We start from the raw sequence: 281,117 nt of genomic DNA on the forward strand, positions 1-281,117 counted from the left end.
GAAACTTAACAGAAACCCATGGGGGAGGGGAAGGAAAAAAAAAAAAGGAGGTTAGAGTGGGAGAGAGCCAAAGCATAAGAGACTGTTAAAAACTGAGAACAAACTGAGGGTTGATGGGGGGTGGGAGGGAGGGGAGGGTGGGTGATGGGTATTGAGGAGGGCACCTGTTGGGATGAGCACTGGGTGTTGTATGGAAACCAATTCGACAATAAACTTCATATATTGAAAAAAAACAAAAAAACAAAAACAAAAAACAAAAAAAATACTTTGTTAAATATTTGATTATCATTATTTTTGACCTACAAATAAATCCTAAAAGCTTATTTGGAGGCTCTGGAAGGGGAGAATAATATTCTTATAATTCTTGGTCAAAAAACATTCCTTCTCCCCCCAAGAAGGCCATTCTCTCAGAATAGGGATGCATCTTGATGAGCAGCACCTCTTCGGTTCCTGGGACTCACCTTGCTGTCTCCTGTCTCTGGGCCTTTGCACTTGGCATCCCTTCCACTTTCGATGCTGCACTCTTTTCTCCTCCTGGCTCCTTCCCTTTTTTCTGGCTAAATTCAACTAATCCCTCAGATCTTAGATTCTGAAGTGTCACTTCTCCAGGAATACAGCAGTGAGAGGGCAAGGACACTCGCTGATCAACTGGAAAAAACCTTGATTGTTGTGTCAGACAAATTATCAGCATCTCCTTATTATTCCTTTTGTTGACTGGTATTCTCTTCAATACTCTCCTTAAGCCTATACCTTAAATACCTAAAATATGAAAAACACAATACTAAGTTAGAGAAGTAAAGTCTTTGCCTTCAAGTCTAGCAAAAGCAAGAAAGATACAAACAGCTAATGACGGCACAAAGTAGTAAAGCTATATAACCATTGTAATGTGCAAGGTGCTGCAGGAATACAGTATTTTTATAGGTGGAGCTGAGTGTGAAAGGGTGAATAGAATTTTAATCAGTGAGAGGGCAGGAAGGTGACTCTAAGCTGTAGAAACAGCATAACCAAAGGAACGACAAGATGGAACGACACCATGGGTTCAAATATCGGAAAGAAGTGTGTTAGGTACCTCATAGGAGGTGAGTGATGGTAGAGGGGGTGGGCAAAATTGGCTATATATTTTGTGGAGGCCAAAATATGAAACCATGTGTAATTTGTACTGCACAAAAATGAAACTGTAAGGCCCTTGGTTCAAAAAGCAGGGAGAAATTTGAAGTTAAAGGTATTAAAATACAAAGCTTTTTTGTTCAAAAAAGAAAGTAAAGGAGTAATAGTGATATATGACTAACACATACCTATAAATTACCAAAAAAAATTCTATTTTTGGTGTCATAATTTTATATGGTACATTGAATGATACTTCGTTAATGTGATGTCTTGGGTTCTGGCTCATTTGTATACAAATTCCTTTGCAAGGAAAAAAAGAATCTGTATTTTTAGGAACTTAATTTTTAAACTATATAATTAAAAGTAATTTCAGTCACTCCTAGCTAATGCAAGATCACAAGTAATTTTTGATAGTTTTTAATTTTCAGAATGATCTTTCTGCTGATGCAGATTTACTGGAATTGTTAAGGATATTTGGTAGGCTGTGACAACATTGGGATTTATTTCTGATCAATTATTACAAAATATAAATTTAGCACATCTAAAGCTGATGACTCTCACAGAACAATTTTTTTTAAGATCTAAGTTTTTATACAAATCAATTTCATTTAAATCTGAATTTAATTTTAAAAGTAAATTTATACAATGGCATTTTAATATTTCCTCTGACATTTCTGGAAAATTGTGTAGGTTGTATAGAAAAATAAAAATAATTTCATGATTTGCATATAATTTAAAATACCTATTTCTGTATTCCATCTCTGTATCTTTAATTACAAGGAAAAATTGATCTGGAAATTGTCTTCTTTTTAATGGTTCATGTGAAGTGTCATATGAAAATAGCATTTTTTCCTATCAAATGAGACATCTTTAAATCTAGTTTCTATTTGCTTTGCAATGTTGCAGCAGTTTTCAAAACCAGAAATTCAAAACTCTTTGAAGAATTCTAATAAATCCCTGATATGCTTTAAAGTAATATTTGTTTTGGCTTTATAATAATTTACTGGCAAAGTTTATTACCCCATCTCCAGAGTTCTTGACCCTGCACTCAGGCTGTAGAGTTCATATTTGTGCAGATGCACAGAGATGGGCCCCAGGGATGGACAAGAAGTCCCCCTCCCACTAAAATATAGGCATTGGTCCCATGCAAAGTCCTCCCTTTCTCCCAAGGCAACCATCGCTGCCACTGCTCTGCCTAGATGTCTACTGCCTCCCTTGCCACTGCAAATCTGGGTCCAGGTTCTAATCCTAGAAGCCCCCCTGGGGACTCAGGGCATCCAAGACTATCCCAGGTACACGCATGCCAGGAGGCCAAGCCAACTGCTTAGCCATTCACTGAGTGGATCTGAGCCCACACACATCCAAGCCGCAGCCTCACTGCTCATACCCTCACTCTATCATTACATGTGACCTCACTTACAAAACACAAGTTCAAAGATAAAATAATTAAGAATTTCAAGTCCAGGGGCGCCTGGGTGGCTCAGTCGGTTAAGCAGCCAACTTTGGTCATGGTCTCATGACCAGGTCATGATCTCACAGCTCAAAGGCTCGTGAGTTCGAGCCCCACATAGGGCTCTGTGCTGACAGCTCAGAGCCTGGAGGCTGCCTCCGATTCTGTGTCTCCCTCTCTGTCTGCCCCTCCCCTGCTCGTGTTCCGTCTCGCTCAAAAATAAATAAACATTAAAAAAAAAAAAGGTTTTTTTTTTAAAGAATTTCAAGTCCTTAACAGAGTATTAAACCGAGGGTGGGGTCCCTTTTGAGAGCAGGACCCTGGGTGACTGCATAGAAGCTGACTGCCTAGGAAACCTGCCTAGGGGATGAGTAATGCAAAGTAGAAAAGAAAGACTTTAAAAATAGTATGGGAGCACATTTTTAAAGCTCTTTGAATACCTTACAAAACAGCACTAAAGATTTAGGCACCAAAGATTTTGAAGTGGGAAAAGTACATTAAATTTGTATTTTAGAAAGATCACTCTGGCATCTAATCAGATAATAAGACCAGCAGATCAACTAAAAAATGTATAATCCAGGCAAACAATTTTGAAAGACTGGATTTAGGGCTAGTAACAGGTTTAAGGAAAAACCATACTGTTTTGACTACTAAATATGTGCTAGGCACTTTATAAACATTATTTCTAATCTTCTAACAACCTCTAAGGTGTATATTATGCTGATTTTGCACCTGAGGCAGCTGAAACCATTGGGGTCTAGTTACCTAAGGTCACACAGTAAGTAGAGCAAAGCCAGCATTAAGCCCTGAGCATACCCTCCCCGTACTGGGCAACATCTCCTCTGAGCTCAACGAGAATTCCCCAGAATGTGGTCACCGATCTATGCAAAGCCTCAGGGAGAGGAATTGGTCAAAGATTCTGTTAAAATTTTCCCCTCTCCATCTTACAGCCTGGAAAGTCCTCCCAGCTACCCATGTTTACTTTATGTGTATTTCAAAAGATCCTGTAAAATTAAGAAGACCAAGGTCTAAATGGTGAGACTTTGCTATAGATTCCTTCCAGGTCATGTGTGCATAGTGCCTAATACATAGCTCGAATTCTATAAATATTACTTTCCTTTTCTTACTACTTCTCCAGTAATGGTCCCACAGTGTTCAAGTTTGATTTGATTTGATCAGGTTTTTCCTTTTCTTTTCTTACCATGCTTGTACCCCACCTAACCCCATCAATCGGCAATGATTGTAAATTTGCCCAAAAGGCCATCAGAAATGTGTGAATTTTCCAAGCTTTGGAGACGTTACCTTCATTCAGTTCAGAAATAACACATGAGACAGGGTAGGGCATGGTTGGGAGAAATGAAAGAGATAAGGATGTAAATGAGTGAGGTGATTAGCACCCAGGCATCATCCAATAAATGTCAACAGCCCGTCAGTCACAAGAGAAGGATCTTTAAAGAGCTCTTCCATTATCTATTACAGAGCAGTTGAGAACTCTTGCGCAATGAACATCCTTAGGCAGCACACAGGGAAACAGAGTCACAGCCTTATTCTGAAAGTCACAATGCATTCATCAGTCAACAAAAATGTATTGAATGTCTACTATGACAAAGACGCCATGCTTGATATTTCCCATCCACTTAACCATTAAGGTCTTGGAAATTGGTTATGTTGGAAAATATTATATTTGGTCACATATGTAAAAACGAAGAGAATGAGAGCCATTGACTTATTTCATCAGGTCTTGGGCCAACTCTCCACAGCTCATGGCATTCAGTTACAATCAGTTTGAGCAAGTCAGAAATTATTTCAGGACAGAAATTATTTTAGATTATTCAAATAACATTCTTTTTTTTTTAATTTTTTAATGTTTATTCATGTTTGAGAGACAGAGAGAGACAGAGTATGAGCAGGTGAGGGGCAGAGAGAGAGGGAGACACAGAATCCGAAGCAGGCTCCAGGCTCCAAGCTGTCAGCACAGAGCCCGATGCAGGGCTCGAACTCACGAACTGCGAGACCATGACCTGAGCAAAGTCGGACGCTTAACCAACTGAGCCACCCAGGCTCCCCTCAAATGAGCATTCTATTTCCCATTGTACTATTCCTTGTGGTAGTATTCCTTAAGAAGGGAATATTGACCAGGTTATCCATTTCCCAAGATTAAAATAAAGTTCAGTGATACATTCAAGTCCATACAACAGATATTTATTGGCGGGGGAGGGACATCCACATTTGCTGAGCAATAATCTTGCAGCATACACTAAGTAGCCCCTGGTCACATGTCCTCCTTTAATTTCACAATGACTATTATTACCTCCATTTTACAGAAGAGGAAATTGAGACTCAGAGAAGTGAAGTAATTGACCACATATCACAGCACTAGTACAGAGCTGAGCCAAAATTTGATTTGTTCTATTTAATTTCAAGTGACTTCCATGTGTCAGAGTTCAGAACCTGTGCAGCTATACACAATTTACTCCAAGTCACTTGACTAGAACAAAAAGCTAGCACATAAGTGTAAATCTGTCCCAATCCAAATATGTGGTCTCATTATCTAAGTCAGGCTTACTGCAACCTATTCCTACTTTTTATAACAGCTTTATTGTGCCATAATTTATAAACTATACAACTTTCCAATTTAAACTGTATAGTTCAGTGGTTTTTAGTATATTCACTGTTATACACCCATCACCACAATCAGTTTTAGAACATTTTCATCACCCCAAAAGGAAACCCAGATAACCATTAGCAATCATTCCCCGTTTCTACACAAATCCCCCAAACCTAGCCATCTATTTCTTTAATGACTCTTACTCTCCTGCAGAGCTAGTCACTATGCTGCAAATAATATAAACCAAATAGTGTATGCTCCCTGGGGTTTAAGTAAAATGAAAGTCACAGAACTTAACTATCATTTTCATAACAGGTTCATCAAGGTACATCAGCTTTTGTAGTAAACTGGGAAATCATTGTTTCCGCCACTGATAATCCAGGCAAACTGAGAAATAGCGTGAATTAGCTTGAGTTAAACAGTTGGCTACAGTTGTGCCCTGTATACTCTGCTTAGCAACAACCGTCTGGTCTTCCAATGATGAAAGAGCCCTGGGAGCTGAGTACTGACTCGGTGGAATGTGTGGAGCGCTGGGTGTGCAGGGTGCTGGAAGGCAGGAGATTAAGGAGGGCTGGCAAGCGTGGGCTGGAAGGAGAGGACAGCACTGAAAGACATGTGTGTGTCCTGTGCAGGGAGGAGAGTGCATCGCACAGAAGGATCGGAAAGACCAAGTAGAGCCAAAGGACACCTGGTTGATCTTTCAAAAGGCGGACTGGGGTTGTGGGAAGTATCCAATCCCTAAGCCACACATCTGGGTACATGCCCTCTATTCACTACTCTGAACTCCTCATTTCTCACCAACCCTTATGGGAACGTCTCATCATTTTCATACATATTGGATCCCATGTCTCAATGTGGCATAACTACTCCTGCTGATCTGTTACAGCCCTGAAGAGCATCCCTCATCATCCTGCTCACTCTACCCATTTTCTCCTTCCTCTCCTCATCTCTCAGGTGCTTCCCTCAGTTACAGGGACATGGTTGCCACAGCAGGCCACTGGCCGAGTCTGACAGATGACCTGGGGCTTTGGTGCTTGAGCCCCCGCCCCCCCTGGTTAGGCAGGTACTCTCTTCAAATGAGAGCCTGCAAAAATGACCTCTTCACACTGAGATGGGAGCCCTGTGGAGATGGTAAACACTACCTGTAATCCTATCACCTAGAGACAACCACCCTTAACATCTTAGTGATTTTCTTCCAGGCATTTTATATATATACAAAATTTTATTTATATGTATATACATATATATATATAATTATATATATGTAAACATATATAGCACGTATAACATATATGTGGATTATATGCAGCTATAGCTGTATGTACATATCTATAGCTACAGATAGCTCTATGTCTTTTTTCATTTAAGATTATATAATCAACATTTTCTCAGGTCAATGAATATTCTTAGGAAACAAGGTTTTTTAAGTACCTGACTGACATTTCATCTCATAAATATAACTGTTCTAAACATTTTCCTGTGGCTAGACATTTGAGTTTTTCAGGTTTTTATCAAAGTAATACCATAATAAATATTTTGTACATAAATTTAGCTGTGCATTTATGTTTATTTTCTGAGCTAAATGCTTTATGTGTGTATTATCTCATTTAACCTTCACAAAAATCTCTGAGGTAGGTTCTATTATTATCTCCATTTTACAGATGATGGGTGTCATAGAGAAGTATACCACCCAAGCTCACAAAGGGAGAAGACAGAGGAGTCAGGGTTCAAATGCAAACAGCTGTACTCCAAAGTCTGCTGTAACTTCGAAGACAATGGAATTACATGGAATCAAAGACTATGGAGATTTTATTTGTGTGTTTTGCTGTATAAGAGCAATTCCTGGGGGTACCTGGGTGGCTCAGTCAGTTAAGTGTCTGACTTTGGTCATGATCTCTCGGTTGGTGAGTTCAAGCCCCATGTCAGGCTCTGTGCTGACAGCTCAGAGCCTGGAGCTGCTTCGGATTCTGTGTGTGCATGTCTCTCTCTCTGCCCCTCCCCTGCTCACACACTCTCTCTCTCTCTCTCTGTCTCTCTCAAAAATAAACATTAAAAAAATTAAAAGAAAACGAATCTATTTAAAGTGGGGGGGGGGGGAGTTAAAGAGATTGACAAAGCAACTATAAGCAGAATCATTGTAAACTTTCTCACTTTCTTCAAGTCTTTTAATATTGCCTTCCCACACCTAATTCAACACCAATATTTGTAGTGACTTGCCTTTCACAAAGCATTCAACAAAGCGTTTTCAAAATATTCAATTGACTTTTCAGATGAAAACACCTCTTATCTCGCACATATTTTATTAGTTTACTTAAAATTCAATTAAATGACATAATGACAGTATGCGCTTCATAATTTGTATTTCTATAATAGTTGTGTTAGTCTTCTAGGGCTGCCATAACCAAAACCACAAATGGGGTGGCTTAAACAACAGAAATTTCTCCCAGTTCTGGATGCTAGAAGCCCAAGATCAAAGAGCCATCATATTTGGCTTTTGGTGAGACTTCTCATCCTGGCTTGTAGACAGCTGCCTTCTGGCTGTGTCTTCATATGTCCTCTTTTCTGTAGATGTTCTGATGCCTCTTCCTCTTCCTATAAGGACATCAGTCCTCTTGGCTTAGGGCCCCACCCTTATGGACTCATTTAGCCTTAACTCCTTTCCTAAAAGCCTTATCTCCAAATACAGTCACACTGGGGGTTAGGGCCTCAACATATAAGTTTGGTGAGGGGGACATATTTCCATCTATAACAACAACATATGTATTTCACATGCAGATATGGGATTTTTCTCATCATGTTTGGTAATAAATAGATGTGGGGCAATGCAACGGACTCTCAGGTAAGTTTACAAATCAGTACATAAGCACTAAAGGGCAGAGATATCTAGAGAGTGGCCTACTCACCATCAGTCAGTCTGTTAGAAAGGAAATGGTGAGCATTGTTCAGCCACCCTAAATGAGGTCATTTACAGGAATATCTGCAGTATTATGCTTATATTTTTTTCGATGTGTCAACTTTTAAAAGTTCCTAGTGACTCCAATGAGCCCTACTCTACGTCTCGCTTCCCCCTCCTCCCTCCTTTTGCTACTAATATTATTTCAATTCTTCTATTATTTTCCTCTATAACTTAGTGCTTGAAATTCTATTTCTTGTTTCAGTAATTTTAGAGAGTGTATCTTGACACCATCATCTGCCAGATGAGCAAATTAGTACCCTCATAATTGCCTTCCATATTGCCCCCCATCTCCATGTCCCAACCTCTAAACACTATATTATTATTTTTGCAATGTCTGGGTTTCTAATATTTGTTTTCCAATCTGCAACTGTACTTAACTCATAAGTGTTTATACAATGATTCTAAAAATTGGGGGAGGGGAGATGGGAAATAAGCATTAAGAGTCTGTAAGCATTGGGGCGCCTGGGTGGCTCAGTCGGTTAAGCATCCGACTTCAGCTCAGGTCACGATCTCGCGGTCCGTGAGTTCGAGCCCCGCGTCGGGCTCTGGGCTGACGGCTCAGAGCCTGGAGCCAGTTTCCGATTCTGTGTCTCCCTCTCTCTCTGCCCCTCCCCTGTTCATGCTCTGTCTCTCTCTGTCTCAAAAATAAATAAACGTTAAAAAAAATTAAAAAAAAAAAAAGTCTGTAAGCATTAACAGCAAAAACAATAGTATGGTTGGGCCCATAAAGAAGGAAATGGCAATTCTATCTCCACAAATCTGGGTTGCTTAAGGAAGCATGATACAAGTATTACAGGCAAAGGGATCTTCATTTCTTATATCCATCCAGTGTGACAGAAAAACGTAACAGATGCTGATCTGATTCATATTCTGCTTTGATAACCTCTTTTCATTTTAAAGCTTCTATGATTGTCTTTTTATTTTCAATGTTCTAAAATTGAATGATGATGTGTCTAAAGGTGAATCTTTTGTTTCCATCCATCCAGTTGAGTATTCAGTGCCATGTAGTCACTCTAAAGATTGCATCCTTCAAGTCTGGGAATTTTTTTTTATTATTTATTACTTTCTCTCCTTTTTTCTCTCTTTTTTTCCACAGTGGTGGATAACATGGAGCTCAGGGCCATCTAATTGTGTGCCTTATTTCTGCCCTCTAGCCCTGCTCATACCTAAGCCAAGAGGTACCAGCTCCATTTTACAATGAATTCTGCTAGACATTCCTGACTCTATAATTTGGTGAATTTGACAAAACGCAGTTCATGATGTGCAGTTCTAGCCCAATGGTCATTTAATATCTCATGGACAGGTGGTACTCCATCTCTCCCAGGGCTCTGTATCACATCAGTGATTTTTGAAAGATTCCAGAATGTTATGTGTCTGCACTGTGATTTTTCTGTTGAGGTTGGCTGTAAACTGCACATGGTATCTTCTCTGACTACCGATACATCTAGTAGTCTGCCAAGTTGCATGGCCCAAGAAGCAGAGCTGCTGGCAATACAGTCTGGACCTGTTGAAAGCCTTTTTCTGTTCTGGGCCCCACTTGAATTTGGCAGCTTTTTCTCTTATCAACATATAGTTCAGAGCAGTATTAACAGTATGGGACTTGCTATCTCCATAGCCTAAAAGGAATTTAAGACATTGTCTTTCCTCCTTAGTGGGAGGAGATACAAAATCCAATATTTTTTTCTCTAACTTGGAGAGGTTGCTCCAGCAAGCCCCACATTGGACTTTTAAAAAGTTCAGTAATGTGGCATGCTCCTGCACCTTCATAGGGTTTATCACTGCTCACCTTCTGGAGCACAGTTGCACTTCCTGCTCCTTGCTCATCTGGTCTGATTAAACTGCTATTATCCATACAGTGAACCAGGTAATGTTCTATGGGGTTTCTAGATGGCTTGGATCCCTTCAGACTATATTATAATATAAAGCAGAGAATTAACATAGCCTGGGGCTGATACTAGCTTCAGGCTATGTTAATTCTCTGCTTTCTGTGTAATATGTATTATTCTAATCAAAATAAGTCAGAGAAAGACAAATATATAATTTCCCTCATTACATGAAATTTAGGAAACAAATGTTTATAGCAGTGTTATCAGCAATAGCCAAATTATGGAGAGACCAAATGTCCATTGGTTGATGAATGGATTAAAAATATGAGGTATATGTGTGTGTATATATATATATATACATACACACTCTCGGCATATTACTCCGCAATCAAAAAGAATGAAATCTTGCCATTAGCAACAACGTGGATGCAACTATGCTAATCAAATATGCTAATCAAAATAAGTCAGTCAGAGAAAGACAAATATATGGTTTCACTCACATGTGGAATTTAAGAAACAAAATAGATAAACATAGGGGAAGGGAAGGAAAAATAAGATAAAAACATAGAGGGAGGCAAACCATAAGAGACTCTTAAAGACAGAGAACAAACTGAGGGTTGCTGGAGGGGAGGTCAGTTGGGGGTCGGCTAAATGGGTGATGGACATTAGGAGGGCACTTGTTGGGATGAGCACTAGGTGTTCTAGGTAAGTGATGAATCATTGGGTTCTACTCCTGAAACCAATACTACACTGCATGTTAGCTAACTTGAATTTAAGTAAAGAAATTTTTTTAAAAAACATAGCCTGAGCCTAAACTATAAATGTATGCTACTGTCCTTCCTTATCCTTTCTGACAGGGATAGAAAGGATGGCACTCATCAGATAAGTAACCACATACCATGTACCTGAGGCTGTTATCTGCAGTGGCAAAGATATTACATCTGATATAGCTGCTGCAATCATGGCCATTAATTGGTGAAGTTCACTGTTATCTTCCAGAATCTACCTGAGTTGTGTAGAAACCAGACTGGTGAATTAAATGAAGATACGATGGGAGCCACTATCTTTTGATTCATCAGGTCTTTAAGGATGGCAGTAATCTCTGCCTTTCCCCCTGGACTCAATATTAGTTTTAATTTACTCACTTGACCTGAGTTTTCTTTTTTTCCTGTTTTACTACGATACTCTTATAGCACATGCCAAGGGAAAATGTCACAATTGTAAATACATTCCAGTTGTACATCATGGGATGGGGTTAATATCTGACCTCCACTCTAATAGAAGATTCAGGATGATGCTTCTGGTCCCCTGGTATCAATGCCACCTAGGAACCTCTGTCCAAGAATTGTTGGGAACTGAACATATTTCCCTTTCCCCATTGTCTGGTTACATGACTGAATAGCTAAGATTCCTTTGAAAAAGGGTTGAGGAACCATATGTTATAATGCTGCAGTCTTTCCTCCTGAAGACCTGACTATTGCTTTGCTCTAATGGATCCCAGGCCTGAAAACTAGCTCATGGCTAGAAATTGGGCAAAGGTTTGTGACTTTTTATTGTTCCAGTTTCCCTCTACTACCTGATCATCTATCCTTGATTTATTTTTGTTGTATAGATTGAGCAATACCCTTGGTGGCTGCCCAAATATCTTTCTCCTAGGAACACTGTGCTTTGTTAACCATCTGCATCATTCTCTATAGACCAGCCACCTTTGGCTCCCAGTTTGAACTTGGTGCTCATTACATTAATGGCATCCACCTCACTCTGATGGTTAAGTGCCACCACCTGACTTCTGTTATTTTGCTATTCTGGTATTTTGGTATCATGTCCATTGCCATCAGTGAGTAGAGTTCTGATATCACATCTTCCACCATTCATCTTGGGCTACAAAGGACAGCTGTAATTGGGCTTCTCTTTGATGCTGATGACCCTCTCACCCGTGCAGACCTTATAGCTTTGCTGGCAGCCTGTATCTAGATTGGTCAATAAAGGAGTGTACAAGACCCAGATTTCTCTCTCTTCAACAATTTCGAAGCGCCATCTTAGCTCCAGAGCTCCCTCTAGGATTCACTGGGGTCTTTGTTAACACCTTCATCACTCTACCTTTTCCCTCCATTCAATACCGCTTTCTTCACTCCCCAACAGGCACTGGCCCAAGGAGCACTCCCCAGTAATTCCCTGGATGGAGATCTTTTCCTCAAAATCTTCTTCCCAGCAACTGCGAAAGTGGACCCTAAAATGAGATTTTGGCACTGAACCAACAACTGATTACCTAGCAAAGATGACCCCATTGTGATCATGGGCCAACTGACTCCCTTCAGCTGAGGCAAGGATTAGAGGACTCATCTAAGAGCTACTGGACATCAATAATATCCTAGAAGCTTGGGGAATGAAAGTTTCAATTCTAGAAGAGGGAGCCTGGACAGTACACCAACAGCATCTACTACCTTTGTGTTCTCCAATCACTCCTTTTTCTTAGTAGACCACTCCTGTTTTATGTTGTAATATATTTTTTACTTCCTCATAAAATGCTAATTAAAAATTTTAAAAATACTCTTGCTGTTCCTTAAAGTAACTGCTTCCATTAAGGTCAGCAACCTTTATGGTCTATTTTGTTTTTGTCTTTCTTTCCGCACCCCCCCCCCCACTTTGGTATTTCTGGTTGTCCTCAAAATGTAGTGCTTCTTGGTTGTTTAAGAATGAAAGACCATGGAGGCCCCTGGCTGGATCAGTTGGTAGAGCTTGTGACTCTTGATCTCAGGGTTGTGACTTTCAGCCCCACGTTGGAGGTAGAGTTTACTTAAAAAAAAAAAAAAAAAGACTATGTTGATTTGCATGGGAGTCCACTGGTCTTTTATAAGTCTGTTTCCCCAGCATGCCTTTCTACTAATTGGGAGTGTTGACCACAAACCAGTGGTGATATTAACTGGCAGGTTTCTCTTTGGGTGCTCTGGAGGGGTCCACATAAGCAGTCTGGGGTGCCTTCATCCCAAATGTCCAAACAAGTGAGGATTTGTCCTGGAGCGCTAAATCCCGCTTAAAACCCTAAATTTTCCCATGTAGAGAGTTCAAATTCTTTAAAGAACAGTCTTTGGGTTTTATCTTGGGAGTAAATAATATTGCTACTAGTCACTATGCATGTGTAGGGAGTCCAGAATATTTTTACAGATTTTCATACTTAGTGTTAAACTGTCCTACATAAAAACTTGCCAATTTATTTGCCAACTTATTCTCACCATTTCACCACACTCTTGAAAGCACAAGCTATTACTGACTTGTAAATGTTTGCCAGTTTTATAAGTAAAATATTATATTATCATTTAATTTGCATCAAACTTTTTTTCGTATATTGATGAGCTCCTACAGGTGTTCAAACCTGTAGGAAGACTAGGACAGCGAGACAAGCTTCGACATTCATAACATTGTGTTTTTCTGTTCATTTTCATATTTCAGAGAGGTCACAGCTAGAAAAACATGTTTATCGCTATGCCATTTTTGAAAATATTCACCTCTTAGCATATTTATAGTCCGTTTGAAGGGTAAATGAATTCTGCACTGTTTTTACCAGCCAGGTATGATTTATAACAATTTATGCTTCCTGTCTCAAATCCTTAACATTAAGGATATATTTAGGCAGCTGTATGAGCTATGTCATTTTTCCCAAAATAACACACTGACCCTAAACCATGCAATCAGATAATAAGGAATTACTTTGCAATGAACACTGTAAACAGACAAAATATTTCTGAACGTGAGGAGGATTTGACCTGTCCAAGGAGCTCTGTCATATTCAGATGTTCCATCATGATATTTCTGGGTTTCTCTTGCAAGCTTCAGCTATGATTTCTTCATCTGTCAGTCAGGAGTCAGCCTATCCTGCCCACAGGCATGTCCTGCACTCTTCCCATTGGCCCAGGAGAGAGTGACAGATGGCAGCAGCTGTGGCCTCTGTCAGTCCCGGGCTCCACCTTCAGCCTACAGAGATCACTGATTGAAATGCATCAGAGACCACTCAGCTGTTCATTAAAGAGCCCACCTAGAGGGCCAGCATCTTGTGCACTTACACGTGAACTGAATCTAGAAGGTCTGGTTCAGAGAAAAACCAACATCCAGCCCTATCCCCTTTCCCCCCAACCTGGCAACGCAGAGCACAAACTAGGGCCTAGTGCCGCAGTCATGTCAGACATGTGTGTGCAAACTGGCAATCAGTAGATCAACCTTAGTTCCTGAGAGAAAAGTAGGCAAAATGGAAAGGGTCGGACCAAGCATTCTGGAGTTGGGTTGGCAAGAACCTGTGGATAGTGTTCCACAAACAGGTGTTTGCAACACTCGCCGGGTATGTCTCAGGAACTCCATAGTCACTAAATCTGGAACTAGAGTAAAGTGATGAGAAGGAAGTGGGATGAGAAACAGGCGACATCCCATAGTGCTAAGACCTCTCAGGGACCCTGGAATGAAGAGATCAGTGATTTTTATCCAGCTGCTTTTCTGAGCGTGCAGCTTTTGGGGTATATATTTAGCATTAGTTTTGAGGTGATGACTGGATACTAGCATTCTGTGCATAGGGCTGAGGGCCGACTGCCTTCTAAGAGCTCCAATATTCTGAATTTGGGACCCATATTGACCCCAGGGATCCTCTACTGCGCTAGAGTATCAATAATCTCTGCAGGCTGAGTGACAGGGCGAGGCTGACAGCAGCATCTGCTGCTCGTCCATCATCTCTTCTGGCCAATAGAAACAGGGCATGGTCCCTGTGGCCTGGGAAGGCCCTCATTCTCCCTCTCCAGTGGTCGTGCCAGATGAAGAAGTCATTACTACTCAGGGCTGGAAAAGAAACCAAGGATGCCTGGAGGGAATAAAAGAATGAGAGAACAGGATACAGTCAGCCAGTTGGTCACTGGGGCACATTACAGCCTTTGGGCACTCTTTCCAGATGCCTTGCATTTTTCAGTGTGCAGCCGCTTTCCCCATCCCTGCACTAGGGGAGTTCAAGGTTTCAACATCCTTGTACACTGTAGCAATTGGGAGAGTGATAGGGATGTCTTGAGAAAGAGAAAGCAATGTGGGAGCCCAAGAAGAGATTCAACATACGCTCATTGTTTTGAGATTAATTCAGGAAGCTCAGGAAGGAGCCATGGGTCAATGTGTGTCTTTTGTGGTTGCCTTTCATCACTATTTTCATGTGCTGTTTCTCAAAACCCTTATGGTTATTATCAGTGATGATAATACTAATAATACCTCCTTTCTGAACGATGCACAACATTGACAAAGATTCTTCATATTCATGACTTCACCTGAAGCCCTAGGAAATAAAGGAAGTGTGTGGTATCATGCCCATTTTAGAGATAAAAACTCAAAAGGTCAAAACAGGTGGCAGGAATCCCAGGTAACAGAACTGAGAAGAGGCCAAGATGGAACCCGACCTCAGATGTTATGCTTCCAAGTCCAGGGCTCTTTCCACACTCACGGCTCACATTACATCGGTCTTGTCTGCAACTCAAGTAACACCAGTCAGCTGTGATCCAGAAGCAGGGGCAAGGTGAAATACCCAGCACCTAGGAAGTTTGGGGGATGTTTTCATCATGATGTAATCTCCATGAAGGGAGCCACACCCATGCTGTTAGTGGGGGGTAGGGAGGGCGCTCACACAGGTCCACATAATACACTACAATGCTTCCACTCTCCAGATCAATGACTGCTAAACTGGAGTCACTGATAATCTCAGTCCCTTTATGAAGAACATCCCCTCTCATGTGAGATTCGACGTCATTTTCTCAAATCTTTACTAACTGAAAAAGGGACTCAGTAACAAACAAAATAAGTCAGTTGATTTATACTGAATGCTGAAAGGTAGAGTCCTACATGCTCATGTATGTGCATATGTGCTTTCAAAAGCAATATGATTCACTTCACTAGCCCACAGAAAACAATACTGAACATTTAAGAATAGAATTCATACAGAAAACATTTAGATACGGCAGAGCATACACAGAGCAGAAAGTTAGCTGTCCTCAAACCATTGTCAACTTCTAATAAATGATGTTTCAGTTTCCCCCCCTCAGCATTCATACTTTTAAATGTTCTTTTCTTTGTCTTTTTCCTCGCTTCATAAAAATGGAATATATGACAATAAAATCTTTTCCCCTAGACCTTCTAAAATATGTAAGAAAAGAATTCTGTTGCTAGCTTGAACTAAATAAAGTAAAACAGCATGACCAACCAGTGTCTCATTATTTTGAAGACGATCTTTTTGCTGTTTTGACTTTCCACACTAATTAAGAGATTTGGATTAGACCCTGGAGCTTGGACAGACTTTCACAAGCCCTCAGAGTAACTCTTAGCATACTTTGATTCATAAACCCTAGAGTGCATGACATTGCCTGAAAAAGATCCACAAAGTACATCAGTTAACCAAGAAGAATAACAATTCTTGATCTCTTTTAGATAGTTGTCAGAAGGATTAGGGATATGAGATGAGACCATTAAGAATGTATGAAAATGGAAATTCCACTAAGATCCAAATTATTCTCCGTACTAGAAAAGCAATGAAATCTTTGATCTTCCTCTAACTTGATCCCAGAGCAGACTTCTCCTACTCTTAAGTCCATTTTTCTCTCAAGTTGTAGGAGCTGAAACAAAGAAGAGGAAGGAATAGGAAAAAGTAAGGAAAAATTAAAAACCATACCCCTGAAGCATACCATCACCTCCTCTAAGCACAAATAAACTGTAGAATGTATTGAGCCAATTATATAATATACTCTCTTATTGAGGAACAGGCAAGAAGCTATAACTCTATTCTTTAAAGTATATCAAAGATTGTTTTTATGTTCGATTTTGGAATAAAATTAAGCAGCAGTTCTAGAGTAATGTATGATCAATATCATTCAAAATGCCCATACTAAAAAAGAAAAAGAAAAAGCATTCTAGCATTCAATGTGCCTTTACTACAAATCACAGTGGGACTGTAAAATTTAAAAAGTAACTCCCAATACCAGCTCCTATATTCCTTAGAACAGTGGTTCTCAAACTTTATCATGCATCTGAATCACTTAGAGGTCTTATGAAAACAGATCCCAGGTCCCACCCCCAGAGCATCTGATTCAATAGGCCTGAGAATTTGCATTTCCAATAAGTTACCAGATGCTGTTGATGCTTCTAGACTGGGGACCATAGAGTACCACTTCTATAGAGGAATTAAGAAAACAGGAAATAATAAAGGGAATTTCTTTGGCTTTGGGCCAAAGAAATTTATTGATTAAATAGAGGGAAAAGTTTCAGAATAGTCAATTCATTCAACAAATATTTAGGTTCCCACTAGAGGCCAGTAACTGTTCTAGATACTGGAGATACAGTGGTAAACAAAACTGGCAAGATCCCTGGAGTAGATGCATGATAAGTGGGTAGTCAAGAGTGGTGGTATAGGGGCACCTGGGTGGCTCAGTCCGTTGGGTATCCGACTTCGGCTCAGGTCATGATCTCACAGTTCATGGGTTCGAGCCCCATGTGGGGTTCTGTGGTGATGGCTCAGAGCCTGGAACCTGCTTCAGATTCTGTGTCTCCCTCTCTCTCTGCCCCTCCCCATGCTCTGTCTCTCTCTCTCTCTCTCTCTCTCTCTCTCTCTGTCTCAAATAAATAAAATAAAAATTAAAAGAAAAGGGTGATATAAAGAAAAATGAAGTAGAATAAGTGAGCGAAAATGATGGAGGTGGGGTACTATTAGACCTGGTGTTTAGAAAAAGCCTCTTTGTATAGGGGCTTGAATTAAGTGAAGAAGGAAGCCGTGGCAAGGAAGACTGCAGGAGCAGTCTAGGCAGAAGAATAGCAAAGTTCAAATACATGTTCTGCCATTGCCTCTACGTGTTTCATAACCAACCTTCATTCAACAAAGAAATTAAATGTCAATGTAGTATATTGATTTTTTATTAGAAGAAAAATGTCATGTGAACATCATTTAGCCAAATAATAGAGCTATCGGTATGATATATACAGAAAACAGTGAACATTTTCTAAATTGAATGGAAAGGATCTCAAAATTCGATGCTAGAATGGCTAAACATTTAAGATGGATGAAAATAATAAAGCAATGGATCACTGACTCATGTGAAGACTTCAATGTGGGATTAATTTAATGAGTAATAAAATGAAAAAAATATATACAGATAAAACTTGAAAAAGCAGGTGTTACTCCATTAAACTATACTGTACCAAAGATAAAGCCACATTTAAAAGTTACCATTGTTTTTATGTACTGTTGGACTCTTAGAGAAGAAAACAAGAATATCACAATGAATTCGTGTTTCCTTACACTAATGTAAACCTAATGTTTACACCTAATGTAAGCATTAAAGAGTTTTCTTTTTTTTGCAAAGGTGTTGACTGCATGAAGAATGAAACAATAACCTTAAATTGTAGATGTTAATTTTAAAATTTGGAGAGGGGAGGCCGAAGATAATGACACTAATGTTGGAGAAGAAAAAGGCATTCAAGTCACAATTTTAGCTGAAAACCGGAAAGGATTCTTTCTGCCAAGTACAATGCATACTTTGAATTTGTTACTAAGAGACATGGCCTCAACTGTGCAGCTAGTAATGGCTTTTGCGGAACAATTTAACAATTATAAACAACATATTCTGGATCCACTCAAAATAGAACATCTTGATGAAACATACCAAATGGGACTTTAAAACTACTCTTGGACACATGACAGGAATCCTGACTAAATGTTGTCAAAGCAATTAAATTTAATTTAGTCGAGATATGGGATGCAGACTGAGAGTTAAGCCAAACCACAGAAGATCCTCAAAGAGTGAATCATGGACATTGGCAGGAAATAAAATTAATTTTGAACTTGTAGTAGCCACAGTTATTGGTATGAACTGTTGCTTGCTGTTAATAATGTTAGCAAAATTTACAAAAAAAAAATAATTATCATAACTTTAGCAGTTTCACTTTGTAAAGGATTTTTTAACTTTTTTAAAATTTAAAGATAATTTAAATACATACATATAATATGCTACTACAAAAGTAACATTCCAATAAATTATAAGGAAATTAAAACATGAAGGAAAAGTTCACAGGACTATGAAGTTGATGATTCACATACAAATAATTCTGAAAAGAATTTCCATTCATACTATTTCCTGGCCATTGTCAATCCGGTTATAATTGATCAATATACTGCTTTTTTTTCCCCCTTGGAATAAAATGATGTTAAAATTTTTGAAAGAAAAGAACTTAAGAAATATTGTGTTTGATTGAGATACTGCTTTTAAAGTTGATGAACAATTGTGATATAAATGATAGCAATTTACATGAAATTAAAATATCTTTTAATATTTTCTATAATAACAATACTTTCTCACACGCTAAACCATAACAAAGTTTGAACCTGATTTATAAAATTCATGGTTTGGGGCACCTCGGTGGCTCAATCAGTTAAGTGTCCAACTCTTGGTTTTGGCCCAGGTCATGATCTCATGGTTTCGTGAGTTCGAGCCACATGTCAGGCTCCACAATAAAAAATAAAAATATATAAATAATAAAATAAAATAAAATTCATGGTTCATTTCAAATCTAATTATTCCTTTAAGAAACTTATTGACAGTTCCAATAAATACTGCCTTATTGACAATTCCAGTAAATACATATTGAGAGCCTACTATGGGCTCTGCACTGTGCTCAGTCCTGCGGTAAGAGTGTCCAGCAAAAGGAGACATGGTCCCCTCTCATGGAGCCTAAAAGCAAGTAGGAAGCATAGAAATTGATCAAATACTCACACCACTGAATATATTATTTCAAGTTGAGTTCTGAGATAAAGTCATGCTTCCATGAAAAGAGAATTAGTGAACTTGAGAACATATGGAAAGGTTTGAAAAGGTAGTCTCAAGTCAGCATAATATTCTTGAACTTAGTAGAGAAACCAAAGAAAAACACAGGAAAAGAGTAAGACTCAGCACCATATCTGAAGGCAGTTCATATCTCATCCCTAAGCCACACAAAGCCACACAAAGAAAGGTTACAAACTGCATGATTCCATTTCTATGATATTCTGGAACAACTCCAGCGACAGAAAAGATATCAGTGGTTGCCACAGTCTGGGGCTGGGAGGCATCAGGAGGTGACTACAAAGAAGTTTGAGAGGATTTTTTTTTTTAAGTGATAAAACTTTTATATTTTGATGTAGTGGGGGATATATTCTTATCATTCATCAAAACTCATATAACTATATACTGCAAAGGTAAACTTTTCTGATGCAAATTATACCTTAATTAAAATTTTTTTTTATTTATTTTAAAGTTTATTTACCTATTTTTGAGGGGGGGAAGAATGAGTGGGGGAAGGGCAGAGAGAGAGAGGGAGAGAGAGAATCTCAAGCATGAACTGTGAGATCATGACCTGAGCCAAAATCAAGAGTCGGATGCTTAACCAACTGAGCCACCCAGATGCCCCTAAAAATTTTGTTTTAATGTACCCAAAGAAAAACGAAAAGAACAAAAATATAAAGAAATCTTGCAGTGCTGCAGCTTGGTTGGTGATTTTTCCCCAATTTACTGCATCTTCCATTTTGGAGACACCACTCCCTGTCTGTGAAATCTAGTTAGATCCTAACTGCAAGTGGGAAGTCAAGAGTAAGTGTAAGTGGTTATCTTCAGACTCTGTTGACAAACTTCCGCAGGTAGAATGAAAATGCAAATTCAAGGTAGGTCACCTTTGTGTGGTTCGCTCATTTATTCCACTCTGTTTAGATTCTGAAGTGCACTTATGTGTCAGAGTTAACCCAGACTAGAAAGGCATCTCATTTGAAGGCTATCTTGTTGATGTAGAAATGGAATGTGCTCAGTAAAATGTTTTGAAAGTCTTTGTTATGAAACCGAAGAACATAAATGAGCAGTTACTACAAGCAGTAACCTAATCTTCTGGCAGTTGTAAAGGAGCTGAACTTTGACAATAAAGGTTTTATGGGAAATATGTCTGGAATTGGTTGCCATAATAATCCATTGGTAGAAATTGGTATGGTGACCCAATTTAACAACTGTGGGCTTCAACCATGCAATAGCTAAACAAAGAACACTTGTTCCTGAAGAAGATAATTATTCTCTGTGCGCCCTGACTTTCAGAGGAAAATGTATTTGATTACCTATGCTAAAGTATATTTCCTGCGTTTTCCAACAGCTGAGGATCATAAGAGTTGAGGTACAATTATTTCCCCAAGCCTGTTTCCCAAATAACTTGCAAGTCTACCCACACTTCTCAGCAAGGAATTCACTAAATTTTAACAAGCAGACTTTTTTTTTCCCCTCAAATTGCTGGATACTTTCCAAGACTACTGATCAGTTAAGAGATGGTGAATTAGTATCTCCCTTTTCCCTGTATCTAACTTTTATCAGACTCCATATACATTACTATTTTCCCTGTATCTGACTATTGTTTGACTCTTTATACAAATGTGAACTACCCTATAGCCCAGATGTGAATTGGTTCCATCATAAAGGACAATCCAGATTTAAAAAAAAAAAAAAGGATAAGCAATACTAGATCCAACCCATTGACTATAATTTCCTTGCTGCTATAATTGCCCAAAACTTGAATCTTTCAAAGATAAAAATTTTCAATTAATTGCCCAAAACTTGAATCTTTTAAAGATGAAAAATTTTCAATTTCCTTTCAATGCACACATGCAATGTCTTTCTAAATGACTCTAGGAATAGGTTTGGCTGCTTTGATATTGACATCTGGAAGTAATATTTGCTAGAATACAAAAGAAAGAACATCCTGATTTCTTTATATGAGGCTAGCATAGTCTTGGTAACAAAACCAGCTAAACATAATACAAGACAGGAAAACAGCAATATAAGTTTATTCTTGAACATAAATGAAAAATCCCAAACCAGATATTAGCAACCAAGTCCAAAGAAGTATGAGAAAGATGAGACATCACAACCTTTGTTGGTTAATACTAGGAAACCAATTAATGTAATTGATCACATTCACAGATTAAGGAGAAAATCTGTCTGGTCATCTTAATGACCTCAATGCGAGAAGAAAATTGGCATCATTTACCAATGATGTTATTGCTCATGTAAACTAGACAAAAAAAATCTATAAGCAACTTATTGGTATTGATAAGCAAATTTAGATATAAAAGCAACCAACATACAATTGTATCTCTCTTCACTAGCAGAAATAAATTAGAAAATGTAATTTAAGAAATACCATTAAGATAAAAAGGGGGAACATCTGGGTGGCTCAGTAGGTTGAGTGTCTGACTCTTGATTTCAGCTCAAGTTCTGATCTCAGAGTCATGGGATCATGTTCCACATGGGGCTCCTCACGGAGTGTGGAGTCTGCTTAAGATTCTCTCTCCTTCTCCCTCTACCCTACTCACTCTCTCTCAAAATAGATAAATACATAAATACATAAATAAAATTAAAAATAAAAAAAATACCATTAACAAGAGCAATAAGAAGTGTAAAGTGCCTAGAATACATCTTGAAAGACATTTTCAAAGATCTAAATGAATAGAGAACTATTTCATGTTCTTTTGCAGAAAGATCCAATAGGAAAAGGCTATTCCTAAATAGATCTAGAAGATTTTTCATGGAACTTAGCAAGCTAATTAAAAAACTTATATGGTAATTCAGGGGCGCCTGGGTGGCTCAGTCGTTAAGCGTCCGACTTCAGCTCAGGTCACGATCTCGCAGTCGGTGAGTTCGAGCCCCGTGTCAGGCTCTGGGCTGATGGCTCAGAGCCTGGAGCCTGCTTCTGATTCTGTGTCTCCCTCTCTCTCTGCCCCTCCCCAGTTCATGCTCTGTCTCTCTCTATCCCAAAAATAAATAAACGTTAAAAAAAAATTAAAAAAAAAAAAAAAACTTAATAGAATTGGTAATTCAAAAATCCAAAAATAGTCTGGCTACTCTAAAGATTAAAAAAAAAATCATGTAGGAACATGCCTTACTGTATATGAAGACTTATAAAGCATACTCATTAAGGCTCACTTAGAATAAGCATGCTCACATAAAATATATAATATATATAAAATTTGTACTTTGTATTGTAAAATGTGGTGTTTTCTGGGGTGCCTGGGTGGCTTAGTTGGTTGAACGTCTGACTCTTGATTTCAGCTCAGGTCATGATCTCACGGTTTGGAGCCTGCTTGGGATTATCTCTCTCCCTCTCTCTCTGCTCCTCCTCTGCTCACACGCTCATAAATAAATATAAATAAATTAATAAATAAATAAAATACTATAGTATTTTCAAGGGAAGAAACAACTTAACAGAAGAGAAATGCCAGAAATAAAATCATGCATATATAAAAACTTGATTCTTGTCAGATACCAGGTTGGTAAGGAAAGAGTAAACTATTCAATAAATATTGCTAGGACAATAGATTACCCATATGGAAAAAAATATTAATTAAAGTCCCAACCTCACACTCTACTAAAAACTACTAAAAATCAATTTCTGGTGAATTAGAGAATAAACGTGAAAAGAAAAATTCAAAATATTAGGAAGATAACATAGAACAATATTATGATCTCAGGGAAAAAAAGCATTTAGTAAGCAAAACATAACAAAACCATAAAGGAAAAAATGACCATTTTTCAACATTAACATTAAGAGCTTTTGTTCATCAAAAGAAACCATAAAGGAAGGAAAATATAAGTTACAAATGGGAGAAGATACTTACATTATCTATAACAAAGGGTTAGTATCCAATCTATATGTGAATGTACAAGAAGATAAGCAACCACATAGAAAACAATGTGAAAAATACATAACAGACTTTTCACAGAAGAGTAAACATTAATACCTCATTGTCAGAAGCAATCAGGAAAATGAAAATGAATATCAAACTCCAGCACGCACATAACATATTGGCCAATTTAAGAATCAGCAAGACCATGCACTGGCAAGAATGTGTAGAGGTAAGAACTTTCTCATTTCCTGTTAGTGGGAGTATAAATGATACAGTCATTTAGAAAAACGTTTTGGCACTCCTTGGTAAAGTTGAACATGCATAAACCACGTGACTAGTAATGTCATTCCCAAGTATATACTGCAGAGAAATTCTTTTTTTTGGGGGGGGGGGGGTGGGGGGTAGTGTAAGTGGGAGAGGAGCAGAGGCAGAGCGAGAGAGAGAATCTTAAGCAGGCTCCCTGACCAGGGCAGAGACTGCCATGGCTCAATCCCACCACTGTGAGATCAGGACTTGAGCCAAAACCAAGAGACGAATGCTTCTCCAACTGAGCCACCCAGGAGGCTCTGTAGAGAAATATTATTGTATAGCAATGTATACAGCATAAAATGAATGGACTTCGGCTTTATATATCAATATGGATGAGAGGCAAAATCATAAATTTGAGGAAAAGAAGCAGGTCACAGAAGAATACATGAAGTATGAATCAATTTACATGAAGTTCACAAATAGATGAAGCTAAATAGTGTGTATTGTTTAAAAAATACCTATCACAAATGGTAAAACAAAGGGAAATAGACAAAGAAATGCCTTATTTAGAAAATCGTAAACTTTCCTCACTCTGTTAAATCTCTATATTTTATAATCGGTTCTTCACCTCAGTGATCTCAGGACTTAGGTTAGGAATTGTGCCCTTATCCCATGGGACTCTGACCCACATTATTGTTTACAAAATGAAAGGATATCTGGTTCAAAATAAACCTAGGAAAAGTGGCCAGTAGCCTCCAACTTCATACAGTGGAAGTAATTTATAAATTTCCAGTTTCTTGTTGTCAGACTCTAATGAGGGTATACTTGTTACACATAAGAAAAATAGAAATACAGGGGCGGCTGGGTGGTTCAGTCGGTGAAGCGTCAACTTCGGCTCAGGTCATGATCTCATAGCTTGTGGGGTTGAGCCTCGCATCAGGTTCTGTCAGCACAGAGCCTGGGGCCTGCTTCGGATTCTGTGTCCCCCTCCCCTGCTTGTGCTCTGTGTGTCTCTCTTTCTCAAAAATAAATAAAACATTAAAAAAATTTTAAAAATAAATATATACAAAGAATGTGTCTGTGATAAACCTATTAAAATCTACTTAGTACTTTCAAGGTATTTGTACAAGCCCATGCTTATCAAGATACAAAATATTAGTAGATGTTTAAGCCCCAGGCCCTGCCAAGTAAATACTGGAACATTATACAACCAATAAGGTCTTTTACCTGAGCATTTATGTAGCAATTCCCTAGACAAAACCAATACCTACAGCAAATCCTTCTTGTGACTCAGAGTGAGAAACTGTGCTAACCCACTTCTAGAAAAGAGGTCATAGAACCAGTAACGTGCACGAGCACTGGCTCTCCATTTTTTTGGCTGATCTCAGGATTTTTTTCCGTGATCTCAGGATTACTGAACTTCTAAACATCAGCTCCCTAAACACATAAAATGAACATAATAACAGGGCGGTTAGAAAGATTGAGTAAAATATATGTGAAGTGCCAACTAAGTATTCAAAAATGTTATTATTAATGCAATTATTAAAATATTGTATCAGTAACATCTACATTTATCTGGATCCCTTACAATTGAGAATGCCCAAAAGACACTTTTTGCTGCTGTTTGAGTTTTTCTTACACGAGCTCACTGGCCTAAACATTTTTCTTACATGAGCTCACTGGCCTAAAAATTCTTTATGCAAAGAAATGGAGGTAGAAATTAATTTATTGATTAACTGGAAAATTCAATGATTCCTTTTGCGGTCTATACAGTTTGTATGTGCAGGTATAGCTTGAAGTGATAGAGTGTAAGTTTTCAGAAACCCCAAGGAACAGATACATTTGATCCATCTCTCATAAAAAGGCATTTCAAACTATAATCAATACTTAAGAGAAAAAAATTGCTTCATCTTAAGGAAACATCCAAAACTTGCCTTTAAAGATACATAATAATTTTTGCATACACTTCTTGTAACATATTTCAAAAGAAAGAGAAAGACACAACCATAATAAAACACTCTTGTACTCACTCCCCAGCCCTATCAAATTTTGCTAGGTTTGCCTCAGTCTCTTTTAAATCATAGAAATCCCCTGTGCACCTCTCCTTATTCCCATTTCCCTCCCTTCCCAGTAGTATCTTAATCCTATTTCTTTTGTGGTTTTCATGTTATTAGCGTCTATATATGTACCCATAAAAATATACAGCATTGTTTCACAGGTTTTCAACTTCTACAGAAACAGTATAATCCCATTTTGGCAACTATCTTTTATTTATTGGCAATGCTGTTAGATTTAACCATGTTGATACTTATAGTTCTATCTGCTGTAGAGTATCTCATTGTATTGATTAATGTATCACAATTGATTTATTCTTTTCACTTTTATAAGTTTGTTGGCTTTTTATTTTACCTTATTTTGTTTGAGGTGGGTTTTTTTTTTTTTTTTGGTTATGTTTTGTTTCGTTTTTGCTACTTCAAAATACAGACCTACCTCCTTTCATTGAACTTCACTCTATTGTGCTTCACAGATACTGCGTTTTTTTTTGGAAATTGAAGGTTTGTGGCATCCCTTACATCAAGCAAGTCTATCGGTGACATTTTCCTAGCAGCATTTGCCCACTTCATGTCTTGTGTCATATTTTGGTAATTCTCACAATATTTCAACGTTTTCATTATTATTAGATTTGTTATGGTGATCTGTGATCAGTGATCTCTGATGTTAGTATGGTAATTGTTTGGGGGCACCACAAACCACGCCCATATAGGATGGTGAACTTCACAAGTGCTGTATGTGTTCTGACTCCTCCATCAATTGGTTGTTCTCTTGTCTTTCTCTCTCCTTGGGCCTCCCTATTTCCTGAGACGCAGCAATACCGAAATTAAGCCAGTTAATAGCCCTAAGTCTTCAAACACAATCGCCTCTAAGTGTTCAAATGAAAGGAAGAGCCACACATCTCTCAATTGAAGTCCAAAGCTAGAAATGATTAAGTTTAGTGAGGAAGGCATGTTGAAAGCCAAGACAGGCCAAATGCTAGACTTCTTGTGCCAAAGAGCCACGTTGTGAGCGCAAAGGAAAAGTTCTTGAAGGTAATTAAAAGTGCTACCCCAGTGAACAGATGAATAATTAAAAAACAAAACAAAACAAAACAAACTTATTGCTGATGTGAAGAAAAGTTTAGTGGCCTGGATAGAAGATCAAACCAGCTACAACATTCTTTTAATCCACTGCCTCATCTAGCACAAGGCCTTAACTCTCTTCAATTCTATGAAGGCTGAGAGAGGTGAGGAAGCTGCAGAAAAAATATTTGAAGTGAGCAGATTTAAGGGAAGAAGCCATCTCTGTAACAGAATAGGACAAGGTGAAGCAGCGGGTGCTGATGACAGGCTGCAGCAAGTTACCCGGAAGATCTAGCCAAGATCATTAACGAAGGTGGCTGCACTAAACAACAGATTTTCAGTGTAGACAGAAGACCTCTCAAGTGAAAGAAGATGCCATCTGGGAATTTCATAGCTAGAGAAGAGAAGTCAGTGCCTGGCTTACCAGCTTCAAAGGACAGGCTGACTCTCTTGCTAGGGGTTACTGCAGCTGGTGACTTGAATGCTCATTTACCATTCTGAAAATTGTAGGGCCCTCAAGAATTATACTAAATCTACTCTGCCTATGCTTTATAAATGGAATAACAAAGCCTGGATTACAGTACATCTGTTTACAACATACTTTACTGAATATTTTCAGCCCACTGTTGAGACCTACTGCCCAGAAGAAAATGATTGCTCATGTATCTGGTGGCCCAAAAGCTCTGATGGAGATCTACAACTAGATGAGGTTGTTTTCATGCCTGCTAACCCAATATTCATTTCGCAGCCCATGGATCAGAGTAATTGCAAATTTCAAGTCTTATTATTTAAGATACACATTTCACAAGGCTGCAGCTGCCATTGAGAGTGATTCTTCTGATGGATCTGGGCAAAATAAATTGAAAGCGCTCTGGAAAGCATTCATTTTTCTAGGTGCCATTAAGAAATTTTATGATTGGGGTGCCTGGGTGGCTCAGTCGGTTGAGTGTCCGGCTTCGGCTCAGGTCATGATCGAGCCCCGTGTCGGGCTCTGTGCTGACAGCTCAGAGCCTGGGGCCTGCTTTGGATTCTGTGCCCCCCCCGCCCCTCCCCCACTCATGCTCTGCCTCTCTCTGTTTCAGAAACAAATAAACATTAAAAAAATTTTTTAAAAAAAGAAATTTTATGATTCATGGGAAGAGGGCAAACTGTCAACATTCACAGGAGTTTGGAAGAAGTTGACTCCAACACTCATGGATGACTTTGAAGGGTTCAAGACTTCAGTGGAGGAAGTAACTGCAGATTGGGGGGAAATAGCAAAAGGACTAGAATTAGAAGTGGGGCCTTAAGATGTGACTGAATTGCTGCAAGCTCATGATGAAACCTGAATGCATAAGGAGTTGCTTCTTAGGAATGAGCAAAGAAAGTCGTTTCTTAAGATGGAATCGACTCCTGGTAAAGGTTTTGTGAAGATTGTTGAAATGACCGCAAAGAATTTAGAATAGTACAAGAACTTACTTGATAAGGAAACATCAGGATTTGAGAGGATTGACTCCAATTTTGTTTTTTTTTTTTGTTTTTTTTTTCAATATATGAAATTTATTGTCAAATTGGTTTCCATACAACACCCAGTGCTCATCCCAAAAGGTGCCCTCCTCAATACCTATCACCCACCCTCCCCTCCCTCCCACCCCCCATCAACCCTCAGTTTGTTCTCAGTTTTTAAGAGTCTGTTATGCTTTGGCTCTCTCCCACTTTAACCTCTTTTTTTTTTCTTTTTTTTCCTTCCCCTCCCCCATGGGTTTCTATTAAGTTTCTCAGGATCCACATAAGAGTGAAAACATATGGTATCTGTCTTTCTCTGTATGGCTTATTTCACTTAGCATAACACTCTCCAGTTCCATCCACGTTGCTACAAAGGGCCATATTTCGTTCTTTCTCATTGCCTTGTAGTACTCCATTGTGTATATAAACCACAATTTCTTTATCCATTCATCAGTTGGTGGACATTTAGGCTCTTTCCATAATTTGGCTATTGTGGAGAGTGCTGCTATAAACATTGGGGTACAAGTGCCCCTATGCATCAGTACTCCTGTATCCCTTGGGTAAATTCCTAGCAGTGCTATTGCTGGGTCAGAGGGTAGATCTATTTTTAATTTTCTGAGGAACCTCCACGCTGTTTTCCAGAGTGGCTGCACCAATTTGCATTCCCACCAACAGTGCAAGAGGGTTCCCATTTCTCCACATCCTCTCCAGCATCTGTAGTCTCCTGATTTGTTCATTTTGGCCACTCTGACTGGCGTGAGGTGATATCTGAGTGTGGTTTTGATTTGTATTTCCCTGATAAGGAGCGACGTTGAGCATCTTTTCATGTGCCTGTTGGCCATCTGGATGTCTTCTTTAGAGAAGTGTCTATTCATGTTTTCTGCCCATTTCTTCACTGGGTTATTTGTTTTTCAGGTGTGGAGTTTGGTGATCTCTTTATAGATTTTGGATACTAGCCCTTTGTCCGATATGTCATTTGCAAATATCTTTTCCCATTCCGTTGGTTGCCTTTTAGTTTTGTTGGTTGTTTCCTTTGCTGTGCAGAAGCTTTTTATCTTCATAAGGTCCCAGTAATTCATTTTTGCTTTTAATTCCCTTGCCTTTGGGGATGTGTCAAATAAGAAATTGCAACGGCTGAGGTCAGAGAGGTCTTTTCCTGCTTTCTCCTCTAGGGTTTTGATGGTTTCCTGTCTCACATTCAGGTCCTTTATTCATTTTGAGTTTATTTTTGTGAATGGTGTGAGAAAGTAGTCTAGTTTCAACCTTCTGCACGTTGCTGTCCAGTTCTCCCAGCACCATTTGTTAAAGAGACTGTCTTTTATCCATTGGATGTTCTTTCCTGCTTTGTCAAAGATGAGTTGGCCATACGTTTGTGGGTCTAGTTCTGGGGTTTCTATTCTATTCCATTGGTCTATGTGTCTGTTTTTGTGCCATCCAATTTTGAAAGAAGTTCCACTGTTGATAAAATGTCATCAAACAGCATCTCAAGTTACAGAGAAATCATTTGTGAGAGAGAAGAATTGACGGATGTGGCAAACTTCATTGTTGTCATACTTTAAGAAATTGCCACAGCTACCCCAACCTTCAGCAATCACCAGTGCTGATGAGTCAGCAGCCATCAACATGGAGGCAAGACCACACACCAGTAAAAAGATTACAATTCACTGAAAGCTCAGATGATGGTTACCATTTTTAACAATAAAGTATTTTTAATTTTTTTAATGTTTATTCATTTTTGAAAGAGAGAGAGACGGAGTGCAAGCGGGGGAGGGGCAGAGAGAGAAGGAGACACAGAAACCAAAGCAGGGTCCAAGCTCTGAGCTGTAAGCACAGAGCCCGATGCAGGGCTGGAACCCACAAACCATGAGATCATGACGAATGCTTAACTGACTGAGCCACCCAGGCACCCCAACAATAAAGTACTTTTAACTGAGGTATGTACACTTTAATGACATAACGCTACTGCACATTTAATAGATTATAGTGTAAACATAACTTTTATATGCACCGGGAAACCAAAAAATTCATTTGACACACTTTATTATTGCAAAATTCACTTTATTGCCGTGGTCTGAACCAACTCCACAATATCTCCAAAATATGTCTGTAAATGTTTCAGAAACTTCCCATAAGTACTTCCTTGCGCTCACATGCATGAAATTCCCTGGAGTATATATCTAGAAATGTAAGCACTGGATTGCAGGACATATGAATCTTCAAGATACACTACTATTGCCAGAGTTCTTTAAAAATTGACTTTATTAATGTATGTTCTCATCAAAAACGTTAGAAAATTTCCTTTATTTCAGAACTTCGCCAAGATCTGGTTGTTAGGTTTTGTAATATTTTCCCAAAACGGATGGTTAAGGTATCTTACTGGTGACTCATTACTCTGGTGACCATTTTTAATAAGACTAAATATCTTAAAGTTTCTAAGTATACAATCATATTATTTACAAATAAGGATATTTTGTCTCTTCCTCTCCAATTCTCACACTACTTTCCCCTTGTCTTATTAGATTGGCTAGCATGACCAATAAAATGACTAGAAGTAATGGTAGCAGGCATCCTTATCTTGTTCTAATATTTAGTAGAAAAGCTTCTTAAATTTATCCATTATGCATAATTTCTACACAATATTTTTGATGACTACCCTTAATCAAATTAAAGAAGTTTCCATATATTTTTATGTTTATAATGAATGAGGGTTAAAGCTCACTGACTGCATTTTTCTACATCCACAGAGGTATGGGTTCTTTTTCTTTCTTTCTTTCTTTCTTTCTTTCTTTCTTTCTTTCTTTTGTCTTTTTATCTGCTAATGTGGTATGTGCCAATTAATAGATTTTCTTCACTTGAATTCCTAGGATAAGACCTTCCTACCCAGTCACCATGTATCTTTCTCCAAGTGCTACTGAAACCAAAATGCTAGTATTCTATTTAGAATTTTTGCATCAATGTTTCCAGAAAATGCTGGTCAATGACTTTATTTTGTTGTTGTTCCTTAGTCTGGTTTTGATATAAAGACCTTTAGGTGGCTAAAATTAACAAATCAGGAAACAACAGATGCTGCCAAGGATGTGGAGAAAAGGGAACCCTCTTGCACTGTTGGTGGGAATGCAAACTGGTGCAGCCACTCTGGAAAACGGTGTGGAGGTTCATCAAAATATTAAAAATAGAACGACCCTACAACCGAGAAATAGCACTACTAGGAATTTATCCAAAGGATACAGGAGTGCTGATGCATAGGGGCACATGTACCCCAATGTTTATAGCACCACTTTCAACAGTAGCTAAATTATGGAAAGAGCCCAAATGTCCATCATCTGATGAATGGGAAAAGAAGATGTGGTTTATATATATGATGGAATGTTACTTGGCAATGAGAAAGAATGAAATCTGGCCATTTGTAGCAACGTGGATGGAACTGGAAGGTTTATGCTAAGTGAAATAAATCAGGCAGAGAAGGACAGATATCATGTTTTCACTCATATGTGGATCTTGAGAAACTTAACAGGAGACCATGGGGGAATAAAAGGGGGAAAAATAGTTACAAACAGAGAGGGAGGGAAGTAAACCATAGGAGACTCTTAAATACAGAGAACAATCTGAGGGTTGATGAGGGCGGTGGGGAGGGGTGAAAATGGGTGATGGGCATTGAGGAGGGCATTTGTGGGGATGAGCACTGGGTGTTGTATGTAAGCGATGAATCACGGAATCTGCCCCAAAAACCAAGAGCACACTTTACACACTGTATGTTAGCCAATCTGACAATAAATTATATTTTTTAAAAAAGACCTTTAGTATTCTCTCATGCACTCTGGGAAACAGAAAATTAGATAAAACTTGTCTTCAGATTCTATAGAACAATATTATATGTTGTCTTTTGAATGAAACAATACAATTTTTAAATCCTTTTATTTCATACAAGATACTTTTAGCTGTCTACTCAATATCATTCTCCCTTTTTTTCTTGCTAAGAGAACCCTAATTTTGTTGGAGGTTGAGATATATATGTGAGTATATAATATATATATACACACATACATACATTCACATACATATATATACATATACTATATATATACATATATGCACATATACCATATGCATATGTTATATATGCACATATACTATATATACACGTTTACAAATGTCACATATATGTATATATGTTTGTTTTATCACGTAAGTGTTGACTAAAAAATAATGTATTTTAGTATATAAGCATTTACTCCCTTGTCCTCCCTAACACTTTTCCAGTTGCCTCCACCTGCCCCTCCCACCATCAGATGTACACATCTTAGTCCATATCTTGTTCTTAGTCATATATTTCAGACCTCCTGCTCCATTGGGATAACAAAGATGACACAAACCCAGACATGGAGTCAGAAGGCCATCTAACCCAGTCTGGGGTCATGAAGCTGTTTACCTGCCAAGCCAGGAAGAGAGCTTTAATAAAGATATAGCCAAGGGCAGCAAATCAACAGCCATTTTTTTCAGCCTCCTTTGTGGGGCTGGGAGTCCTTGGTTTCAGGTTGTGGGTCCAGCTCAGAACTTTTCATCCCATTCCCCTGCAGGAGCCAAGAGCCTGACTGCCAGCTTCCAGCCCAGAGCCCAACAAGCCCATGGCAACTGGCCCTGCTCATAGCTTTCGGTTTCTGTTTTATTTTTTGCCTTAGAATGTGTATTCTATTTTGGAGTCCAGTCAGGTTTTCTGGCTATCTCTTCTTACATTTTCTTTATTATTTCTATGGGTGTGAAACAAAAGGAGTGACTCTAATGGTAACCTTACTGTCATCTCTACAGGAAGTGATTTTCAAATATTCCTTAGGATAAATAAAGCATCAAAATTCTTATATATGCTAAGACTCCTGACATAGTGTGGGTTATCGCTCATTTTCTTCCAGAAATCTATGTAAGCATTCACCTGTCATGGGCAGGAGAATTTGCAGTACTAATCACCAAATAAGATGTTGTGACTAGGGGCGCCTGGGTGGCTCAGTCGGTTGGTTAAGCGTCCGACTTCAGCTCAGGTCACGATCTCGCAGTCCGTGAGTTCGAGCCCCGCGTTGGGCTCTGGACTGATGGCTCAGAGCCTGGAGCCTGCTTCCAATTCTGTGTCTCCCTCTCTCTCTGCCCCTCCCCCATTCATGCTCTGTCTCTCTCTGTCTCAAAAATAAATAAACGTTTAAAAAAATTTTAAAAAAAAGATGTTGTGACTAATAACTTCTAGTAAACTTATTTCCTCTATTACATAAGCTACATATTACTGCACCTTGAAATACGCAGTAATTATGAAATGTGATAAAAAATGAAAAAAATCCTAGTTTCAAAACCCCAACTTTCCAAATAAAAGAATAGTTATTTTTCTGTTCTCAGTCTCATGAAAGTTCAGAAAAGTTGAATTTTTATTTCCCAAGAAGCAGACACTAGATGTACACACACATGCACTGGGGCCCCCAGAAAGCAAGTGAAAGGGCAGTTTTGTTTCCAATACTTGTACCAGAGACTTCAACTTCATTCATTCCATGCTTGAAAGACACAACTCCCTTTTGTATTACATTTCCCTGAAATTCTAAAAGATCTCTGGCTAACTAGTTCTGTCCAAACTTTGAGATTAGGCCCTTGTTTGGTAAGGATTTCGGGACACAAAATTATTCATTTTCAAGTAAAGTTTGTAAGGTGCTATTTTTCAAGAAGGATCTGAGGTTGGAAATAACACTCATATTGAAAATGCTCATAAATATTGCACACTGTTTTCGAATCAAACGGGGATCTGTTCTGATTTCAGAGTTTGGAGCCATTAACATCTTTATATAGAGATTGTCTAGTCCAGTGTCTTTGCCGTAAAGGTGAACAAACTGAGGGCTTGAAGGGATGACAACGTTTCACACCCTGGGTGAGAACCCAAGGTCCTGATGGGCTGGATATCCGGTCCATACAATGCCATCAGGATGAGGCTGTATTGCTTTCACAGAGAAGTAAGGGCAACGTCCCAGGAAATGTGGTCAATGGGCTGAGTTCCCAAAGTATGTGACCTTTAGAACTAGAGACACTCAGGAATTAAGCGTGCCACCTCATGTGCTTTAAAGGTGGCAATCAGCGGCATGCCCTTCAACCTTTCCCTTCCCCTTCTAAGAGCTGATGGTTCCCTCCAGTTCTCCAGCTACTTACCCACATCACAATTTGACAACATGTGCTTTGAAATGTCTTCTTTTTGACACCTACTGTTGGGAGTTTCCTTCTGGTGAAATAACTCTCCATAGCTCTCAGGCTTACTACCAGAGGTAAAAAAGAACCTTTGTTTCTCTTTGATTTGTTGGTATGGTTGCTTTAATTTAGCACTTTATTTTCAATGCACAGATACAGCCTATTTTTCTAAATACAATAACTGTTTGGTAATAGAGCCATTACACTGCATTACTGAAAGGCTGCTTTAAAACATTCATTACTAAAAATAACAGGCAGTGCCCTCATATATACAGGGGCAAAGCTACGGATGCACATTAGGGCTTCAAATTTAGTTTGCCACTGAATAGCCACAGAGAGAAAAAAAGCTACACGGTAAAAAAACATGTGTTCATTTTTAACCATTTCAGAATCACTCTCTTCTTAAAATAGTTACAAAACCAACAGATATTGTTAAGGTCACAGCCAAATACTGAGGATACATACATTTGGAGAAAGAATTAGCCGTGCTTAGGAGTATAGGCATTAATTAGCTAATATGGGAAGAAGTTTCCTTGGTGAAAGCCCACTTTGAGACCTGAATTTTTCACTTTGATTTATTACATGATCTTTAGCTGGTTTTCATTCCAAATTATCTGGACAGCTGCCAAATTTCTACTTTGATTCACTGAGTGGCAATATTCTGCATGAGGCAGATAAAATGATATACTCTTCTTTAAATTCTACATTTCTAATTTTAAAAACTTAAAAAAAAATTTAGGTAATGTTACAGGTTATTTTACAAATTGATTGATTCATGCATCTTCTAAGGAAATATGAAAAAATAATAATATCAGCCAGTGAAATTTAAATATAATAGTCAACAACCTGACTTTTACTTTAAAATATGATGTACAGTGGGGCGCCAGGGTGGCGCAGTCGGTTAAGCGTCCGACTTCAGCTCAGGTCACGATCTCGCGGTCCGTGAGTTCGAGCCCGGCGTCGGGCTCTGGGCTGATGGCTCAGAGCCTGGAGCCTGCTTCCAATTCTGTGTCTCCCTCTCTCTCTGCCCCTCCCCCTTCATACTCTGTCTCTCTCTGTCTCAAAAATAAATAAACGTTAAAAAAATAAATAAATAAAATATGATGTACAGGATTTGTAGTATAAAGTTAAGAACAAAAATAAACAATATAGTCTGCTTTGGGCTCGGCAGGCTAAATGTCCTGATGCACCATTAGACTTCATACTACATGTTGTACTTGAGGCATTGTTAAGCCTAATTTACTTATGTCATCATGAAATTCACTTAAAAGTCAGTCACGATAACCAAAGAAATTAAGGTGGTCAATGCCAGTTGGTGTTAAAAATTCTTCCCCATGTGCCAAGAGAAACTTCCTATGAGGGAATTTCTAAGAAGCTGTTTCAAGACCTCTTGAAGCATGTGACAGGACATCACACTCAGATGGATATCCTCACCTTCTGTCTGTTATTGCTGTGGTGTCCTTTTAATCCCTTTAGCATCCTGCTGAAATGAAGTTTATAAACACAAGTTTGGGGATGGATCAACACCAATACTGTCAAATATCTCAGTCACCAGTTTAAATCCTTCAGTCTCCTTCCAACCTTCTGAATCTGCAAATTCCCCATTGTCTCTATATCTCACAAAAGGAGTTTCACAGATATGTTAGCTTCTAGGATGTCACCAGACTGTGTGTCTTTTTTTTTTTTCAAAAATTTTTTTCACTATAATCAGAAGTTAAAGGCAATTAGAGTGGCTTTTCCAGTCAAATAAAGATGAAAACTCCTCCCCACTAAGAAATAACTGATACATGCTCTCTGACTTAAAACTCTTTGTGTCCAAGTAAATAGCAGAGAATGTAAATTTCCTTCTAACTCTTACTGTCTTGTGAAAAACATAGCAAGCCAAAATATTACACACATATCTGTTCCAAATCTCTCTTCTTGCCATTTGTATGCTACCAGTTTGAAAGGTTTGAATCATATGAATTTATGTAATAATATCTTTATACTAAGCATTTCATAGAGACTAATTAAAAAGAACTCATTTCTAAAAGATGAATAGGGTAGGGGCGCCTGGGTGGCTCAGTCAGTTAAGCATCTGACTTCGGCTCAGGTCATGATCTTGCGGCTTGTGAGTTCAAGCCCCGTGTCAGGCTCTGTGCTGACAGCTCAGAGCCTGGAGCCTGCTTCAGATTCTGTGTCTCCCTCTCTCTGCCCCTTCCCCAGCTCACACTCTGTCTCTCTCTCTCAAAAATAAATTAACGTTAAAAAATTTTTTTAAAAAAAAGATGAATATGGTAGTAAATATATTTCTCAATCTTAGAACTGGCCATCAGCATCAATAAGAAGTTAAGAGAAAACTAAATTCAGAAAGTTGTGATGATTTCACCTAAGTTAAAGTTGACTTGTATGTAACATGAAAATAGTCCTTAAAACATGAAAGATGAAAAGTTTAACATTTTTGTAATAATTAAATATATGTCAATAGTTACAAAGTAATCTCATCTACACACTAGAACAGACCGTGGAGAATTTTTGCTAGAAAACATTAAGAGTTACTTTAAGTTTGCATGAAAATAATTGAACTCTCATTTTCTTGGTTTTTCACTAAGTCATACTGAAATTCCTTCATTTAGTGTTTTGGTGAGGTTTCAGAGTACAGAAATTTCTTTTTTTTCTTGATTTTTGGAAATAAAATCACCACTCAGATTCCACATTAGTTACCAGAGTACCATTGCTAAATAATATACTGTGCCCAAAAATCCTGACTTTTGCAGATATGTTTCCAACTAATATTATTAACATTTTGAATCCACAAAATCGCTGTCAGCTACTCTCAAATTCCAAACACATCTCTGCTCTGTAAAATGGGCCAGGGTGGGTTTAGGGGTTAAAAAAAAAAAATCTGTGAGATAACCATTGTGTTCATCTCCTTTGGCTGGCAGCATAAGGCCACATAAAATGTCAACAGTCAACGATCCAAACAAATCATGGGTGAGGGAGGGCCTGGGCTGGCTGCAGGTCAGTTCTCCAAATTCGTTCTATTCATACACCCTTCCTTGAAAGCTGTCTCTTTGCCGTTTTCAGAATAAGATGGCACAGGTGGACAGAAAAAATCAGAAGGTATTGGGAAAATGATGAGCAACCCTTCTGAAGAGAAAATAAACTACTTCATTGAGATGCTATCTTTAAACATATAGTCACTCAAAAGTAATTGAACGTCACTTATTAACTTCAAAATAAAGCCACCTTTTATTTTCACAGTTCTAGCTATGGTTAGAATTGCACACTAGAATTGGATAGTACAATGTTTTCATATGGCAAACTCCCTCCTCACAGTTCAATATATTGCCAAAAAGCTGTCATAAAGTGAAATTCATTTCTAAAAGAAGTTTGGATATTCCTTCTGCCCAATTAGGAGGTTTAAGGGTAATTAGGCTAGCTGTAATAGTAATAGCTGACCTTTCCAGGGATGTTGATACATTTGTGAGGGACATCTAACTGTCTGGCATAGTCTCTTCTAAAATTACTGGGAAAGAGAGAGGGAAAGAGAGGAAGGAAGCGAGAGACTTTCTGTCCTCCACTCCCACCCGAGGCTCTGAATCAAAACCTCACTTACTTGATGACTTAATGTCCTGGTGGTTTGAATATCTGGGAGAGTAGAGGGCGTTAAATTTAGCTGTTTACCTTCTATTTCAGCACAGAAACAAGACACAATCTCATCAGATTGAGAAATATCACCTTTGTGTAAATGATAGCTTTCCAGATATACGGAAAAGATTGACCTTGCTCCAATCAGTGGGCTTACTTTAAAACCACAGACTCTTCATTTTTCTTCCTTTACCTTGGATTTGGGGGGAGGCAAGTGTTTTCCTGCCTAAATTCAAATTGATGCTCACTGGCCCCCATTCCCTGGGTTCCTTTAAACTCCTGTGCAGCGAGTGCCCTTACTGAGCTTACGCGAGGTTTTTAAAAACTGTTTTAAGTAAGAGGAGACTGAGAAACGTGAACAGAAAGCAACCTCGGGCAACTGGCATCACATTCTCTTCATTTTCTTTGTTCAAAATGTGGGCTGTCACTGCTCCTGTAATCCTTTTCAAAAAGAACCTACATTTTGCTGGGCCTTGCTGGATCCAGGGAGATTGTCGTTATTTTCTCCCCAATTTGTGGGAAATCAAAGTTCCTCTGGTACCAGGGTCAGAGTAAAATAAAAATGTCAAAGTGGGTGGGTACAGGGTTTAGGATGAGCTATTGCAGGTGTGCGGGGACGAGAGTCGAGCTTGTCTGCGCGGGCAAGGGGTGAGATCCAGCCCTCACACCGCCCCCCCCCCCCCCACACACACCATTGCTTTTTCGCGCAGTGCTGCGGTCAGCCAGCTACGCCGCCAAGCCTGGGCTGCGAGGGAAGGGGTGGGCTTCGGTGAAGAATGCTGGGTCCCCGAGATGCCCTAGCTGCAGCCAGCCAAGGTAGAACCTCTATGTCCACAGATAGATAGCGGGACCTGCGCGGGGGGCGGGGGGGAGGGGGGAAGAGTGTGACCCTCAGTGATCACGCCTAATGGCCTCGATCTGTCCTGGTCTCCGCGGCTGCGTGGGCACCTGGGCTCCTGCTCAGACCAGACCCTGGGCGCGCGGGCCAGGGGTAAGCCAGGACCTGGCGCAGGGGAGGGCGGAACGGGCCCCTGCAGCCAGCTTGCGCCTAGGCGGCAAGTGACACTGGGAGCTACACGCCCACTTCCCGCCTCTAGGAGGGCACTGTGTGGCTGTTTGGTTCAGGTTCGCTCTTTTGCCTCCAAAGAAAACAAAGGTGGTTTTTGCCGTTTCCCCAAACATCCAAGGCGGGAGGGTTGGGGTAGGGGCGGGAAGGATGTTATGCTCCACCTGTGCGCCTAGGTCGCCAGAAGCTCTAAGGAACCTGCAGAACTCGACACCAAGGCCAGCTGGCTTCCAAAAAGGCTTGCGCAAAACTGGGCTGAATGGTGTCCTTATTTATTTATTTTTATTTAAATCTTCTTTAAAATCGGTTACCGCGCTCGGCACGGCTCACCATTTATAAACCGAACTGAAGACTGGGAGCCATTACCCATTTATTATTCGGGCAAAACCAAAACCTCAACCCCGAAACAATTTGGCTTAAAATACTCACATCTTGAAGACAAATATATCTTTAAGGGTGCATTTGTTTCCAGTGTTGCAGCCTGAGAATCGATGTCAGACTTTTTGTTTTTGTTTTAATGGGTAATAACTGGAGTTCCCTAATGCACGCGGCGTCTCCCGTGGTTCTGGGCTCTCCGAGCTCCCAAGCCCTGCCCCCGCCGCCACCTCAGGTCTCACCACCGCTATCTCCTCAACGCTCTTTCCACCACCTGACCCAGCCGTACGGACAGCCTAGTCTCGATTCGCCCCTAAACTTACGGGATGCAGGACTCCCCTGTGACACCCTCCTCCCCAGGGGGCTGTGATGGGAGTGGGGAGTGCTTGGGGAGGATGGAGAGCAACGCCAGAAGCCGGTCCAAGCCTGCCGAGCTCTCAGAGAAGGAAAGGGAACAACGACGCACGTTTCGCAATCAAAATGCATCCTTTCAACGCTTCGAAAATGAAACCTAAAATCCCAGCAGCTGTTTTACTGGTTGAAGAGACTACATACAGCAGCCCTCTCTGACCTCCCTGCATTCTCTAGGCCGACTCCTCTTGCAGCCAACAAGTCCTGATCCCCAAAAGTTACCGCAACTTTAAAGGACTCACGCCGAGGAGACCGGGGGCTGCCGGGGGCTGCCGGGGGCTGGGTATGGCCTCCTGGACTCCTCGAAAGCAGCTCGCACGGGAGGGGCTGGATGCGGGGCGCCAACAACGCAGATGGGGCGGGTTCGGGTGGGGAACTTCAAAGAGAAAGTGCCGGGATCGAACATTAACGAGGCAGAAGGGACCGACCCCAGAGAGCTGAACTGAGGTGTGGGAGCTGGAGGCGGTCGGGCGGGCGGGGTCGGTAGAGGTGCAGGGGCGGTCTGTACTGTCTTCAGCCACCGCCTTTTCCCCCCCAGAGGGAGCTGCTCCGCTCCCGGGAGGAGTCTTCGGACTCCCTGGACTTCCTGTCTGAGAAGACGAGGATCCCCTAGGGGATTCCTGGGGAAGGCGCTACCCTCCCGGCGCTCACCAGGCGCGGAGAGCCCACCTCCTGCCCCACCTCGCCAACCCCGGATGCGCACACTCTCAAATCTCCAGTGTGAGGCCGGGGCTCTCCCAAGGGACCTTTGCCACCACGCATCAAACTTTTTTCTCTCCCCAAGTGCGAGAACCCCCACTTCGCCCCTTCCACACTCCCACCCCTTCTCTCCCATTCCGTCTCTCTCTGGGTTTCTCTCTCTCTCTCTCTCTCTCTCGGTTTAGCCTGAGAGTCCTACTCCTCGCGGTGCAAAGCTTCCGGCCTCAAGCTCGGGGGTGCGCCGTTCGCGGTACCCTTGGCCCCCAGCTCGCCGCCGGGCAGCCCCGAGAAACACCTCGGTAGCCCCTCGGCCCCGGTCCCCGACTCCCTATTGGCCCCCGGTCCCCGCCCCCCCCCCACGGTCCCCTCCCCCTTCCGCGGCCCAGAGTGGCGTCAGCACGCCTCCCCGGCGTGGGGTTTAAATGCCCACTAGCGGGAGCACCGGCGCTTCTGTCCCGGAGCAGCGTCCGGGTTGAAATTGCCGGGTGGGAAGGGAGCCTGCGAGCGAGCGGGATCCCGAGCCGCGGAGCGCGCTGCCCACCGCTCCGCCCGCAGATGACTCGGGAGCTCGAGCCCAAGCGCCGCCCATGCAGCATCCCTGCGCTCCACCGACCGAGAGTTGATGATAAAATACTTAGCCGTCTCCGCTGCGGGGAGCCATGAGCTGTCTGGATGTTATGTACCAAGTCTATGGTCCTCCCCAGCCTTACTTTGCAGCCGCCTACACCCCCTACCACCAGGTACGTGTCTCCCCCGGGCCGGGACCTCGGAGACGGGTGGCGCGCCCTCGCTGCCTAGAGCACCGCCTGTACCCCGAGGTCCGGGACGCCTCCGCACGGGTCCGGGGCGTCCTACCAGCGGCGGGAGCCTCGGGGATGCGGCGATTGCCGGCGCTGCCACACGGTCGCTTGAGCTAACCCTTTAGCGTGTCCACTTGCGCTCCCGGGAAAGCAGCTAAGCCCTGTTAATGCGTGCCCCGTCCTTCCGGGGAACAATCAGACGAGGTTCGTGTGAGCTGAATTGCCTCCTTAGAGTCTGTCGGACTCCAGATTCTTCGGTGCGGGGTAAGGGGAGCTGCGATCAACGCTCACGCAGGGAAAACCAAACTTTGGTCTCAAAGGTGAGAGTGACAAGAGAACAAAAGCAAAGACCTGCCTGTGCCTCTGTCTTTCTGTCTGAAATGCAAAGATCTGGCCACTCATCCCTGCAAGCTTATCTAAGGAGTAACTTTATTCCGTTTAAATTCTCAAGGGATCAGGCCAATTAATTCTGGAACCAGAGAATTCGTTACAAAGAGAACTGCTCAAAAGCATGGGTTTTATCATCTTTGCTCTGCAAAGTTCTGGGGATTATTATTGGGGTGCAGTTGACCTGGCAGAGGAGGGCTTCAAAGATAATATTCTTTTCGCTTTTCTTGAGGCTGAGTAGCTGCATCAGGCTGTCCTGCTCTCCACAGGACAGTGGTTACCTGTAAGAAGACCACTTAACCCCAATTGGGCAAACTCTTGAAGTTTCCTTTAATTATTCCATTTTCCCTCTTCTCCGAGCTGAGTCTGGGCGACTAGTTTTTCTCCCCATTTCCTCAGCTAGTGTAGTAAAAACTGAGGACCGTAGTCCAGTAAAAGAGTAAGTTCACACACCCAGGAGGCCGTAGGGGTCCCAAGCAGATTTCAAAGTGAGGGCTTGGACCCCTGCTTCAGAGAGACAGCAGTACATCCGGACCCCTAGTCCAAGTTTTTGCCCATTTTGCTTGCAAATTCGGAACGTCTATTCGAAAATTTCCTGCTGAATTAATGATGGAAGGAGTAGGTTTTGCGTTTTGCTTTTTTCCTTCTACCTCCCCCCTTTTTAAACTTGCCATCCAGGGAGTTTGTTTAGTCTCACAATATTCATTTGGGGAATCCTCAGAGTCCCTCATTATAAGCCAAGCGGGAATGTGGTGAAAGTGGTGATATTGCTAAATAACTACAGTCTTTTGGCTTCAGTGTCTGAGATGGTTCCTTCCCAGGCTGTGACTATTGCAAAGAGGAGAGGTGGGTTGATTTTCTGTCTGCTTGGTCCTTTCTCCTCCCTGGCCCTGGACCAATAATCTATTCCATTAAGATCTCCGTTCATCTTTGTATGATCAGCCCGCTTTGAGGCCATCTCTCCCTGCATAAATGCTTTAACACTGCATTCAGTCCATTGCTCACTTCTAAGAAAATATTTCAGCAACCACACTTGGTTTTTAAAATCGCTACCAGACAGCCATAATTCACTCAACCTCACAGCCAAGATCTTCTTCTCTCCCTTTTATTACTTGTTTCCCCAATGTGCATAGAGATGGTGAAGGCAGAAGTGCTCAGGTTTTTCCTTACTCAAAAGAAGACCTCTTTCAAAACTGAGCTAGACTCTTAAGTGGACATTTTATGGGTGACCAAACAAATATCAACTTGCATTTATTTAAATGATTCATGTCAGGATGTCATTCCACGTTTTTACCCCACATGATTCCTTCCCAAATAGAACTACCTCATACCTCTTCACAGTTCTTCATTCACATTCCTGGCTGCACAGAGTGGATTTTGGTGTTTTCGTGCTCTGTCACAACGATGCTTAAAGTCTTGCATCTTGTGCATCTACCTTGGATTCTTAAGCAGGGGACAATCAGGCCCGAACTGGAATTGGATGCCCTTCACCCTTGGAGCCGGATTTTAAAAATACATCTGCCCTGAGCCTGGCTCTGCGGTCAAACTCTGCTTATATCCTGGCTGCTTAGGCATCTTCTGGGACCTTTACCCTGACACCTTCAGAGAGCTTTCCGTGTGGTCTAGCGGCGATTCTGGGGAGACAGAGACACCAAGAAAGGCAGTCTGCCTGTCAAGAAGCTCGCAAAAGTTACTGAGCACAGGGGCTTATGCATGAATGTCAGTTTTCCCCTGGATACCTTAGGGATCTGACCCCAATTTGCCATCTCTTTTGAAGCTGACTCCTCTATTCTTTCTCTCTTTGAGCAGAAACTAGCCTATTACTCCAAAATGCAGGAAGCCCAAGAGTGCAACGCCAGCCCCAGCAACAGCAGCGGCAGCTCCTCCTTTTCCAGCCAAACTCCAGCCAGCATAAAAGAGGAAGAAGGCAGCCCAGAGAAAGAGCGCCCACCAGAGGCAGAGTACATCAACTCCCGCTGCGTCCTCTTCACCTATTTTCAGGGAGACATCAGCTCTGTGGTGGATGCGCACTTCAGCAGAGCCCTGAGCCAGCCTAGCAGCTATTCCCCAAGCTGTACAAGCAGCAAAGCACCCAGGAGCTCGGGGCCCTGGCGGGGTGAGTAAAGGGCCCACTTCTAGGGGCAAATAGAGAGCCCTCTCAGTCTGGGGCCCAGCCACAGAGGCTCGAGGGAAGGCAGCTGAAGGAATCCTAGGTGTCAGAGGAGTTGAGGATGGGCATGTGGGGAGAGTAAGTAAAAGGAAGGAAGAAAGACCTCTCCTTGCAGAGGCAGAGCAGAGTAGAGCAGCGACCTAGAAAAACCACCAGCCTTGGAATTGGGAGTCCTGGGTTTCGTGCTGGCTCCACCAAGTTCCTAGCAACATGACCTTGGGCAAGTCTCTTAACCTCTTTGAGGTCACTCTATTTACTGGTCTCTAAAATTAGAATGATACCTGCCCTCTTAACTATCCCTGGAGATGGCTGTTCAGCAAACAGAAAACTGTGTGTAAATGTGCTGCGGAAATGTGAGGTTTCCAACACTCTCCCAAGCCCTGAGGGAGATCTGCACCTACAACAACTTACAGGGCACTTGTAAGTTCCTGAAAATTTGCCCAGAGAAAAAAGTCTTAGACACCACTGTCAGCAAAACCTGCTGAAGGATGTCTCCTAAACCGTCCGTATGCTTTCAGAAAGAAAGTTAAAGTACCAAAGAAATAAAAATTTAGGTACAGCTGAAACATCTCTAAGGATTTTCCCCAAACACAACCCCCTCTTTATTCTACCCTTCTCACAAAGCACTGCTTTCTCTAGCCTGGGACAATGATTTATTGGACAAGTCAACTAAATCTCCCTTCCATTCTGAAATCTCAATCTCCTTTAATTTCCAGGACAAGGAAACAAACTTTCTCACTAAACTTAATTCTTGATGTGTACCAAGCTGAGAAACGAAGACTTTGCTGTAAAAAGGAACACAAGTATTACATTTTATGGGGAAATGACAACCCCTACCCTCCCTTTTTTTCTTAAGAGTGTCTGACAGTTTGTGCAAGCCTTGCCTAGATAAGATCCCCAAATCATGAGTTTTGAACACAGAACATTCTTTTTATTCTCCAGTTGCCTAAATATTTTTAACAGGAAGACAGTTCACCACTTAGAATGCATTTTTAATTTTTAATTCTTTAGAATGTTCTGCAGATGCCTTCCCCAGAGGAGATGCTCAGTACAGGTCCCTAGGATTAAATCTTTCATTCCCTCCCCTTCCACTAAAGGCAACACATTTGACCTAAATGCTGTTCTCTTAAAAATGCCTCCAGGCACTAGGGGTCAACAGTGATACTGGCAATAATAATTATTATTCCTGGCGTCCACACTTTAACGAACAAATATTATTAATTAAAACGTAAAAGATCTGTCCCTTTGTGTCCCTCTGCAAATAATACAGCTGCCCTTTTAGTAAGTCTAGTTTACTCTTTTGCTTGAGTTCTTGGAAAAAAATATTTGAAAGAAGGTTTCTAGAAAGGAGGCTAATAATAGCAAGACTTCGAAATATGTCGATGGACTTCCAGTCTATCAGAGGCCCTGGAGGGGCACATTTTCTGGAGCTGGGCAGGGTGAAACGCGAGAGGGGGTAGTGAAATCTCTAGGCTGCCGACCAAGAGCGGGAAGAGGTATCTTTAACTAGGAGGGAGAGAGGCTGCGGGTTGGGAATGGGAGGCCGTGTCTGCCCCGGAGCCGCCGAGGCGGCGCAGCCCGCAGTGGAGGAAGCTCCCAGCGCCCCAAAACTGGAACTGCAGAGGGGTGTCTCACCGCTCTGCCTCTCCCAGCCTATTCTGGGGTTTCCGCGCTGGAAACGCGTCTGCGAAATCCGAGGAAGCCGCCCTCCTTCCCAAGGAGTTTCTCCCATTTTGCGGTGCCTCGACCTCGAATTCGCAGGGTGCATCCGCCTCCGAAAGACGCCGCCCCCGTGGGCGGGCAGCGGGTCGGCTCCCGGCCGCGGCTCGCCCGCACTTTGCCCGCCTGGCGCGTTCAGCGCTCCCGCTTCCATCTACCTGCGGTGACGCGCTCCTCTCTTCCTTTCCTCCCCTCCGCCTCGCCTGCCTGCAGACGGCTCCTTCCCGATGAGCCAGCGCAGCTTCCCCGCCTCCTTCTGGAACAGCGCGTACCAGGCTCCGGTGCCCGCGCCGCTGGGCAGCCCGCTGGCCACCGCGCACTCGGAGTTGCCCTTCGCCGCCGCCGACCCCTACTCGCCCGCCGCGCTGCACGGCCACCTGCACCAGGGCGCGGCCGAGCCCTGGCACCACGCGCACCCGCACCACGCGCACCCGCACCACCCCTACGCCCTGGGCGGCGCCCTCGGCGCCCAGGCCGCCGCCTACCCGCGGCCCGCCGCCGTGCACGAGGTCTACGCGCCGCACTTCGACCCGCGCTACGGGCCGCTGCTGATGCCGGCAGCCTCGGGGCGCCCGGCCCGCCTCGCGCCCGCGCCGGCGCCCGCGCCCGGCAGCCCGCCCTGCGAGCTCTCCGCCAAGGGCGAGCCGACCGGCGCAGCGTGGGCCGCGCCCGGGGGACCCTTCGCGAGCCCCGCGGGGGACGTGGCCCAGGGTCTGGGACTCAGCGTGGACTCAGGTAAGCGGGAGAGGGACCTTGGCCTCCCCGGACCCCTCCTGCCCTGTGTCCGACCCTGGGTTGAGCCCCGGACCTCCCTTAGTTCTCCTTGGAGACCCCAGTGACCTTGTGGCCCAGGGGTCTGCATGGCAGGGTTGTGCTTCAGTAAACAGATGACCCCGTGTCATCGGTGTGGGCAGAATGAGAAAGTAGGCTTTTTTCCCCCCACAAATTAAATTTAAATAAATAAATAATAAATAAATTTGTTGGAAAGGTTCTATAGCTCTGCGCTGTTCAATCCTGTAGCCGCTAGCCACTTGAAAGGTGGCCAGGAGAAACTGGGATGTGCTTACGTGCCTGATACACACTGGATTTCAAAACTGTACCAAAAAAGAATGTGAAATTCATCTCACTGGTATTTTTATGTTGACTGCATGTTGAAATACTTTCGACACGTTGCATATTGAACATACTGGGTTAAATAAAATATATTGCGAAGATTCATTCTCACCTGGTTCTTTTTACTCTTTTTCAATGTGGCTGCTAGAAAATTTAGAATTATGCCTGTGGCCCCCATTGTGTTTTTATTGGACAGCGCTGATCTAGAGGACCTGCTCAGAGTGTAGTTCATAATCTTCTAAAGTTTGGGGGGGGGGGGGTACTGTCTCCTGGTGACAGTTATAAGGAAAGGAAAATATGATTTTGTTATCAACTTAATCGCCAATTAAATAGGTGTCTTAAAATGTAAAACTTAAGGAGAATGTGCTCTTAATGACAATACTGAATTTCTGACTTAAGGAGTTGAATTTGAAAGGTACATTCAAATAAGGGTTTACTCGTCTGCTTGCTTTACTTTTAGGGCATAACCAAAAAAAATGGTTATATTATAAATGCAATCATTGGCTTGTAGTCTTGCCCACTCGCCCTTCCTTCAGGTGAAGATTTGACATTTCTGTTTGCTTTGCTTTTGCTTTCATTCATGCCCTTTAGATGAATTCTGTGACATTTGCAATAAAACTGTGGCATTTGTCTTTCTCTTTCCTTAAATACCTGTGCCTTCCCGTCCCCAACCCCTTCTCTCTCCCTCTCTTGTTTTGCTTCTCCGTGTCTCTCTCTCTCTCTCTCTCTCTCTCTCTCTCTCTCTCTCTCTCTCTCTGTTTTCTCTCTGTTTTCAGGTTTGCAGCCTCACGACAAAAGCAAGGATCTGTACTGGTTTTAGACAGCCCACCTTCTTCCCTGTAGGTCTCTGCATAGCGCACTTGATGGCACTCAGCTGAAATCGAGTGGGTTTGTAACAGCTTCTGATCTTGGTTTGCAGCTCGTCGCTATTCCCTCTGTGGTGCATCCCTCCTGAGCTGATCTGCTGACCCAGGGTTTCCCCTTCCCTTTCCCTTCTGACCAGCCGTGGAGGCTCAGCATCTGTGCCTCTCACTTCATGGATGAGGACATGGGGGAAGGCAGAGACTTCAAACCTCTCCGTGTATTGGGAAAACCAAAACACACATCTACAGAAATATTGTCAAACCATAATTCCTTCTGTGGAAAGAGCAGATCCAAAGACTGAATTATGTTGAATGACTTTTGGGCACATCACTGGAAATATCTGCGGTGAGGTCACTTAGATGATACGATGTCATAAATTTTCTTGGAAAGAGGAGGAAAAAAAGAGACTTTTTGGTGTGAATATTTTTTATGCTGATGTGAATTATTTCATTAAGTAGTGTGGCCGTAGCACTACGGATGTCAGTATCCTCACATTTGAAATGTATTTGTATTTGCATCAAAGACTGTGGTAGAGAAGTAAAAGAGGCCAATTCCTTCTTCCTCACCTCATAGCCTCCAGTTCCCTTCCTGCCAGCTCCCTCTCTGCAATACCCACTCCAGACACAAAGACACTTTTTTCCTTTGGACTGTGAACATGGAAGCCTCAGCCTAAATGTGAGTGGCAAGTGGCTTATCTGGAGCCACCTGCCCAAGTCTTACTGAAATGCAGCTGTTGTAGGACAACTGTTTAAAACTCCAGAAATACATCGACCAAGGTGGCACTTCCCAGTGTTTGGCACAACAATTGTAATTGCACTGGATGTATTTTATATGTGTGTGTGTGTGTAGATATATATCATATTTTTTACGAGGAACGTTTTGCGATGAAAGAAGAAACCCTTCTCTGCCTTCTCTCCCACAAATTCTGCCTCTCCTTCTATCCTCCTCTGGATGAAAAGAAGCAACAAGAGTTCCCCAACTGTCTCTGTGAAGAACTAGGAATCACCACAAGGGGAAGAAATGTCCATGGAGTCTCTAATACCTCGAATATTCCTCTCAGTCTCTATGGTCATGATTTGGGCACTTCAGTTTTGGGACAGGGGAAGGGGTCTGTGCGTGGGCAAAATTGAAGGTGATGAGGAAGAAGGAACAAACATTAAAGATGTCTCTTTACTACAAGGTAACTGTGTTATTCCATAAGAAGAAAATAAATGTCCTAGTCTTTCTCCAGTAGAATAAAATAATTTATAGTAGTACAATCTGATGTCAGTAAGTACCATTACTTTATATGTAGAGTGCTCTGTGTTTTTCCTAAGTGTGTGCCATTCTGTGAAAGCTGATAACTCTTTTCCACTTCCCATCAACCCTGGAGGTGAGAAGTTAGGTAGCCCACCTCTGTTTCACAAATGAGAAAATTGTGGCCCACGGAAGCCCAGGGCTTACCTGTCAGCATTCACTGGGTTAAAAGCAGAGATGATGCTGAAAAGGCTACCTGTGCACCATTCAGTCAGGTACACCTTTATTATTATTGTTACTTCGTAAATTCTAAACTCTTAAGACAGTATTCAGTTAAAAAGTGTTTTGGGGAATATTGGTTTTATTATATTTTAATAAGCTAGGCTACGAAACCAAACCTACCAGGAGGAAGAAAAAAAAAAAGGAAAAGTGAGAAAGAGAGAGAGATTATTTAAGAAATTAGTGGTCTTTCTCTTAATTTTCTCTTGATGCTAAAGTTGCGTTCATTCACTTCATTCACTAAAATGCCCAAGGGAGAGATTTTGTGTTATGTTCCAATTGCCCTTGCACGCTGTAAAAACATAAAAGGATGAGTTCAAACATTGACCTCCATTGTAACGTGAGAAACAAATTTATCTTGGATGATCATCTCAGGAGTTGGGGCGGTAAGAGACCCTACTCAGTGTACGGCTTAGGGGAGTTACCCAGCCCCTCTTTCCATCATTATGGTCATCACAAGAACCTATCGCTGGTGTTGCTCATACAGAAGGTACTCTCTGGTCATGCTGCCCAGATGTGATAACACTCATAACAACTAATGCTGTTTCTCGGGCACTGGTCTGAGGGCTTTGCATGCAGGTTAACTCATTTAAGTCTCACAACAATTCTATGTTATATTTATTATCATGATCCCCTTCTTACTGATGAGACAACAGAGGCTCACAGAGGAAACATAATTTGCCCAGTCACACAGCCATTAAATGGCAGAGCCAGGGTTCCAACCCACTGCAGTAACTACTACTTGCCCTCTTCTAATTTGTCTTCAGTGGCTCAACTTTGGGTCCACTTTGCCCTCCACAGTAGATGAATAAGGAAGGGAAGGAGGCAGGGCAGCCAAGGATGACACATCATAGAACTTACAAAATCCCTGGTCTCAAAGGAACTATCCTAAGACATTTTCACACCCTTTCATCAAATGATACTAACTATAGACCATTCAGTCAGAGGCAGATTTCCATTCTCCTCCAGGAGGCAATTATTATTGCTTCTCTTATTAATTCATTTCGGTATTTTCCAGACTTTACTGCTCTGAAGCTCCTCACACCCAACCCGACCAAGTCGTGTCAGAGTTAGCCTGAGGTTTGGACATTGAAGCAATAACTAAAATTAACTTTGGACTTCTCTGTGGATTTTTTTAATCCATGTTCCATTGGCACGGATCACTGGTATTTACAAGCATAAATAAAATTCATTAAGTTCCGGCTCGCTTTTTAGAATTTGCCGCTGAGTATGCAGTTAGGGAAGGAAGCACGGTAGTGCGTTCTTTGCTGGACATGGTCTCCAAGTGTCCCCACTGGAAGAGGCTGTGCCCCTGCCCCACTGCGACAGCGCTCACAGGATCTCTGATCAGAACCCACAGGGAGCACTTTCCCAGCCACGGGCCCCTGGTTACTTAAACCTCTCTCCTGAGCTGCATCTGACCTGAATATCAGGTTGCCGGTGAGGAGACTCATTCACTGGAACTGGCCTTTGGGGCAGTCCTGAACAGACCATCCAGACTCCAGTGACCTGGCACATAGGACACACGGGTCACAGCATTTCCCTCCGTGTTGCATGTTCCCAAAGTAGAAATGCGCAATTACCTAGAACTATAATAATTCTGTCCGTGTAATAAGAGCATCAAAGAGAACCTCGGTGAAAGAAGCGTCCTGACTGACAGGCGGTAGGCCCACCAAACCCACGCAAAATACGAATTCCCATGCCTGTGATAAATTTTCATGAAATGATGCAGCTTTGAGAAGGCAAACTAGTGGTTGACACAAGGACATTCAAGGGAATGAAAGATGACAGGAGACAAGGCAAACATGACGTTTTCACGTGTTACACCTGGTTGGGAGCCCGAGGGAAAGATAAGCTTCTGCTCCCCTCATCCCCGCTGGCACTGGCGGCCTCCTCACGCACTCTTCCCTCCGCGCTTGGCCTCCGCTGAGCCAGAGGTGATGAAAAGGGGAGAGACAGCTCTGCGCCACCAAGTAATCCTTTTGCCGATTGCCCTCTGGCTGAGAACTCAGTCACCCAGCTTCAGGGAACTCTATCTGTTCTACTCCTTTAGTTTAAAAGGAGTTTCCAGCCTGTCTCATTTCCCCCTTTGAAGTTCTATTTCAATATGTGGCAAATTCTAGCAATGACTTAAGATTGATTTGGGCCTGGATGGGAAGGAGGGCAGAGGTGGTGGATGTGAGGACTTAGATCCCCTGACTGGAGGCTTCTCTTGACACTCTTTCTGGGTAAGTACTGCACTTTCTGTGCTCATTTTTATCTGAGGAAACAACTCTTAAGGTCAATTTAACCTCCAGTTTGCTCAGAATCATAAACCCTGCCTTCATGTGCAGACACCCATAACCCTCCTATCGAAATAAACAAGAATTTTTTTTTTAACACGTAGCGATTGATTACTGTGGGGTTGGAGGAGATAAAAAAAAATTAATACAACTTAGACAAACTGCTTTCCATATAAATGCTTTTTCTGTAAATTGCACTTTAATTTTTTTTTTAAGTTTATTTACTTTGGGAGAGAGACAGAGAGAAAGCAAGCAGGGGAGGAGCAGAGAGAGGGAGAGACAGAATCCCAAGCAGGCTCCAAGCTAACAGCGCAGAGCCCTACATGGGCCTTGAACTCACAAACGTTGAAATCATGACCTGAGTCGAAATCAAGAGTTGGATGCTTAACAGACTGAACCACCCAGGCGCCCCTCTATAAATTCCATTTTAAATGTAATTCTTATAGTCAAAGCATTAAAGAAAAGTTGAAAGATATTTGCAAAGACTTTAAAAATAAATGAAACCAGGGGCACCTCGTTGGCTCAGTCCATTAAGCAACCAACTCTCGATTTCGGCTCAGGTCAGGATCTCTCCATTCATGAAACTGAGCCCCAACTAGAGCTCCATGCATGGAGCCTGCTTGGGATTCTCTCTCTCCCCCTCTCTCTGCCCCTCCCCAGTCGTGCTCTCTCTCAATAATAAATAAACTTTAAAAAAAAATAAATGAAACCAAAAAAACTAAGATTCGTTTATAAAATTGCATTAACTGGGGCGCCTGGGTGGCTCAGTCGGTTAGGCGTCCGACTTCGGCTCAGGTCATGATCTCGCGGTGCGTGAGTTTGAGCCCCGCGTCGGACTCTGGGTTGATGGCTCAGAGCCTGGAGCCTGCTTCCGATTCTGTGTCTCCCTCTGTCTCTCTGCCCCTCCCCCGTTCATGCTCTGTCTCTCTCTGTCTCAAAAATAAATTAAAAAAACGTTTAAAAAAATTGCATTAACTCTGTTAATAATATACCTGCAAATAATTCACATTTTGATCATACTTATCAAAGTTCATACTCTATATATTCCATTTTCCTTGCAAGACTTTTAGGAATTAATATTATTCATTATTTATTACATATTCCTAAAATCTGGAGTAAAGGAATAAATGTCCTGAAGGCAGTATCATTATTAGATTTGCTGTTTATACATAACTGAAGTTTTGACATTTATACAAGCAACATGGTTAAGCAAACATAAATTTCCCATTTCCCCATGAATAAATTAAACTCTAACAATATAAATATGGTCTCCTCACAACAGAATCTATCTACAAATCTTTCTCTCTCTTTCACACACACACACACATACACACACACACACACACACACACACACACACACACACTGATGCAGGCCTAAAGGGAAATCAGAGACACCGTGCCCTCAGACAGGCACAGACACAAATGATTATTCTCACTTGACAGACCAACTGTACCGCTCTTTCCTTGTATTTCACTCCAGCCCCAGAGGGCTGGATCAGGAAAGAGACACTTGATAGCTGCTGGTTCCGTGGCTGAAATATTTGTAAAGTTAACGCATAATCTGAAAGCAGAAGCTAATAAATTATAGAGTGCTAATTGGAGCTGGAGTGGAGCTGTCAATCACGTTATCCCAAACAGAGAGACCCTCATACCCTAAAAAGGCAAAGCAGCCTTCAGGAACAGCTCCCAGTTGTTTCCAGCCTTCACCTGAACCCCAGCATAAACATTGAGTCTAGGCAGAGTGGCCTCGGGCAGAGTTGGCAGAAGGGATTCTGCTAATCCAACCTCACTTTAAGAAGACACAGATTCTCTTTTAGGAGGAAAGAGTAAAATGGTTTCACCAAAGTATTGTGTTCAGAGTAAAATAGTTTTACCAAAGTATTACTGTTTAGAGGAACATATTTACAGAAATATATATATATATATATATATATATATATATATATATACTTGATATATATATACTTGATATATATATACTTGATATATATATACTTGATATATATATTTGATAGATATATATATTTGATATATATATATATCAAATTTACTAGGACACTTAGTACTTGGGTAAAATGTTAACCTTTATTTGGAGTTTTTCACTTAAAAGAAACAAGTTTAACTCAATAAGAGAAAAATCTCAAGTTCTCCACAAATTAATGTCATATCTACCTCAAGTTAGAGTACCTCTAGGAGTTTTCCAATATACTCTTACAGAACCCAGTCCTATAGAACAAAAATAAGATGTCCACACTTCCAATGCCTTACTGGAACTCATTCAGTTCCTCCTGAAAGAGCAGCAGCAGATTTTTTATTCTTTTGTTGTGTTCTTATAAAATCCTGGTGATCTCTGGTTCTACTTATCTCCCACTATTTCAGATGGCTAAAGTCATTTTGTTCAAACTGTCCTCCTCTGTCATCATCATTTCCTACCCATCCATTCCTACCCAAACCGTATAAATCAATAAATATATAATTATTACATATAAGGAAATTTAGGTTGAAGGTAAACTAAATTTTTGGAAAACAAAACTAAAGAATTAAAATGTTTTGATTCCTAATCAATATTTGTGTGACTCTCATGACCTAGTTACCAGGTAGAAATTTTTACCAACATTTATTTATGGGATCTATGCTTTGGTCTTTATGTGTGTTTACAACTAGTAAAATACTCTTATAATTTAGAAACTTCTTTAGAATGCTTGAAATAAAAATAGTTCTCACTCGGGCAAAGCAAATAACACATCTTAAAATTTCAAACACACAATGGCTCAAATCAACAATTATAATAATGGGAATGTCATAAGCTTATTTCTTTTCCAGCTAATTCTCATTGCTATAGCCTTGCCCTTATTTTTGGCAACTACGTTACTGGCCCTGTGCCAATAATGGCACTATCATGAAATGGGATGGAAAACAAAAATATGTATTTTGTTGTCGCTGCTGTTTAGTTTTACTAGGTGCAATAGTATTTCTTTTTTTCTTCATCTACCACATTTTACGCAATGTGTTATGCATCCCACAAAATGATCGATGTTTTTCATCTAGTATCATATGACTTTTTTTTATATTGTACCTGCTTTTTTTTATGGAGGTTCTGATATCTTAAGAAGCACTGCCTAAAGGTTCTGTATTATTAGTGTTATCCCACCTTGCTTGGTGGAGTGTGAAATCCTGTTTTTACTTCAGGCAATTTCTCCTCCATACCCAGAAACTGATGGACAGATTTTGGTAACAAACATACAGAATAGAGCTTATGATATTTGTTCTTCCTTGTCAAAGACTTCTAAGAACACATTTTTTTTGCTTGCACTTTAAAAAGAGAGTTTTTTTTAATGTTTTATTCTTGAGAGAGAGAGACAGAGCGTGAGAGGGGGGAAGGGCAGAGAAAGAGGGAAACACAGAATCCAAAGCAGGCTCCAGGCTCCAAGCTGTCTGCACAGAACCCTCACGAACCTTGAGATCATGACCTGAGCCGAAGTCGGACGCTCAACCAACTGAGCCACCCAGGCGCCCTTTGCTTACACTTTTTTAAAGGAATAACAGAAGAGTCTAGGGAAATGTCAGATTTATACCCCGAGGGAAAACCACAATGAAACTGTATTCAATTGGAATTGGTGAGAAGGAAAATTATTCACAATTTTATGTTTAACAGTTCCAAACTATGCAGTTAATAAATAAAAGTTACTAATACTGACACCTTCATCTTGCATTGAAGTTTGAGATGTCTGGTTATTTGATATTTAAGGAGTGGTGTTATTATAAATATGATCCAAAAATTTTTAAATCCACCACTGGGATACTGCCATCTCCCTTTTTTGCCTGAGGTATAAAATGTATTGGAACTAAAAAGGAAAAATAAACAATGCTTCCCAGCCACAAAATGTATCAGGCCGCAAGTTAACATAGTCTTTAGGTCTTGGGAGAAAAAAGAAAATACAGGTACCACTGAATCTCCCTATGTTACAGAACAGCAATAAGGGCAATACATTAAATGTTAAAATAAAACAAAATTACACAGTTTAATAGTGTGTAATTTTTCGGGTCCTAAAAGCTTATGAGAACATTTCTTACTGCTATTTTAGAGTCCATATTTAATTTTTGTCACCTCCTTTATTAGAGGAATTTCTAATTTGAACTCAGTTACACACCGTTTATTCTTTTTCTCCTTAACATAAACAGAAAAGTCCTACAAGTGACATGAGAGAAAATACTTTGTATGTTGTCTTTTCATTTTCTGATCTACTTCTTGTGCTTTCTTGTCCTGTGTATCCATAGCAACACTCAGAATGAAGTTAGAGCTACTTTGTCTCAGTTTTCAGGAGGACATCAAACTCACCTTCAGCTCAACAATGCACAATGTAGAAATTAACAGTACCTAAACACAACTCTAGTTGACTGTTCTGGGTTAGAGCAGTCTGCAATGTTTTATCATATTCCACACTTCCATGGAATTGTAAATTCCTTGTGAATTCCTACCTCCTGCTGTATTAGAAAACCTTCACTCTAACTACCCTGTTACCCAAATGTTATCTCTTCTCCAAAGTCTAACAAGTTCTGCCTCTTCTGTGCAGCCTTGTCTCCACCCCAGACCCGGTGAGTATTCTCATCTTTATCAGGACTCTTCCCACCTAATGTCTGTGACATTCACTTGGCATTTATTTTCTAATCTCTTGGGACAAAAGTTCAGAATTTAAGAGGTTGCGGTAACCCTAAAGATCATCCCATTCACCCTTGAGTTGTAATATTCTTTACCTCCTTAACTAGATATTAAATACATTGGGCAGGTACCACCAATTATTTTGTGAAAAACACACTCAAATTATTGCATTAATTTTTTATATTTTATTAGGTGCAAGTGAATTTAAAAATATAAGTTCAGCTGAAGTTTGAAGTAAAAGTTTAAAAAAAAAAAAGAAAAGGAAAGGAAAACTATCTGGAAGCCTGCTTCGGTAAAGAAAATCCTTTTGTTAAAAGGAGTGGGGAGCTCACCACTTTTAGTAGGAGCCAGTTAGGGTCAAATATCATTTTTCTTCGCTTGTTTCCCACTCCTTGTGCTCAGGACATCACTTCAACAATTACCGTCTCTTCTCCCTGTATCATCAGTCTGCCCCCTCTACTGGATCATTCCCACTAATACAAAACGGGTTGCAATATTCCTGCCTTTATAAAAACGAAAACAAAACAAAACAAAAAACTCCCTTAACCCCATCTCCTTCCAGTTATTTCTCTGTTCCCTTTAAATGACAAAACACCTGACATGAGTCATCTTCTTGCTCTCTCCATTTACTTATTCATTTTCCTTTTACCCACTCTAAGTTTACTCTACATACGCAACAGTCAAGGCCATCGGTTAGCTCCCTATGTCTAAATCTAAAGATCAGTTCTCAGTAATCCTTTTACCTGTCTCATCAATAGGGTGATACACCAGTTATGATTTTCTGATAAGCAGATGCCAAGACACATACCACGTGCTGGAGGCCTTATTAATATGTCTTAGCAAAGATACTACATCTGGCAGAGCAACTATAATTGGAGCTCTATTTGATTTAACTCTGGGTATGCTTGTTCTTTTCCAGGAGCCATGCAGTTTCTGTAGGACCTCTGGTGAATTAAATAGCAATACGACAGAAACCTTGAACCCTGCAACCTTTAGATCTTTAATGATGGCACTAACCGCTGTCATCCGCTGGGTTTTGACTTTTTATTTGACTTTGTTTCGACTCGGCCAGGGGAGGGAAACTAGGAGGGCCGGAGTTTCAGAGGTTCCCACTTGGCCTGACACCTTTCAAGGAGAGAGAGAAAGGAGGATGGGATAGAAAAGAACCTCCGATTACAGTACAATTCTGGGAAAGTCTCAGCTGAACTGAAAGTCCCCAAGTCAAAATGGCCGGTTAGCGGCCAGTAACGTCCACATTGGGCAGGAATGGCACATTTTTGGCACTCCTCCGTATTCAGTCATTGGAGGGAAATGGCCTGAGGGAAGCATGACCTGGCATAAATGTCACAGTAGGTCTGAAAGTACAGCAGCTGGAGGTGTCAATTAGCCATGCTCCCGATAGCAGGTTCTCTTGAAAGATGATCCAAATAGCACACCTCCACGTCCGCCACAGGGCACCATACAATTTATGGTCTGAACAAGATCACTTTCAAGCGTGAAAGGGACACTGGTAGTAATTAATCGAGGATGAAGGCATACAGGGGGACTATCCTGGACAAGCTGGTCCATAAGGCTACCTTCCTTATCAATAATATTTGACACAGTTCATAATTCCATCCTTCTTCAAACATTTTTTTCACTTGGTTTCCAGGATTCCACTTTCTTGATCTTCATACTACTCTTCTGAGTCTTCCTTCTCAGTCTCTGCTAGTCTTTCCTTTGCTCCCTAATATCTAAATATGGAGTGACTCTGGCCTCATGCTTAGATGTTCTCTCTTATTTACATGAGGCCCTGGCTGAGCTGAGCCAGTCTCCTGGCTAGTCTCAACGTTCTGTACATACTGACAACTCTTGACCCCGAGTCCCCCCTCCTTCATCCCTCTCCACCTGCACACTCAGCCTCTCCCCAGAGATATCTAACAACCATCTCAGAGCGAACACACCCCAACTGAACCTCTGCTCGCCACCCCACCTCTCAACATGATCGGCTCTCCGGCAGCCTCCCGCACCCGAGTAAGTGACAACTTCCATTCTTCCTACTGCTCAGGTTAACGTCGTAAGCTTTCTTCTCCTGTACCCTCTATCGAATTCACCAGCGAAGCCTTCCAAAAACCCAAAGGCAACCACTTCCGTCACTTTCACCGCTGCTTCATCACCTTCACGGCCAAGTCATCATCATCTCTTGCCTGCTGGCTCATAGATTCTAGCTGATCTTGCTGCTTCTACCTCTAAGGCCCACCCTACTCTCAGACTTCTCTCCACACATCTGGAACGATCCTTTCAAAGCCTAGGTCACGCTATAGCTCTTGTTTGCTCAGAACTCTTCCGCGTCTTCTATCACATGCAGGGAAAAGACCAAAGTCCTCCTAATGGCTTACCATGGCCTGCATGATGTAACCACCAGCCCCACACCCTCTTCCTTCAAGTCATCCCCAACCCTGGTGCTATTTCTTTCTCGGGCCACGCAGGCTTCCATTTCAGGGAGCTTTTGAATTTGCTTTTCCCTCTATGATATAGTCATATGGCTACTATTTTATTTATTTCAGGTCTTTAAGTATCTCTTTATCAAAGCGGCCTTCCCTGGCTATCATACATAAAATAACAACTGCCCTCACTTTCTCTCCCTCTAGCTATGTCTCATCCCCTGATTCATAGTTCTATTAGCACTCAACATTCTCTGACATATCATATATGTCACATACACACACACATACACACACACACACACACACACACACACACACACATACATATACAATAAAAGAGATATTTATTAAGCACTTACTTATAGTAGGAATGTTCTAGACTATTGGGACTATGCTCAAAATGGACAAAAAATATAATTCTCTGTATAACAACAAAAAACAGTTTGAATTTTTCAAAGATGAATGGGGAGAAGTTAGAATGAAGTCTAATGTAGTTATGGAGGTTTGGCTCAGAATATGTAATCCAGTTTTCTTCTCTTGTGACTTCCCTTTTCTGTGGAGAGCCAAAAGCTAAAACAAATGTTTCTCCAATTCATGCTCAGCTGGTGATCCAGGTTTTATTCAGGTTCTATATCAGAGGCAATCACATGACACTTGAAATTTGAGCTGAGATAAATGGGATGTTGGGCACATATTTTATCAATGGGTGTTCTAGCAAATGTGGCAAAGTTCTGCTGCCACACTCTGTCTCTAAGGCTTGTTGATTTGGCAGAAATGGTTTCTTAATTCTAGAAAAAGTGGCATGATGTGGGACCCTGAAGCTTCCTGATTTTGCTACAGGAAGTTTCCTGATTGGAGCGATGTTGTTCCAGAACCAATAACTGCAGCTAATTTAGCAGCTCCGACTGAGGAAGCCCTGTGTTTATATGCATAAGAAGGGACGCCTCCGGATTTGACAAGCAGTTTCCTGATCATGGTAAGAGAAGCAGCTTCTTTAGCAGCCTGGTTCTGCGGTACAGACCTGGAAATAGATTCTGGAATTTCATTCTACAGAGTTCTATTCAACCATCTCAATTCTGAAAAGCCATCTGACATGCTGTAATAAATCCTTTTACTCAAAATTGTCTAGAGTGGAATCTGTTCTCTGCCTCAGAATATTGACCAATATGAAACCTTAAGGAGAACATACTGAACACATAAAAGGACAGTTTTAAAGGGTGTTTTTTAAAGTAAATCAAATAATTGAGTTGAATAATAATATGACCTCTCTTTTTCACTCTCAGCTATTTTCTGCTGCTTCTCTCTACTATTGCTGTCTGTTACCTTGCCATTCAGAGGAAAGGTAAAAAAAAAAAAAAAAAAAAAAAAAAAGTAGACCATACAGGCAGCTATAATATCAGGAAGAAAATGTTCTTTTGATATGTAATGCTTTTATTTTTAGTTTTTTACTCTCCTCAATATGGTATAAGATATCAATTCAAGTCAAACTTATTTCCCATCTTATCATCAAGTGTACATTCTTAGATTTTTCTTTCATTTAAAAAAATCCTTACTGCTAAACTTGTTTCCTTTTAGTCCTCATTCCCTTTTTACTTTTGAAAAATTACACTTTTGTAAAAAAAAAAAAAATCTTATTCAATTTCTTTAAACCCCTCCCCCGCAAAACAGTTCACTATCTTTCCTGGTTCCTCACTCCCACCTCTTGCAAACACCAATCTGTTCTCTGTATCTATGAGCTTGAGTTTTTTTTCTCTCTCTCTTTTTCTTTTTTTAAGAGTTCACAAATAAGAAAGATCGTACAGGGGCGCCTGGGTGGCTCAGTCAGTTGAGCATCTGACTTTGGCTCAGGTCATGATCTCACAGTCTGTGAGTTCAAGCCCTGCATGGGGCTCTGTGCTGACAGCTCAGAGCCTAGAGCCTGCTTTGGATTCTGTGTCTCCCTCTCTCTCTATTCCTCCCTCACTCACACTCAGTCTCTCCTTCTCTCCAAAAATAAAGATCAAAAAATTAAAACAAAAAAAAAAAGAAAGATCGTACAATATTTTTCTTTCTCTGTCTGGTTTGTTTCACTTAGCATAATGCCCTCAAGGTCAATCTATGTTACCATAAATGGCAATGGACATTTAGGTTCTTTCCATAGCGTGGCTATTGTAAGTAATGCTGCGTTGAACAAGGCATGCATACATCTTTCCAATTAGTGTTTTCGTTTTCTTCTGATAAATACCCAGAAGAGAATTGCTGGATCAAATGGTAGTTATGTTTTTAATTTTTTGAGGAACCTCCATACCCTTTCCCGTAGGGGTTGTACCAACTTACATCCCCATCAACAGTGCATAAGGGTTACATTTCTTCCCTATCTTTGCCAACACTTGTTCTTGTCTTTTTGATAATAGCCATTCTAACAGAAATGATATCTTACTGTGGTTTTGATTTTCATTTCCCTGATGGTTAATGATTTCCCATCTTTCCATGTACCTGTTGGCCATCTGTATATGTCTTCTTTGGAAAAATGTCTATTCAGATCTTCTGCCCATTTTTTCAGTTTTTAGTTTAATTCCAGTTGATTGATATCCAGGGTTATATTAGCTTTAGGCATACGATATAGTGATTCAACAATTCCGTACAGCACCCAGTGCTCATCATGACAAGTGCCCTCCTTAATCCCCATCACCTATTTCACCCATTCCCCTACCCCCTCTCCTCTGTTGACCATGAGTGTGTTCTCTACAATTAAGAGTCTGTTTCTTGATTTGTCTCGTTTTCTTTTTGCCCTTTGCTCATTTGTTTTGTTTCTTAAATTCCACATATGAGTGAAATCATATGGTATTTGTCTTTCTTTAACTTATTTTGCCTAGAGTTATACCCTCTAGCTCCATCCATGTCATTGCAAATTCTTCTACCCAGATTGTCTTTGAGCTATTGAGCTGTATGAGTTCTTTGTATATTTTGGATATTAGCCCCTTATCAGATATACAATTTGCAATAATCTTCTCCCATTCAATAGGTTGTCTTTTCATTTTGTTGATGGGTTCCTTTTTTGTCCAGGAGTTTTATACTTTCATGTAGTTCCATTTGTTTATTTTTGCTTTTGTTGCTTTTGCTTTTGGTGTCAGATTCAAAAAATCATCAACAAGACCTATGTCAAGGAGATTACTGCCTATGTTTTCTTCTAGTTTTATGGTTTCAGGTCTTATATTCAAGTCTCTAATCCATTTTCTAATCCATTGTGTAAGTAGTGGTCCAGTTCCAGTCTTTTGCATGTGGCTGTCCAATTTTCCTAACACCTTTATTGAAGTGACTGTCTTTTCTCCATTGTATGTTCTTGTCTTCTTAGTCATCAATTAATCAACCATGTATGTGTGTCTCTCTGTTCTGTTCCATTGATCTATGTGTCCGGTTTTGTGCCACTATCATATTGTTTTAATTACTATAGCTTTGTAATATAGTTTGAAAGTAAGAAGCATGATGCCTCCAGATTTTTTCTTTTTTAAAATTTCCTTGGGTATTTGGAGTTCTGTGGCTTCACACAAATTTTAGCATTGTTTGTGCTGTAAAAAATACCACTGGAATTTTGATAGGGATTGCATTGAGTCTATATATTGCTCTGGGCAATATGGATATTTTTAATAATATAAATTCTTCAAATCCCTAAGCACAGAATATCTTTCCATTTATTTATGTCTTCTTCAGTTTGTTTCACTAATGTCTTGTTTTAAATATACAGGTCTTTCACCTCCTTGGCTAAATTTATACTTAGGTATCTTATTCTTTTTGATGCAATTGCAAATTGCATGAATTTCTCTTCCCGATAGTTTGTTATTAGTGTAAAAAACACAACAGATTTTGTGTATTGATTTTTGTATCCTGCAACATTACTGAATTTGTTTATTAGTTCTGGCAGTATTTTGATAGAGTACTTAGTGTTTTCTATATATAATATCATCTCATCTGCAAACAGTGACAGTTTTACTTGTTTGTTCCCAATTTGGGTGCCTTTTATTTCCTTTACTTGACTAATTGTTCTGGCTAGGACGTCCGATACTAGGTTGAACAAAAGTGGTGAGAGTGGACATCCTTGTCTTGTTTACGATCTTAGAGGAAAAGCTTTTAGCTTTTCACCATTGAGTATGAGCCAGCTGTGGGCTGGCTATAAATAGTCTTTATTATGTTCACGTACATTTCCTCCATACTCACTTTGTTGTGAGTTTTTATCATAAATGGATGTCAAATTTTGTCAAATGTTTTTTCTGCATCTATTGAGATGATTATATGATTTTTATCCTCCATTCTGTCAATGTTGTGTGTCACATTGACTGCTTTGTGGATATTGAAACATCCTTGGATCTCTGGAATAAATTCCACTTCACCATGGTGTAAGACACTTTTAGTGTATTGTCATATATGTTTTGGTTTACTCATTATGTCTTCTCCCCCAGCTAGAATGCTAGAACATAATCTCCATCAAGACAGAGACTTTGCTTCGTTTATTACTCTAGTATAGTGCCTATAACAATGCTTGCTATATGTAAGCACTCAAAAAATATTGAATGTGGGACGCCTGGATGGCTCAGTAGATTAACTATCGACTTTTGGTTTTGGTTCAGGTCATGATCTCAAAGTTTCGTGAGTTCGAGCCCTGCGTCAGACTCTGCACTGGCAGCACAGAGCCTGCTTGGGATTCTCTCTCCCTATCTCTCTCTCTCCCTTCCCCACTTGTGCTATCTCTGTCTCTCTCAAATAAATAAATAAACAAAAAAATATTGAATGAGTGAATGAATGAATGAGCAGATCTACAAGGCAGCAATAAACCACAACATATCCATCCTAAGAGATTTTATGGAGCCATTAGAAACATTTACAAAAAAAAAAACTGTAAGGGGAGAGCATACACAGTAATGTTAAATGAAAAACAAAAGCAAAAACAGAAGAGATAGAACTACTTCAGCCAAGAACATAAGCTCACATGGAGGAAGGAAACAAAACAAGTTGAAAGGAAATACCCTAAAATATTTACAGTAGAGTTTGGGTGGTATATTTTGGCCCCTTGATTCTTCTGCTGATTGTGAAGAAGCCTGGAAGGATTGGGATAGGTCATCTGGTTCAGGCGTACTGTAGCCCTGATCAACTGTAAAAAGCAAAATTAGATGGGCTTTTCATTTTACCAAGGAAAGAAGGTCAAACAGAAGTCAAGAGCACCTTAACATTTATTCCACACTCATAAAGGCCATTATGAGAAGAACAGGCCATTTGAGACAGGGAAGAAACTGATAGTGGTAAAATAAATTTTTGCCTCCTTTAGCATATGTTCACCATCATTTCAAGGGCTTCCAGAATTTCAGGACTTGCCTAAGTCTGATCTGAACCACAAAGCAGTCTCCTACCTTCTATACTCTATCTAGGTCTTAGGAGATGACTCAAGATCAAAAGAATCCTCTTGAGTCCCCCATGGCATTAGACCAATTTTCTGGCATCCTTTCTAAAAGCTACAAGTAAAGACTTGTCATGAAATGTGCTGTAAAAGGGTGATGAGAAAATCAATTAATCCATTAAACATGAACACCTATTTTGGCTTAGAGAAGATACAAAGGGTTAAAAGACATCACCTTGACTTCAGAGAGCTTGCAATTTATTCCAGTTGGTAAGATACATAGAAATTGGATGGAAATAAATCTGGTTACTGCTAAATGAGATGTGAAGACGAGAAGGACAACAGTAATTCTGAGAAGGGAGAAGAGAAGGAGTTAGGGACAAGCCCTTCCAAAAACTTGGCAATATGAGCTGATCCTACTTGACGACTGGGATTTAGACAAGAAGAAAATAGGTAAGGAGTTCCAGTAGGCCAGGCAAAACCAGTATGGGTAAACAACAGACAGCACATCTGGGCCCAGGAACAGGCTCTTGTCTTAAGAGCGTTTCAAGTAAAGCATTTTCATCAGAATTATATCAACATATTCATTTTATCTAGGTAAATCTTTGTCCAGTTGGCAATGTTAAATCATTAACAATATTTATTTCTTTTCTTTTTTGTACCTGTCAATCCCCTTCATCTATTTCCCTCTGCCCCCCTCCCCTCTGGCAGCCACTAGTTTGTTCTCTATAATTATGAGTCTGTTTTTCTCTGTTGTGTTTTGTTGTTGTTTGCAAACAATATTTTTCATTTGCAACTCACTCTTCCTTATGAATTATTTCTTTTCCTTGAACAATTTAAAATGAAGGTAAGACGGGCTTCCTGGGTGGCTCAGTCAGTTAAGCATCTGCCTCGTGATTTTGGCTCAGGTCGTGATCTCACAGTTTGTGAGTTTGAGCCCCGCATTGGGCTCCATGCTGACAGTGTAGGGCCTTCTTGGGATTCTCTCTCTCTGCCCCTCCCCTGCTCGCTCTCTCTGTCTCTCTCTCAAAAGATATCCCCTCAGACATTCTATGAATTTCTCTGTTGTCCAAATTGTGATGCACATGGACTGAAAATCCAATTCTTCTATACACTTCTGACTTCTTTGTGTCTTCCAAAATAAAGGTCCATACCACTGGCGGAGCAAAAGTCCCGGCTGCAAGCAACAGAAACAGACTCTGGTTGATTTAAAAGAAAAGCATTTCTTAAAAGGATCTGAGGGTAACTCACAGAATCACCAGAGAGGGCTTGAGAGCCAGACTAGAGCCAGGAGCACTGGCTCAAAACAGACAGCAGAACCAGTCTAATCTGGCTACCCCGACTGCTAGAAGCACCAGGCTCCAGATTTGCTCTGCAGACTCTCCTGGCCCTGGACACCGGATGCCAGGAATCAGACCAGCTGCAATTGCCACCAACCACCACTGTGGTCCCTATTTCTTTGCTTCCTTACCTCTCAGTTTTAGAAGCTTGTGGTGGGGGTGTCTGAGTGGTGGGGGTCACATGCCTGCCTTCTTGCTGCAAGAGATCTTGGGGAAGCAAATGGAACATAGCTCCCACCCAGGAGATAAAGGTGGAGGAACCCTCCAACAAGGGAAGGGGCGTCATATGCCAGGCTATCAAAAAGAATGATAAATGTCCACTAGAACATCAGAAGATTAGACAGAAAATATCCTGCCCCGTTCAGTGGAATAACAGATGTAGCAGGGGCCACAGATCCTGGACCTTTATTTGGGGGCTGTTCGCCACAGAACTCACACATTGACTTCCCTGTGTTCCTCACCACACAGCCAATTATCCGTGCAGCTTCTCAGGCCGTAAGCAAGTTACAAAATGAACTAAATGATCCAAAGTGGAGATGCATAGGTGATCCTCTTCCAGGAGTGGCTTTTAGCAAATTTTATAATCAAAGTGTTTTCTACATCTAGCAAGCATCCTGTATACTGCAGTGGAATAACAAACAGAATGCTTTCATTAATGTTGCTGCTAGAGTACTTGAGGCATTCAGATTTAAGTGGGTAACTGCAAAAAAAAAAAAAAAAAAAAGATTGGCTTCAAATCAGAGTGTTTCTCTGAAGAAATGTTTTTAATAGTTCTCATTTCGATATGTATTATTTCATGTATTTTTAAAAATCACAGAGCTTAAATTAACATCATATAGTCATTTATATTTAAGGATACTCGATACTAAATGTAATCATAAGTATTTTATGTGTAAGACACACTTGGCAAATAAAAACGATTCTCGATATTAGCGAATTTCCATAGCAGCACACAGTCACAGAGCTATTTTTATACAACCCAAAGTCCGTGGAATGCTAAACCTTAGGATTTAGAGTGATCTTCATGGTCCTATGCTCAGTAGAAGCTACTGTTCCAAGCCTCCAAAATACAAAGTATTTTAGAGTAGTCATAAAGACAATTATTTTATAGTGATAGCTTTCCAAATGATTTCTCATGTCCTAGATGCTGGTTCCTTCTGTAGATGTAGAGTTATTTAGTCATTTCCTCATGTATATATATACATCCTTTGGGGATAATCTGTAGTTCAGTCGGCCCCCTGAGCACACTCTTCATCCCCCTCCTTCAGGTCTGTAAACATAGCTATTTGGTCTCTCCCCATCTAACCAAGATGCTTCTGGTGCAGCCCAGACTGAAGGGTGAGCAATGGACTAAGGGACCTCAGGGGAGAAGGGGAGCAGTTTCCTTCCAGAGTCTTGAGTCTTCCTAAGCTTTCCGATGTTTAGTGGTTCACGTCAGAATTCTACTGAAGGTTAGGCAGTTGTTATGGGGATTGCCAAAGTTGAAATCAAATGGCTCTTGGAACCAAGAATTCAGGAATTCAGGAACTTTTCAGTGTTAATTTGGAGTCATGGACTACCACAACAGCTATCGTTCTACCAGGGTTTTCTTTCAGTAACTACTTAATGGGAGTGTTTATCTCAGCCCTGCATTTCCCAAACAGAGCTATTAATCAGACCCATCTCTATATCCACTGTGAGTGAGACAGGCATAGTTCAGGCCTTCGGGCTTGCCAGGAGGGCAGTAAGCCACTTGTTTTTCTTGGCAGATATCTTTGTCTGCATGTGGTTCCATCTCTTCTTTCCTCAGACCACAGGATTCAGATTCCTTGGAGCCTAGAGGACCCTCAGAATTTCCTTCACCTTGGCTACACTCTGTAGCAAGTACCATATAGTTTAACCCTTCTTGGTTCTTGGCTTCCATTAAAGCAACTGACATAACGTCACCTGAATTCAAACAGATCACACTGCCATCTTCATCTGTGAAAAAAAAAATGTAAAAGTTATGCTACTATCTATTTGACTTCTGTATCTGTAATATACAGACTGTTCAGGAATTGTAACAATGCCAACCTTACGCATGGGCTCAGCAAGCATTTATGAGGGCCACCAAGAGAATACAAAAATAAGCAAGACATGCTCCTTGTCCTTGAAGCTATCATAGTCTCCTAGAGGAGCAGAAATATTACTATAGATGACAAGGTGTGCTGTATGTAATAAAGGAATATGTAAAAGGTGGTGAGAGCTCAGAGATGATAACTCTACCAAACTGAACAGGTCACCGCCTTGGTGATAGGAATTAAGTGCCCTTATGTTGGCTTTTTTGTCTGAAGTGCTTACGTTTCCATCCCGCTGGCTAAAATACCCCCCTTTAAATTAAAGATTAAGTAATTTAGTCATTTATTAAGATAATATTTATCAGATGCCTACCACATGCCAGGCTGTGTTCTAGGTATCGATGAGGCAAGAATGGACAAAAAAAAGTTGTCCCTCTTTGGGGTTTACATTCTGATGGGAGGAGACAGACAATAAACTAACAGACAACTAAGCCTATGTCAGGGGGTGATGAGCACTATGAAGGAAAATTTGGCAGAAAAACGGAACGAGAAAATAATGGTGGGGGGTGGAGGGGGCTGCTATTTTAGATGAAATGTCAGCGAAGACCTCTCTAGCAAGGTAAAATTCAAGTAGAAACCTGAATTAAGTGAGAGAATTGGACACGTGGATATCTGAGGGAGAACATTCAAGGAAAGGAGAACACCAAGTATGGACTGGTGTGCCTGGTCCCCCTCAACTATCTCCCTGGGATAAGGTACGTTAATACTAATTAGCAAATACATACACCAGCATGCTTATGACCTCATAGGGCTGACAGGGAATGGGTAGGCCTGGCAAGTTTTGATGACAGAGTTGAGGGAGAGGGAGGGAAAATAACATGAAAGATAATAGTGATTATTATTGTTGTTGTTAACATAGAGTACGTACTACATACCAGGCACTGTTCTAAACTATATACATATAGGGGCACCTGGGTGGCTCAGTCGGTTAAGCGTCCGACTTCAGCTCGGGTCACGATCTCGCGGTCCGTGAGTTCGAGCCCCGCATGGGGCTCTGGGCTGATGGCTCAGAGCCTGGAGCCTGCTTCCGATTCTGTGTCTCCCTCTCTCTCTGCCCCTCCCCCGTTCATGCTCTGTCTCTCTGTGTCTCAAAAATAAATAAATGTTAAAAAAAATTTTTAATAAAAAAAATAAACTATATACATATATTTACTCATTCTTCTATTAAATAAATGCTAGTATTATCCCTGTTTAACAGTTAAGGAAACTGAGGCACAGAGGGGCTAAATAATTTGCCTAAGGTCACACAGCTGTAATTTGAATCCAGATTGTGTCCCCATATTCACCCTCCCCAGTGGGAGGGCAGAGCTGCTGTTCTCTGTGAGGAGGAATCAGGTGGGTGGGCAGTGTGCCCTGTAGGAGTCCTTGAAAGAAGACTCTGGACATGTGTGTGGGGTCAGGGCGGCAGCAGAAACATGGGCAGCCAGAGGGTAATCGGCCTTCTTCACAATTATGCTCATATTATTTTGTCTTCTTTACTTAAAGACTGACCTTTTTACAGAGAAAAGTACAAGAACTCTTGCTGAAACCTAACAGCAGAGCTTCTGAAACATTTCACAAGATTCTAGGTAATCAAAAGGGACAAATACACAGTCTAAACATAAATATATAAATGTGTATTATGGGGATGGTTTTTGATCAGTGCTTTTCAACTTCTGAGTGTCAGTACCTAAAAGAAAAATTTATGATCAGAAATATTACTGTTCTTGGGGATGCCTGGGTGTCTCAGTTGGTTAAGCATCTGACTTCAGCTCAGGTCATGATTTCATGGTCCATGAGTTCAAGCCCCACGTAGGGCTCTGTGCTGACAGCTCAGAGCCTGGAGCCTGCTTCTGATTCTCTGTCTCCCTCTCTCTCTGACCCCTCCCCTGACTCATTCTCTCTCTCTCTCTCTCTCTCTCTCTCTCTCTCTCAAAAATAACCATTAAAAATTTTTTAAAAAGAAATATTACTGTTCTTTCAGAACATATCGTATTTTACAAATCAGAAACATTTCAGGCCACAGATGATGCTCCTTCCTTTGTCCTTATCATCCTTCCAGCAAAAGAGCATCCAAATGTGTGTCGCTAAGGAAGGTGACACCTGCATTTGGCCCTGATGTACACCCAGGCTGGGTTTATTTGGAATTAATTTAAGTGGAAATATGAGGACAAGAAACAACGTCAAAGGACTAAGGGAGGCACCATTATACCTACTTTTTGCCAATGGAATTTAATGGATCTGCATATTTATCAAGTTTCAAACCTGACCTATGAAGCTTATTTTATTGTAAGAGCTTGTGAACTCTGTCCCTGCTCTGTCTTACTAGGTGCATGTTTCTTTTGCAGAACTTCCCACTGGGCTGAAGGACACAATGGCTGAGCTACAGGCTCACAGACTCCTTGCCATCATTTCATGTTCCTCTTCATCCTTCAAACATCATCATAGCATATTGCAAACCACATGGATAGTCACGTAGTGTTATAAAATATCTCTCCCATAGAAATAACTTTATCAGATGCCAAGGTTCGTTAATGCCTAAGTGCTGAATATCTATGGAAGCATCCTGCTGTTATGATTATGGTCAATATGTACTAAGAGCCATTGAGAAACTCATAAGAATAATTTCCTACATATGATAATAGCAATCAAAAATATCAAAAAGTGATAGGAAGAAATAATAGATTTAACTCTAAATAGTCCAGTGACCCAGACTGAGGAAAGTAGGATGTTCCTGAAGGGCTTAAAGAAATTAGACTAGGGGCACCTGGGTGGCTCAGTCGGTTAAGCGTCTGACTTCAGCTCAGGTCATGATCTCGTGGTTCGTGGGTTCAAGCCCCATGTCGGGCTCTGTGCTGACAGCTCAGAGCCTGGAGCCTGCTTCAGATTTTGTGTCTCCCTCTCTCTCTGCTCCTCCCCTGCTGGTACTCTGTCTCTCTTTCTCTCCCAAAAATAAGTAAACAAAAAAAATAAAATAAAAAATAAATTAAGCTAAAGGAAAGTTTAGAAAATTTCAAAACTAAAACTACAATATAGGTCTAACTGCTCATGTTATCAGACGCTTCATTTTCTTAAGTTTAATTCATTAAATAGCATACTGGGAAACTTTCTACCGATACATGATTTAAATTTTTTTTGCCTCTTGTTATTTCAAAAACAATTTTTATACAAGGCAAATAAACTCTTCTTACAAATTCTGGCACCATGTGTCAAAGAAAAATCATTAGCTAACTACTCCACTGGTTTATAGTACTTAGAGCAATATTTAGTAACTTGACCCTGGCAAGCTTTCAGCAATTAGTACATCTTATTGCATAAAGAACTTATGAAAGATGGTGGGGAGGAGGGTGTTTTGTTTGTTTATTTTTGTTGAAAACGAAATAGAAAGCCCGCAGTTCAGACCTTAAAGCAGAGATCCTGAACAAAGATAGCATGTGCTCAGCAAGTCTTTCTTTAAGAGGGAAATATTAAAATAAAGACTTCCAAGCAAGACAGGGTATTTACAGACGAGACATATGCCGGCTGACTGGCTATGTTTAGAACAGCAGAGGAGCATTTAGATTTGTTTCCTGTAGAACTCTCTGGGACTGATGAGGTGATGTTTACAAAAATGTTTGGATGAAGTCACTGGGATATTTTTACTAGATGCCCAGATACGTTACTAATCTTCTTTCCCTATCCCCTCTCTACCCCATTAGGTCAGTAGGACCATAGGATAGGCATGGTATTATTGCTCCTTGTAAGCCTACCCCCCCTTTTTTTTCCAAAAAAGTCTTTCCAATGACTTTCTTATCTTCTTATGTATCTCCAGTAATAACAGTCAAGACAGACGACATCTTCCTGCTTTGCTAAATATGCCCAGCAGTCTGCAGGGCAGTAAACTATTATTAAACACATTCTCTCTTATTAAAAAGGTAATTAAGTTTAGGCTTCCCTTGAAGGCACTGTTTTGTGATTTCTATCCTTTGCAAATATCCAAACTCTGCCTGGCAGTCTATTTCTTCTCTCTGCCCCTTTTGCTCAGTCGTATCTCCACAACCAAAAACTTTAGTGATTCCCATATCCCTTTCCATTCCTTATCTTCTGGATTTACATTCATTGTAAATAACGGAACAAGAATTTCTCTTCTACTAAAATTGAATTTCTGTCCTGGCACAGAATTGCTTGTTTCTGGCTAAATTATCAAAGTTTGGTTATATTCCCTGTTAAGCTCTTCCTGCTTCGTTATTGTGCATGTTTGTCTGCTTCTGTTTTTTGAACATTATTTAAAATTTTAATTCACTCTGCCAACCATGTGGCATCTAAATAACCAGGATAAACTGGTGTATCTTTTCTAGCAAGCCACAAGTCATAAGTTCTTTCACTACACCTAGCTGCCCAGCACACTATTAATAACAAATTGGGGAAAGTGTGTGGGTATGTTCCTCACCATAGCCATGTCTCTGTGAAGGCTGAGAGCAAAGGTTCTGGAACAGAAGCCATACACCAGCCCCACCTCAGCAGTATGACCGTTGGCAGGTTGCTAAACCTCAGTCTTCTCATCTATAAAATGGTGATATAATAATATCCATGTCATAGGGCTATTGTGAGGATTTAACGAGTTAACCCACATAGCACAGTGAATGACACATAAAAAGTACTAAAATGAGATTAGCTAATATGACAATTAAAAGCCATTCCCCCAAAAAGTTTTGTTCTACGTATTTAATGTGAGCATTGTTACTTATCTCGGCCTCACGGATGAGCTAAGTAATGCAACATAGTAAAAAGGTCTTAAGTGTTCATAGAGACTTCTGGTAGAGGCTAAGGTAAAGCTCAGATCTCAGGCCCTCCTAAACCCATCATGGCAGCCTCTATGATTTTTATAGACTGTCTGCACACGTTAGAAGGAAAGGATTCCGTAAGTATAGAGTGAGATTTAAAATACAAGTCAATGTAAAATCCTTACAGCCCTCTGGAACTCTTTACTTCTGCAGCATTTGACCACTCCCTCCTTCATGAGCCTCTCTCTTTTGGATTTGACAATACTCTCTTATGACCTTCCTGTCCCCTTCTGGCTTCTCTCAGTCCACCATCTTTCTTTGTCCATCGCTAATATATTTATTGGCTGTTCCTAGGTCCCATCCACCGTTCACCTCTCTTCTTATTTTATACACCCTCGTTGAATGACCTCATCTATACCCTTGACTTCAACTACCTGTATTTACAGGACAGACCTTTCAGCTGAATACTAGGCTTCTTCACTTATCCCATAACCAACTCCAACCAAACACGTGCAAAGCTATTCTTCCTGCTATGCCGCCCATCTTTGGAAACAGCACTACTCTTTACGTACTTTCACAAATCACTGGGACTCACCATTGTCTCCTCTCTCTGTCACTCAATTAGATGCCAAGTATTACAACATCTACCTCTGGCCTTCATTTCCTCCTCTCTACACCTATTATCATTCATTAATTCAGCTTCCATTAATTTCCAATTTTTTACCTGGTTATTTATGTACAACCACTATCCCTCCAATTTCATCACTTGCCATTCCCCCCCCACTCCTGTGTGATAAACTACATGCAGTTTTGTGAACACCCCCATTCACTGTTATCCCATGCCTTTCTACATATTGTTCCTTCCACCCTGAAATACTATTTTTCTGACCTCCCTGCAAAACTCAGCTTGGAAATAACCTCTTCCCAGTGGCTTTTATTGACTCTCTGACACACAGTATGGATTTGGCATCCCTCCTCTGGAGGCCCACAGAATATGGATTCCCTCTCAATGGCAATAGAGAATGCCTCTTGGATTTCTGAAAAAGATATAGCATAAAGTCATCCGCTCCCTGAATCCTTACACATCATCTCACTTATAAGAAAAAAAAAGTATAAAAACTGACCAAAGAATCTATATCCCACTCATTTCTCTAGATTACATAAATTTTATCTCTAAATCCAGCCAATACATATATAAATATATATAAATGAACATTTCTGTCAATGGTTGTATATGCCTATAAAATATCTAAAAGCATATAACCAAATTGCTAACTATGGCTAGCATCAGAGAGTAAGAATAGGGAAGAAGTAGGAGACTTTGCTTTTTAGTCTGTTTAGATCATGTTATATGCTTTTCAACAATAAACAAAAATCACTTTCATAACAAAGATCTTTAAAATGTAGACACAGTTATAAAATAATATAGCAAGAGGAGTTACTATGAGCAATTGCTGGAGAAGTTCAAAGGAAAACTGGAAAGGACTCAGGAGTCATTTTGACGATTGACGTAAAATAACATAGAAACTATTTTTTAAACCCTTAAAAAGATAATAGTTGTGCTTAATTTTGGAAAGTCTACTAAAAGGATATTCACAAACAAATTCAAATCTGAGTCTTATCAGTTAAGTGCTGCTTGCAGAAGTAAGAGCAGTCATCTAGTTGTGAGGGTACCAAAAGTAAGAACGAGGCCAGGCAAGAGCAGGTTCAAATGGCGTCAGCAAAACACTAGGGATAGAGACATCATCCTATGATAAGGAGAGCCAATGAAAGCAGCACTCCTATTAAACTTTATATACAAAGTTAAAGAAACTGACTCTAAAGTTTCTCAAGGGAAAGAAATATTCTTGCCTCCTTTTTTTTTCCTTAAAGCAAACCCACTGGAATACATTAAATGTAGGTGCTTAACACTATGCCTTGCAACAAGTCAATAAGTATCTGTTGAAATAATTTTTCAAAATTCTTACCGAATTGCATTTAGAAAAATACGTTAAGTAAACACTTAGAAAACGAGAAGGACTTGATAGTGTCTAGAATGGGTTACAATCTGTTTTTCCTTATCCTGTGGAATCATCACCCAGGCACGTGTCTGTACAGAAACCCCCAGAAGGCTGGGGCTGCTGCAGCAGTTGTAACCCCTCAGGGCTCGGTCACTGGAGGTGAGAAGACAGGTGCAGCCCGTGTGAGACCATGAAGAAGGCTCAGCTGACGAGGGTTACGACGCCCGCTCAAGACAAGCACAGCCCTTTCCAGTCTGTCGCTTGGCTCTTCACGTTAAAGAAGCCAAACCACCAGTTTTATTTCCATGCATGTCATGGATCCTAATTTACCCCAAATATGTATTCAGAAATACAGCATGCAAGACAAGTAGATGTTCACCCTGTGCTGCTTACTCTTCCCTGCTATTTATTAGTCAAGTGCATCACTCCACAGAGGTCTCACGCCCGACTCCACGTCGGTCTTCAGCCTCTTGTAATCAGTTACCACAAACACTAAGAGGCCTGATTGCTGAGAGATTTCTGACTCATGGTCCATCTTGCCAGCTTTATTTTTAAGCAAAAATGTCTGCATTCACAAAGGGCCCTGTGAACATTTAATGGCTGGAAGGAGTTCTAGAGCAGCTGGAGAGGATCATTTGACAATTCAGTTTTCTGCAGCCACGTACGCAGAGGTATAATAAATCTGATTTTGAAAATGAATTAAGTGACTGCTGTATTTTAATTCCATTTTGTGCCTTTCACTGAACTAAAAAAGGTTAGTCTGTCTATCCCAGTTGAATGGTTCCAAAGGATCATTGCCTTATTTACAAAGTTCCTAAAGTTGTGGTATCAGACTAGACCTTCACAAGGCGTGGGCCACTACAATAATCCTAGCAAAATTCCTAAGCCAACGATTAGACATACGCACAGCAACACGGATGGCTCTTAAAAACATAGTGTTCAACGAAAAAGAAGAGAAGCTTTACAAACACAATAGTATCTGTGTGTACAAAACGGTACGCGTTTTGTAGCAAAACATACAAATGAAAAGATGCACATTAAAGACACTAGAATGGTTGCCTGGCAAGAGGAGGGAGAAACTAGAACAGGAGAAGAGGGAGATAAAAGGACTAAACAAACAAACAGGAGTGAAGCCCTGCATACACCAATGATCATGATGTACCATCAACTAACAGTCTATAATTAACTCAGCTCTGTACTTGAGGGTGAAACGGGTATGAGGGGTGGAGGGGAAGGAAAATAGATCTCATGAGAATATAGTCTAACATGTTCATTCTCCTCCTTACTATCTGAGATTGTAAAGTCCAGGGGCCATGTCACTATTCTTTATTATTTTTTTTAATTTAGTGCCCAATTCAAAATAATTTCCAGGGCCATGCAGGTGTCTCAGCCAGTTGAGTATCTGATTCTTTATTTTGGCTCAGGTCTTGGTTGCAGGGTCATGGGATTGAGCCCTGACTCTGGCTCTGTGCTGACCATGGAGCCTACTTAAGGTTCTCTCTCTCTCTCTTTTTCTCTCTCTCTCCCTCTGCCCTTCCCCCGCACATGCATGCATGTGTGTGCATTGCCACGCTCTAAAAAATTTTTTTAAATAAAGAAATCATAATAATTTCCAAAGAGGAGTACAATGAATACATAGTACCAGTATATTCTTCTTCTTCCTCACCATAAAATGTCTTCTATGTATATATATACCCCCATTTTAACCTGTTCAGTTCAGACTAGAGAGAAAACCAGAAAATTCTGAAAAAGAATCAAACTTACATTCAAAGCCCTCATTTATGACTCCACTGGGGTCTGTTTCTTCTCTGCGTTGAGAAATACTATTTAAGGAAACATTTTTGAATAACTGAAGCTGATCTTGTATTTTGTGGAAAGTAGGTCTTTGGTCAGGTTCTTGAGCCCAGCATTGGGTCAACAGATTCCACCTGGATACACAGGTAAAGGCACAAAAATAAGTGGTGATTGGAGATCATTAGGCAACCAGTACTGATACCCCAGGTAAGGTCATTTCAGAAGGCAACAAATTTCAGTTATTGCCAGTTTTCCATAATTAGTATAAATAAGCCAGAACAAAATCTTTGGTTTCCACTTAATAGTGTCTTCCAATATTACTACCTTTGTTAGATAACACTTTTCTTTCAAAAAGCCATTACTTTGAACAGTCATTAACCCAAATAAGTAAATAAAATAGACTGTTGGAAAATGATTGCTTAACACGTAAGGGCACTAACAGCTATAGAAATTACCGAAGAATATGAAGACTTTACATTCATACATTGATATCTAGAACAAAATCTAAGATTACTCTAAACCACATAGATCTTTAGCGGCAGAACCCGAGGTAGAAACCACATTCAGTTCTAATGCTTTTAACTCCTCATTATACTGTCAAGTTAAGTAAGAGACTCAGTTTCCTCAGACATTAGTAGCTGGTTTATTAAACATTATTTTTTCCTTAACAGTTGTATAAGAAATATCTGTGTAACACTCTTAACTGTGTTCATTCATTCAGCAAAGACTTGGAAACTTATTATATACTGGGAGTATATAAAGAGCTAGGGATGTGGTTGTCCTCATAGAAATACATATAGTAAATGTAAGAAGGTGACAAAAATTTATCTCACTACAACTCATATGAGCTGGAAAAAAAATGTAGCTCTTTTATATTGTCTGCTACTAATTAGGTCTTTCTTAGAGCCCTCACCTAGAAGGAAAAAAGTTAACCTCGTTAAATACAATGGTATTTAAAACCTGGTGCAATTCAATATTTTAAACAATCTTTTTAGGTAATGCTCAGTCTTTTCTGGATAATAACTCAACCTCTAATTTTAGTCTATTCCTACTCCCTCTGTCCTCTTCTAAAAGATGGTGGCAGGATATATGTTGGGTGAAAGTCTTACGTGACTTATGATGGCACAGTGAAAAATTCTTTGGACTGCACTGTGCCCTCCAGATCGTTGCTGGTCTCAGAATAGAATGATCAGGAATTCAGTAAGGAGTGACTGGTCTGGTCCATTCTGCAGGCATCAGCTGCTATCTGCAGTCTCCGATTTCTTTACCTTTGTATCCTTCAGCTCTCCCCTCCCCCCACCCCACCCTCCCACTCCCCCACCCCTCCACCCCCGCCCCGTGAACTGGTCTTCCCTTTCCTCTCTCTAACCATAACCATCTCTGAGACTGCCTCATGCCCTGTATATGCTGACAAGGCCCAGGGAATCCCTACCTGTTTCTGTTGTGTGACTAAAGGATGCTCCTTGCCCTAATGTCTAGCTTTCAACAAAATGTCCACGCTGAATGGGAAACAAAGGAAGATGGGAAGTGCAACTTGACCTTCTCTGTCTGGACATGCCCTTCTACCTTACTCCTGGGTCTCCATGTCAATGGGATGAGGCTGGCTGGGGAGTCCCCAGCTCAATGATCAGCTTGCCATCCTCCCAAATTGGGAGAGGTGGGCAGTTTTCCACCTTTAGTCTAACTGAAGCTTACATAGAAGGTTTGTCAGGACCTAGATATCCAACATCTTCACCCTCCAACCTCTATCTATCAAGGTCTCTTCTTCCTACACTTCCTTAGGGCTTCGAAGAAATGGGCTTCTACTACTCCCTCTTTTTAATTAGATTATCCTTATATAGAATTATAGGTTCTAGTCATTCAAACCTAGCATTTAGCATACTAACAAGAAGCTAAAGGATTCTAGATAACCACTCCTTCCTCCAAACCTGGCTTTCAAGTCTACTGATTTACTAAAAAGGTCAAGTACCTGCTTTTTTTTTTTTTTTCTTACTCTCTAGAGCTAGAAGGCATATTGGGGACAGGGAGAGAAAAACTGGTAAAGAAATGTAAGATGGAAAGTATTTAAAAATATTAGTACTACTATATCAACAGATTAATATACAATTACAAATTACAAGTTCTAAAAAAAGTACTAAAGAAAACAAATGTGAGATCTAATAGAGATGGAACATTTTTAGTAAGTTGCTGTCAGAAGGACACTCTGAAAAGGTGACATTTAAGCCAAAGAACTTCGTAGGAAAATAAGATGCTAGTCACGGGAATAGGGTGGGGATGGGAGTCAGGGAACACATTAGAAGAGGGAAAAACATGTGTAAATTCCTAAATTAGGAAAGAACGTGGCTCATTTTAGAATCTGAAAGAAAGCCAGCTTGGCCGAAGAGCAGTCATTGGAGGGGGAGAGTGTTAAGAGAGGAGATCGGAAGAGGAAGGAGAAATCATGCAGGTCTCACAGGCCAGACTAGGAGTCGGATTTTATGGCACTACAATGGGAAGCTGTTGAAGGTTTTTAAGAAGGCATGATCTTACATTCTTAAAGAAGTTACTCCAGCTAATATATGTGGAGAGTGAGTTGTAGAGGGGAAAGTTAGAAGCAAAGAAGTTATTAAAGAAGACAAAGTGAGAGATCATGAAGGTATGGACTAAGGTAATGGCAATGGTAGTAGAGTAAGGATGTATCCAATCACTAGACGACAATGACCAAGAAATCATTACAGGTACTGTACTCAAAGTAGCTAGTGTCTATGTTAGAAATTATAATGGAATCTCCATTCCCTTATAGTATGGTGCAAAGTCCACTTCTGTCTCATTTCTTGACAAGCACTTCAGGTCAGAGTTAGTACTCAAAATCAGAGTATTATGGGGAAATCTAATATTGGTCAATTTTCCAGTATTCATCTGACAACTTCACATATATTACAAGGAATTTACATTCTGGATATAGAATGTGAAACTTGACTCTATTTCTTAAAAATGAGAATCACAGCCGAGAACCTACCTTTTACATATTTCTTTATAACCTCTCATTTAAAAATAGGGATGATACAGATTTGAATGAAGGATGATTAGACTCTGAAATAAAATAGTACAACTTATATGGAATCATGAAATTTAAACCAATATTTAAAGTAGAATCTTGAGGAGAAAGTCTAATTCACCACAGGAATCATATCCCTTCTGAAAATAAAGTTGTGATTCAAAGTTATTGCCAAAATGTAAGTAGAATCTTTCAAGACTTGCCATATTTTAATTATGGAGTTTTTTTACTTATTTATTTATAAGGTGTCTCGTTTCTACAAAGGACTCAAGATACTTAATGAAGATTATTTAGGAGAGAAAAGACAAAGCAAGAAATGGGGCGCCTTGGTTACTTAATTAATTAAGCATCTGACTCTTGGTTTCAGCTCAGATCATGATCTCATGGTTGCTGAGTTCAAGCCCCACACCAGATTCTGCTTGGGATTCTCTCTCCCTCTCTCTCTCTCTGCCCCTTGCCTTCTCTCTCCCTCATTCTCTCTAAAAATAAATAAATAAACTTTTTAAAAAAGTGAGACAGAACAAGGAAAGGGAGAAGGAGGGAGAGTGGAAGGAAGAAAGCCATCCCTTCAGTTGCCACCTAGCTAGTCTGTTTCTCATCCACTCACACTACCCTCCAAAACTTCAGCCTCTTGTTTAATCCATGTAAAGTATTTAAACAGACTTTCCTCTTGTCTTTCTTCTATGGATGCTTTCATTTACATTGAACCCAATCATTATTCTAAACTTTCTGATGGCAAAAATATATGACCTGATAGTATATCAAATCTTCCTCTCCCACCATCCAGGAATGAACATGGAATTGCTCTAGATTAAGAAAAGAGGAGCTTTATAAAGCAACAGTTATTTAAAAGTAAAGCGTACAACCTGTGCTCTGAAACAGCATTAAGCTGGCAATGGAATGAAAAGGCTTTTATGAATTTAACAGCTTCTAAAAAATGGATTACTTAGGGTGCCAGAGTGGCTCAGTTGGTTGAGCATCCCACTCTTGAGTTGAGCTCAGGTCATGATCTTGAGGTTTATGGGTTTGAGCCTCACATCAGGCTCTGCACTGTTAGTGCAGAACCTGCTTGGGATTCTCTCTCTCTCTCCTTCTCTCTCTGCCCCTCCCCTGCTTACACTCACTCACTCTCAAACAAATAAAAACTTTTTTAAAAACTGGATCTCTAATATCTTTCAGATAAATTAATAACAACTATACGTTTGGCATCCGGTCTTCCCTCACAAATATGCACTTGTCACAATTCAATATCATGTATTCGATACCTGCACTAAGTTTTAGTTACAAATCTTCAAGAATGTTACTTTAAATAAATTTACAGGTCATTCACTTTGTAAAAATTTCCCTACCCTGGTTTTTCTAGCTAGGTAAAATACTCACTCATACTTGAAATATCTCACTTGGCTAAATGTTCAAGTTCAAATTCCTCCATTCACTATGCCAACCCTTTACTCTTCTTTGCCTCATGGGTTTTTAAAATAGCATGAGACTCATTAGCCATGTGCATTATTGGTCTCTATGAGTATTAAAGTCCTTGGATTCATAAAGCAATCAAAATTCAACAGATGAAAATTTCATATCATCTTTCAGTATTAAGGGGATGAATTTCCATAGGAATTGAAACAAAGCACATAAAATACAGTTTTGTAAGTATTCTCTTACTCACTATGCCCAATCCCAGAGAGACTCAGCTAGCATCTAAATGTACATATCTTTTAAGAGGTAAAAATAAGATGGTGAACCTTCATGTTCTCCCATTGTTGCCTCCTACGTATGAGAGACCGTCCAGTAATTCCAGTTGCCCCTCTGATACATCCATCACAGAACCCCAAAGAGCTCGCACTTGAAGTAGGTTGCCCTTTGATCCCGTTTCTTCTCAAGAGTGGTGTGGCTGTTGTGCAAACTGAAAGTTGAAGAGAGTACTGAGGACTGGGCTTTCCACCATACATCCCAAGCTACGGAAAGAAGGGCAGGAATGCTCTGAACTCCTGCATTCCATTAATAGCTGAGCACAACGTGGCCCTGTATGGACTCACCTGACCCAGAGTGCATCCAGGTGCTGAGCATTTAGGCAGTGAATGGAAGGTGCAGCATGGCTCAGTGCAGACTTTCAGCCCTCTAAGCTGGGCCTGTGATCTCAGAGAACTGCTTCAAATAAAAATCAGTTCCCTCTGTACTCTAAGGAGAGTAGTTAATCTTTATCATGACAACTTAAGGCCACGGCCAGATTGAATGGCATGGCTGAGAGATCCATTTCCTAGCACAGCTTGTTTTCCTGGTTGGCAACGGATCCTTAACCCTTCCCAGGGCTCTGAGAGCATGTAACACTCGGGGGTGGGGGGGTGGGGGTGGCTGGGAGCATTGTTGACTTTTTAATCACAGATGTTCAAATGAACTTCAAAACCACCAATGGAAAATTTTGGCTTTAAGGAAACTACATTTTTATAAAGTCACAGCAATAATGTGTTCAACTAATGAATTAGTCAAGATAAAGTTATGTAGAATATTAAGTTATATATTTATATAACTTATATAAATATATGCTTTATAAACATATAATATCAATGTTGTGTAGAGTATATGTTTCTGCCTATAAATAGGAATGTTCTTCTAAGCAATTTTCTAGGATCTCTTCCTCCTCCTTCTAGTTGCGTTTTGGGATCCATTTGGGCAAAGTCCAACATACCTACGTTTTTCTGCTCCACAACCGCCATGTAATCATCCACCTCCATCCTCCCCATAATAAAGGTAGGTATGATTTGCGTCAATCAAAATGTAGAATTCTGTGATTGCATCCTAAACTGTCTACCCAATAAAACTGAATCATTGTGATGAGGTACCCTCTAGGGGGGAAAGAGGCCAGATAAAATTCTAATGGGATAATGCAAATTTTGTGCAATAGAAATTCTAGGGAAAATTTCTGAGCATTTGACAGATATGTAAGAGCTGCACAGCAGTGGTTAGTTTGCTACCTAATAAAAATGTATTTCATGCTTAGGTATGCTGGGGATTTCCTCAAGCCCTAGGTCAAAGGCTTTCCATTTTTGTATAATTTCTTACTTCTAATTTTGAGAATTGTTTCTGTCTCCCCCAAAAGGATCACAAATCATTTTTGAGCACTGTCGCCAAACTTGGTCAGGTATGTGTACATCTGATCTCCCTGTAAATGTCCCAGTAAAAGCTAAATCAGAAAGAAGCAGTGACTCAAATCTTCTTATTCCGACTGGAAGATTTAAATAATACAAAACCATTCACCAGTAGAACATCCAACCAAGGTGCCCGGTTCTTAATCGTCTTTTGGCTCCAGTCTGAATAATCCTCTAAAATAACACAGCATAGTCAAGGCAATACAACCACGGTGTGTATCCGCATACTGCTAATTCCTTTTGCACTTCTCTGTACCACACAGTTTAGCACTTTATTACGTGTTGGCTTGTTATCCAACTGTTCCATGTGTGTTTCTTCTCCTTCAAAATACATTCTGAGACGCTGAAGCGCTGGGGCCATTAGTTAGACACCCATGTATTCCAGACAATGCATGGCATGGTACTGTGCACATAACAGAGGAGTTTATACTTGTTCAGCACTTGTTCCTTTCCAAACATGTCGGAAAAAGTTTCAAAATTTGTTTATTTCTGCTGACGTTCTTCACAAGAAGGTAGATTACTTTACTACTCAGCAAAATAACTGAGCTTATTTTTCTTTTGTAATTAGATCAAAATCACCTACTCTCCTGAGAATCATGAATTATTAGACTTCAAGAGCAGCCAGGATCAGTTTGATAGAGTCACTAATACTTAGTCACTTTGAGCTCAGTTCATAAATAGATCGCAACCTGTATAACTTTTAGTAGTACTATATCCCAATATCAGCTGCACCAACAAAGGCAATCCAACTTTTAAACAATATATTCCTCTTTGATGGAATCTCTTAATATGCAAATAAAGATGTTAGCCAAATTAGATCTTCCAAACTCAAATGAGTATGTGTGTGTATGTACATACACACAAGCCTTTTATTTATTTATTAGGATTCATCTCTCAAAAGTATAAATATATTCTATGCTTCTAAATTTTGTTTCTGAAATGAAATATCATGGATATATATAAAAGAGACCATCATGTATTTAGTAAATTAAATGTTACAATCAACTTACATTTGATGTAGACAACACAAATATCCAAATTCCAGTTTTTATTTTAAAATACCATGCCAATGAGGCATAAGATTGCATAGGCACATGTGGTTTTGTTGTTGTTTTTAGGTGTTTATATTAGCATAATTAACTTACAAATCATCAGGACAATTTCTCGGTGGCTGCAGTCTTCCTCCTGTTTGCACATAGTTTAAAACATCAAGGTTGGAATGAGCTGGATAAGGCTGATGACCAAGAGTTAAAACCTCCCAAATCAGAATTCCAAAAGACCTAAGGATGTTAAAGAGTTTACTTTAATTGTACTTACTACAAGCATCATGTTTACAGTAGTTTCTCCAATGTAACTATTCCTGGGACTATCCGGGTCTACTTTGTGATTGGCATTATTGGCCCCATAAAAGGCAAATGGGAGACTTAAAAGCAAGTTGACCTCAAGAAAAAGTAGAAAAAGCAACTGCCTACTAGCAATACTTCAAAGGTGATAGGTGATAGGAAGGCTTAGTGGGGACACACACACGCGCGCACACACACACACACACACACACACACATTTTTTCCTTCTCCCCAGCTGAAACTGCACCACAGATCTCCACTAAAGGTTTGCATAGCATCAATATGCAGACTTACATGGGGATAAGCAAGAAAGCAGTTCACCCTTTTCTCCCTGACTTTGAATGCTGGTAAACGTGGAGGGGAAAGGCATGAATGTGAACTGGCAACACTGGGGGCCAATTTTATCTCATCACCAATTTTGCCTATGGCCAGTTCAGCTTGAAAGTTATTAAACAAATCTTTACATTTTGAGTAGCTCTAATCAAGATTTGGGATCAAAAAGCAAAAATGAGGGATCCTATTCTAATACTAAAGAGATGTCCAAACCTCCTCAATGTCATAATGTTTTTGAGATGCATGATTTAAAATCTACCTATAAATTAACGATCATACATGCCAAAAGAGTAGGCATTTGGACATATACTTGGACATCAATTCATATGTACCAATTCCTATTAGTCATAGCCTCTATGCTTTTGGACTGTGATAAAATACTTGAAGCAAATGTATATATTTCACATATACGTGTAAGACAACGGATCAAAACTAATTAGGGTGAGAAGGGAAAATATTGAGATCCAGGAATAGTCTCACCAGGTTAGATGACCTTTTAAGTTCCCTTCTGGCCCTGACATTGGGTGGTTCTGCCCAAATTTCTCCATGTCCTGTTAAACTCACCATACGTCAGACTGAGTAGTGAAGATTCCATCCATCAAACTTTCTGGAGCCATCCACCGAACGGGGAGTAGGCCTTCCCCTCTCTTTCTATAATAATCATTTTTATAGATGTCCCTTGCGAGTCCAAAGTCCCCAATCTTCACTACCCGTGATGGACTGGTATAGTCTTTCACAGAAACAAGGCAATTCCGAGCTGCCAGATCCCTATGGCAGAAGCTGTATTTAATAATGCTAAGAATAAAGTTCCAGAGATCAGACAAGTAACCCAAGTCGGTCTTTAGAGAAGGGAGACTTTTTACGGAAACGTTTGCTATTTTGAAGTAATGAAAATGTTGAATTACCCTATATGTTTTACCCAAACTGCAGGTAATTGTTGTGCCGATGTCCGTAGGAACCTTGTATCTAGAATTATCACTGTACCTGTGAATGAAGTGCATTTGTTCCAAGTAGACACAACCTTTTGAAATATCCACACACAGATCTACAAGGTCAACCAAGGTGAGTAAAGGACCATGAAACTGTAAGAAATGAAAGAAAAGTTACAGGTACTTTTACAGTTTGTACAAAACATATACATATACATATGTACACACACATATGTGATGTCTCGAAGGTATTTTTAGTTATGGTTACAAGAATTCAAATAAGGAGTAAAAGAACTAGGTTTACATACTTTCTACTGAAATAAACATAAATAAGACTATTTTTACTAAGCAGAGGCAATATCGGATCTTTATTGGAAAGATCTCAGGGTGTCAGGTCATACAGACCAAGATTTGAAACCTAGTTCTGGTACTTACTAGTTGCGTGAACTTGTTTACATTGTTAAATTCATTAAGTAACTTTCTCATTTGTAAAATGGGAGTAACACTGACCATATAGGATTTGAGATAAGATATGTAATCTGGCTGGTATATAACAACTTAATAAATAGTAGCTGCTGTCCTAAGTAGTAATAATGCTAATTTAATCAGTACTAGCTAGTTTAGTCATTGGCCCAATGTCACACTGTAATGTCAGTCATGACAATGGGCTTGTTTCTCAGGTGAACCCCCATCTGTTAGCAATTGTTAACAATACTCTAGTTCAAGGTCACAGATCACTCCTCTCCTCCATGAGAGCCAGCATGAATATATAGTTGAGCCTATACTGCTTGCAATGATTTCAACATGAAAAAAAGCCAGTTGAAGTTTTTATTGGCACCACATGGAAAAAATGCAATATTCCTTCCTCAAGGCTACATTCATATATTGTCTTTCCCTTGCTATTTCCCTAAAATAACCCTAGTTCAGGCCTTTATCGTTTCTATCTGACACATCCCAAACTTGTGTCCAGCCTCTTGTGCTTTAATCAACGCTCTTCGTTGTGACCTACTGCCTGTGGAGTCAATTACAGGTTCCAAAGCACAGCCTCCATGGCAGCCCTGGGCTGCACCAGTCTCTTTTTGCCTCCACTTATGACCCTAGTGTCTCTTCTCACAATCTGTGCTTCAGTCATGCTGGGACACTGGCAGCCCTTTATCCCTGCTCTGCATTTCTCAACCTCTCTTTTTTTTTTTTTTTCAATATATGAAATTTATTGTCAAATTGGTTTCCATACAACACCCAGTGCTCATCCCAACAGGTGCCCTCCTCAATACCCATCACCCACCCTCCCCTCCCTCCCACCCCCCATCAACCCTCAGTTTGTTCTCAGTTTTTAAGAGTCTCTTATGCTTTGGCTCTCTCCCACTCTAACCTCCTTTTTTTTTCCTACCCCTCCCCCATGGTCAACCTCTCTTCTTTAATTCTGCTATCATTCTAGAATGCCCTTATTCTTGATTTCCATCCACATCCTTCATTGAGCACCTCAAATGATTCCCACCTTCCCTCAATTTCTCTTAGATGAGTGCTTTTACGTGCTGCTCCCCCTTGCTTCCCCCAACAAGCCCATGTCTTGTCCCAAAACCAAGAAGACTCCTCATGTTCTTGGACTCAACATTGCCATGGTCCTGCTCAACCGTACCTCAATCCAACACCAAGTCTTGATCTTACTCCCAAGAATCAATCTCCCCACAACACTGTTTGGGTCCAGCAGACACCAGACACTGGTCTCTTGGCCTATGTCTGAGTCCCTGCTGGGGGTCCTGACTGGCTCATTGGTTCCTCTGTGAGTGGAAGCCTGCTTTGCTATTGGCAAAACCCACTCTACTGAAGATGTTCCTCACTTTGAACCTTGCTTCTGAACTTCAGTGTGGTGGCTAACACCACGTTCCCTGCCAACGGGTTTTTAGAATGCTGCTTGCCTGCCTCAATCTCTATCACTTGCTCCTGATAGCCCCTGTGACAACCTGTTGGGATACCCCCATGTTGGGTCTCCTTGATTCCAGATGCTGCTGCTCTGGGCTCACCTGTCATCTTTCTCTTGCCAGCCTCCCCCAAGGCACATTCAACCTCCACCTGGGTCTGATCCCAGTCATGGCTTTTCATGACTCACATGGAAAGGTATAGTTTCAGAGACTGTTCTATCCCCTACTTTAGTTGTGTCTCAAACAGAAGACCTCCTCCATGAAGCCTTCCCAGGACTCCTCAGTTGGTAATCATCTCTCTCCTCTGTGTTCACAGTATATTCTCTATTGCATTCCAGTAGGCCCTCCCACTTTCTATCTTAAATGAGTTCTTTATATTGACTTACCTCCCTACCATGTGGCAAGGTCCTTGAAAGAAAGAGTCACAGCCCTCACTATTGTATAATAAACATGCAGCAAAAAATGGATAACTTGATGGTATCTGACATATATTTATACTGTTTTGATGGGTTGGTTTTTGGTTTTGTCTTTTACTTTCTTCCATGTGAATATAATCTTAGGATATCAAAGCTAAAAAGAGCCTGAGGACGTTGTCAGTTCAATACCCCATTCTAAAGACACAGAAACTGTGGTCCTGAAAATAAAAGACTAAACTAAGGTTTATGGGCCTACTTGCAGTCAATTTTTCTGTATTAGACCCAGCACTGTAGTCTCGGAGCAGGGCTAGGCAGAAGGATGCTTGCGGCCCTTCTGGAATGTTGCCTCTGAGCACGTCCTGTGGAGAGAAGACTGCTTCCAAATGAGCTGAGCATGATGGGAACATAGAGCCCGCAGTGTTCTGGCACTCAGCACCTAACAGCATCCTGTTGTCTGGCTGGGGTGAGGGCAGTGAGGCATGGAAGCTGTCCTGGGCTGGAAAGGCAGTGGAAGAACTCTTGAGGACCAATCAGCATAACCATCAGGCCCCTGACTAAATAGGAATAATTTGGAAAGAGCAGGTCCATATTTTTATTTAGTCTTTATCCCCTCTTCTCTACCCAAAACAAACAACATCTACAAATAACCTTCTTGTTAAAGATGGAGGACTCAGGATGTGCATTTTTAGTTCTACTCCCTCTCCAAACCTTACTACAATGGCAATATAGGGGAAATGTGTATAACCACACAAGGATAAATGTATCAGGAAACTAGATTTAGTGCACGAAACATTTTGGGAAAGGGAAGCAGATGGAAGGGTGGTCATTCAACAGAGCCAAGAGAGCCTGGCTGCCTGCAGGGGGGAAGACAAGAATTAAGCTGTGTTTCACTATAAAACCCCCTAAGGCTCTGCAACTGGAGATAGCAGGTATCTCTGGATGTAGGGGTGTGGGGCAAGGCTGGAATCAAGAGGAATGTTTAGAAGTATATTTTAGGAGCTAACTAGATCCTAGACCCTCCCATGACAGCAGGAGGCTTTCCTCTTCAAAACACACACACATACACACACACATACACACACACACACACACACACACACAAACACACACACTGAACCAGAACAACTCCACGTTCAAAGATACCAGTCGCACTAGGGCTCTGTGCTGAAAACGGAGAGGAAAATTAAACAAGAGTCCAGATACTCAGCCTTGAGACCTCCACCCCCTTCCCATCTCACCTCCCTGAACTGAGGCTTAGGCATTTATCACTCAGGCAGGAGACTAGCAGATTCCCCCTCTGGTGAACCTGGCGTGTGCCAGGAAAGACACACAAATACTGTCAGCTGAGGATTAGGGAGACCCCCAACAAGAAAGCAGGGTCCCACATAACAACCAAAAGGAAGCTGCCACAGACACAGCTTCCAGTCGACTTCTTAGGCCTCACTGTCAAAGAGGAAGACCAGCCACAAATCACCAAACATTTGAGAAAAGCTTCTCACATTACAAACAGATTCCAGAACAAAGAGGATAAAGGAAATCAGGACAATGCAGGAAGCAAATTAATACTTAAAAAAACCCATAATTAGTATCTTAGGAAAGATTAGAGAAGATTTTTCACCTATGAAAAAAAACAATACTATTTTAAGAAGAATGAGTCTGTGGAAAATTAAAATTTTTAATTTTATTTAAAAATTTATGGAAATCTACCAGAATTGAGAGCAAAGATACAAAGATGTAGAAAACAGGAGAAAACAACTATAGAACAAAGGATAAAACACAGGGTTTTTCTAGAACCAATGGTGTTTCTAGAACAAGGACGCAGAGGGGACAAAGAATTTTATTTATTATCCCAAAAAATAACATAGGGGCGCCTGGGTGGCTCAGTCAGCTAAGCATTTGACTCCTAATTTTGGCTCAGGTGATGATCTCACGGTTCGCGGGTTCAAGCCCCACATAGGTCTCTGCGGTGACAGCACAGAGCCTGCTTGGGATGCTCTCTCTCCCTCTCTCTCTCTCTGCCCCTATTACACATGCTCTCTCTCTGTCTCAAAATACATAAATAAACTTTAAATAATAACAATAATAATAATAATAATAGTAATAGTAATATCCCAGAACTGAAGGAGGTGATTTTTCCAGGATGAGTGTCCAGATTGGTTAAAAAAAAAAAAAAAAAAAAGTACCACACATAAGAAGTTCCTAAACTTTTCCAGAGAGGAGGGGCAAAAAGCAGGTCACTGATCATCAGTCCAGGAATCAGAATGGCATAAGACTTCTTTTTTTTTTAATGTTTATTTATTTTTGAGAGAGACAGAGACAGAACACAAGCAAGGAGTGCTTCTCAAAAAGAGGAGGGGAAAGGAGATTTTTCCTTCAGATGCTTGTTTTCTCATGTTTTCTCTCTTCTAAAAGAGAACAAAGAAGTCATGGAATAGAGGAAGGTAAGGTCCAGCAAGGAAATCACCAAGGTAAATGTGAAGCAAAGCCCTGGGATCACAGCTAGTCAGCTAACCCAGAGGACAAGCACCACACTGCCTCTAGGAGGAAAGTGTGCAAGAAAAACACCATTACGTGCTGGATCATGTGATATATTTATCATATACATTGACAGAAGTGTTACAATTCTGTCCAAGAGTTTAGTTAGGTATACAGAAAACTAAGCAAAGGGGGGAAAACAAGAGGCATTTATTATTTTAGCCCAAGGGGGGAATAAACCCCACAATCACAGTATTTGAATAACTCAGCTCAAGTAATTGTCATAGTAATGTAAATCTGCAATACTGATTTATCTGAAAAGTGTGACACAGTTTTTGATGGGTGGAGCTGGTGGGGTTGGGACTGATAATGAGTAAGTCTAAGAGAGTTAAAGCCTCACCTCTCATAGTAGGTAGTCAGTAGATTTCCCCCAAGACTGAAAATTCAATGTGCAGCAGTATAAACAGAGTTTGTAGGAACATGAGGTAAACACCAGAAGAAATTGGACAGATCTGGGATGTGGGGATGAGATAGTCTTTCTTTCTTTTTTTTTTTTTTCAATGTTTATTTATTTATTTTGAGAGAGAGAGAGTGAGCAGGGGAGGGGCAGAGAGAGAGGGAGAGAGAATCTCAAGCAGGCTCTGCACTGTCAGCTCAGAGCCTGATGCGGGGCTCAAACCCATGAACCGTGAGATCACGACCTGAGCCGAAATCAAGAGTAGGATGCTTAACTGACTGAGCCAACCAGGTGCCCCCAAAATAGTCTTTCGCTATAAACCTTGTTATATATTTCAAAGTTTTAGCCATATAATGTGTACTTTGACAGAAATAAAAACAAATAATAAAAAAATAAAAATAAAAATAAATAAATTTTTTTTTGAAATCTACGTTTAAATATTAGTTACTTGTTTTGTCTCATGTGTTTCTCATTGGAGATAAAAAGTAGTTTCCCACAGGTGCTGTCACCCCTGGCCCTCATTCCACGGTGTTTGCAGTGCCCTCGCTGTTCCAGGCACTGCTGTAGGTAAGCACAGGGGAAGGGGGGTGGGCAGAACTGCTGACCGGGCTTGTTAGTGTGACCGTGGAAGAGAAAGCAAGGAACTGGATGGATGGCATGAAGGAGGAGATAGGAAATCAAGAATTCAGTTCTGGCCAACATAAGTTTAAGATGCCCATTAAAATCCAAACAGGGGCAGCTGGGTGGCTCAGTCTGTTAAGCGTCCAACTTCAGCGCAGGTCATGATCTCTCAGTTCATGAGTTCCAGCCCTGAGTAGGACTCTGTGCTGACAGCTCAGAGCCTGGAGCCTGCTTCAGATTCTCTGTCTCCCTCTCTCTCTGCCCTTCCCCTGCTCATTCCCTTTATCTCTCTCTCTCTCTCTCTCTCGTTCTCTCTCTCTCACAAATAAATAAAGCCATTAAAAATTAAAACAAAATCCAGATATGCCAACTGGGTAGGGACATATAGTTCTCAATGAAGACATAAGGGGTTGCAAATATCAATTTGGGACAGACAGGCATAGAGATAAAGTGCGGAGAAAGATGTGCCTTTCCAACTCCACACAATCTCTGTTCTCCAGAAAACATGATTCTGGCAGTGAGGTACCTATTTTCCCATTAAATACTAAAAACAGGCTCAAATAATCAGAAAATGCCAGAAGTTAGCCCAGGATTCTAATTGTCTTAATCCAAATGAAGGAAATACAAGAATTCTTTCTACAGAAGTCTTCAGAGGTTCTACCATCAGCCCAGATTGAATCAGCCTATTGAATTTAAATACATTTAGCAGGAAATTATAGAGCATTTGCATTACAAAACCAATACCGGGACCCCATTTCCTACCTTTGTCATCCGGGCTTTACGCAAATAGGTAAGAAGGTCTCCTCCTTCCATCAGTTCCAGGATAATGTACTGGGGTTCATTCAGCAGACAAACTCCAAGCTGCTTCAGAATGTTGGGATGGTTAAATTTGCTAAAAGGTGGAAAGAGACAGACAGGATGTTGTGACAGTAACAGACACCCTGGCTGAGAGCCTTTGGGAAATAGAGCAATTCTTTATCGTTTCCTCCAAAATTCCTGTTGTTGTTGTTGTTGTTGTTGTTCTCTAATAAATGGAAGTCTCCTTTTCCCAGTACTGTCCTGTGTGCCTGCCTTAGAGAGATGATACGGCAACCCCTAGTGGCCAATGCATACCGATAGAATAGGGTGATCTTTAGAAAAAACGTTTATATGAACTATTTCATGTTTTGGAAAAGAAAGTAATTTTAACTGGTATCCTTCTTCAAAAGATATTTGAAAGCATTACCTTTTGGGTCATCATAGGTATGGAATGTTATTCTCTTCCTTTTGGAGAAGCAAGTCAGACATGCAGGTTTGGCTTCAACCAACTTTCTCAATGCATTAAAGCCAGTAAGCCCTGACCTGCTGATTAGAACCCACAGCATGGATCCCATAGACTACTGCCTCAGGCCATCCCTTTAAGATGCCTCTGAGCAGTTTTCATGACCAGCAACTGACTCTACCCTTGAAGACAAGTTTACCAAGACAGAGGATATTTTCCCTGACATCGTTGTACTTAGAGCTCTCCCTTCCTCCGTCTACTTGACCCATTATCACACGGTTCAAAGAACATAAGCATGCTTAAAGCTAAACAGCTTCAGAAGTCACTTGAACAACACACTTCTTATCGAAGGTAAAAGAAGAGAAGACCTTTTGCCTGAGGACTGCCTTTTGAAAGACTGGCTTCTGTATGATACTCATCACTACAGACTATTTATGTTTAAACTTGAGCCATGTTTATTTTGGGCATGATCTGTTACGTCAGGTCATTTTGAATGTTAAAAATTTACCAATCGGATATAAAAGCTTGCCACTCCTACCAAGGAAAAATTAATCCAGAGCTGCCCCAATACCTCATCAGATGTGCCTCTTTCAGGAATTCAATCTTCTCCTGGTCTGTGGAGCCCTTCTTCAAAGTCTATGCAACATAAAAAGAAGCCAGGAATCAGTATAGCAGACATTTCTGGGCTCAGTGGGTTAATGGAGACCATCTTTGTTTTGTTTTGTAATATTCACCCTGACAGCTGGAAACAGATCATGGGTAATACGTGCACATGTGCTCTGTAAACTTAGTTAAAGTTAGCCCGTGTTATACCCGGTGTTCACGTGAGAATACCTGACAGATAAAAGATTGAGTATCACTTAAACAAATTCTCTCCAAAATGTAGACATTTTTACAAATTTGGTATGTAGGTCAGTTTCTTGCTTTTCAAAGTTTTCTACTCAATATCTGTTTCCCCCTGCATCCTTGTTAACAATACTCAATTTGTTTCTTAGAGGCATGATGCCCAGACCCAAACAATTGGTCTAAGCTAATCATGAAAATTGTGTTTTGTGATTCTCCGGCCTCCCTTGCAAATAGGGGCGGTCATCTGACTCAATTCTGGTCAATGAAGTATAAGGGGAAAACTGCTAAAAGGGGAAAGAAGCTTGTGGAAAACTTTCACTTTTTGAACATATACGTCTAACGTTATCCTTACCCTTTCCCTTAACCTGAATGAAGATGTGATGCCTGATCTTTGGCAACCATCTTGGGACCATGAGGCAACACACATGTACAAAGTCAAGAGAATTTCAGATTTACTGGTTCTGACGTAACACAGTACTGCACAAAGCCAGCAGTCCTCTCATTAGGTGAGAAAAATAAACACTTGTCTACACCAGTTGAGGCTACAGTAATTTAAGTCCTTTTAGATGATATCATTTGGAAGCGGAGAAGATTTTGCTAACTTTTCTAGTTGTATAGCCCACCCTCAAAGCAACAAATTCCTAAAAAGTAGTGATTAGGATATTGCTCAGTTCCATAAAGGATTCATCATCCCTCAATCAAAAGGCTTTACACAAATATGAGAATATACCCAGTGCTTCCTTAAAACTACATTAAATACACCGTGATGAATAACCGTATAGTACAGTGGTCAGCAAACTATAGCTTACAGAACGATTCCAGCCTGTCACCTATTTTTGTACAACTTGAGATCTGAAAATAATTGTTAACTTTTAATTTTGTATTTTCCCAGCTTTACTCAGGTATATTTGACATGTTACTTTTTCAAATGTTTGGGGGAAAAGTAAAAAAAAAAAAAAAAAAAAAAAAAAAAAGAATATTTCTTAACACATGAAAATTATATGAAATTCAAATTTCAATTCTCATAAACAAAATTTTACCGGAACACAATCACACTCATTAGTTTACGTATTGACTGGAGCTGCTTTTGCACCGCGATGGCGGAGTTGCATAGTTAAAACTGACACCAAATGGTTAACAAGCCATCATTGTTTACTATCTGCCATAGAACCTAAGACACTGAGAAGGTGCTTTTACAACCCCCATTCTCTTATAAGTATATTTGCAGGGGAAAACTGCCTGCTGAGTCTTAGCAAATTAGTAACTTTAGAGGTAAGTGAATTACAGGGCTTATGTAAGAAATGGAAGAAAAATTATAATTTCTGGAGTCAGACGTGGACTTCCACCTTCTACCAGTTCTCTTTCCAGTTAAGATCACTCATGTTTTATTATAGTTTCGTCCATGTAAATTCATGTAGATATGTTGAGCCAGCATGTCAAGGAATTAAAAGATCCACGTTACCTTCACTGCTACTTTGGTTTCTCCACTTCCAGCCCCTAAGATGTCTACTGCTGTCCCTTCATACACTTCTCCAAAGGCCCCGCTTCCCAACAGGAGACGCAGAGTCAGTTTTTCCCGAGGGAAGGCAGGAAGACTTTCAATCTCCTCTTGGGTTGGAAGAGTACTGGAAAACAATATTTTTGGTTTCCCAAAATACATCTGGTTTACAAGTTGGTGTTGGTGTCAGTGTTTGAGAAATAAAGAGTATGAGAAAGAGAAAGAGAAATCTCATGACTTTGCAACATTGTTCTATGTAATACAGCGATGTGGAATTTTGTGTTTCTATTCCTTCCCTATTCCACCAACCAGAATATTCCTTCCCTATTCCAAAACACAGACAGAGCATGTCACTTCACTTCTAGGCACCGTTATCTTGATAGAAACATGCATATGCGTGCATTGCCTCAAGAGTTTTAACTGTAGTTTGTTTTGTTAAAGTTATGAGTTATTAATTTCTTTGGGTTATCAATTCAAAAAGCTATTACAAATTAGTAATAAATATATCTGGGTTTATGAGCCTAAAAACTTTCATGTTAACTATTTCACACACCTGATCTCTTATGCAGAACAACATTTAGCATGACCACAAAAATCAACTCTTTCTCCATAAGGTTAACTTTTAGAAGCCAACTCTCACCTGGAATATTATGAGGGGGGAAAATTGTCTGAATTTAAAATGCTTTGAGTTTTTGAAACAGAATCTTGAATATAGATTTGCAGAGTATTTTCTCAAGGAAAAGTCACCTCTGAATCACTAATTTAGATCGCCTCTATGTCTACTTTTAAACTTCCATCTTTATGTCTTGGAATTATAAATTTCAAGGCCTATGACTATATAATTCTTTTAGCATAGGCCATAATATAGTGTCTTGTATAAAACGCAATATAGTGTCTTGGATAAAAAGGCATTTAAATATTTTCTTTAATTAAGGACAGCAACGTAAGTTCAAATTCAACGATCTTAAAGAGCTTTTGTAGGCAATCACCATGCAACGTTTGAAAACAGATTAAGATTGACTTAACGGCACAGGCATGGGACCCTTGGAATTCCTCTCTTCTAGTTGCCTCCAGTTGAACCAAGCGTGTTACCATCTGTTCTCTTCAATACAGTATTTATTTCCTTGTTTCATTTATTTTTTAACTATGTGATAAAACACTGGAAAACAATGACATTTTGATGATCTTCCTTACACTAGCGTAACCACATAATTTGCCATCCATCTCAGGTCACATTTGAAAATGGAAGGGGTTGTTATTAATAATTATGCCAGAGTAATGAGCATTACTCTGGACAGGACCAGGACAATCCTGGGATCCATGAGCACTCTCTTTATAGTTGCCCACTGTTCTCTAGGTGCCCCATAATGATGGCCCCGGTTACATACTGTATCGCATAGCAGGCATTAGCCAGTCCTACTCCAGCGGCCAGCCCTCGAAGTTCAGCCAACTCTTTGTCTTCGTGTATGAGACCCGTCAGCCCTTCCATGGGAGTTTTTTGCTTCTTTAATTTTCTATGCCAGACTATAAAATAAAAAAGGACATAATTTACAAAATGAAACATTGCTTTATTTCTGAAGAAATGTTAACAATACATTTTAAACGTTTAGATGTAAGAACACCATTGATAGGATAACAGAATTTGATTGAAAAATTTGTCCAGAGCAGAAAAACAAATTAAATCTAGGTAGAAAGACATATAAAAACACATAAATTATACCACGTCCCTTCTTACCTTGTGTCGCAAACCAAAGCTTAATGCATTTCTTATTGTTATAAACAAGTTGAAGTCTCTTAATATCAGAACTTATTTCTCAAAATCACCCCTAAACTAGAGTCAAAATAAGGCAAAACTAATTTGCATTATAATTATTAGTGAAACAAATTTATATCTGAGTCCAGATATGTCCAGGTTATACTCTTAGAGTAGATTTGAGGAACACTTTCAATATAATGGCATGCTTTTTTTTTTTCAGAGTACAAGAGTTCATACCATTGTTGTTCATATACACATACTCAAATATACAGGAAAAACTATTGCAATAAAACTCATCAAATATAAATTATCTTCCCTAAGCTGTGAAATCATGGATGATTTATATTGTCTTCTTCATACAATGAGCACATATTATTTTCATAATCATAAAGATAAGTGATTATTGGAAGATTAAAATACAATTATAAGGTCAACCATCTATACTAGAACATTGGCTCAAAAGTTGAAAACAGCAAAGATGTTTTGTAAGATGATCGTTAAAGTCTGAATTTCATTCCAGAGTAGCTTCTGTTTCCAACAGGTTAGAGTTTCGTTCAAGCGAAATTCCATCTGAGGGACCACATGGGGGAAAGATCTTAAGTACCTTTGCCAATGCAATTTTTCAAACCTGAAAAGCTCTCACTCCCCCCCTTCATTTTTAAAGGCACAGCTCAGGCCCCCATCCTCATCCTCAGCAATGCCTTCTAAGACCTCTGCAACTCTGCTGATCTCTCATTTATGAATTTACAAGACCACTTGTAGCTCTCAGTTAGCACTTCTATGTCAGTGTCCAGTGCATTTCCTGTACTATTGCCTTTTATATCTCACTCTTTATAATTTCACACAGGTTATGTCTCAGCTCCCTCATTAAATGGCAAGCTGCCATGATAAGCAATTGCATTTTACAACTTATTTCCCTCTGCTCCCAACATGAGGCTAATGTTGCATGTGAGATATGACCACTCACCAAAGCGAAGGCTGTCGATGTTTATTTTTAAATACTTGCTTCAATTTTATATTTGTAAGTACGATTGCTGAGAGCCCTCCGCCCAACACAGATTTTTAAACAATTGCCACTTCTCATTATTTTAATAACTCAATCTTTTCTCATGCACTCACACACTCAGACTAGTCAAACCACATGCACTGCTGCTAAAAGCAAAGAACCAAATTAGCTTAACTGTACTACAAAATTCATAAGTTCCAAATAGAATAGAGACCTTTAAATCCTGAGAAAGTCAGATATCCATGGGATGTCTCGAAAGCACAATATAGGTTGTCTGAAATTATCTCATGCTCACCCACTAGAGTTATGGGTTTCAACAGTGGTGATGTACAGTAGGCAAGCAAAGGTCAGATGGAAGAGTCTTGCTGTAATACTCCTTCCCCGTAGGAAAGCAGACAAGCGTCAAGCCTATATGCCAACTGCCAAATATACTACAGCCGTACGTGTAATTCTGGAGGGGCCGGCTTAGTGGCACTAGCATCAGCTGTGCAATACTTAGACTCCCTGGAACCACAGGTTAAGATCCTGGCAGGGTCAGCTGAAATTTTTAGCTTTCCCAGTGAGCTAAAGGAGTTCCGTATATTATCTGGGTGGAATCTGTGAAAAGAAATCTCAATTCAAGTTTCAGTGTGCTCTCTGATAGCTTACCACTCCAATCAGTTTGGGGAAAGAATAAAGATTCAGACCAGTTAGTAAAATCCTGGCTTTCTTTATCCTGAGCGCTAAGTTTAGCTTTACGTTGGTAACTTTTCCTTAAACTTTCCCTTCTTTCCCTTATGCAGGGAAAAAAAAAAAAAAAAAAAAAAAAACAAGCCAAAGTTTCCTAAATATGTACTTGAGTATTCTTTTCTGGTAAGTATCGTGTCTTTCTTATAATGCTTCAGCATGTCAGGGACTCATAATATTAGTAAGTGATGATAGGATGATATCTTGTAATCCAAACCAGGATATTTGGGGCACTGAAAGAAAGTCCTATTAACGTTTATGCTGAAACAAAAGGAATAACCCAGGATATATGATCACCAAGATAACCCTATAGGCCCAATATTTGACCCCAATATTTCTGGAGTTGTCACTATATTTTCTCATCACTAAACCAAATCTTAAAAAAAAAATTTAGGACTAGCACATTAGTATAAAAATGAGTAGAGAGAAACAGCTACCTTTCTATCCACCTAACAAATTCTTCTGCTTTCCTGGTCATTTATTAATGAGCAGGGATTTGAAATAAGCAAGTTAGACATCTGAAACCCAGAGTGGACCCTACAAGTCAGAGATGGGTTGTCTGCAAAGGAAGAGCCATTCCTTCCAAACCAGTCTGTCTGCCCAGAGACCCAAACTATCCCAGCAAGAACTGTCACTGGTCTCCTATTAATCCTACACTTTTTTTTTTTTTTTGCATCCAGAGTTATTTTTCTTTTACTTATTTAAAACTATAAGCCACAAAGCACTTGGCATTTAGCCAATCCAAAATACTGCTTTAAAGAAAGCTAAAAGTTGGTGCCCTTATAATTAGTTTTATCTAAAGTACACCATGAAGTATAAGCACAGATATATTTTTCATAAAATAGTTACTCCAAGAGCAGAAAACAATTCACAGAAGTTAGTGGTTATGAAAATCTAGCCAAAAGTAGCTGTGAAATTTGTGAATTTATTTCATGTGGGAAATACACTAAGTGCTAAATCAACTAAATATGATCAAGTAAATAGTTTACTACTTATATTTTTAAATCAATTTATTATTATACTTACCAAAAATCAATGTGATTATAACAACCAGAAATATTCCAATTATAATAATAAGTATAAAGCTTCTTTTTGATATCCAAAAATCATCTAATAAAATAAATGAAAAAAAAAGTAAATTTGCAGAATAAAGCTAGGTAGTTTCAGATATGCCTGAACCAGCTCCTACTAGATTTTTGCAAGCCACTTGTTAAACCACTGGTAGTTTGAAATCACCCACAGAAAAAGTGCTTAATACCACAGGAAATTAAAATCAAGGTTTTGGTTTTGTTTTGTTTTCCAAAGATCTGGTTTACCAATACACCATTTTTATGTGCCCACCCAATCTACTTAAAAATAGCGGAGGAAACACCTATAATCTTTTTAATGAATTTGGAACAAAGAAATCTCAATCTTCATATAGTATATAATCAGAATTATTGTTTCTTCTATACTGTCTTGCATTACATTCAATTCTATAGGTGTTAAACTGAGGAATAGAACCATGGAAACATGGTACCTTCTCTTGGTAGTTTCAGTTGAGGAGAGGTGAGACATGTAGGGCAGAGCTTGGCAAACCATAGCCTCTGGGTCAAGTCTGGCCATAGTCTGATTTGCACTACCCATTAGCTAAGAATTATTTTTACATTTTTAAAGCATTATTTGAAGAAGGAGGAGAAGGAGAAGGAGAAGGAAGGGGAGGAGTAGAAGGAGAAAGGGAAAAAAGAGGGGGATGGAGAGGAAAAGAATGGGAAGAAGAAGAAACAGCAGCCACAGACATCAGATGTAGCCTGCAAAGTGTAAAATATCAACTATTTTGGTTTGTTTTTTTCAGAAAAAAAATTTCTGAGGTTTTATCCAGGTAACTAATTATAATACAAATAAGAATGATGCAAACATTATATAGAATAATAGAGGCTGTGTGTATGTGAAATGCAATAATTCATCTTGCCTAAAGATCATCAGTTAAGCAACAGCTCTAGGTTCATTTAATTTAGGCCTTGAAGGATGAGAAGGATGAGAAGAATTTCAATTGACAGAAAGTAAGGGAAAGGAAAACCCAGCTAAGGGGTGAATGGTAGGTGGTGGGAACCCACATTCTAGGCTGAGGGAAACAAAAGCTTAAAAACCTAGTGTCATAAAAAGGTTTTTACCAGTATGGCTACAACATAGGGGCAAATATTGAGAACAATGAACATGGAAGGCCTTAAATGTCACACACACAAGTTTCCACTTGACTCTGAAGGCAGTGAACGGAGAGTCGTTTTAGGGATTTCAGAGATGGGTTAAGTGGTCCAGCTTGTGCTTCAGCTAGATTAACCATCAGCAGTGTGATTAAGCCTAGAGCACAGACAAGAAATGATAAATTAGGAAAGCCAAAGTGGAAATAAGAAGATGACCCCCCCATTAAACAGAAATCAAGATGGTAAATAAATAGAACTTGGTGAAAGAGTAGCGGGAAAATTAAATATGGTATTGAGATTTCTAGGCTCTGTGATCAGACAGATGATATAGCATCACCTACAATGGGATACACAATGGAAGATGAAGATATTGAGGAAGAGCCAAAGCATAGTTTTAGGCCTGTTGTGTAGCAGGTGAGAATATCAGGAAAAGGAACACAAGGCTGGATCCAGACCAGACTGTGGACAGCCTAGGAAGCCTATCCAGGAACACGGACTTGATGTGCCGGGCATTAAGAAGTAGCTGATTATTACTGAAGAGAAAAATGACACGAGGACGCTGATGTTTTAGGAAGATCACATCACATGAAATGAATAGTTCCATAGTCTAGATGATAAATTATACAGTCATCCAACTCATTTCTATTGTTAAGAATTCACTTATCTTTCTCTCTGAACCTTTATGTAATCAGTTAGAGCATAGACAGACATCGTAACATACCTCCAACTAACATAATATTCTCACTGATTCCACTATAGTCACCAAATCCCAGATTATTTGCAGCTACCACTCTGAACTGAAATGTTCCTTTCAGGTTTTTGGACTTCCATGTGCAAATACTACCGCAGGATCCATTATATGCCATCCTCCACATTAAATTCTGGTTCTGCGAATCATTTGAAGTACCCTTTCTACAAAAAAAAAAAAAAAAAAAGAGCAAAATGGTCAATATAGAAAATATAAGAGACAATATATGTGTTGTTTCTAGATGCTCCTGTACCATTTCAGCAACAGAAATCAAGAGCATCTCCTACTGCACACTTTACCTTTGATCTCATTCCTCCCACACAGCATAATCCTGTAAAGACATCCTGGCAATGCATGGAGCCAACAAACTCAGCCCATTGGGAAAATAACAAATAGTGAATGGCCAGGAGAGAGCTGAAGAGGTTTTTCCTACTATTAGAATGTATAAACTTTCTTCAGAATTCCAAACACATCAGACAGTTGTTCCATAACTTCTAACCTGGAATTTTTTATACTTTCTTAATTCTCAGTCTCTTACGCCATGTGTAGTTTATGTATACCATAGCTCTGCATAAAATGAAATACAGGGCATAAAATTGATAAGGAAGGTGTAATAGTTTGAATACCAAAATTATCATTATACCGGAGATTCCAAGGTTTAGTTCTTCCATTTTTATTGGCATCTACTCCACCTCAAGTCAACCCACATTATTCTTTATATGAAACATGGAAAGAGCACGAGAGTGGGGCTCAAAAGATATAAATGGAATGGCTTTTAACAGAATCGTAGACTGAGGACAAGCTCCAGGCCTTCCAATTATGTCCTGACAATGAAGAACTTTTCAAGTCTGGGACTTTTCAGACAACAACAGTTTTAGGACTTGGTACCAACCCACAGTAAGCTTAGGGATAGCTAGTTCTGCTTCTACAGAGTGGACATCCTGAAAGGGATGGGAAGGCTCAGCCCTTGAAGGACAGAGAAAAGACAAGAACTTCAGGAGGATCAGGGCAGCAGAGTTGTTCACAACTGTTGCCAGGAGCTAAGTGTCCTAGGGACCATCCTGCATAAGACTCTTTATACAATGTCTTCGTACATTTTGTGAAGTCTTGTGTTAGGCACTGGCAATTTCATTGTTCAATTCCAACAACTCTGATCCAAAGGAAAGAAACACTTAAAAATTCATAAAATGGCTCTTCACAGTTATTGGCCATTGAGGAAGACAAGAAAGAATTCTGATATTGGTTGAGAGTCTTCTATTTATAACACACCATACTGATGCTTTTTATTTCATTTCCTGTTGTTGAGTTTTCACAACAACCTAAAGAGGTAAATACCATCATCCCATTTTACAGTTGAGAAAACTTAAATTCAAAAAAAAGAGTAAAGTAAGTATTTAAACACGGTACGGGGTTGAGTAGTATCCCCCAAAACTTACACCTACCCAGACTTTGTGAATGTGACCTTGTTTGGAAATAAGGTCTTTTAGATGTAAGCAAGTTAAGATGAGGTCATACTGGATTAGGGTAGGCTTAAATCCAATGACTAGTGCCTTCTTTTAATTTTTTTAAGTTCATTTTTTTTCTTTGAGAGAGACAGAGAGTGCAGGGGGGTGGTGCAGGGAGAGAGAGGGAGACAGAGAGAATCCCAAGCAGGCTCTACCCTGTCAGCCCAGATCCCAGTGTGGGGCTTGACCCAAGAACCATAAAATCATGACCTGAACCGAAGTCAGATGCTTAACCGTCTGAGCCACCTAGATGCCCCATTGACCAGTGCCTTCTTAAGAAGAGAGGAATATCGGCACTGATATACACAGAGAACACCATGTGATGACAGAGCCAGAGTTGGAAGTGATACATCTGCAAGCCAAGGAATACCAAGGATTGCTGGGAAGTCTGGATCACCAGAGGCTAAGAAGCAGCAAGGAAGGATTCTTCCCTAGAAACTTCAGAAAGTGCATGGTCCTGCGGATACCTTGATTTCCGACTTCTAGTCCCCAAAACTGTGAAAGAATAAATGCTGTTTCAAGCCACCCAGGGGTGGTACTTTCTCATGGCAATGTTAGGACACTAATACAGTGTATTCGGCTTCCGCGTTCACACACTATCACTACGACTGTACCATCAGCAAGTACCTAGTGTATACTAGTATCCTGACTGAAGAAGTGACTTTGAGATACAGCAATTCATTGTATTATTATCCCATTATCCCTGTCATGAGAGTAGAGGCTTGGGGCAAGAAAATGCAAAGAATGTATGGAGTTCTGCTCTTAAGGAGTCACTGAAGGGAACACACTAAATGGTTCCTAGCAAGACAGTGGTATGGGCTGGCTGGCGAATATAATTAGAGTCCCAGACCACCAACACAGTTCTGCAGATCAGAATGCATTTGACTCTGAATGAAAAACAGTAACAGAATTTACAAGAAGGTTTCAGTTAGAAATATGGCCAGTGTAATCCTCTGCCATGAGCAGGAAAATTTTTTAAGGTTATGGGAATGCCAGATCAAGATGGAGCAAAAATAGATCTAAAGCTCGAATTGCCAGGACTATAATTATGGAAGTGACTTTTGTCCTTGGAACTTCTTAAAAGATAGCTTCATAGATCCACAAGAGGAGTGTCTGTGGAATTTGGAATTCTCCCCTCAAGCTGGCATGAAATCAGTTCATCTGAGCCAGTGACCATTATACAGAGCTCCCCATACTGGCCAGCTCTGAGGTTGTATATGTTCACTAGCTGCCTGGTTTTCATTGAAGGCACGCTTTCAGACCCTCGGGCACACAGTGCAAGTTATACTCTTCACAAAGGATAAAGAATCCAGTGTAACCTATACAGTTCAGACCATTTCTGTGCTTGACCTGTTTTCACATTCTGAAATATACCTGGTTCACTGCCAGTTCTCACCAGACGTTATTCATCTTGCTAAAACAAATTATCATCAGAAATTTGCATGCATACCATCATCTAACATCAAATATCAGCCCTGCTTCTTGGACAGAATAGAAATTAAATAAATATTAGCTGCACGTGCCAATGACTGGATTATTTCCATAACGTTTTGACAAGTAGTGGCAGATTTCTGAGAAGGATGATGTGATCTCCTTCTGATCGGAGTGCCAAGGCTGACCACTAGGCATTGGGCAGAGAGCACAATGGTGCACTGAAGATCCTTAAGCTAAAGATCCTTCATATTTATTTATAAATATTGCTAATTTTGATCTAATAATACCTTACAATTAACCACTTAGCTCTTTGTAGTTTACAAAGCACTTTTGCAAACAGACATACCTGACCTCAAGGACATAGTACATAAGCCGGCTTCCATTATCTTCAGCTTTTTCCCACTGTATTGAATCTTTACTCCCTTCTAATAATTTTGGAATGCCTGGTTTACTTGGGACTCCAGCTTTGGAAACATAAGAAAGTACTGATTGGTATGTCGGAAGTAGAAAATATTCTGCATAACATCTTTCCACAGAATATATTTACAGAGAGGAAAGTCAAATACATTAATGAAATATTGAGAAATATTCTCATATGGGTGCATATTTTTAAATGAGTATCTGAAGTTTTTATTAGTGATGGATTAGATGGACTAGTGATAGGAATAACAGTATTATGTTAGCTCACCACAAAATAAGTGATGTGAATAAAGAAAACTGTAAATTTTGGAGCATTTTCCCTTTGATTCTTACAGGGATCAACTTGGAGTTACAGTATACCTTTTAAAACACTAATTAGCATTCTTTTTAGATTTTTTAATTTTTAGCATCTAGAATACAGTAGTCAGTAAGTTAATATTTGTTGAACACTCAATAACACCATTTAACTTTTGTTCTCAATGCAAAATGTCACAGATAGACAAGAAAGTAGAGAATACTGGAAGGTGGAATCATCTTGCTCAGTTCAGGATTCTGCAAAACCTGGTATTATCTCAGTATTATCTCATTAGTGCCTGTAAAGACTCCTGATTCTTTTCAACTCTTACCTCAAACTCTAGAAATAATTTACTCCTCTTCAAAAAGAAAAGAAAAAGGTTAACCTCTAACATTAGTGAAATAAGTGATAAGAAACTCATTGAGAAACTTACAGGGCTTTTTGAGTATTGAGGATTATTGAGGCTATCAGTACTCACCTTTTGTCTTAAAGCTTTCTGGGAGTGAGGTGCTATTTTCTCCTGTCCTATAAACCACCACTACGCGGATGTTATAGGACATATAAGGCTGTAGATCTGTGATGCTACAGACATAAGTAGGGCCTTGGATGCATGAAGTGTTCACACGGTAAAACTCATTATACTTCCACTGGAAAAAAGAAGTCTCAATTAATATTTTTGGTGCTTTAAGAAAACCTTCTTAAGCATAGAAATTCACAAGTCTATGGCAAGCAATTAAAAATTTAAATAAAATTTATTTTCAATTAAAATAAGTGCTCCTTTATGAATGTTTGATCCCAAACATTATCTCCACCACTGACCGCCATTTTAAGTTTGTGACAAGCTATAACTGACTTGAATAACGGTTCTTAGGATGAGTTCAAGGTGGGACAGGCACCTCTTATTACATAGATGTCCTTAGGGAAGATCTAGACCTTGGCTTTTTGTTATCCCTCCTTGGAGACACCTACATTAAATTAGGATGGCTGAGAATGCAAATCCATAGCTGAGGGACCATGCTGGATCAAAATAATGACATTTTCAACTCCATGGATTTGTTAATTTCAAAATTATAATGTTTTTACACATTTTGATTCTATCAACAGGTCTACAGTGACTTATAAATTAAAACATGTAGTTTTTCCCTTCAAACTCTTTTCAGTCTAACCAGCGTTCCTTATTTTTTATACATATGAAGCCTAGTTCCCTAAAAGAGGGAAATTTTTGTCTACCATCACTCAGTCACTGAGTAGAAATGTTAGAAGTTAAATATAGGAAATCTTACTTTAATTCCAATGTAGATACTGGGTCTCTAATTATAGCTATCTTACACTTTCTTTGTGCATGGCTTTTGAAAAATCTGTGTATTTGGACCCTTCATGTGTTATTTGAAAATGGTGATTTTTTTTTCAATGTACAAATAGGGAAAGACAGAGGATGTGGCATTTTGTCAAGGGTTCTTAGTGTATTTTCTCCAGTAGAGTTTCCTAAGAAGGTCAGTTTCCATAAATAAACCTTACTTTACATCTCGTTTTTCATTTAGCACTCACAAGGTCACATCATTTCATTGGATGGACACTTTATATTAGTTTTCTATTCAACTAGGAATGATTCCTACAGCACCTTCAAGAAGTAGACCACCTTGTTACAAAAAAAAAAAAAAAAAAAAAGAGGAAAATGGGAATGCAAGGAATGAAAAAAAATTAAAAAACAAAAATGCTGATGTCCAGGCCATTGCCTGCTAAACTCATAAATGTATCGATTCTACTAAAACATACAGGCTAACGAAACAGACGCATTGGATCCCTAATATCTACTCTGAACTGAGGGAAAGAAAGAGGGACAGACAGACAAACAAATATTGATTTCTACCTCAAAAATTTTAGCCCTTTGTGATCCTGCCTCCTTAATAATCTGCTATATAAACTACCTTAAGTGAATAGATGGCCCAACATTCCATACCCTCCAGAAATTATCAAAGCTCCTTGGAAGGTCAGATGTTTGACCAAGGGTTCTGCTGGAAAACAGTAGACTATTGGCCTTACCACAGCAATGAATGTTCTGGGCAGACCACCAACTTGGGGAGGTGCCACAGCTACCCCAGTAAATCACAGTGGAGTCAAGACCTTCCATTTGTTAGAGGCCAACAAGTGCAGGAGTGAAAGCTACCACAGAGAGATTTGAAAATTATTTGGATGGGGGGTGAGAAGGAAATGGTGCAGCCTATCATGTCTCAGAGACCAGAACTTCAGAAATGTAGGAATTTTCCTGGACAATTGAGAAAAACTCAATTTTAATGCACAACCAGGAAAATAATTTACCAAAATGAAACTACTTGTTTCTTCTCCTTAATCTCAAATTAAATATGTCCTTCTTCCATACACTGTTGTGATTTAAAAAAAAAAATCTATGGAATTTAAGACCTAGATAGAAATTTAGCCTTGTGCTTTAATTCCTTCATTTTCCACATAAGGAAAATTTGACAGAAAAGATGAAAATTGGAAATTTATCTTTTTCTCCTCCTTTCTAAAAAAAAATTCTTAATTAAAAAGACACATATTCACCCTTATCAGTCCCCTCTTAGAGTTCCAGTATGGAGTTATACCATCATTCCCAGGTATCCTATCTTTATGAGATAGGTTCAAGTTGCTCTAAAGATATAGAACTTTCTGACTGGAGGTACTCATCAACCTTATCGGAACACAGCCTCTTACTGTGCTCATCAGTTAGTACTTGTAGATGGTCACATGTGATGATTACTGTATCCCACATTTTCAGCTTCATGATGTTCTAAGTGGTATATCTAGAACCTGTTTTCAGCAAGTGTAGGGGAAGTTTTGAAACAAACAAAAAAAAACTTTGTGTGAAAGTCACAAGGACTGAACCAGACAGTCCCAGAACTCTGTCCTTCTCCCAAACTTTGAGGAGTGGGGTAGGTGCCTTAGTGACTCACATTCCTTCCATGGATAGCACCCAAGTAGGACTGCTGTAGGATGAGTCAACCCCTGGGGCTCTTTCCTGCCTGGCTGGTGATATCTGACTCACTATGGCACCTGTCTGGATCTCCGACTTTTCATCAGTAACAGGAGGGGCTTAGAGTCACCAGCTATAAGGTCCTTCCCCATCACATTTCTTTGATGTCAGGAGTAAACTTCACATCCCCCACTTTGCCTTTAAACTGAACTGCACTGAGCTTCCTTAAATAGATGTCTAATAAAAGGTGATCCTCCAATTTCTCCAATTTAACTGCATTTTTATAAGATGACACTTTTTTAAATAGGCAGCAAATCATCACAAGCACGCTCGATGAAAAAAGTCCAATAAACTACAGCTTTTGGTTTTATGAACTCGACATTCACTATTGTTTCATAGTTTTCATGGATTTTATCTTAAAAATGTAAGATCATAGAAAAAAATCTTACATAGTAAAATTTAAAAACCTCCTGGGAAGCAACTCCATTTTTGAAAAAAAAGCGAGGCCATGACTATACTGATTTGTTTTTGTTACAACTGAACAAAAGATTCCTAACCAAACTTTACGAATGTAGACACACAAAATAAATAATACTGAAAATGAAATGCAGCAATTCTAAAAAATAATCCATTTTAAGTGTATCAATACAAAAATCAACCTAGACTTTCCTCAACAGTGAATTAATTAGATTAATTGATATTTGAAATTCAGTGGATATTTTTATATAGTTGAAGCATGGAGAATTTTGGATGAAGAACCATTTAAAGTTTATACGCCAAGATCCAACTGGTTCAGAATAAACTGGTCTTATATTTTATTTCTCTCCTGTTGCTATACAGCCTTTAAATGGTTGAAAGAACATTTCTAGACAAGGATTTGGGTTTTGTTTGCTTGTCCATTTCTTTTCTTTGTCTTCATTGGAAATACCAAATTGCTGGACGCTAGACAGCCATGCTGATAACATCTAAACTAAGTAAAATATTATGAAAACCAGTAAACCGTAGCTTATAACCCTTTCCACGGAGCCTTTTAAGAGCAACCAATGTCTCTAGGAATTCTTTCCATCAGAAATGAGTCTAGATAGATTCTGTAAATGGCAAGCCAGCCTAAATCAATGAATGTTGTCAAATATATTGTTGGCTTATACAAGAGAATACTCTAGAGATATGAAAAAAGGTCTTCTAATTTATCCCATAGCACAAAACATAGATTTGCATTAAAAGAGTATGGTGAGATCTACCTTCTGGAGTTCAAACCAAAATCTGATGAGGTTAACATTAGATGGAGCCTTCCATTCTAATTGCAAACTAGTGTTCTCTGGAACCAAGGCACAGGGTTTCTCTGGTGTGTCAAACATTTTGACAGTGACGGGATGACTCTCGGCACACCACATTTCCTCAGCATGGCAGGCCAGAACCTTTTTGTAAAAAAGAACAATCGCTTAACCTTTTCGGAACCTTGCACTTGAGCATGGCAATAAAAGTGCCCCATACACTTACTATACCTTTAACACATATGGTTTTCCACCAGATAGTCTAGTAACAAGGAGAGAGAGCTTTCCATTTGGATATTCACTTTGTCTTAGAGGAGTCTCTGGAATTAGGGCCAGATGTGAGATTTCCAGCTGATAGCGAACTGACTCCATAGGTCCATTTGGCTTGTGAGATTCTTCCCAGGATACAAGTAGGCGGGTGTCTGACTGCACAGTTGTGTTAATGAGCCTAACTGCTTCTGGCACTGAAATAAATAGCAATGCATGGTAAGGGATATTGCATCAGCACTGAAAGATGGAAGAAGGAATGGGGTTCTGGTTGAGGAATAATCATATCATGTGAGCAGAACGAATGGCCAATATTCTAAAGGAAAGCCAACCTCTTATAAAATGGTAAGTTAACAGGCTGCCTGAAAGGCTCTTGCTTATTTTTGCCTAATGACTAAATCATTCTCTGACTCCAGCTCAATGATATGGCCAATGATGATGAACAAACCAATTCAGATTAGTTTTGGGAATGTCATCAGAGACCTCTGAAAGAAATGGTGTGACCTCAAAATAATCACCACCTCTCAGAAAACCTTTTTAGATCTAGATTCATTTTCTTTCAGGCAATGATGTTATTTACTTTAAATCTCAAGTGTCCTGAGTAAAATTCACACAGAGAAAAGGCTTAATTCTGCATCGCCACAGGATGAGACCTGTGAATATGTGGGGAGAGGGTGACACTATGTGGTGAGACTGGAAAATGTGTTTCTTGGTCAAACAGTATTGATTCTGATGTTTCACCTTCTAGTTGTGTTTCATTCTGATGGAGTATTATTCATCTTCTGTTGTTAGAGCAAAAATCAGGTTATCAGAGTATTGTCAATAATACATTTTCTTATTAAGTTTAAAAAGCTCACATAATAGAGATTACTTAGCATCCAAATTTTAAAAACCACAAATATAGATGTATATGTCACGTATATCACAAAATGCCTGTCTAGAAACCCACCCAAGCCCATAACTCACCTCCACTTTTAGTTTTTCCCCAAATCTCCTTTCCCAGAAGTAACTGTTCCACAGTGTCTGAATAATAATTCTTTACAGCTGTCTGTATCACATATGTTGAAAATGGTTGTAAGCCTTCAATAAAGGCTATCCTCTCCTGAGATTCCTGTAATTAATTTTTAAAACTCAATATCGGATTCTTATTTTTTCATACAAATGAGGAGAAATTAACCAAAGGGATACGATAATTAAAAGATCTTTTAAGTTAACTTATTTTTTGATATTGGATCAAGAGAATGATAATGTTCACTGCCCTAATCTGCCCAGACCTGAGTTGCTTACTATCTCCAAGAATCAATACCAAATGATCGGTCAATTTTCAATGACATGCTCATTTCACATAGGAAGCTAAGTTCTCAGAAGAAGATACTAATTCACAGCTTTGCATACAAAGGTCAGCAAGATGGTATGGTAAAGATGTGACACAGGGGTGCCTGGATGTCCAACTTTGGCTCAGGTCATGATCTCATGGTTCGGTCCATGAGGTCAAGCCCAGTGTTGGGCTCTGTCCTGACAGCTCGTAGCCTGGAGCCTGCTTCGGATTCTGTGTCTCCTCTCTCTCTCTGCCCCACCTGCTCATGCTCTCACTTTTCTCAAAAATAAATAAACATTAAAAAAAAGTTTAAATAGATTTGACACATAAGTGAATATGATAAAATATTAAGCTGAATTACTTAATCATTATTAAAGGTAAAGTTTAATAAAATAAAAACACTGTCCTTAGACCAACAGTTCTCAATTTTGGTTGTGTTTTGGAATCAACTGGAAAGTTTTAAGAAAACACTTGTGCCTGGGTCCCACCCCCAGAGATTCTGATTGCATTGGTCTGAGGTGAAGTGTGGGCCCAGAGGTTTTTAAAACTCCAATGTGCAGTCAGGTCTGAGACCCATTGCTTTGACCCATATTAATCAATGTGTAGGATAGACTGGCTGTGGTAACAGAAATATCCAGTGCCACCAGCCTAATCTTGGTCAGCCAAATGATCCAATCTGTCTCTGAAACATTGAAATGTGTAAAGAGAGGTTAAAATAGACAAAGGAAATAACAAGAATCATGTGTCCTTTCTGGTGAAGTATATAGTGTTTAACTTCCAACAGATGATGATGGTCAATTTCACCTTTTGATGTGGTTGAATAGCAAGCACAGAGCAAAATATTGAATACATATGACTCCATCACAAGGACAACTGAAACATCAGTGCCAACAATGGATTGAATTGTGCCAATTAATTCATCCACTCAAGAAATAACTAGTGAAAGCCTCTACAAAGCCAACTACTATGCTAGGTGCTAAGAATACAATGATGAAAAAAAACCCGACATACTCCCTACATAACAGCATACAGGAAATGACAGACAAAAATAGAACATACCATTTTTATATTAAATAGATGCTATGGAGGAGGGTTATACAGTAATGTTCTTTCTGTCTAATCATTTCTTACCCTTCAATCTGCAATCTGCTGCATAGGCCATAAAAACAGATCTCTATCACTTTCTGGGGATAATTAGGGAAGACAACAAACCAGTTCTCCCAGGACACTCAGGAAACTGTCACTATGGCAATCCACCACTGGTCATAGTTAATAAATATACTTCCTTGAAGCTTAACTCCCAGACAAGACTAGAACACAACTTGCTTTGATGGATCAGCCGTAAAAGTTTGCACAGTAGCGTGCTTCAGGATATAATATAGAAAACAGTTCATTGTGAGTGAGAATTTTATATCAGAAACAGGTATCTTGTGAAAAGACAAAGACCACCAGCTCCAATCTTACCAGCATTTTATATTTCAGCCCAGAGCTATTTTTCCCGCCATTAACTTCTTGGTAATAAACCAGGTATGTTGGAGTAGGGCAAGTGATGCTGTGCCACGTGAGATTTGCCCTGGTGGGCGGTAATCGGATTGTGAGGCTGCTGTTAGTGGTGTTAAGTATAGTTGGCTCTGTGACATCTGAAGCTAGACACAGTAATGCTTTATCTAAAATAATAAGAAAAGATTCAAAATATACACATATTTCATACATATATGTATGAAAGAGGAACAGCAGATTTATTTAACTTCAAGGGTAATAACACGTTTTTATACTTGGCTGACAAGGTGTGATATATTGAAGTATTGGAAATGTTATTCAGGAAAGAAAGACGGGTGTTTTTCCCACACATTTTGAAGTTGTTAAATACCACAGAAAAAAGGGAGCAAGGTAACGGATCATTGATTAAAATTTCCAGCAGGGGGAGCTAAAGTACACTGAATAAGGTACACAGATCACAGCAAAATCAAGCTGAGCCTTTTTTTACTTTGAAGACAGTAGTGACAGCACATTAGTCAAATTGGGAAGGGGGCACCTGGGTGGCTCAGTCTGTTAAGCGTCCGACTTCAGCTCAGGTCATGATCTTCTGGTTCATGGGTTTGTGCCCTGCATCAGGCTCTGTGCTGACAGCTCAGAACCTGGAGCCTGCTTTGGATTCTGTGTCTCCCTCTGTCTCTGCCCCACCCCCACTTATGCTCTGTCTCTCTTTCTCAAAAATAAATAAATGTTAAAAAACATTGTTTAAATGTTAACCATATCTTTTAAATTAATTCCAGTTAAAAAAAACCCATGCTAGCTTTAGAACTTTTATCTTTAAGGATGTGCGGGTATATGTGTGCGTTCCAATTTCAAACAGACTTTTAATGGACTTACCAAATCTCCTAAATTTCTCAAAATGAAAAATGAACTACTTTACCAAAATAGGCACCTGGCTTATTTATAAATTCTCCCATTTTTTTCATATTTTAAAACTGAATACATTTAAGCAGAGAGAGTTTGTTCAATTCTTTCTGCCCCTCTCTAGGGGGTAATTATCTTAATTTAAAACGATATTGCCACCCTAATGGCAGATAGCTTGAGAAAAAACTAAAAACCTCTTTAGGTTTGAAGGCCACCCTCAGTGTATGTAATGTTTTTAATTTTGGTCGGTTGGCTTTTAGAGTTCAAACTTTTTTATTAGTATTATGACTCTCAGAAAATATATAGCTAGTTCTGCCATAGTGCCATCCACGCATTCCTAAAAGTCATTGCATTATACAAAATTGTATAATAAAATCCACAGGGTCTCTGAGGGAGACAGAAGCACAACACTAAAAAACTTAACGAGTGACACATTTAAAAAAAGGGAGGAACTTAGCAAAAATGATAGCACACACGTACACATGATGAACAGTTGACATACATAATACAACAAATAAAGCACTTTACCTTGAAAAAGACCTGAAATTTTATGCAGTGCTTTTTGACACAACGGGGATTTCTAAAAATATTGTCAGAGGAGAAAAAAAGACAGAAAAGAAATTATGAGAATGCAAAGAGAAAAGGAGACAGACAGAATGATAGACAAGGGTTTCCCATGTCTAAAACTCTCTAGGATGACTCAAGTCATGTATACACACGGAGATCAATTGTGACCCAGGGCAAACAGCAATCGCAGCGTGCACCCATCCTGGCAGTTTGGATCAACACTGAGTACACAACGAAGGGCTTGAGGGGGCAGCCTGGAGAAGGAGATATTCTGAGACTTTTCTGCCCCCACCCCAGACGGGAGAACATGCTGATGAACAGTGTGATTTTATTACCTGGAAAAGGCTGCAGAACTGAACTGTAAGCCAAGATATGCTTACTCCCTTGGGCCTTCACCCGGGAGAGGATGGCCCCATTGCTTTTCTTTGCTTGATAAATCTGTGTGCTGTCCTTTGCTGAGGAGATCCAGTAGAGAAATTCCCCATCCACAGTTAAACTTTCAAGCATTTCTCCTGCTCATGAAAAACATAAAATAAAGAACAGAAACAACAAAATACATAACTAACGTTTTCTACTCAAAACAATATGTGAAATCCTTTTTCTGTATTGTAATTGCTAATTTTTAATCTTTCCCTCATTTCAATAAGAAAAAAAAAAATACCACCTTTGTTTTATGTCATTAGGCCAAGGATTTTACAGATGTTTTCTCATTTTAGTTCCATACCAAGCCAATAAGGTAAATACTATTAGAATTGGCCTCATTTTCTAGAAGTGTAAACTGAGGCTTTAAGGAGTTAAATAATCTCCTCAAAGGCCACAAAGTTAGTAAAGACCAGAGCCAAGATTTTCAACTTAACCTGTGTGACTCCACATCAAACAATACCTATTGGAAGGGAGGTGTTGGACGACGGGCCCAGGGCTCAGCGTCTTGCTCAATATTTTTTATCAGTAATTTGGAATAAACAGAGTAAGTACACTTACCAATTTTGCAGATAATACCTGATTCTTACTGACACTAGTATGTTCAATTACTGGCTTAAACTTTCAAAATATCTCTACAAAATCAGGAAATGGATTGAAATGTAATAGGAATAAATGTGACACCCTAAATTCAAGTTTAAGATCAATTCTAAAAATAACAAATGAAAGAAATCTGGCTTAATAATAGTTAACATGAAAAAAACTATGGGTTTTTCAAACGGCAGGCAGCCAAAAGACCTGATGCCACCTTCAGCTTCAATAAAAGAAGACAGAGGAAGTCAGAGACCCCCTGCACTAACCAGAACACATCGACAGTACAGGGGGTCATTATGGGGGTGACACTTAAGAGGATATTAAGCAGCTGGAGCGAAACAACAGGAGGGTTACTAGGGCAAAGAAAGATCTAGAAGCCACATCATGTGAGGAGTAGTTACAAATACATGAATTTTTCCTCCAAAGGAAAATGAGCTATGACAGAAGTCACTACATACTTGAATGGCTATCATGTAGAAAGTTATTGATTTATTCTGTATAAAATTAGAGGTCAGAACTCAGATCAATGAATGGGAGAAATGGGGAGAAAATTTTGGCTAAATGTAAGGAAAAAATCTAATATTTAGAATTATTCAAAAAATAAAGAATTTCCTTATAAAGACATATTTTTTTTATAAACAGGTATTATTCAAGCAAGGGTGTTTTTGTAGAGGGGATTTCTTCCAATATCATTCCAGCTAAAACATCTCTAAAGTCATTCAAATTTTCTAATTTTAGGGTTATAAATTTCAATTATGGATTCCTGAAAGACTAACCAATTCTATATCTATAAGATAATGGCCTACTAGACAATTCTTGTGTATCAGATGGTAAAGAAAATTTATTCTGACACTTGTTTAAATGGTAAGAAAGACTTTAGTTAAGACTGTTGCAATATTGTAATAGGAGAGAGAGAGATGTGCTCAACTTCACATACAACAAAGAAAGCTGGGGATTCAAAGCCAACAAGCAAAATTATGGGGTCAGTGGATAGAAAATTACTAACAGAAGACATCAAGGGTAGGGAGATTCTTGCTAATCTTCCTATGATTTTTGCTAAAGGCAACCCAAGAAATTAAGTGTGGGAGATGAAGGACTTGATCAGATACCTAGGGTGGGGGGTTATCCCTAAACTGATTTAGCAAGATTCTTGCTAAAACTAGACTCAACAATGACAGACAAGGAAGACTCAAGTCAAGGCCCAGTTGAGAAAAGGGGAACATTTGATCAAGGAAGGAGTCTGTGTCACAGATACACATACACACACACACACACACACACACACCCACACACACACGCACACACATACGTTTGTAATTTCAAAACTTTACTATAAAGACCAGCAATGTCCAAAAACACTTCTGATGATGGCAATATTTTATGTCTACACTGATCAATACAGTAACCATTAGCCACTTGTGGTTTGAGTATTTAAAATGTGGCTAGCATGACTGCGGAATTAAACTTTTAATTTTGTTTAATCTTAATGAACTTGAACTTAAATCACATGTGACTAGTTGCTACTACCTTGAACAGTGAAGAGTAGACTCTTAACAATGTATGGAGGTATTTAGAGTGCATTTTTTTTTCTGCTGCAATTACTCCTAATTAGGAGACCTCCAAATCACTTCAGACATTTAAGTATTTCCTCCACAAGCACGTGATGTCAAGTATTGATAAACTCATGCTGAATGCGGAGTCAATGAGATCATCAAAACAGAAGTAAAGTAGGGTACTAGTAGTAAGATCACAGATGTTGTAGTTAGGCCCACTTTCCAACCGCAGATCCTCTACTAATTGTAGCCTTTTGGACAAATACCTTACCTTTCTGGGTCTCAGTTTTCTCATCTGTAAAATGAGCATACTATTATCTACTTCATCAAGGTGTTTTGAAAATTAAATGAGATAATACATTTGGTAGCTTGGTTAGGCTATGTAGTTAAACTTAATAAATTATAGCTCTACTGTTAATTATAAGATAACAACAACAATGAAACCACAGATCCAGAAAATTGTGTGAACATCTGTGCACAATTTGCCTGGAAACAACTTGACTTGAATTCTTTGGGAACATTTGGCATGGTCCAGAGCAAATAACCATGTGTGTATTCTTTTGAATACATGTAGAATGCACACCCTTTTTAATTGAACAGGAAGGGCCACCATCACTAATGGGTATCTATGTACACACATAGATATCTTACCAAGCAGAGTAGGCACCATGATAACTCGCCAACACCGACATCCTTCCAGATCCATGGCCCAGATCTCTTGCCCTTTGACAAAATATATCTGTGGTCTCTCTAGATCAGAAGTGTCAATAGTCATTGCTCCACTAAACTCGAATTGAGTAATGTTGCAAAAACACTGTTTCCTTCCATTTGAATGGTTTGTGGCTGTGGGTGGAAGAATGTGACTCAAGGTCTGGTTGATAATACTGTAGTAGAACATCTGAGGGCCCAAATCGGAAACTTCTGTCCAATACAGGCGACTATGGGGGAAAAAAAAGACCCTCCAACTTAATGAGTAAAGCATATTATTGCAAACGTTAGTTTCCAATGAAGATTAATCATTTCTAACGACTGGAGAGATAAACACAGCCTTTGGAGAGAATGTGTCCACATGTACAATAATCTTCTGAGATGGAGGGGGCCAAAAGCAATCTAGTTTGTACCATTTTCCCATGATTTCTCAATAAATGTGTTTACAACTAAAGCCTTGGACCAAAATGACCTGAGGGTGGTATACTGAATGGTTCATTAACGGCTGTACATGTGAAATACATTTGCCTACTTTTCATCAACACCCATCTCCATTCCCCTCCTCTCAAGTTTGTTTCTGCTTCTTAATGCTGGTTAACAATCTAGTTTCAAAATAGAATAACCATGCTTATGACACAAACAAAATACATCTTTCAGCATGAAAAACTGCTATCAGTTGGTGAACGGAGGCCTTAAAACTCATCTTACAAGGACATTAGTTAAAGATGGGTGAGCCCAGAATAGCATTAGCATGACATGCTGTCTATCTCCTGTTCATCTCCTGCCACTGTCTCAGTCCTTTTCTCATCCTTATCATCTGAGGTTATTAGGAAATCCACTGGTATGAAAATCTGCTTTGGTTTCCTATTGGTAATGACCCTAACTTTAGGTTAGCCAAATTGTCAGTATGGATTAAATTTGCATATTTGTGGCTATGGGCTCATAATTAATGTGTGGAGTTACTTACTATAAGTTAATATAGCTAGTCAAGGACCGTAAGCATCTTATTTTCCCATCAATAGCTTCTAATATTAAACCAAAGATATTGTATTGGATATGCCTCTACTTCATCACAACAGAAACAGATACTCATACTTTACATACCTTAAAAAAGGATATACAGAAAAAGAGATTATTGTTGAATTTCTATTGCAGATGTCCAGCTTTCTGGGGTACTTCACCTTGTGTTCAAGATCAACATCAAATATTTGCATGCCATTTTGTGATTCTTCTAGCACAAAGTAGAGATGCCTTGAAATCCAGTCAATTGTAATAATTGTGATATCAAAGACCAGTGCATCTCGGAAAATCTTAACAATAGGTAGAAAACACAGCCAAGGAGAGAGTGGTCATTTTTTTTCCCCCAAATCTGAGGACTTTTCGGTAATCTACCATATTACTTGTTTACTGCACTTCTCTGTAATCCAAAACGTCAATAGCTCTGTACTGTATACCATTATAACACTGGTCCTCTTCTCTTCTCACATTGTATTCTTTCTCCTGGTTAGCTTCCACTACCCCGACTTCAACTGTAATCCATAGACCAGTGCTACAAGAACAGTAGCAATATCCCTCACTGAGTTACTGATCCAAACTGACTACTGAACATCTCCATATGAATGATCCCAGGAAACAGAATTCATTACTCCACCCCCAAACCCTTCTTTTCTCCTACAGATTATATTTTTATGGATTTCCAACATCCACCTGAGCAGCAATCCTGACAAATGTGGTTCATCCTTGACATCTTCCTCTCATGACTCCCCACGGTGAATCAGTCCCGTTTGAAATATGTCCCAAATTGGCCCTCTCCTTTCTCACCTCACTGGCTCTCATTTCCTGCCTGACATTTCCTGTCTGGCTTTCTGTGATAGCCTCCTAAGTGTCACAGATTTAACGTTCTCTAAGTCATGATTCACACCACGAATGGAGAGGTCTTTCTAAAACATAACTTGATCATGTGAATGACCCACTAAATTTCTTTAATGGCTTGATGTTGGCTTCAGGATTGGCCCTCCACACCTTAGCACAGTTAAAGAGGCCCATTATATTCAGGCCCCTGCCTACTACTTCAACTTTTTCACCTGTCTTTTGTTCACCCTCACTCCCACCTTCATTCCAAGCTCACTCTATTTTCAGCCTCCTGGATGTGCTATGGCTCTCTTGTATTCCTGTCTTTGCACTTGCTACCCCTTAAGTTTTTCCCACCTTCACCTGGCTCATCTTCCCAAGGTGTCTTTCCACTCAACCACTCCAACCTGGATTGATCATCCATTTTCTGTGATGCCACCACATCCTGCCCTCAGCATAGCACGATAACGTCTTCTGTCTGTCTGTTCCGCTAGCTGACACTCAATGAACGCCACCACATGCCAGGCATTGCGCTAAGTGCCTTACGTCAGTCATCTCATTTAATCTTCACAGGAACCATGTGAAGAGATGCCACAAGTTAAATAACTTGCTGATGGTCACAGATCTCGTAAATGGCGAAGCCAGAATTAAGTTCTAAATTTCAGATCCCAAAGCTCAGCCATGAATCATTACACACTACTGTCCTCCTAGTGTTAGGCTAATACCAGACTGGGTTTGTTCAAAGACTGTGATTTTTTTTTCTCTTTTACCTCTATCCCAGGAACTGACACAGTGCCTTAAACCAAATAAAACTATTTGCAAAATTAATCCTGAATGATATTTGCCCCAAATCTAATCACTATTCATTTGTGACTAAATAATTACACAACATTTGTCCTTTCCAACCATTCTAATCTTAATGCTCGACCACTGACCAGCTTATTTAATTATAGGGTGGTGTGATATGTAAATTATCCATGTCCTTCCTTCCAGAATAGTTACATAGTGAAATACCTCAGAGCTGGATCTGTTGTGCATGTTCAGAAGGCAGAGTGAGTCTCCTTGAGCATAATATCCCATTCCATTATCAGCTGTGTAGCCCATGGTACTGATGTCTCCTTCTGCTGAAAATGTCCATACAATGTGATTTTGATCCATATCTAATAAAACGATCTTGCTGTCAAAAAGAGTCATGAGATATGGAAATGGGTTGATTTCTGAAAACAAAAAACAAGTAGATAATACATATAAGAGGGGAAAAAAACTTTCATTTGGCAAAATCCCTTGATTCACTATCAGGCTATTCTGAAATCCATGGGTCTTCTCTGGGTTCATCTACTGTTCCAGTCTCAATCAACACTGCCAGGCGCCCTAAGCTCAGATTTGTTAAGTGTGTTTGGTGATAAAAATTGATTATTTGACTTTAACTTCAGCTCAGAGACAGCATTCATATCCCTGAGAATACCAAGGGTCAAAAATGTTTTTAAAATACGAATTGTTTATTGCACAGGTTTTAGGTAATGAATACCTGAGGTTCTGGACTTTACTGTGTCAGAAAATGGTCCAGGTCCTTTGGATGTGAAGGCTCGAACCTAGAAAAAGAAAAGGATACCAGAAAAATTGCATTCAACAGTGTCCTCAGTGACAGCAATTATGTTCTGAGACTGATAAATTATCGAAGGTTTCATTTCACAATTTTGGTATCAGTTATGAATAGTTTCTTTTTTCTGTCAGGTTTTTATTTAAATTCCAGTTAGTTAACACACAGTTTCCAGTGTAGAATTTAGTGATTCATCACTTACACACAATACCCAGTGCTCATCTGGACAAGTGCCCTCCTTAATCCCCATCACCCATCTAGCCCATTCCCCACCCACCTCCCCTCCAGCAATCCTCAGTTTGCTCTCTGTAGTTAAGAGTCTGTTTCCTGGTTTGCCTTTCCTTCCCACCCCCATGTTCTTCTTCTGTTTTGTTTCTTCAGTTCCACATAGGAGTGAAATCATAGGGGTTTTTGTCTTTCTCTGACTGAATAGTTTCAAATAGTTACTTCCATCTGAGTATAAAGCAATAAATCACTAAAAGGTAAGTATTGCCCCACATTCATGCTGGCGGTGTGGTTTTTATCGTTGCTATTGTTGTCTGGAACAGTGCAAAGTATTGGCACAAATCTCCCCTGCAAAAGATTTGAATTTCTAAAAAAGGTCTTTAGCTATTTCCAAAATGAAATTATGTAGAACATTTAACAGAAACAAAACTATGCACATTATGGTAAACTCCCACAGACTGTGAAATAAACAACTAGAAGCTTTAAATAACCAAATTTACTGTACCTTTTAAAAAATGAGATTTGCAAAAGAAAAATAATAATTAAAACTTACATTTGAATATTAATTATGCATTTCAAACCACTTTTACATACATTATCTCTTTTAGTTCTCACAATTACTAAGAGCAGAAACTAGACAAAATCAGAATTAAGTAAGTAACTCATCCACAATGACATACGCAGAAACTGGCATAAAAATCAAGTCTTGTGGGGTTTGTATACTTGTATACTGTACCACTCTGCATCCCGGTACCAAAGCTTTTTAAAAACAGCTTTTAGGGGTGCCTGGGTGGCTCAGTCGGTTAAGCACCTGACTTCAGCTCAGGTCGTGATCTTGCGGTTTGTGAGTTCAAGCACCATGTCAGGCTCTGACAGCTCAAAGCCTGGAGCCTGCTTCGGACTCTGTGTTTCCCCCTCTCTCTCTGCCTCTCCTCCTCACACACTCTGTCTCTGTCTCTCTCTCAAAAATAAATACGTACTAAAAATTAAAAAAAAAAAGAGGGGCGCCTGGGTGGCTCAGTCGGTTGGGCATCCGACTTCATGATCTCACAGTCCGTGAGTTTGAGCCCCGCATCAGGCTCTGTGCTGACAGCTCAGAGGCTGGAACCTGCTTCAGATTCTGTGTCTCCCTCTCTCTCGGCCCCTCCCCTGCTCATGCTCTGTCTCTCTCTGTCTCAAAAATAAATAAAACATTTAAAAAAATTAAGAAAGAAAAAAAAGAAAACAGCTTTTAGTAGACGTCTTTTATTGTGTAATAAATCATTTCCACTTCCCAACCTCGCATGTGTATAACAGCCTATAAAGGAAATTGACACCCGTAATGATGGACCCAAAAGGTAGATCCTCAAGTGCCCTCTCAGTCAACAAAGTATTAGATTATTTTTATTATACTTCTACTGTTAAATATATTTTACCATATTATACATACTGCTATCTGTACATGGGGTGTGTGTGTGTGTGTGTGTGTGTGTGCATCATGGTATGTACATATACCAAGACGTCTTCACTTTTGCACAAGACCACATTAAGTGAAACTCATGCATATCTGTGCATATCACCTTGCACAATCCTGTGATGACTGAGATCTGAAACTATATGTACATTTAGACAGATACACTTAACCAGAATATTTATTTAACCAGAACACACATAATTCTCAACAAATAAGAATGTGTACTATCTTTAACTTTTATGTACAACTTCTTCGATTAGTATATGTTGAACAAATATATTAACAAAATAACTATTAAATTAGAATTTTACAAAAACAGATCCTTAGGAAACTCAAATCTCTAAAACACTCCCCAAAGCATTATGTTCCCCAAAAAGAAATGGGAAATAATTCTAAATATGTACAACATTGTCACCTGTAAGGCGGACCTACGCCAGCCGACTCCATCTTGTTCTGTGTCCTCCACCTTGACCACGCCTCCTCCCCTTGAGTAACCTCCCGCTCTTTCGTTCAAACTTCCCGATCAAAACACGCCCTGTGGCCTGCGTGTAACAGGACTCCGACCTTTCCCCAGCCAATCAGCTGAGGCCACAGCCATTACCTCACCAACTGCCCCTAGACCCCAATAAAACCTTTGTGCTTTTGAAACTCGCTCTCTCTCCCTGGCATCTCACCGCTGCGTCGGTGCAGGTAGGGGATTGAGCTCGAGCCAGCTCGAATAAAGGCTCTTTTGCTTTTGCATCGGACTCGGCTCCCTGGTGGTCTTTGGGGATCGCGAATTCTGGGCATATCATCACCAACTTGGTATTTAATGAAGATAAGAAAATCATCAAGCCATCTATCATAAGTAGAAAGCTATTTCATATTAAAGTTAAAATGCCCAAATGGGGTGGCAGTAACTTGTTATTCTTGACTCCTATTCTCACTTTCTCGTCTATCAGCAGCCAGACAGTAACTCTGAGATATCAACTACCTAGACCCTCAGGTTTTATTTCCAACAGTAGCTCCAAGTTGGGGCATCCAGAGGATTCACAGTAGTGATGTGATCTGGGGGAAAGGTTTCTAGCAGCTGGACTACAGAACACCACTTCCTTGCCATGCAGCTTTGGTAATTCACTGACACACCCAGGGACATGGCTCTTTCTTCACAGACAGTAAGGGCATCAAATGAGATAAGGAATATAAAAGCATCTACCCAGGTACACGACCTATAGTGATTACAGGGAAAAATAATGGTTTGTTCTGAATCTGAAAGCAAGAAAGCTGTCAAACTGTCCTTTACCCTAGCTGTCCCCTCTCCCCTCTGTATCTTTGCCACCCACTTGACTTCTGTGACCATAGTGGATCTCAAATTATTGACAGAGTGGCAGTCAATAAACCTAGTCCTTTAATCAGCCTTCTGTTTGCACCACTGAGACCCTTGTATCCCTGTTTTCACTCTTATACCTGGAAGGCAACAGTGTACCCGGGACTCATGCCTTCAAGCTGAAAAGACATCTCTGAGGGGGTTGCATTGACAGCCATCCAGTCTTCAAATGTTTTATTTGTGTCTCTCTGGTTGGATATTTGATAGAACATTTCAAATCTCGTTAACACACCGTTTTCATGCTTAGGCTTATTCCATCTAAATTCCACCACAACTTCGTTCTGGTTATGGTATTTCCCACTTGGTAATATAAATATCCTGGGATTCTGGGGTGCCGACGGAACTGAAAAGCAGAGACACAGATAGGGTAGAAAAGAATATAAAGTTGACTTTTTACCATTCATGATGAGGAGATGGAGAAACAGTAATAAATATTTCTCATTCCAGAAATCGAAGTGTATCTATCTTATTCTTCAGGAGAGAAGATTCCACAGATTTCTTCAGGAACCTATCCTGATATCTCAGCAAATCTTTCTTATCTGCAACCCAAATCCCTCTTACCACCACTTAGGCACATCTTTCTCATCTGTGCCCTGTATAGATGAAAGGTGGCTGGTTCTCCTTAAAAATACAATATTTACTCTCCTCCTGCCACAGTGATTTAGCTGGTGGTGGGAATGGCAGTCACGGGATGAAAGGCAGCAACTTGGCCCGGCCTTCAGCCAGTTCAGGATGTAAAATCCAGCATGTCACAGATCCAGGCCCTCTCACCTTGAACCCTTCCACGGAGCAGGGTATACCCCAAGAGTATGGTTTGGAGGCTACCATTTATCCTAGAGCCGAACCAAGCAATTTAATGGCTCCTAGCCCTTCAATGAATTTATCTCCCTCTTAATCAAGAGAAATTCCTCTGCCTGATGTCCATGTCATTTCATGCAAGATGCCTGTCTTCCTTCTTCGGACTCCTCTGTCCGAAGTGTCCCTTTCCACTGTCCACTCCAGTCACATCGCTTCTCAATGTTCAACACTCACATCATTATCCAATCTCCAGGCCTTCTTACACTGTGCTTATATGGGATACCTTTCCTTGCATCATTCCCTAGAGCCCAGCTAGAATTCCCCCTCCCCAAAGGCCTTCGGTGGCCATTCCAGTCTATGACCATTGTCACCTCCTGAGAGTGGTGGGGCTGCTTGATAGAGGTAAAGCATTCTGTCTTGTCTATTTACTCTATGCCATTGAAACTCAGTTCTCACTGTCTCATTTCTGTTATTGTTGGAAGCCTGTGTTTATCTCTCTACTGTTTGATGAGCTCCATCAGAGAAAGCACGTTTCCTTATTCCTTGTTAAATCCCCTCAAATCTAGTATAGGACTAGCACACTGTAAGCGCTTAATAAATATTTATCCATTTGAATAATTTCCCAACTATATTGTAAATTTCCTGAAGGCAAAGGCCAAATCTTTTCATTTTTTATTGCCCCCCAACATCCAGCAGAATGCTGATGACCCTAGGTCCCCAGTACATCCCCTGACAGATGCAGGCAAAACCATTTCCACAGAACAATCCTACCAAAGCTGACATCCCAAGATGATCTCAAAGAGAGCATACCTGGATTCAAATGCTAACTGCTCCAGGACCTACCCAGGCTCTATTATGTTCCTGTTGTGAGAATCATGGGTAAATATTGTTGAAAGAAACTTAACAGTTAAAAACAAACAAACAAAAAATGCATATCTATGCCTGCTGAGCTCTTTCTGCCTGCCAGGTCCTGTGCTAATAAGTTCATAGTGAATAAATCAGTATGATACTATCATTTACCAGCATTTGAAGACATGACTGAGTGGAGACTTGATAAAACAGCAGTGGAAAGTCTAGATTAAGTCCCAGCTATTCTACATTGGGCAACCTCTAGGCTTCTGCTTTCTCATTTGCATAACTGAGATAGTAACACCTGTGCTACCTTCCAGGGAGCAGGGGGAGGATCAAATGCAAGGAGGAAATGATGCTCTGACACATAATAGGTGTGCAGTAAATGTTTAATAAAGGAGTGATACATATAAATGTGCTTTGTACATTTTGTAGTGATACACATGTAAAGACACGACTACTATCCTTTTTAAAACATATTCGAAAGGAAAACATTAAATTCAGGCATGAGTTATCCACCTATGGAAGCTTCTGAGTTACCATCGGTGAGAACATCTTCAGACAAGCCTGACTTCCATGAAACTGTCCCTGCTATTATATTCCTGTTTTTCTTCTCAAGTGTTTCACAAGTTACCTGAAACAGGTTTCTGCAGCATATGTATTATTATAATCAAGTGAAACAATCTTTAAGAAATCTTGGAATATGCTTTTGGAATAAATGATGCAGACTGATACTAATGGTGTTATTCTCATCTCCAAAAAGTCACTGAAAAGGTATTGAATCTCAACACATCTACAGAACTGAAAGTTACTTTTAAAAATTATTAGCCATTTATTGTAGAGCATAGAAAATGAGGCTCTGCCCTTTTAAAAAGATCTTTTAACCCCTGTACCTGTTTCAGGTGCTCGAAGTGACAGAGATGTTTGGGGGCCCTTTCCCCAGTACGTATAAGGAGTGACAGAGAGATTAAATAAGGCATACGGCTCCAGCCCTTCCACAGTAAATACAGGTGAAAGCTGCTGCTCACTAGCCAGGAACTAAAATATAAGAACAAAACATTATTTTCTTAGTGAGGGAGTCATAAAATCTTTTATTCCTAATGAACTAAAATCTCCAAACTTTGGTTCACCTGTGAACCAAAATGTGCAATTTTGGAAATGCTAATGTTGCTAAGTTCCATGTGGTTCCACCTAGACCAGTTAAAATGTACCTAACATACCAGTTGTTAACATTAACCACAAAACAATCAGAGACTGGCTACAAACAAGGGTTCTCAGGGGGCCCCTGGGTGGCTCAGTCAACTGAGTATCTGACTTTGGCTAAGGTCATGATCTCACAGTTCATGGGTTTGAGCCCCGCTTTGGTCTCTGTGCTGACAGCTCAGAGCCTGGAGCTTGCTTCAGATTTTGTGTCTCCCTCACTTTTTGCCCCTCCCCTGCTCATTCTCATTCATTCTCTCTCTCTCTCTCTATCTCTCAAAAAATAAACTTTTTTTTTAATTTTTAAAAATTCTCAGGAAAAATCTTTTCTTTTTTTATTTATTTTTTTTTATTTTAGAGAGAGAGCATGAGTGGGGGAGAGGGGCAGAGGGAGAGAGAGAAAATCTTAAGCAGTCTCCACACTCAGCATGGAGACCAATGAGGGGCTCAGTCCCACAACCCTGGGATAGGGACCTGAACCAAAATCAAGAGTCAAATGCTCAGCCAACTGAGCCACCCAGGCGGCCCCTCAGGAAAAATCTTAATAATCAAATGCATTGGCAGCAACAAAGGAGACAGGCTTGGCTAAATGAAGGAAGCACAAATTAGTGTGGGCAGGGCTGATACAGTTGGTACAGCCTGTTTGAGAAATGGAAGTTACTAGAACCAACACTATACCTTAGAATGAGAACTGAAATCCACACTGTAGAAAATTATACCCCAATCCACTGCTGGGGGAGCATTCCACAGGATTTGAAAACTTGAAGCATTTCCTTCAATCCTAAAGGAAGACTCTTGAACAGAATCTGGGATAACCTTGGGGGTAACAGAAAAGTTCCCTATGGGATGAAAGAAAGAATAGAGGGGGAAAGAATTTAGGTTCTCAAACATCATAGAGAACATGGATAATTAACAGAAATTACTAATAATTAATACCAAAATAAAATTTCCCTTTAATATATCCTAACAATCTTCTTTTTCTGACTGTTCCATGCTGCAAATTTGGATTAAGAGTAAAATGCAAGCAAACCAAGAGAAACTACCAAAGCCTTTTTCTTTTTAAAACTTTTTTTTTAACATTTTAATTTTTTTTTTTTTTTTTGAGAGTCAGAGAGAGACAGAGCATGAGAGGGGGAGGGGCAAAGAAAGAGGGAGACACGGAATGCAAAGCAGGCTCCAGGTTCTGCAATGTCAGCACAGAGCTAGATGCAGGGCTCAAAGTCTGCGCTGAAGTCAGACACTTAACCGACTGAGCCACCTAGGCGCCTCTAAAATTTAATTCTTAAGAAAAAATTCCCAAAGGGGCACCTGAGTGGCTCAGGCGGTTGGCTGTCCAACTTTGGCTCAGGTCATGATCTCACAGTTCGTGAGTTCAAGCCCCGCTTCGGGGCTTAAATATTTTTTTAAGAAAACAAAACAAAACAAATCCCAAAGTAAACACTTATTTCACAAAACACGCTTGGAGGCAAGAGGGTAAACAGAAATAATATACTGTACCTGGCAGAGGCTTGAGGGATGTCTGAATGATTGTGAACTGACTAAATTTGGCTGGTTCCAAAACAGAGACACTGGTTCTCTGACTTATTTCCTGAGCTGTGATAATCCTAAAGCCATTGATCCAGAAGAGCCGGCCACTATAGTACATCAGTGTATTCTGGGAAATTTCAGAAGTACTCCAGGCTGCAAACTCCGTGATGTTGATATCTCCGGCACTGCTAAAACATGGCACCAATTAGCCTGTGAATCTCAAGTGGGGGAAGGGCTGGTACATTCACGTACTGGAGAGAATGTATGTTTGTGAGGGTGTGTGTTTGTGGATGCAAAAACAAAAAGAAAATACTTTGCAACAATAATTATCGTTATTTTTAGTTCCGTATAAAGTTGATTTTTTTACGCTTTTCTTAAAGTATACCTAAAGCAAGTCTTCTAGGACTTTTCTCATTAATGTGATATTGCAATGGCAAGAGTATTACACAGATTTTAAGAAATACTGGTGATTCTCATAGTACCTATCTTAGAGGTGTAACCTACTGGCTGGTTTCTTCTCATCGGGCCACGCCTCCCTCTTACACTTGGTTAATCATGTTATTTATTTGCCACCCATTATTCTCTCCTGTTTGGTCCATCAATATATACTATTCACAACTGCTGCTTCAATGATACTTACTAACTTCGTTAGCTCATGCAGAATGCTTCTTTTCAGACTGGGGAATTCAAGTTAACAGACTATTATTTACATCGATGCTAGAGTTTTCTCTCCATGACACAGAATTGGGGTATAATTTTCACTTTAAAAATCTGCTTGGTAGTTTCTAAAAATCTCTCTTGCCTGGTACTCAATAAATAAAAACCACTTCAATGATTTTCAGTCTTTTGAAGTGGTGGTTTGACTATTTCTTTTCAAGATTTCTCGACATCTTTTTAGAGTGTTGACAGTTCCTTCTTTAGAAAAGTAGAAAGAATGGCACTTAAAATCAAAACAAATAAAGGTTTTGATTTGAGAATTTCACAATATCTCCTTGACAAAACTGTGACTACCTGAGAGGACCAAAACTGGAAGTTGGGAACCTTATAAAGAAGTATATTCACCAGGATGATTCACATTGTCCTTTTTCTAGTGAAATACTCTATTTATACCTACGCAGTTCTGAAGACAGCATCTGGTTTGCCTTGTGGACTTTGACTTGCTTGTCTAATTTCACACCTTGTTATTTCCACTTCTCATTAGAAGTTTCCAGCAACCTTGTGAAATACATAAAACCCAGTTCCAAATGGAGGGAAGCTCACTAAACAGGATGCACTTGGGCTAGGAGGCTGGCCCTTCTGGACCACCCACAGAGCTGCTGATGCCTGCATCCTGTGAATGCCCTTGTGTTAGTTTAGCCCACCCGGTTGTTTGTTTCAGCATTTCCAAAGTGTCCCTAGGACAGAGGGTTTCCCCGCAGGGTGAGCCTGGATATCCCTTAGCTGCTCCTGGCATGGATGACCCCTCATTTCCAGTTGAAGACTCCTCCCCTATAAAAATCTCATGGACTAACCGGGAAATTCTTGACCTCCAATGTTCACGGCACTTCAGCAAAACCTCCTCACTTTCGAGAGGTCACTATGGGGCTTTCTTCTACCTGTAATTTCAAACCCTTCAGTCCTCCACAACAAGTAAAGCTGGATTTAAATCGAAGCTCAAGAAAAAAGTCATAAAAAGTCAAACTCTTCCATAAAGGGTGAAGTATAGAGGTCAGCTGAGGTTACTGTGCTGAGGGTTCATTCATTTACTCATTCAGTCAACAAGTGTTTTGTGCCCCGTTCTGTGTTAGCCACTAGGAATACAGTGGTAAATAGACAAATACAATCCCTGCCCTCATAGAATACACAGGATAGCAGAAAAGGCAGTCTGGAAGAAGATGAGCAAACAACCACACCGCTGAATGGCACCGTAAAAGGAAAAGTAGAGTGGATTCCTTAACAAGGAGACCTACTGGGATCTGGTCAGAAAAAGTCTGGTCACATTAGAGAACATGCTTAAACTGAGCCATACAGACCGAATACCAATTAACCAAGGGAACTGAGTCTGGGAACATTGCAGGCAGAGGGAACAGCAAGGGCATAGGGTCCCTTGGAGCATGTAATCAGTTCTGACATAACCAAATACATCTGAATTGTTGACGGGGGCACCCTCTTCAACTTCCAGGTCAGATATGTTGTTATACTTGTACCTGATTAATTCTTTTATAAACTAAAGGAAATTGATGGACTTAGGAGAAGGAAGAGCAATTTCAAGAGTAGATCCATCACGGGCACCTGGGTGGCACATTCAGTTGAGCATCTGACTTCAGGACTGGGCTCAGAGGTCATGATCTCTCTAGTGTGAGCCCTGCATCAGGCTCTGCGCTGACAGTGTGGAGCCTGCTTGGGATTCTCTGTCTCCCTATCTCTCTGACCCTCCCCCACTCACTCTCTATCTCTAATTAATTAATTAATTAATTAATTAAAGCTGCTGTGGCTATACTACTATCAGACAAAGTGGTCTCTAAGCAATGAGCATTACCATAGACTGATGAGGGCATTTTATAGTGACAAAAAGCAATATAATCAAGTATATAGATTATAATATAAATACAAAGCACCCAGATGAAGATGAAGAGAATCACCATAGACTAATGAAGGCATTTTATGTGATAAAAAGGCAATATACTCAAGTACATAGATAATAATATAAATACAAAGGACCCAGGTATATCAACTGTAGAGAACCATAGGCAAATCTACAATCATAGTTGAAGACTATGGCACCTCTTTCTCAGTGACAGTACAAGTAGACACAAATATTTAAACTACACTGTCAACTAATTTATGTACTTGACACTTATAGACTACTATACCAGCTATTAATCTAATGATAATTAATCTAATAATCCAACAGATTATTAGCTGAATAAATATTCTTCTAGTGCACATGGAACATTCATCTTGATATACCCAATGGTGGGCCATAAAATAAGCCTAAATAAATGTCAAAAGATTGAAATTAGTGTATGTTTTTCAGCCACAATGATATTAAATTAGAAATTGATAGAAATAATACCCAAACAATCCCAAAATACTTATTATTAAATTTAAATACTATTATTATTATTAAATACTATTATTAAATTTAATCTGACAACTCATTCAAACTGGATAAATTCCTTAAAAGACATGAATTAACAAAATTGATTCAAGAAGAAATAAAAATTTAAATAACTTTATACCCCTAATATATATTAAATTTAAAGTCAAAAAATTTTCCACAAAGAAAATTCCAGGCCCAGACTGGTGGATACTATCAAAATTTAAGGAGGAATTAATATCAAAAACTCAGAAAATTGAGGAGGAGGGAATGTTTCCTAAATCATTGTAAAAGACTATTATAACCCCCTAAAGCATTTCTGCATGAAACCAGAACAGTGAATTTAGCAATGAATGAATCAAGATACCAAGTCAATATACAAAAATCAGTTGAATTTCTCCATACTAGTAATAAGAATTTAGAAAATGAAATTTTTGAAAACACCACTTATAAAGCATCAAAAAAAAAAAATCAGAGGGGAGCCTGGGTGGCTCAGTCAGATGGGTGTCCAACTTCAGCTCAGGTCATGGTCTCAAGGTTCATGAGTTCAGGCCCCGCATTGGGCTTTCTGCTGTCAGCACAAAGCCCACTTTGAATCCTCTGATAAACCTCTCTCTCTGCCCCTCCCCTACTTGCACACTCTCTCTGAAAAATAAATAAACTTTTTTTTTATTTTAAAAATCAGACACTTCAGGATTAATTAATGAAAGAAGTACAAAATTTCTAAATTTCTTGGAATGCGTGGCTGTCTCAGTCGTTGGAGCACATGGCTTGTAATCTTGGAGTTGTGAATTCAAGCCCCAGGTTGGGCATGGAGACTACTCTAAACAAAACAACAAAACAAAACAAAACAAAACTTCTACACTGAAAATACAAAACACTGCTGAACAAAATTAAAGAAAACCAAAACAAATGAAGAGAGATACCATTTTTAGTGATTGGAAGACTCAATATTTTATGATATCCATTCTCCCTAAATTGATAAGAGATTTAAAATTCCAACAGGCTTTATTCTAGGAATTAGTGAGATGATTTTTAAATTTATTTGGAAAAGCAAAAGATCAAGAATAGCCAGAATTAAAATATTGAAAAAGAAAAACAAACTAAGGACTGAATATTAGCTATCTTTAAGTCTTTTTCTAAATTTATAGTAATCAAGAAAATGTAGTATTGGCACGAGATTAGACAAATATAATAAAGGAACAGAATAGAGAATCCAGAAATAGACCAAAATATATTCGGTCAAATAATTTTGAACAAGGACACAAAGCAATTAACTAACAAAAGGCAAATCTTTTTAACAAATGGTACTGGAACAATTGGATATTCATATGAAAAGGAAAGAAACATCTAAAAACCTATTTTAAGTGGATCACATATTTAAATATGGAAGCTAAAACAATATAAAGTACATCATAGGGGCACCTGGGTGGCTCAGTCAGTTGAGCGTCCGACTTCGGCTCAGGTAGTGATCTCGCGGTTTGTGAGTTCGAGCCCTACGTCGGCCTCTGTGCTGACAGCTCAAAGCCTGGAGCCTGCTTCAGATTCTATGTCTCCCTCTCTCTCTGCCCCTCCCCCACTCACACCCTGTCTCTCTCCTTCAAAAATAAATAAACATTAAAAAATTTTTTAAAAAAGTACATCATATAAAATTCTCACAACCTTGGGATAGGCAAAGATATCTTATAGAAGGCACAGAAAACACAAACCATAAAGAAAATAATTGATAAATTGGGTAAGTCAAAATTAAAATTAAAAACTTCTGCTCACCAAAATACACCACCAACAAATATATAGGTAAGCCAAACACTGAGAGAAAAATTTCACAACACATATCTTTTACAAAGGACTTATATACAGAATACATAAAGATCTCCTGCATCTCAATACGGAAAAGATATACAGCCAACTAAATAGTGAGAAAAATACTTGAAGAGTCACATCACAACAGACAATATATAAATAGTCAACAACAAATTAAAAAATGGTGAAAATTATTAGTTATTGGTGAAGTGTAAATTAAAAGCACAATGATATATTGCTACATACACCAATGAATGGTGAAAATTTGAAAGATTGCCAAAGCCAACTGTTGGGAGGATGTGGACGAACCAGAACTCTCATACATCTCTGGAGGAAATGTAAAATGGTATAAACCCTCTGAAAACCAGGAAATTATTTAAGAAGTTAAGCATATATCTTCCATATCACCCAGCAATTCTACTCATAGGTATTTATCCAACAATACATCCAAAGCCTTGGGTATAAATATTTATACAATTTTATCCATAATAACCAAAATTGGGAAGCAATCCAAATGTCCATAAAGAGGAGAATGGATATGCCAACTATGGTATGTTCATGCAATGGAATACTACTCAGCAATAAAAAGGAAAGACTAATACTCTTAACAACATGGATGAATCATAAAGATATTATGCTAAGTAAAAGAAGCCAGACACAAAAGGTACATATTTCAGGGGTAGGGGGGATTGATTGGGTAGGGGCACAGGAAAATTTCTGTGATGATGGACATATATGTGTCTTTTTTAAAAATTTTCTTTATTGTGCTTATTTATTTATTTTTGAGAGAGAGAGAGCTTGAGCAGGGGAGGGGCAGAGACAGAGGGAGAGAGAGAATCCCAAGCAGGCTCCACACTGTCAAAACAGAGCCCTGTGTGAGGCTCAAACTCATGAACCGTAAGATCATGACCTTATTCAAAACCAAGAGTCAAACACATAACCAACTGAGCTACCCAGGCTCCCCTCGACATATCTGTGTCTTAAAATGTACTTGTCAAAACTGATATCGTGGAATACTGAAGATCTGAACATTTCATATTATGTACATTACACCTAATTTTAATAAGCAAAAATGTTAAAAAAATAATAATAAAAGAAAGTGTAGGAAAAATACTAGAAAAAAAATACCTTACAGTATTATTATGGAAGATGTGGAAATGCCAACAAGAGAACCAGGGGCTTAGTTTGAGGACACAGATTGAGAGAATAATTCATGTGCTTCTTTCGACTCCAGTCTTCATGTGTGCTGTGCAGGATGATTCCTGCCTAACTCCAGCATGTTAAGAAGAAGAAAAACACATGTATCCATTTCTTGGGCTCTTGAGAAGCATTCTTCTCAGTGTCTCCACTGTACTCTCTTTCTACCCCATCACAGTATTCACCATATTCTACTGTCATTAGTTGTTTGCAAACCTATCTTTCCCCACAAGCACAATATGCTCATGCACTGCCACATAACTGAGGGGTAAGTCATTCTCATCCTCAACAGATTGTTTTCAAGAGATATTACTTACCTCCGCCCTCGAAGAACAGCTGTGTACAGGTGAATGCATTGACTGTCTTGAACCAACCAATACAGGAGTCCATCACTAAGGTCTAAAGTTAGAGCAACTACCTAAATAGAAAATAAGAAAATGAATCAAATACATGTTTGGAGGAGACTTTTGTGAATAAGTCACACTTAAACTATAGATTTCTCTTTAATGTCCTCTTTGGAATAATAAACTCGATAATTTTTACCTTTCGCTGAATAAAAAAATTATGTGAGATGCCTATTCCTATGTAACTTGGATATAAACACAAGTTTCCTAAAAATCCTCAGAAGGCAGGGACTTCCACAGACTTAGCTCTGGTGGTTCTCAAAGTATGATTTTTGGACCAGCAGCATCAGCAGCACCTGCAAAGTTATTACAAATTTTCAACCACACTCCAGGTCCTACAGATGTCCAGATGACATCTGAAAACCACTCCTTACTAATCTTTCTTTGTCTTTTTGTTACAGTCCATGCCTTAATTTTATGTCCTGTCATCCAGGAAAGGCCTGAGGAAAGACTGCTTCTCCTGTGAAATAGTTTGCATGAGACAGAAGTTACAATTCAAGGGAACACTTTTGCTTTCTTTGGCTTTGTAGGAATTTTTCAAATAAGCTGAGATGGCCAGGTATATGACCTCAGAGTGGTGAAGTCTTTCTATAGCAGACCTAGAGGCTAAGAGAGATCAAGGATTAAAGTTGATAGCTACATCTCTAACAAAATTCTGCAGCATAAAAACAAAAATGATGAGCCAGTGAGAAATGTAAAAAGAATACAACAAGGTATCCAAGAACAAAAAAAAAGGCACATCGTTGCAAAAACCTCCAGCTGTCATATAAATCACAACCTCTGTCTTCAAGGAAACTCAGTCTACTCCTTACCCACAAAATAAAAAACAAAAAACAAACAAAAAACTATCTAGCAATCCCCAGCCTTTTGGGAGTTGAATCATGTCCTTGCCTCAGGCTAAAAGAAATTTATTGATTATTATGTCAGTTAAAGTGAAATCAGGTTAATCTTGTTTCATTATTCATAATGAGATGCACTTAAGTTTTCTAAATCAAAAAGTCTGTTTTATCTCTTAAAAAAAGAATATTCTACAACTCCCTGTTCTAGAATACAGCAAACTATTCAAGTCATAGATAACATTCAGGTGTTGGGTCATTACCCAATTCCTTTGCATCAGTCATTTGAGCCCATATTTAAACAGGGCCAGAGGACATTCCATAAATCTTTGGTAACCACTGTTGTCTAATAACAGCCATGCCTTGGAAATGCCAACAAGGCATAACTATAAACTTGAGGTTTAATCCTGTGGTAACGTGCACTACATATATATATGAGCCTGCCCGATCCATCAGATGTGGCAGCGGCTATCTTTTCACTTTAGATGAATGTCTCACTGCATTCTCCCTTTTAATCACACAAATATCAAGCCTTTCTATAAATAATTGGCTGTTTATTTTATTATACCTATTGATTGCACAGTATCTCATGGCTCCATGATAAATTTATGAGTAACATATGAAGGAATGAATGACAGTGAAATGAAGAGTTTTGCTCGGTGCAAAATATGTTACCTTCAAAACACCCACTAGCATTAATGGAGGCAGATGGGTAAGACATCAAACCATGGAACCAAACTATAGATTTGTACAAGCAGCACTCCCCAGCCTGTGAAGGATTTGGAGTGGGAATTTAAAGAAGGATGTGTTTCCCCAAACATGCTGAGAAATCTAGTTTTCCACTCATTTACAAAAAAGTCTCTATGGCCACTGTAGAACTTTCCAGAGTGAACATTACTCAAACAACAAGATCAGAGCACTGGGGGACATTACTGACAAAGTCCCAGGAACAGACAGAATGTTACTCTTGAGATAATATTTTTTTTATCCTTAATATGCTTTTACAAAAATAAAAGTGCTTTCCCCCAGCACTTATAGAGACATAAAAAGATACACTTTTCCTATATTCAGACTCAAAGTTTCCAAAATAAAATTAAGGGATGTTTTCATTATTTGACAGAAATGATTAATCTCTGCATAAATTTGTATTTCTTTTAGGGGAGTGTGGGTGGCTCAGTTGGTTAAGTGTCTGACTCTTGATTTCAGCTCAGGTCATGATCTCATGGTTTGTGAGTTCAAACCCCATATGGGGCTTTACACTGACAGTGCAGATCCTGCTTGAGATTCTCTCTCTCTCTCTCTCTCTCTCTCTCTTGCTGCCCCTTCCCTACTCACTCTCTTTTTTTTTTTTCTTTCAAAGTAAATAAGTAAAACTTTAAAAAAAATGCCTGTGGAAAAAAAAATTGCATTTCTTTTAAATATCTGTGCTATAATCTGTATATACAACTGAAACTAATGTAATGTTCTATGTCAATTATATCTCAATTTAAAAAATAAATAAATAAATAAATAAATAAATAAATAATAAATTTTAAAAAATCCTAGAATTGGGGATCATGTGACTCAATAATTTGTTTATAAATGATCTGGTTTATTTATATTATGGGTGATTTATCTCTACTGGCAGAAAAAAAAATGATTAAAACAATAAGAAAAAAATTAAGGAATATCCTAGGTAGAAATAGTACGAGTGCTTTCTTTCTTTTTCATGCTTTTCTGTGATTTCTAAATTTCCTACAGGAAACACAAAATTCAGAAATTTATGAACAGGAAAGACAAAATTCAGAAATTTCAGATGATAGCTACAAGGGTATCAAGAAGATAGGTATTGCTTGTAGAAGTTGAAGATCAAGAAAAATAAGTTTTGCTTCTAGAAGCTGAGGAAGTAACATCTGTTTTAGAAATGTTCGTATATCAGGTGTGCTTTTCAGATTTAGTTGCAATAATAAGAGCTTAACCACTGAGTAGTTACCATGTGCCTCGCACTGTTCTCAGCATCTCACATTAATTATCTCATTTAATCTTTGCAACAACCCTAAGAGGTAGGACAATTGCTAACATTCCCATTTTTCAGACAAGGAAGCAAAGAGAAGTGAAATAATTTGTCTAGGAGTCACAGTTTCTAGAGCAGTCAGAACCCAAAGTTGATCAAAGATAATAAAACATCTACTCATTACTCAATAAGAAGCTCTAAAATAGCCAATACAATTCCTGAAGATTATAAAAACAGTCAGAAATTAAAGTGCTTTTAAGTGCGGGTCCTTTCAAGATACAGCAAAGTGTAAACATCTCCATATTGTATCTTAATTTGTTTAATTATTATGACAATCAAATAAGACTTAAAAAAATTTGGTTACACCAAGATCTTACTGTAACAGTATTTCCTTTCAGATTCTACCTTAACTACTCCCAACAAGCAGAAACAGCGTTATCGTTAACTATTCGATAGCACTATTTAGTATGACTAAATGATCAGGTCTTATTTTTAAGTTGTCACCTTTTTCCCAGAAAACCAAGGCTGTGCCTGTATTACAAGGGAACTTTCTCCGTTTAGCCTGGTGCTTTCAACTGAGTGTAGTGTGGTCCAATAGAGATATCCTCCGACCGAATCCACTGCCATGTCGTTCACCAGCAACTTCACATGGGTCACAATGTCCGTGTGCCCTGTCAACAGAGACTGCCTTTGTATCTATAAAACATAATAGTAGGGTTGATTAATAATTTTCAAATGACATTGTCATTTCTTAATAGTGTGTTGCAGGGTCGCCTGGGTGGCTCAGTCGGTTAAGCGTCTGACTTCAGCTCAGGTCATGATCTCGCGGTCTGCGAGTGTGAGCCCCGCGTCAGGCTCTGTGCTGACAGCTCAGAGCCTGGAGCCTGTTTCAGATTCTGTGTCTCCCTCTTTCTCTGACCCTCCCCTGTTCATGCTCTCTCTGTGTCTCAAAAATAAATAAATGCTAAAAAAAAAAAATTTTAATAGCGTGTTCCAATTGTCAGTAAATTGTTACATTCTTCCCACTGCGAATGTTTATTAGCACTGTGTACTGGGTAGTGTGCAAAGCCTTGGGAGCAAAACAGTCATGGAAGCTGCCCTCGTTGAGCTTCTCTTTTTTCAGGACTCTAGGGAAAAAAAGGAGGCAAATTTACTTTGAATTAAAATACTTATTTTTCCTAATCATACAACCCCACAATTCAAACACTGCTAGATAAGAATGTATTGGATAGCAATTGCATTACTAGGTATTTATACAAAGGATACAAAGATGCCAATTTGAAGGGGCACATGCACCCCAATATTTATAGCAGTGCTATCAACAATAGCCAAATTATATGGAAAGAGCCTAAAAGTCCATCGACTGATGAATGGATAAAGAAGATGTGGTACATACATACAATGGATTGTTACTCAGCAATCAAAAAGAATAAAATCTTGCCATTTGCAACAACGTGGATGGAACTAGAGTGTATTATGCTAAGCGAAATAAGTCAGAGAGAGACAAATGTCATATGATTTCATTCATATGTGGAATTTAAGAAACAAAACAGATGAACATAAAGGAAAGAAAAAAATAAGATCAAAGCAGAGAAGGAGGCAGCCCACACGACACTCTTAAAGACAGAGAACAAACTAAGGGTTGCTGGAGGGGAGGTCGGTGGGGGGGATAAGTTAAATGGACGATAGGCACTAAGGAGGGCACTTGTTGGGATGAGCACTGAGTGTTGTATGTAAGTGATGAATCACTAAATTCTACTCCTAAAACCATTATTACACTATATGTTAGCCAACTTGGATTAAAATTTTTAAAAAGAGAGAGATATTAAAAAAAAAAAAGTGTATTTGATTAGACTCCTGGAGAAGATGTATACATCCTGATAAATGATGACGTCTCTCCTTGCTGCTTTTTTTCAGTATATTTCCCTGATATTAATTACTGCCATTACTGAGTACTTATTGGGTGTCAGGCACAGAACATTTTTATCTTGAAATATTAGCTTTTGGGGGCGCCTGGGTGGCTCAGTAGGTTAAGTGGCCGACTTCGGCTCAGGTCATGATCTCACGGTCCGTGAGTTCGAGCCCTGCGTCGGGCTCTGTGCTGACAGCTCAGAGCCTGGAGCCTGTTTCAGATTCTGTGTCTCCCTCTCTCTCTGACCCTCCCCCGTTCATGCTCTGTCTCTCTCTGTCTCAAAAAAAAAAAAAAAAAAAAGTTAAAAAAAATAAAAAAAAGAAATATTAGCTTTTGTAACCCTAACATTATGCCTCTAAAGGATTTCTATCACAAATTAACTAGGTTCAAGGAATTTAAGTAATTTTTCCTAGAGTTAAACAGTTTTATAAGAGACAGAGAAAATACTTGAAACCAGTTTTTATATTCACTCTTACACTTACTCCTTCAAAACTTTTTTTTTTAACTATTTTTAAACTAATCAATTTTAGGGTGTATTCTCGGATTTACCCCACTCAACTCCATTCCACCTGCATATCACTGGCACTTATGAATTCAGACTACACCACATTGCTTTGCCTCTAAATACATTGCTTTGTATGCTTCTTCTATTATTTTTTTGAGGGGGGGGTGTAGAAAGAGGGAGAGAGAGAATCCCAAGTAGGCTCCATGCTGTCAATGCAGAGCCCAAAGCAGGGTTCAAATCCACGAACCATGAGATCAGGACCTAGCCAAAATCAAGAGTCAGCTGCTTAACTGACTGAGCCACCCCTTCTTCTATTATTTATATATGTATTTTATCTCATCAAAAGAGCGAGGACAACAAGGGTTGGTTGCACAACACTGGACATACTAAAACCCAGGACATTTTATACAATAAATTAATTTCATTGTATGTGAGTTATGCCTCCTAAAGCTGATTTTTTAAAACAGATACATATCTACTATTAACTTTATATTCCCTACTATGCCTATCTTCATGGCTCCCAACACGTTGGTAACAGATAAATGATTGTTGAATGAATAAATAAGTGGACAACAAGCACCTGATTAGAAAATGATTCCGGGACTGTATTTCTTGATCTTTCAGACCAGTATGCTCATCGCTAACCATCCCTCTCTTCAAAATGTACCACAACACAGACGTACACGACGTCTTCAGGTTGCATCCAGCTACACCCTCCATCCTCCCCACCCCACTCTATAACTGCGGAGGCTTTTATAGACTGCACCAACTGGACTCTCACTCTCTGGCTTGCAATGGCATGCAGCCAGTGGAAGTAAGGGCAGATCAGAGGGAAGAAAGAAAGAGGGTTCAGGTGCTTACTCCCCCAGGACACTCCTTTCCAGAACATACCTTTTGACAGTGGCTGGGTTTCACGTCAGCTACTCCCATAGCTACAGCCCTTACCATGTTCTTCCCCCTTCGTCCCCGTGCCCCCATGTGCCAAAAGGTGGTTCTAACTTCCCACACTTACTAGCCCAGGGCATGTTTCACCATCCTTTGCTCATTTTCCTTAGCCCTCTCCACACCTTTGAAAATAGTCCCTCCATTGGGTTTCCTTCAGTGGGTCTTTGGAGTATGCCATCTTCCTCCAGGGCACTGACCCACATGTGAACATTTTAATATATTTAAGATATTATGGAGCACCTGGGTGGCTCACTCGGGTAAGCACCCCACTTTGGCTCAGGTCATGATCTCACGGTCCGTGGGCTCAAGCCCCGCATCGGGCTCGGTGCTGACAGCTCAGAGTCTGGAGCCCGCTTTGAATTCTGTGTCTCCCTCTCTCTCTTCATCTCCCCCACTCACACTCTGTCTCTCTCTCTCTCAAAAATAAACATTAAAAAGTTTTTTAAAAAAGCTATTATTGAAAATACATAACTAGTACAACAAACAGCGATATAAAGTTTTCTTTACCCATAAATCCCTTTTAGCTAAAAAGTGAGTATGTTTAGAGACAAATATTAAATAAATAATAGCATAGGTGGCACACAAGTATGAAAAACGACATGAAAACTCCCAGCCACTGAAGTGGTTGGGTATTGTTCTAGAGCATCCAGAATGCTGAGCTTTAACTTACCACATACGTCCTTCCAGCCCAGTAGAGAAATTGACCCAGCCAATCAAAAGCTAAAGCCCCTGCTCCTGCAATGTTGGGTATGCGATAATTCTCTGAGATATCCGTCCCATTCAGCAGCCACACATGAACATCACCTTTCGTGTCGCTGTAGTAGAGGCTGTTGTTATACCAGTCCATGTCTCAAAACAAAATGAATTAGTAGCAGTTATTTTTCAGGTATGCCAGCATAAACATGGTGAGTCAGCAAATCACTCCTGCACCTCCACGTAATTTGAAAGCACATACTAATATGATATCCATTAGAACTTCAGGGATCTATCAAGAATACTTCTATAATGTTATCTCAAAAGCTCAACCCCGGGGGGACTAGGAAGAGGAATTGATATTCACCAAGCACCTCTCTTTGCCAAACATTGTCCCAGGCACTTTACGTATCTCACTTAAATCTGAAAACAAAGGTATGAAGTCGGAATTATCCCCATTTTTGACACGGGGAACCCAAGACTCAGTGAGATTATCTATTCTCCCCAAGGCCTCACAGATAAAAATGGGGAGCCCAGAGTGAAGACAACTCCAAAGCATCATTCTTCGTACCATTACCTTGCTACCTCCTAAGTCCAGCTCCTACGTTGGTCAGAAATGCTGCTGTACGTTTAGTGGCCCAGCAAATAGATCAAATAAGTAATATAGTTATAGAAGGTGCCATCTGCAGGCAAGTTCAATGTTGTATCATCCTACAACGAAGACTTTTCCTTCATTCTAATGTGTTCTAGGCAAAATGACCCACTTCTTACTTAATATTCCTCTGTGTCAAGAAATTGTTTCTTACATTGTATTTAGAACTTCATGCAACCATTCCGTGCTTCAGTCTTACAGCAAACATAACAAATTACTTAAGTATAGCTGTTTTTAAGTGGAACCAGATAGGCTGTTACCATGAGACAACGTTGACAGATTCAAATACATTCAAATACATCAATAAATAGCCTCACCTTTTGTGAAATAATAAATAGCACCTATACCTGAGAACTGATATTTCTACACTGGCAGTGTAGTTCACTGAATGTTTTTTCCTTTCATTATTGTCCTACTACCCAAACACTCAATTCTTTCAATGTATTGAAGAGCGTAGGAAGCCTTGTAAGTAGAATCCTGATGTCCAAGTGAACAAGGGATTTGGTGTTTACCTGACACATTTCCTATATCAGAGGACAGGAACTCTCCTGGGCCAAAGCTATTTAATGGCTTACTCCAAAGCCCATCTTCTTTCACAGCCATGATAAACGGTGGTTCCGAAGCTGTTTGGGAAAAAAAAAGAAAAGAAATACTGCAGAAGGCACACGTTTTAAGGGACACATCTTATACCCCAAGATTTCCTTTATAAAGTATAAGAATATCAACGTTTGAAAAACACTGTGGAAGGACATGGATGGCTACATGTGCCTAATAGAATTACCTATCATATTAAACACGTTTTGTGATTTTTGGATAAATAATTGAAGTTGAATGTGAAGAGAAATGTGTGGTGACATTGCCTCTAGAGCAATGTCATCGTCGTGGCACAATCCTCCTGCCCCGTTGGATATTGGTTGCCGTGATCCCATGCAGAGCACCCAAAAGCCACTGTGGTAACAATAGCAATGCAAACATAATAGTTATCTTTCCGTTTCCTTTTCAGCCAAGAGGATGGAATTCAGCATAATTCAGAGCCCCTCAACTTCTCTCACTATGACCTTCTGAGTTCCAGGGCTATTATCACTTAACAAACCATGAGAAAGAAGAAAGCCATAAGGAAGAAGAAACGATATTGTTTCCTTAAAAATATCTTGAAAAGTTTAAAATAACAATTTAGAAACGTAAATTCAATATCACACAATGTCTTATTTGCTTTCCTAATCCAGATAATGAACACATACTCAAGTGACAAATGCACCCTCATTCTAATTTCTTTACCACCCTGGAGGAGAGGAACTCTTAAGGACACAGAGAATAAGCCTATTTTGTCAGAATTACTCCCTAAATCAAGGACATTTTCAGTGTACCTGGGTGGCTCAGTCAGTTCAGCATCCGACTCTTGATCTCGGCTCAGGTCATGATCTCACAGTTCATGAGATCAAGCCCCACGTCAGGCTTTCTGCTGACAGCATGAAGCCTGCTTGGAGGGCTCTCTCTCCTCTCTCTGCCTCTCCCCCACTCGTTTTCTCCCTCTCTCTCTCTCTCAAAATAAATAAACTTTAAAAAATAAAAAGACCGTTTCCTCACCTGGCACCAGAGTGGTGCCCACCAAGGGCTCCGACCAAGGGCCTGGCCCCTTGGGAGAACCGGCTCTCACAGAAACCTTGTATCTTGCAGCACTCTGCAGCTCAGGCACGTTAAGCACGGTCCCACTTATGTTAGAGAAAATCCGAGTGATTTCAGGAAAGTCCTCGGTTGATACTTTCACCTCATAAGTCCAGTTCTGCCAGGCAGAGGGGCCTAATGAGAAGAGTTAAACCACATTACTGACCAGGATGACATAGACAAGGGCAAACAAAAAATTGCCAGTAAATTCATCTACACCTTCATCTTGAGTGGAAGGGTAATTGGGCAGTAAAACCTGTTACCCCGCCAGTCATCAGGGTTAGTCTCATGATATGACTAGGATACTGTCCATTCCAGCCACACCATAGCTTTTGCTCCATCGAAGGAGACATCATTTCTAGCCAATCAGAGTCAAGCTCAGTCGAAGCTAGATGTGTGGCTACGTAAAATTGTCAGGAGGGTGTTCTATAATACCGCTAAGTGTAACCAGGCTCCTCAAGAAAAAATGTTTAATGATGAATCTCTACTACAACTCTCAGTGTTTGCATAGCACCTTCCTCTAGAAATCCAAACTATACAAGAACAAACAAACAAACAACAACAACAAAAACTTCCTATACGGCAGTTGAAATATACAGCAAACAGGCGTAGTTAGCTTTGTCGTAAGGTAAAAAATAGCCCATGTTTGCTAAATAGTCTAGAATCAGGAGTTGGCAAACTACAGCCCACAGGCCAGATCTGGCCCTCTGCCTGTTTTTGTAAATAAAGTTGTACTGGAACACAGCCACAGTTCCTCATTTACATATCATCTATGGCTGTTTACACACTGTAACGGCAGACTTGAGTAGCTATGACAGAGACCATATGGCCCACAGAGCTGAACATATGTACTATCTAGTCCTTCCTTTACAGAAGAAGTTTGCCCACCTCTGTGCTAGATACTAAGTGTTCTACGTAAGCACCTTAATTTTTTTTTCAATATATGAAGTTTATTGTCAAATTGGTTTCCATACAACACCCAGTGCTCATCCCAAAAGGTGCCCTCCTTAAGCACCTTAATTTAATCTGCATGACAATCCCACAGAAATATGTAACAATCTGGTTTTCCAGTAGTGGAAAACAATGCATGGGCTGGTTAAGTAGCATGCCCAGGATCATTCTACTAATAAATGACAAGGCCCGCCTTTGAAACCATGTAGGCTGGCCCCAGAGCCCACCTGCTGACCCTCCATACACACTGCCTCTCCAGAGATGAAAGTTCAAGTTCAAAGAGCTTTAAGAAATTGCTCCAATTCATGTCAGGTCTAGATGGGTCCAAATCTCAACCCACCTTCTCTATCCCTCTGGCTGATACATTCACTCAGACCACAATGTCAGTGCCTGGCCCCTGGGTGACATTCAATGAATGTGCAAACTATTCTGTTGGGATATACATGGTGAATACAGAGATCCTCCTAATAATAAATGCAGAACAAATGTATAAGCACTTTTTCTGGAGTTAAAAAGCATTGCTGGTTGATGACTGAATAATCACCTACGGGTTCTCAAAATTGAGTCGCATGTCAAGCAGTTCAAACTCTCCTTCCATCAAGGCCAGAAACCACACTGGGGAGGGGGCACTCACTGGCTCCTATGGCGAGGGCAGGGGGTTTCCACTGAACCAGGGCCTGGTGGGAGCCAAAGAGCACGGAGAGCTGCTGGGGGCGGCCCGGCATGGGGTGTGGCTGGGCGTAGGAGCCAAAGATGACCAAGTTCCCAAATCCAAACTCTTCTCTGTGACTCAGGTCGCATCCCACGATGAACTCATTGAAAGACAAAGAGTCTTGTTGGAAAACAGCCTTGCCATCTGTGACAAGGAAGTCATTGTTTTCACAAGCAAAGCTCTTCACATCGGCAAAGGAGACATGAGCTAGGACAGGATGGGAAGCAGAGCCGTCCAGAAACGTTGACATGAAGACACGAGCAGTGTCATTGAAATAAATGATTCGTTTGGACTGTGGCTTCACTGCAAAGTCCTTTAACGTGCAACTCTCCACAATACGCAGGGCTTCTGAGTCGCGACCAGATGGCACAGGGAGATCTACTCTATAAATGCCGTCTTTCAGGAGATAAAACGCGTACCTGACATAGGAGCAAAAGAAGCCGGGTGTGATCCAATGCAAGGGTGAGGGTAACACTTTGTCCTGCTGTGCAGTCAGAACCTCTGATCTTACCAGTCACTGAGTCCAGGGTGTCCCAAGGTGCAAAAGAGTAAAGGTATTTACTAAAGATACACACTATTCATTTAAGTTAGAGGCTGAAACATTGCAAAATTTCAGTCTCACTTAACAATGCTTTGTCTCTAACCATATATGTGACTTTCTAAGGAATCAGAAAATTTAAGAGCAGAAAGGGTCTTTAAGATTTTCTAATGAAGCCTACTTTTTTTTATGTTTAATTATATTTTGAGAGAGTGCAAGCAGGGGAGGGACAGACAGAGGGGGACAGAGGAAGCAGGCTTTGCACTAACAGCAGCAACCCCCATGTGGGGCTCGAACTTGCGAACCACGAGATCACAACCTGAGCCCGAGTCAGCCGCTCACCTGACTGAGCCACCCAGACGCCCCCTAATGAAGCTTACTTTTAAAGGAAAGCATATTATATAAAAATTACATGCCTACATGTGTTATTTATTGTAAAACACTTTTCTCCATAATGCACATATTCTTAAATCTAATTCTTTCAATAAATTTTCCCATGCATTGTGAATGATAAAATAAAGCAAAAATGTTTAACCTATTTTAAAGCCAGTTATTATTTTGCTATAAATATCTTATAGTACATAAATATAATAGTAAAACTACTTTGCATTTTGGAGTAGACTAAGTTTTTTTTTTAATATTTACAGTTGAGTGGGGCAATAGAGCTACCATTTTACAAATCATAAAGATTAAAACCCCACAAGACAGCAAAACAGCTGGGATGGACCACCCAGCAGTTAGGAGAAGCCAATGGAAATCTCATGGCAACAGTGAAGGTGAGTTTTTAATAATAAAAACACCACCAAAATATTTCACTGATAAACCAAATCTGTAAATAGAATTTGAACTAAAACATAAAACTATTAATTTGGATGAAGCTAATTTTGAATGTGTGATCATGGAGACAGATGCTAACAAAAGTATACTTCTGCTTAGTAAATCTTTCTTATCACAACCCTGTGGATTGACAGGATTCCAACATTTCATCACAACTGTCCAATCATTTTCTTTGTCCTATTCAGTCCCATTCTTGTTCTCCTTATGGCTGTCCCAAATCTTTATCAATATGCTCCACTCCTGTGCTAGAATAATATCTGAGATATAAACTCCACGCTGAGATGTTAACCTATGTTTCTTGTCTTAAAAAAGGGTTGTAGCGGGGCGCCTGGGTGGCTCAGTCGGTTAAGCCACTGACTTCGGCCCAGGTCATGATCTCACGGTCTGTGAGTTTGAGCCCCGCGTTGGGCTCTGTGCTGACAGCTCAGAGCCTGGACCCTGTTTCAGATTCTGTGTCTCCCTCTCTCTGACCCTCCCCCGTTCATGCTTTGTCTCTGTCTCAAAAATAAATAAACGCTAAAAAAAAAAAAAATTTTTTTTAAAAAGAAAGGGTTGTAGCAGGCAAAAAGCAGAAACAACTTGGCTCTTAACTGTCTGCTTTTGTTTCCCAAATTCAAAGCTATTAAGGGAATATAAAGGGATTTCAGGGTAGATAAGAGGAAGATTTGGCATGAAGATTACAATCCTTGTACTGAAGTAAAGAGGAGTGTGGGTCTTTAATACTCTTTGCCACTTTGGAGGGGAAAGAAAAGAGTGAAAGTTAATAGAGCTGGGGTGTGGGGGGGGGAGGGGGGAAGAAGGCAGAGGTGAGAAAGAGAAGCAGGGGTGGGGAAGAAGGGAAGAAGTTTAGAAGCCTCAATGAGCGAATAATTCACTGGTGCAAAATAACAACATAAACCATTCTTTAATGCTTTTTTTTTAATGTTTATTTTTGAGAGGGAGAGGAGGGGAGGGGAGAGGGGGACAGAGGATATGAAGCGGGCTCTGTGCTGACAGCAGAGAGCCCGATCCAGGGCTTGAACTACTGAACTGTGAGATCATGACCTGTGCCAAAGTCAGACACTTAACAGACTGAGCCACCCAGGAGTCCAAAGGAAACCATTTTTAATGCCAGGAGAATAAATGATTTCACACATTTGGAGTTCCTTAGGAACACTACAAACAAAGTGTTGCTGAAAGTTATATGCTGATTTTTACAGAAACCCTATTATTGTATAGGGAGATGATTAGAAGACAGACATTGGGAGCCAAGTATTGGTCCCATTGCAAAAGAGCCGTGCGATCTTGGGTCATTACTAACCTGTGCCTTACTTTCCTATCTGTAAACTGACATAGCAAAAGTACCTACTTCATAGGGATGAACAAGAACTAAATGAATTTTTGGAAGTAATACACTTAGAAGCACATACTAAGTGCCCGATTAATATCAATTATCGTTAATATTTCTAGTCACATTTCAAAATCTAAGCACAAAACAGTTTTATCCTAATGGAAAAAAAAGAGCCACCAAAAACCTCACTAAGATGAATTTTGAGTGATTGATGTAATGGGTGAATTTTATTATCCTTATTACATTTATTATACGTAATATTATAAATATAATAATATAATATTATTACACATAATATTATAAATATATTTATTATTATTTTAGTAGATGAAGTTTATTTATAAAATGAGGCTTTCTGTGTAATTGTCAGCAACAAAGTTCCATTTCATAGGATCTTAGACTTTTACAAATGAGAAAAATAATATTCAGGGAATCCAAAAGACTTATCCTACATCACAGTGTTTTTCAAACACATTCTTGAATTCAGTGATTCATTCAATCCTAAGATAAAATAAGTAACTAGTAAAGTACGAACAAATATGAATAGAAAACTTGATTTCAGATCAACAATGAGCAACCTTTGTTTTTAATGTCAATTCATGAAAAATAAAAAGCGCCTTGGGCTATATACTTTGTTTTCATTCAAAACGAAAACAATTTTACTCATACAGGAAAGAAAAAAAAAGTAATCTTACAAACATTGCCCTTGCTTACTGTTATTAGCCTGTTATTATCCGGTCACATTTAAGAAATAATATTCACAAAATAATTTTCTGTGTTTGCATCCTTCACATTTATGTGCATTTGGAGATCACAACATATATTCACAGGGAATACCTCATGTCATACTCAAAATAACCCAACCGGGCCAGCATTGTTATCTTCCACATATGAATAGATAAACGAAAAGTTACTTGCTACAAGTCATACTGCAATTTAAGCAGGACAGCTGAGCTAAAATGTGTCTATTTCATTTGTGGGGGGAAAAATAGATATTTATAGCGGGAAATTTTTCCTTGTTATTAACCATCAATACCTGTGTCCAAAGGTGGGTGATAGCAGCTACCTTGCAAAGCCAGCTTCTGATAGGTGTGAGAACCAGACCAGAGAAATGAATTGGTGTTGAATTGCTCAGCAAAAGAAACAGTACGATGAAAGGAAGCAGTCAGAAAGGACTTCCCGCGGGGAGTGTTGAGGGGGCAAAGGGACCCGGAGTCATGCCATAAAATGACAAATCCAGGACTGGAATCTATCCCTGAGTCCCCCACAAGAGGTCCTTCCCATATACCCATATTTTACCGTGAAGGAGAGGAAAATCTACTCAACTTGAGAAGTTGTAGTTCAAGTTTGCAAGAAATTTCCTCGTGGCTCTATAAAAGGAAAACTTTGCCTAAAATTATATTTTATTTTATTTGAAATAAGATCTATAGATTGGTTCCTCTAATTCTATAATGTTTCATTATCAAGCAAGTTTCCCAAAGATTCTTGCCAAGGAAGAGAATCCATCATCATAAGGTTAACACTTACCCATTGTACGAATCAGCCACAATTTTTTGAGGTGTGGTAATTGACGGAGGAGTAATTTCCTCAGTGTTTGAGCAGTTCTCTAAATCACAGGTGTATACCTAGAGAATCAAGCATGCATCAGTATAGATCAGTGTCTATGTTCAGTTTGGCAACAAGTATTTCTTTTTTTATTTTTTCACTGTGTCCCCTACCCCCACACCCTCTCTAACAATAAGTATTCCCAAGCATCTGTTCTGTGCTTAGAATTTGCTAGTCACTGATCACTTTTCAAAGTATAAAAAAGAAAAAAAAACTTAAAAGTCAGTTTTATATCCTATATCCTAATGAGTGTGTATCCTGTTTACATCAATAAAATACAAAAACCTATTTTTCTGGCTTGTGGAAGCACTCAACTACTTTTTTTAAGATTTTTTTTTATTTGAAAGAGAGAGAGAACACAAACAGGGGAGACAGGCAGGGGGAGGGGAGAGAGAGAGAGAGAGAGAGAGAGAATCCTAAGCAGGCTCTACACTTAGCTCAGAGTCCAACACAGGGCTCAATCCCATGACCCTGGGACCATGACCTGAGCTGAAATCAAGAGTTGGACACTCAACCAACTGAGCCACCCAGGCGCCCCAGAGATTTTTAAGTAATCTGTACAGCCAACGTGGAGCTTGAACTTACATCCCCGAGATCAAGAGTCACATGCTCGACTGACTGAACCAGTCAGGCACTCCTCAACTATTTTTTAATATTTAAGCTATATTCAAGTTTATGGGCTTCCAGCAATGGTGATTGTAATAAGCTTGTCCCTTTGAAATAAGGAAACTTGAAACACATCAAGTGTGTCTCCTTAAAGATTTCAGTTATACTGTATTTTCAGAAACCTACTAAAGTTATCCCTGGCTATTGTCTAATTTAAACGCCTGCAGTTGATTTTAATCATGATTGGTAGTCTCACCTAGTGATAGCACAGAGACCACCACTCTTATGGAAAGTGAGTTATCACAAATGTAATAAACCCGTGGCTCTAAAAAATCACAAATAAAGATGACTTAAAGGTAGGTCAGGATTAGTCCTAGGTAAATTCTAGACCCGCCTATAGACCAGATCTGTGATTCATTGCTAACCCAGCATCTAGAACATAGCAAATATTCAGTGACTATTTATTGAATGAATTATGTTTACTTGTAAATATACCGAGAAATGCATGTGAGTGTCAATATCTAGCTGTTCACTTTAAATTCTCAGACTAACCCGTTCATCCATGATGAAATACATCCTCTGATAAAGCCAGTCTACGGAGATGGAAGAAATTAATCCTGAGCCTCTGTAAAAAATTCTCAGGTCAGACACATCAGACATGTTGGCAGCCTCTTTCACCCATATGAGAGTTCCTTCAGAGAAATACACAACTTGCTGGTGGACATTAATCGATATTCCTAGAAGAGCCATGCAAATACATGTCTGTTACTATACAACAACCAGGAAAAAAAAGCACGTGACAGAAAATGTATTTCTTTTCATTTTTAATAAGGAGATCATAACAGAAGTCAGTCTGGATCTTTTTTTTTTTTCACACTAAGGGAACATTTCTTTCATTATACTGACCTGTAATATTACTGTATATAGCATCTGAATGAAGGCAATGTGCTTCATCTACCAGATGTTTTAAAGATCTCTTTCTTAGAGAAGATTTTCTGGATAAAAAGAGCCACTGTTCCTCTTCTTGAACTAAAACAATAACACGATTTACAGACAGACCAACCATATACACATTGACACACACGCAAAATAACCCATTACCATCCTTCAAAGCAAGGCAACTAATGCTTGAAAGAGGCTGGTCAGATTTTTGTCTGAAGACACTGGGACATTTCAACTGCAGTACAAATCACATTTAGTCCATGATGAGGGGAGCGAAGTACAGTGTCAATCAAGTAGGATTTATACATATGTGCCCCAGAGGGTCCCCAGAATAAGATCACATAAGGGATCACCGTTTTCAACAGCCTTGCCCCAAGTAGGAGCTCAGCTCGTTACCCCCAGCCATGAGAATGTGACTGCTTGGTGGAGGTGGGCCAGCCCAGGCCAGACTGGCTTGTTGCATAACACCAGACAGACATTGCTTGTCTCTTTTTTCTTCAATGATCTCTCCCTTTGAGGCCAGAGAGAAGTCCTCAGAGCAATGAAATCTGAGGACTGCAGAGCTCTGCTTGACGTCCCACTCAACTGGAGACTGATGCCGTGTGCATCGACGAACACTTTTAGGGCAATTAATAAAAGTTATGCAATAATTGCAGTAACAACAACCTCAAGCCTGTTCTATATTTAACTCGCCCTTCGGATGCTTCTTGCATAACAGAAATGTCTCTCCTTTCCTAGAGTCCGGTAACAGCCAAAAAACCAAAGGCCGGTGATAGATGACATCGAATACACACTGGCATAGATGCGTGCAGATAATTCATTATTGTTTTTCCCACACGGGCCTCATACAGGAAGTACTCAATCTCTCAAGGCAATTGTTGAAATGCCAAAGTGAAAACAAAAATGACACTGGCAAAAAAATAACAAAAGCTAATTTGGTAGATTGAATATTAAAAATGGTAAAATGTCAATTATTAAATCCAGCTATATTTTAAAACCTTAAGGAGAGTGGAAGAAACAAATATCTGATATGTATTCATTGATGATACATAATATGAAACGGGGTTGAGGGCAAAAAGATTATATGTGTCCCTAAGTATATAAATATGAGTCACAATCACTAGTGATTTCACCTGAAACTAAGGATTTGCTTGAGGCCATTTTTTTAGCCCTAAATTTTTCATTCCAAGTTTTAAATTTCTAAATGCTGACTTAAGAACATGGGTCTCATAACTTCCTTCTGTTTGCCAAATAAGGGGACTCATTTAAAACCGAAAGCTTACCAAGTGCCAAAAGACAGTGTTTATTTGGGCAGAAGAGGTGGGGTTCTTGGGCTCCACCAGATGACCCCGGACTCTGAGCGCTGAACCCACCCTTGCCACCCCTCAGTTCCAAGCAACAAAGGGGCATTTCCCAGGCTGTACCTGCTGAGGATGGAGTGGTAATACTAGATTCTGCTTCTGGCCCCTCACCAACTTCATTTACTGCTGCAATGGAAAACCTATTCCAAAAACAATTTGGAGAGATGTGTTTCACATGGCATGGTGTGAACATGAGATAAAAAGAGAAGGAGCAATATTTCTATTTAAAGAACAATGTGGCAATGCATGTATCTAGTTTCTCGGTACCACTGCTCAGCCCTGAAACGACCATCAATCACATCCTTATTTGCATTCCCCGTAGACCAGGTCAGGGTCACAGAGGTCAAAGGCTGAACTCTGCTATCTACATGACCCCCATTCCTACCCTAATTTAAAGAGGTGTTAGTAAATGCTAGAAAAGCTAACAGTAATAAAATAATCTCCCTAACGATTAATAAAAAAATAAATAAAATAAAGCACCACTAACAGAATTTCACCTCCTTACTTTTTTCATGTTGGATTAAATAAAGAAATGGTATCATGGTGTATATGGTGTCTTTATTAGTGCCTCTTTATAAGGATCCTCTGAATATAATAGAAATACTTCAGAATGTTTTTGCTTAGGACACTGTAATCTAACACACAAACTTGAGGAAAGCTACAAGAACTTCAACCCAACAGCACAAAGTCAAGGGGAGTTCTCCAAATACATTTAAACAACTTTGGGGCCATATTTCTTCAATAATTCCTATGCCTGCAGCCATGCTGGCTACAATTACCTTGCACCACTTAATTCTTACCTGTAGGTGGTGTTTGGTAGAGTGGAGTAAAACTGGAAACTGGTTCTCTGTGTCCCTGAATCTAATTGTTGATTTTTGCTGATCAGCCTTAAGTTATAACCCAAAATAGGTCCTCCCGGGAATTGTGGTGGAGCCCAACTGACTTCCACGGTGTCGGGACTTGAGCTCTCGATATTTCTGATGGAAGGAGCAGTTTCCGGAACTAGACGAAGTAATGGTGACATGGTGAATAGGAAAATTACAGGCACAAATTTAAATAGGATAGGAAAAAAGTTTTGTGTTTTGAAGTGTAAATTAAATATTTGTATTAATATTCAAAGTAAGTGATAGGAGGTGGTAAGAGATCTATGAGCTGCGGCTCTTGATCCCTGAATGAGACCAGTTAGCTACTTTCCCGAGGGACTCTTTCAAGTATTATTTTCCTTGCATCTCCTTTATGAAATAAAATTAAATGTGGAGGTACGTAAATAGGAGAAATGTTCTGGAAAAAAATTATCAAAAATCTCCGGAGAGCTGAATGAATTGAAACTGTAGGGTGGTGCCCAGTGCGGAAGGAGAGGAGAAGCTATAATAAAACAGGAGTCAATGATTAACACGAGTTGGAAGAAGTAAATCCTGGGCCTTCTCACTCAGGAGAGTGCTATAGCCTGACTAGTTCCAGCTGAAGATACAGGTTCAGATAAGCAAGATTTAGAACAGTGTGCTTCCCTCTTGCTGGCCTCAGCTGTGCTGGCCCAGACTGTGTGTTCCGTACCCCAGCTCCCAGGGTCCCTTGGAATCCAAGTAGACTGTGTTTAAGGCAGGACCCTCTCCCTTATGAAGGATTAAAGGAACATGCGTGAATTAATTAAGCATTCACTCACAGACTTTAGAAGCTATCTAAGTAGCAAAGAGCAGAAAGAAAAACAAATGATCTAACAGCCTATCTGCCTTCATGCCTCCACCTACTTCTCATAACTCCCACCCCTGAAACCACACTCTTTTATTTCCTCTTCCCAGAGAAAGACATACTCTGATGTCACTTTGTTCTTGTGTAGACCTCGCTCCCTCTGAACACGTTTGGCAAATGCTTTGCATCACTCCTGACTAATGAGAGTTGGTAGAAATAAGACAGTTCGACCTTCACAGTGGATGAGTTTTTAAAGGGCCTGTTAATTGATCTCTTGGCCTTTCTCTGATACAATTCCTCCTCAACTCTCAGACTAATCTTTGAAAAACACAAACCTCATTGTGTCCACTCCTCTGCTCCACGCATTCAGTCACCTTGGTGAGCAGAGGGGTACAAATCATCTTTCACTGATCAGAATCAGGATGTCAAAAAACCTAATTCATTAGGGTCAATGCTCAGACATGATCTGCTTCACTTTGAGCAAGTTCGATGCCACCTACATGGTGAGCTGTGATTCTTGTCCAAATCTCTCCCACAAAAATCCTCCCCAAAAGGCTGGTCAGGTTGGGCAAGATAATCCCTGACTAATAACAATTCCACTTGGTTAAGAAATTATCTTCATCAGGGCACCATCTAGAATCATACATTTCCCATCAAGAAAAGAAGAGGGCCATGAAGCATGAAACACAAAACAGAGACCTATAAGTTTTAATGTGGCTAGAAAAGTGACAAAGAATTGAAGAATAAGGAGCTATCCACGAAAAGGATACCCAGTGTAGGTCCAGAACACCTGGAGGGCATGAGAGCTTACAAATCCAGAAGAAAGGCCCAGAAATGGAAAGCAAAATTTGCCTTCTTCATTATTTTGATTTGACTAGCCATGCGCCCTGGATCATGTTCTCTCTCCAGCATCAGAAAAGGCTCCAGCGCTGCTAGGATGCATGAGACACTAGTTTGAACAAAGAAGGATCCATGTATTCTACTCTGCCTGGGAACATTTCAAATACTGTCCTAGGCCAGTGTCTGACCTGAGGTTCTGAGGACGGTCAGGGAATAATCAGCAGAGGTGGCCACACACAGCCTAAAATCTGATCAACAAGAAGAGGGCACTAGTCAGGGAAGGGGAAAAATTCCTCAACCAGCTTCATCAGCTGTCCAGCTATGCTTCCGGGCATGGCCTAGTTCAGTGTGAGGCTCTTTGCACACTGCCAAATCTCCAGAACTAAGGCGTAGGGACATCTAACATCTGCCTGGAGTAAGCCCCCCAGGTCCATTCAGCTAACCCTGCAGGTAAAGGCACCAGACAACTCTCCTTCATTGTCCGTCCCAGGCATTTATCCCCCTGAAATGCTGTAAGCTTGAATCCTTTTCCTGGTGTGGAAGTCACGTCTTCAAAAGGAGAAATCAGAAACCGCTCCAAAAAATGTGCTATTTTTTTAAAAAATCATGTCTGTTAAAATATTAAAGTATTATCATAACCTCCATGCTGGTCACACTACGTCTGTGCTTTCAAATCTCTCTCATTCCCTCAATTCATTCTATGTGTAGTTAACAAAATTACCTTTTTAAGAAGCATGTGAAGCAATTACTTCTCTGCTTTAAAACCATCCTTAACTCTTAGTGGCTTATTGAGGTTTATACTGACTACCTTATTTAATACCTGATGTCCTTCACCCCATGTCCCATTTCCAAATCCCTGACAGACCCTGTTCAAAATGTTCCTCTTACCCAGGTGCCTGGGTGGCTCAGACAGTTAAGTGTCTGACTCCTGATTTTGACTCAGGTCATGATCTCATGGTTTGTGAGTTTGATCCCTGCATCGAGCCCAGCGTGCAGCCCCTCTAGGAGACCCGCATGGAGCCCTGCATGGGGCTCCAGGCTGAGAGCATAGAACCTGCTTGAGATTCTCTCTCTCCCTGTCTCTCTGCCCCTCCCCCAGTCTCTTTCAAAAATAAATAAATAAAATTTTTTTTAAATGTTCCTCTTACCATAGTACACAGCACCTTCCCAATTACAATCTACTTTCCTTATTTATTATGTTTACTCCTTAGAGTTATGTCTCCTCCTCCAAAAGGTCAACAGTACAAGAACAGGGAGTTTTGTATCGACCACAGAGGTACAGGGAGCACCTAGAATGCCAGTTGATCCCAGAGGTATAGCGACTTGACATATAGTGAGGTACTCAGTTACCGAACGGATCGATTGAGGAAGGAATCATTTATTTCGTTATTTAAAATAAACACAAACCAAACTAAAACTCTGGAATAATCTCCTCATTTCGTAAGCAACACGGGTGCACCATACCTCCATAAGGATGAGTCCTGTAACTGGGACTTGGCAGAGAAGACAGCTGTAGCTGGGCTGTGAGGATCCAGACCACTCGAAAAATGTACTCAGTGAAGGGATGCAGGGATTCTACCGTGTATGAGATCTTGGACACAGCCTACATCAATGAGAGATTAATAGTCAGCATTTACAGAATCACCACCACACGGTGCGACTCAAGAACACAGATTAGTTTGTAAAAGATGCATGCCTTTTTTGGCTATGGGGTGACCCAGGGCCCGTCAGACCAGGAAAAAACAGAGACCTGGAGCTTAGAGCTGAGCCATCCAGATGTCAGTCGACATAATTCACACCAAAAGTCCCTCCTTCTTCAAAATTGCAAAACTATGGATTCAGCCCTCTGCCATGTACCTCAAGGTTTTACTTTACCTTTTCTATGTGAATATACTTAGTGTCTTGGGATTATTCTCTGAACTTGCTCATGCTTGCTTTCCTAAAAGGGACAGTTCTAGGTGACCTTCTTGCCCTCCCTCCTAGTTGGGATCACTGTGGGTGGGATGGGCAGATAAGGATCAATGTTACGAGTATTGAGTATGTGATGTTGTGCTGAAGGAACAAAAATGTGTCTAATAATATGTTTTCTTCAAAAATAAAGGATTTAGCATCAACGTGTGGGAGTACTAGAGATTAAAATTCATCTAATCCAACCACTCACATTATACTTGAATCTTCTCCAAAATGTCTTTATGCCTATAATATATGCAGTAATTTGGCACTTCTAATAATTTGGGAAAAAAATCTGTGTGTATGTAAATAGGCAGCTTTTCACACCTCAGTATAAGTCCAGCTTCCAGGAAGTTGTGCGTATTTCCACTGAATGATGTATTTGACTCCAGAGATGTTGGCAGATTTCCATCGTAATGTCACACTATGGCTTCCAATGGAAGAAGCAAAGGGTGCTGTGGGGAGGTCTGCATTTTCTGGGGAGAAAGGAAGATTTCATTCGCCATCAGAAGAAAGGGTGTCCGTTTCATCTAGTGCTCTCAGGACTCTCTTGTTACAACTACATCTTGCCACAAAAACCCACCTGAATAATAAAAGATGCATATAGTCAACTGGTTAATATTCTGAAAATCAGCGAATCAGTCTGGCCTCTTGTTTTCCCCATAGTATTCATTAATATGTTTTTTTTTGTTTTTTTTTTGTTTTTTACAGGCAAGGACCATGGAGCGTTCTGAGAATGTCCAGTTTTCTCTTACTAAACCACTTCCTTCTAGGTGAGGGGGCTGGGTGCCAGGAATATGGTACATAACAGAACCATCCATTGTCCCAGAACGTGTATCCCAATTCACACTACAATTCTCGTTATTGCTCATCTTGTCAATTAATCATTTTTAGGGGCACCTGGGTGGCTCAGTCGGTTGAGCGACCGACTTCGGCTCAGGTCACGATCTCGCAGTCCGTGAGTTCGAGCCCCACGTCGGGCTCTGTGTTGACAGCTCGGAGCCTGGAGCCTGCTTCGGATTCTGTGTCTCCCTCTCTCTGACCCTCCCCCGTTCATGCTCTGTCTCTCTCTGTCTCAAAAATAAATAAACGTTAAAAAAAAATTTTTTTTAATAAAAAATAAAATAAATAAATAAATAAATAAATCATTTTTATTTTTTTAAATTTAATTTTGAAAGAGAGGGAGACAGAGACAGAGCATAAGTGTGGGAGGCGCAGAGAGAGAAAGGGAGACACAGAATCTGAAGCAGGCTCCATGCTCCAAGATGTCAGCACAGAGCCCAACGTGGGGATCAAACTCACAAACCGTGAGATCATGACCTGAACCGAAGCCAGACGCTTAACCGGCTGATCCTCCCAGGTGTCCCAGTAAGTTATTTTATATGTACAAGTAGTTGTACTCCAAAGGATTCTATAATTCAGTTGTTCTATATTGTGAAATATCTTGTGTCTTCTAAACATCAGTAACATCACAACTGGCAACACACATTTATTGGTGCTACTTTCAGGCACTGTACAAGGGGCTAGAATTTGGAACGGTATGTTCCCCAGGGATGAAGTTATTTCATTTTACTTTTTCTATTTTCCAAAATTGTGGCTGATTTACTACTTGAGCTTGCTCCCCCCCCCCCCAATTATTTATTGTGTAAAATACACATAACAAAAATTTACTGTCTTAACATTTTTAAGTCTGTTCAGTGGTATTAAGTACATTTATATTGTTGTGCAACCATAACCGCCATCCATCTCCAGAACTCTTTTCCTCTTGCAAAACTGAAACTCTACCCATTAAACATGAACTTCCCATTCTTTACCCCCACCCCCACCCCCGCCTCTGGCAGACACCATTCTACTCTCTGTCTCTGTGATTTTAAATACTCTGATCCCTCACATAAGTGTCATCAAACACTATTTGTCTTTTTGTGACAGGGCTGATCTCACTTAACATAATGTCCTTAAGATTCATCCATGTTGAACATGGCATCCTTGCCTTGTTCCTGACCTTAGAGGATACAATTTCTTTTATAAAAAAATAAATAATCACTACTCTGGTTGAGAAAACATAATGAGTTTTTGTAAGAAACTTAAAATGGGTAAATACAAACTTCCACAACCTCACTCTTTCTGATTAAAAATTACACCATTCTGATCATTATAGATACTGAATCTGGACTAATTAAAGTCCATAGTACCAGAATATCCTGTGACCCAGAAAAAAGAAAGCCACCATCATCTGAGGTTCTAGCCCACAGAGAGGCTTAGCACAACACTTCTCTGCTGATTCTTTTATTTATATAGTTCATTTTTAGCTTTTATAACTACACAAACAAAGCACAGCTCCATTTCCCCCCATTTTATGGTGTGAGACACTTAATCGCGGGGACTGGAATATGCAGTGGAAAACCTTTTTCAAAAAATAAAGGAAACCTCATTTAAAGTGGAATCAAGAGGGGCGCCTGGGTGGCTCAGTTGGTTAAGCGGCCGACTTCGGCTCAGGTCATGATCTCACGGCTCGTGAGTTCGAGCCCCGCGTCGGGCTCTGTGCTGACAGCTCAGAGCCTGGAGCCTGTTTCAGATTCTGTGTCTCCCTCTCTCTCTCTGACCCTCCCCTGTTCATGCTCTGTCTCTCTCTGTCTCAAAAGTAAATAAACGTTAAAAAAAATAAATAAAAATAAATAAATAAAGTGCAATCAAGAAACCCTGATGGGGGGAGCTCTCACACACGTACCATTCATTGCACCCTGCATAACCAGCAGCAAGAAGGAGGATAAGAATTATCTTGACAAGGAGGACATTTTTTACACGGGATTTTTTTTTTTTTAAAGAAAAAGAAGAAAGATCCCTCCACACTCCAGCAACAATGCACTAACACAATCTCGAACTCCTGTTCTTCTCCAGTGAACTTTTGTTCAAAACAACCCTCCCCAGTTTCCCTCTTTCCCCTATAAAAACCTACATTCCCTCTGTTCTCTGGGCTTACCTACAGTTTGCCATAGTTTGCTCACCCCAAATTACAATTCCTTTGCTAATTCCTGAATAAACCCATATTGCTAGTGAAATAACTGGCTACTTTATTTTTAAGGTTGACATGCTAAAGAAGAGTCCAGTGTGGAGTTGTCAGCAAAGAGGAAGATCCGAAAGAATCAGAAAGAAGGTAAGTTGAGACCTGGGCAGAAGGGACCAGGGTTATATCAGTAAATGCAAGTAAAGGTAAACTTCATAACTAGATGTAGAGATGTTTCAAAGCCATGGCAATGTGCGTGGACAATCAGAGGTCAAGTAGGTTTGTTCTAAAATATCAGGACAAGAGTCAACTAAATGAGAAAAAGAAGCTGAACTGAGCTGTATACGACTTTCAATACACAGCTGAGTGGGTAAGAAAAGCCCCTGAAATCAGACAGTTGGGTTAAAATCAAGTTACTCCCTCTCTAGTTCATTCAATACCATCCCTTTCTATGCAGCCCTAAGCAAATATATATACTTTTGTGCCTCATTTTTCTCATCTGTAAAACGGGGATTAAAAATAGTATTTATACCTCTGAGCTCAAAAAGAGCTAATATCTATAAATTACTTTTAACAGTGCCTGACTCATAAATACCTAACAAATATTAGTTCTTTTTATTTCACCATTGCTATTTCCACCACGTGGAAGAGAGACACGGACTGTATCTAAAACAGAATAATATAGCAGACTCAGAGATAGGTGAACTAGGTACTAGATGTGTTAGAGACAAAAAAGGATCTTAGGTGTTTGGGCAAAAAGATTCATTATAACAAACTGAAGATATGGCCTGTAAGCACAATTGCTTTTATTTAGACTTGATACATATCATGTGTTAATGGTATATAGACATTGATCCGTAACCAGTGTGAAATATTAAATAAAGCACCAATTACACTTGTATTATAAAAATATATAATTAAGTTGTTAGTATAATTCTGGAATATAAGAACGGAATGCAACTCAAAGCTTTCCGAACTTTCTCGGTTCTGGCATCTTTAGTTTCTCAGTAATTTTTGCATAACTCCCTGGACCAAAAGAATTACCAAACAGCTCCATGTATTAAGTATAACTTAAGTTATGTGTGTCCTTTCAACTTAGCAGATATTTGAAAAAAAAATAATAACACATAAATAGAAAGACAATATATGTATTTAATCCTTCGATAAAGAGAATTGCACACTGGTGTGCCTGGATGGCTCAAGCGGTTAAGCGTCCAACTCTTGAGTTCCACTCAGGTCATGATCTCACAGTTCAGGGGTTCGAGCCCCACATCGGGCTCCGTGCTGACATTGTGGAGCCTGCCTGGGATTCTCTCTCTCTCTGCCTCTCTCTCTGCCCTTCCCCTGTTTGTGCTCTCTCTCTCAAAATGAAGAAATAAACTTAAAAAAAAAAAATGAATGGCACACTAATGGGATCTGTGTGCCTATTGGGCTTGGCACAATTTCTCCAATATTGTAATCAGGTTGGGCACCACCATCCTCATTTCCTGTTCCAAGTTGAGTTCTTTATGGTACTTGCTTTTATCCCAGCAATCACCAAAAAAACTCAGCGTTGCAAAGATATGATATAGAAAGGAATGTAGTTCATTTCGTTGTTTATACCATGAACTACCTACAACTAGTAGTTCCAATAACGTCCAGAAGATCAACTACCCCTATGTTTCCCTTAAATGTTTAAAATGCTCCATGCTTTCCTATGAGGTATGTGTGATGCACCGGGAGGGGGGAGGGGGGAGGGGGGAGGGGGGAGGGGGGAGGGGGGAGGGGGGAGGGAGGTTCTTCTGTGCACAGTTTGGAAACCATAGAGTATAAATTTTATCCATAGCTAATTCCCATTACACAGAAGGAAAGAATGTACTATCACTTATCTCTCCACAGAAATGTCAAGGGGGTTCTTTTGTGGGATACCAAAGGGCAGAAGCAAATCAGGACAGCCAGGCAAGATCCTCCTTCCAGTTTCCATCAGTCACTGAGAGCAAGGAGCAAGCCATTGAAGCAAAGAGCACAACTTATAGGAGAATCAATCATTTCCCCGTCTGGAGGGAACAGTCTACCTCTTCGTGGGAGGAAGACCCTGGAAATTCTGGAAAAGAAAGCTACTAACATCCAGGCTGTGACTTACCAAAGAGTTGGTTCTTCAGAAACCACTAGAGAATTAACACACTAGGGCAAATTCACTAAGACATACCCAACCTGCTCTGAAATCAAAGGGAACTGGAGACGTATAGCCAAGTACGCTACTTACTCAGAATCTAAAAGCAAGAAGCATAGTTTCTAGACATTCAGCAAACTTCCCAGGGCCTTGTAGGGAGCCAGGCAGATAGTAGATACTCTGCTGACTAGCTGTTAGCTGAATAATTAACTGCATATTAATTCCTATGCTTTTGGTTCATTAAAACAGTGGCATCTCCTGACCTCAAATCTAGTTAGGATTCATAGTTGTCTCTTTCATTAAGATGGAAGTGATCTCACCTACTGAAGTGAGCGCAAAACCTCCAATTTTAAACCTCGGTCGTGTGCTCTGCACCCTATTTTGCTCTAAAAGAAGAGTTTTGCGGGGCGCCTGGGTGACTCAGTCGGTTAAGCGGCCGACTTCACCTCAGGTCATGATCTCACGGTCCGTGAGTTCAAGCCCCGCATCGGGCTCTGTGCTGACAGCTCAGAGCCTGGAGCCTGTTTCAGATTCTGTGTCTCCCTTTCTCTGACCCTCCCCCGTTCATGCTCTCTCTCTGTCCCAAAAATAAATAAACGTTAAAAAAATTTTTTTAATAAAAGAAGAGTTTTGCTGAGTTTCTATCACAATGGCTTCCACATTTGAAAATATTGAATTTTTTTCTATATATGTATATATTTTTTATTACACTGAGATAGAGAAGTCTAAATATTTTTTAAAAATTTTTAACGTTTACTTATTTTTGAGAGAAAGTGCTAGTGGGGGAGGGGCAGAAAGAGGGAGACAGAGGATCCGAAGCAGGCTCCACGCTGGGAGCACAGAGCCCCATGTGATGTGGGCTAGTTAACTCACAACCTGAGCCGAAATCAGGAGTTGGCCGCTTAACCGACTGAGCCATCCAGGCGCCCCAGAAGTCTAAATAGTTTAAAAGGTGGCTCATTCTCCTTACATACGCACAGTCCCTCGAGCGGTGTTGATTATTTTCAATAATAGTGGCGCGTGTCTGCTTACCCAGCACTTTCTCTTCGTACGCACCTTCAGCACCTCTGCAGCCAACCTCACATGATTCTCGCTAAGGAAGACAGGGACCATACCAGTCAGTGCAGCCCAGGAATTGCTTTTGCTGATACATTTCAACTAAATTGTGAAATGCGAATGCCTGCTATGTAAGTATACCGGTGTATCAATTATTTCCACCGCAGTACTTAAAGTTTCCATTTGCTAGTGGAATTAGAACAGCACCTTTCAAACTTTTTTGATCATGTCCCAGATTCCAAAACACATTTTCACAAAACAACTTGGCACACACATACAGATTGGGGTGTGTGTGTGTGTGGGGGGGGGGGGGGTCTTGAAACAGCACTTACTTTTTTTCTTTTTTTTTTTAACAGTTTTACTGAGATCTATTTCATATGCCATAAAATTCAGTCATTTAAAGCACACAGTTCAGTGGCTTTTCACTATACTCATAAAATTGGGCAACCATCGCCACAATCTAATTTGAGAACAACTTTATCCCATTAAGAAACCCCATACCTGTGATGCACTCATATATGTTCTGTTCTATTCTATTCATTTAATTTGTTGTGACTCTTTATTCACCAAATTGATTTCATGACCCTATAATATGTTACACCCCACAGTGGGGAAAAAAAACGCTGAGCTCAACCATGCAATTATATGTTTGCCATCTTGGTCAAAGGTTAGTGAGTTAATGACTTTAAACTTTAGCTTAAAATGATGACTATTTATTTTATATACCCATGCTTTCCTTGAGAAATTAAAAACTGACTACATTTCTTAATAACTTGAACATTTTAATAAATATCTTAATACCAATGTTAAAGACACTTTTCCAGAGAAGACATTCAGATGGCTAACAGACACATGAGAAGATGCTCAACATCACTGCTCATCAGAGAACTACAAATCAAAACCACCTGACAGAATGGCTAAAATTAACAACCCAGGAAACAATAGATGTTGGCAAGGATGGGAACCCTTTTGCTGAGTCGGTGGGAATGCAAACTGTATGGAGAACAGTATGGAGGTTCCTCAAAAAACTAAAAATAGAGCTACCTTATGACCCAGCAATTGCACTACTAGGTATTTATCCAAAGGATACAGGAGAGCTGATTCGGAGGGGCACATGCACCCCAATGTTTATGGCAACACTATCAACAATAGCCAAATTATGGAAAGAGCTCAAATGTCCATCAACTGATGAATAGATAAAGAAGATATGGTTTATATATACAATGGAATGTTACTAATGATCAAAAAGAATGAAATCTTGCCATTTGCAACAACGTGGATAGAATTAGAATGTATAATGCTAAGCAAAAATAGTCAGAGAATGGCAAATATCATATGATTTCACTCATATGTGGAATTTAAGAAACAAAACAGATGAACATAGGGGAAGGGAAGGAAAAATAGAATAAAAATAGAGGGAGCAAACCATACGAGACTCTTAATATACAGAGAAAAAACTGAGGGTTGCTGGAAAGGTGTTGAGTGGGAGAATGGGCTAGACGGGTGATGGGTGTTAAGGAGGGCACTTGTTATGATGAGCACTGGGTGTTATATGTAAGTGATGAATCACTAAATTCTACTTCTGAAACCATTATTACACCATATGTTAACTAACTTGGATTTAAGTTAAATAAATAGATATTAAAAATAATAAAAATCTATTCACCAATTCCATTAACAAGTATTTTTAGCCACATGGCACACAGTCACTGAATGATGTGTATCACTTTCCATATCATAGAAGGTATACACCATATACTCATATGTTATAATTATGTATTTCCTAATAATAGATGGATGAGCACTGGGTGTTATATGTAAGTGATGAATCACTGAATTCTACTCCTGAAAAAGTTATCACACTATATGTTAACTAACTTGAATTTAAATTTAAAAATTTTAAAAATTTTTAAAAATAGTAATGTTAAATTTTAAGGTCTACAAAAACCTAACAATGATTAACATTTTGCTTCATTAACTGAAAAGAGTAAACATTTTCATAACTAAGACACAAATTTCCTGCAACTCTTAACAGATACATTAGCATTCAAGATAGAAAGAAAAAAAGAAAGAAAGAGAAGAAAGAAAGAAAGAAAGAAAGAAAGAAAGAAAGAAAACAAAACAAGAAAGAGAAAAGAAAAGAAAGGAAGGGGAAAAAACTCTTGGAGAAAAGGCACAAATTGTGACTGTAGCACAATTATGATCCATATTCCTGCTCTCAGTCAATTTGCAATTATAATACCTAAGACAACATGCTATTGTTTCTCATGATGATGGTGGAAACGATGACACAACACAATTGCCCTAAACATCCCAGGTAATTTACAAATACTAGCTGCACAATGTTTGACCTGGGCACTCAAAGGAAGTACAGGCTGATAAGCTCGGGTTTGCTTAGTTAAGGATTAATTTAAATACCTCAGTCTGGGCTCAGGATTATTTAACTTAAGGGTTTAGTATACTTTTCACATCCTTATTGCAGGTTTCAATAAAATGCATTCAACATGTTCATTACCTGAGGAGAATAAATATACCAAGTGGCAACAAAATTATCATGTAACATGGAAATTTTTTTCCAAGTCACCAAGGAAGAAGAAAGGAGATGGAATAGTGTTTATTTGGAAATACAGCTAGTACTGACTGCCCAGGAAATTGTGGGCTTATTTTTCCTGCATTTTTTTTTTCAGGGGAAAATACATAAATAAAATTCTGATCTATCTAGGAGTTTAAATGTTTTGTTACTTTGTGAACCTTGTATTTTTTTTCAGCCTTATTGAGATGTAATTGACATATAAATTGTGTAAATTTAAGGTGTACAACATGTTAATCTGATATATTTATATGTTGCAAAATGATTAACACAATGGCATTTGCTAACATCGCCATCCCATCACACAATGACCATTTCTTTTCTGGGGTGAGAACATTTAAGATCTACTTTCTTGGCAACATTCAGGTATATAATGCAGTATTATTAGCTATAATCACCATGCTGTACATAGCTCTCCGGGACTTGTAGTCATAAAACTGGAAGTTTCTGCTCTAAGGAGTTTAAATATTATATCAAGTGGACACAACACTATATATTAGATCCCCTCTCTCTGTTATCTAACGTTGGACTTCGCATGACATTACCCAGTGCTCAAATTGCCTAGAGAGCATCTAAAGGTTTTGGATTTAAGGAATCCAGAGAACCTGATCCCAGAGCCCGTGGATGGGGCAATTATACAGTGTATTTATTCCGGGCTACTGAGCTACCATTCCCACTGCAGAAGCCAAGTGCATGCTTCCCAGGGGCTACATCGACCTGCTGTCTCTCTTTTAGTCCCTACTGCCATTTCTCCCATAGTAGTAAAACCACTTGTCTCATTGTCCTCTGGCTCCACTCCTGTGTTTATCAGACTGGCTCACATGCTGCAAAATGCCTTTTCTTACTCCTGTAGCACAAGGAGGACACACCCTCCTGGGATGCCCCTAGTTACAGCCTCTCCATATGAATTGTGGCTTTTTTCCCTAAAACACTGTTCATTCATTCAAAACGTGTTTGCTGAGTACATTTTTTATGTGTGCCAAGCACGGGTTTAGGCTTGAAGGATCTGGCAGGGAGCAAGACCAGTAAGTTCCCTACCTTCATGGAATGTACGTTCTCTTAGAAGAGGACCGACAACAACAGAGTAAAAAATCTTTTAAACAAAATACATTCAGGGGTGATTGACTGGGTGGCTCAGTTGCTTAAGCAACTGACTTGGGCTCAGGTCATGAACTCCTGGTTCCTGACTTCAAGCCCCGAATCGGGCTATTTGCTCTCACCACAGAGCCCACTTTGGATCCTCTGTCTCCGTCTCTCTCTGCCCCTCCCCCGCTTGTTCTCTCTCTCTCTCTTTCTCTGTCTCTGTCTCTCTCTCTCTCTCAATAAATAAATAAACAAACAAACTTACAAAAGAAAAAGCCATAAAAAATAAAATAAAATAAAATAAAATAAAATTCAGATAATGAAAAGTACTATGAAGAAAATAAGACAAGTTGAAGGCAAGTCCTGACTGGGCAGGAAGGCTGTCTCATCAGGGCGCTCAGAAAGAACCATGCAAAGATGACCCTAGAGCAAGGCCTAAGTGATTTCAAGGAGCTGGGCTCCTATGGGTCTTAAGGGCAAAAGCTGGGAGGCAGGAATGTGCCTCCTGTGCTCAGAAGAGGGAAAGGCCAGTGTGGCCGGCACAGAGAACAGGGAGAGGGGTGCAAGAAGAGGCCAGGGAGCCAGCAAATGGTAGTTCATAATTTTTCTGAAACAGCAATGCAAAGCCATAAAAATATTTTTAGGAACAATATAATCTAATTTGTGTTTTTAATTACCAGGGATAAGCCCTCTCACGGGCTAACATCATTTTCCAACTTATACTTTGTTAAGCTAACATTTTCAAGACTATTTCCTCCAAGGACCATGTGCAGAAATTCCCAGCTTCCTGGGTTGACGCATTAATGGTTGAAGAGTTTGATTTCCTGCAGGTGTGGGTAACTGAGTTTAAGTCTCCTTCCACATACCTATCTCGATCTCCATATCTATAAAGCATGTATTGCTATTCAGTTCTACTTTATTTAAAGTGTAAAATAGCAAAGTATCTGGGCAACTGGGTGGCTCAGTCGGTTAAGCAGCTGACTTAGGCTCAGGTCATCACCTCATGATTGGTGGGTTTGAGCCCTACATGGGGCTCTGCGCTGACAGCTCGGAGCCTGGAGCCTGCTTCGAATTCTGCGTCTCCTTGTCTCCCTGCCCCTCCCCCACTTGTGCTCTGTCTCTCTCTCTCTCTCTCTCTCTTTCTCCCTCAACAATAAACATTAAAAAAATTGTAAGTGTAAAATAGCCAAGTACTAATAGAAAAGAACAGAATAATTATGGAAGTTATAACACTGTGAGAAAAGATATACATTATATAAACACAGACAACCGGGCAGCACAATGATTGCCTGGGAGCTACAGCATTAGAAATCCAATCCTGGGCTGCTTCAGCACTTGAGAGCCTTGAACTCTCTCTGCCTTTCTTGACACAGTCTCCCCAGGGATGGTTTGGGGAGAGGGGGAGGTAATTTTACTTTAATCATATAAAAAGATTCTCAGGCAGTTTTTTTTCATCTCAATCAAGAAAGACCTATAATTGTTTTTTTTACATATGGAGTGAATTTTCCCGTCTGTTTTTATCACTTCTTAGCCAACCCTGACCCTTCCATCTATCCCCAAGGAAAAAAATCACTTGAGGTGAAAAGTAAGCACAGACTATTGAGAATATGTTCCAGTGTAATGTTTTTTGTTTTTTACTTTTATTCTCTAGTAAAAAGACATTGTCCTATTTTACTAATGGATGATAATTTATACTCCTTTCCAGGGCAGAAGAAAATAGTTCAGCTCCCTGGTTTCAAGGACATTTGCATAGAATACAACATAAACTTTAAGCTGAGAAATAATGCAGTTTCTTCATAAACATCTGTTGTCAACCTAAAACTAATTCTGAGGGCCACAGAATCCAAAACAGTTGAGGAAGATCAAATAAGAAATGATCAAAATCTCTACGGTCTTTCTGAAAAAGAAGAGAAAATCCAATGCAGGGGAGGGACCAGCATGGGCAGGGGGAACAGGCAGTGTGCTGAGAAGAGATCTGAACAGCCAGAGTCAGCATCAAGTGTCATATTATCACAGCAGGGGAAAAAAATAAAAAATAAAATATTTTAAAAGCTGTGCTTTAAAATGTTGTCAAAGGAGTTTGTTGAATAAGGAAGAAAATTGCAACTACAGTGTTCTTTTTTTAATGTTCTGTATTAATGACAGACCACTGTGATTTGTGGGGAAGAAAATGAGATCAGCAGAGGTAAGGGTATCCCTAGATGTGCACTTTCCCCCTCCTCCAACCACCCTTTCCCCACCAGACACTCAGAATAGAAACTGTCCAATCAAATTAGAGTAGTATATATGTATATATGTGAAGGTGTGTATACATATACACACATATATATATGCACATGGGTATATAAAACAGCAAATATTTGTGTCAAAATGGAATCTCACAGTCATTTTTATACCCACATTTATAGCACTCCCAGGTGAGCATTTCTGTGCTCTGAGAATCACTAAGTCTTCTTCATTCTTTTTTTTGTTTTAATTTTTTTTTTTTATTTTTGAGAGAGAGACAGAAAGAGAGAGCAAGCAGGGAAGGGGGAGAGAGATAGGAGGACAGAAGATCCCAAGCAGGCTCTGTGCTGACAGCAAAGAGCCCAATGCAGGGCTCAAACCAAGGGATCATGACCAAACTCACAAACCAAGGGATCATGACCTGAACCAAAGTCGGACACTTAACTGACCGAGCCACCCAAGTGCCTCTCTCTCTCTCTCTCTTTTTAATTAATTAATTTACTTTGAAAGAGACAAAGTGCAAGCAGGGGAGAGTCAGAGAGAAGGAGAGAGGGAGAATTCCAAGTTGACTCTACTCAATTGGTATGCAGAGTCCAACACAGGGCTCAAACTCAGGAAACCGTGAGATCATGACCTGAGCCAAAATCAAGTGTCCCATACTTAACCACTTAACTGAGGCACCCAGATGCCCTGGCTTCTTCATTCTTATTTCAATAGCTTTTTAAATATAATAGATGAAAACATGGAGTTTGATGACATCTCTGTGATTGCCAACTCACCTCACAAACAGTGGCATATGTGTCGTTCTGCATGGAAAAAAAGAAAAAGAAAACCACTTAAAATCCTTAAAGTTGTAAATAATTTTAATGACACTTTGGTATATTTTTGTTTCAAATTAATTTCTTGCCTCACCATTGACAAAGAACCAATAAAAACAATCAAGACCAAGAAGCCCAGACTTGGGCCTTCTCTCCAGGCAGGCCACACTGTATGAACAGCTATAAAAATCATGTTTGCATCACTGGAAAAATGGTGGAGTCTGATGTCTACTAGAAAATCCCAGGCAACTAAGAGGTAATCTGTGATGGACCAGGTTAGCGAATGAAGAGGTGTTGGCAGATGCCCAGTGGAGACAGAAGCTGAAATGGAAACCACCCACCGCTCTGGCTAGCAAAGGCCAGTAGGTTCCTCTGCCCAGACTGGCTGCTCCGGTGCCCACTCTATTGCCTGGACTGTTGCCAGCAACAAATGGTACTTCCCATTCATTCACCCAGCAAGTGTTCTCTGAGCACCTGCTATGTGCCCCTCACTGTGTTCTGTGCGGTAGACACAGTGTGAACCAGAAGGAGAGAGACCCACTCTGATGGGTTTACGTGCCAGAGCAAAAGATAGCAAACACAAACCAAACAAGTAACGATCTTAGCTGAAATTTGTAAAAAGTGGTACCAAAAGAAAGGTAAGAGTGTTTTTAGAATGTGTAATAGCTCCAAAATCCAGATAGCACCTGTTCCACGTTTTGGTAACTTCCATTCTATGGGGCACATAGTCACAAATGTGAGAGTCGGCCTAAGCAACTCCCATAATAGTGACTTCTGCGGACATATCATACAGGAAGAGCTATAAGCACCATTCGTAAGGAAAAGTTAATGTCCTTATTTAAATTTCAATGATATAGTTTCACTTATTAATAGAAAACAATATTAAAATTACCCCCAAATTATCATGATTTAACCTCCAACCTGAACAATCTGAAAAAAGGAACCAACTCACTTTTAAATAACAAAATTCTTCTTCATTAGATCTGAGTAATTACAGTGTATAGGGCCTTGTCCTTAGGGAGGAGATTCTATTATTATCCTAATTTATTGATGAGGAAAGTAAAGTACCCAGAGGTTAAGTACCTTGCCTAGTTATACACTAAATGGCAAAGCTGGGATAAATTAAAAATCAACTATTTGGGGATGTATTTTCTACATAGAGTGGAGTGAACGTAGGGGCTATGATTCCTGGATTAGGTTGCTGCCGTGTTCCCTGCAGAGAAACTTTCAACATGATCTAGGGCCTTGCTATCCAAGTGTAATCCAAGGGCTACAAGCATCACATCACCTGGGAGCATGTTACAAGTACAGAATCTCATGTCCCACCCAAGATCTACAGAATCAGAATCTGCATTTTAACAAGATCCTTAGATTATTGTGCTTTAAATTTTGAGAAGCGTAAGACTAGGAAATTTAACAAAGGTCTGACATTCTACTAAAAGGCCTTTATGGTTTGGAGCAATTGAACATTCCTGGGTTCCATGGTTTTCATTAAACTCCCTTGGTCTCCAGTTGCATTAGTAATGTTTATCTCAAATTATGTATCATTCAGGCTATCATACTTTTCCTTTAGAGTCAAGCAAACTAATTGAAAGCCAGTGGGAATTCAAATGGGAATCCTCCTAGATGACTTTTCTCTTGAAGGCATTATTAGTATCAAAACAGAAACATAATTAATACTTACACACTTTAAAGGACAGTTTTCCTGATCTACAGAGTTCCAAAAATGACATCCTTGGATGCACTGCAAAAGATAATAAAGAGACAATGGTGACTAAAGAAGTGTGACTTTTTCTTGTTACCTGGTAATACAACTTAGTAACAAAAAGTATTTTAGAAATAGATATCTACCCAGGAATCCGTGGCCTCAGAAGGATCAAGACTTTTGGAATTCTAAGCAGAGCCCTCATATCTACAGGCAGAGCAGGGCTTGGTGTGATTCACTACAGGGCTGCGGGATTGCTGAGTACAGGTGGGGTGGGGTGGGCAGGCCTAGAAGCCAGAGAGCACCCAACCTTCAGGGAACACACTGTCCACCGGGTGGCTGGCAGCAGGTAAAGCCCTGGACAACATGGCATTGAGCATACTGTGCGTCCTTGCCATGTCCTCATGCACAAGCCAAGCCCAAGGGTGCCTGGGTGGCTCAACTGGTTAAGCATCTGGCTCTTGGTTTTGGCTCAGGTCATGATCTTAAAGTTCATGAGTCTGAGCTCCACATCGGGGCTGTCAGTGCAGAGTCTGCTTAGAATTCTCTCTCCTCCTCTCTCTGCCCCCACCCCACTTGTGTGCTCGCTCTCTCTCTCTCTCTCTCTCAAAAGAAAGAAATAAACTTAAATAGTTAAAAAAAAAAAAAAACAAGCAAAACTCAAAACTGGGAACTCAACCAGAAGGCAGCATATCAAAACCTAAATAGATCAACAGCTTGGGAAGTCTGTTCATGTTTATATTTTGAGTCACTAAACACTTGTTGAATAAATGGATACAGGTGCGGGAAAGTAATAAAACCATAAGTGTACTTGTTAGAGGAAACACTGGAGACCATCTAATCCAACCCTCTGAGACAGCATATAATAAAACTAAGTCTCAGAAATATTAAGTATTTATCCAAAGCCACACAGTAAGGTAGAACCAAAATCACAGAGTTGGATTTGTCCTGTGTTCTTTCCTCTTCAAAACACTGTGCCTGAGTTCATTTTTGAATATTCTATAATTCTGACGTCTCACTATTTTCAATTGAGTTTCCTCCATCAAGGACCAATAAATGAGACTTTACTTAGGGAACATTTTCATTATAATAAAATCTGACCATTGCCCCATTTTTATCAATACAAACACTGTGAACTTCCAGACAATGGAAGCGATTACTCACCGGTTCACTCAGATTATATGGCATGCCAATGTCAAGCTGCCTGCCCTGAAGTGAAGAAGGAGATAATAAATACCAGCTATCAATATTGTGTTCAGTACAACTACCACACCTTTTTATAAAAAGCTTCCTGGAATAGCGTTGCCTCCTCCATGCTTTCTGACTAAAAAGTACGATGTTTTAAAGTCATTAAATCAGTCCCGAAATCAGGTAAAATGCCAGTGCAAATTGTAAGATGGAATGTCTAAGAACTCTGCAGAAATGATAAAGGTGGGAGTGGGGATATGACTGTAAGGAGTGGTTGAGGACATTGGATAGATTCTCACACGGTATTAAATAAACCTGCGACTTTAGTCAATTCATCCATTTAAAGGATTCATAGGTTAAAGATGAATTATGTTCAGATTTTTTAATTTTTTTTAACGTTTATTTATTTTTGGGACAGAGAGAGGCAGAGCATGAACGGGGGAGGGGCAGAGAGAGAGGGAGACACAGAATCGGAAGCAGGCCCCAGGGTCCGAGCCATCAGCCCAGAGCCTGACGCGGGGCTCGAACTCACGGACCGCGAGATCGTGACCTGAGCTGAAGTCGGACGCCTAACTGACTGAGCCACCCAGGCGCCCCAAGTTCAGATTTTTTAAAAGTCACCTTACTTACTAAGAAGAGAGAAGAAATACAAATTCAGAATTTTACATATAGGAAAACATCAGATTACTCTTTTTTTCTCGTATTTTCACAAATTTTAAGATCTTTTTGTGCTGGGGTAAAATAAAAGAAATAGGAACTAAGAGGGAAAAATCCATAAATTGTTCATCCTTTCCCTGATCATCATGTGAGTGGAGCCCTTGGCAAATAGAAAAGGCTTACAAAAGATGGCAATATTAGGCCTATGATAATCATATATGTGCCCGAACAGTGTTCTATGGATATGATCTAATTTAGATCACTGCCTCACTGACTGATTTAGAATTATGAGCAGAGGATAACTAAGTGAATACTCCTAGTACCTCTATATTGCTCAGAACCTCCCCTGAAAAGTTGCTGAATTTGAACCATTGAATTGGAAAAGACAATTAATCCAGCAAAGAGCATGCCATCTATCCTTAGCTGTCCCAGCACTGCAAGCAAGATATGTTCCAGGAGATGGTAGAAAATCCCAAGGGGCCCTGTATGTGGTTTAAGCATCTCTTGTGGCTTTCTGAATAGCCCACTATTTTCAGAGGAAAGAGACGATCTGTTTATCACTAAGTTCACTGAGCACTCTCTCCCCTTCTATGTAAGCACCATTCATTTTGTTCTTCACTCTGTCCTTAGTACCTATAACAGTCCAGAATGATAAGAGGTGTTCAATAAATACATATGGAAGGAATAAACACATAAATTCAAGATGGTCTATTCCACAGGAATGCTCCAGAAGTCCTATCTCTGGGAAGTCTTATACAGTGGCCTACCACTGTGGGGATTTACTTGAGAAGTAATCAGACACAGGAGCCAAAGAACCAATGTTGCCTTTTCCACTCTCATTTGATGTGTCAGTCAAGATTCCTCTAACCTCCATTCCTTAACCACTTATGCTTAACATGTTTTGTTTTTACATAATAAGTACTTAGAGAGTAAGAACTGTATCTTTTAAATTAATTTTACAACCAGGTGCACAATAGTACTTTGTTTCCACAATTTTGTTCAAAATGAAGCTTTTGATTCTCCTTTATATGATTGAACCACAATCATATAAAATCAAATGTAAGCGTCATTTTGCAATCGAATTTTCATATCCCTTCAAAAATCTGTTAGCTCAGGGGCGCCTGGGTGGCTCAGTCGGTTAGGCGTCCGACTTCAGCTCAGGTCACGATCTCGCGGTCCGTGAGTTCGAGCCCCGCGTCGGGCTCTGGGCTGATGGCTCGGAGCCTGGAGCCTGCTTCCAATTCTGTGTCTCCCTCTCTCTCTGCCCCTCCCCCGTTCATGCTCTGTCTCTCTCTGTCTCAAAAATAAATAAAACGTTAAAAAAAAATTAAAAAAAAATCTGTTAGCTCATAAAAACAACAGGGTGGATGCTGGGTAGATTCTCCATTCCATTTTATTTTATCTTTTTTTCATTTTTAAAGGTTTTATTTTTAAGCAATCTCTGCACCCAACATGGGGCTTGAATTCACACCCCCAAGATCAAGAGTCCTGAGCCAGCCAGGCACCCCTCTCCGTTCCATTTTAAACAATAAGTTAACAGATGTTTCTTGGTGACCATAAAGCCATATTGTAACAGTACTGAGTCAAGACTAAATTTAACAGGCTGAATGGAAAGCCCATCAAGTGGTCTTGGGCAAGGTAGCCTCATGAGTCAGGTCTATAGGGTTCTGATGAAACAGAGTTTGTCAACACACTTCTCTAATCTCATGGTATTCTCCACCCCACTCTTCGTCATCATTAGAGCCACCATGCAGTGAGTGGCTCCTATGTTCCAGGCACTCTACAAGGTGTTTTACACTAAATCTCATTCAACATCTCAACAGCCCTACTAAGTAGGCATTATTTTTAACTCCATTGTACAACTGAGACACAGGGAGGTTTAGCAAATTGCCCAAGAGTTAAAATTTAGAGATCTGAAAGTTGTCTCCAGAGCCTGTGCTCTTAACCAAAGCACAACACCTTCTATAATCTTCACCAAATTCATGTTCCTTACTTTATAGTTAGGATCCTTACCAGTTTACCTTAGCTCCATCTATTCCAGTGATCTGCTTAAAACACGCAATCCCAGTCCTGAATCTCAAATCTTCTTAACCCATACCTACTTCTGGGCACAACCTTGTCTACTCTGCCCACCTCAGCCAGAACTAATATCATTTCCATACTTTCAACCCTGGTAAATGCAGAATAGTCTGCCTTTTAGTCCCATATGCGACACTTGCTCGTGATGTGATATTTTCAAAGTCACCTGTGCTGTCTAAACTTAGTACTCTCATCAGACACATAAATGAGATAACATTTAGTTCACAAAACTCTGCGAGGACTCAAATAATAATGTATTAGTTATAATAGTACAGTACCAGGAACGTGGAAATATAGTGGTAATGTTATGTGCAAACATGCTGTAAACAGCTTTTTGCAGATGTATCTTTGGCTAGTTAAGTAATAATCTCAGATAAATTTCTTGATGTGCAATTGTACATGAGAGTGCTGGTTTATCCCAACTTTGCCAACTATAAATGTTTTTCATCTTTGTCAACATAATGCATATTTTTGAATCAGGCTTCCTAAGGCATTCCCACTTCAAGATTGTAGAAATATTCTTCCATAATTTATGTTAAAATTTCTATGGGGTAAAGTTTTGTTTTCTTTTTGTTATTTGTGTATATTTAAATCACACTACTTTTTTAAAGCACACTATTTTTTAATACCTCCTGGAATCTATTTTGAATCTATTTTGAATCAGTATTGTAGTTAGGTTTTTAAAATTTTGTTTAAACTTTTTTTAAAGACTTTATCTTAGAGCAGCTTTAGATTTAGAGCATAATTGAGATTGAGGTATGGAGATTTCCCAAATACCTTCTGCTCCCACACATGCATAGTCTCCCCCTGTTATCAATATCACTCATCAGAAGAGTACAATTTTTACTAAGGATAAATCTACATGGACACAATATAATCACTCCAAGTCCGTAGCGTGCCTTAGAGCTCACTCATGGAGTCGTATATTCTGTGGGACAAATACATAGTGACGCATATCTATTGCTGTATCGCACAGAGTATTTTCACTATTCTAACAATCCTCAGTGCTCCATTCATCACCCCCCACCACCACCACCACATACAAACCCATTCCTCACAACCACAGGTCTTTTTGTTGCTTCCATAGTTTTGCCTTTTCTAAAATGTCATGTAGTTGGAATCATACGGTATGTAGTCTTTTCAGATTGGCCTTCTTTCACTTAGTATATACCTTGAAGTTTCCTCCATGTCTTTTCATGGCTTGATAGCTCATTTCTTTTTAGCTCTGAATATTTCCTTGTCTGGATGTGCCACAATTTACTTATCCATTCACCTACTGAAGGAAGGTATTTTTTGTTCTAAATAAATAGCTCTACTTTGGTCTGAATTGCCATCTTTATCATATTCCCCACACCTTTAAGTGCCTGGTGTAATTTCTAGACTGACTTCTGTTTTACTGGTCTGCCCATTTGCACACCAATACAAATGGTGCTAATTTCTGGATATTTTATAGAATGTTTGGATTGTTCTATTATCTTGTTATAAAGTTATATATCAATATACGAGAAAGGTACTGATGTTTGTGCTTTTTTAAACAGGATAACCTTCTGAACTCTATTGTTTCTAACAGTCTTTTATTGAGTTGAATTGATGCTTCTAACAGCATTTCTCAACAGCAGTTCCTCAGTTGTTGGGACTTGTTACTCAAAAAAAAAAAAACAAAACAAAACAAAACACGTTTTGTTGCCAAAGAAGATCAGAAAACTATGATTAAACAAATCCATTAATATATTGTTGTGGCCTGTGAATCTACAAAAAGCTGGCAAAAAGCATTTCCATAAGTTATTTGACCATGAGTCTCTTTTGTCTCTCTTTCATAAAGGATCCCACAATACTAGGGTTCTGAAGACCACTAATTATTTTTTGTTCTCTGCAGCACAGGCACATATAACTCAAAAATGTCAAGTCAGTTAACACACTCAACTAACACATACAGATCCCCCAACTGATGTAAAATACTCCTGTTCATGCGTAGAACTATGATTTGTGCATTAATGGACAGCAATTCTAACATTCCTTTGGACCAGACTTCGTGTTTCTTCTTAAAAGGCAAAGATGCCTCACTATCAAGAACCACCCAGTGACATCAAAGATTTTACCTTCACAGCCAATGTCCAGGCTAAAAACATTGAGCACAAAAAAATTCACACAGTATAATAAACTCCAGCACTTTCCCTATCCTTTCCCCTGATCCATGGCTATGCTCACTGTTTATTCACCTAGCTTTTGTCACTCCAGGTCCTGTGTGGGAGGCCCAGATGGAGAACATTTATTACAGTCACCAGTGAAATTGGCAGACCGTGTCTCTTGCAGCCGCCACCACATCAGCTGTGCCTTTGTCTGTAGGTGGTAAACGGAAGGCAGTGCAACAGGGAACAAACTGTCCACTCCTACTGCCTGAGACCAAAGGAGCCCACACAAAGGCAAGAGAAAACGAAACCTAACTGAAAAATAAAAGAAAAAAAAAAAAGCAAATAAACGGGAGGCTACAATCATGGAAGCAACCAACATCAGTTTTGATAGTGTGGGGAAATTAACAAATTATGGTGGTACATTTATCGGATGGAAATATTCTAAATATATTCAAGATCTTGTTTCCATAAAAACTTCAGGATATAGGAAAAACTTACAATGTAATGTTAAATGGAAAAGGTGAGTGCCCAACTGTATGTAAAATTACATACATGTTAGAAGAAAGAATACTCTTTTCTTTATTCTCTATTTCTTCTCTATCTTATAAATATTTTACAATGAGTATATGTTCTTATTATAATCAGAGAAAATGTTTAATTTTTTTAGTAAAGAAAACATTTAATAGTCTTATTCTTCCATTTTTAAGTTTGGATGACAACTGTAAAAACCTAAAGCATACAATTCTACATTAATGACAATGAAGTCTTCAACAATGAATTGTATAAAATACCAAACTTCTTTAAAAAGTGCTACTATCCATAGCAAGCTTAGGTAGTGTGTTAAACTATATTTTAAATGAAGCCAGAAGAGTGTATGTAACATGAGTAAATCTGTTTTTTATCTGCCACGGATTTCTACCTCCAATACTTTAACATGACAATGAGTACTGTATTTGGTACTTTTATTATTCTAAAAAGTAGGACTATAAGCAGTATAACCTTTTAAGCTATCTTGCTATTTCCTTTGCTTTACATAAGAAGGGTGCATCTTTCCGTGTCTAGAATATATTTAGTTTTCACGGTTGATTCAGTGGCTGTTTTGAGGACAACTGAGTCACAATAACTGAAAGATATGAAACAATGTATATAGGAAGGGCGACACCCGGAAATGAGAAGGAAAACATAAATTTTCTAACCAAAACACTCATAACTGAAAAAAATTACAAATGCACAGACAGAAGTAAAGCAATTTAAAAACGATTCTTGCTTTTCAAATAAAATTTTGTTCTATATGGCATCTGTACCTGCTTCCTTGGGCATCCACCTGCCAATACCTCCATCCATCCACAATATAAACAGTACTGCCTGCCGTCTGCAGCTAGTAGGCATTGCCCTGTGGCCAAACCTATTTCTGACTTCAAGACAAATGGTTTTGTAATAAATGAGTTTAAATTGATACTTTTAAAGCATGCAAAATTTATTGCATTGAAGCCTCTGTAACCCAAGTCCTATGCCTCCTCACACACACACAAATCTATGAACAGATAACTTAAAGAACTAAAATAGCTCCCCTACCTTCTGTAATTAAAAACATCCCTAATTTATTTTGGAAAAAGAATCTTTCTGGCCTCGCTACCACTTCTTAGGAGAATATTTCTCAGAAAGAAAAAATACCTCACTCATTTGCAACAAGCTGAATTTTCCATGTTCCAGTTCCTGCAAAGACAAATATTAGACCAGCAAAACTTACCAGGTTAGTCACACATGACTTTAGGCAGCTGTTTAAAACTGCACACTGTACCACAGAAATCCATATGCAGCCAAGACTCACAAAATTGACAAGTTTCAGACCAAGCCAGGAAATGTTCTTCATCACTTCACCAATGGCGACTTTCAGGCGACTGTTCTCATTTTCTCCATTTCACTACATCAGTTCTTTAAGTTTCAGTTGAAAGGATGGCTGGTGGAGTTTGGGGTGTTTTTTTTTGACATGTTAGAGTATCTTTGCCTTATAAAATAATATTTACGTCTTTTGCTTTAGACCTTTGAATCGTAGACAGCTTGTAACATTCACAGAGCAGCTATTTCATAATTTCGTTTCCTTTTACTCTCATAAAGATCACCTGCTGTCTAAAGGTTAGAGCTTAGAAGTGCGCTTCGCAGGGGGAAGGAAACCACGTAGAAAACGCAAACTGCATTTCAGCAAGCGTGTGACACGTGCGCAGTCTGAAACCGGAACACTCGAGATCATCCACCCCTTCACTTCTCTGAGGTTGGTTCAGCTACGCAGGAAACTGGGTTTGGACCGTCTAAGCTTTAGCAAACGGTGACACTATTATAATGAAGAATTATCAGAAAAATAGACTCAAACGATGCTACGGGGGGGGGGGGGACAGAACCCTCTGAAATACATATTTTGAAATTAAAAAGCAAATAAAGCTGAAATTAATAGACAAATACTCGGAGGGTGAGTAAAGACAAGGAAGTTTGTTAGCGCACTTTGAGAACTTCACTACATATTAACTAAAATACTGCCTTATCAGGGCTATTGAGACAGAGAGCTGAAACTAGCCACTCTCTAAGATACGTACAAGTGTAGCTCTCTTGAAAAGGAAATATTGTACAATTTCAATGAGTCAGACATCAAGATAAAGTTAAGAATTTCAAATCCACAAGGTACAGAAGTGAGTCATTCTGGAGAGCTACTTTTTAGATTGCTGGGGGTTAACTCGTTAAGGCCAGATAGTTTTGTGTTTGCTGGTTTTTTTTATGACTTAAGTATCCATGTCTTTTTTCTTAAATTTGTTTTATGTTTTATTTTGTATTTGAGACAGAGAGAGAGACAGAGCGCTAGCAGGGGAAGGTCAGAGAGACGGAGACAGAATCTGAAGCAGACTCTAGGCTGTGAGCTTTCAGCACAGAGCCCGACGTGGGGCCTGAACTCTTGAGCAGTGAGGTCATGACCTGAGCTGAAGAAAGACACTCAACCTACTGAGCCACTCAGGTACCCCAAACTTCCATGTCTTCTTCTTCTTCCTCTTCTTCTCCTTCTTTGCCTTTGTCTTCATCTTCATCTTCTTCTTTTTCTTTTTAATTAAAAAAACAAAACTTTGAAAAAAACTTTAATAATAAAAAAAAAAATGAGGTAATTGCTTTGGGCCCTAATCCAATATGATGGGTGTCTTTTTTTTTTTTTTAATTTACATCCAAGTTAGTTGGCATATAGCACTATACCATGTCTTCTTAAATAAATTATACTAACATAACAAGCTTTTCTTATTGGCCCCAGGTTCTCATTGTGAGCAATACATGCCTGGGGTTTTTTTTATTTATTTTATTTATTTTTTTTTAACGTTTATTTATTTTTGAGACAGAGAGAGACAGAGCATGAACGGGGGAGGGTCAGAGAGAGAGGAAGACACAGAATCCAAAGCTGGCTCCAGGCTCTGAGCTGTCAGCACAGAGCCCGACACGGGGCTCGAACTCACAGACCGCGAGATCATGACCTGAGCGGAAGTCGGACACCCAACCAACTGAGCCACCCAGGCACCCTGGGTTTTTTTTTTAAAGCTAAACATTTTTGAGCAAATGTTGACGAAACTGCTCTATAACATAAAGACAAACGGTACTGACTCCAGAATTGACCACTAAAGCTTGTTGTCTTGAAAAAACTTCTACCTGATCTTTGCCACCTGGTCTTTGTTCATTCTCTCCATTTTATTTTTATTTTTTTAACATTTATTTATTTTTGAGAGAGAGAGAGAGCATGAACAGGGGAGGGTCAGAGAAAGAGGGAGACACAGAATCTGAAACAGGCTCCAGGCTCTGAGCTGTCAGCACAGAGCCTGACGCGGGGCTCGAACCCACGGACCGCAAGATCATGACCTGAGCCAAAGTCGGACGCTTAACCGACTGAGCCACCCAGGGGCCCCCACTCTCTCCATTTTAAAGAATGCAGATTAAAGAATATACAACCCTCTGATTTCTTGGTCAGAGGAAAATGGCCATCTCTCCACAAAATACACATTTAAGTCAGAGAATAAACTTCCTTGTCTAAGGGATTTCCTCATTCTAACGAAAGTCATCCTCTTCACTGTGGTACTTATGTCTTGTGCCACATTAGCACAAATAATATTTATAACATTTACTTCCTTAACAGAATGGACCGCTAAGTACTTCCTTGATGTAGATTTATTGGGGGAAGGTGAAAAAGAAATAACCTTCAATTTTTTTTTTTTTTTTGGATACTAACTAGGTATGTATGTATTACGAAATATAAAAATTCTGATTTTGCTACCTCTAGGTACACTGTACATATATAAGATCAATACAATACAATACAAATGACACAGTCCCTGAGGACACTTTTCACTTATTATTTGCATTTTAACACTAAATTTAATCTCAAAATTTTATAGATATAACTTATATCCTTTTTGTTGGTTTTACTCAAACTTAAAAAGTATGATTTGTTAAAAAAGACTGCAAACAAATAAAAAATGTGGAACGTTTCATGAATTTGTGTGTCATCCTTATGCAGGGGCCGTGCTAATCTTCTCTGTATCGTTCCAGTTTTAGTATATGTGCTGCCCAAGCGAGCACAAAATAGCCTTCAATTTCAAGTTTTTGTGCTTATTCTGTTTTTTTAGAATTTAACTGGCATTTAGTTACACTCATGAAAAATGGACTGTGTTCAAAGATATTTGTTATGGAATTACTCATATCAAGAGATTGGAAACAATCTAACAGTCCAATAATATAATACTGGATCTCAATCAATTCATATATCTTCTCCAGGTGATTTCTCCACATGGGCTTGTTTGGACTTCTTCCCAGCATGATGGTCTCCAAGCAATTGGAGAGCTTACATGGTGGCTCAGAGATTTTGTGGAAGTGCTCCAGTGCTAAGCTGCGTTGTCTTTTATGATTCAGCTTTAGAAATCATAGTTACCTTTGCTGCATTTTATTGGTTGCCAGAGAGTCATAAAACTGCCCAGAATCGAGGAGAAGGAAATAGGTCCCACCTCTTGATGTGAAAATAGCAAGATTTGAGAAGAACATGTAGAATGGAAGAGATTGCTGCACTACCTTTGGAAAATACAATCGGCCACCAAATGGGCAGTCATCATTTGCATCGTTCTAAAAGGCAGACATTTTATTATTTTTTAAAGTAATCTCTACTCCCAACATGGGTTCAAACTCATGACCCCGAGATCAAGAGTCACATGCTCTACCCACTAAGCCAGCAAGACACCCCTGAAAGGCAGAAATTTTAGTTACCACAGTTTAGTTAAATAATACCAGTCCTCACACAATACAATCCAAACTTTAGTTAGGACAATATATTAACTGTGAGGAATTTCATTAAGTACAAACTTCTCTGCTATTTCTTTATTAGAATGAGTTTTACAATTCATTAGCAACAGCATTGATTTGATATGATCAAATATACCTGAGTTCTAAAATTATATTCATTGAAAATATAGAGTGTACATTCTGAAACTCAATTGTACTCCATCAGTATCATATAACTCCAGAGAAATGAAATTTTACAGTCATCAAAAGGAGTTCCAAACAATGACCTATTAGACTACCAGACTGAAGAGGGGCCACACCAATATTCAAGGTCTTAAGAATTTGCCCTTGAATTCTTATTCATGACCTACCTCTGCCATCATCCCTTACTCCTTATCAGGCCCGCTAGAACCTGGTCATTGTCTACCATGGCACATAAGCTGAAACATGAAAATGGCCCAAAGATATATACTGGTTATCACCAGGGCAATAATTATTCCTCTGGGGGGGAAATTTGGTGGCATGGTGGCGGGGGGGGGGGGGGGGGGGGTGGAGAAGGACAGTCAGGGTCCCTCTTATAAGTTCCTTGCACCCAGTGCATCTCATCTTTATGCCTCAGGGAAGGGATGATGCTGCAGAATGAAAGAAGGAAAATATTAAACAATATTAAACTCAAAGCTTTTGAGTTTCAAGAACCAAGGTCCCAGCCTAGAGGAATGGAAACTTTTTTAAAAAAGACACAGTTCAGTTTCTAGTCTGCAATTTCATTTTACTACATTATTATGAAATTAAAATTTTATTTTAGCCTGGGACCTCGGTGGTTGAAATGCAAAAGTGAGCTATTTGACATTCTTGTTCTCTGCGTTCCTCCCCTGAGGCTTGAAAATGGAAATGGGATCAATCAGTGCCTGCCTTTTGCTTCCTATAATGAAAGATAAAATCACAATGCAAAGGCTTAATTTGGGGTCTGGGTTGTTTTTGTTGTTTGGGGGGGGTTGTTTGTTTTGTTTTGTTTTTTGTCTCTTTTCAAACTTTTATTCACCTCTAGGTGCTCAGGGGATTTCATTACCATTGCTGTTATTGCTACTATTGTGGTTCAGAGCCTATACTCTGCTGCTGCCATTCTGGAGCTTTTTCAGAAGCCATAAATTCAAAAAGGCTGTTTTTTTAAGTGGTCACTCCTTCTTTGTATGAGTTATTGAACAGTCATTAAAAATCAGCCCAGAATTCTGCAGGTACGGTTAACCCCGGGACAGCATGAGAGTTAGGGGCACCGGGAGCCCTCCACAGTCAAAAAATCTGCATGTAACTTTTACCTCCCCCAAAACGTAGTTCCTAATAGCCTACTGCTGACCAGAAACCTCACTGAGAACATAAATAGTTAATTAGCATGTATTTTGTATGTTATAGCTATCATACACTGTATTTTTACTACAAATTAAGAAAAGAAACTAGAGAAAAGAAAATCTGAAAAATCAGCGTAATAAAGAGTTTTTAATGGTTGAAGGAAACCCGTGCCATAATGTTAGGTAGAAAGAAGTACATAAATCTCTATTATGTATTCTAAGACTGTCTCAATTATGAAAAACAAAAAGAAAAAAATGGGTAGAGATATACCAAAACATGTTTCTCTAGGTGGTGGTGGTGGTGGTGGTGGTGTGTGTGTGTGTGTGTGTGTGTGTGTGTGTGTTTTAAGAAAACCTTCTGTTTCTTGATACTTTCTCCATTCCCCGTATTGTCTATGAACCACACACTACAATAAGCGTGTCATACATCCATTGCAGTCTTCAGACACATTGCACAGCACCCTCCCTCATCTGCTCCCCTGACTCCCTGTGTCCATGGCCCCCACCCCCTCTCAGGTGAACTTCCAAACAGCTGACTCACTTGTGTCGCCAGGTTGGGCTCTCAATCTTATCATCGGCTAGAATTTAAGGCACCCTCCTCATTCCATAGATGAGGGCTGCACAGAATCAATTTTGGCTGGATTTCTCCCTTTAAACTTGTGATTCACTTGCCATTTATTGAGCTTCTGCCCAGAGTCGGGGGTTCCATAAACTTCAGATAGACATCTGCAGGTTAGTATCTTCACAAATAATGTGCTCCTTGACCCTGGTTCCTGCCACGCACTAGCTGCTGGCTGGACATCCTCCATCACCTCCACTAGCCTCCACGGCTCACTTTTGTGTTCAGAGTGCTGACACCCCTAAGGTTTGTCCTGACCCTGCTGTCTATAGACGAAGGACATCCCCCCACCACTCCTTCCAGGCACCCAGTGCCTTCTTAACCCTTGTTCGCAAGAAAAGTATTGCTTTTTATTTAATTCCCTCAAATACTTGCATTTTTGAGCCTTTTAATCTGATCATAGGCTAAAAGACATTAGGTCTTCATGGAAGATATTTTCAGTGGTTCAGACCGGATATTGGATGACAGTTTAAACATTTTACCCAAATCCAGCCCTGGAGTGAAATGCTTTGGTAATAAAGAGGTTTTCAAATGCAAAGTCAGGCTCCTAAAATTTTCCTCTGCTCCCAGCCTCCAGAGGTAGAGAAGCCAGAGTCTATGGAGGGTTTTCACAGTTCCCCACCCTCAAGAGTGCTGCAACCTTTGTTCTCAATGAAGTTTCTCCATCCCCTGAGGTGCTGAGGCCCAGGGATCCCTTATCACACAGCATCACCAATGACCCTGCACATGGTCCCCCACACCCTCCACTGCCACCATCCTCTTGGGCTAGAATTGCTGCCGTTTCAAACCCTTACCCCAGGCAGGAAATACAGGACTGAGAAAAGAAAACAACTGCCCAAGGACAGATGGTGGGCGGAGGTCAGGAAAGCACCCACGCAGATCAGATCTCAGATCGCAGATCCAGATCGCAGATCGCCAAGGCAGGGAACTGACAGGAGATGGAGGTAAGGGAGGGAGGCGGAGACTTTGACCCATGAGAGCCAAGCCCCAGGACTTGCTTCTTCTAATGCAGTCACACATTTTAAGAAATGTCTGATCATAGTTGTAATTATTAAGTGACATGAGAAAAACTCCAACAGTGGCCTTATTCCAGATACTGAGAAAACAATAAAGGGGGAGGACAAAAAGAAACCCGACTACTAATTAAATCACTTAAATTACTGATCATTTATGATTAAGTAGTCCGAGCACAAAACCAAGTAGTTTTGGATACAAACTTCAGACTTAAAAATGTCCTCCTTGGGGCGCCTGGGTGGCTCAGTCGTTTAAGCGTCCAACTTTGGCTCCAGTCATGATCTCGCAGTTACTTCATTTCTGTCCTCATCTGGAAAGGCAGACAACAGATTCAATCTCAAAGTTTTAGTACCTGCCACGTGGTAAGTTCTTAATAAATTTCTTCCTGTTTAAGAATTTTGTCACCTGAGATACTCTGGTTGGTCCAGTTGAAATGGTCATAATGATTTGTTAAATGAATACTCGACAGTTACTGGGTACTTACTATTTGCCAAAGAATCTGCAAGGCACTATGAAGACAACAGTAAACCAAACAGATCAAAATCCTTGCCATTATTTGGATAGGGGCCAGAGAAGGACAAAACAGATGTACACAGGTAAAACGTGTGCACAGTTGTTATATGGTAATAAATTCTAAAGAGAAAAAGGACAGGTTTGCAGGAATAGAGGGCTAAGTTTGCAGGTTGCTAGTTTAGATATTATAGCATTATGTGAACTCTACATAAGTTTGTTTATTATTAAGTGAGATATAAATTTGTTATTTTAATTGGAATGGTGAACTAGCCTTTGCTGATATAAAATGGGTTATCTGCTCACAAATTATGAACGTTTGCACATTGTTTTCTTTAGCTATTTATATAACTCAAAAGGTTTCTCAATCTCCTCAACTACTTTCAAAGAGAGTACTTTGACCACTTACAAGTCAAGATTACAGCTGAGAGCCAAGTGCTTTCTTTCAGAAGCTCTCACGGCTGCTAGGATGATATAGGCAGTTTAAACTCAGGGAGGATGAAGAAACAGGAAACCATGACTTCAGATTTAGTTCTTCATTAAATCACCTGATCTGCATTTGCAAATATTGCACAAGTCTGTCAGACAAAGTTTACAATTGTATCCTTCACTACAAAGAAAGAAAGTTTACAATGCAAAATGATTGCAAACCCCTTCTAAAAGGGGGGTTTATAATAATACAACTTACATTTAAAATAATTAATATTTATTGGGGCGCCTGGGTGGCTCAGTCGGTTAAGCATTTGACTTCAGCTCAGGTCATGATCTCACAGTTTGTGAGTTTGAACCCTGCATCGTGCTCTGCACTCAGTGTGGAGCCTGCTTGGGATTCTCTCTCTCTCTCTCTCTCTCTCTCTCTCTCTCTCCCTGGCTCTCTGCTCCTCCCCCCACCTGCACTCTTTTTCTCTCTCTCTCAAAATAAATAAATAGACTTTAAAAAAATAAATAAACAAAATAATTCATATTTATATAAATTGCTGTTATCTGTAAATCATTATGTTTAAATTCTTAATTCTTATATTTAAATTGTTGAATTTTGAGTTGAATTGTTGAATTGTTTAATTATTACTAAAATATAATTTATGATATATTATTTTAACTCAATAATATAATATATAATATATTCAAATATTATTAAATATATTAAATAGTACAATTTAGAATTACTAAAAATATATTTCACAACATAATTTAGACCACCACGTTCCCAAGATCTCCATGCCCTGTGTTTTTTAATCTTCTCCCTGGGAGAACCCTGATAGCAAAGCAGAATCAATGAGTTAGGTGGGGGATAATGGCCATCACTGGACTTAAGCTTTGAGTTTTGAGCTTCTTATGAGCTCAAATTTTCTTTGTATCTCCAATTTTGGTTTTAAAATTCATGTCAAATTAGCATTTTACTCCATAACATGTTTTAATATAAACAGCAGTGAAAAATTGAGGGAACACTGGACCTACCTAGTTGCAGATTTCTTCAAGCGAGATCATATTTGTGTTAAGACATTTTCAGTTTTCAGTTTCTTATTCTGAAAAGTCAGAAAGTAGGGGCGCCTGGGTGGCTCAGTCGGTTAAGCGGCTGACTTCGGCTCGGGTCATGATCTCGCGGTCCGTGGGTTCGAGCCCCATGTCAGGCTCTGTGCTGACAGCTCAGAGCCTGGAGCCTGTTTCAGATTCTGTGTCTCCCTCTCTCTGACCCTCCCCTGTTCATGCTCTGTCTCTCCCTGTCTCAAAAATAAAACGTTAAAAAAATTAAAAAAAAAAAAAAGTCAGAATGTAAACTGATAACAGATAATATGAAACCCTCACTCCACTCACATCTTGCAGGTGATACAGAAATGTTTGTGGGTGATGACTATGGGTATCAAACGGGAAAAGTTTTGATGTCAAAAATTCACAGTAAGAACTCACTATTTTCCCTGGTAGTTTGTTCCACCCACATAGGAAGGATGGGTCCTAATTAAGCCTCAGGAGCACAGGGCTGTTATTTACTAGTAAGATTTGTTCCAGATATTAAACATTCTTATCCAACACAGTGCACCATATTCAGCCAAGATGGCCGTGTGTTCTAATATTACAGGTAGTGTGATTGCACAAAGCAGAGCAGCTCCTGTAGTCATTATTGTGCTTTTCCAGTTGCTTTCATATCTGCCTTGAATTCTCACTGAAATAGTCACTCCAAAACCCTGGCCCAGATGTTTTCAGGGTTCTGCTCAAGAACCCAGCAATCCACTCCAAGCGATTTATTTCAAGCGTGTCACAAAAGAACTGTGATGTCTTCCTTATGCAACCTCCATTCCGAATCTCTACTTCCATCTGTTCCTCTGGAAACTGAATAGTCAGAGTTGCTCAGAGGAACCAGAAAGCCAGTAAATGAATCTCAAGTGACCCAGCTGGGAGGGCTGTGGTAAGAAAGCTGCCTCCCTGTTCACCAGGACAAGTGCTGCCCTGGTCAGGAGCGGACAGTCTGCCTGGAGGAACAGGTGCACAGCTTCTCTACTCCCGACATGTGGGTCGCCGGATGCCAGTTCAGACTTCAGACACTTCAGTCTGTTCAGATCTTATTGCAGCACTTGGAAATGTGGACAAGACAGTCTACTGAAAACTAATTCTATACCAATACGCAGTGTAAAACTCTGTTGCTCCCCTGCTTACGCCACTTTGGTGCCTTCCCATTTCCCTTAGGATTGTTAAATTAATTGAATAAGAAAGCCATTAGACTGAAGTGGCTCTAAGGCTTTAGTTGCTTAAATAAGCAAACCAAAACCAAAGCCTGTAAATGCCTCAAGTTTAAGAAACTGAAACCTAGGAGCAACCAGTCACGAACGAACGGCCGGCTAGTCTTTTCCCAAATAAGGCAACTGTTTAATCAGATAATTTCCTTGCTTTGCTCCTACACCTTCTCTACATAAGGACTTTCCCTAACTCCTGTTGGCAGAGTGCTCCTACCTGCTTCCAGCTCAGCACGGCCTGATTAGAATCTATATTTACTCCAATAAACTCTTGAAATTGTTGATATGCCTCAGTTTACCTTTTGAGAGTTCCAGGTTTAAAGTCCCTAAAATGTACGTGTTAGCAAAGATCTCCTCAGTCTACCTGCTCAGCTTTTCTCCCTCTGCTTTCCTTCTCCTACCTCACCCTCCAAGTAGCCAGAACTCCTTCTGGTTTCTTCTCTTTCCCTTGGGCCTTCCCTCATCAGTCTTCACTGCCCAGGAGACCCATACCTGTCTCCATCGGACTTATCCCACCCATCCTTCCATATCACTTTCCCAGGGGCACCTTCACTGACCCCTGAGACTGGGTTTGATTTCTTCATTTAACAGGCCTGTGGCTCCTTGTATGTTTTTGGTTTATTTTTGGTTTTGTTTTGTTTTTGTGGGGTTTTTTTCTTCTTCTTTTTTTTTTTTTTTTTTTGCTTAGAGTCGACACACGTGTAATTATTTGTTGACTGATTACTCTTTATTTGTATAAAGGTTGTATTCCATAGTAGATTATAAATCCCTTGAGGGTAGGAGAGTTGTTTTGTTTTGTTTTGTTTTGTTTTGTTTTGTTTTTGTTTTCACTGCTGATTCCTTGAACAATTTTAACCATAGGTTCAACCATGTGGAATGGCTGATATTTGAATATTTTGACCTTAAAAAAATACCAGTTTCAGTTGCTTCAATCTAGTACCTGTTCAATAAATATTTATTTAAAACTGTGTCAAAAAGGCCTCCATGTGAGGGGCACCTGGATGACTCAGTCGATTAAGCGTCCCACTCTTAATTTTGGCTCAGGTGATGATCTCACAGTTTGTGGGACTGAGCTCCGCATCAGGCTCTGTGCTGACAGTGAGAAGCCTGCTTGGGATTCTCTCTCTCCCTCTCTCTCTGCCCCTTCCCCTTCAAAAATAAAGAAATAAACTTAAAAAGACTTTTTAAAGTGATTCATGTGGTTTTTAGGCTCTGTGTGTGTGTGTGTGTGTGTGTGTGTGTGTGTGACAGAGACAGATATGAGAGAGAGAGAGAGAGAGAGATCAGCTATTAGTATAACTGTTACTAGAAGAATCTTTTAAGTACCGCTATTTTTTAAAAATTTCATTGGGTTTTACAGAGATTTTTCAAAGATAAATATAATAACAAATTCCAAAAATGGGTCCTATTTGAAATACAATTTCAGCAGTTTCCCTCTGCCGCTTTGATCTTAGGTCAATTTTCTATTTGCCTAAATTTTCCCCCTTCCGTGAGTTCAAACTCCCAACAGTCATCACTTGAGCTCCCTGGAGCCTCGTAGGTGAGTTCTGTGTGATTTCCTCCTGACCTGTGGAAGACGACCCAGGACCAGATGGAGATTTTTCACTGCCCTCCCCAACTCCCATGCTGAGCCTCAGGACAGATGGTAGGGCCAGAAGCCCTACTTCATTGTCCCCTCCTGAAATTGAACTGTTTAAATCCGTGACTGGTTCTCCCACACGGCAGCTCCCCCCCAGAAACGCCTTATAAATCCCCGTAACATTTATAACTCTCCAGAATGCCTCTGGTTCAAGCACAACAACAAAAAATTAGTGGCACAGTAACACCAAGTCTAAGGCATCTGAGTTAAAGTCACTCTAAGGCATTTTTAAAAATATTCAGTTTTATTCCCCTCATAAATTCACCACCTCAGAGACTCTGGATAAGGGGAATTTTGAGGGAAGAAATCATTGAGGAGAATGAAAAAAGGCAGTAACAGGGGACATGCTGCATAGAAGCCTGTCCCCCAGCCCAAAGGCCCATCGTTGTAAATTAAACGGTTTGTTCATCTCAAGTAAGCATTCAAGAGCTTACTCTTGCCAGTTCTGTGATAGTTGGTGCTTTAGAGGCACTGGCTTCCTGCCTTATGAATAAATCTTCCTGAAGGAGCTGCTTCCTTCTGCTTACAATAATTTGTTATTCCTTCATCTTTGTTTTCTTGTAAACAGCCACTAGTGTTATTTTATGATTTATACCACTATCTTTTGCCTTATATTTAAAATGAGATTGTTTCTCTCAGGAGCTACTCCTCCAGGAGCTCTTTCTCACAGAAAGTTTGGGATGAACAGCTGTCTTCAGTGGCAATCTACTGATTTGAACTTTTTATTTTTATTTTTTTTTATTTTGAGAGAGAGCGCAAGCAGGGAAGGGGCAGAGAGGAAGAGAGAGAATCCCAAGCAGGCTCTGCACTGTTAGTGCAAAGCCCGATGTGGGGCTTGAACTCATGAACTGCAAGATCATGACCTGAGCTGAAATCAAGAGTTGGGCCCTTAAATGGGGCGCCTGGGTGGCTCAGTCCGTTAAACGTCTGACTTCAGCTCAGGTCATGATCTCACAGTTTGTGAGTTCTAGCCCCACATCAGGCTCTGTGCTGACAGCTCGGAGCCTGGAGCCTGCTTCAGATTCTGTCTCCCTCTCTCTCTGCCCCTCCCCTGCTTATGCTCTCTCTGTCTCTCACAGATACATAAACATTAAAAAAAATTTTTTTTAAGAGTTGGGCACTTAACTGACTGAGCCACCCAGGCGCCCCATTGATTTGAATTTCTGATGAATGGCAACTCTGAGGAACTTATCAACATACTCAGACCACAGCCATCCACCCCCTTAAAGGACAAAAGCCCTGGGTGGCCTGAAAGGGGAGGCTTTCCTGCCTTCCCCAAGACTCAGCACTTGGTTGCACCTGGGGTGACAACAACAGTAGGAAAGGTAGGATGCTCGTAAAAGACAGCCGTGAGAATCCCGCCTCAGGAGGTCAACCACCTCACTCAACACCCACACTTCTTTACTCCTCACAGCTCAACTTGGTGAACATGTTGTATCTGATGCTAAATCTCCAAATTTCCACACAGGTAAAGGTTACATCTGAAATTGATGGCTTCTTTACTCTCTTAAACCATTTAAAAGCTCATCAATTCCATAGTTTATAGACCTGAAAGGAGTTAATCATGGAAACTTACATATAAATTGGGTTTTCGTGTTTCCAAACCACTCATCATACTTTTTGCCAACAGTCTACTGCAGTAGAGCCCTGACACCAAGGATCTATTTACTTTTTTCAAAAAACAGCTTTACTGAAATATGATTCACCTACCATGCAACTCGCCCATTTAAAGTGTGCTGTTGAATGGCTTTTAGTATATTTACAGAACTGTGCTATCATTACCACTATCTAATCTGAGAACATTTTATTATCCAAAAAAGAAACTCCTATCTTTTTTCCCTTCATTCTCCCTGCCTCCAGCCCCCAGCAACCACTGATCTACCTTCTATTTCTATGGATTTGCCTAGTCTGAATATTTCATATAAATGGAAATAATACATGTGGCTTTTTGTGACCATTTTTATTGACTTAGAATCCTGTCTTCAAGGTTTATCCATTTTGTAACATGTATCGGTAGTTCATTACTTTTATTGCTGAGTAATATTCCATTGTATGAATATAACACATTCATTTATCCACTTGGCAGTTGACAGACTTTTGGATTGCTTCCACTTTGGGGCAATTGTGAATAATGCTTCTCAAGACATTGGCCCTATTTACTTTTAATTCATCAGACTCTCCTTTTACCCTAAAGAGGGCACTGTGAACTCCCATAATTCTGTGACAAATAGCTAGAAACAAAGAAGACTGCAATCCTTAGGCAAGACAGCAATCTGTGTGTCATACTTAGTGTGATCCATTCTTCCTGGTTTCTCTAGAACTTTCCCAGTTTTAGCGCTGAATGTACTGTGATCCGGGAAAACTTTTAGTCGCAAGCAAACCAGGACAGTTGGTCTTCCTAGACTGGAACTTAGTCAGAAGGCAATTCTAGAAAAGCCCATCTTTGAGTTTTATGGTTTCTGGTGAAGGTATAGTTATAGTTTTAAAAACTGGCTCATGCAGTATCTCTTTACAGAGTTTCATTTTAGTGAGAAACAATTATTGTTTTATTTCCTACATAATAAACAATGTCTGAAATTTCACATATATTAATTTTAAGCTTAAAGCATACATATATTATGTATTAAGTTTAAAGCATATATGAAGCACACTTATATACATTATATATAATGCATTATATATAATGCAGGGTGTGTGTGTGTGTGTGTGTGTGTGTGTGTGTGTAGGCATACGATATTTTTAAGACTTTGTGTTTTGGAGCCATTTTAGGTTCACAGCAAAATTAAGTGGAAGGTACAGAGATTTCTCATATACTGTCTGCCCACACACATGTATTGCCTCCCACATTATCAAAATCCCCAACCAGAGCGGTACATTTGTTACAATGCATAAGCCCTGCCTATGTTTTAGATGGAGTACTAGTTAATTATGAAGACCTCCCTAGAAGCTGAAAAGTCTCATGTCCACAGGGTGGCAGTGTGACACCCATAAACCCAAATAGAATTGGAGTAAAAGCTGTGTTCATAAAACCTAATCTTTGGTTGGAACTATGTAGTTTGATAGGAAAATGAGTAAGTCCAACCAACTACTTGTGAGATCTATGGCTTTGGTTTATACTGGTGAACAGCCTCACATGGTTTAACCATCGATGTCTCCAAACCATAAGTTTAAGATAAAAAATGCAAATTCAATCAAATAGTTCAAAGGCTATTGATTCCAGCATTCTTTAAAGTTTTTTTTAATTGCAGCTGAAAGAAGTATAGAATAGGAGCCTTAGAAATCACAAGATTCAATGTTTTATGCATTTTTCCACTGAAAAATTGAACAGGTCACATTTTCAGATACTATGCCTATGGTATTTTTCATGGAATGTAACTTTACCCCTTTTCCTCCTCTTCAGCAAGGTATTTAAAATTCAGGTGAGTGATAGGAATATAATAAGGATAATATCAAATCTCCTTTTTAAGTCATTCACTAGCTTCAATACTTGATTTTTAGAAATAAATTACTTTAACACGCTCTACACCCCATCTGGACACATGAGTGTGTTAAAATTCTTAAACTGAAAAAATGTGATTCTAGTACAACCTTTCATTGAATGCTGAACTTGTCTTCTAGAATGTTCTTAACCGTTACCTATCTGGGAAATAGGCACATTTAACTTGCATTGGCTTCCTTAACAAAATCCCACTGTTTACAGGCCTGATATTCATAAATTATATGTGTTTCTGCATTCATATTAAAAAAGGAAAATGAAGAAAATATATAATTTTTCCTACAAAAAAACAACAGACTTGGAATTTGGAAACTGTCTTCTTTATTCACATCATTAAAGGTAAGGGTACAGGGAAGTGTGGGCTAGTTTCTTTTCCATGAAAATAAAGGACACTTTCTCCTTCATGAAAATATTGAAATTGCTGAGAAAAACAGCTTTCCTGTTACAGGTTCTAACTGGCACATTAGGCCAGTGTTCACCTTCTTCTGTTAATAAGGAGGCATTATAGACTCAACAGCTGAGTAAAGATAAATTAGCAAAGGAGGAAAAAAGAAAATGCAGTCTCCATATGAATCTAGTGACATATATACATAGTTTCTTCTTTTTTGATGTCAGGTCACAATATCTATGGAAAAAAAAACAGTCTGATCTCCAAGTGCTATTCATGCTGGAATCTGTCTTTTTCTAGGAGTCTTTGGTCTAATCTTAGTTGTTTGTCTTCTGTCTGTCCATGTTGACTCAGCCATTTATCATGGTATTGCTGAAGTTCAAATATGTAGACAGTAAGACTCTAATCTAAGAGAGAATAAGATAGCATATGTTTAAATTCTTATCCTGTTCTATGAACTTTTGTTTTGAGATTCTAAATGCCCACTTCTACGACTTTTCTAAACACAACCACTGAATAATTGTAATTAGATTGAACAGTCATTTTTGTTTGTTTGTAATATTATTTTTAGTATTAACAAGTGCCCTCCAGGACTGCAATCCACTTGTTGCAGAGGATCTTTGGGACATAAAATGTATACCTAGGATGTGAAAAGTGCTTTCCTGAAAAAATAAATGTATTGTCTGCACTAAATGATATATTCTCTACATCGTATTGCCTGATGCATGTGAAGTGATGGATTGCTATTTAGTTGACCCAATTACTCTCTCTTCTATAAGAGGCCAGGAACTTCCTTCTTACAGAGTTAGTTTCCCAATAGATCCTGAAGTTTATATAGTAACTTCCTGTTTGATAGACTAGGAGGTACAAGCACTCTTCTGATATGAATGATGCTTTGGAGAGCTATGTCTTTGAAGTTTCTTACAGGGATGGTTGCCCACCTTCATAACAGATTTCAAAGGCCCATTAAGACACTTTGCCTGCTAAGATAATTTGGTTGCTCTGAAATGCAAAGCCAGCCTTCTGAGCTCATGTGGGTTTGTCCCCAGGAACCCTCCCTGGCATTGCCTGTTCCCACCACTAAGAATCTGTGTTGCATTTAGAGAGACCCTCGATGTCAAACTAGAATTGCCTGAAGGTGTCAGTCATAATAGCTACCACTTATTGAATTCTTTATTAACAAGGCTAGCCTTCTAATCCTCTGAGCACTGAAAAGCAGATATTACCCACAGGTGCAGATGAAGAAATTGAGACTTGGAGACTCAGTAACCTACCCAGTGCAGAATGTGGATTGACCCAATCCTAATTCTCCTGTAGCACATGGCTGTCCTAGGACTCCTCACACCAAGGGTGATGGCCACTTATATCTCTACCCCAAGAGGCAGCATGGCAGAGTGACATAGGTCCTACCTCCCAAGGTGGAGTAGCCCCAGCCCTGAGATACTAAGACAGAACACTTGCCCTCCATTAAAATAAAATCATTGGGGATTTTTTGTTGTTGTTTTAAGGTATCTGGGTTTCACTTATTTACCTTTTTATGGCGGTAACATAAAATTGACCATCTTAACTGCTTGTAAGTGAACAGTGCAGTAGTGTTATCTGTTGTGCAACAGACCTCTAGCATTTTTTCATCTTGCAGAACTGAAACTCTGTACCCATTAAACAACAACTTCCCTTTCCTTTTCTGCCCCAACCCCTGGTAGCCACCATTGCACTTTCTGTTTCTAAGAATTTGACTACTTTAGATACCCCATATAATAGAATCATACGGTATTTGTCTTTTTGTAGCTGGTTTATTTCACTTAGCATAATGTCCTCAAGGTCCATCTATGTTGTAATATATGATAGGATTTTCTTCTTTTTAAAGGCTGAATAATATGCTATTGTATGATTATCCCACATTTTCTTTTTTTTTAATTGAGATATAATTGACACATAACATGGTATTTAATTGACATCACAAGGTGTACACAACATGTTGATTTGATACGTTTATACGTTGCAGTATGATTTCCATCATAGTGTTAGCTAACATCTCTTTCATGTCACATTTTCTTTATCTAGTCATCTGTCGATGGACATTTAGGTTGCTTCCACCTCTTGGCTGTTGGGAATGATGCTGCCATGAACATGGGTGTGCAACTATCTCTTCAAGATCCTGTTTTCAATTCTTTTGGGTACGTACCCAGAAGTGGGATTGCTGGATCACACGGTAATTCTGGTTTTTTATTTTCTGAAGAAACTCCATACTGCTTATGGAGCAGTGGCTCCACCATTTTGCATTTCTATCAACAGGGCACAAGGATTCCAATTTCTCCACATCTTCACCCAAACTTGTTATTTTTTGTTGTTGTTGTTCTTTTTTTTTAACATTTATTTATTTTTGAGACAGAGAAAGACAGAGCATGAACGGGGGAGGGGCAGAGAGAGAGGGAGACACAGAATCGGAAGCAGGCTCCAGGCTCTGAGCCATCAGCCCAGAGCCCGACGCGGGGCTCGAACTCACGGACCGCGAGCTCACGGACCGAGAGATCGTGACCTGAGCTGAAGTCGGACACTTAACCGACTGAGCCACCCAGGCGCCCCTGTTCTTGTTCTTTATAGTAGCCATATTATTTTTTCTTATGGATATCCCTGACTCATCCTTTTCTAACTCTGCCCTATTTCAAGGCTCTTTCTACTTTATTCATTTCTATGTTGTTGTTCGAATTTTTATAAATCTATTGCTTTTATATTTTTAAGGCAGTAAAGATACTTTTTTAAAAAACGTGTTGCAAGAAGCTTGGCCAAAACCAACTTAAAGTGGTGTTTGTTAGTTTTAAGTATAATATATGTCACCAAATACTGAGAGAAGTGATGGCATTGAATTGTGGATTTTCTGAACAGTCTGGAACTAAGGGATCAGAGTGTGGTCCAGATATCCCTCCCACCATCATCCATCTTCTCTATATCCAATCCAGTAAGGTAACCATTGTTAGTAAGGCAGGCATTGGAATGCCAAATGAAAATTAGAGTGGCTTCCTTTGTGAAGCAGACAAATACATTCATTAATTGAAGGTAAATAAAAATATTGTGACTTAAAAAGTGAAATAGTGGAATGTGAGATGTAGCCTATTGGAGAGATAAGAGAGTTCCCACAGAATGAGGGCCATTCTTGGAGAAGCAAGTGTGGTCAACATTACTAGTGCTGGTCACGTGTTCTGGCAGTAAGTGCCTAAGCCCCACCCACACCAGCTCCTCACTGATCCTGACACCAGGGTGATTCAGGCATAGGATGAGCCCCAAGTCTGTTGTACAAATCATTTTAAAATAAGAACAGATAGGGGCGCCTGGGTGGCTCAGTCGGTTGAGCGTGGGACTTCAGCTCAGGTCATGATCTCTCGGTCCGTGAGTTCGAGACCCGTGTCGGGCTCTGTGCAGACCGCTCAGAGCCTGGAGCCTGTTTCAGATTCTGTGTCTCCCTCTCTCTCTCTGCCCCTCCCCCATTCATGCTCTGTCTCTCTCTGTCTCAAAAATAAATAAACGTTAAAAAATTAAAAAATAAATAAATTAAAAAAATAATAAAAATAAGAACAGATAAAAGTTGAGTAATGTAGTTTTTAGAATTCTAAGATGGCCCCATGTCAAATCAACTTATGTCAAACTATCATATGCCCCTGCCACCAACAGGCTCTGTGACTTTGACCAAGTGACTTTAACCTGTCTATACTACTTCCTGTTCCAAAAATGGGGAGGTTAGAATGGATAACCGTGCATTTTCTTCTAGAACTAATGTTCTGGGATTTTAAAGTGTCCTTTCAAAATGTCCATGGGCTCTCAAGATTACTGACAGGATCAGCCTCAAAAGGATCATGAGCATAATACTATCCAGGGTAAGAACAACTCCATTCAAGATACCACTCCACACCATCTCATAGTATCCACTCCCGGTTTCTCACCCCACATCTCTGCACCTCCTCTCTCCTCTGCCCATCCTTCCCCTCACTCCACACTTGAATCAAATAAAAAGGATTGTTACATATGAATTTATCTTGACTCATGAAAATTGACTATTCACCTTAGAGCAGAATGCCATTAGCACTTAGCAGTGTTTGCAAAAACTGAGAAAAACCCTCTATACCTCTGAACATATTTTTACCTCATTGACGTATATTAATAGTCACTAACACCTTATAACTGTATCACACTTTGGAATTGCAGAGGCTCTCATGTGCAGTATCTCACTTAATATTCCTGAATAAGCTTTGGCAGGTAGGTTTCATTGTATCTCTATTATCGATGAGAAATACAGCATTGAAAAATAGAGCAGTCTGATCAAGAACTCATAGTGATTGGCAGATTCAGACCTATTTAATCAAGATCTCCCAGGGTGGGGTATACATTTCTACCTCTTATTTTAGTTCCTGAGGCAATTCTCTTCCGGCCTATATAAATCCATTTTTTTGACCTTTTTTTTTTTTTTTTTTAGAAACATTACCCAAAAATCCACTCAAAGAATTTTAACTAGAATGTTGATGTTTAGCTTTTTGGGGATGCCATTGACGTTTTATGTGATTTTTTTTGTCTGTTATTTAATTCCCTCACAAGGTCATCTCCAGAGAAGGTGTTCAAAAAGTATGTTTTGAGAAGATGGTAGATGGACAGATGGATAGATGGATGAATGGTTGGATGCTCTAACAAAACAACAACTGAGTGAATGAATGAATGAATGAATGAACTTAGAACCATTTGTCTTTTTGATTGTTGATGAGAAAATATTATAACATCCTTGTTAGAACCATTTATTTATCGATTCATTTAATGAGCACTTTCATCCATTTATTTAGTATTTTCTCACTTCAATTAAGCGTTGATAATTAGAAATTGAAAATTGAAAACTACTGTCCTACTTATATGTACCCATCCCCATTTGATATGCCAAGAATTTTGGTTACAAATCAACAGAGATCGATTATCTACCTCGTTAATCCACTGGAAAGTATAATATGGCAAACTGTTGAGGTTTTGTTATCTATCCAGGACAAAAAGAACTAACCATCCTCAAAGCTTTTCTTACTTTGACAAAAGCAGCTATTGCTTTCATCAAAGTTTAAATAACCAGAACCTATACTAGCTCACGCTTTTCCTACACATTACAGAAGTCAACAAGTAGCTTATCTTAGAATTATTAAAAGTAAAAGCATTCAGGTAGTGCAAAAGTAAGTTTTAACTGGGTGTATAACAATTTTGCGCAAAGCTGGATTGAGCCAGTGAGACTGTGGGAGCCGAGAAAAACAGGCCTAACCAGCTCTTCTTGTAGAAAAGAATGGGATCCAAAATGATTCAAGTCTAACGCTATAAAATGATTCCTCAAAGTCTTGTTCATAACTTTACACATGTTACATCAAATTTATCAACATTTAGAAAGTTTACCTATCAGGTGGTCAATAGAGTCATGATATAATAACCATACTTAAATAGCCACGTTCTTGTGGCAAAATGAAGGCTCAATTTTGGAAGTTCTGAAGGAGTCCGAAAATGTCACCATGGTTATCTGGTGAGGAAAAGAAATTAAAAAGACAGAAAACATTCTGTCTTATGCTTCTGAAATGTTTTATCTTTTTATAATAATCGCATATTGCATTTTAAGCAGAAAAAAATAATCTAAAATTTTGTTTATGTTTGGCTTCTGGAGTTTATGTGACAAATCGCTCCCAGAAGATTTCTAGTCTATACTATAAAGATGATTATTCATATTCATATCAATTCCTTCTAATTCAGTGTGCAGAAAGACGTGAGCATCTCAGCTGATATCAGAGCACAGACGCTACAAGATGTATGTTTTTACCATACTAGAAATATTACTGCCAGCCAAAGATTCATAAAGCCACAGTTCCCTCAAACTGGAGCTGTAGAAGTTAAAAGTCATTATTATTCTAAGTTGCGAAGAAATTCTGGGAACCTAGCTATATGTGTAATACAAATTTATTACAGATTACTATTTCACTGTGTTTCTGACCAGTCTGCAATTACATACTACAAAACACACACACTGCAAATTCCCAACATTCTGTCAGGCAATAGAGTATTCAAAATAATGGCTTGAGTTGAAGACACTTCTTTGTTTGAAGCACTTAACCTGTTTAACTAGTTTTAGAAAAGACCTTGGAACTCATAATAATAACTTGGGTTTATTGCTTAGATAACTGCAGAGAGGAATAAGGTGCACATTTTTAAAGAGTACAAGAAATAGACTTTGTAAATATACTAATTATTTTTAAATAGTAATATCGAATCATAACTCATTTATTGAACAACACTGGAGAATTGGGTGTGACGCATTAGTGATTTTTTAAACGGCTGTGGTTAACCATTTTAAATGTTTTTTATTTTTAATGACAACCTATTAAAATTGCATCAGATATGTTCTCACCTAGTTGAACAGAATATATGGAGCAGATATCACCTTTGTCCCGAGATTCAGGGACATCAGTCATTGCAGTGCATGAGGCACTTCACAATTACTAAGGTATTTATATGCTACCTCCTTTGCGATCTGTTTTTCCCAGCATGTCTGCAGCCCCCTTTCCATTTTTTTCTAAAATACCACACCCTAGGAACTTAGTAATAATTGAAAGTAACCAGTGAGACCTGATAAGCAAGCTTGCTTAATCTGTACCCTTCATTTTACACACAAACCGCAGTCAAAAGGCTCTGATAGGAAACTCTGATAATGACTTCATTCCACTCCGATGGTTTACTTTTACTCCTCAAGTCAGTATGCTACTCTGCCAAAGTCCAGTCTCTACCTTGATCTAGGCGAGTAATATAGAAGGAAAATTGGTTGCCAAATAATAAAAACAACACAGTCCAGGCTATTTGTGCATCTGTGACAGCTGCAGCCACCTAGAGTGACCTCAATAAATTGTACCCCTCTCCCCTCCGGTTTTAAACAATTTGAGTAATAAAGTAAACATGGAACCATTACCAGTAGACTTTGGTTGGAAGTGTGAGACCTAACTGGGTCTACTAACTAAACGACAGTATTAGGAAGATTTTCCCACTTGATCCTTGACAGCCCTGAACCTGAGCAGACCTTTGGGATAAGGGCTCCCTCCTAAGAAAAAAGGAAAGTGCTGAGCTGTGCATTCCTTAATGTGTTTTTGTTTTTTTAATTTACCAGTTCCACTAAGCTGATGCTTACAGCTCTCAATTTCATGTACCACCAGCCTTCTATTACTTCCTCATCTCGGCTTCTTTAGTTACCTCAGGTACAGAAGATTGAACTCTGTACTACTCATTCCAAGGCATAATCTCATCAATGTCAAGAGTCTATACAAAGCCCCTTTTTGCTTATTTATTTACACACTACCCCTGTTTTCTTTCCCACCCCAGGCAATAACACAAATGTAGTTTATAGTTTTCTTGAGTTTGTATACAACGCTGTAGAAAATATTGTTGTTGGAGTGTATATTTTAAAACTTTATATAAATGTGTATACTCATGGTCCCATTCTATAACTTACTTTTCTTACTCAATATCATGTTTGTAAGATCTGTCTGTGCTATTATATGTAGCATTATAGGTAGTATTATTATATTACTATTATAGAATACATATATATTACATATATAATACATTATATACTATTATATGTAGTATTGTATGAACTTGATGTATATCAACTTCATCGCTTCCAAATGTTGCACAGTGCTCCAAGATGTGCAACCATCACATTCCACTTCTCATTCCCCCAAGTGATGGACATTCTGATTCCTCTACATCCTCATGAATATCCATTATGGTCCTGGCGGGATCATTGAGCTGTGAGTACCTAATTTGGTTGAGCACAGCCAAATCATTGTCTGGTTGGTTGTACCAATCTACATTCCCTCTAGCAATACAAGAGGGCTCATGTTACCCAAAATTCCCACCAAATTTTATATTATCTTTCTATTTTTGCCATTCTCATGGGTATAAACTGGTATCTCATTGATTTAAAATTCACATTTCTCTCCAATTACTAATAAGTTTGGACAGCTCTTTATATATGTGTTAGCCATTAAGGCTTCTGTAAGTAGTATGTCATATCCTTTGCTCATCTTCTGTACATTCCCTGGAATTTTCTGAGTGATTTGTAAACACAAATGTATTCCAAATGTTCGTTCCTTGTCTGTTTAGTTTAGTAAACTAACAGTTTAGTCTGTTCAGTAGTTGCAAATATCTTCCTTTAGTCCTTCATCTACCTCTACATTTTGTTCAGTATGTCCTTTGCAAAATAGAAATCTTTCTCTTTTTTTTCAATCAAATTCTTAAATCATTTTGCCTCATGGTTGTCCTTTTGTTCTCTCTGACATCTAAATGAACCCATACTTCTTCTTATGACAGTTTAGGGGAAGCTGCTCACAGGTATTGTTTCCCACACAATCAAGTTGAAAAGATTCATATGACCTATTTTATCTATATATAAAGATCACTTTTTGCTTCCAATCAAAGTTGTTTTGTTTTAGTACTGGGTGGTGTGGGCCAACAGATTTATTAACAATATAAATTGAACAAAAACATTCCTCTAATCCTACAGTGAATATAAACCAAATTCTCTGGGCAGTAGACTAGTAAATGGGAAGAGAGGAAGTGGGATGTCTAGAACTGTCCAAAAACTCACACATCAAACCACCCCTAAATCAAGCCTAAGCCCAAATCTTGAATGTGAGGGTCCAAACTGATTTAGTCTATACATTGACATGGAAGTCACAAGGTCTTTTACTGTGGGCCTGCTTTATTGTGGACTTTTGGCACAGTTTATATCCTCAATAGTTTTTTTTTTTTTTTATTTCACTTTTTGAGATAGTTGTGGATTCACATACAGTTGTAAGGAAAAATACAGAGAGATCTGGTATACTCTTTTCCCAGCATTCCCTGATGGTAACAACTTGTACAACTACAGTGTAATATCACAATCAGGATATTAACTTCGATTCTATGTATGTATGTCAGTGTGCTCTCCATTTCTATAATTTTGTCATTTCAAGAATGTTATATTAATGAAATCATACAACATGTGACCTTTTGAGCTTGCATTTTTTCACTTAGAATAATCTGCAATGAATATGGAGATCCATCCCAGTTGTTGTGTATATCGATAGTCTCTTCCCTTTTCTTGCTGAACAATATTTCATGGTACAGAAGTAGACTGTTTAACCATTCATTCACTGCAAGACACCTGGGTTGTTTTTAGTTTTTGACTATTATAAATCAAGCTAGTATAAGCATTTGTGTATGGGTTTTCGTGTGGTCATAAGTCTTCATTTCTCTGGGAAATGTGATTAGTAAGTTGCATAGTGGTTGTATATTTAGTACATTAGGAAATTTGCAAATGATTTTCCAGAGTGGCCATACCACATCCCACCAGGAATGGATGGGGGATTCAGTTCTTCTATTTCCTCACCTGTGTTTGGTGTTGTCACTATTTTTATTTTAGCTATTCTGATAGGCGTGTACTGATAGCTCATAGTTTTAACTTGCATTTCCCTAATAGCTAATGATGTTGAATATCTTCTCAAGTGCTTATTTATTATCCAAATATTGTGCTTGGTGAACGTCTCTTCATGTCTTTCTCATTTTCTAATTGGAGTGTTTGGGTTTTATACTTTTTTTTAAAGTTTATTTATTTATTTGGGGGGGAGGGGCAGAGAGAGAGGGAGAGAGAATTCCAAGTAGTCTCCACACTGTCAGATGTGAGGCTTGAACCCTGAACTGTGAGATCATAACCTGAGCTAAAGTCAAGACTTGGACGCTTTTTTTTAAATTTTTTTTTAACATTTGTTTATTTTTGGGAGACAGAGAATGAGTGGGGGAAGAACAGAGAGAAAGGGAGACACGGAATCCAAAGCAGGCTCCAGGCTCAGAGCTGTCAGCCCAGAGCCAGACACAGGGCTCGAATGCAAGAACTGTAAGATCATGACCCGAACTGAAGTCGGACACTTAACCAACTGAGCCACCCTGGGTTTTATACTGTTAAATATTAAGAGTTCTTTATTCATTCTAGATACTAGTCCTTTGTCAGATGTGTGGTTTGCAAATATGTTCTTCTACTCTGTAACATATGTTTTCATTCTCTTAGCTGTTTTTTTACCCCCAGAACAAAAGGTTTTAATTTTAAAGTAGTTTAACTTATCAGGTTTTCCTTTTATAGATTGTGCTTTTAGTGCCAAGTATAAGAACTTGCTACCTAGCCCTACATTCAAAAGGTTTTCTCTTTTATTTTTTCCTAAGGCTTCATAGTTTTTATGTTTGATATTTAAGACCATGATCCACTTTGAGTTAATTTTTAATTTTCGTATAAGATGTAAAACTTGGATTTAGGTTCTCTTTTTTCCCTGTGGATGTTTAGTTGCCCCAGCACATCATTTGTTGGATTCTCCACTTATTTAGATCCCCTTTTTGATTTCGTTTATCAGTGTTTTTGTAATTTTCAGCATACAGGTCATATACATGTTTTAATAGATTTACCCCATGTATTTCATTTTTGAGCAACTGTAAATTGTATTTTATTTTATTTTTAATTATTTTAACATTTATTTATTTTTGAGAGACAGACAGAGCATGAGCAGGGGAGGGGCGGAGAGAGAGGGAGACAGAACCTGAAGCAGGCTCCAGGCTCTGACCTGTCAGCACAGAGCCCAATACGGGGCTTGAACTCACAAACCACAAGATCATGACCTGAGCCGAAGTTGGACACTTAACTGATTGAGCTACCCAGGCACCCCAATGGAATTTTATTTTTAATTTTGACATCCACATTCACTGCTAGTATATAGGAACACAACTGATTTTTGTATGTTTATATTGCATTCTGCAATCTCGCTAACCTTGCTATGTTGTAAAAGTTTTGGTAGATTTCTTGGGACTTTCTATATAGACAGTCATATCATCTACAAACAAAAACAGTTTTAATTCTTCCTTTCTGATCTGTATGTCCTTTATTTCCTTTTTTTGAGGGGACGGTTCCTTATTGAATTGACTATAATTTTCAGCATTATGTTGAATAAAAATGGAAGAGCAGGGAGAGCAGACATTCTTACCTGTTTCCAATGTCAGTGGGAAAGCATCAGGGTTTCACGTTAACTATGATGTTAGCTGTAGGTTTTTACTAGATGTTCCTTATAAAGTTGAGGAACTTTCTATTTCTATTTTCCAGTTGTTTTCATGAATGACTGCTGAATTTTGCCAAGTGTTTTCTCTGCATCAATTAATGGATAGTATGTAATTCAAAGTCTTACTGTTAATGAGGAAGAGAGTTGAGTATGTTCCAGTTTTCAGGGTATATATACCTCAGGAATAAAGCCAACTGGGTTTACCTTCAAGAAGGGACAGAAAACATTGGCCTGAGAAAGTGGAGCTGAAGTTGTTTTTCAATAGCCCCTCTGCTATGGACTGACAAATAGGGACAGGGTAGAAAGGGTAGAAACTGTTTAGCTAATATTTCAACCAAAGTCTGCGAAACCTGTAGCCTTAAAGATTTCATTTGGCACGTTTGAGAAGGCAGCAGAGTGGCTAAGAGCAGGGAGGGGGCGAGGAGGGGAAAGAGGAGACAGCCTGGTGTCAGACTGCCGGGCTCTCTATGGGAGTTCTGCTAACAAAGTAGCAAGTCTTTTGGATTCCTTTTAACCTGCCTCTCAATCTCCTCATTCTATGTTCTCTATTCAAATAAAAACTCCATTAACTAAGAGAATTGTTGTCTAAATAAAGACTTCAGAATCAAACCCATAAAAGCCTCTCTGTGTACTTAGAAATTTCTGTGCTAAGAAAAGATTACTCAACTTCTTAATTTCAAGATTTTTATCTCTCTTTTTCTCCAACCTATGATCATCTCCATGTGGTCTGGAATCATGATTTTTTTTTTAAGTCATATGACATAAACATTCAGATCTTTTAGGGAAAATGGAAAACATCCTCTTTGAAAAGGCAAAGTCTGTCTCTTAAACAAGCCGAAATTCTATCCTTCACTTGTTTAACTAAATGAAGACCTTTTCTTGAGATGAAGCCCATGAAGTAGGAGATAAAAGGCTGTAGAAAAGAAAAGCAGATTCTAGTTTTTAATAGTAGTCTCATTTCCTACTCATCGTTAGGACTTTTTATTTTAAATTTCACTGAGTTTCTGCATTCAAGATGTTTATTAGGATACAAATTAGTAGGTTTGTATGGAATTTACAAACCCCTGTTTGGAGACAGAGCTGAGGGGATCTTAGGGATGGCCAGCCACCTCGGTCAAGGTCTTCCTGCTCCAACACTTATCCTGTTGCTGAAGAGAAATGCATCTCCTGCTTAAATGGACTGGTGACTGCAATGGTCTTTGTTTTCTTCAAAATATAAAGTCAAATCATGTGTAGGGATGTGGGGGAAGGAACGAAGATAAAAATCAGTACCTAATCTCTTAGCAGAAGCTGAGATAAATGGCCCAGGCTTTTGGATGGAGAGCCCTCATTTTTCCCAAGCTTCATGATTTCCCTCACTGTCAGCACAGGTGAGGTGTTTGTGGATGCTCTACTCCATCCACAGCAGATGTCTGTTTTATGAAACCCTCAGCCCTCAGGTATATGAGAATCACATGGGCAGCCCAAGGGATGGGGTCAATTCTCCTTTAAAGTTTTTGTTTATGTTTTCAGCTTCCAAGAATGCTTTCCAGAGATCCCAAGGGATCACCTCCACTCTCCCAATGGCTCACATTAACATCAAGACAGTATCCTGGATGTCTAAGCAGGAAGTATCACAGACTGTCTGGTCCTCTGAGCTCCATTTTTCAACTAGGTCTTACCGTTGGGCTCTCTTCTGCCTGCCAAGTCAGTTTAGGGAGAATCCTCCACCATATTGGACCACCTTGGATCTTCCTCACCCTTGAAACTTGATCAAGTTTCTCATCCTCCACCTTTAATGTAGGAGTCCTTGACCTGTCTTAACCCTGTTAAGTGAGTTTAGCAAGAATGCCCCTATTCTTGATGTCTCCTCTTAATTATTTTCCATCTATGCCCCCCTTACCCTGTTCATCCTGGAAATCCCAGGATGTCTTTGCTGTATTCAGAGTTAAGCCTGATCTCTCTTCCCTCTTGCCATAGTCTTGACCCCTGTTGCAATATTCCCATAGAAAGTCTTCCTTACTGAGTGTCAGAATATATATATATTTTTTACTTTAATAGGGATGAGGAATGGGAATGATCCCGCACTCCTACTTGTTGCCTTCACACATGAGAACCACTAAAATAATCAGCCTTGTTTTTCTTCCATGTTCATCTAATAACCTCTGCTGGTTTCTACCTTCCTAAGTTGTTTTAAAGCTGAAGAAAATATCCCTCACCATTTTATAGTTCTCAGTGTCAATAAATTGACATTGATGCTGTCTTTTATAATTCCTGTGATTAAGTTAATTATAGAGCAGTATCCCAAGTTCAAAGAAATTGACAAAAATCAACTTTCTGGAGCTGCAAAAGGGAGGACCAGAATGTGAGATCTGACCACAGTGAGCTACAACATTTAAGAATCCATGCTAGATCTTAGATGACACAGCTACCTACTGAACACCAGCAACCAAAAGTCAATAGGGAGTTAGAGATGAGGAAAGAACGTGTGTGATGCAAACTATCTGGGCTGTTGCGTTCAGAATTTAATCTTCCTTCTCCCTCAATGCCTACACCTAAGACTCACCTGTTTCTAATGTCTATCTTTCAGATCTACCAATGGCTTTATCCTGACCTGGAGATCTTACTAAAATGCAGATTCTGCTCAGAGGTCTAGGCAGAGGTGTGGACAGGAGTCTGCATTTCTAAAAAGCTCACAGGTGTTTTGATGCTGCTGGTCCAGTGGTCCCCTGCCCCTTTGAGCACAAGAGGCAGGTGCCATCATCCCTAGGCTTGGAGAATTGCCACAAACTCCTAACTGGTCTCTCTGTCTCTTTCCAATCCATTCCCCGCCCCACAGCCAGTGTGCTCTTCCAAAAATCAAATCTGAACAAGTTCCTCCACTTTCCTTGCTTCCCATTGCCCTGGGCACCCTCAGATCCACCCCTGCCTCCTGCCACAACTTCAGGCGCCTACTCCTGTCTCACGCTCACTGTTCCAGCCACAATGAATTCGGCTCAGTTCCTATGAGCACCCTATGATCTCTATCTCTGAGCTTTCTCACAAATTCTTCTCATTTGACAAACAATATTTCCCTTCTAATTCCCATCTTCACTCCTCCCAACTCTTCCAGGCTTTTGAAACCCCAGCTATATACCTTTCCTTCCTTGGTGATTCTCTAACACTCTGGACTTTTCCCATCATTGTACTTATGAGCCCATGTAATTACTTTTCTCAAGTTTCTACCATTGGATTATGAATGGGGAGAGAGAAGCACCTGTATTTGTTTTCATTGTATCTCCATCAGATTGTTTTGCATACAGAAAAGTTCAAAATGTATTTCTAGGGTTGAGTTTATTGAATAACTGAAAAAGAGGGAGCATTCAGGAAGTAGAAGCCTACTTGGGTTTCAAATTTATATCCCATTTGGTCTTCTTCATAGATCACAACAGGGTTACCAAATGTTAAGGATACAATTGATGAGGTTGTCAAATTGAAGCACAATCTAAAGCTTTCTAAATACTTTAGAATAATAGGCTTGCAGTTCTGTTTAAGTTCTGTCTTGCCTAAGCAATACAGAATACATATTATGTATGCAAAACAAGGCATCTCTGACCAGCTAGCTGCCCCCTAGTTTTACAGAAGAGCTGGCAAATGTAAACATAAACTGCAGTAAGATATGCAAAATATGGAAAGACTGGATGGTAAATGAGGAGACAGGTTAAATGTGGAGTTGCTCTGTGAGAAACCCTTCCAGAGAGGTTTCACATGATAAGCAGTTCTTTCATCTTAATATGTGAGATGCTATACGTGGATCCTAATAATTATAACTTCAATAGAATCTCCAAACTTTAAGTTCTGAGATTCCACGACGCATTATTTAAAAAATCATAGTGGAATCTTCTCAAGAGTAAAACAGACACACATGCTGAACATGAAAGTCTATATGATTGAAGTAGATCAATTTGGTAAGGTCTATGTATTTCATTACATACAAAACTATAATTGACTGTTGTATTTTCATAGTTTTCTTTCATTATGCTTTGCTTTTATTTTTTCAAGAAAAGCATGGCATAATGAAAGCCCTAGGATCTAGTTGGCCTTCTTGTTTGGTCATCGTTACCAGATCCTAAACCTCGCCTCTGATCTGGCTCAGGATTCTGTTGTAGAATAGATTAATTCATTCCCATGAAAGTATTACCTGAGATGGAAACGGTCACCTCTGGGAGCCCACCTGGCTCACCCTGTGAATTCCTCACTTGTAAACAATACTCTCATTGTCTTCATTCATTGCTCACAGATCCTCACCTGTTGGAGGGCAGCAGCAGCTGCCCCAACTCACTTCCTTAGAAGGAATGAAGAGAAAAAAGAAACAGGGAAAGCTGGAGTTAGGGGGTAATTCAATGTTTTAAAGTATCCTTTTTGTTTATTGTGTGAGAATATTCAACATTTTCATGGGTGTGAATTTACTTTTAAATATATATTTTTTAATATTTATTTTGAGAGAGAGAGAGAGAGCACAGGAGCAGGGAAGGGGCAGAGAGAGGGAGGGAGAGAATCCCAAGCAGGCTCCCTGCTGTCAGCAAGGAGACCCACGCTGTGGGGGTGGGAGCTGGATCTCACAAATGTGAGATTATAACCTGAGCCAAAATCCAGAGCCCCTTGCTTAACTGACTGAGCCACCAAGGTACCCCTGAATTTACTTTTAATACCAATGTGATAAACCTATTTATTACTTCTTACATGCTAGAACTGTATATACATACTTTATGTCCTCACTGTGACAGCCAGGACAATTACGTATTCTATTCCCCCAAAAAAGTGAGGCCCAGAGAGGATCAATCCTAGTCAGTGGCTGATCCGGGATTCAGGCTTGGATCAGCCTCATTTCTAAAGTCCAGGCTCTTTCCCGTAGGCTCTAAGTCCAAGCTCTTTCCCATAGGCTCTGCCGTCTTTGAGAAAGCAAAGCCCAAAGACAAACTCATTGGAAATTTCAACAGGGTTTTTACCTGGTTAAAAAATAATGACAGACGAAAAAATGAATGCATGTATAAACAGAGTCTATCTGGGTATCCAAAGAGCATGCGGCTGGCGAATATTGGACCTCAGCGGGGACTAGCAGGTGTTAACTATGGCTGCGTGTTACCTAGGAAAATTGCAGGGTGCAGCAGTGGAGGAAGCACGGGAGACCTGCAAGCAGGCTGAAGATATCACAGTCTTTAAAATATGTATTTAATCTGTCCACGTTCATTTGCACTGCCACTTCCCCATTCAACTACTCGGTAATAGCCTTGTAAATCTCCACTCTTCATGCTTGCCCTCCCCCAGCCCCGCCCCAGCCCTTCTCCACACCCCCGGAGAATCAGTTCGCTCGTCCGAACCTTCCGTGGCTGCTCTCTAGTCCGAGGGTCAAGTTAAACAGCCTTTCCGTGGCCTTCCAGGCCCTCCACGTTCTGGCGCCTGCTGCGTGCACGGGCTTCCACCTCTTGCCATGTAACCACCTGTGCACCCTGCTCCAGACACCCTGGCCTCTTCCTCCCTCAGTTCCTTCGCACTCTGCGGCTGTCTTCCAGTCCCCCGCCCTCTGCTTTCCCAAATCCCACTCAGTCTCAGTTTAGAAGCCACTTTTTAAGTGAGGCCTCTCCTGGCTGATTGCTCCCCCGCGGTCTCTTCACCCGCCATCTAATTAGATCTTCCTGAATGTGCTCCCCAAGTAGTCTTCATGTTACCTATTGCAATTTGCATTATACACTTGCCTGATTATTTTTAACGTCTGCAAGTGTCACAAGGGTTTATTTAGCACTGTGCCTGCCTGCCACACTGCTGGAACTTAATAACTTTTGAATGAATGAATGGAGGGACTTGAATTACATTTTAATTGTCACCATCATCAACCTATCAAACAACATTTCGAGTTCTCCAGTGCTGCTCTCCTGGCTTTCCCGCCCCCGTGGGGCTGGCAAAGCCCTGGTGGAGAGCAGCCTTTCTGACGCACCCACCGCGCGCTCCGGAACTCTGGGGAGGACCTAGGCACAGCGGGGCTCAGGGCAGGTCCTCAGGCCAGGTGTCCCTCTGTCTCCCAGGTTCACGTGCATTGGGGGAAGAGCGGCGGAAGAAAAGGGGAGAGTGAAGCGAGGAGCGCCGGGTACCTACTGGAGACCGCGGGCCGAGTCTGGTGCGCCTCCGGCCTCTCGGCCAGCAGCCGCCAGGGAGCTCGACTTCCTCCTTTGGGGGCCGGCGCGCGGGGCTGGGCTGGGCTGGGCTGGGCGGGGCGGGCAACGCCCCCGCCGGGCTGGGCTCCCAGCCGCCCCAATGGGATTCGGTGCGGGGCCGCGGCTGCGCCCAGTCCCGGCGGCGCGCTCGGCCGCGGAGGAGGCGGCCCGGCCGGGGCAGCGGTGCCTCTGCGCCCGCGGAGGGGAGGCCGAGCGAGCCAGGCTGGCGCCCGGGGGGGCCATGGTGGCGGGCGCCCGCGGTCTCCTGGCCCTCCTGCTTGTGGTCTCCGCCCCGCTCCGGCTGCAGGCGGGCGAGCTGGGTGAGTGGAGCGCGGCCGGCGGGGGTGGGCCGGGCCGGGCCTGGAGGGACCAGGCGCGGGAGGAAGTGGGGTCTCCGCCTGCACCCCGAGGAGTCCTGCCCTTTCTGGCCGACGGCGGTTCGAGTATAAAATAGTTACTGAATTTCGGATCGTCCCCCCACCCAACTCCTTCCTTCTCCGCTCAACGAGAGAAGCAACTCGACGCCTGCCCGCGTTCGCTCTTCTTGCCCCGAAGCCGGGCTCACTCGGCTCCCAGACTTCTTGACTCCGCCGGCCCCGGGAGAAGTGACATGGCCCCGAGGTGGCGACCCCGGCCGCCACAGGGGAGAGCCGTGTGTGGGGACGCTGCGCCCAAGCCTCCCTTGACAAGGCTGCCGAGCTGCTGGCCGGCCGGGGCGCTCCGTGCGCGGCTGCGATCCTAGCGGGTGCGTTCGCGGCTTGTAGGAACCGGGGGCAGATGTTTCCCCGGGGTTGTGGCCAGGGGGCCGGCGGGCCGCCCTGCCGCTTCTCACTCGTGTGCCGCCTGCGCCCCAAGTTGGAGTCCTGTGGCTCCTTCTTGGGTGTTTGAGCGAGTCGACTCCCGACCAGGCTGCTCTTTCTGTGGACCTGGTCCTTGGTTTCAGGTTGGACGTAATTAATTAATCCACAGCCCAGTTTGCCTCTGCGCATCCACCTGATTAAAACAGTAAGCCGTTTCACCAGCCCTAGACAAATCCTTGTTAATTAGTTCTTTCCTGATAGGGCAGCTTTCTGCGGCTTTGCAGTTCATGTTTCTTTCCTTCCCTACTTCTGCCCCTATACAACCGAGGTTATTGAATAGCACTAACCATCTAGAATATTTTGACAGCTCTCCCACCCCCACCCGTGTTTTCTAATGAAGCAAGTTTCACTGCTAAACCAAATGCTGGCGCTTTTTTTTCCCCCACTGAACCACATATCCATTCCCAGTCTGAAGCATGGCTACTTAAGATGTGACTGGTGGTTCCTAAGTTTGCTTACATACCAATTTATTTGTTTCAAAGCTGAAGTTTAGACAAAATATGCCTTGGCACTAATAGAATGCTATGCATATCCTAAAAATTTAATAAATATGTACGCTTTGGGGGCGCCTGGGTGCCTTAGTCGGTTAAGGGTTGGACTTTGGCCCAGGTCATGATCTCACGGTTGGTGGGTTCCAGACCCAAGTCTGGTTCTGTGCTGACAGCTCTGAGCCTGGAGCCTGCTTCAGATTCTGTGTCTCCCTCTCTCTGCCCCACCCACTCTCACACTCTGTCTCTCAAAAATGAATAAACGTTATAAAATTTAAAAAACATGGGGGCGCCTGGGTGGCTCAGTCGGTTAAGCGTCCGACTTCGGCTCAGGTCATGATCTCGCGGTCCGTGAGTTCGAGCCCCGCGTCCGGCTCTGTGCTGACGGCTCAGAGCCTGGAGCCTCTTTCCGATTCTGTGTCTCCCTCTCTCTCTGACCCTCCCCCGTTCATGCTCTGTCTCTCTCTGTCTCAAAAATAAATAAACATTAAAAAAAAATTTAAAAAACATGTATGCTTTTATTGAATATGTAGGATTTTGATCACAGGTATCTTAAGCACTTAAAAAATGTTTCTCATCACTGTTTGAAGATGCAACTTTCTCTTTTTAAGTTTATTTATTTATTTTAGAGAGAGAGAGAGGGAAAGAGTGGGAGAGGGATAGAGAGAGAGAAAGAGAGAAAGAGAATCCCAAGCAGGCTCCACCTAGCAGGGAGCTGGATCCTGGGCTTGATCTTACCAACCATGAGATCGGGTCCTGAGCGCCAAAAATCAAGAGTCAGTTGCTGAACCAACAGAGCCACCCAGGTGCTTCCCGAAGATGCAACTTTAATACTGCAGGTCTGTGAATCCCTGTGACACTGTGGCCCTGTACTAATCTGGCCAAAACTGCCATCCATCTTTACAAAGAAGTTTCAGATGTGCAAGATCATCCAGGCTGGTGAACAGGTGCTTGGTTCTCAGGGAACAAGTGTGATTGCTTAGATTTTTTATTGAGCTTCAAATTTGAGATTTTATAGCAGTTGACTGGTGGAAGATGATGGTGTCATTCGAGTTTCCATGAAACATCCTATATGTTTAGGATGTTAAAAGAACCAGTAAAGGCATACGTATTCAATCACACAAAAAAAGCAAAACTTAGATTTGGGACATTTACTAAAAAAAAAAAAAAAAAATCTCCTAGGAACTCTGGTTCTGATACCTCTTGAATGAAGCAATAATCAGTGATTTTTTTTTTTTTTTGATTATTTCTCACATCTGTGATGTTCCCAATTAGCCCTGGGTCACCTGTTTGGCAAGTGTCCCTAAGTTTAAGCAGGCACACCCATTTGGTCTTGAGATACGCTACTGGCTGTGGTTGGATGGTGGTCATAGGTGTGATTAGCCATCTTCATGTTTACAAGAGGGCAGCCCTGGCATAACGGTCTGTTTTTGATGAGAAGAGGACCGTTTATTCCATTTTACCTTCATTATTCTGGGAGTCAGCCTAGTCTGGTGCTTCTCGGGTCACAACCTGCCTGATCACGACTGTCTCGGGAAGTTTTGTAAAGCCCCAGCTCCGGATTGTGAATCAGAATCGCCCATGGGGTGGGGCCTGGGAATATGCACTTACAAAAAAATTCCCCCAGGTAATTCTGATTCAAATCAGCTTTGAGATGGCGGAAACATTTTATAATGTAAGGATGATGATAAATGGCTACCATCTGTGTCATGGACAATTTAATATTACACTTTCATTCATTGTGTTCTGTTTCAGGAAACGAATGTGATACTTTAATCTGAATATTTATAAGCCTAGTCAGTGAAATTATTCCAGTTTTTTATTACTGGTTCCTTTGTAGGGCTGACGCTTGCCTATCTGGTGCTTTTGCTCTATTTATTTATTTATTTATTTTATTTTTTTTTAAGTGGCCACCTCTTCTAGTGTTTATAGCCTGCCAGGCCCCAGACAGTAGGACTTGATGAGCAACATTTGGTCTGACGTCTGCTGCTGCTTCTGCCCTGCTCCTCTGGACCTAGTTAACTAAATTGAGATATTTATACAGATTGTTTCACATGGTTTTTGAACTTCATAACACCACATATAAGTTAATCTTTAGTATTGATTCAATTATTATAAATCTGTAGGCTTAGACTTAAGTCTTCTTACCTTTATTATAAGTTTTGAGAATAAAATACCCTAATTCATGTGAAGATTTTGTGCTAACTAAACATCCCTGATTCTCCCTTCCCCAAAATATTTGGAGATGTGTATGAGAAAGATTTCCTTTTTGTGATTGAAGTGTTAGTGAAGAGTAAAAATAAGCAGTGTCTAAGGAAACTTGTAAGCATAGAACTGGATACTTAAAAATTGCCTTAAAAATTCTGCCCAACTCTTATTTGTTACTATTGGAAGGTTTGTTCTTAAGTCGTCACTTGTGTATATTTGGTTAGAGATGGGACAGCAGATGTCTGATGTTCTAGGTGAGTGGCTTCTTAAAAGGTAAGCACAAGTTTATTCGGGTAGCTTCTGTATCAGTGTTTGCACCCACCCCAGACTTTCCATCATCTCTGAGGTCTGGCGTTCTGTCTGCCCTTTAGTCTGTAAGTTCTTGAGGGAGTGACTGGGATTGTCGTCATCATCCTGGCACCTGACAGAGGTGCTCAGTAAATGTTTCTTGGGTTGAACTGAACAATCTCTTCATGTTTAGGAGATTATCTTCAAATTGTTTCCTAATTAGTAGAAACTAAGTAATAGAGAATCTACTGAAGTTCTTTATGAAGGTTCATCTGGTGCTTCCATTAATTAATTTGGTTAGCAAGCCCAGCCCCCTTGGAATGCTTTATTTCTGTATGTAAGGATGCCTTTTTTTTTTTAATGTCTATTTATTTATTTTTGAGAGAAAGAGAGCACAAGCACAGGTGGGGGGTGGGGGCAGAGAGAGAGGGAGACAGAATCTAAAGCAGAGAATCTGAAGCAGGCTCCAGGCTCTGAGCTGTCAGCACAGAGCCCGATGTGGGACTCAAACCCACAAATCATAAGACCATGAGCTGAGCCAAAGTTGGACACTTAACCAACTGAGGCACCCAGATGCCCTGTCAGCTGGGTGGCAAGGATGCCTTTTAAATGAAAGAACATCAGAAAGAAGGGAACATGCCAGCAGAACATAGACGGTGCCTTTTGGCTACAGTAGATGTAATTTGTACCACTCAGAAACATTAAGTTGCACCATATAGTTCAGAAAGGAAGTTGTGTTAAAGGATTCATTAAACCAAAGGATGCTATTATGATTTGAACTCTGAATAGTGTCCTGAACTGTATTTATTAACTTTTTATTTTATAAGTTGAACTCCTTAAACTTGTGGTACTGAAACAGACTTGAAAATCACATACAAAACATAACTTGGAAATAGGCTAGACATCTGACATTTATAAGGAATTATGTTTTTATTTTTAAGACGCATGGGAAAGTGAAATTAACTGCACCATTTATCAAAGGTTTTAGTCATGTTAAGGCAGAAAGAACAAAACAAAACCAAAAAAGCTTGTTCAGGGAAATATGGAAATATTTCCTGTAAAGTTTTGGATTTACTGCTATGTGTGTCCTATAGCATAAAGTCTACCCTATACATATTAGAGTAACAAATTTCATGTTTTTTAAGGAGATAATAACATAACCTCTCCGGAGTTGCACTTAGCACATGGTAAAAGCTCAATGAATGCCAGCTATCTTACTTTTCATTTCTGTTTATTACTACTAATTTGACAAATATGGGGTCCCTTTGTTCTGCCTCCCCCACTGCTTCTAGGACCTCATTTTCTTCCGTGCTCCCCCATACTCCCAGCCATACTGGATTTCTTGCCATTTTTCAAAGATAGCAGACATTCTTCTGCCTCAGAGCCTTTGCACATGTTGCCTAAAATAGGCCTGCCCCAAATATCTACATCACTCCCTCCCCCTTCAGTCTTTGTTCAGATGTTCCTTTCTCAGGGAGAATGTCCCTAATCACCTGTAACCCTCCTGCCATCCCCCAGGACTCCTCCCCACCTTCCCTGCTTTCATTTTTCTTGGGAGCACTACCATCTTCCAACAGAATATGTCATTTACCCTTTTATTTAATTTGTCTGACTTCCCCCTAGAAGAATGTCAGGTCTGGGAGGAACTTTGTGCTTTGAACAGTGGCCACCACATGATGGGGCTCAGGAGGGGATGTGTGCTCCCTGAGGACAGGGCGGGGATGTGTGCTCCCTGAGGACAGGGCGGGTGGGGGGGAGAATGCAGTGGAAACACAGTTCCTGCCCTGTTGTTAAAGACTCAAAGCTGTGACTCTAGCTGAGACTCAAAACCAGACCAAGACAAAGTAATAAAATTCTATGTCTAGTCCCATTGTTATTTATAGACAAAAAGTCTGAAATATGGGTTTAAAATAGAAGAATTCATTCTGGTATATTTGAAGTTTGGCTTTGAGGATAAACCCATAAATATCACCAGACCTTCAGATTTCTTTTTTCTTTAGACTATGGCGTAATCTTGTCTTTTTGCAACTGAAGAGTCATGTTGATGTCATTTTCCAGATGTTCCCTGCTTTGTATATATATAAAAAAATAGTTGTTTGCCGTGGGGGTAGGGAAGTGGGAGAGACTTAATTGTTGGGAAAAACCCACATGGCGATTTCTAGCCCAATGTAGAAATAAATTTTAACTGTGAGCTCTAGTATGCTGAATCCAGACCAACTGTCAAACTTGCCTTTTAGTTGGATTGAAGAGAGTTTATTTTTGTTTTTTGGTTTTGTTGTTGTTTGTTTTTTGGCCAGGGGTAAGGGGGAGGGGAGGATAATAGGGGAGAGTAGAGATGAAAGGAGCTTTTTATAGTCTCCACCAGCACCTGGTACAGTTCCTGGTAGAGAAAGGGTTCCAGATAACTATTTCCTAGTCGGCGCATGAATGGTGTGGCTGAGGTTTGAGAGAATGAATGGTGATGATATTCACTAAGTTGTAAACAGAATTGCATACATGACTATTGTGATGACTTAGGAAACACTCTGAACGTATTCAAGAAAATAATTAAATTCAACTCTGAAAAGGTTTGAGAATCTTTGAGACTCCTTTACAGGCAGCACCAGGAAAGCTTCCATGAGTTAGGCACTGGCAGTCTTAAGAATATTGCAGCAGGTGGTATTGGAGCAGGTGAGTCGGAGGTCCCCAAGATCTCCAGATGCTTATACATTGAGGGCATCAGGGGCCTATTTTACCTTGAAAATCACTGGGACAGTGTTTAGACATTTGTGACATTATCACTGTACTAAACCACATTGTCATGTATGCCTTGAGTGTTTACTGCCATTTCAACTTGATCTATTAATCTAGCCTTTGTGAACTATCTCTCTGGGAGCTTTTATGCTGTGTGAAATTGTACCTAATATGTGCAGAAATGTCTTGTGTCTTATGTGTGGTAATTTTAGCTTAGGTGGATTTTTTTGTAAGAAAAGCTGCAAAGAATAACCTTGAAACAAGGTATTAGCTAAGTGGTTTTATTTTACCCCATTTCTCCCTTTTTATAAAGCTACACTGGAGCTTCACCCCCCCCCCCCACAAAAAACCCACAAAAAACAAAATCAAAAACAAACAAAAAAATTTCTCTTTACGATGGGACTTTCTTTCCTGACTGCTTTCCCAAACATATTCCCCAATGCTTACAAGGCACAACAGTTGTGGAATAAAGCAGGGTGTCGATAAATAATATTGTACCGACATACCGTAATCCTGCAAGGAAACTGTTACACAGAGAACCAGTAAGGACAAGTTTTTGGCACACACACACACACACACACACACACATAAATACAAATATATATCCCCACAACCAATGTACATATGCACACACACACTTATATACTATCTACTTTTTTTTTTTTTTTACTATAAATTGGGTAATAAAATTTCATCTATAAATATGTGTAAGGTGTAAAGAACAACAATAAAACTAATACCTGGGTACTCATTCTACTACCTAGTCTGTACGTGCTTTTATAATCTGCTTCTTTTTCAACTTCACATTTTATTAAAAGCTTTCACCATACTGTTTGGGGAAAAAATTCTAAGTTTATATTTAGAATTAGCCTTCAGGGAAACCGAAAATTCATTTTCAAGTCCTTTACTGCTACTGAGGAATATCTAATGGGAAAATGGAATTTTTGTCTTGTCCAATTAGCTATGGGTCTTGTCCAGATTTTTGTCTTTTGTGTGTTTCAAATAACCCTTCCTTGCTTTTGGAGTCAGAAGAAATTTGCCCATACTATATTTGAGAAAATTATTACTCTGAATGTAGTAAGTATCAGAAAGGTAAGATTTCTTGGTCCTTCCTGGATGAGATTCTTAATTCATACTTAAAGGACTCAACTTTGTCAATGATTAGACTATTTGGAGTTTATCTTTACTGATAACCACATTTGTTTTATATAGTTTTATATTCATTTTCCAACTCAAATTACAACCACTATTATGGCCTTTTAATTCAGTGGCCAACATATTTACATTTTACAGGAAGGGAAAAGAACAGTCTCTTTCATCACAAAATTAAAATCCTTGGAAATTAGTACTAATCTAGTTCCATTTCATGATTAAGTCTGTTTAGTGGATATGCCTAAAAGTTGTGTATGAATTATTTTTTAAAGAGCACTCTTATTCTTGAAAAAAGGGAAAGAAAACTATATTTTGCTATTCTGTCAACGTACAAGGCCAATGGATATTAAAAGTTAAGAAGTACAGTAAATTTGAATTACTAGTGCATAAAAGTTCCTACAGGAAATGTAGGTAAAACCTCTGTGAGACTCACTTAATTTTTAAATGGCTGAATGGATTTAATTCAGCCTTCTTATGGCTTTTCACAAAAGCAAGCTTGCCTCATATTGAAATGTGGTTGATTTCAGCCCAGAAGAAGAAACTTTTGAGACTTAATAGTCCATAGGACCACTGAAACATGAGAGCTGTTTATTGAATTACTCCCATTCTGAGGAGTTTAGAACAGAGGCTGCTTATTTTGAGAATTACATGGACCATGATTTGCCTTTTTTCCCCCTGAAAAAGCCCTTGCTTTGCCAAGAGACTAAAATTGAAGATAGCCTCCAGATAGAGAAATGCCCCAGTATCTACTGTTGCTCCTAGCTCCATAGGGTCTAAAAATCTATGAAACCGTCTTGCCTTGTGGGTAGGAAATTCTTTTCTCTTTCGGTTTTTCATCTTCTCCCCCCCCCCCCCCCGCCCCTTTTTCATCCTCTTTGCTACAGTTGCTGTGCTGTATTACTAAGATCTTAACAGAAACACTTCCCCTCCCTGAGGTATTTGACATCTGTTAAAGACCAAATGGCATTTCTCTCCCAAATATTTCATTTGCGTTTCTAAATAGTCTCTTATATTACTACAGTGCACTGAACACCCCTAAAAATATTGATGGTGCCGTCTTAATATCATCTAATAGTCAAATCATATTCAAATTTACCCAGTTGATCTAAACATGTCTTTTTACTGCTGCTTTATACGAAGAAAGACCCAAACGAGGTCCACACATTACAGTTATTCTATCTCTTAAGTCACTTTTTAGGTACCAGTGACCGCTACGTACATGTGTTTTGTTTTCCTGCAAGGAAATCAGGTTCAGCTATTTTGTGACACAGATCAATCTTAAATTAGACCAACTGGCTTCTGAGTTTTGTGTTTTTTACTTGGTGCGCTAGCCACTGTAATTCTCTATAACCTTGAAATTAGACCTCAAGACTTGATTAGATTAATGCTAAGTGTTTTTGGTGAAAGTACCACAAAGGTGTCATGTGCTGCTGATTGTGTCTCAAGATGCATAATTCTTGAGACTGTAATTCTCTATAACCTTGAAATTAGACCTAAAGACTTGATTAGATTAATGCTAAGTGTTTTTGGTGAAAGTACCACAAAGGTGTCATGTGCTGCTGATTGTGTCTCAAGATGCATACATTATTATTGTTATTATTGTCCCACTTTCTATCATGCTAAAAATGATCAGTGACTTCAGGAAGTGACAGCTTGATCCCTACATTGTGAAGCTGCCTTTTTCCTTTATGACGTGTAAATAGTCTGTGAAATGATAGTTTCTTACTCAGGAAAATTACTCTTCCCCATCAACATTTCATTTGGTGGTGTAAGCATCCATCGATCATTGCTTTTCCATGTAGATTTTTTTATGTCAATAAAAATTTAAAACCCTACCTTCATAGGTATGTTGATTTATCAAGTGGTTTTTGCATCTAATTGAATCCCAACAGTTCTGAGAGCTATGAAAGAAAGGAACTGAGATCAGAAAGATTGAATCATTTACCCCAGGCACACTCATTTTTTTTTTTAATTTTTTTTTTTTTAACTTTTATTCAGCTTTTGAGAGACAGAGAGAGACAGAGTGAGAACAGGGGAAGGACAGAGAGAGAGGGAGACACAGAATCCAAAGCAGGCTTCAGGCTCCAAGCTGTTAGAGCCCAACATGGGGCTCGAACTCACAAATGATGAGATCATGACTTGAGCCAAATTCGGATGCCTAACTGACCGACTGAGCCACCCAGGCTTCCCAAGACACACTCACTTTGAGTGTCCATAATGGGATACAGGTGCATGTCCTACAATCCTAGATACCTTAGGATGGTCTCCTGTCCTTCATCTTCTAGGAAAGCTCTTGTCCTGGGGAGATCAAGTTAAAGAAGTCTTAGAGAAACATATTTTCAGGAAGCTATTTATGCAATAAATCTGTAATAGTCTTTGGTTTCTCTTAGAGGTGATCACATTTGCCCCAGAAATATTAAGACTTTTTCAAGTCTCAATTAGTAGTTAACCATGTGTTTTTATTGCATTGTGATAAAGTCTGTGGTACAAGATGTGGAATGTACAAAGGCAGTATACTTTTTGGGGACTGTGCAATGTGATATGAGCTTATAAAGTTTATTTTTTCCTCCATCAACTCTTAATGTTTCATACTTCAGTAGATGCATGATAAGATACCATTTCTTTCCTAACTGAGATTTGCTATTTTCTGGTCAGTAAACGTTGATTGCTTTTTACTTCTATATGGTACATATGTGTATGTTCCTAGAAAATTTCTCATCCCATTTCTTTGTGTATTTTCTACCATATGCTCAAATAATTTCTTTAAAAAAATTTTTTTTAATGTTTATTTTTGAGAGAGAGAGACAGAGACAGAGAGCAAGCAGGGAAGGGGCAAAGAGAGAGGGAGACATAGAATCAGAAGCAGGCACCAAGCTCTGAGCTGTCAGCACAGAGCCTGACGTGGGACTCGAACTCTCAGACTGTGAGGTCATGACCTGAGCTGAAGTTGGTCTCTTAACAGAATGAACCACCCAGTTACCCCTAAATAATTTCTAAATTGACACTTTTTTCCAGGTGTCAGAAATGTCACCCTGGCTTAAATGTAGATCCTGAAATTTATTATTGTCTGTTCTAGACTTATAAATGAAATCATGAAAATAAGTGTCAAAGAGTTAAGAACATAGACTTGTTCCAATTTTAGGAATAGATATTAAAACCATATAAAACTGGTATCTCAAGAATTTTTCATTTTTGAAAAGGTTCACTGCAAGATCCCTATCTATTTTTTTTTAATTTTTTAACATTTTTGAGAGATAGAGTGTGAGCGGGGGAGGGGCAGAGAGAGAGGGAAACACAAAATCCGAAGCAGTCTCCAGGCTCCAAGCTGTCAGCACAGAATCAGACGTGGGGCTCAAACCCACCAACTGTGTGATCCTGACCTAAGCCAAAGTCTGATGCTTAACTGACTGAGCCATCCAGGAACCCCTGGTCCCTATCTATTAATAGGAATTAATTAATAAGGGCTCTTTAAGTCTCTTGCTATTCAGAGTATATCTTTCAGGCATCAGCAAAATAGTCATTACCAAGAACCTTTTGAACGCACAGAATTTCCAGGCCCTGCCTATTACCCAGATCCCAAGATGACTGGTGTGCCCACAGAAGGTTAAGAAGCAGCACTTTGATCCACTGAAAACTTCATTTACAGAGCATCTTTTAGGAGCCACCTTGGTGCTAAGAAAAGTGAACAACCTTTGTTGGAGGTAAAATAGTCACCTCTCATTAGACTGTCCCTTAATAGTGTGGTAAAAAGTACTTGCTTAAATAATTAAAGAGAGAGGGTGATAGAGTTTCTCATAAGTTTTACAAGAATCCCTGAATTAACCATGGCTACTTTCCTCATGTTAATTTTGAGACAAGAAGAGTAAGACTATAAAAGAATAATGTGGGTTTTAATACTAATTGTGCTGCTCAGCAGTAATGTGAGCATGGGCAAGTCTTAAGTCTGTCTGCCTCAGTTTCCTCACCTCCACATTGGGTGACTTTAGCAGCTGCAGCCTTAAAGCGCAGGGACTGAGGTCCGTGGTTTCTGGAATTCAGGAGAGGTTCAGGTGCCAGCTCAGCCACCTGGGCCAAGTTACCCGGCTTCTCAGAGCCTCTTCTTCACACATAGAACAGGGGCAATAACAAGAGGGGTGTGGGATGGAAAAGGGGTGTTGGGGTCTTCAGTTGTGCTCTATTGGAAATGGCCTATCTTACAAGCTATGGGGTATATTCTTGGATGTTTGAGATATTACTTTCTATATGTCTGTATGTGTATGTATGAAATGTTTCATAATTTTAAAAAGGGAACTAATATTTATTATCGGTAGAATACACTTATAAGAAGATTCAGTAACATAAAGTCCCGTAGAATACTCTATCTGCCACATTTTATAATAAATGTTTAGTAAATGCCAGGTGTTATTAGCATTTTCACAATATTATGGCGATTTTTTTTTAACTATTCCAATAACATTTTGGTTCTTGCTGAGGTTTTGAAAAATGTATCTGGAAAAGTGACAACGTGTGTGTGTACGTGTGTGTGTGTGTGTGTGTGTGTGAGAGAGAGAGAGAGAGAGAGAGAGAGAGAGAGAGATGTTTATAGTTTTAACGAAATGAGATTAACTTTATCCACACTTGGTATACTGGATTTTTTTTTTTTTTACTCCAGAGAGAAAATTCAATGTCCATTTACACTTTATCTGAATATTGGCGGTGTGTATATTTAACATGGAACCAAGGTTAGAAAATATAGCGCGTGGTAGAGACAGGAAAGATTTCCCGCGTTTATCTTCACCCCCAGCAATTGCAACTTGGACATTACATCAACATCCTGACATTATTGGTAAAGGTCAGCAGCTGCTTTTCTCTAACTTCCTTATCCTAAGCATCTATTCAACAGAGATAAAATAGTTGTCTTAGACTTGTTTTGCTGTACAAACAAGTTTTTTCCCCTTTTTATCTCTGAAATTAAGCAACTTCTCCTAAAGAATGCATCCAATTTGTTACAAATTTCCCCCACAGCACTTGTGAGTTCACAACAGTGGGAAAATTCTTCCTTTTGAATTATCAGATTCACATAGTATAATTTTAGTATTGTTCTTTAAAGTCTCAAGGCCAGAATCCACTTCTCTGCATCTCAGCCTTAATCCCAGAAGCCCCATCATGGAATCCCAGTGTGCATCCCATTTTTGAGAGCCTAGCCCAGGAGTTGGCTGGCCATGTGCCCTATGGAACACTACATCAGGAGACACCCACTGAGGAAGGGGTTCCCTGAGAATATTCCAACCTGTGTCTGCTGTGAGAACGTCACTGTGCACTCTAAGGGCTGTGAGATGGCCCGTGGCAAAGAAAAAGGTAAAATTCTACTGGTGAAATTTATCTTGCAGATCTTTTTTGGAGATGAAGGCTTGACCTCCTTTTAAGTTTCCCAAGGACTCAAAAGCATACAGTGCCCACTTTGGGAGACGCTGTCCTAGCAGTCAGTGGGGCCCTGGATACATAATGGGGCAGGGAGCATTCTAATTAGAGCTTCTGACAGACTCTCTAACCCTTAACACAGGCTCACTCATCTTTACCATGCCCAATTGTGGTCAGGCTCTTTTTTAATGTTTATTTATTTAGAGAGGAAGAGAGAGAATCCAAAGCAGGCTCCACGCTCAGTGTGGAGCCTGACATGGGGCTTGATCTCATAACTGTGAGATCATAACCTGAGCTGAAATCAAGAGTCGGACGCTTAACTGACTAAGCCACCCAGGCACATATGTGGTTAGGCTTTTCAAAGATGAGGAAAACTGATACACAAAAAAATGGTAATTTCTTAAGATCATGGAGCCAGTGAGTGAGGGAATTTGGACAAAGTCAGCGAACCCAAAGCAATATTCTTGCTACTTTAGTATGTGTGGTAGTTTTAAATAAAAATATGGCAGTTAAAATATTTTGAATTCTTACTGTATGCTAGCCTTTATGCTTAATACTTTACTACCATTATCTCACTTAATGCTCATGATAACCCTGTGTGTCGAGGGAGGGGGATGCTATCATTGTCTCTATGATGATGAATTGTAGCTCTTTAAGAGAGGTAAAGGGACTTATCTAAGGTCAAACAGCCAGTACTGGGCAGGAGCCCAGTGTCCTAACCATTGTCATCTGTCAGCTCTTAAGTGTATGGAAATAATTTATGAAATTAGAAAAGCAATAGGTGTGCAAGCCCTCTTCCCCCACACCCACACCCCTTCTGTGATCTTTAACTTTCCCTTGGGAATCACAGAACAGGAGAGTGACCAAGAACTATGCAGTTCTTGCAGTTCTATGTGGTTTTACTTATAGCACATTAAAGGGTAGCATTAAATTAGGTTTTGAATTTTTTTTTTTTTTACTGTTAGGTATGCTTCTTATGTGAACACTTAAAATTTTTGATGCCCTTGCACCCTGATGGAAACAGCCTCACATTATGTAAGGAGTCTTGGATAGGACCTCTTGAAATGACTCGTTTCAGGACGCCTGGGTGGCTCAGTCGGTTAAGCGTCCGACTTCAGCTCAGGTCATGATCTCGTGGTCTGTGAGTTCGAGCCCCGCATCGGGCTCGGTGCTGACAGCTCGGAGCCTGGAGCCTGTTTCGGATTCTGTGTCTCCCTCTCTCTCTGACCCTCCCCTGTTCATGCTCTCTCTCTGTCTCAAAAATAAATAAATGTTAAAAAAAAAAATTAAAAAAAAAAAAAAAGAAATGACTCGTTTCACTTTCATGCATTCAAATTGATTTATTTTAAGTGGTTCTTTCAGCTAATAGGAAACACCATCTTGGGAGTTTACATAGAGAGACTTTTTGACAATATGTACCTTGTGTTTCCTTTTATTTTACTGCCAAATGTCTTTCATCTGCTGAGGCAAAAGTATCATCTTCTTTAGATCATTAGTCCTATCATTAGCTTCCATTATTATACTTGGTGGCAATAAGGTCTAAAGAGATTCTAAAACAGTTTTGCAGAACTCGGTCCTGTGCTTCTAATCTATAGCTGTGTCTTCTGTCAGCATAGTATTATCCATTTTCCTTTCAATAAAATGAAAAATTTTGAATAATTGAAGTCACCATCACAACTTCATTCTTACTAGCTTTATTCTCACATAACCACTTAGACCCTCCTGCTCTTATTTTTCCATTCCAGGCAACACACAACATAAAAAAGTTAAACACAGCTGAAAAGAGCAAAATTTATGAGAGAGTATGGCTGACAATGAAATTAGTAATACCTTGGGAAATCTGTTCACATTGCCATCAGACAAAGAACTCTGTAATAATTGCAAACTCCCCTTTGTGGTTGAAAAGATTGTAGTCATCAAGAGCTCACTTGATCTTAGACATGGGAAAAGATGTTCTCACACCCACACACAGGTGATTGTATATGGGTTGAGACCTGTTATAACTTGAATATTAGAAGAGCAATGATACAACAGGAATGAAATCATGTTTCTAGAAATGGTTTCACTCTTGTGATATTTTAGAGCACTATTTCTCAAATTGCAGGTGGTGACCCATTAGTAGGCAATAAAATTAATTCAGTTGACACAACCAGCATGCTTTCAATTTAAAAAAATGAAGTGGAATAGGAAAATCATAATGCATTACATACGCTAAAAAGAATTGTAACGTTAGACTTCTGTTTGTTTCTACATGTGTGTGTATGTGTGCTTACTTAGATTGTAATGAAAAATCTTTTTTTTTTTTTAATGTTTATTCATTCTTGAGAGAGAGAGTGACAGAGACAGAGACAGACAGAGCACAAGTGGGGGAGGGGCAGAGAGAGAGGGAGACACAGAATCCAAAGCAGATTCCAGGCTCTGAGCTGTCAGCACAGAGCCTGATGCAGGGCTTCAACTCACAAACTGTGAGATCATGACCTGAGCCGAAGTTGGATGCCCAACTGACTGAGCCCCCTGAGCACCCCAAAAAATCTATGTTCTAACTATGGGTCATAAATTTTTTAAATGTTTGAGGTCTGTTGTTTTCTTGTATGGATTAGTTAATAATTAATCTTAAAGGAATTTTTGCATTATGTATTTTATGTCATCCAATTTTCCACAAGTGCAATTCAGTTGAAAGTTTTCTTCTGAAGCCTAATTCTTGCTTTGTAGTATTACAGAACTTAGTTCATACTAGGTATGTCTTAATTTCACTTTTCTGTTAGTGGAACGTGATTTCTTATCAAAGGGAAATAGTCTTTTAAGGAAGTTATTGTTTTCCTTTCTTAGTGGGTGGAATTAGAGTAGACTAAATAAACAGTTGACGCGTGTAGACAAGCATCTGGGATTTGTTTTAAGCTTATTTAGAAAATGCCCTGTATATCCATACTTCCGGAACAGCTGATATTAAAAGCATAGAGACATATGCATTCATTTCAGGCATTTGGAGAATAGATATTGAGCCCATACCTCTGGGAGCTGTCACTATACTCTCAGGAATTACTTGTTAGCACACCCCTCTCCTCTTGCCTGTGAGCTCCTTCAAGTGAGATCTGCATTATTCTAAATTACTAGCTGTTGAGTGAGTTTTTAATGACAGTCTGTGCGTATTGGTTTAAAGAGACTTCTTTCAGTCTGTACCTTAAGGCTAATGCTAAAAGTAGCTTATGTTACACAGAATATTAGGTAAATTTGGTATCTTTCATTATACTATTTTTCTGATATCTACATTATGCTTTCATATTGTAGAGAATTTAGAAAATAAATGTATCAATAAAATGAAAATCACTTGTAATCCTACATCGTAACACTTCAAACGTTTTCCCTTTATATCTGTTAGTACACTATATCGCGTTTTTAAGTTAAAGAGAATTCTAAACCATGACTTTAACTTTTCCTTATTACCACATGGCTTGGAGATATAGTTTGACCATCCTTTTCTAATTTAGATTGTTTCCAAATGTTCACAAATCAAATACTTAAATTTTGTGTAGAGGTCACTTGGGGATCTATAAACTACTGAGTACTTAGCAGCTTTTTCCAAAATCTCAACTTCATCCAGTTTTGTTTTTTAAGTTGTTTTGAGAAGGGGTTTGATCAGTCTCACAAGTCGGCTATGGCTCCAAGCAAACCCCAGGATTTAGGCCCATCATGGAGTGACCACTCTTCACATATTCTGCAGAGGAGAGGAGGAAATGACGGATAGTTTAGTCATCATGTGCTTTGGCCATTAAATTACAGTTCAAAGGAAGAAAAAGATAAACACTGGGTGGTAGCCACTTTTGAAGACTAGACAAGTTCCCTGTGGCAAAGCTTCCTCCTTCCCCTTTATTTCCATGTCCCCCCCCCCCGCTTTGATGTTAGGTAGGTGACACTTGAACCTAGCGGTCTCACCCCACACTCCTGTATCACTGTGGCTCACTACCCATCAGGCCTCCCAACAGCATATGGAGCTTAATCCTCAAAACCAAGGTGATATTTTTTCCCCTAAAGACTGACCTTCATTTCTTTTCATTTCAGTTTTTTTTTAAAACCGAACCCTCATCCATAGCAGCCATCAACCTTCCCCCATCTCTTTTTTCTTATCCTGCTTCCTCCCTTTTTTTACTCGAGTATTTTAAGGCAAATCCCAGACTTCATGTTATCATGCCATTTCAGCCCAAATATGTCAGTAGGCCTCCCTAAAAAAAGACATTTCTTACACAGCCTCAACATCATTATCACACCTAATAAAATGAATAATACTTTCCTGATATCAGTACCCCACTTACCTTCTTGAAACAGTTTTATAAGGTTGGTTTTTCAAATCAGGATCCAAATGAGATTCACTGGGTTGCTGTGGTTCTTCAGTTTCCTTTAGTTTAAAATAAATACATTCTTTTATGCCTCTTTATACAATTCATTGTTGAAGAAACTAGGTGAGTTGCACTAGCATATTCCAGCCTAGATTTGGCTAATGGCTTCCTTACGGTGTCCATAAACTTGTGCATTTCCTGTAGCCTGGAAGTTAGGTGTAAAGGCTTGATGAGATTTGGAGTCAATTATTGATTCATGTTTTGCTTTTTGGCAAGAGTGCTTCATAGGTGTTGGTGCACAGAGCACATTTTATCCAACCTGGAGACACCTAGTATCTGATTGCCTTACTTGTAGTCATGCTGGGATCCATCAGTGAGTTTAGATGGTAACACATCTGGCACTTAAATTTTGAAGTTCTTCCTCAACCTTCTACCCAATGGTTTTCCATCTGTTTATGACTTGCAGGAGTCAGCTTTCTCTTATTAGGGAACTGTTCATTTTAATAAGAGGGTGTCATCAAAGTATCCAAAGGAAGGTCTGATAGGGCAGCAGTTCAGATGTTTTTTAAAGATTAAGCATAAGTATTTGTTACAAAATCAAAGAAGAGAGACAAAAATGTTTTTTAAAATCCTAGAGCCATTGCTAAATCACCTGGGAATTGCAGTCTGGGATCCACCATCAGTAAAGCAGCCTTAAGGAAAGTCAGTATACATTGTGTTTTCTCATCTGTAAACTGGAACATGTATAGCGCCCCCCCCCCCCCCGCCGCAGACATAACACCCCATGATCCTTAGACAAATATGAGGAAGATGGATAATGAATTTGTTACAGAAAGATTTTCAAATAAAAGTGGCCTCCTTTATTGGTTGGCATTCCATATATACTTTTTCAATGTAAATTTGTATATTTTATTTAAGCACAGTTTAAATGGGAGAAACACACAGAATAACAAAATCCAAATAGTGTAGAAAAGTATAAAGTAGAAAATGAAAGCCCCCTCATTTTCACCCTCGTCAGCCAAAATTAACTACACTGACAGATTTTTTTTCAATTTTTTTAATGAAACTTTTTCTGAGATAACTGTAGATTATATACAATTGCAAGAAATAACACAGAGAAATGTCCTGTACCCTTTACCTAGTTACCCTCAATGAAAACATCTTGCAAATCACAACCAGGAAATTGACATTGACACATAAGAAATGGAACAAAGACTGATAGATTTTTAAATAATTTTTGTTGTCTTCCCTGTCCGTGATTCTTAACTACAGTCAGGTGATGAGTTAAACTACCAGAGTGTTAGGATGAGGTCATGGGAATATTGCTTCTCTATTGTTGATTATTTGCATGAATCTGCCTTGTACAATCCATGATATGGTAGCCATTTTCTCTCCCTACCAGTTCTCTATTCTCCCCTTTGGCATATTTCTAGTGCTTTTTTCCTCCAGCTTTATTGAGATATAATTGATATATGACATTGTGTTAGTTCAAATCTACAATGTGTTGATTTGACACATTGATTTGTTGAGTGTGTGTTGATTTGACACACTTCCATATTGCAAAATTATTACCACGACAATGTTAGCTAACCCCTCCATCCCCTCACAAAATTACCATTTCTTTTTTTGTGGTGAGAACATTTAAGATCTACTCTCTCATCCACTTTCAAGTATGTATTACAGTATTATTATTCTATCTAGTTTTCTTAATCACGCTATGGGAGGACAATAGGGTGAAAATTCCTGATGTAGTTAATACCCTGGGATAAATATATTATATTAGTGTTTGCCACAGAAAACTCTAGAAATAGTCTCTGTCCACAGGCAGAGGTGAAATTACAACTTCTAATGACAGCTTGCTTTTTAACGAATTAGGACTCAGCAGCTCCTTTCAGGGTTTTTTTTTTTTTTTGGTTTTTTTTTTTTTTGGCAGAACAAAGACTCCTAGAGTTTCATTCTGATAGTTAATGGAAAAGAGAAATTTTTCCAAGGAGGCACAGATCCCCCAGGCAGAATAACAGGGGAGTGTTGGAGACAAACCTGCTCACTTTCTGCCCGTATCACCCGGTAAAATTAGCTTCCTCTTGGGCTTTAGAGTGAAAGTGATTGGTAAGAAGTGTAATTACAGGGTTGGATAAACGTGATACCCTGGGATTTTCCTTTGTCATGACATGTCACTTAAAATCAAGAATACAATAATGATATGAAAGTTGATTCACATATAATTACCCTTCATTTTATATTTTTTAGTTGTGTTTTCCAAAAGAGTTTGCTTTTTCTTTTCTTATTAAAGCAGAGAATTTCATAGTAATAAAAGGCATTGACATGTTTGACCAGGTGAACTCTTGGCGGCATAGAGAGGGTTAGTTATGTGTGTAATTGTATGCATGATTTTTTGTACACTAGCTTCCCTAGTGTTGCCCTAGCAGCATGCTCAAAATCATTGCCTCCCAAGGTGGGACGTGTAGAAATGAGCAGTCAGGGTCTGGTGGGGAGCTAGGGCACCTGTCTCCTTTAAAGGGGCAGCCACTGTGTCACTAGCCCCATAAGAATGCCTGCTGGCATGATTGCCATGTCTTTCCAGTTTTCAAGAGAAACTGTAAATTGGATTTTTAAACTGATTTTGTATGTTTATTTTTGAGAGACAGAGCGCCAGTGGGGGAGGCACAGAGAGAGAGAGAGAGAGAGAGAGAGTGGGGGGTGGGGAGAGGGACAGAGAATCCCAGGCAGGCTCTGAGCTGACAGTAGAGAGCCGGACAAGGGGCTTGAACTCCCAAACTGCAAGAGCATGACCTGAGCTGAACTTGAACGCTTACCCAACTAAGCCCCCCAGGCTCACCAAAATTGGATTTTTTAAACCAAAGCCTTTACAAGCAGGCAAATAATTCAAATTTTAAGTCAAAGCCCTGTTCACTATGTGCTTCTGCACCACATGCTTCATTCTAGTATAATTTTCATTAATTTTTAACTATTTTGTGCTCACTGCCAGAGATGTCAAGAAATAGAGCTGTCACCTCAGCCTTAACCAGACTTACAACGTCTGCCCCCAGACCTGCTCGCTCGCTCTCTCTCTCTCTCTCTCTCTCTCTTTCTGGGCTTCTCTTTCTATTTATATTAGCCTCAGTGTTCCAGTCATTTCTAGACTCACAATCTCAGTGGTTGTTTTTTTTTTCTCCCTCCTCTTGTCTTTCCCACTATAAGTAGCCAAGACCCAAGTCCAGTAATTTTTTTTTTTCTTGTGAATATCTGTTTTTCTTTCCCTTCCCTTTCTAGCTGCCCCATTCCTAGCCTTTGTCCTGCTCCTCTGATCCAGATTCTCTTTACATCCTAATTCCTGTAGCATTGCCAAACCAGACTATCTTTTTTCCAAATACTTCTTTCATTATCTCCTTTCTCAAAAACTTGTATGGGTCTCTATCATCTTCCAGATAAATTGCACAGCTTCTCCCTAGGTGAAACCTAGGTGCCCAGGTTTCATAGTAGTTTATCTTGGTGTCCACCTGTGTTTCTGCTGGTTTTCTCTGACCCATCGCTTGGTAAAGTTAATTCTTCTCTCCCCATCCATCCGCCTGTCTGGGGCCCTGGGAATTTTGTGGCAGTTTCTGGATTATGGGTGGATCTTCTCCTTAGACTTGTCTGCTGATAATGGAGTAGATTCTGGAGTTCTGTGCCTCCCCCTCCTCCCCGACCCTTTTTTTTTTTTTTTTTTTTTTTAACTAAGCCTCCATTATCATTTAGGCTGGGAGCCTCAGGGTCAGAAGAGAGTGGGATAAACGAAGGCCCCAGGCCAATCCTTCTCTAGCTCAGGAAGAGGCTAGAGGAGGAAGAAGGCTGCTCAAGTTGGGGCTTCTCTGTGGGAGACTTTGGGATGCAGAGGCCTCGTTTTATTACTACTCCGAGAATTCCTTCTTCAGTCAATTTCTGCTTTCTCTCTCTCCAGCTAAGGGCAGAAATTCTTGCTTTTATGTGAAGCCAAACTAACCACAGGAATTTTGCAATTTGAATGCAATGTATGCTAATTTAACTTGCAACCCACCCAATTGTGCACGCACTTAGATATCTGCACTTAGATATCTGAGTGAATGATTTAGTCTTTTTCATCTACTGGAGCAACGAGTTGGTCAATTGATGTTTTTTCCTACTCAGAAAAGTCTTAAGAAAATTTATTTTAGTGAAGTGTGATAATTCACTGAAATCGATTCTCTCCTACCTTCCTCAGCACTTTAAGTTCCCGATATGGCACATAGCACCTAGTATTATATTAGTTGAACATGTGACCGTCTCCCGTTTTGCTCTTAGTTCTGCGAAGCTGCCCTTGCTGCTTTTTTTGTGTCTCTGTCAATACCAGGTCTGGTTACGTGGCAAGCGCTCAATGCACTAGACCCTCGACAATCTCTAATGACACATCCTGGGTCTATCAGGAACCTTCACAACTGTGACTGCCATTAACTGAGATACGAATGTCAAATGGCTGCTAGCCTCCTACAGGTTCTCACTCTCCTCTCAGCCTGGGTCTCAGATTCTACCAGCAGCATGTGGCGCACATTTTCTTGTGTAGCAGTATGATGACCCTCTAAAGCATGTCAGATTATTTTCTCCATCACAAATTATTGCGTGGCGTTGCCACCAATGGCAAATGTGTGAGTGTCGAGGGCCTACTCTGCAAGTTTCAGTGAGTAGATAAATAGATGGTTAGAAAAAGTAGTGTGATTAAATGATGTGTTTGCCAAGGGCTTTCCATTCTAGTATCGGAAACATTTTGATCAATATTCAGAAGATTAAACTGGGAAACCAGATGAAATACCCTGAAATAATAAATAATTTCTTCTTCTTCTTCTTCTTCTTCTTTTTTTTTTTTTTTTTTTTTTTAGCTTTTCTCTCTCTGCAAAGAAGGAATAAATACATGACTTGGAGATTGTACTAGACTCTCTCAATGCTCGATAAGAATTAATTTCACTTCTTTCATTCTTTTTTTTCTTTACCAGGTGATGGCTGTGGGCACATAGTGACCTATCAGGACAGCGGCACAATGACGTCTAAGAATTATCCAGGGACTTACCCCAATCACACTGTTTGTGAAAAGACTATCAGAGTACCAAAGGGGAAGAGACTGATTCTGAGGTTAGGAGATTTGGATATTGAATCCCAGACCTGTGCCTCTGACTACCTTCTCTTCACCACCAATTCCGATCAGTATGGTAAGAAAGATATCTAGGTTTCTGTGAGCATGAAATGATTTGAAACTTGGGAGGGAGGGCAAGTTGTGTGTTCATTAGTATTATAGCCTGGGAAGATTAGAAGAGAAGCTTGCTTTTTGTAAATTCTTAGTGTAGCTCATATGGATACACTTGCTTTGTAAGTTGCAACAAAGACATCTAAGGAGATTTAGTGTTAGCCTTACATGTATTCCAGGAGCTTTGTTTGCATTTATATCTTGCTGGGAAGAGAATTGGAGATGTATGGCATTTGGCTGAAACATCTACAAGTCATTCATTCATGTGGCAAATATTTATTGAACAGTAATGGGGTATTCACGAACTCTGTGGGATATAGCAGTGAAAAAACAAAGTTCCTCCTTTCATGGAGCTTGCATTGCCGGGGAGGGGAGGTGGAAAATCAAATGCATCTATAATATGAGAGGTAGGGAGAAAGAAAAATAAGAATAAGAGGGGAGCCTGGGTGGCTCAGTCAATTGAGCATCCAACTCTTGGTTTTGGCTCGGGTCATGATCTCATAGTTCATGAGTTCAAGCCTGGCATCGGGCTTGGTACTTACAACACAGAGCCTACTTGGGATGCTTGCTCTCCCTCTCTCTCTCTGCCCCTCCCCTGCTCATTCTCCATCTCTCCCTCAAATAAACTTAAAAAAAAATTTTTTTTAAAGAAAAATAAGAGTAAGAAAAATAAGGCATCCTAAGGTGATACAGGGCCTGTTTTTGAGTGGGTTTCTACTACTTCACAAGGGACGGTCAGGAAGATTTCTCCAGTAAGAGAACATTTGACCAGAGACCCAAGTGACTCGAGGGAATGGACCGTGCATGTCTGAGGTCAGAGTTTTCAGGGTAACGGAATGGCAAAAGCAAAGGACAGTTTTCAAAACAATCTTTTGAAACTAAGCTTTTTTTGTGCTTTGTGGTGTGCGGTTAGTACATTGGAGTCTGCAGTCACTGTAACAGTGACCCTGTGATCCTGAGCCCAAGGAAACAGCGTGGATTTAGACAATTCAAAAACAAAGACAGAATCTTATGTACAGGGTCTATTGAGGTTAGAGGTTTTCTGAAATTCCCTATGCATACAACTCCAAAAATGATGCAAGTTTTGTCTACCTCCTAGCTCTATAGGCAACGTCTCAAACACACACAACTTTCAATGTTGTATTTACCTTTGCACACAGATGTGTTTCCTCTCTCCTGGCTCCTCCTCCCAGCGTGGAGGCCCAGACTAGCCTGGAGACCATTCAGATATGTGTGTTTATCTAACCCCCATGGGGGGAAGAAAAATCCAAGATTTTTGTATCCCTGGGAATATTATGTCTATTTTAATGATGACTGAATTGCTCTGACAGAGTAAAGATAGTTGATTTCATGTGATTGGTTGCAACTTTTTAACTCCACAGTTTGATTCAAATGGGAAAAATGAGAATTCCAGGGTTGCTTAAGGCCCCTGGGAACACTTACTGGTGACCAAATGTGTATTATTTTTTGGAAGCACTCTTCAGGGAAACCCTCATTAGCCAGGAAATTTCATTCACATTCAGAGGAGAGGGTTGAGTGTCAGAGCTCTCCTGTAAAATATGAGGCAAAGCACTGCAGGGCCAGAATCGGCTTTTCCACACTGGTGTCTCCAGGGGAACATCTACTTTCTTGAAAGGTGAGCAGTTAATTCCACCTGCTGATAGAGCAGCAGAGTAGTCCTGTCCTCTGTTGTTTTGGGGCTCTCTCAAATCAGAGGCGAGGTGAGAAGAACTAGAAAGGGGAGCAAATCATTCCGGAGCAGGATTGGACAGTGGAAGTGGCTTTCCCACACTGTGACTTTACTTCATCATCTCCTATGTGTATTCGCGAATATACAGAAAGGAGGAAAAGCATGGGATGAACTACATATTAGGAGGTAGATTCCCAGGTGCTCATGGTCAGCTTCTGGGCACCGACCTCTACATTGCTAGACTCTTGAATTTTCAAGACTAGACCCTTCACTAGGAAATGAGTAATGCCTTACAATTCACCTGTAGCAGTAAAGCCAAGTAAATAAAATTTTCTCTTTATGTTTTATTATATATGGTTAGGTTTATCTTTTTTTTCTTTAATTTTTTTTTAACGTTTTATTTATTTTTGAGACAGGGAGAGACAGAGCATGAACATGGGAGGGTCAGAGAGAGGGAGACACAGAATCCGAAACAGGCTCCAGGATCTGAGCAGTCAGCACGGAGCCCGATGCGGGGCTTGAACTCACAGACCGCGAGATCATGACCTGAGCCGAAGTCGGCCGCTTAACCGACTGAGCCACGCAGGCACCCCTAGGTTTATCTTTTAAAAACAGAATATATGCTCATTGTGGAAATAAGCATATTCAGTGTCTGTTGTGTGCCAGGCACATGCTTGACCCTTACATAGGTTTTCTAGAACACTTACATCCACCTTGGAGGTAAATGTTATTTTCTTACCTCCTTTCTACAAGTAGGGAAACTGAAGCACAATAAGTTGGGGTTTTTTGCTGGATTTTTGTTTTCTGTTTTTGACTAACATGCCAAAAATCACACAGCTCAATAAGGGATGAGAGGAGGATTTATATCGATGTCTTTGTGGCTCTAAGACCTCCGTTTCCAGATGTCTGCTTCTCTGTCCCAGGACCACCCCTCAGAGAAAACCACAACAAAGTCTCAGCCCAGTATTACATCATACAGCAGTTTTGTGTGACATGCAGGTGTAGTTAATGTTTTTGGCTAGGGATTTTTTTTAATCTTTATTTATTTTTGAGAAAGAGAGACAGAATGTGAATGGGAGAGGAGCAGAGAGAGAGGGAGACAGAATCCGAAGCAGGCTCCAGGCTCCAAGCTGTCAGCACAGAGCCCGATGCAGGGCTCCAACTCACGAACCACGAGATCGTGACCTGAGCCAAAGTTGGAGGCTTAACTGACTGAGCCACCCAGGCGCCCAAATTGGCTAGGGATGTTCTTAAGATGAAACATTTAAAGATGCTCAGTATTTTTCTTCTGTGGCTACTTTAGAGATTTCCTGATCGGTCGTGCTAAGGCAAACCCAGTAGACAAGGATTACAGAAATCAGCAATAAAAGAAATACCTGGAAAGAAAATTAGGATATTTCCGTCCTGTAAGAATATTTTTTTTTAAATTAAATGCTTAGGGCCACATATAGAAAGTGTAGACATGCATATGCTATACGTGTTGTGTGCATGTTTGTATCTTTTGTAGTTTTGAAAAGCATTCTGAGAGGAGCCACTGACTCCTATCTATGTGCTTATAATATTGAATCCAGTGATGTGAATGTAGTAGATCGACTCAGTGAATCAAAGATTTTTTTGAAAAGTGAATCAACAAGTTCAATGATAAGGAACCAGTTCACTAAGACATGTTACAGTTAGTTGGCATATTAAACACATATTTGTTTAAAAGACTATTAATATGGGAAGATGCTTATGATATACTATTAGGTAAAATATGAATATACACTAATATTATATCAATTGGGAAAAAAAAACCTTCACATCAACTAAGACAACATAACTTCAGGAGAATCTTTTTTTTCTTAAGTTTATTTCTTACGTTTATTATTATGTCTGAGAGAGACAGAGTGTGAGCAGGGTAGGGGCTGAGAGAGTGGGAGACATAGAATCCGAAGCAGGCTCCAGGCTCCGACCTGTCAGCACAGAGCCTGACACGGGCCTTGAACTCACGAACCGCAAGATCATGACCTGAGGTGAAGTTGGACACTTAACCGACTGAGCCACCCAGGTGCCCAAACTTCTAGAGAATCTTAAAGTGAGACTTCAGAAGTTTTAACTATGGGTATTGTTATATCTTCTCTCCACTTTCTATTTTTTCTTTAACAATCAGATGTTAATATGTTAATAAACAATAGATTTCCTTTGACCAAAAATACTAACTAGACCAATATTTTAACTTAGTTAAAATAGTCCCCTGGTCAGTTTGAACTTCCCTAAGGAGTGCAGGCATCTGCAGAGGAGGAGGAGGAGGAGGAGGAGGAGGAGGAGGAGGAGGAGGAGGAGGAGGAGGAGGAGGAGGAAGGGAGGGAGGGAGGGAGGGAGGGAGGGAGGGAGGGACAAGTGCTTTGTCATCCTGTGTCCAGCTGGGGGTGGGCATTCCTGTGGGGCTGTTGCCCAGGTCCCTGGGAGAGTGGGAGGTTACTCTGCAGCCAGTGTAGCTACAGGACCTGGCATGACCATGGAGGGAGAGCCCTAGTAGTGCAGGGTCTCCAGGATCCATAACACTTGTCTGGGCTGGTGGTGATGGCACAAAGTGCCTGCCCAAGGGCAGCAGTGGAGAATGTATGTTCTGGAATACCTCTTTGAAATCCCCATATATGACAGCTCTAACAATTACATGCGTGACTGAAATAGCTGAGTAGTTTTCGTTTATCCAACTCAGTTTTTTTCATTAACCAATGAATTGTTAAAACCCATGCCAAGAGATTTTAAGGCTCAACACTATCAGAATTTTGAATGTGGAGTTAATGTTTTGAAAAAGAATAATGTTTTCTGGCATTAGTGTTAGTAAGCTTTGCCAAGAATGGAAGTACTTGGAAAGCTGATTGCATTAACAATTGTGAGTATGCTGAAGTTCTGCACTTTTAATCATGATGCAGTTCATTTTTAATATGCCAATTTTGTTTTAAATGTTTGGTTCATATACTTTGGGCACTTTTGTAATCCACACTCAGGGTAGTAAAATGCATTGTAAACAAGTGTAAACCACACCAACTATCACAGTAATCAGGCAAAACATGCACTTGATCTCATTGCTTTTAAAAGGCCTAATAGAGACAAGGTGGGATTATTCTTCTTCTGTTTATCACATATTATAATTATAGTTGATATTTCAGGTTCAATATCAGTTAGAAGAATTCCATATGTATTTATCACTGAGTTAAGACACTGATTATTCCTTTCAAAATACCCTTGAAACAGCCAGGATGCAGCAAAATTGACAAAGTAAAGGTATATCAACCTTTTTTTGGGAAAACAAATTTTAAGGGCAAAATAAGTTTTTAAAGATATCTTTATTTTTTTTATTTTTATTTTTTTAAAGATATATTTAAATACAAGTTTTGCTTTTAAACTTACAAAGCATTTGGATCTAAAATATATATATACACTGACTTTCAAGATCATGTGTGCTAATATCCTGACCACGCCCCCGCCCCCCCCCCCCCCCCAAAGTAATAAGTATAGTTTGCTTAGTAGAGGTTGTTTTCACTCTAACTGTGGAAATTCTGGGTTTCTGTTCAAGAGACCAAAGAAACTGAGACTACCTTCCAAAGAAACACGATCGTCTCATGAACATCTCTTTTCTGTTCCAGGATTCAGCTAGGGTCACAAAGCATTCAGTTATCATGACTCCTCCATCTGCTTTAATCTGGGAAAGTTCCTCAGTCTTACTTTGTCCTTGTCCAGTTTTGAAGAGTTCCAGCTACTTATTCTGTAGAATGTTGATTTGGGTTGGTTTGTTGTTCCTTCATGATTGAAGTCAGATTATGCATTTTTGGCAAATATAACATTATACCTTTTTAAAGTGATCTTTGAGGGGCGCCTGGGTGGCTCATTCGGTATGAGTGCCCAACTTCAGCTCAGGTCAGGATCTCCCAGTTGGAGAATTCGAGCCCCACATCGCGTGGGGTCTGCTTCAGAATCTGTCTTCCTCTCTCTCTGCCCTTCCTTCACTTGCTTTCTCAAAAATAAATAAACATTTTTTAAAAACTGAAATAAAATGATCTTTGAAAGGCCTGTTTGCAAAAACTTCCAGCATTAGAAATTGTGAGGTCATATGTTCCCCCCCTCCCCAGGAATGCAAACTAAGACTGCATTGTTTTCTTTGTTTCTTTTCACAGCTCTTTGTCAGGTGGGCTCTTTTTGGCATTCAAAACTACATTCATTTAAGTATTTCTAGTGTCTTCCCAAAACAATTCGATTCCTTGTTGTTCAAAGAGGTCAGTGTACTAGGAGCCTTTGAAAAACACAAATCTAAGGTGGCACCTTTTCAGAGGAAACTTATCTTATATTTGGGCACATAAGACCACAGAACCTTCACTGAGGTAGCCAACACTACTCTAGGGTTGAACAGGTTCACTTTTAAGCCTGGATTTGAAGATTAAAACAGAGAGTCTATTTAAATAATATATCTTAAAATTTAGAATTGTTTCATAGTACAGTTCAGAGTGCTGCTTTGGTACTGATTCTCCATCTCTGGCCTTTTATATTCACAATGTAAAAAAATAATAGAGGTTAATTATATAAAACATTAAAATATCTTGAACTTTGGGAAAACGTAGATGCTGCTTCAGATACTGTGTTATACCAAAATACCTACATTTAAAGTATGAAATATCTAACTTTTATTTATGACACTAAAGAGGGAGGGCTGTGAATGCATACTAAAGGTCATTATTCTCAACTTTAAAACTCTTCATGACTCATCCGATGGCTAAGTTCCATTTCCGGTCTTGCTGACCAGAAAGGACCTGGAGATTTGAATTCACTCAAGAGTTTTGTTTCTGCTGCCACTGCCCTCAGGGACCCCAGAGGAATTGTCATTTCTGTTTTCCTGATGTTTCAGGAAGATTGACTGGGTCCCAGTTTCCCTTGAAATTTGGCCTTCCCTGGATGTGTGAAGTTTAGGGTTGTTCTTGGACAATGGACTTGCTGGAAGAATCTGGGTGGAAACCAGATAGTGGCTCCTCAGGATCTCAAATGACCTTGCTCTGATGGAGTCTCATAGGCTTCCCCACCCGGGTCACTGTGGATCAATAAAACCAGGCTGGCCTTCAGCATTGATTGAGATTAAGGCTGTCATTTCTGCCTAGATTTCTCACTTGTGCTGAAGAGTGTGGACTCTGGAATTAGACTGCCTGCCTTCACATTCCTGCCATACTGCTTATTTTTTAATTGCTTAACCTTGAGCAAGTTATGTAGTCTTTCTCTGTCTCTATCCCCCATGTTTAAAATGGGCAAAACAGTACTATCTAGCTGTATATGGGTAATCGAGGCACATATGTATAACTTAAACAAATGAGGCCTGGCACACAGGAAGCACTCAGCAGGTGTGAGCCATCATCCTCATCGCTCCCACCGGTCCACTCTCAGCACCCTGAATACTCCCCTTCCACCCAGTAGAGGCTGAGCTGCCGCACCCTACCCTCCTGGTGCATTCCTGGTCAAATCATTTTGCCCAAAGCATTCCAAGCACGTGACAAGGGTTCCCCAAGCCAGAAACAGCTCCCTCTACAGATTTTCTCCATCCAGCCTTGTGAGATGAACCAAGAACACATATTCTGCAAGCCCACAGTTGGTTGTGTTTCTGTTTGGCTTTTTTATTCTCACTGCCAGGCTACATCTTTGTTTCTTGTGGAAAGAGCCTCCCCATGTTTCCCTCTCTCCTTTCACCAGCCTCTCTTCCCTCCAGGCTAGCCAAGCTATCTTGTTGAATAGAATTATAATTTCTTTCTTTCCGTATTTTGAAAGTTATTAATTGTATCCCCCTGGTTACAGAAACTTGTCAGGGTGGCATTCAAGGCTCACTCACTCTCTTCCCCACCTTCATTTCCAGCTCATTTCTGGGTCTCCCCATGTCTGTGTCTTTTCCACATCACATTGTACACATCACATTGTACAACTTTATGCCATTGTACATTTGTTGACGGTGTTCCTTCTATGGGTCTCCTTTCCTTCCCCTGTGTTTCCCACCCCTTCTAACACACACATACACACATGCGCATGCATACGAACTAAATCCAATGCAATTTACCCGACAGCCTTCTCTGATGTCCAATAGCCCCGCTTACTCTCTCTCTGAGGCTTGTGTTGATTTTCTAAGCCTTTACTAGAGCACGAATCTCAGATTGAGATCATTATGTTAGCTTCTTTACACAAGGTGCAGGGTTCCTTGAGCAAGAAATTGCATTATATTCTTTTTTTTTTTTTTCAGTAGCCCTGATACTTAGCATAGTCTTGCGATTGCTGATGCTTATTGAACATTTAATGAATCTGACTGCATGTAGCTTGGTTTTGGCAAACATATATTTAAAAATCTGGATTTTTACAAAAGCTCTGCAAATATCCCCTCTGCATTTTCAAAAAGACTCGATTTACATAAAATTTTAGGACTCTGCTTATTATATAGAAAAGACCATAAAGTACTGTAGAAGGTGCTTACACGTGAACATTCAGTTATATGCTGTACCCTGGGCTTAGTTCTTTAGAGTCACTATCCTCTTTCACTGTCATGATGGCCCTAAGGACAGGGCCTATTATTAACATCCACAGTTAAGAAAACTGAAGCTCAAAGACCTCAGGTAACTCGCTTATCACTCTACTAGATCTGGGTGGGATTCAAGTCTGGGCATCTGATTACAGAGACTCCACTCTTAAACCCTGTAATGTCCCAATTCTGCATGACAAAAACCATCCAATCCAGTGGTTTGTGTAGAAGAAAACCTGAGCTGTAGTTTTGTCATTTGCTGGAAGAGATGGAAACTTCTCCAGGCCTCCCCATAGAGGTATCCTGAGGAGAAGACGGAGTTCTGAGAAATCACTCACATACAGAGTACCAGTATAAAGTTAAGGTTTAAACGAAAATGCTTCCTAGTCAGCATGCTTAAGGAGGCATTGTGGTTAGAGGTAGAAAGAAACCAGCTTACCACAGGAGCCTCACGGTAAATTGATTAAATCAGTTGTGGTCTGCTAAATGATTTGCGATATAGAAAAACTCAGAACCCCAAGAATTGTTCTCTTACATTTCTGGCACTTCCACCTCCACTCCCAATATTTTTTTTAACCGTTGTCCGTGATCTAGAAGTACAGTGATGGGAAGCCAACTGGTAATATTTATATTACACTAGGAACAAGAGAAACGGGAAAAGTGGGAAATGATACTAAGCGTTTTAATTCCTAACTGCAACACAACTTCTATGATAATTTTTAGAAAGATACACATCTGGCATACTGCATTATACCCTGTCTGTTGATTTTTTAAAAATCCTAAATAGGGAGAAAGCACAAGATTAGTAACTTCTATTTTATAAATGGTTTATGTCTCCCAGCCAATATTATGAAGCATGCAAAACTCTTACAACTTTTGAAAATAAAACAAAAGCCTTCGAAGAAATTTCTAGCTTGTGCAAAGTTGTTTTGGGCTTCAAGTCTATTTTGTTCTGATTGGGTCTGCGTTTTGGACATTCTTGGGAAAGACTACTTTTTGTTTATGTGTTTTTTTATTTTGTTTTGTCTTTTATGCCATGATAGAATTCAAAAAGAAACTTATTAAGAAAGGTTATATTGAGGTACCTTCCACACAAGGTACCTCATTGACATAACTGTAAGCCTCAGGGAGAAAAAGCTATGGGCCTCCTCCTCCTCCTTTTCCCCAGATCCTTCTTCCCTGGAGACACTGTGATGAGTTTCAGTAACTGCCATCTTTTGTTGGGAGAGAGGGAATGGCCTAGGTGGGTTGTGAGCCCTGGTGTTCCAGCATCTCTTGACCTGCGTCTCATAGCCCCAAGGAAAGCTGCACCTTTGTCTTGGAATCTGCCTGGTTCATTTATCATCTGTCACTGATTTTTGTCTGGGAACCAGAGACCAAAACTCTCCAGGGATACGTATCCACTTACATTCTTACGTGACTATGGTTTTAATAGCATAGTCCAGGAATATCCTTTTTTATGCTAATTTCTCTCCTTTTCAAAGAAAATGGCCCTGAAAATTCTGTAATTTTGTACGATGACCCTACTGCAATTGGCAGGCGAGGACAACCGTGCCATCTGACTGCACTGAAAAAGCAAACGGAAACCGGTCGCAAGTGTGAAGGCGTTTGCAGCTTCAGCATTTCTAGAGGTTGCTTTATCAGCACGCCTCCGAGCACAAAGCCGGCGCTCCAGCTACCACCTTCCTGGCAGCCAGCAGCGTATGATGTGGCTGGCTCCTCCCGTGACACTCCCTTGGAAGGGTCACTTCGACTCATCGGCATGTTCTTATCTGTCATGAGAAATTAAATGTGTGTTTCAGAGGGTGTTCATCAGGTTAATGAAAGTTTTCAGGAGATTGTTTTGTTGTTGCTTAATTTGATTTATGACAGAGCTCTCAGGAGTTAGGTTTCTCTTTGGTCTCTGGTTTTTGTATGGTTATGGGTGGGCAGGAGTCTTTTTTTTTTTTTTTTTTTTTTAATGGCATACCCACCATTTTTAAAACACACCCTTTCACAGAGGAAACAAAAGCTTAGTTTCATCAGTTTCAAAGTGAAATGCATATGCCCACCCAAAATGGCTTGGAGCAGTTATCAACCACACTATTATTGCCTTGTAATGTAGAGTCCCAGACAGTCCTCAGAGAATGTAGCAGTAGCATAAATTGTAGTACAGAACAGATTGTCAGATTGCCAGACAAGCAAGAGGATTCTGGGCTTGGCTCGGGGCAGTTTATTCTTCCTTGTAGGACAGTTTTCTTTTATTCACACGAGGAAAGATAAAGGGTTTCCCTCTCAGCTGCTCATGGAACAGTAGCTCCAGACAAGGGATGTGTTGAGAGGAACTGGCCTACTGTGCTCAATGAAGGCAGCTCCTACGGTTCCTGGCCTTTTATCCTTTTGTCCAAGGAATCAGCCCATTGTCTGCCAGGTCTTGGTCTCCTGTCTGGTGCCAGATGCCACGGTGCTATTCCGTTTGGTGTCACTGATAGCCCTTCCCACCATCCAGGGCTACCAATTCAGTTTCACAAAAGGGAGAGGTGTTTATCTTTCCTGATTTGTCTGCCTACTTGATGAACTAACTGCTTTTCTGCTGTGCCCCAGTCTGGTGGGAACTGGGGATGGCGAAGTAAGAAATCTGCTTCGCCGACAAGGTCAGAGGTGAGGGAGAGTGGGAGCTACCAAGTCCAAGGGCTGCAAAGCACACAGCACCGCCGCTTGTGAAGCAAACGCCCATGCAGAACTGTGAGTCCTATATGGAGGTCTGCTCATGTTCTTAAGACCCCCTCAAGAAAGACTAGTTCAGTCTGTGAACTGAGACAGGTTTACCAGTCCAGGAACACTGCCCAGGACAGAGACGGTAACCATGGACAGAGTCACCACGCTTTCATTTGGGTTTCCATTGGAATTGTCTTTGTGAATGTTTAAGTATAGGCGTAGACCCTTTTTAAATTTTTTTTTCAACGTTTTTTATTTATTTTTGGGACAGAGAGAGACAGAGCATGAACGGGGGAGGGGCAGAGAGAGAGGGAGACACAGAATCGGAAACAGGCTCCAGGCTCCGAGCCATCAGCCCAGAGCCCGACGCGGGGCTCGAACCCACGGACCGCGAGATCGTGACCTGGCTGAAGTCGGATGCCTAACCGACTGCGCCACCCAGGGGCCCCCGTAGACCCTTTTTTTATTTTTTTTTTTTTTTATCCCCCGTAGACCCTTTTTTTATTTTTTTTTTTTTTTATTTTTTATTTTTTTTTAATTTTTTTTTTTCAACGTTTTTTATTTATTTTTGGGACAGAGAGAGACAGACAGAGCATGAACGGGGGAGGGGCAGAGAGAGGGAGACACAGAATCGGAAACAGGCTCCAGGCTCTGGGCCATCAGCCCAGAGCCCGACGCGGGGCTCGAACTCACGGACCGCGAGATCGTGACCTGGCTGAAGTCGGACGCTTAACCGACTGCGCCACCCAGGCGCCCCCCGTAGACCCTTTTTAAAAGTCGGGATGGAGACTACTAACAGTGACATATATTGTCTGGCCAGCTGAGGGTGGAGACAGGCTTTTTCATAAGAAAAGGTATAATCCTCCACAGAGTTTGGCTGAGAACTGAAAACATTGCTTGGCACAAACTGGTAGGACCCTTCAGTGCTTTCCCATTATTTTTCCCTCTCACAGCCAGTCACATTTTTTCTGTTTTCATCTCTTTCCCCTTTTAACTCTAGGAATGCAGTTGTTAACTTTCATTCTATGAAAGGCAATCTATCTGTCAGGCCTTCAGACAGGAAATAATGTGGATGTTTTGCCATAGGCAGTACCACCGTCAGTATTCCACTTCCAGCCTCCACGCGGGACTGAAGCTGCCTTCTGCTGTTGTGAGGGTTGTGCTGTGATGAACCCATCAAAATAACTTCTAATGCTGTGTTGATAGAGGGAGGGTCCATTCCATCCCCTGTAGGTCTTAGTTGCATTTTTGCAATCCATCCGTAAGAAGAGGAGAAGGTCTGGAGCCTGGGGGGCACAGGTGATTAAAGGAATGTATGTGTTTACATTTTATCTTTGAACTTCTCCCAGCTCACATTCCTATCATGACTTTGAGAGGATACAACCGAATTAGAGTTTTACTGTATTTATGTGGTTTGTTGGTGTAGGAAATGATATACATTGCGCGACAGCTTAGCATGATGATATACGCTCTTTTCTCTGTAAAATATATGCAGTGTTGCAACCGTTACTTTCAACTGTTCCATAAAAATCTGAAAAAAAAAAAATCCAGTTGTTGAGGCAAGAGAAAGGACATCCTGCCATTTGCAACTACATGGATGGACCAGGAGCACATTATGCTAAGTGGGATAAATCAGACAGAGAAAGACAAGTACTATAAGATATTGCTTATATATGGAATCTAAAAAAGCCAAGCTCATAAAAACAGAGTAAAATGGCATGGGTACCAGGGGATGGGGATGGGGTAGGGTGGATAAGCCAGATGTTGTTTAAGGGTACAAGCTTGTAACAAGTAGTAAATAAACCCTAATCTAATTCACAGTATAGTGAGTATAGGCAACAGTATTGAATTAAAGTTGACCCTTGAGCAATGCAGGTTTGAATTATGCAGATCACTTACATATGAATTGTTTTTTTAATACGGTACTGTAAATGTGTTTTCATGATTTTCTTAATACTTTCTTTTCTTTAGCTTTATTATAAAATATAGTATGTAATACATATAAAATATGTGTTCATTGGCTCTTTATATTATTGGTAAGGCTTCTGATCAACAGTAGGTATTAGTATGAAAATTAAAAAAAACAGGCTATTAGTAGTCAACTTTTTGGAGACTCAAAAGGTACACACAGGTTTTCAGCTGCACAGGGGTTGGCGCCCCTAACCACTACATGGTTCAAGGGTCCACTGTATAATCACCAAACTTTCTAAGAGACTAATAATTCCAGTTATGTAACATGATGGAAGTGCTAATTATCTTTCCAGTGACAATCACATTAAAGTACATAAATATATCAAATGAATATATAGTATACCTTAGATTTAGAGTGTTATATATCAAATATATTTCAACTAAAAAGAATTCAAACAAATTCTCATTGATGATCAATTTAGACTTGCTTGCCTCACTGTTTTTATTAGGACTCATTGGAATGCTATAGAAATTTGAGAGATCAGTATCATTATCACCATTTGGAGAGGAGGATATACGTTCTTATTTTGTATTGGAAAAGATAAGTTTGGTTAGAAAAATACTCTCATTTATGAGTAGCAAGAAGTTACTAGTTATTTCATTGTTATTAGATTTGCAAAGCAAGTCTCTTCACTCATCTGCACAAAAAAGGAATTTCAAGTATATGTGAACTAAGAAAGAGTTGCAAAAGTGAAGCACAATAACCTGACTCACTTTAATTTTTAAAAAATGTTCATCCTTCAACTTTATTATACAAAAATGGATTTAGTGTAAATTGCTTATCTACCATGCTGTGAGCACTATTAAAGTTCATAAACATCTATATATTTATTACACGAATGATTTTCTTTCCTCCCTTGCTTTTCCACATTTCTTTTCCTGACCTTTTCATGATATTTTAAAATGCCAGGATTAGGGGTGCCTGGGTGGCTCAGACAGTTAAGCCCCAGACTTTGGCTCAGGTCATGATCTCATGGTTCATGGGTTCGAACCCTGTGTCAGGCTCTGTGCTGACAGCTCAGAGCCTGGAGCCTGCTTGGGATTCTGTTTCTCCCTCTCTCTCTCTGCCCCTCCCCTGCTCACACTCGCTCTCGTGCATTCTCTCTCTCTCTCTCTCAAAAATAAACATTAAAAAATATTTTTAATGCCAGGATTAAATCTTTTATGCATCTTTATAATCAGGTGTGGCTTTTAAAAACTGTTGCAAATAAAAGAACATTTAGGGGGCGCCTGGGTGGCTCAGTTGGTTGGGCGGCTGATTTCGGCTCAGGTCATGATCTCACAGCTCATGAGTTTAAGCCCCGCGTCGGGCTCTGTGCTGACAGCTCAGAGCCTGGAGCCTGCTTCAGATTCTGTGTCTCCCTCTCTCTCTACCCCTCCCATGCTCACGCTCTGTCTCTCTTTCTCTCAAAAATAAATAAACATTAAAAAAAATAAAAATAAAAGAACATTTAGCTTCATTTCAATTCTAACAATATTTGGAAGGCCACCACGTGCCAGGTATCGTACAAGCTGCTGGATAGAAAAAGTGATGGGATAGAAAAGTTTCTAACTCCATGGGACGTAGTCTAAAAGGAAAACAAGCATTGTTTATTTGTTTTAATAGATTTATTTATTTAACTACTCACTACTAACTATGAAGTACTTCTATAGCCCTCATGCAAGGTACTGTTCTAAGCAGTTTGCTAGTATTAACTCATGTATAAGTAATTATATATGATGATTGTCTCTAAGTAACCTTTTTCTATTTGGATTTCACTCTCATTCAATAATAAGGAATAACAGAGATTCGAGGCACAAAGGTAAACACATAGCATTTCTCTTTTATTCTGTTACATCTTCTGAAGCTGAAACCTGGAAGGACAGTGGAGAAATCTGGTCCCTTATGGCAGGAGAGGAGTGCCTAGTTGGGTTCATGATCCTCTCCTGGACCTTTTTCTTTCCTTCCTCCTCCTTCCTTACCTGATGTTGGCACTGCTCTCTCTTGCCTATTACCTGATGTTGCTGTCGACTCTTCCCATCCTGTTTTATTTGGTTAATGAAGAATACCTGTTGTCAAAATTGGCTTTTGCTAATCCCTATTTTCTTAGGATTATTATGTCTTGCATACATGACTTAAAATTTTTTTTATGTTTATTTATTTTTGAGACCGAGAGAGAGCATGAGTGGGGGAGGGGCAGAGAGAGAGGGAGACACAGAATATGAAGCAGGCTCCGGGCTCCAGGCTCCGAGCTGTCAGCACAGAGCCCGATGCAGGGCTCGAACCCACGAGCTGTGAGATCATGACTTGAGCTGAAGTCGGTCGTTTCACTGACTCTGCCACTCAGGTGCCCCAACATACATGACTTTTAAGATGACCGTTTACAAGCTAAACTTGAACTTGAGTAGCCTTAGGAAGATCTGTTTTTCTTGTTCAGTTCAAAATCTAATTTTGTCCTTTGAGAGTTCATTGAGCTTCCTATTGCTTTTCAAGCAACTCAATCTAGAAAACAGTGTGTTATGTTCTAATTGCATAACTTATACTATGGTATTTCAAAAGCCTTTAGAGATTCCTCTGCCTTTTTATAAACTTCATTTTGCAAATCAAAATAAATTATATGGGTTAACCAGAAGGTACTGTAAGAGAGAGATAAATGTATAAATTGCATGAAAACAAGATTGTTACCACGCATTGGCAGTCTTTTAGTTCTGGAACCTTCTTTTAGTTCTGGAACCTCCTTGGAAAAATATTTTTGAGTTTCTTTGAGCAAATTTAGGAGGTCCCTAGAACATCACTTTTATGATAACATTTTCTTCACTACCTAATGTGTTTAACCTTTGTTAGTCGTCTTTTACAAAAACTAGAACCTATCTCTTGGGTTGTTCACAATTAACTGGGTCTAGCCTATTGCTTATCTGGAGTTAGCCACTTCCCCCCTTGGCTTGTCAGTACAATCAAGTCCACATTCAGGCACTAATCAGCAGTTCCACTATTAAGCAAAACTTCAGTTGGGTGAAGATTACCATCTTATATATGTGTTGTCTGCTAAATTTCACCTTTAAGGAAAGAAATATGCCCATTCTTTGTGCTGGCCTAAATTTTGAATGTGCCAAAAGTGTGCTTTGTTTTTAGGACCATATTGTGGAAGTATGCCTGTTCCCAAAGAACTCCTACTGAGCACAAACGAAGTCACTGTTCGCTTTGAGAGTGGATCCCACATTTCCGGGCGGGGATTTTTGCTGACCTATGCCAGCAGCGACCATCCAGGTATAGCAAAAGAATCAACACAAATCTGTAAACGTGTGTCTGTCTATGAATTCCTCTTGCTACTTATAACCGTCTCTGGATAGAATTGTGACCTCAGGTACCGAGTATGTGTAGGAAGAGAAGAATGTTATGTCCTTGTAAGCAGTTAGATCTGAACTCAGAATACTTGTATCAAGCTTGTTAGATTGATCAGCTGACCTATATGAGAAAGGGTTGATCTCGTTTTCCTAGAAACCTTGGATGGTACATTTTCAGGTCTATTTTAAGGTCTGGCTGCTAAGGTCTGCCTATTCTCTGGAGCCCTCCACCAACCCTTCTTAGCTTAGGGGACACACTATTTAACCAGCGGCACCTCTGCCCTCTGCCCCCTGCCCCACCCTCATTCACATACACCAGTACACCAGCATAGAAGAGGCATGTGAGTGTGAGTCACATGTGGAGTCACTGTCACAGTGTGCCTTAACCATGGAGCTGATACTTGAGCAGGAGAGAAGGGAGCATGAATACTGACAAGGGAGGAAAGCATGGCCTCCTGTCCAGGCCTCTCGTGCCCCGGAGTGATGACTGTGCAGTGCACTCCACGTCTGCCCAGGGTCACAGATGTGCCCAGAGTTTCTGCGCTCAGTCCCGTCTGGCCAGAAATGCTCTGGGAAGGGGGTGCACCATTCATTTCCCTCTCAGCCAATCAAATCTGGCCAATCCCAGCATGGCTAGTGTTCACCATATGTTGTTCCCTAAGAACTATTGAAAATATTAAGGAAAGAAAGAACTATTGCAGCAAGTGTGGAATATTGTGGAAACTATACTAGGTTGAACTAAATGCATCAAAATCCACAGTACCTTAACATCTCTGTTGCTGAGTGTCCATTCAGTTCTATACTCCAAAAGAAAAGAACATCCTCTTTTTAAGTCCTTGGTCCTGACTGATTAAAGTGAAAAGGTTGTATTCTCAGTAAACATGAGGTTCCATGGTCACTCAGATGCCACTAGCTAAATTGCTAAATTAAAATGTTCCCGAATCTTCTCTGTGAACTAAGTCAGGCTTTTGAAATTGTTTTCCTCCTGCCAAGAGAGGTTATGCACATGATCTTTGTAGGCATTTGGTAGACAGTAATGAGTCAATGTTGGTTTTTCTGTTTGAAATAGTTTCTGTTATCATCCATTGGGCAGTTGCTGAAAAACCATCGTTGGTGGTAGAAAAGCGAAATGGAGGAGACTGATTAAATCCTGAAGATAGTGTTCTCAGTGTTAATTTATTTTTAAATGGAAAAAATTCAGATAATAACTAGATAGTGGATAAACACTTTTTAAAAGTTCTTTTTTATTTAAAATTATTAAATTCTTTTATTTAAAATTCTTTCAAGTTCTTTATTATTTTTTTTTTTTAGCATGAGTGTCCTAACTTCCATTCAGGCTCCTAATTGCAATTACCTTTATTTACGACAGATTTAATAACATGTTTGGAACGAGCTAACCATTATTTGAAGCCAGAATACAGGTAAGTACAGTGTCCTAGCTGTGCTGCAGTCCTATGTTGCTGAACATTTTGTTTTCCTTCACATTAAACCAGATAAAGTACCTTATTTGTATTTAATTTTTTTACAGCATTTATGTTCTTTTTTTTTTTTTAATTTATTTATTTTGAGAGAGAGAGAGAGAGAGAGAGCAAATGCAAGTGAGCAGAGTAGGGGCAGAGAGAGAGGGAGAGAGAGAATACCAAGTAGACTCCACACTGTCAGTGCAGACCGCAGCACGGGGCTCAGTCTCACAAATTGTGAGATCATGACCTGAGCTGAAGTCAGGAGTCCCATGCTCAACCTACTGAGGCACCCAAGCACCCATACAGTGTTAATATTCTAACTAATGAGGAATACTTGAAATGATTTCTTATATAGCAGAGATCAGCAGACCTTTTGTCCAGGGCCAGATAGTAAATATTTTAGATTGTGCAGGTCATCCAGTCTCTTTTGCATCCATTTATAGTTTCTGTTGTTGCTGTAATGCAAAAGCAGTCATAGACAATATGTAAACAAATGTGTAAATAAAACTTTATTTACAAAAAGAAGCAGCAGCACAGATTTGGCCCATGAGCCACAGTTTGCTGACTCCTGAGCTCTACTTTGATACCAATGAGCATAATGGAGCCCAGAGTGTGTATTTTTTTAACCCGGCCAGCATTTGCAAGTGACTTTTAGAATTTCTTCACTTTCAGAGGGAGCTGATCTTGTCTTTCCCACAGAGGAGAAACCTACTGAGAATAGGAGATGAAATATTTGATCCCAGCTTTACTTTAACTGGAAAAATTATTCAATCTCTTTGATGTACCTTTCCTCATCTATAAAATAAGAGTCTAGAGCAGGATTTCTCAGCCTTGGCACTATGGTGTTTTGGGTTAGACGATTCTTTGTTGTGGAGAGCTGTTCTGTGCATTGTTGGATATTTACCAGTATCCCTGCCCTCTACCCTGTACGTTCAAGTTGTGATGACCAAAAATGTTTCTAGACATTGCCAGATGTCTTCCAGGGTGGGCAAAATTCACTCCCTGTTGAGAACCAATGTTCTAGAGAGGATTGTCAACAACACTAACTCCAGCTATAACTCCTTTGAGTGCTTTGTTAATGCCAGTCATAGCTCCCTGGCCTTTGCATATATAACTCATGTGAATGTTCCAGCATCCCTGCGAGGTAGGTTCTGTTAGATCCTGCAAATAGAGGCACAAACTAGTGAAGTAGCTTGCCCAGGGAGGCCCAAGGGTCTATGGTCCTGACCATCTTAGACATTCTAATAAATAAAATTATTTTATATGCAGAATCTGTTCTAGTGTTATCTATTATTAAGTCTAGTAGAGAAACAAAAATGAAAATGGTCAATAATTTAAATAATTAGAAAACAAAATTGAAAAAAAAAAACAGTAATTAATTACAGCTGCCCTGTAAGGTTGCCATTCATTCAATATAAACACATGCCAGCATTCTCTGAGATCTTTCCAGCTGTACCTATAGAGTCCCAGTGGTGAGAGGGCCTGTAGGCATCAATGTTCATTTCCTGTCCTACAGAAAAGAATACATTCGGGCCTACAGAGTGATGTTATGGTGCCAGATCATCTAGGCTGTAACTCAGTTGTTTTGTAGTATTTAAAGATGAGGTATGGTGATATACACGTCCATACTCCCTCACCTATAATCGTGAAATGTAGAAAGCTTTGAAAGTCAAAAGGTTTTTGTAACTCATTTGGTGGCAGTACCTGATTAGTGTGACCTTAAATTCATTTGACAGCAAAACTGAACTAAATTAACGAGTCTATTCAGTCTTTGTGTTGACTTAATATGACTATTCATGTATTTGATACAGAGATATTAATGTTTTTGATTAATGTATGCAGCCATAAGATGAATCTAATGTGTAACCTGACTACGCTGACAGCGCTATATTATATAATTAAAATTTGCTGAGAGTAGAACTTAAATGTTCTCACCAAAAATATATGCATTACATACATTTTAAATGTTTATATATTTAGATATTACAATATGTGAGGTGATGGATATGCTAATTTACTAGTTGGGGAACATAAATCATCACGATATACACTTGAAATACCTTACAGTTTCTTAATTATACCACAATGAATTACTTCCAATTGCAAAAGTAAGAGGAGAAATATGTTTAAGTGTAATTTATACTTTTTAGTTTAATTATAATTCAATAAAATACAAATTCTTTATTTTATTTTTCCAGTAAATTCTGCCCGGCTGGTTGTAGAGACATAGCAGGAGACATTTCTGGGAATCTGGTGGATGGATACAGAGATGTAAGTACCTGAGAGTAATTATAGGGCATGGTGGAAATTAAGAAGTACTTATTGCTCTGCCTAAATGCATCCTGAAGTAAAGTCAAATAAGATCTCAAACCCCATAGATAAATGTACAAGTTTCTATTTTCTGAAAATAAATGAAATAATGAGTATAAAAACCAAGGTTATTCATGCATTCATTCCTGTTTTTCCATGCATTTCCACTTAAGCATGCTGTAAATGAAATGGTAAACAAAGCCCTTTTCAACCCTAAGAGTATAATTCCATCTATTTTCTTTATTTTAATGCTCCAGCTGATTCATATAGCATAGCCAAGGACATGAACATTCACATCACAGGATAACAACATTGTGTCTGGGAGCAGTGAAGCCATCTGCCCTGCACTTACATAGTATTCCTTCCTTCCTCACACCCCAGTTTCTTATGCAGAATGAGACTCTCTGGTTACACACATTGTTCCCAGAGAAAAATAAATTCACAAGACATTTTCCCTAAAGTATATGTCCTGTCTCCATATACACAGTCCTTTATTTCTTATTATTTGCAGATCTCTATCCTGGAAATTTGATATCTGATTTTTGAATATTAATATTGCTATTTAAAATAGTTTCATTCAGGAGCACCTGGGTGGTTCAGTCGGTTAAGCGTCCAACTCTTGGTTTCGGCTCAGGTCATGATCTCACAGTTTGTGAGATTGAGCCCCGCACCCGGCTCTGTGCTGTCAGCACAGAATAGAAATGCTGACAGCACAGAGCCTGCTTGGGATTCTCTTTTTCTCTCTCTGTCTCTCTCTGCCCTTCCTTCTCTCCCTCTCTCTCTCTCTCTCCCTCAAAAATAAATAAATATTAAAAAAATAAAATAGTTGAGTTTACAGCATCTGGGAATTGGCTTCAGTTATGAAATGTGAAAATCTGTGTAGTGTTGGAACTTTTCTGAGAGTTACTGACATGTGTCTTCAAGCATGGAAAAAACCATACATGTTCCAGGTGATTGATAATTTTATCTTTAGCAGGGGAAAAACAAACTTGGCTTTAATTTTTGCTTTTAGTATATCCTGATTCTGGAAGCAGCAGATTGTGCTCTTTGTTTTCCTTTATTGTGTAGTGTCTTTATTTACAAGATTGGCATAGGATATTCATTTGGCCTATAAATTGTTTGAATCTTAAAATGTTTTACAATACTTCGATTTAAGATATACTTGGCACAGGCTATTTCTAAATGACTTCAGGAGATTGAGAGAAACAAACAGTCGAAGTGTAGTGTTTCCCTCAGCAATAAAGAGTTTCTATTTGTTATTTTAACATCCCATGCAAGAAACTTCAGAATTATGTGCAGTAAGAGAGAGAGCATCACTTATTTTCTTATTTTAGTTGTTTATCTTTCTCCTCTTGACAGAGTTCTGTTTTTAGTATAACAGGTAAATGGTTTCCTATCGATCTGAGTACACCAACTTTAGGTGCTTGCACACAGGTGGCCTATTTGACTCTGTAGCTAGTTTCATATCATTTGCTTTTAGGATGACTTCATCTGGAGGGAAAATTTATATTTTGAAAACTCTTCAAAGAAGTCTTATCAGTGCCTTTTTGGTATATGTTGATCTCGTGGGTGTATTCCATATCTATTGCTACATAACAATATTACTACCAATTTAAAAGATTAAAACAACACATGTGTTTCCTCTCGTGTTCTCTGGGTTAGGCATTTGGGCACAGCTTAGCCGAGTTCTCTGCTTCAGGATCTCACAGGGGTGCATCCAAGCTGTCAGCTGGGGCTGCATTTCATCTGAGGCTCAACTTGGCTTTGAAGCTCACATGGTGTGGGCCGCATTCAGTTACACATGGATTGTTGAACAGAAGACCTCAGTTTCTTCCTGGATTTTGGCTGGAGGCTCTCCTCAGCTCCTTGCCATTCGGGCCTATCTGACATCACTGCTTTCTTCTTCAAAGCCACCCAGGGAGAATTTCCCGACAAAGGAGTCTCCTAGTAAGACAGGTTACAACCTTGTGTAATGTTATCATGGGAGTAGCATCCTACCACTTTTGCTATTGTTCTCTTAATTAGAAGAAGGCCACAGCTCCCACCTAAACCCAGAGGGATTATGCAGTGGGGGAATGCCAGGAGGCAGAGATCCTGGAGGTTATCATAGAGTCTGTCCTCCGTGGTGCCTTCATCTTAGGGAATGTGTTCAGTTGTAGCAAGTTCTTCCTAGAAGGGTCTTTGCAAAACCGAAGCATATTTTGTAGGTCAGGACAACAGAATCTGTAAAACAAGTTACAAGAGAAAATGTTGAAGAAACAGGTTCTCCGCGTCAGAAAAGAAGTATGTTGTCTTAAAGAACAATTACAGAAAAGGAACTGGTTCATTCTATGTTGTTCCCGAAGGCAGAACTAGGGTCATAGGGTGAAAGTTACAGAGTACCCGGTTTTAGTTACATGTAAGGAATAATTGAGCAGTGCAAAATGGAGTCGAGTGTCTCAAGAAATGGTGAGCCCTAGTCCCAGGAAATGTCAGGTGTAGGCGTTAAACCATTTGTCAGACATGGCCTATGTATGTGTAGGAAGGTGCTGTGGGGCGGAGAAAGTGACAGTCTGTCAGGAAGTATCAGCGGAGAACTTTAAAGGTCTTTTTGAATTCTTAAGGTTCTGTGAATCTGTCTCCTTGACTGATGAATTAAGGCATCTGTATTGGTATATGCTTACCACGCTAGCTAAGTAGGATGAGCTTCTCTTTGAGATCTGCTTTACCCAGAAACCAGAAATAAAAAAGCCCTAGAATAGTTTCTCTCTTGGCACCTTCTCCCAAGTCTGCTGACTATACCATCTGCTTTTAAGACATCACTTAATAACTTGTTTCAGTAAATTCTCCATACCCCCAGAATATTCAAGAAAGACTGTAGAATAATGGAAGACAGTATATGTAGTGCACCCCTGGTTTAGGAGGAGAAGGGGAGAAACCAGGCCTTTGTACACACCCACAAAAAGCCATCACACAGGGAAATACATTATAATAGCGTGTGATTGTTTCCAGGTGATAGCAAGCAGTGTGAGTGATTTTTTTCATATTTTCCAACATTTCTAAAATGAATTCAAATAACTTTTGCAAAGAAAATGTTGCCAAGGTGCATGGGTGGCTCAGTTGGTTAAGCGTCTAACTTTGACTCAGGTCATGATCTCGTGTTTCATGTGTTCAAGCCCCACATTCGGCTCTGTGCTGACAGCCTGGAGCCTGCTTCGAATTCTGTGTCTTCCTCTCTCTCTCTGCCCCTCCCCTGCTCGTGTTCTGTCTCTCAAAAATAAATAAACATTAAAAAAAAAATAACAAAATGTTGCCAATATGGTAATTACGAAGACTGTACCAACATAGGAACAATTCATAGGATAGACCGTGGAACATATATATTTAACATTTTACTGTCATTTTAAAACATGAGCTTTATTCATGTTTTATTAAATTCAATATGAAGCGTTTACTTTTTTTAAAGTTTTCTTTATTTTGAGAGAGAGAAAGAGCATGAGCAGGGGAGGGACAAAGAGAGAGAAAGAGTGGGGGGAGAGAGAGAGGGAGAGAGGGAGGGAGGAAGAAAGGGAGAGAGAGAGGAAGGGAGGAAGGGAGAGACAGAGAGAGAAAGAGAATCCCAAGCCCCAAGGCAGGGCTCAAACTCATAAACCATGAGATCATGTCCTGAGTCAAAATCAAGAGTTGGACGTATAACTGACTGAGCCACCAAGCACCCCTGAAGTGTTTACTTTTATATTAAATTTTATTTTAATACTTTGTCAATACTTTCCAGTACAAGATGACTTTTCCTAAAGGAAGACATAAGAAAATACTCCAATTCTGGCATGATTTGATAATCACTTTGAAAGTTGATGTAGTCTTGACATTGTCTTGAGACTGTACACTCACAAGCTCTCTCTCTCTCTCTCTCTCTCAAAATAAATAAACATTTAAAAAAAAAGGTTGATGTAGTCTTCATGCTGATCTATTTAGCCATGTTTTATGGTTTAATGAACTTTGGAAATGTTTAATACCATCACCTGCAATTTTGTGAGCCATGTAGGTGTTCTCAGATGTCTGAGAAAATGTAAATGAAAAATTAGGTTTAAATTATTCTGTTTGAGTTGAAGCCAGTTCACCATTTAACATAGGCCAGTGATGTGACTTTCGTATATTTACATTTCAGTGAGGCTTAGACTTTGAAAATTGCTAGAAAATCAAAGTATAAATTTCCTCTTCCAAAGGAAATTTATAAAAATCAAGTTCAGTGAAAGTAAAAATTTAAAATCAACACCCAAAAGCCCCAATTTAAGTAAACATTTATTTAAGTTGATTGAGTGAGCGAGGAATTTTGTTTTTCTTAAAGAAAATAATCCTGTGATAATTTTATAAAAATGTAACAGCCAGATTTGGTGGTTATTCTCCTGGAGTTGTATCCTGTGGCCTGCATTGAATATCATGGAAAAATGTGAGCTGCAGTTGAATAAATTCCATAAAATGGGTATATACTGCTGGGGTCCCTCAACGCTGATTACTATGGAAAATGGGAATGTATGTTGGCCAATGATGCTGGTAGGTTCTATTGCTAATTGACCTGTGAACCTGTTCTCTTGTAACCAAGGAGTCCTTGGGACATGCCAAGTCCAGTGAGAGCTCTCCACTAGGCAGCTCTTGGGATAAAGACTACCCCATCCACCGAACAAATTCCAAGGAACAAACTTCAAATGATCTCAGGGACAGTGGGATTATCTACCCAGTAGACCACTGAACCAATTGCTTTTCATCTTGGGGCTGAGAGACCTAGGCAGGCCGGCAGGGACGTCATAGTAGGTACATAGGGTGCCTATTAGAATCACAAGGTAATAGGCCATTAGAAAAGATACTAGACATCATGCAGTCCAGGTTTTTCATTGTACAGAGGAATTGGGGAGCTGGATCCACAGCAGTGACATGACTTACGCACACCTAGTAGAGTTAGACACAAAGCCAAGACGATGAGCTAAATTGCCAAATTTAAATTCAAGGCTTTTCTGTTATAACTGGCTGCTCCATTTTGTACTCCAAGAATCTACAACAATGATAACAAACCTTTTTAAAGAAGGAACATTCAGAAAAAATAAAAACACAAGCTGCCTATTTAATTTAAAGATCACTATCTTGGGGGCACCTTGTTGACTCAGCTCGTTGAACATCTGACTCTTGCTTTGGGCTCAGGTCATGATTCCAGGGTGGTAGGATCAAGCCCTTCATTGGGCTCTGTGCTAAGAGTGGAGCCTGCTTCAGATTCTCTCTGTCCTTCTGCCTGTCCCCAGCTCGCACTCACTCCCTCTCTCTAAAAATTAATAAATAAAATAGGGAATCCTGGGTGGCTCAGTCAGTTAAGCGTCTGACTCTTGATTTTGGCTCAGGTCATGATCTCGCAGTTCCTGAATTTGAGCCCCGCATCAGGCTCTGTGCTGACAGTGTGGAGCCTGCTTAGGATTCTCTCTCCATCTCTGCCCCTCCTGCACTCTCTCTCTCCCTCTCTCTCTCAAATAAATAAACTTAAAAAGAATAAAAACAAAATAAAATAAAACACTGTCTTTTTCTCATCTTCTAGTATTTCTGTTTTTCTCCAAAATCAAGGAGGGTAATAACCACATCTGTCTTTCAACATTCTCTTATTTCTTCTCTGTCAGGAACTGTCCTTCTCTTTTGTTTCTGAGAGCCATTATTGCAAGACTGACTCATTTTCCCAAATCTAACCTAGTTTGGGAAATATGCACTCTCTAAAGATCACAGAAGTTCTCAATTTTATTGCAACCACAATTATTATAAAATATTGTTGGTCTCCTTGGTCCCCCAGATATTGTAACCAAAATCCAAGAAATTTTTTCCACTGACAATAAAGTACCAATGTTGTCAACACAAAGAGAAATTCCCAAGTCCGGTTATCGAGACATAATTTCATGAGCTGCTCTTCCCATGTTGGCATTAGCCATCATGGAGAAGTGGGGCATTGCTAAAGATGATTTGGAAAATGATGTTTCTCAGCCCCTCAGTCCTGGGCTCACTGCCTAGCCACCCTCCCAGGCAGGTCTGTGCACATGGGGACCTAAGGGCCTGGGCACCCCGTGGAAAAGTTTCAGTCCTTCCTCCAGCCCCATTTCTAATGTGCCAGTGCCAATCCCAAGGCCACCTGCTAATCAGCCAGTCAGGTGGTCCTGCTCAGTCTGTCATTCCAGGCAGCAGACTTGGAGGCCTGGGCAGGTGCCAGCTGTCTGATCCTCCCAGAGGAGACTCAAGAAATGAGGTGGAGGCTGTGGGCCCTGGGTTGCTCATCGTCATTGCCCTAAGACCTTTATGAAGTCTTTTGTTCCATTTCATATTCTGTTCTGTTTTTAATGCCCTGTTCAGTCTCTAAATCAATTGTAAAACGAAGCTATGGTATGGAAGATTCATCTTCTCAAAGGATCCTTAGTATGTGTATCTGCTAAAGCAGATGTAAGAAACTGATTAGTTATTTCTATTTCTGTTTGAAAAGCCACCCCCAAATTGAGTGGCTTAAAATAACAACCGTTTTATTTGCTGATGAGTTTGAGGGTCAGCATTTGGGCTAGTCAGTTCTTAATCTCCCTCTGCCTAGAATAGCCCCTGTAATCATGTGGGGGGATCATCTGGGGGCAGAGTGTCGAAGGTGGCCACAGTGACATGTGTGGCGGTTGGTTGTGCCATGTTCTCTGCAGCAGAACAAACAAGCTACCTGGCCCAGTGCAGTCAGTAGGAGGTGCCTACACAAGGGCATGACCATGGGGAGGCGTTTGTTATTCACTGGGGGGTCACCACTACTAAATTAACCTACTTCCTCTCTAGTGGACGGGTTCCCAAGTTAGCATAAAATTGGTGACTCCAGTGTCATTTTGAGATCTGCTGCAGAGAACATGGCCCAGTCAACTGCTACACGTGTCACACGTGTCATAGTAATGCAATAATTTTCCCCTCTTCTTTTTGTTTAATAAGGTACAGTGTAGCAATGTCATGGGTCAACTAGGGATCCTGACCACGTGTTATAACAAAATGGAAAACTCCCACCATGTTTTTAATGTGTTCTTGAGTAGCTGTGAGTGATGATGTTGCTGTATTTTAGACCTCTGTATTGTGCAAAGCCGCCATCCATGCTGGAATAATTGCAGATGAGTTGGGAGGTCAGATCAGCGTGCTTCAGCTCAAAGGGATAAGTCGATATGAAGGAATCCTTGCCAATGGTGTGCTTTCAAAAGAGTAAGTACTTTGTTTTCTGTTTTGAGTGGAAGGTAACCCCAAAAGCATAATTTATCAGCTCACAGTTTTGAAAGGACAGTGGGTGTATGATACCAAGGGTTTGTCAGCTGGGAAGAATGTGTGTGAATGCTTAAAGCAGCATTTATGGTGTGTTTGTAGAAGATAAATGCAGCAATGTAAGAGCTCACTGGTTATGCTGACAAGTAAATTAAAATTAAAATGGTACACATCTGAAGTTCTAGGGCAGAGGAGTGTTTCTACTCTCAGGTGCTTTAGTAGGAGAGAACAAAGCCTGTTCCTTTTCAGTTTTTCCAGTTGTAAATTAGCTGTTATCTCCAATGTTACCAAAGGTACTGAAGGAGACAGAGAACTGAAATAAGCCCCCATAGAACCACCAAGCTCCCCTAGAAGATCCTTGGAGAGAAGCTCTTAGTGATGAGTAATAGTTGGGAAGTGAAGGAAGGTTGTTAATTAGCATTAACCTCTCTGTTTGCTGTTATCCTCTGCTCTTTTAGCTTTATGAGAAAAAAGTATGTCAGTTGTACAATTGTTTAAACATTCAACCTGGGCTTTTAATGCGTTTAGGTTTCTTCAGCTTCTGGAGTGGAAAACAAGAGCTAAATATAAGCCCCCCTTGTGGTCCAGGTGTCCATGCATTGAAACAGGCAGCTTGGAGTGGGCCAGAGGGTGGCTTTCCTTGCTTGGGTGGATGCCTTATGAGAGAAAGTGATCCTCAAGCCACGTGTTTATCTCTTGCTTCCTCCCTCCCTGTCTGCCTCAGAAATGTCTTCCTGCTACCATGACCCTGTGTTTTTGGGACAGGTTGTCACATAGTCTTGGGCTCAAGGATATGGCACAGGACAGAGACTGCAGACATTTCAGGATCCAAAAGTAGGAAAAAGTAGGTTAGGGCCTGTATTGTCTACCCCTCCCTAGTGTGTATGTGGATCCCCCCGGCCCTGTCCCGCCATTTTGGTGTGGTCCCTGCTTGTGTGAAGAAAGAACATGATCATCATACTTCCCTGTTCTTTCTCCCAGTGGATGTAGACCATTTCATCTGGTTAAAAACATAAGGGGGTAGATAGCTTCCCTAGTTAGCATAAATATAGTACCTCTGATGTCATGTTGAAAAAGTTATGCAATAATTTTTTCTCTTCCCCTCCTACTTTTTATTTACATGTATTCTAGCTTAGTTTAGCTATCTTGTGCTTCACATAGGGATTCTGACCACAAGTTATAGTATTATTTTTATAGGAAAAAGTATCTTAAGTTCCAAAGAACCAATCGATGAACTCACAAGTAAACTTAAAGAGACTAAAACTCACTTCTGGATTGAAGCGTTGGCCTAAACTCACAAGGGAGGGGATTTAGAAGCAGTGACTGAAGTTGGTTAGGTCACCTTCATGAAGGAAGCAAACCTTGGGTTTGGTGGAAGGCAGGAAAAAAGCATCTGGGGACCTGGGAGCAGAGCCAAGGCCCAGGGAGGGACACCAGAGGAGTTGTGGTGGTCAGCTCACCATGCTCACGTCCAGGGCCCTAGCTGGTGGGTGGCTGAGGAGAAAAGGCAGAGCCCCCACTGGTAATTCCGAGTCGGGGATGCAGGTGGGGGTAACCAGAAAGGGTGTTCGGTCCAAGTCTTTCACAGGCAATGCAAGTGACCCTGTATGCAATCTGTAAAAGGCAGTCATCCTTACACCCTGATGTGCAGGCTCACCGCGGTGTTTGTACTCTCTGCTTGCTATGGATAAGACTTCCCTCTACTTTCCCTCTGGATAGGACTTGTAACTTTGACAGGCCCCAAAGTGTTCTTTTAATACTGTTTGAATATTCAAAGGCAAATTACACCCAAATTTGTGCCACAGTTTAAGATCTAAAAGCTTAGTAACAGAGTGCCTTTAGAAACTAAAATCCTTAAATAAATAACATATATATACATGTGTCATAAATTCATTTTTATGTATGCACACACATGTATTTTATACATGCATATATGTACACACACATGTACTATATGTAAATAAAAGTATATACATGTATTGTGTGTGTGTATATATATATGTATGTATGTATATACATTTTTTTTCACTTATGTATTTGCCTCAGACTTTTTGGAACATAAATATTATACCTGATTTATAGTAAAAGTGATGCTTATGCAATCACATGGAGACCTGAGAAATCTCCTGGTGATTCTACTCCAAGAACATCCCATGGGGTAGCCATGGAATCTCGCCATTGGATCACCACCACCATTTGTCCTACACTTGACTCTCAGAAAGGACACCCTCTCCTACAGTTCCTCAAGCTCCCCCTTCACTATGTTGTACAACTCTTTTTCAAACCCAACCTTCTATTGCTTGCATGTTGACTTTTTCAAGGCCTTCCACAATATGTTGACTCCTCTGGGCTCCAAGTCATTCCCCAAAAGGTTCAGGTTAAACAGGTTTTAATGCTTTTGAGAACAGAGGAGAGATACTGGCAGCACGCAGGCGTCAGATTGTGTGTCTCCAGCCCGAGTATGTTCAATGCACAATTTGGATGCTTTAGGACCTCACACAGGTGTTTCACTCCATCCTCCTGAACATCATTGCCCCCGATATCCAATATTTCACGTTATGATTGTGCTTGAGGGCATTAGCAAGCTCCTGACAGCCCTCCGCTGTGAAAGAACAATCTGGCAAATCCAGGTTCTGGAGGCTGCAGTCTGGACAACCCAGGGCCTTACACAGAAACTTCACTCCCTCATCTCTCAGGTTATTCCTCCTCAGGTTCAGGTGGGTCAATCTCGTGTTCTCAAGGAGCAATCTGACAGGTACTGCAACTGGGTACACCGAGCTGGCAGCACCAGAGCACCAATCTCTCCAAGGCACACAGTAAGCACAGTGATCAAAAACCAGCATGATCTTGACCCTTGAGGATCTGTTGACATTTTTTATGGTTTGATGCTACTTCAGGAAGGTATCAGGCTGTGGCCCAGATTTGTTGGGTGCTACATCTCCAAATCGGAGTGAAGAATTAACCTCTGGTGTTAAATCTGCTTTTTGGACTCTCTTGCCTATGTTTGTATACATTGCAGTGCTTCCTTTGTAGAAGAATGGGACTGCAAAAAGTTTAACTTGTACTACCAGGGTTTTATTTTACTGTTGAAAAAAAAAAAATTTAAACTGTTGCACAAAAGTAGACATGTTCTGAGTTACTTCTGGGCTGAATATAGATGAAGTCACTTTATGGTCATCTGAAATTAGACGTTGATGCAAAGATAAGAGTAGGGAAATCGAAACCATTAATGGCTTAGGAAGAGTTTCGTTCCGCATTCCATGTAGTTATTGGAACACATTGTCCGATTTTTGTTTTGGTGCGAATAGATAGAAAGTCCAGAATTATATCAAGGTCCCTTCTTTCTAGCTCTGATTTTGCTTTGACTTTTGGTACTGAGCAGAGAAGAGTCCACCACATGCGAATACATCTCCTCCACTCATTTCGATTCCCAAATCTTCAGGGAGCAGTTGTTTTCATCTGCGCTGTTTTGCTGTTGGGGAACCACTGTACGTGTGGTCATTGAACTTCTGTTCCCACACATGATTGTTTGGTGTTCAGGAAAAAACACAGAAGGAAGCAGTACAGCTGAGGAAGGAGTCCCTAAAGTAAATATCTAAGGTTCTTCTGGGATTCATCCGGGTCAGGTCACTTCCTTGATTTGAGGAGACCAGAATGGAATCAGGAAGAGAAGCTGACCTCATACAGAGGGCGAAGGCTCAGACCATCAGCGGGGAAGGCTTTTCTTTCAGTTTGCATCAGACTGTTCTCGATTGCTTCTCTAGTTCTCTGGGAAGGCTGGCAGTACTTATAATCTGATGGAATTCGTGCACCCTGATGTGTGACTGCCTCAGAACTCCAGCCTCCTGGGGTGTTTTATTTTTAAAAGAGGAGGCTCATTTACCAATAGAATTCTCTAAGTGATTGTGTTTAGTTAGTTTACTAGAGTGAAATGGAAAAGCATATTCCAGCTGGTAATGGAGAAAAGCCAGGCAGAGGGCCGATAGGAGCAGTGCCTCCCCTGGCGGCATCTTCCTGGGGTTAACTCCGGTTGTTCTTCTTTCCGTAACTTCTCTTTTTCAGCAACGGCAAAATAAATATTTTAGTGTCTCATGACAGTGGGAGTGAGTTTAGGTCCTCTGGGTTGCCGCAGCATTTTGTGCACTTCTTTGGGTAAAATTTCAAGTGTAATACTTAGTGCAGGAACATTATTAAAAAAAAAAGGAAAAAATCAAATAGAGGCTCTAAATACATTAATAAAACTTTAAATTGTGAATTGCAACAATGTGCATCTTTTTTTTCAAAGTTAGGAGAGTTGGATTTTCACCCAGGCGTGGCCACCCACTGAATTCAGGCAAGTCCTGCAACCCCAGTGGGTCTGCATTTTCATGTCAGAAATGATCGGTGCCTGCATTATATTCAGGATATCGCAGAACCTTTATGTGGAATAGCAGGGCTGTGAAGTCTGCTTGAGAGTGGACAAAGAATGTGAAAGAAAAAGTCCATTCCAGGGAATTTGACTACCTGCTACTTCTAATCAACAACAGCAACCAAGCTTTGATGGAAAGATTCTTATACTCATGTCCAGTCTGGGTTTTCTGTGGATTTCACAGTCCATTGTTGCCACATATAATGCAGACTTAAACATTTAAAATTATAAGCAGTACTCTCAGATTGTAAAATAATTGAACACAAAAGTGACATCTATCTCTGTGTGTTTATCTCTAGTATCTAATATAATACTATGCACATAAGATTAATCTTGAGAACTCTAGATTTTCTATTTATTCTATGTATTTTTACACTGCCAGGTTGGTAAGGAATTTATAGAGGGTAAATATGGTCTCAGGCCTTCGGAATCTCTTCTCCACTGAAGGAGAGAAGTGTGGAGCGAGGTTGATGTGATAAGTTTGCCTGTGTGAATAATACAAGCTGTGAGAGCACTAGAGTCCACAGGCCCAGGGATGAATGCCAGATCAGCAGTGACGCCCAGGCCAGGGCCAGCTCAGTGAGATGCTGTGAGTTTTCTCCAGCTGTACCTTGTCATCCAGACGCAGGAGCTGGTTCACGGCTTGGCCTTAGTTGCTACAGTAGGTAGGAGTGTGACTGGGAGAGAGAATGAGCTGAGGCTGTCCCCAGAGCAGCAGTGCTGGGGCAGAAGCCGTGGTCATTTTTCTAAAAGTGGCCAGTCTTCTTCATGTCTCTCAGTGATCCTTGATGATCGACAAGGATTGGGATGCTTTAAGGTGACTACTGAAGCAAAGGGAATATTCAGGGCAGTCATTCCTTCTGCTTCCGTTGCTGGGTATCAGTTAGTTGGGATTTCAAGCTGCTCTTAAGACGGTGTATGTGCACTTTGCTTCTCAACACAATGTGTCATGATGGAATCCACACAAGATTTTGATCCAACAGCAGTGACTCAGAGTCCTGGCCACTTGTCACCTGGGTGACTTGAGGAAAGTTGCTCACCTTCAGTGGGCCTGAGTTCTTGATCTAGAAAACACCAGTGACAAAGATAATAACAGCCTTGCTGGGGTGCTGTGAGGATCACATGAGGTGAGGGGAGGCTCTGAACCCTGTGCTTGGTGCTGTGTCAGTCATTAAGATCCAGGTAAGCAACTCACCTCCTCATGTTTGTGTTTATTATTTCAGTGGTTCCCTGTCAGACAAGCGATTTCTCTTTACCTCCGATGGTAAGGATCACATTTTCCTTAAGAACTTGATATTTTAGGGGCGCCGGGGTGGCTCAGTCAGTGGCTAAGTGTCTGACTTGATTTCCGCTCAGGTCGTGATCTCATGGTCATGAGATCAAGCCCTGCATCAGGCTCCACGCTCAGTGTGGAGCCTGCTTGGGATTCTTTCTCTCTCCCTCTGTCTCTGCCCCTCCCCTGCTCTCAATCTGTCTCTCTCTTTTTCTTTCTCTTTCAAAATAAATAAATACACATTAAAAAAGAGAATTTGTGGGGCACCTGGGTGGCTTAGTCAGTTAGGCATCCGACTCTGTCTCAGGTCATGATCTCTCGGTTTGTAAGTTCGAGCCCCACATCAGGTGAGCTCGAGCCCTGCTTCGGGCTCCCCACTCTCTCTCCCTTTCTCTCTGCCCCTTATGGGATTCTCTCTCTCTCTCTCTCTCTCTCTCTCTCTGCCCCTTGCTCACGCTCTCTCTCCAAAACTAAAAATAAATAATAAAAAAAAAGAATTTGATATTTTAAAATCTTCAGTGCTAGTTTATTCTTCCATACCCCTCCAATGATGTAGTTTAAAGGATTTTCTTTTTCTTTTTCCACAGGTCAGGCAGCACCAAGTATGCTGTGACTTAAAAATACCCAATATTAAAAATACAAAATAGTTCAATTATCATTAAGCAGAAAATATTTTTCTTTATAATCTAAGCTATCTCAAACTTTTGCCAGAAAAGAATGAAAATTTGAAATGACACTTATTTTAAGATAAATTCCTTCATGTTAGATTTTAACAGAAAAACCTTTTGAATATTACAGTTTAATTTGTGGGTTTTTTTGAATAAAGTGATTAAACAGAAGTATGTAAAATAAAGGCTTTTTAGTCCCTCTGTCATGAAATACATTCTACGTAAATATTCTCTCAGCATAAAGGAAAGTATTTCAAGGAGAACAGTCTGCGTCTGTCCTCTTTGTCCAGGGAGAGGATTGTGGCCTTTATTTGCTAATGTCCATATTGCCTTTACAACACATATCACTTTGCTGAAATGAGGGTGAATTTAGAAGTTTAAAAAGGAAAAGCTGTGGTGGGAACAAGGATGTCATTTGTAGGGGAAGTGACTTCACTGAAGTCCATTAAAAAAAGAAACCAATAATTTCAAGATACTGCAGTACAAATGAATCAAATGAGAGTCTGAGTCATTAAAATACTAGTAATTAAGCAGTCAATTTGATATCAGAATGGTAATAAATCAACTGAATAATTCTAGGCGAGGTGAAGTACTACTTTTTTTTTTTTGCTTTCATTTCGTGTTTATATCTAAAGGACTTTTTCTGGCTTTTTTTTTTTTTTAAGGTTGCAGCAGATCATTGAGTTTGGAGCCTGATACGCAAATCAGAACTACTTGGCAGTGGGTCAGTGAGATGGGAGAACAGCTTCATTGGTCCCCTGGCCAAGCCCAGCTTCAGGACCAAGACCTATCATGGGCTTCGGGGGACAGCAGCAAGAACCGCAAACAGCGAGAATGGCTGGAGACCGATTTGGGAGAGAAAAAGAAAATAACAGGTGATGACACAGTGCAGTTTTACAAATGCACAATGACTTGCTGTTCAGATTATGTTTTTGAGTTACATAGGTGCCGCTCTCTCTTCCTCAAAGTACTCTGTCTTTTCTAAAAGTAACTACCAAACCTTCTCATTGTCTCTATGGGCAGAACCTGTGTGCAGATTGTAAGTATGGATATACGGAGTAGAAAGCCCACACAGCGGGGTGCCTGGGTAGCTCAGTTGCTTAGGTTAAGCGTCTGACTCTTGATTTTGGCTCAGGTCATGATCCCAGGGTCATGGGATCGAGCCCCACATAGGGCTGTGCACTGATAATAGCACGTAGTCTGCTTGAGATTCTCCCTCTCTCTCTCTGCCTTTCCCCCACTCATACTCTCTCTCACTCAGAAATAAATAAACTAAAAAAAAAACCCACACTGCGATGAGGAAACCTTTGTATGGTATATTGTCAGTGTGGAAACACTCATGTGTGATCAGGTTTCTAAATGCAAATAAGGAAATTTGGCTTGTAAAATGATTTGAGATTTCAAGTGAGAAAAGGAAAGGAAACCTAAGATTATAATACATGCTATATATATTTTAAAAACTAACCTGTCAATAATATTTTCTTACCAGGAATTATGACCACAGGATCCACACAGTCGAATTTCAACTTTTACGTTAAGAGTTTTGTGATGAAGTTCAAAAACAGCAACTCCAAGTGGAGGACCTATAAAGGAATTGCAAATAATAAAGAGAAGGTAAGAGAAACTTTGGAGGAAAGAACTGAGTAGGAGAGCAGGTCTCTAGCTATTCTTATCACTGCGTTTCCAGAAAGCAGATTCGCAGCACCGCCTTAGGTAACTCAGCCGTGGTTGGCAAAACCTTGTAAATTCACTCTCAAGTATGTCTACAAAACTACAACAGACATAGAATCCTGGCTTTGGTGTCATATATCCAGGTATGAGTGGGTGGAGAAAGACCTAGGAACTAACTAATAGCATCTTCAGGTAAAAGTTCTTTGTTTCCACAGGTGTTTCAGGGCAACTCTAATTTTCGGGATCCAGTGAGGAATAATTTTATCCCTCCCATCGTGGCCAGATACGTGCGGGTTGTCCCTCAGACATGGCACCAGAGGATCGCCTTGAACGTGGAGCTCTTTGGTTGCCAGATTACACAAGGTAGGACTCAGGGCAAGTCAGCGAGTTATTTGATTCTGATCGTGCCCTTTCACAAATTGTTGTTACTAATGTGGTTTTTCCAATATCTCCTCTACCTCAGATAATGATTCACTGGTGTGGCGCAAAACAAGTCCAAATACTGTTAGTTCAACTGAAAGAGAAGATGAGATCATCACAAGCTCCATCCCCTCCGAAGAAATCCCCACAGGTAGAGCAGTTTGCTGTTTCGTGCTTTCCTAAGGAGTATGACCGGACTCCATGTGATATTACAGTGACTTCAACGAAAACTTTTCTCTGTCATATCAATGTCTGAAGTCAGATGGTTCAGAGGTAGCTGGATATGTGTTAAAGGATGTATATCTGCAACTATTAATTGCAATATTGTAAGTAGAAAAAGTAGCATTTGCCCTTCAAACACTGGGTGAATGTTTTATGGAAAAATAATAGCACATGCATGAATTAGAATACCCTGGGGCGCCTGGGTGGCTCAGTCGGTTAAGCCTCCGACTTCAGCTCAGGTCATGATCTCACGGTCCGTGAGTTCGAGCCCCGCATCGGGCTCTGGGCTGATGGCTCAGAGCCTGGAGCCTGCTTCCGATTCTGTGTCTCCCTCTCTCTCTGCCCCTCCCCCGTTCATGCTCTGTCTCTCTCTGTCTCAAAAATAAATAAACGTTAAAAAAAAATTAAAAAAAAAAAAAAAGAATACCCTGCAGCCATGAAAAAGAAATGTGTTTGTAATATAGGAAGCTCTCGGAGATGTATTGACAAACTTAAAAAAAATAAGCAAGGTATAGGACAGTCTGTATAGCCTACCATGTGTATAAAAAATGAGGAATAAAGAATGAATATATATGTATAATTATTCCGGCATCTCCAGAAGAATGTCAAGAAATATAATTTGGCTTCCTCTAGAGAAGGAACAGAGGTAGGAGGGAGGCTTTTTTATACTTTTTGAAGTTTGAACATGTAAATGTATCGTCAGTTCAAGCAATAAACATTAAAAGTACATTTACTTTTTCAGAATATAAAATAATATACATATTAATTTTATAAAATTCAGTAAGATTAGAGATAAATAAGAAAATAAAAAGTCATAAATCAGCATTTGTAGATAATCACCATATCCCACTATATCCAGTCAACTATATTTATGTAAATCACCTTGAGGAAAACCTGTAATTTGTTCTGTAGCAAGTATTTTTCACTCAACATCGTATTATGATGATCTTCCAAGGTTATTAAATCGTTGCAAAACACAATTGTTAATATCTTTATAGTATTTTCTCATATGGCTATACCATCATTTAGTTAACCATTCCCCTATTGTTGGATGTTTAAATTGTTAGATTTTTCCCAAATTTCCACTCTTGTAAATAACACCAGTGTTAGTCACATAACTTTTGTTCCTTTCGAAGGTCCTTATCTCCCCCTTTCACAAACTGCACATTTCCACTCCCGATCATCCCGTTGTTTTCTTCCCAGGGATCAAAGATAAAGAAGGGTGAAGAACAAATCTTTCTCCTTTAGTTTGCCTAGTTTCTACAAACTTGGGGCCTGCTTTAGCGGCCGTTCAAGTGATTTCCTTTTTTAAAGTAGGAAGACACGGTGTTCCGTGCGGCAGAGTGGAAGTGCTGTTTGAGGTCATCAGGCTGCATTTCCTCTCAGTCCACAGCTCCAAAGCCCTGGTAACGGGAAGCATGGGGCTTCTCTTCCCTTCCCCCTCCCCAGCTGCTGTTATTGTACAAGTGCAAACGTGCCCACCATCTGGGGGAGACTGGGTACTTGAGCTCCACCCTGTGCTTAAGTCCTTCACCTCTCTGAGTAGCTCCTGTAAACCTTCCCCCTCAATTCTGATTTGGGAGTCTAATATCGTCCAAACAACAAGCTTAGAGTAAGTGTTAATCCCTGAGGACCATCAAAAATCGCCTTTTGGGGGAAAAAAAAATTTATTTTCTTTAACTTTCGCCATGATTTTATTTTATTTATTTATTTATTTTTTTAAATGTTATCTATTTTGAGAGCGGGAGAGGGAGAGAGAAAAATTCCCAAACAGGCTCTGCGCTTGTCAGCACAGAGCCCGATGCAGGCAGGGCTCGATCTCATGAACCGTGAGATCACAACCTGAGCTGAAATCAAGAGTAGATGCTTAACCGACTGAGCCACCCAGGCGCCCCTTTAGCCAGGAATTGGAAATCCTCTCTTTTTGCTGTCTGACATCAGTAAATGCCTAGCACATATTCATTTTCCCCGTGTATTAAACTGTGGAAGACCTTTCAAATCAGTGTTCAGTTTTAGATTGAGCAATTCGGTTGCACTTCCTTTCTGTTGTAATGTGTGGCTTTTCCCCCTTCTCAGGAATAAATGTCACAACTGTTGTTATTCCACTGGTGCTCCTGGCTCTGCTGGTTGCTGGAATGGGAATCTTTGCCGCCTTTAGAAAGTATGTGACTTGACATTTTTAAATTTCTCCTCTAATCATGCAACTAATTACAAAACCAAAATGTTTGCTTTTCAGATGCTCACGCATAGAAAAGCAGCATTACTTTGGCCAAGATAAAATGCTAATTTATGTGTTAAAAACAAGTTGTGTAGAGGTAGAAAGTATCAAGTATTATTTTATAAACAGTACTCCTCACTTAGAAACCTTTTCAAGTAGGATTTTTTTGTTTCTGTAGGAGGAAGAAGAAAGGAAATCCATATGGATCAGCTCAGGCCCAGAAAACAGGTTGGTTGACAGAAAACTCCACAGTTTTATTCTGTCTTCGAGAAGGGACAGGGTCTGCTGGTTAAAATTATGTGGCTCACACTTACATCGTCAAAAAATGAAGATATGCAGCCTTTAAGTTAGCAAGTCTAAAAGGAATGGAATATTGTGGCCTATCTCTTTATTTTAATGGAGAGTTCTCATGGCCAGTGACCTTTACTTTTGTTCAGCATTATCCCATCACAACATTCTTTTTTTTTTTTTTTTGGCCACTGGAGTTTAAGCCACCACACTGCTTGTCATCCAGGAGAAGTTATAAAAGCTGCATCTGTGAACTGAACTTTGTCCGGTACTGCTCTGCATCTCCAGGCTTCCACTGTATTTTCCACTCCGGGAGAGCGAAGGAAGAACCGGGCAGGGTTCATGTTCAGGTTTCAGAGAATCCTTAGGACACAGGGTACCCCAAGCAATGAGTCAGCTGTAGTCCAGAGAGGGCAGCAGGGCAGGACCCCTCAGAATCTCAGGGGCAGCTTGGGACCCCACCTGCACAGGGTCTCAGCAGCCAGCTGTGTTGACTCCTCTGAGACATGAATGCTGTATCTGTGTAGATTACGGAAAACCATGCCCAGGTGGTGTAACAGAGGCATAATCTGGGACCTGCCCTGGTGGCAACCCAGATACAAGTGGAAAACATGCATGGAACAGTGTTTGCTGTTGTCCTAACAACCTCAGCATGCTGTTTCCCTACACATAATCTGGGAGCCATGCCACACACTCATCACGGTCAGCCGGCAAAAGGCGGCCTGACGTCCAGCCCATCGAGGAACACGTCAGAGACTATGTGCGTTACACTTCTGAGATACATGTTGGTTTCGTGTTATCTTTATTCCAGACTGTTGGAAGCAGATCAAGTATCCCTTTGCCAGACACCAGTCGGCTGAGTTTACCATCAGCTATGATAATGAAAAGGAGGTGACACAAAAGTTAGATCTCATCACCAGTGATATGGCAGGTACGTGTCAGGCCTCTGTGACGGTGTTACGAGGCAGCAAGTGCTGCCCATGGGAGTGAGGAGACCAGGAGGGAAATATGACTAAAACCTGGTGTGGAGATGGGGCCCAAGGAATCAGCAATGTGTACGGTCCTCTCTTTCCTCTGCAAAGTGTTACAAATGAACACTGAGAGAGCTACAGCATAGCTATGGCAATGGCCCTGAGGGACCACGAAAATCTGGAAGCCCTTAAATAATCTGTTGCTAAGATTTTGGTTAAGGCACTAAGGAAGGGAGACTGGAAAGATGAATTAAGCCCAGTTCCTGCCCTTGAGAAAAGAGGAGACAGGAGATGAAAGAACCTGTCCAGTGTTCGAATGACCTCTGTGTTCCTGATAAGCCATCACTGAGGGTCAGGCTTCTCAAACTGTCTGTGGAGAGGGATCCATTTTTTGCCTTTGAAAAAATTATTTCTAATCTGTCAGAAACCACTGCTTTTGTAAAATACAATGCAGTTGACCCTTGAACAACAAGGGGTTTAAGGATGCCGACCCCCTGCACAAAAATCCATGTATAACTTGACTCCCCCAAAGCTTAACTACTAACAGCCTATTGCTGACCAAAACAACCACTGTTGCCTCCACCCTTACCAGTAACATAAACAGTGGGTCGACACACATTTTGCATGTGATTTGCATTATACATTATATTCTTACAATAAAGTAAGTTAGAGAAAATGTTACTAAGAAAATCCTAAGGAAGAGGGCCACTTGGGTGGCTTAGTCAGTTGAGTGTCTGACTCTTGATTTCAGCTCAGGTCATGACCTCCCGATTCATGGGATCCAGCCATGAGTTGGGCTCTGTGCTGACAGCACGGAGCCTGCTTGGGATTCTCTATCTCCCTCTCTCTCTTTCTGCCCCGCCCCTGCCTGCATGCATACGTGCACATGCTCTCTTTCACTCTCTCTCAACATAAAGAAAAAAGAAAATCACAGGAAAGAGAAAAATATGTTTCCAGTACTATATACTATATTGAAAAAAACTCACCTGTAAGTGGACACACACCATTCCACCCCTTTGTTTAAGGGTCGGTTGTATAAAGTAGAAGTAATGACATTTTATTTTTTATTTTTATTTTTTTTTTATTTATTTTTTAACGTTTATTTATTTTTGAGACAGAGAGAGACAGAGCATGAACGGGGGAGGGGCGGAGAGAGGGAGACACAGAATCGGAAGCAGGCTCCAGGCTCTGAGCCATCAGCCCAGATCCTGATGCGGGGCTCGAACTCACCGACCGCGAGATCGTGACCTGAGCTGAAGTCGGACGCTTAACCGACTGAGCCACCCAGGCGCCCCAGTAATGACATTTTAAAAAAGACATACAAAATACAAAGCTCTAATTCTTTTATTAGATTCAACGGACATAAGTATACTCTCTCAAGCTGCTGGGAGTTGCTAAACACTTGCTCTCAATTTGTGTGCTTGTCTTTTTGCAGACCTGTCTCGGTTCTCAGATACATAGGCATCTGTGGACCACACTCTGGGTCGCCCCACTTAGCTTCTCATGACCCAGAGTGCATTCTGAGGACCAGAAGCATCAGGGAACTTGCTAGAAGTGTGGGCTTTCAGGCCATGCCCCAGGCCTACTGACCCAGAAGTTCATGAATATATCAAAGTCAGAAAGCTACCAGTGGAAAGGTTGCTTGAGCTGCTACAGAACAAAGAGCATCTCTCCACCCAAAATCCATCCTCTTAATTCCTTTCCTGCTGACAGTCTAGTGCTGCCTTGCAGACAAAACAGGGGAGAAAAGGCCCCCATGTCTATCCTTTTCTTCCTTTCTTTTTTCTTTAGCTTCTGGTGCAGCATGCCCTCCTTCCCCACTGTGTGGTCCTTCTCCAACACCTTGACTGTGTAAGGCCCCCCTAGGGTCTCGCTCTTGCCCTCACTCAGCCACAGTCTCTCTCCTCAGTAGCTGCACCCACCCTGCTCCAGAGCTCCCAATAGAGAGCCCTTCTTTGCACTTTGTCTGCTAAGCCCAGACTTCCCTCCCTGTCCCTGAGAAGTCATTCTCACCTGCTAGACACCTCTGCCTGTCAGTGTCACCAGTTCCTCAGTGTGTCCAAAATTGAACCTGTTGTTCCTAACCCTCCCCAAGAACGCTCCATATGTTTCCTCTCCCAAGTGGCTTCCGGACTGTGAATCCCAGGCTTCTGGGCTTAACATCCGGGAAGGGGCCTTGGTTCCCCTCTAGCCTCATGACTGACATCGTTGGTAATAACTTTCTCTGATTCCTGTCTCCAAAGTGTGACCTTTCCAAGGCTGCTGCCAGACCCCTAGTGTGTGACTGCTTGATTTTGTTTGTTTCTCATTTTTCCATCTTTACTTTTTTTTTTTTAAGTTTATTGGCGGGGGGGGGGGGGGGGTGGACTGGGGAGGGACAGAGAGAGGGAGAGAGAATTGCAAGCAGGCCCAGGGCTGTCTACGCAGAACCCCACTGGTGGGCTCTATCTCTCCAAAGATGAGATCATGACCAGAGCAGAAATCAAGAGTCCAAGCTACACCCACTGAGCCACCCAGGCGCCCCTCTTTCCAGGTTATTTAATCACTATTGCCTTTTCTCACAGCAACCACCCCCCCCCCCCCCAAAATTTGGCATTTCAAGGGCCAGTTTAAGAGCTCCAGGAGGTATTTCCCCTCTCATTCCCTAGGTGTGGGGAAGCGTAATCTCTGTCTTCTCCGGGTTCTAGTGACCCACCGAGGCTTCCTAAAGCAGCAGTATGGTTGCGCAAGTCCGTGTGTGTGCCATGTACGTCTTTCCTATTCTCGGGCTTTCTCATCCTGCCTGCTACCGGTTAGGCGCTCAGCTGAGTTGGTTCCGCAGAGCACCTCCGTCTGCAAACAACCGGCTTGCCCTCGCATCCGTGTGACACACACGTGGTGTGTCTCCTGCGCTTTTGATTGCAGATTACCAGCCTCCGCTCATGATTGGCACCGGGACGGTGGCGAGGAAGGGCTCCACCTTCCGTCCCATGGACACCGAGGAGGAGACCCTGCCTAGCGCCGAAGCCTGTGGCCACTACGACCGCCCCCTGCTGGCCGGCCGCCACGAGTACGCCCTGCCCTTGACCAACCCCGAGCCCGAGTACGCCACGCCCATCGTAGAGCGCCACGCGGCGCGCGCGCACACTTTCTCCGGCTACAGGGTGCCCGGGCCCCGGCCGGCGCACACGCACTCGCTATCTTCCGGCGGCGCGCCCTACCAGAGGCCGCCTCACCCCGCGCCCGCAGCCGCACGCCCGGGCTACGATCGGCCCACGGCCGGCGGCCAGGCCGCGGACCGCGCCCACCCCGACTACCAGGAGCCGCGGGCAAAGCCAGCCGCCAGCGCTGCCTACGCGGCCCCCAGAGACTGCCTCCGACCCCTCAGCCCCACGGCCATGACCGCTCTTTTGTGAGCACACTGTGAAAGCAACCTGCTGCGGTACCGAGCGGCGGGCTGTGTGCGGCCCTGGAAGAGGGGAGATGTTCAAGTGCGCGTGTGTGAGCGTGTGTGTGTGTGTGTGTGTGTGTGTGTGAGCGTGTGTGTGTGTGTGTGATTTCATAGGATCCTGCGGTGGAGTCCGAGGGACCACCTCTCCTACTGTTTACAAAGTGGTGCATCTGGTGTTGTTCTGACCCTTAGGGCAGGGGTCTGTTGGTTTTTGTTGGGCTAGAAAAATGAAAATTTCCAGATAGCATTTTCATTTGTCTGTGATATTGAGCTGCTTTGGTATAAAATGTGCAATCTGTACAGAGTTGTATTTAACATGAATTAAAGTAACTTAAGTTCGCTTTATCAGAGTTTTAGTTCTGCACAGTGGTTAAGTGGGAGAATGCAGCTGTTGCGAAATCGTATATAATAGTATGTTCACTTTTTAAGTATATTTTATCCGATACTGTGTTAGCAGCAGGTCTGTTTAAACTGAATCTTGTTATTGTGGCTCATTTCCTCTCCTTTGGTGACTAGAACTAAAAGCATTGCTAACATTCTTCCGGAAGGAATGAAATTACTTGAAGCATGAGAAGCGCACCAGGGTGGTGGTTAGCAATTAGGATTGTAGATTAAAACGGAACACAACACAGCCACCTCAGCAGCTGCCTGTTCCTTAGACTCCACTTCAGATGGGACTTGTGGAGGCCAGTAGGGGCGCGCTAGGAGCAGGAGGTCTCTGTGGCCCCCAGGGGGCCTCCCTGCCCGAGTGGGACAAAGGCCAGGTCCCACTTTGCCTCTTCCTCACCTCAGGCCTAGCAGATACTGTGCAGCTTTCACGTGCAAATCCACCTCTTGAAACTCTGCAAAGCCAAGTGCTGAGACCTAACAACAACCAAAACTGCTCTCCCCACAAACTGAACGAAGGCAGCACAGCGATTGTAGTCTGAATTACTGTGACAGATGCTTTTGTACCTCAGATCGAAAATACGGCTGAGGTCAGATGCCCACACTTTTCATGACTTTCTTTAGAAACAGCACATTGTACTCTGAAGCACAAAGTTATTTAAAGTGTGTTCTTACGAAAGTGACAAAGGCAAAATCCGTGTTGAGCTTTTCTACTGAGATGGTTGGGAAGTGAACTGATTTTGTAAGAAACCGTGTTTCCCTTGAGTGTGTGTCTCTAATTCCAGATTAGTCCGGACCTCAGCTGTACCTCATGTTCAGTGCTTTTTGTCTGTTTGCTTTGGGTTCCCTGGGGCAGGGGGGGAGTTGACCTCTTTTGCCAAAGAGGAAAGTGTGTGCTTAACAAAATGTGGACCAAAAAATCCTTGACCTAAAAAACGTATTATAATCCTATTTGTATGACTATGACTCTCTGTGAAAGTATAAATATTAAAATAGTGAGGGTGCTGGAAGTTCACGGCAGACTTTTTGGTTATTTTAGGGGATAAACCGTTTACTTTGTGGAGTTTACATGGTTTTATATGCATACTAAGTGTAAAAATAAACTATGCCAAATCACAGAGCCCTGCCCCTTATTGGTGCCCTGCCTGCCAGGCTATTGAAGGCATTTGAGAGGCTCAGCCTCCACAAAAGAGCAAGTGGTACGGTGGAAAGAGGCTGGGTTTGGAGTCAGGTAGATCTTGGTTCCAGGCCCTGATCTGCCACGATAGCGGAGTTATTTTGGAAATAAGTGAAGCCCGACCAAACCAGCAGAGTCTGTTCAAGCTTGCTATAGCAGGGGAGTCGACCACCATCACTTGCCTTTTGGCCGAGAGAGACTGAAAGGCAGCAGAGGGGGGTGCAAAGCTTTATCATGGAAAAGAAAGGAGGGAGGCTGATGACCTAGGGAAGCTGTTGGATGGATTAACTAGATCATTGGTTAGGGATGCGTATTTGGCTTTCTCGGGTTGGCCCTAAGTTGGAAGTGGGGACAGAAATTATGGAGGCTGTCAGCTATTAATCAAAACTTAGTGATCCGGGGTTGATGTAGGCATTATTGCTTGGCTTCCTGGATTGTTAACTAGAAGTAGCGGTCTGACCTCCTACAAGTCTGACTTAACAGCAAGACTGGCTTTCTGGGCTGGTTACTGTGGATAAAATGGGTTGCTTTTCTGCACTTAACGGCTGTGGGTTGTGAGTCAGAGTTCAGTTTTTATTTACCCATTTGTATATTCAGTCTGTTCCATATAACCCTTGGCTTCAGTTTCCTCGTGTGTAAAAATATTAATGCAGGGCACCTGGGTGGCTCAGTCAGTTACGTGTCGAGACTTCGGTTCAGGTCATGATTTCATGGTTCATGAGTTCGAGCCCTGCATCGGGCTCTGCACCGACAGTGTGGAGCCTGCTTGGGATTCTCCCTCCCTCCATCTCTCTCTCTCTCTCTCTCTCTCTCTCAAATATATAAAACAAATGTTATTGAAGACTTACAAGTAAGAATTAATTGGGACAACATTTATCAAAGTGTTTGTTCTACATGTAGGCCATTTTTCTAATCCAGGCTCTCAGCGGGCTGCATATAGCCTTCTAACATTAAAATATTAGTCCATAAGAATAGAATTCTTTACATTTTCCTCCCTCACACTTCTTCCCTGTACTCGTGATGTAATCACAACAGAAAGAGAACGGGACTTTGTTTTGGGACAGCACTTCCTCCGGGTGGCCTCACTGTGTAGACCGGGTGGGTTGAGTGGAAAGGTCTGATAAAAACCCTACACTGCCCACCTTAAACTAAAGGATAAGAGGAGGAAAATAGTATGCCTTTCTTTTTCAGTGTTTTGCAACATTGGCACATGTGATAAGGTGAGAATGAGATCATTCTAATTGTCTGGTGTCTTCTATGTTATCAAATCCTATTGGGAGACAAAGATTGCATTCTATCATGTACAGTTGTGGCTGCAACACATCTCCAACAAACAAGACGACACAGACCACAGAAGCTGCTGAAACTTTCCTCTGGGCTTTATTACGATCGAAACTTTCATTAATGTTTATAATCAGCCTAGAAAACCTCTAGACAGAACGTGAGAGATTGTTCTGTGTTTATTACACTTGCTCTCAAATCTTAGAAAATGCAATCACAGTTATAGACACAACTATAGACACCATGAATAGCCTTTCGTAAGTATATCGCTGTAAGGCCTTCTGTAAATACATCAGTTCAGTAGCCCAAGTGTAGGCACCACGTTGGCCTCACTTTTCTCAAAACGCCTCGCTTTCATTCAGTCATGCACCAAACCGTTCCCAGGATTCACCCTGTACTTACTTGAAAGAGCGTGTACTCGAGACAGCATACCTAAGCTCGCTGCAACCTTGGGACAATGGAGTGCGCTAATGGGAAGCTAGGATTGAATACAATCCTGCTAGTGGTCTTCGCCGCAAACAGCCCAGCCCAGCCCCTCACCCAGCGCTCTCCCTGCACCCACACTACTGTGCGCACCACCAGCCCCCAGATCTCTCCTCTCCCACTCTACAGGTCTCTTTCCCAGCCTCCCGGTTCTACAAATAAATTCCCCTCGCGGCTTTAAAGATGTCTGCTCTGTTTCTTGGTATTCTGCGGTCTTAACTACTATGTGTTCAACTGTGAATTCTGTGAATTCATTTGTATTCACGTTACTTGGGACTCCTGTGTCTTGAATGCTAGGATTCGTCTTTCTCAACAATGACAAATTCTCAGCTATCCTGTTTGCCTCTGCTGTTTTCTTTTCTCACTCCTGGAACTCCTATTGGATTCATTGGACCTTCTCATCCCATCCCCCCAGGTCTCTTAAGCCCCTCTTCTTTTCCGTCTCTTTGTCTTCTGTGCTGCATTCTGGGTCAGTTCCTTAGGTACAAGATGGCATAGTGGTTGGGTACACAGACTTGGGATTGCCTGGACAAGGAGCCATAGTCTCTCGGTGCCTGTTTCCATGCTTGTTATGTGGGGAGAAAATACTATCCACCTGCCCATGCCTGCTGTGAAGATTAAACGAAGATTCTCAAGCATCACGTGGCCCACATGAAACACTGTGTAAGATTCCACGTTATATTCCAGTTTACTAATTCCTTCTCCTGCTATCTAATCTGCTTCATTTAGCCA

General features: G+C 40.2%; 3 protein-coding genes, 2 long non-coding RNA genes and 1 other non-coding gene across 12 annotated transcripts; 4 read left to right on the forward strand and 2 right to left on the reverse strand.

Moving 5' to 3' along the window:
- Positions 1-41,329: 41,329 nt before the first annotated feature.
- On the forward strand, positions 41,330-49,113 carry VGLL2 (vestigial like family member 2). Of its 3 annotated transcripts, XM_060616502.2 has the most exons (4): positions 41,332-41,621; positions 43,878-44,184; positions 46,171-46,692; positions 47,990-49,113. In XM_060616502.2, the coding sequence occupies exons 1-4, from the start codon at positions 41,541-41,543 to the stop codon at positions 48,028-48,030; spliced, it is 951 nt and encodes a 316-aa protein (XP_060472485.2). In that variant the 5' UTR covers positions 41,332-41,540; the 3' UTR covers positions 48,031-49,113. The 3 variants fall into 3 exon arrangements, with proteins under 3 accessions (XP_060472483.2, XP_060472485.2, XP_060472486.2); XM_060616500.3 differs by having other exon boundaries at positions 41,330-41,621; positions 46,171-49,113; XM_060616503.3 differs by lacking the exon at positions 41,332-41,621 and adding an exon at positions 42,164-42,914 and having other exon boundaries at positions 46,171-49,113.
- Positions 49,114-51,493: 2,380 nt separating this feature from the next.
- Positions 51,494-85,032, forward strand: LOC144616414 (uncharacterized). The gene is made up of 3 exons (XR_013555740.2): positions 51,494-51,677; positions 81,845-81,944; positions 84,949-85,032. It is a non-coding gene; the product is annotated as an uncharacterized LOC144616414 (long non-coding RNA).
- ROS1 (ROS proto-oncogene 1, receptor tyrosine kinase) lies at positions 60,945-179,440 on the reverse strand. Of its 5 annotated transcripts, none has more exons than XM_060616493.3 (44): positions 178,943-179,440; positions 172,301-172,345; positions 171,116-171,175; positions 169,393-169,419; positions 162,691-162,751; positions 156,830-156,978; positions 156,017-156,155; positions 152,824-153,025; positions 152,087-152,163; positions 150,627-150,749; positions 150,273-150,457; positions 149,037-149,134; positions 144,727-145,223; positions 143,064-143,276; positions 141,989-142,099; positions 140,802-140,980; positions 137,274-137,465; positions 133,854-133,954; positions 127,428-127,642; positions 126,609-126,769; positions 125,624-125,768; positions 123,164-123,426; positions 119,968-120,031; positions 119,454-119,656; positions 117,693-117,898; positions 116,532-116,818; positions 113,649-113,825; positions 111,811-112,013; positions 109,995-110,139; positions 108,993-109,225; positions 108,729-108,905; positions 104,995-105,163; positions 104,148-104,265; positions 100,836-101,026; positions 98,958-99,041; positions 95,832-95,967; positions 94,408-94,570; positions 92,671-92,735; positions 91,601-91,730; positions 85,003-85,100; positions 84,583-84,798; positions 83,488-83,622; positions 76,130-76,293; positions 60,945-67,486 (listed from the first exon to the last, which is right to left on the reverse strand). In XM_060616493.3, exons 1-44 carry the CDS (start codon positions 179,063-179,065, stop codon positions 67,176-67,178), a joined length of 7,041 nt encoding a protein of 2,346 aa, XP_060472476.3. In that variant the 5' UTR covers positions 179,066-179,440; the 3' UTR covers positions 60,945-67,175. The 5 variants fall into 5 exon arrangements, with proteins under 5 accessions (XP_060472476.3, XP_060472477.3, XP_060472475.3 ...); XM_060616494.3 differs by having other exon boundaries at positions 84,583-84,786; positions 127,428-127,645; XM_060616492.3 differs by having other exon boundaries at positions 127,428-127,645.
- Positions 179,441-179,614: 174 nt separating this feature from the next.
- Positions 179,615-182,985, forward strand: LOC132667563 (uncharacterized). The gene is made up of 3 exons (XR_009605230.3): positions 179,615-179,868; positions 180,027-180,196; positions 181,990-182,985. It is a non-coding gene; the product is annotated as an uncharacterized LOC132667563 (long non-coding RNA).
- On the reverse strand, positions 181,688-181,794 carry LOC132668174 (U6 spliceosomal RNA). The gene has a single exon (XR_009605520.1). It is a non-coding gene; the product is annotated as a U6 spliceosomal RNA (small nuclear RNA).
- A 28,633-nt stretch (positions 182,986-211,618) lies between the features above and the next one.
- DCBLD1 (discoidin, CUB and LCCL domain containing 1) lies at positions 211,619-278,564 on the forward strand. Its single transcript, XM_060616504.3, has 15 exons — positions 211,619-211,853; positions 233,982-234,194; positions 250,226-250,360; positions 251,807-251,858; positions 254,099-254,171; positions 261,298-261,431; positions 267,120-267,160; positions 268,503-268,712; positions 269,327-269,451; positions 269,724-269,871; positions 269,972-270,079; positions 272,227-272,311; positions 272,547-272,596; positions 273,468-273,587; positions 276,532-278,564. Exons 1-15 carry the CDS (start codon positions 211,634-211,636, stop codon positions 277,020-277,022), a joined length of 2,205 nt encoding a protein of 734 aa, XP_060472487.3. The 5' UTR covers positions 211,619-211,633; the 3' UTR covers positions 277,023-278,564.
- Positions 278,565-281,117: the final 2,553 nt, after the last annotated feature.

Source organism: Panthera onca, chromosome B2 (assembly GCF_046562875.1).
Source record: "Panthera onca isolate mPanOnc1 chromosome B2, mPanOnc1 haplotype 2, whole genome shotgun sequence".
Classification (NCBI taxonomy): domain Eukaryota; kingdom Metazoa; phylum Chordata; class Mammalia; order Carnivora; family Felidae; genus Panthera; species Panthera onca.

Bases quoted from the DNA above. Each gene is read 5' to 3' on its own strand.
- DCBLD1 (XM_060616504.3), top strand. From the start codon at position 211,634: ATGGGATTCGGTGCGGGGCCGCGGCTGCGCCCAGTCCCGGCGGCGCGC. The intron at 250,361-251,806 runs GTATAGCAAAAG...TATTTACGACAG, and splicing joins TGCCAGCAGCGACCATCCAG to ATTTAATAACATGTTTGGAA. The intron at 267,161-268,502 runs GTAAGGATCACA...TTTTTTTTTAAG, and splicing joins ATTTCTCTTTACCTCCGATG to GTTGCAGCAGATCATTGAGT.
- ROS1 (XM_060616492.3), bottom strand. From the start codon at position 179,065: ATGAAGAACATTTCCTGGCTTGGTCTGAAACTTGTCAATTTTGTGAGT. The intron at 99,042-100,835 runs GTATGTTACGAT...TTATTTTATTAG, and splicing joins GAATATTATGTTAGTTGGAG to ATGATTTTTGGATATCAAAA. The intron at 91,731-92,670 runs GTATTGGGGCAG...TCCACCTTTTAG, and splicing joins AAAGAGGCACATCTGATGAG to CAAATTTAACCATCCCAACA.
- VGLL2 (XM_060616500.3), top strand. From the start codon at position 41,541: ATGAGCTGTCTGGATGTTATGTACCAAGTCTATGGTCCTCCCCAGCCT. The intron at 41,622-43,877 runs GTACGTGTCTCC...CTCTTTGAGCAG, and splicing joins CCTACACCCCCTACCACCAG to AAACTAGCCTATTACTCCAA. The intron at 44,185-46,170 runs GTGAGTAAAGGG...GCCTGCCTGCAG, and splicing joins GAGCTCGGGGCCCTGGCGGG to ACGGCTCCTTCCCGATGAGC.